At 45.5% G+C, this 285,285-nt stretch overlaps 8 protein-coding genes, 1 non-coding gene and 1 pseudogene across 45 annotated transcripts in view; 4 read left to right on the forward strand and 6 right to left on the reverse strand.

Annotated features, from left to right (window-relative positions):
- The first annotated feature begins 967 nt into the window (after positions 1 to 967).
- Positions 968 to 12,450, forward strand: LETMD1 (LETM1 domain containing 1). Of its 9 annotated transcripts, none has more exons than XR_634684.3 (9): positions 968 to 1,142; positions 1,698 to 1,849; positions 5,036 to 5,151; positions 5,856 to 5,938; positions 8,152 to 8,338; positions 8,462 to 8,563; positions 8,668 to 8,820; positions 10,630 to 10,751; positions 11,966 to 12,450. XR_634684.3 is itself a non-coding variant. In XM_003906375.4 (9 exons), the coding sequence occupies exons 1-9, from the start codon at positions 1,021 to 1,023 to the stop codon at positions 12,034 to 12,036; spliced, it is 1,083 nt and encodes a 360-aa protein (XP_003906424.1). In that variant the 5' UTR covers positions 968 to 1,020; the 3' UTR covers positions 12,037 to 12,450. The 9 variants fall into 9 exon arrangements, 8 of the variants coding, with proteins under 8 accessions (XP_003906424.1, XP_021778048.2, XP_009179005.1 ...); XM_003906375.4 differs by having other exon boundaries at positions 10,655 to 10,751; XM_009180741.3 differs by having other exon boundaries at positions 975 to 1,142; positions 5,036 to 5,190; positions 10,655 to 10,751.
- Positions 12,451 to 13,799: 1,349 nt separating this feature from the next.
- Positions 13,800 to 37,035, reverse strand: CSRNP2 (cysteine and serine rich nuclear protein 2). 11 transcript variants are annotated; one of them, XM_021922360.1, is made up of 6 exons: positions 36,606 to 36,709; positions 35,898 to 36,033; positions 29,338 to 29,574; positions 26,412 to 26,671; positions 20,882 to 21,178; positions 13,800 to 17,250 (listed from the first exon to the last, which is right to left on the reverse strand). In XM_021922360.1, exons 3-6 carry the CDS (start codon positions 29,486 to 29,488, stop codon positions 16,327 to 16,329), a joined length of 1,632 nt encoding a protein of 543 aa, XP_021778052.1. In that variant the 5' UTR covers positions 29,489 to 29,574; positions 35,898 to 36,033; positions 36,606 to 36,709; the 3' UTR covers positions 13,800 to 16,326. The 11 variants fall into 11 exon arrangements, with proteins under 11 accessions (XP_021778052.1, XP_003906423.1, XP_003906422.1 ...); XM_003906374.3 differs by lacking the exon at positions 35,898 to 36,033 and having other exon boundaries at positions 36,606 to 37,035; XM_003906373.3 differs by lacking the exons at positions 35,898 to 36,033; positions 36,606 to 36,709 and adding an exon at positions 36,716 to 37,028.
- An 11,357-nt stretch (positions 37,036 to 48,392) lies between these two features.
- On the reverse strand, positions 48,393 to 128,837 carry TFCP2 (transcription factor CP2). Of its 3 annotated transcripts, none has more exons than XM_009180752.3 (15): positions 127,983 to 128,837; positions 74,620 to 74,771; positions 73,694 to 73,770; positions 72,342 to 72,447; positions 66,608 to 66,714; positions 64,260 to 64,412; positions 62,674 to 62,784; positions 61,874 to 61,962; positions 59,514 to 59,562; positions 59,028 to 59,121; positions 57,301 to 57,391; positions 55,025 to 55,149; positions 54,135 to 54,277; positions 51,009 to 51,060; positions 48,393 to 49,912 (listed from the first exon to the last, which is right to left on the reverse strand). In XM_009180752.3, exons 1-15 carry the CDS (start codon positions 128,102 to 128,104, stop codon positions 49,878 to 49,880), a joined length of 1,506 nt encoding a protein of 501 aa, XP_009179016.1. In that variant the 5' UTR covers positions 128,105 to 128,837; the 3' UTR covers positions 48,393 to 49,877. The 3 variants fall into 3 exon arrangements, with proteins under 3 accessions (XP_009179016.1, XP_003906426.1, XP_003906427.1); XM_003906377.4 differs by having other exon boundaries at positions 48,393 to 49,915; XM_003906378.4 differs by lacking the exon at positions 64,260 to 64,412.
- LOC116268870 lies at positions 62,166 to 62,555 on the forward strand (annotated as a pseudogene).
- Positions 121,819 to 121,925, forward strand: LOC116269125. Its single transcript, XR_004176430.1, has one exon. It is a non-coding gene; the product is annotated as a U6 spliceosomal RNA (small nuclear RNA).
- A 9,059-nt stretch (positions 128,838 to 137,896) lies between the features above and the next one.
- Positions 137,897 to 170,400, reverse strand: POU6F1 (POU class 6 homeobox 1). 11 transcript variants are annotated; one of them, XM_031650477.1, is made up of 11 exons: positions 169,915 to 170,400; positions 158,022 to 158,116; positions 155,572 to 155,767; positions 150,523 to 150,644; positions 149,397 to 149,622; positions 148,617 to 148,870; positions 147,853 to 147,981; positions 147,024 to 147,227; positions 143,250 to 143,391; positions 142,516 to 142,684; positions 137,897 to 141,514 (listed from the first exon to the last, which is right to left on the reverse strand). In XM_031650477.1, exons 2-11 carry the CDS (start codon positions 158,067 to 158,069, stop codon positions 141,169 to 141,171), a joined length of 1,836 nt encoding a protein of 611 aa, XP_031506337.1. In that variant the 5' UTR covers positions 158,070 to 158,116; positions 169,915 to 170,400; the 3' UTR covers positions 137,897 to 141,168. The 11 variants fall into 11 exon arrangements, with proteins under 11 accessions (XP_031506337.1, XP_031506330.1, XP_031506335.1 ...); XM_031650470.1 differs by having other exon boundaries at positions 147,853 to 147,999; positions 155,548 to 155,767; positions 169,915 to 170,221; XM_031650475.1 differs by having other exon boundaries at positions 147,853 to 147,999; positions 169,915 to 170,220.
- Positions 170,401 to 190,793: 20,393 nt separating this feature from the next.
- DAZAP2 (DAZ associated protein 2) lies at positions 190,794 to 195,902 on the forward strand. 2 transcript variants are annotated; one of them, XM_003906385.4, is made up of 4 exons: positions 190,794 to 191,003; positions 192,405 to 192,523; positions 192,933 to 193,178; positions 194,442 to 195,902. In XM_003906385.4, exons 1-4 carry the CDS (start codon positions 190,991 to 190,993, stop codon positions 194,568 to 194,570), a joined length of 507 nt encoding a protein of 168 aa, XP_003906434.1. In that variant the 5' UTR covers positions 190,794 to 190,990; the 3' UTR covers positions 194,571 to 195,902. The 2 variants fall into 2 exon arrangements, with proteins under 2 accessions (XP_003906434.1, XP_009179019.1); XM_009180755.3 differs by having other exon boundaries at positions 190,894 to 191,003; positions 192,933 to 193,101.
- Positions 195,903 to 197,408: 1,506 nt separating this feature from the next.
- On the reverse strand, positions 197,409 to 223,054 carry SMAGP (small cell adhesion glycoprotein). The gene is made up of 4 exons (XM_021922364.2): positions 222,866 to 223,054; positions 222,056 to 222,127; positions 198,806 to 198,883; positions 197,409 to 198,172 (listed from the first exon to the last, which is right to left on the reverse strand). The coding sequence occupies exons 2-4, from the start codon at positions 222,087 to 222,089 to the stop codon at positions 197,994 to 197,996; spliced, it is 291 nt and encodes a 96-aa protein (XP_021778056.2). The 5' UTR covers positions 222,090 to 222,127; positions 222,866 to 223,054; the 3' UTR covers positions 197,409 to 197,993.
- Positions 223,055 to 235,043: 11,989 nt separating this feature from the next.
- Positions 235,044 to 274,886, reverse strand: BIN2 (bridging integrator 2). Of its 6 annotated transcripts, none has more exons than XM_003906388.5 (13): positions 274,715 to 274,886; positions 265,227 to 265,307; positions 257,097 to 257,151; positions 256,695 to 256,789; positions 256,036 to 256,131; positions 253,649 to 253,756; positions 253,245 to 253,330; positions 251,171 to 251,246; positions 249,923 to 250,005; positions 246,475 to 247,222; positions 243,214 to 243,294; positions 239,878 to 239,949; positions 235,044 to 235,381 (listed from the first exon to the last, which is right to left on the reverse strand). In XM_003906388.5, the coding sequence occupies exons 1-13, from the start codon at positions 274,880 to 274,882 to the stop codon at positions 235,352 to 235,354; spliced, it is 1,779 nt and encodes a 592-aa protein (XP_003906437.3). In that variant the 5' UTR covers positions 274,883 to 274,886; the 3' UTR covers positions 235,044 to 235,351. The 6 variants fall into 6 exon arrangements, 5 of the variants coding, with proteins under 5 accessions (XP_003906437.3, XP_009179020.2, XP_009179021.1 ...); XM_009180756.4 differs by having other exon boundaries at positions 246,475 to 247,225; XM_009180757.4 differs by having other exon boundaries at positions 246,475 to 247,225; positions 256,527 to 256,789; positions 274,715 to 274,777.
- A 4,239-nt stretch (positions 274,887 to 279,125) lies between these two features.
- The window catches only part of CELA1 (chymotrypsin like elastase 1), an 18,822-nt gene continuing 12,662 nt past the window's right edge, over positions 279,126 to 285,285 (reverse strand). The window contains exons 7-8 of the mRNA XM_017945875.3: positions 280,507 to 280,656; positions 279,126 to 279,429 (exon numbers count right to left, since the gene is read on the reverse strand). Of these exons, the coding sequence (XP_017801364.1) occupies positions 279,412 to 279,429; positions 280,507 to 280,656 (168 nt within the window). The 3' untranslated portion in view covers positions 279,126 to 279,411. The remainder of the gene's footprint in view (positions 279,430 to 280,506; positions 280,657 to 285,285) is intronic.

Genomic DNA, 285,285 nt, shown 5'->3' on the forward strand with positions numbered 1-285,285 from the left:
GGTTGGCGGATTACTTGAGGCCAGGAGTTCAAGCCCAGCCTGACCAACATAGTAAGACCCCGTCTCTACTAAAAATACAAAAATTAGCCATGCGTGGTGCCACGTGCCTGTAATCCCAGATACATGGGAGGCTGAGGTGGGAGAATCGCTTCAACCCGGGAGGCGGAGGCAGCAGTGAGCCAAGATCGCGCCACTGCACTCCAGCCTGGGCAACAGAGCAAAACTCCGTCTCAAAAACACAAAACGAAACAAAAAAGAGTAACATGAGAATAAGTGTGAAACGTGTCCTTTTTGCCGGCACTATGTCAGATTGGGTGATCACAGAAATCCTCTCAGAAAAGTAACATTTAAGTTGAGACAGAGCTTGGTCTTCGGTAGGTGCTTAACGAAAACCATTTTCCCACAAACTTAGTTCTGGAAACGACAAATAAAGGAAAAAGTGTACTTAGTCCGCACAGGGGCCGCTCCCAGGCCTCCAACCTTCGCCACCAGACTGTGACTGGAAAGTGGACAGTTCCGGCCTATCCACGCCGCCACCATTAGAGCGTGCCGCGGGTCCTCCAAGCCACCAGGAGGCGCCGTGGCCTAGGCACTGGCAAACTGAAATCTGGTACCTAACAGTCGAGGCACAGACGCCCCGAGTCTAGGCAGAAGACAAGGGCTGCGCTGGGAAGCCCTGAGGCCCTAGGGAATCGCGGAGGGTCACCGGGCCCTTCAAGGAGAGGGTATCCTCCGTATCCTCCGCAACGCAAACCCACACCAGTGGCATAAGAACTCTCTCCCTCTGGGACACCCTGTTTCCGGCGCCTTTAAACCGGGAAGTACTGCTGTGTCCAATCCTGACCCTCCTTCCGCACTTAGTCTTTGAGTCCTTCCCTTTCCTGGCTTGTGCTGGAGCCAAGCAGGCTGTGGCTACCAATCAGCGCTCAGAAAAGACGCATGCGTCTTTGAACGAACGCGGCGTACAGTTAACTTTGACCCAAAGACAACCTCTTCTCTTCCGCTTCCCTTGCTGTGAAGATGGCGCTCTCCAGGGTGTGCTGGGCTCGGTCGGCTGTGTGGGGCTCGGCAGTCACCCCTGGACATTTTTTCACCCGGAGGCTGCAACTTGGTCGCTCTGGCCTGGCTTGGGGGGCCCCTCGGTGAGGGTCCTGTAGCAAGAAAAGCATTTTTGACGTTCAGGTTCTTTCAGTGTCTCAACCTTGCTTGCATTCTGTCTCTCAATTCTCAAGAGTTCCACGCCTTGGCCCAGGAATTTTTATTCTTCTGCTCAGGATTCAAACTCCAATCCCCACTAGTGACCTGGCTTCCTGACCCTCTCTACTCTCAGTGCCCCATATTGTCTGCTCTCCCCGCGTGTCCTGAGCTCATCTTTCAGCCTGACTTTTTCGGCTCAGGTTTTACCGCTACTATCTTGATTCCACCTCTCTCTGACTTAGCCTGCAGTTCAAATTGTCCCACAGGCATTACATTTTCTCCAGAGTCATGCCCTGAGTTCGTTTCCTGCCTGGCCTTTGCCTGATTTGTGTTTCACAGTCTGAATGCCTATCTCTTCTTGACCCCAAGACCGTCCTTGGATTTCAGAAGTGTCAAGCTTGGGATACATTCTCCGAGACTCCTGCTTTACTTTAGGGACTCAAGGCGTGAGGGAGCTTCTAGGACTGGTTCCCAGATAGTCTTTTTGATCTTCCTTGTAGGTCTTCAAAGCTTCACCTTTCTCCAAAGGCAGATGTGAAGAACTTGATGTCTTACGTGGTAACCAAGACAAAAGCAATTAATGGGAAATACCATCGTTTCTTGGGTCGTCATTTCCCCCGCTTCTATGTCCTGTACACAATCTTCATGAAAGGTAAAACGAAACTACATAGAAATTCCTGAATCAGCTTTTGGGCAGGGTCAAAGAGTTAGCATGAATAAGATCATTTGCAGGTTCTGCTATGGGGATGTGAGCCGAGATATCTTATATTTCATAAATGACTGCGCCTTAAGCTAATTCTTATAAATTAGCACTTCTTGAAAATGTTTCTAGAAAGATGTTACGAGAAACAACTTATGACAGCAACGTGAGGGAGGGAGAATATAGGTATGTTCTCGTACTTTCTTAACCACACACCTGGCTATGGTAAAAAATTTTTGTCCTGCACAGGGCAGGGATCTGTGGCTGTACAGACCTGCCCTGTGATTTATCAGTTGACTTACCCATAGGAAAATGAGGTCTAACCCTTGTTACGAATCTATATTAGGTAGTATGTTGTAGTGGCAGTAGCACTTCATAATACTTGGTTTCCAAATGTTTTGGTTCAAATCAGAGATCCTTAGTTACTAGGAGATAATATGTATCGTGTCAAGTGTCTACTCTGGAGCCAGATTGCCTGATTCAAATCCCTGCTCATCACTGTGTGATTGGACTAATTAATTAATCTCTTGGTTTTCTTATGTGAAAAATGGGAGTAATGGAACCTACCTATTTATCACATGGTTGTGAAGATTTTAAAAATTGATACATGTAAAGTATGTAGAACAGGTCCTGATCCCTAGTAAGTGCCAAATAAATGTTAGGTTATTTTCATCTAAATGTTAGGTAACAATATTATAGGTTGGTGCAAAATAATTGAGGCTTTTGTCTTTCAGTGGCAAAAACCACAATTGCTTTTGCACCAAACCTATAGTATGCTCTATGCTTTTATCATAACATTATAATAAACTACATTGCCAAATCTGAACATTATGATAATTATTACTAGCTTCATGGACTTGAAAAATTACTTATCCTTAATATGTAAAGTAGAGATAAAATTGGCTGCTTTTTCTGTTCTCGTGTAGATAAATAGGATCAAATGAGAAAAAGGGATGAAAGCATTTGTGTTTGTTTTTAAACCTTTTATTATTATTATTATTATTTTTTGAGAGTCTCACCCTGTCACCCAGGCTGGAGTGCAATGGCATGATCTCGGTTCACTGCAACCTCTGCCTCCCAGGTTCAAGCAATTCTCCTGCCTCAGCCTCCCAAGTAGCTGGGAATACTCGCACCTGCCACCACACCTGGCTAATTTTTGTATTTTTAGTAGAGACGGGGTTTCATCATATTGGCCAGGCTGGTCTCAAACTCCTGACTGCGTGATCCGCCTGCCTTGGCCTCCTGAAGTGCTGGGATTACAGGCGTGAGCCACCGTGCCGGCCAACTATTATGGAAATTTTTAAACATACACAAAGGTAGAGAGAATAGTGTAACGAACTTCCATGTATTCACCTCACTTCATTATCATAACTCATGGCTGCCAATCTTCATTTATATACTTGCCTTATGTATTATTTTGAAGACAATCGATACATCATATAATGACATGTAAATCATTGATAAATATGAAAGCATTTAAAAAATAGATGCAAGAGGCCGGGCGCGGTGGCTCATGCCTGTAATCCCAGCACGTTGGGAGGCCGAGGCGGGCAGATCAACTGAGGTCGGGAGTTTGAGACCAGCCTGACCAACGTGGAGAAACCCTGTCTCTACTAAAAATACAAAATTAGCTGGGCGTGGTGGCACATGTCTGTAATCCCAGCTACTAGGGAGGCCGAGGCAGAAGAATCACTTGAACCTGGGAGGCAGAGGTTGCGCTGAGCTGAGATTGTGCCATTGCACTCCAGCCTGGGCAACAAGAGCGAAACTTCATCTCAAAGAAAAAAAAAATAGATGCAAGAATTTTCATAGAATGAAGATTTAAAATGTAATCATAGAAATATATTGAACTAAACTACTTTTAAAAGTGTTCTAGGCTGGGCATGGTGGCTCACGCCTGTAATCCCAGCACTTTGGGAGGCCAAGGCGGGCAGATCATGAGGTCAGGAGTTTGAGACCATCCTGGCCAACATGGTGAAACCCTGTCTCTACTAAAAATACAAAAATTGGCCGGGCGCGGTGGCTCAAGCCTGTAATCCCAGCACTTTGGGAGGCCGAGATGGGCGGATCACGAGGTCAGGAGATCGAGACCATCCTGGCTAACACAGTGAAACCCCGTCTCTACTAAGAAATACAAAAAATAGCCGGGCGAGGTGGCAGCGCCTGTAGTCCCAGCTACTCGGGAGGCTGAGGCCGGAGAATGGCGTGAACCCGGGAGGCGGAGCTTGCAGTGAGCTGAGATCCGGCCACTGCACTCCAGCCTGGGCGACAGCGCGAGACTCCGTCTCAAAAAAAAAAAAAAAAAATACAAAAATTAGCCAGGTATGGTGACGGGCACCTATAATCCCTGCTACTCGGAAGACTGAGGCAGGGGAATTTCTTGAACTCAGGAGGCGGAGGTTGCAGTGAGCCGAGATTGCACCACTGCACTCCAGCCTGGGCGACAGAGCAAGACTCTGTCTCAAAAAAAAAAAAAAAGGTGTTCCAGGCCGGGCGCAGTGACTCACACCTGTAATCCCTGCACTTTGGGAGGCCAAGGCAGGTGGATTGCTTGAGGTCAGGAGTTCGAGACCAGCCTGTCCACATGGTGAAAACCCATCTCTACTAAAAATGCAAAAATTAGCCAGGCGTGGTGGCACACACCTGTAATCCCAACTACTTGGGAAGCTGAGGCAGGAGAATTGCATAAACCTGGGAGGTGGAGGTTGCAGTGGGCCGAAATCATACCACTGCACTCCAGCCTGGGCAACAGAGTGAGATTCCATCTCAAAAAAAAAAAAAGAAAAAGTTCCAGAAAGGTGACTGGGAAATACATAGGGTTAATTTAGCAAGACCTTCTGAAGTTAGGGAGCTTGATTTTTCAAAAGGAGTGACCAATGAAACAGAAGAGGGAGACCATCCCATAGCAGATTATAGAAGCCAAACTTAGCTAGAAGAGAGGCGATGTGCTAGGGGAGAAAAGGTTGAGAAAACAGATTCGGGTTGACCTCAAGAGTTTCAAGTTACCTAGTTTAAAGCTTTGAATATTGTTGGGGAGGGGTGAGAGTGTTTGCATGTGATTGAACATGGAGTAGGAAGCTGTGGTTAAGATTTAAACTGGGATGACATCACACTCTGTCCTCTACTTTAATGAGGCAGGATTGCAGATGTTATGGGCTGATGCCAAAAAGGCTAGAAGAATAAAGACAAATATGTGGAAGCACAATATAAAGTTTCATCAACTTCCATACCGGGAGATGGAGCATTTGAGACAGGTATGGGCCAGGGGCAGATATCCAGAAGTTCATGGTGAGGTAATTATATTTAATCAAGATCTCAAGGTTTTTTCTTTCATTTGTTGTTCACCACTGATCAAGCTTTTACCCTTTGCCATGAGAACAAAATACTGAACTGAATGAGGCATCAGATCATTTGTAAGAATTGGGTTCATCCAGAGTTGTAGCCCTCCATAGCAAGAGCTCCACAGAATTTCTGGCACACTTTCTGAATGAAAGTTGTAAACACTAAAATCTAATTAGTTTCTGAGCATATAAAAGTCTGCAAGGGGGCCAGGTGCGGTGGCTAACGCCTGTAATCCCAGCACTTTGGGAGGCTGAGGCAGGCAGATCACGAGGTTGGGAGTTCAAGACCAGCCTGGCCAACATGGTGAAACCCCGTCTCTACTAAAAGTACAAAAATTAGCTGGGTGTGGTGGTGGGCGCCTGTAATCCCAGCTACTCGGGAGGCTGAGGCAGGAGAATTGTTTGAACCTTGGAGGCAGAGGTTGCAGTGAGCTGGGATCACACCACTGCCCTCCAGCCTGGGTGACAGAGCAAGACTCCGTCTCAAAAAGAAAAAGAAATAAATTTGGTCCTTTTTCTGGGCTGTAATAGAAGTTTACTGTACAGTGGGGTGGAGGGATTGTCTGTTGTATTAACTTATTTGGGTTAAAACTGCATCTGTGTTTATTTCTGCTTAGTTCCGCCAAGACGTCACCAAGTGTCTTTTCCTAGGTATTATTTCCATTCCACCTTTTGCCAACTACCTGGTCTTCTTGCTGATGTGAGTATAGACTTCCATCTCCCCAACATCTTGAGATGTGTCAATTTTTTAAAAATTAATAATTACTTTAAACAGAACTTTTCATTTCAGAAGCTAGGTAGAGGTTATCAAACTTCTGCTCCAATCTTCTCATTATTCCAGGGTTCATAAAAGCCACTTAGGAAGACCTTGGTTACTGGAACACATCACATCTGGAAGTGTAGATGGCCTAGACTCTCCCTATCTCTTAGCTGCCCTGAGTCATGTGAAATAGATAGTGACCTTCTCCATCATCCCTAGAGGCAACAACTCAATCCCCGAGAGAGAGCACTTTTAGACTCATTTCTTTAGAAAAAAAAGTACATTTTGTATTCTGATAACATATTTTTATTACTTCATATCCAAAAATGACATTTCTAAACTGTGATCTTGCATGTCATTCATTATCTATTGCTGTATAACAAATAACCTCAAAGCTTAATAGCATAAAACAATAGTATAAATCATTTTCATGATTTTGTAGGTCCAGAATTAGGGCAGTGCTCAGGTGGGCGGTTGATTTCTCTCTTCCATGTAGGGTTGACAGAGGTCCCTTAGTGATATTTAGCTGCTGAATGGACTAGTCTGGAAGGTCCAAGATCACTCTTATGTCTGGTGCCCTGGCAGGGATGGCTACATGGCTAGAACTGTGAACCAGAGTGCCCAGATGTGGCTTCTTCAGTATGGCAGTCTCAGGATAGTGGGACTTCTAACTTGGGAGCTCAGGGCTCCAAGAGTGAGGGATTCTACTAGTGAGTAAGAATCTACATGACTTTATAACCTTGTCTTGAAAGTCACATAGACTCACTGCTGCTCTGTCCTATTGATTGAATCAGTCACCTAGAATGAAAAAAGGGGAGGATGTAGACCTCAGCTGTCCATAAGATGAGTGCCAGAGAATTTGAGGTCATGTTTTAAAACCACCAAACATGTAGATAAATGAATTAAAAAACAAATCGTGGCCAGGTGCACGCCTGTAATCCCAGCACTTTGGGAGGCTGAGGCGGGCAGATAATGAGGTCAGGAGATTGAGACCTTCCTGGCTAACACAGTGAAACGCCGTCTCTACTAAAAATACAAAATATTAGCTGGGCTTGGTGGCACACGCTTGTAATCCCAGCTACTCAGGAGGCTGAAGCGGTACAATCGCTTGAACCCAGGAGGCAGAGGTTGCAGTGAGCTGAGATCGCACTACTGCAGCCCAGCTTGGGTGACAGAGTGAGACTTTGTCTCAAAACAACAACAACAACAACAACAAATCGATTGCCTTTTACATACTGTGTCCACATAAGGACTGTGCTATAGTTAGATTGTCAACATCACATACAGTGTCCAGGTCAGTCTGCAACTCTGTCCAAAGTATGCTCTTCACATGTTTTAGTTCAAAAGGAGTCATTATGTCTGATTGCTGCATGGCAGGCTATTCTGCTAGTCCTTCCTTTCACATCACATTTCAGTAATGTTGCTTGAAATTGTGCTTCAGTGTATCTTATAAACTTTGGTCTGAGAATCACTTAAGAAAAAGGACTGACTATGGTGGCTCTCACCAGTAATCCCGGCATTTTGGGAGACTGAGGCAGGAAGATTGCTTGAGGCTAGGAGTTCGAGACCACCCTGGGCAGTATAGCAAGACCTCGTCTCTGCAAAAAAATTAGAAACTTAGCCAGGCATAGTGGCCTGTGCCTGTGGTCCCAGCTACTCAGTAGGCTGTGGTGGGACGATTGCCTAGTCTAGGAGATTGAGTCTGCAGTGAGCTGTGATCATGCCACTGCACTCTAGCCTCGGTGACAGGGGACCCTGTCTCTTAAAAAAAAAAAACTAAAAAAGAAAAAGAACACTGATCATCCTGGCTAACACGGTGAAACCCCGTCTCTACTAAAAAATACAAAAAAATAGCCGGGCGCGGTGGCGGGCGCCTGTAGTCCCAACTACTCGGGAGGCTGAGGCAGGAGAATGGCGTGAACCCGGGAGGCGGAGCTTGCAGTGAGCTGAGATCCGGCCACTGCACTCCAGCCTGGGCGGCAGAGCGAGACTCCGTCTCAAAAAAAAAAAAAAAAAAAAAAAAGAACACTGAGGTACGGAAAGAATGTCTTCATCTCTTTTTCCTAGTATTCATGTCTACCAAATGCTTTCTTTGGCTTCCTCTGAAAGAAGCCAGTTTCAGCAAGTGAGTTTGTGATTCTTTCTCCTTTCAGGTACCTGTTTCCCAGGCAACTACTGATCAGGCATTTCTGGACCCCAAAACAACAAACTGATTTCTTAGATATCTATCATGCTTTCCGGAAGCAATCCCACCCAGAAATTATTAGTTATTTAGAAAAGGTCATCCCTCTCATTTCTGATGCAGGACTCCGGTGGCATCTGACAGATCTGTGCACCAAGGTATTCCTGCAGTTAACCCTTCCTACAAATATGGAATCTTGTTAGATTCAGTGTGCACTAAAACTAGGTGAGAGGGGTAGTTAGGACTTTCCTAACATCTACCAATCTCTTACCTCTTCCAAGATACAGCGTGGTACCCACCCAGCAATACATGATATCTTGGCTTTGAGAGAGTGTTTCTCTAACCATCCTCTGGGCGTGAACCAACTCCAGGCTTTGCACGTGGTGAGCACTTTGAGGGCTTCTCTTTTCCATAGCATCACCATGTTTCAGATGTTTGCTTGAGCTCATACTATTTGCCTTTCCCCTCCTATGTGGTTGTGTTACAGAAAGCCTTGAGCCGGGCCATGCTTCTCACATCTTACCTGCCTCCTCCCTTGTTGAGACATCGTTTGAAGACTCGTACAACTGTGATTCACCAACTGGACAAGGCTTTGGCAAAGCTGGGGATTGGCCAGCTGACTGCTCAGGAAGTAAAATCGGTAAGAGCTTGATTGCAACATCAACCCTCAACCCTTGGTATGCTTTCCAGCCTACAGCAGGCCAGAGATTTACAGGGGCTCCTTGTCTTGTTTGTTACATGGAACCCAACTTCTTTATTCTCTCACTTCATTTATCTATTTATGATTTTTATTTATTTATTTTGAGACAGGGTCTCATTCTGTTGCCCAGGCTAGATAGAGTACAGTGGCACAGTCTTGGCTCACTGCAACCTCTGCCTCCCGGTTCCAGTGATTCTCCCACTTCAGCCTCCCAAGTAGCTGGATTACAGGTGTGGTGTGTGCCACCACGCCCAGCTATTTTTTTGTATTTTTAGTAGAGATGGTTTCACCATGTTTGCCAGACTGGTCTTAAACCCCTGGCCTCCGGGCGCGGTGGCTCAAGCCTGTAATCCCAGCACTTTGGGAGGCCGAGACGGGCGGATCATGAGGTCAGGAGATCGAGACCATCCTGGCTAATACGGTGAAACCCCGTCTCTACTAAAAAATACAAAAAACTAGCCAGGCGAAGTGGCGGGTGCCTGTAGTCCCAGCTACTTGGGAGGCTGAGGCAGGAGAATGGCGTGAACCCGAGAGGAGGAGCTTGCAGTGAGCTGAGATCCGGCCACTGCACTCCAGCCTGGGTGACAGAGCAAGACTCCGTCTCAAAAAAAAAAAAAAAAAAAAAAAACCCCTGGCCTCAAGTGATCCATCCACCCAAAGTGCTGAGACTACAGACAGATATGAGCTACTGCACCCAACCTGTTTATTTATTTTTTAGTAGAGATGGGGTCTTGCTATGTTGACCAAGCTGGTCTTGAACTCCTAGCCTCAAGCAGTCCTCCCATCTTGGCCTCCCAAAGTGCTGGGAATACAGCCGTGAACCACTGTGCCTGACCTTTTTAAAAATTATTTTTTAATTAGCCAGGAGTGGTGGCACATGCCTGTAATCCCAGCTACTTGGGAGGCTGAGACATGAGAATTGCTTGAACCCAGGAGGTGGATTGCAGTGAGCCAAGATCGCACTGGGTGACAGAGTGAGACTCTGTCTCAAAAAAAACCCAAAAAAACAAATAAAATTATTTTTTATTTTTGTAGAGACAGGGTCTCACTGTGTTGCCCAGGCTGGTCTTGAACTCCTGGGCTCAAGTGATCCTCCTGCCTTAGCCATTCAAAGTGTTGGGATTACAGGCATGAGGCACTGCACCCAGCTTCTCATCTCATTTCTGTGTCTTTTTTCTCAATAAACTTAGCTAGGGGGAAGGAATTGCCCACAGTAATTTTGGTTTGTATTTCTTCTAGCACTTCAGAAAGCAAGGATACTGCAGTTTAGACCTACTATTTTAGATTATATAGGACTCTTTGCTTGTCATCTTGTCCATCACTAGTTTTCAAATTGCCATTAGGAAAGGCTTCTTGTGGGAATAAGATTGTAACTTTTTTTTTTTTTTGAGACAGAGTCTCGCTCTGTTGCCCAGGCTGGAGTGCAGTGGCATGATCTTGGCTCGCTGCAGCCTCCGCCTCCCAGGTTGCAGTGATTCTCCTGCCTCAGCCTCCCGTGTAGCTGAGACTACAGGTGTGCACCACCACGCCTGGCTAATTTTTGTATTTTTTAGTGGAGATGGGGTTTCACCATATTGGCCAGGCTGGTCTCAAACTCCTGACCTTGTGATCTGCCTACCTCGGCCTCCCAAAGTGCTGGGATTACAGGCATGAGCCACCGTGCCCAGTGAGATTGTAACTTATTTAAAGGAGATTTAGGATTGTTTGTGGATTTCCATTTCCTTGGCATAATCACTCTGATTATTAAAGACCATTTCTCTTCTGAGCGGTATAGGCTTGTTATCTCCGTGGCCTGAATTCTACACATATTGGTGAAGATAGGTGTCGAACTTGGCTGGGAGAATGGCTGCAGATTTCCTGCAGCCTGAAAGGTAAAACACATTTCTGTGGTTATACCAGTAAAATCTAAGCCACTTTTATAATTCTGAGGTCATTTTGGAGTTAATTATGGAGTACTGTGAGACATACTGATTGAAAGGGCACAAACTCACATGCCTGCTGCATGCCCGGCAGGTAATGAAGTAGGCCATAAGAGAAGAGGGAGTAGTAGGGATGTGGGAACATAAGAGTGAATGCATGCTAGTGTGAATCAATTTTCCAACCTTGGCACTTTCTTGTGGGGGGATATCCTGTGCTTTTTTTTTTTTTTTTTTTTTGAGACAGAGTTTTACTCTTGTTGCCCAGGCTGGAGTGCAATGGTGCAATCTCAGCTCACTGTAACCTCCGCCTCCTGGGTTCAATTGATTCTCCTGTCTCAGCCTCCCGAGTAGCTGGGATTACAGGCATGCACCACCACGCCCGGCTAATTTCGTATTTTTTTTTAGTAGAGACTGGGTTTCTCCATGTTGGTCAGGCTGGTCTCAAACTCCTGACCTCAGGTGATCCGCTGGCCTCGGCCTCCCAAAGTGTTGGGATTACTGGTGTGAGCCACCATGCCCAGCATATCCTGTTCTTATAGGTATTTATTATAGCAGTATCTCTAGCCTCTCTCCACTAGATGCCAGTAGCACCCCTTCACCCGCAGCTGTCACAACCAAAAATGTCTCCAGACATTGCCAAATGTCCTGGGGGTGGGGAGGAGAGAGGCAGGATTGTCCCTGTTGAGAAGTACTGGTCTAAAGGCATTCAAACTCAAAACAAAAACAGTCTACTGACCAAACACAAAGCATATGAGGGTATGTATTAGGCTTATTGGCTCCTTGTTTAGGGTAGGTCTTGATGTGGTCTGGGCCTTTGGATGTTAGGGTAGGCCTACTAATCTTGAAGCTGAGAAATGTCCATAGAGCAGCAACTTCTACTAGAACAATCCCAAGGTGACTGGTGTTTAGTACCATTACCATCTCTGAAGTTTCTACTGCAGTCACATGAGAAATAGAGGATGAGTTGATATGAATATATAGTAGAAGGAAAGGAAGGCATGCATGCAGGGGCTGAAACAAAGAAGGGGAACTTTGAGAAAAATAGCTTCTTCATTCCACCCCTCTCTGTACTTGGCTTCCTGCCTCCAGGCTCAAGCCATATATAACAAGGCAGTTATAAGGCAGAGTGTTCCCAAGCCAAACCACTAACACTGTGGTGTTTTCAGAAACTGAGCTGTCTCTCTTACTGCACAATGTGGTCCTGCTCTCCACCAACTACCTTGGGACAAGGCGCTGAGTGAACCATGGAGCGGATGGCGTTGTCCTGCAGTCGCATATTACAGCAGTGCAGGAACAAACAGCACTTGCCAGCGAAGTCTGTGTGCACTGTTAAGTGTGTGGGAGGGAGAGAGAGGAGCAGGGGCCATGGGCTTCACAGCATGGCACACGTGGGAACTGCAGACATTCCCTTCACAGCTAGAACTGAAACAAACCCTCTTGCCGGGGGTGGCCCATGTGAGGTGTCATCCCGTCCCCCTCATAATTACTAATAGCTGGAACTGGCAGCAGCCTTTACTGGGCTTTTACTGTGATGTGTTCAGTTCATGTCCTAGGAAGTCCGCTTTTGCCCCAAGTGGGAATCCTTATTTGGCTAAGGACTGATCCACTTCCATGTTACTTACATCTGTGGGTTTTTGTTGTTGCTGGTAGAGAATTTGTGGCTGGCGAGAACAGCATTTCTTTGGCCAGAGCACTCGTGTCCATGCACGTACTTCAGTGTTTCCCTCCGTCCTTTGTTTTTTTTTTTTTTGAGACGGAGTCTCGCTCTGTCGCCCAGCCTGGAGTGCAGTGGCCGGATCTCAGCTCACTGCAAGCTCCGCCTCCCGGGTTTACGCCATTCTCCTGCCTCAGCCTCCCGAGCAGCTGGGAATACAGGCGCTGCCACCTCGCCCGGCTAGTTTTTTGTATTTTTTAGTAGAGACGGGGTTTCACCGTGTTAGCCAGGATGGTCTCGATCTCCTGACCTCGTGATCCGACCGTCTCGGCCTCCCAAAGTGCTGGGATTACAGGCTTGAGCCACCGCGCCCGGCCCGTCCTTTCTGATATGACCAAAAATCCAGTTGTTCTTTGTCCCCCTCACTGGCATGGGCTAACCACTTGTTTTTCAAACCCTTTGAACACCTTGACTTTTTTTTGATGGGTAACTTGCAGGAATATTCTATTGGAAAAGATAACAGGAAGTACAAGTGGTTCTTGACCCCTTCCTCAATGTTTCTAGCCTTCACTCTCCATTGTCTTTTCTGGGCTGTATTACACCCCCTGTGGATCTTCAGCACTTTGCTGCCTCCACTGTGATGCAGCAATCCAACTGTAACTGACAGTGGCTGCCTTCTTTGGGCCATGGATCACACCTGTAAGGTACTAATTATTGCCCAGCCTGGGGAGATCAGAAGAGGTCTGCATCGAGTTAGTAAGTTGGGTTTAGCTTTTGTGCGTGCATCAGTGACTTATAGTTCTGTAATAACGTACTGTAAATGCATGAAGCACTGTTTTTAAACCCAAGTAAAGACTGCTTGAAACCTGTTGATGGAAATGACTTATGCATACTCTAATCATTTTGCTGAGTCTTCTTTTACAAGACTGACGTAACCTAACAAGTGGGGATTTAATTGGTTGGAATAGAACCTTCTGATGGGATGGAAGTTTTGCCGAAACTGATTTGAAGTTGATCTCCTTGCTGGACACTTTAAGATGGTAACAAGGAAAAGAGAATTTCATATAGTTAATCGAATGAGAAAATGGGAGCCCAGAGTAGGGACAGGGCAAAGCTCCAACAGACACAAGCAAGGCCTGCTTCAGCTGAACAGGTACACAAGGGCATATGACCAATCCAGCTCTTGGTAGTCCAAAGAGAATATTCTATTTTTCCATCATAAAATGTTTCTATTGTTAACATTAATTCCTAACTGACCTAATTAGTTTTATAACGAAGCTGGAGAAGCATCCTTTTTCTAACAAGTAACTGAATTGTGGCCTGCCGAGACAAAGAGTAACACACCATTCTTTTGAATATTTCTTTAATATTACATTTAAATATTCTCTTTAAATACAGCATTATCACAATGTAAAGAACCTAAAGGGGAGAAAATTATTTTCAGAGAACCAGACAAGCTTTGGATTCACATTGAAAATACTACCTGTGTACAGTATGTGAGAAAGGAAATTGGAAAATAGTAAGAGTTGTGGTGAGAAGAGTCATTTATCTAGGCCTAGACTGGGGCTGAAGCTGTCTGCTTCTGTGATCAGAGGCCTAGCTTTCCTAGCAACCATGAGCTAGAATTCCGTCCAACTCAGGTAGCACCAGAAGTGAGATGGACTAGGTTGTAGAGAAGGCCTTTTGCTTGACAAGACAGTTAATGCTAAATGTTAATATTTAGCACTCAAAAGTTTGGGATCAGTGTGAATCACAACTGTAGAGTTAATGAAGGGGATAGACTTAGATTAAGAAATGACAGGTTTTCAGAAACATCAATTATCCTATGGGTTGGCAATGAGCTTAATAATTACAGATTCATATTCCTGGTTTGATCCCAAAAGCTAACGTGTTCCTCATCGTGCAGCTGGAATCTACTTCCTAGATTAAGCTGGAGCCTTCCTGCAGAGGCAATGTGCAGACCTCACCCTCCCCTTCTGACACAAACTTTGAAAAAGATTCTTTTCTCCATAAAGCCAAATTCCCAATTAAGCTTCAGTCCTGTGTTTGCGGGTACCAGTCTAAGGTAGGGGAGTCTAGTTCGTTCTGGATAGCTTCGAGATCTCAGGTACTTAAGACTCTCAACTCATGAGGCTAGGGAATGGGGAAAGATAAGGATTTATGTACTTAAGTTCCCCTCCAAACTAAAACCAAGCAAACACTGGAACAAATAGGAGAGGCAGAATGAACTAAACAATGTATGTGTATTAAATACAAATCCTTTCAGGCTCAGAGTTTAGAGACTTCAGGGGTGAAATGCTTCTGCAACATACATGGTTTCTGTAAGACACCAGGGCCTTAATATCCCACAGAAAAGGCTTTATGAGGAAGATAAGTAGTGTCTCCCCCCAACACAGTTTTTCACTCTTTTGTGTGTGTGGTTAATAAACCATACCAGAAGTAATGTATGGTGTAAAGGATGCTTGAGAAGAATAGTTTTGCTCCCTACTGCCTCCATTTTAGAACAGAGGCAAAGATTGCTAATAAAAGGAAATCAGTGCTGTTCAATGGAGATCTTAGAACATAGGATGAACAGGAACCGTATTCCCCCTGATGTATTTAATTCAGAGGTAAGAACTGAATCAAACTGAATGAGTTCCATTCTATATGCTTCAAAGGTTATAATTACAACTTGAATCCTTTGGAATCTGGGAATTGCATGTGGCATTTAAGAACTGGCGTGGCTTCCAATTTCTATACATCATCAAGATGGAGGGGTCCAATAAACATTTGCGATTCTTGGACTTGAACTAGAACAGTGTAAGAACTCTCTAACCTGGTATGTTGAAAACAACCATGAGGGTAGATACAGGAAAAAAAAGAACAAAAACTGGTTGGTGACCTTAAGATTGCCACATCCTACATTCCACTAAAGCTCAGATCTCACAAAGAGGGAAAAACCTGGGTGAAAAAACAAGCACAGCACAAATATGTCATCTTTCCAAATAGCAAGCAGCCTGTTCCCGCTGCCTCCTTTGGCCAGTTAATGCTCCACATAGGCCTCCTGTGGGATGGATGAGCCCCGGCCGAAAGCTGCCTGACAGTGCTAGTATCAGATACGTACAGAAGGCTCAGGCTCTTTATAGCACATCCCCAGCCAATCCAGCTCTTTTTCTCCAAAGGAAAAAGGATGGAGGGAAAAAAAGACATAGACAAGTTTAACTCTAGTACTTAAGAACATGTGGAAGAAACAATTCAAGTTACAGACCAGGAATCCCCAGTGTGGGGAACAGGTCGGAGAACACCAAACATGTCAAATATTAACCTATTTACCAAATAGGGGATTGAAGGAAGGCAGATTAAATTTTTGTAAATCCTGGAGATTTTGTACAGAAGCAGAGACCCTTCCACTCCCTCCTCCCAAGACTCAACCAGGTGACTTTCTAGTCTGAAGTATTATGACACACCAAAATGGGGTATCAGAATAGCCACCGAGAAAAATGAGCTTGTACTCTGCCTGGGGCTTGGGAGAGAAGGAGCTTTGCTGTTCTTCAAATTCTTGTGTTCTGGTCCCTACAGAAAGACTAGCTGCTTGAGTTACCCAGCTTCTCCTGTGAGATCCTAGTTCTTTGTTCCAGTGGCCCAGAAAGCTCAGTGTTCCGCACTACGCAGCTTTCTCTGCCCCAGGATCCCCAGATCAAGCTGGGGCTGGTCTCCTTGGTACTGTTTCCCTTTTAAAAAATACTCAAACAATCCTTTCCCACCCATTCCCCAAAGACCCCAATAAAATAACATGGGAGCAGCAGCTGCTTCTACAGTTTTGTTTTGAAATGGTGTTAGATAAAATAAGGGAATAAATAGAGAATGGGTAAGAGGCAGGACCTCTAGCCCCTATCACACTGCCAGAGGGAGTTCTAAGGAAGAATCTTCAGGGGGCCGATCCTCATTCTGCTGGGAGGTCTTCACCACCCCACAGCCCTCTTCATTGTCCGTGCGGAAGGGGAGGCTGGAGGGGGACCAGGAAGGGCGGAAGTCTTCGTTTTCAGGCTCCTCAGGGTTACAATCTTCGGGCAATAGCGCTTCTAGGGTGGGTGTTTTCCCCACCTCTGATTTACAGAGGGCAGTTGGGTCTGTGGAGCTACAAGCCACCAGTGAGGTAACAGGGAGAGAGAAGACATTCAGATCCTTCTCCTTTGGGAAAGAGGCTGAGCCTTCTTCTGTACCAGGCTCTCCTTTCACTCCCAAGACTGGCCTCTGCTCCACTTGATAATAGACCAGGGGCCCACTGTTCAAGTAGGATGGGCTGTTCACCGCTGAGGCAGTTGGGTGGTCTGAGTTCTCGGTAAAACACAGGACAGAGGAGCCTGGGGGCAGCTGAGCCTGGATGAGAATGGGGGCTGTAAGGCCTGGGCACAGCTCTTCGGGGACAGCCAGGGGCTCCTCCAGGATGCACACACCCAGGCTCTCAATGCTCGAGTCCAGGCTGGCACTAGAGCCGCTGGAATCTTCTTCTGCCTTGAGCCGTTCCAGTTCCTCTGCACTCTGCAGGTGCATCACTGCTGTCTCATTCTCAGCAATGAACTCCTGGAAGTCCTGGGTCTCAGAGCCCTGTGCTCCTGTCAGGCTGCAACTGGCAGTGGGGGAGGGCTCCTCATCTGGGGCTGCTGGGCGGCTCACCTGCCGCTTGCTCTCCAGCTCCAGCTTCATAATGGTGTGGAGGTAATGAGTCCGGACCCGGATTGGATTAAATTCAATGCGCCCTGCCATGTTCCCACAGCCATCCCGGGAGCAGCCACATGGAAAGGACATGCGATCCACCTGAGCGGGGACAAGAAGGTTGGGGCAGATGAGACCTACACTCCTAACAATGGAGATAGGAGACATCAGTTGGCAAACAGGCAGTTGGGATTTGAGGTCTCCTTATAAGAAGAAAAGCAACCAATTCAAAGCATAGCATGCAGTGTGAGCTAAGAGAACACTAGATGGTAGTTATCAGACCACTTGCATTTCAATCCCAGCTCAGCCACTAATTAGTGGTGTGACCTCAAGAGAATCATTTATCTCTCTAGGGCTTTGTTTCCTCTTCCAAATAAAAAGTAGACAAAAATCACATCACAGGGTCCTTCCAGTTAGAGTCCACAGATACTTCTCTGAATGCTGATAGTTTTCACAGAGGAAATTTACAAGCCTCAGAAACTTTTTCAGAACTTAACCTGGTTCACTGAGACAACAAAAGGCTGGACCCAAGCCTATGGCCTTCTGCAGTGACAGGCATGGGACAGTGAATGGAAGATCTTGCTACTTCAAAAAAATACATTCTGGGGAAACTAAGCAAATGTGCCTTAGTTTGCTAAGGTGCTAGAACGCAGGTTCACACAGAGGCCAATTTTTTAGCTACCTGCTTTATTTTCCCTGAGGGTTGACTAGTTTAGTTCTGAAGCAGTTGCCAAGATAATTAACTTACAGACCAGGGATATCTGGAAAGGAGATGCCTTCTACCTCCTTATCACTTTCATATTCCAAACGGGAAAAACAAATAAACCAAAAATAAAAGGAAAAATTAAAACTACAAGTAAGCAAGTAAGCATGTACAAATCACAATGTCTTTCTATGATACTGACTTACAGAAATCTCCAGTCCAGTTATACCACTTTTTTTTCCTTTGGAGATAGGGTCTTGCTCTGTCGTCCAGGCTGGAGTACAGTGGTGCCATCATGGCTCACTGCAGCCTGCAGCGATCCTGGGCTCAAGCAACCCTCCCCATCAGCCTCCTGAGTAGCTGGAACTACAGGCACAAAGCACTACATCTAGCTAATTTAAAAGGTTTTTTTTTCTGAGACGGAGTCTAACTCTTGTCACCCAAGCTGCAGTGCAGTAGCATGATCTTGGCTCTCTGCAACCTCTGCCTTCTCGGTTCAAGCAATTCTCCTGCCTCAGCCTCCCGAGTAGCTGGGATTACAGGCACCCACTATCACTCCCAGCTAATTTTTGTATTTTTTTGGTAGAGACGGGTTCACCATGTTGGCCAGGCTGGTCTCAAACTCCTGACCTCAAGATCCGCCCGCCTCAGCCTCCCAAAGTGCTGGGATTACTGGCATGAGCCACCATGCCAGGCCCTAATTGTTTTTTTGTTTGTTTTTGAGACGGAGTCTCGCTCTGTCGCCCAGGCTGGAGTGCAGTGGCGCGATCTCGGCTCACTGCAAGCTCCACCTCCCGGGTTCACGCCATTCTCCTGCCTCAGCCTCCCAAGTAGCTGGGACTATAGGCGCCCGCCACCACGCCCGGCTAGTTTTATTTTCGTATTTTTTAGTAAAGACGGGGTTTCACCATGTTAGCCAGTATGGTCTCGGTCTCCCAAAGTGCTGGGATTACAGACTTGAGCTACCGCGCCCGGCCGCCAGGCCCTAATTGTAAAATTTTTTGTAGAAATAGGGTCTCCCGGCCGGGTGCAGTGGCTCACACCTGTAATCTCAGCACTTTGGGAGGCAGAGGCGGGCGGATCACGAGGTCAGGAGATCGAGATCGTGCCACTGCACTCCAGCCTGGGCGACAGAGCGAGACTCCGTCTCAAAAAAAAAAAAAAAAAAAAAAAAGAAATAGGGTCTTGCTATGTTGCCCAGCCTGGTCTCAAACTCCTGGGCTCAAGCAGTCCTTCCACCCCAGCCTCCCAAACTGCTAGTTACAGGTGTGAGCCACCATGTCAGGCCCAGCTGCATCAATTCTTAGGACTGTTATCAGGAGTGTGTGTAACAGAATAACTCATTATGGGACTTTGGTCTGAAAAGCAGTATCTGGCCAGATCTACCACAGGTATTTGTTACCCAGCTAAAAATAAAGGGTTAGGAGAAATCCAATCACAAGGACTCAACATCTACACCCTCAGTAATTAAGTTCCAGATAAATTTCATTCTTTGGGATGGTATTGTCGTTTTCAACTGAAATGTGTCTTAAACTATCCCCCATTAGAGGGCCAACAAGGGGCCAGGCACGGTGGCTCATGCCTGTAATCCCAGTACTTCGGGAGGCTGAGGCAGGCAGATCACCTGAGGTCAGGAGTTCAAGACCAGCCTGGCCAACACAATGAAACCCTGTCTCTACTAAAAATACAAAAGTTGGCTGGGCATGGTGGCTCGTGCCTGTAATCCCAGCACTTTGGGAGGCCGAGGCCATCAGATCACGAGGTCAAGAGATTGAGACCATCCTGGCCAACATGGTGAAATCCTGTCTCTACTAAAAATATAAAAATTAGCTGGGTATGGTGGTGCACGCCTGTAGTCCCAGCTACTGGGGAGGCTGAGGCAGGAGAATTGCTTGAACCCGGGAGGCAGAGGTTGCAGCGAGCCGAGATCACGCCACTGCACTCCAGCCTGGCGATAGAGCGAGACTCCATCTCAAAAAAAAAAAAAAAATTACAACAATTAGCCGGGCATGGTGGTGCACACCTGTAATCCCAGCTACTTGGGAGGCTGAGGCGGGAGAATCACTTGAACCCGGGAGGTGGAGGTTGCAATGAGCCAAGATTACGCCACTGCACTCCAGCATGGGCGATGGAACGAGACTTCATCTCAAAAAAAAAAAAAAAAAAAAAGGGCAGCCAAAAAGACATGATACTTTCTCTTTCATGTGACTATGGTTTTAAGCTCTGCTAGGCCATGTCTGATCCTGAATTATAAAGCTCTGAATACTATTTTGATTTTTCAAAATTGGAATAAAGGTACTAAGAATAAGTGTTTGCAGATAGAATCTATAGGCCTGCATCATTCTCTAACTTTTTGAGACAGGGTCTTGCTCTGTCGCCCAGGCTGGAGTGCAGTGGCACATTCATAGCTTACTGCAACCTACGCCTTCCAGGCTCAAGTGATCCTCCTCCCATCTCAGCCTCCTGAGTACCTGGGACTACAGGCTGATGCTACCACACCCAGCTAATTTTTGTATTTTTTGTAGAGATGGGGTTTAATCATGTTGCCCAGGCTGGTCTCAAATTCCTGGGAGGCAATCTGCCTGCCTGCCTCAACCTCCCAAAGTGCTGGGGATTACAGATGTGAGCCACAGCACCCAGCCCTGCTTCCTTTTATCTCAAGGAATCAGTATTTAGGAAACAGTTACTAAATGTTACTAAAATTTTTTTTTTTTTAAGAGACAGGGAATCACTCTGCAACCCAGGATGGAGTGCACTGGTGTGAACTCAGCTCACTGCAGCCTCAACCTCCTGGACTCAAGAGATCCTCCTACCTCAGCCTCCCAAGTAGCTAGGATTAGAGGTGTGAGCCACCGTGCCTGGCCGTGTGCTCTTTGCTTACTCTGTTGATGGAGGAGGGTTGTGGAATTGGAGAGTGTTCACAGCCATAGGGAAAGCACCCCTGAATGGGCCTCCCATGTTCAGTGGCACCCACACCTCACCACGCTGACCCTGGTGTACATATACTATCTCAGGCCAACTTGGACGGACCTGGCATTTAATCCCAGCCTGGCTGCAGGCACACGCTTCTGGGTCACAGTACAGTCGGCAGTCACAACCACATTCTTCCCGTGAGAGGCGGATGGCTCGAAGTTCTTGCTTCTCTTCAGCATCAATGCGGTGGACCCCAGAAGCCCTCAGCAGGGCCCGTCGCCGTTTGGTGGGCAGAGGCTGCAGGAAGAAGTAATCGTCCACCTCCACATTTTCCACATCAATATCTTCATCTGACACATCATCCAGCGTCAGGCCATCGGCCTCCACCGACTCCACTGTCCCATTCTTGGTCAGCTGCCAAGAGACAGAAAAGGTTAGCCTCATAGACATGAGTGGCATGCACCTCCTCAATGACCATCCCAGAGCAGCGCTGTCCCTTGAACTTTCTGCAATCATGGGAATATCTGTGCTGTCCAAAATGATGGCAGCTGCTAGCACATGTGGCTACTGAGCACTAGAAATGCGGCAACTGGAAAACTGTCATTTTATTTATTTTTTTGAGACGAGTCTTATTCTGTCGTCCAGGCGGGAGTGCAGTGGTGTGATCTTGGCTCACTACAACCTCTGCCTCCTGGGTTCAAGTGATTCTCCTGCCTCCCAAGCAGCTGGGATTACAGGTGTGAGCTACCATGCCTGGCTAATTTTTTGTAATTTTAGTAGAGACAGGGTTTCACTGTGTTGGCCAGGCTAGTCTTGAACTCCTGGCCTCAAGTGATCCACACACCTCGGCCTGCCAAAGTGCTGGGGTCCACTGTGCCAGGCCAATTTACATAATTTTAATGAATAGCTGTATGTGACTACTGGCTGCTATATTCACTAGCACCGGTCAAAAGAATAAATCCAGAGTAGGAAGATGGGAAATCTTATGCACCATGACCTTTCTGGGTCCAACCTTCTCAAAAACCCGTCTCATCTTCCCTCCTACACGAAAATCTATTTCCACAAATGTACCCTCCATTTCCAGACACGTGTCCCCTAATTTACGCTCACTTGCCTTCTAACACAGAGAGAAAAAGGTACATGACTGGATGATGCTTGGATATATAGAAAAATGTGAAACACCTTCAACTTGCACCCACTGCATGCAAAACTACGTTCTTGAAAAAAAGGGCACATCGAAGTGTAGTAAAAGGCTACCAGGTCTTCATCAATGAACCCAAATCCCCACAGTGTGAACAATTATCTGTGCATGCACTTAAAGAGCTCCATTTTACTGTCAGGAGAAAAAGCAAATATATTAACAGATATTAAAGAAAGCCCTTAGCTGAGAAAAAATGTATTCCTTCTCCTTTCTAACTTTTTTTTTTGAGACAGGGTCTCACTGTCGCTCAGGCTGGAGTGCAGTGCATGATCTCAGCTCACTGCAATCTCCGCCTCCTGGGTTCAAGTGATTCTCCTGCCTCAGTCTCCCAAGTAGCTGGAAATAACAGGTGCCTGCCACCATGCCCAGCTAATTTTTGTATTTTTAGTGGAGGCGGGGTTTCACAATGTTGGCCAGGCTGGTCTCAAACTCCCGACCTCAACTGATCCACCTGCCTCCGCCTCCCAAAGTGCTACAATTACAGGTGTGAGCTACTGCACCGGGCCTAATCCTTTTTTATTTGACTTCAAAGAAAAGCTGTATGTGAGGAAAGGTGGTATCAATAACACTGAGTGTACTAGGTACAGGCAGAAATCTGGGTTTTCTGGGCTGGGATGGATAGAGAGCCAAGAAAGGGAGTCTCGGTGGAAGGACAGATTGAAGACAAGCCGTGGCTGAGAGAGTTCTGAAAACTCACTAGAGAATTCAAGTAAAGAAAATGAGGCCTCATAATCCCTGGGGCTCTGGAAGCTGCTAGCAGGATGAAAGCCACGTGACTGGAGCCTTTGGTTGATTTCATCAGACAACCACAGAGTAGAGCTGGTAAAGGGACAACTCCTGGGAGAGACGTGATGCAACAGACTTGGGTAATCAGCTACACACCTGGTTTTCTTGTTTGTTTGTGGGGGAGGCAGTAGAGAAATGAAAAGTAATGTGGGGCTTCTGGAGGTTCCCTAGTCAGTGGTTTTAGTACTAGGCAGGCCAACTACAAGGGCCTTTCTGTGGATCTCAGGATTGCTCCTGTCTACATCTCCAGGGTTGACCTCCCCCTAAGCATCCCCTCTCCTACTGTCCTCTCATAGGCAAGGGATTAGAGATGTAACACAAGGACACTCATGTAGATGTGAGAATTTAAATATCAAGATAGAAGTGGCATTTCACATCAGTGAGAAAAGAGGCTTCTAGTTATTAAATGGTATTGGAACAACTGGATATTTTCTGGGGGAAAAAAGATTCCCAATTTATACTGTTCACGATAATGAGTTCCATATGGATAACAGGCCAAAATACAAAAAATGAAATAAAAATATTAGGAAAATTATGGTTAAAATTGCAGAACACCAAGCAGCTGCTGGAACAACCCCAAAGGAAGACAAACATTAGATGGTACATGAGAGATGCAGAATGTACATTTTTTGAAACCAACTGCCTCTCTTATAGAGGGCTAAAAACAGGCCTGGGGCAGTGGCGCATTAATGTTATCCCAGCACCTCTGAGAGACTAAGGGGGAAGAATCGCTTAAGGCCAGGAGTTTGAGACCAGCTTGGGCAACAGAACAAGACCCTGTCTCTACAAAAATTGGCCGGACACGGTGGCTCACTCCTGTAATCCCAGCACTTTGGGAGGCCGAGGCAGGTGGATCAACTGAGGCCAGGACTTCGAGACTAGCCTGGCCAAAGTGGCAAAACTTCATCTCTACTAAAAATAAAAAAATTAGCCCAGCATGGTGGTACATGCCTATAATCTCAGTTGAGGGAGGCTGAGGCACAAGAATTGCCTGAACCTGGGAGACGGAGGTTGCAGTTAACCAAGACTGTGCCACTGCACTCCAGCCTGGGCAACAGAGAGAGACCCTGTCTCAAAAGAAAAAAAAAAAAAAACTACAAAAATTAACCAGACGTGGTGGTGATGCAGCTGTAGTCCCAGCTATTTGAGAGGCTAAGGCAGGAGGATTGCTTGAGGCCAGAAGTTTGAGGTTACACTAAGCTATGATCAGGCCTCTGCACTCCAGCCTGGGTGACACAGTGAGACCCTATTTCAAGAGAGGAAAAAAAAAAATCTAAGCAAAGAATAAACTAGCTAAGGTAAAGCAAGGGCTTCCTCTTGACATATAAAGATAAACCTGGTGCAGTGGCCCACACCTGTAGTCCCAACTACTTGGGAGGCTGAGGTGGAAGGATCGCTTGAGCCCAGGAGTTTGAGACTAGCCTGGGCAACAAAATGAGACCCCATCTTTAAAAAAACAGAGTGCTGTATTAGATGTCATCACTGCTGGTGCTCACTAAACATCCTGCTAACAAGTAGAGCTTCTGTATCTGTCTTGGGTTTGCCTGGCTTTGTCCCTAGAATTCCTGTGAGTGGAGAACACAGAACAGGATGGTTACTGTTTTGACAGATCATTCCTCTGCCAGATTTAGGAGAGAGGAGTTTTCTTCTAGGGAAAGGAAGGAATGCCTTCAGTGCAATTGATGAGAACAGTGTTTATTTGCCCAGCTGTTGCTACAGCAGCTGGAAGGTGATAGGGTCAGTGATGGAATTCCTAAGACAGAGGAAAGGGAAGCCTGAATGTCATTCTAGAGTGAGAAAAACAGGTGTAGGGCTTTAGGAATAGTCTGAGGGAAGTAGACATAGAGCTCTCAGAGAAAGAAAGGAATGAGATGCTCTGGTTAGCCTACATTCTCTACCACCAGTTCTCCAACTACACCACATTCTAATGTGTCTCTCTCATGACTCTGGAAATAATGGAGCTACCTGTTTTAATATGGGTCAGCATGCTTTGGGCTCCAAAGAAACCTGGCCAGGCTTAAACTGGTGTTCTTCAAATTTGGAATCAGGATCTCTGGGGGAAATTGTTGAGAATTAGTAGAAACTATAGCTATGGGAATACCAAACAGTGCCAAGATAAAAAATGGGTGGCTATGGGCCGAGCGCGGTGGCTCACGCCTGTAATCCCAACACTTTGGGAGGCCGAGGCAGGCAGATCACGAGGTCAGGAGATCGAGACCATCCTGGCTAACATGGTGAAACCACATCTCTATTAAAAATACAAAAAAAAAAAAAAAAAATTAGCCGGGCGTGGTGTTGGGCACCTATAGTCCCAGCTACTCAGGAGGCTGAGGCAGCAGAATGGCGTGAACCGAAGAGGCGGAGCTTGTAGTGAGCCGAGATGGCACCACTACACTCCAGCCTGGGCAAAAGAGCGAGACTCCGTCCCAAAAAAAAAAAAAAAAGGGTGGCTATGAAGAGGCATCTAAGGTGGGTCTTTTCCCAGCCTCTCTCTCTCTCAAAGAGCTGGTGCTGTATCAGGTGGCAGGCATAGTATTACACAAGTCTAAATAACTATTTGATAATGCTGTTTGTATCTACAAGATTATCACGTAAGGGTGATGGGGGTTATAGAAACAGCAGGATCCTTTCAGAGAATGTGAAATATCCAAAACCTGTTCTGTGCATCCAGTCAAGGGACAATCATTTGACCAGAAATTGAAAACTGTGCTTCCTTGGGTTCCAGGGTGACAGACCTGAATGCCTGGACGTATTCACATTTTAAACCTAAAAAAAGAAAAAATTGGGGGAGGTTGGGCATGGTGGCTCATGCCTGTAATCCCGGCACTTTGGGAGGTCGAGAGGGGAGGACCACTTGAGCCCAGGAATTGAGATCCCATTACTATTAAAAAAAATACTAGCCAGGCATGGTGACATGAGCCTGTGGTTCCCAGCTACTTGGGAGGCTGAGATGGGCAGATGGCTTGAGGCCAGGAGTTTAAGGCTGCAATGAGCTGTGATTGAGTCACTGCACTCCAGCCTGGGTGACAGAGAGAGACCCTGTCTCAAAATAAAACACACATACATACATACATACATACATACATAAAACTGAGGGAGGCAGTGGGGGTTTGGGAGGAGGAAATTTTAGGGAAGCCATTTTGCTGTATCTGGTAGACTCCCCTGCCAGATAAAAAGAAGGGAGTTTCGGACTAAGATTTGATTCCAAATCTGAGATTTCTCATTAGAAAGAGTTGAAATCTCTATACCCCAAGGACAACAGTCAAATTAAAAGAAAAAAAAAAAATCGGTTGAGTGCAGTGGCTCACACCTGTAGTCTCAGCACTTTGGGAGACCAAGGCAGGTAGATCACTTGAGACCAGGAGTTCGAGACCAGCCTGGGCAATATGGCAAAACCCTGTCTCTACTAAAAATACAAAAACTAGACAGATGCACACCTGTAATCCCAGCTACTCTTGAGGCTGAGGCACAAGAAATTGCTTGAACCCAGGGAGGCTGAGGTTGCAGTGAGCTGAGATCATGCCAGTGCACTCCAGCCCCCTGGGCGACAGAGCAAGACTCTGTCCCGGGGAAAAAAAAAAAAAATCAATCAACCAACCAACCAATGAACCTAAATGGTTTCCTACATGGACAGCAGCAGACCCCAGACCCCTTAGGCACCTTCATTTTTTTGGCGTGGAGTTTCTCTTCCTTCAGGTGCTCACGCAGAATCTCTCGATGGTTCACCTCCTGTTCTTGGGCAAACTCACAGAGTGTGTAGCTCCGTACAGAGTTATGGCGCTGGGCCATGCCCAGTGAGCTACCACCCTGGCTGGGCACACTGGTAAAACCCTGGCGCCGGGCAAAGTAGTATACAGTCACCTGGTCAAAGCGTACATTCTTCCTCCGCAGCTGCTTCTGCCGCTTCAGGATGGATGTGGCTGAGAAGGGAGCACAGAGAGATGTTTTATTTATTTTTCTATTTACTTACTTATTTATTTATTTATTTATTTTTGGCGTCTCGCTCTGTCACCCACGCTGGAGTGCAGTGGTGCAATCTCGGCTCACTGCAAGTTCCACCTCTCGGGTTCACACCATTCTGCCTCAGCCTCCCGAGTAGCTGGGACTACAGGCACCCACCACCACGCCCGGCTAATTTTTTGTATTTTTAGTAGAGACGGAGTTTCACCGTGTTAGCCAGGATGGTCTCCATCTCCTGACCTCGTGATCTGCCCGCCTTGGTCTCCCACAGTGCTAGGATTATAGGCGTGAGCCACTGCGCCCAGCCATATTTGTCTATTTACTTATTTAGAGACGGAGTCTCGCTCTGTTGCCCAGGCTGGAGCGCTGTGACGCCGTCTTGGCTCACTGCAGCCTCCACCCCCAGGGTTCAAGCAATTCTCTGGCCTCAGCCTCCTGAGAATCTGGGATTACAGGCGTGTGCCACCACACCCAGCTAATTTTTGTATTTTAGTAGTGACGAGGTTTCACCATGTTGACCAGGCTGGTCTTGAACTCCTGACCTCAGGTGATCCGCCCACCTCGGCCTCCCAAAGTGCTGGGATTACAGGCGTGAGCCACCGCGCCCAGCCAAGAGATGCTTTATTAACTCAGGGATGACCTGTTTGGGGAGCTTGCTCTTTCTCATCCATCTAGGCTCTCAACTCTTCTTCTCTAAACGTGCTCTCTATACCTAGAGAACTGTCTAATATCTGCAAATCCTAAATGCTCTGTCAGAAGGGACCTTGAACCTCAGCTGGTTCATACCACTGCCTCCAGACTGACTATACCTAAACAGATGACCACAAAATCCATTTTTAGACATCAGCTGGGAAGAGGATCTCTAGGTAATCTTTTCTGGATATAACAATCTATAGCTTGACTGTCCAATACAGCAGCTACTAGCCACATGTGGCAATTTCAGCTAATTAAAATTAAATAAAATTTAAAATTCAGCTCAGGCCGGACATGGTGGCTCATGCCTGTAATCCCAGCACTTTGGGAGGCTGAGGCGGGCGGATCATGAGGTCAAGAGATCAAGACCATCCTGGCCAACATGATGAAACCCCGTCTCTACTAAAAATACAAAAATTAGCTGGGTGTGGTGTGGCGTGCCTGTAGTCCCAGCTCCTCGGGAGGCTGAGGCAGGAGAATCACTTGAACCTGGGAGACGGAGGTTGCAGTGAGCCAAGATTGTGCCACTGCACTCCAGCCTGGGTGACAGGGCAAGACTCCATCTCAAAAAAAAAAAAAAAATTCAGCTCAATTATACTAACCATATTTCTTTATTTTCTTTTTTCCTTTGAGACAGGGTCTTGCTGTGTCACCCAGGCTAGAGTACAGTGGCACAATCACTGCTCACTGCAGCCTCAACCTCCCAGGCCCAAGTGATCCTCCTACCTTAGCCTCCAGAGTAGCTGGGACTAGAGGTGCACGCCACCACACCCAGCTAATTTTTGTATTTTTTGTAGAGACGGGGTTTCGCCATGTTGCCCAAGCTAGTCTCAAACCCCTGAGTTCAAGTGATCCACCCACCTCAGCTTCCCAAAGTGCTGAGATTACAGGCATGAGCCACTGCACCCGGCCACTAACCACATTTCAAGTGCTCAATAGCCACATATGGCAACTGGCTACTGTTGGACGATGCAGATACAGAACATTTCTATCGTAACAGAAAATTCCATTCGACAGCACTGATCTGCAGCAGGGGACAGCGAACTGTCAAGGGCCAGACAGTAACTATTCTAGGCTCTACAGGCCATGAGGTCTCTGTTGCAATAATTCAACTCTGCCACTGTAGCGTGAAAGTAATCACAGACAATGGGTATGACTGTGTTCCAACAAAACTTTAGTTTCAAAACAGGCATTGGGCCAGATTTGGCCCATGGGCAACCCCTCATATATAGTATCAGAAGTTCTTTCCCAGAACTAACAGACCCGTAAGAATTAAGAAATCTTGGCCAGCCACAGTGACTCACGCCTGTAATCCCTGCACTTTGGGAGGCTGAGGCGGGTGGATCACCTGAGTCCAGGAGTTCGAGACCAGCCTGGCCAATATGATGAAACCTTGTCTCTACTAAAAACACAAAAAATTATCCGGGCGTGGTGGCAGGCGCCTGTAATCCCAACTACTCAGGAGGCCTGAAGCAGGAGAATCACTTGAACCCAGGAGGCAGAGGTTGCAGTGAGCTGAGATGGCGCCACTGCACTCCAGCCTGGGCAACAAGAGCGGACTCCGTCTCGAGAAAAAAAAGAATTAAGAAATCTGGATTTGCCCCAGTTGTCCAAGCAGCAAGCATTTATATCCTGCTACAGCTCAATTTCCTGGAACTCTCTGGGACTCTGGTGGGGGCAGGGTAGAGTCCTGGACTCCTTCTTCAATCTAATTTAACCCATTCTGGGAACCAGCAACCCACAACACAAGTAAAATCAGCTAGAATAAATCAGACTTCAGTCTACAGTATTAGAGAAATGAGGTCCTCCAAAGAGCAAGGAAAGATGATGATTAAGGGCAAATCCCCAAGCCACATAGAAGCTGCTTCAAGCTGCCATGGGTTCTACTGCTTGGGGAATGTGGGTACAGGCAGGGAGGGAGCAGCTTACTCACGTGTGAAGCTGGCAGTGGTAGGAGGATTGAGGCTGTCGCAGCTGTCAGCACTATCGCTGCTGGAGATCTCATCATCCGAGTTGGAAACTGATGAGCCCACATCCACATCATCAAACTTCCTCTTGAGACCCGAGCCCGTGAATGCATCCATTGGTTTCAAAGGGGTTTCCTTGGGGAGCCCAACAAGTTGGCCCCAAAGCCCCTGCTCACCACCAGCTAGCCAGGTACATTAGGATTCTGCCCAGGGAAAAAAAGGAATCAGCATTCCTGTCCCAAGACAGACCCCTCCCCAGTCTACACACACAGCTCTCTAAAGCACGCACCTCACCTAGCACTGATGTCTGCTTTCTCAACATTATGTTCTTTCTCTACTAGCTCTGGCCAACATTCTCCTACTTTCGTTTCCCAACAGCCCCTCCATTCTCAGTCACTCTTAGAATAATGAGATGGGTAGCAGCGGCACCTTTCCCAGTGGAGGGAAGGCCTTTGCTTCCAATCCAGCTGGGGTCTAGGCTTCATTAGCCCAGGAATCACAGTAGCTGCTCTTCTGATCACATAGGAAAGCTCTCCAAGGGACCAGTGAGAAGAACTTGAGATCAAAAACACAATTATCACTGCTACTTGTTTGGTTGGCAAAAAAAAAAAAAAAGGGAAAAAAAGCAGAATTAGGCTTTGCCTAAACCAAGACTAGACCCAACTATTTATCTATTTTAGAGACAGTGTCTCACTGTGTTGCCCAGGCTGGTCTTGAACACCTAGACTCGAGCAATCCTCCTGCCTTAGCCTCCAGAGTAGCTGGGACTACAGGGCACATGCCACTGAACCCGGCTAGACCCACTTATTTTTCCTAGTGATAATACAGCCCGGCATTTCCCAAAGTGCCTATCTTATGGTATTAATAGCTTTTACATAGAAATGGGACTGCTGTGTCAAAAGGGTTTTAAAAATTGCCTATAGTGGAACCTCTTAGAGGTTTTTAATATACTAATAAGGATGGTGACGGCTGAGAGAACACAGAACGCAGTGTTTCTACAAACCTGATTATGGAACCTACTGTTTCCAAGGTATTTTAGAGTGCAGATAATGCTTGGAATACACTTTGGGAAATACTGCTTCAGGCACTCAATTTTGAAGGACATTAGCAGTCAGGAAAACCCTTTACCCAGATCTTCACAAGTGTAAAGTGTCTCACCAGGCTTCTATAAAGGTCAAATTTGGTACCAAAGAATGGACCCAAGATTAGAATCTGCATGGCTTCAAAACCCAGAATCTTTCCCAATCTCATACTGCTCCATAAAATAGGGCTCATCTGGTCTGTCACCATCCTCTGTGCAAGGACATCGTAGCTTTACAATCTTTGCCCTCTATAAAGAAATCAGCAAGGGGAAAACAAATAGCAAGAGAAGTAACAATTTATTCTGGTTATATCAATATGGCAAGCAGTGTTGTTTTCAACACGCTTTAATACAACCAAGGAGGCTGAGATAGTCCATTTCCTAGGTACAAATCTTTTTCCTCCATCTTTGGATTTAAGTTCCAGAAGGACACGAATCTGCTCAGCAGAAATGCTGTCAGAGCGGGAGCCATGTGTGATGAGACACGAACCCTCCCTTGCCTCAGTAATGCCAGAATCTCCCCAGACTATGATCTCACTAGTTGCTAATTATGCAGCAGGAATAACAACACTGCCCAGAACGACAGGGCTGCATTACTGCAGAGCAGCTACCCAGAATATACTGTGGTGTTAAGAGATGCCTGCTACAGAGCTGTTTTTCTGGACTGTGTCTGTTGGAAGCAATTTGCCTGCTCTTGGATCAGCTCTACAAAGTCAACCAGACCTAATAAGTACCTTAGAGAAGGTATTTCCTAATCTATCCAGATTGCATCCAATTCTGCATTCAAGTCACGAGATGTACCTAAGAAACCTCAGCCATCAGAAGTCTAGACAAGCACATTCCTGAAATAAATTTGGCCAGGGAGGAAAAAAAAGAATCAAATATTTGATAAAAATTGTAATTAAATTAAAAAACACGCCCAAAGTATCGGTTCAGTTCTTCAGGTTACTGATCTTACCATCAGAGGTCAGATTCTTAGGGCATGGTAAGAAAGGAGCAAGCCGAGGGCTTTTTATGGGTTAAGATTTTAGCTGAGTTTAAAGATACCCATCGGCCGGGCGCGGTGGCTCAAGCCTGTAATCCCAGCACTTTGGGAGGCCGAGGCGGGCGGATCACAAGGTCAGGAGATCGAGACCATCCTGGCTAACACGGTGAAACCCCGTCTCTACTAAAAATACAAAAAAAAAAAAAAAAAACTAGCCGGGCGAGGTGGCGGGTGCCTGTAGTCCCAGCTACTCAGGAGGCTGAGGCAGGAGAATGGTGTAAACCCAGGAGGCGGAGCTTGCAGTGAGCCGAGATCGTGCCACTGCACTCCAGCCTGGGCGACAGAGCAAGACTCCGTCTCAAAAAAAAAAAATAAAATAAAATAAAGATACCCATCAACAAGAAGACATTTATGCAGCCCACAGACACATGAAAAAATGCTCCTCATCACTGGCCATCAGAGAAATGCAAATCAAAACCACAGTGAGATACCATCTCACACCAGTTACAATGGCGATCATTAAAAAGTCAGGAAACAACAGGTGCTGGAGAGGATGTGGAGAAATAGGAACACTTTTACACTGTTGGTGGGACTGTAAACTAGTTCAACCATTGTGGAAAAGAGTGTGGCGATTCCTCAAGGATCTAGAACTAGAAAGACCATTTGACCCAGCCATTCCATGACTGGGTATACACCCAAAGGATTATAAATCATGTTGCTATAAAGACACATGCACACGTATGTTTATTGCGGCACTATTCACAATAGCAAAGACTGGGAACCAACTCAAATGTCCATCAATGATAGACTGGATTAAGAACATGTGGCACACATACACCATGGAATACTATGCAGCCCTAAAAAAGGATGAGTTCATGTCCTTTATAGGGACATGGATGAAGCTGGAAACCATCATTCTCAGCAAACTATCACAAGGACGAAAAACCAAACACCGCATGTTCTCACTCATAGGTGGGAACTGAACAATGAAAACACCTGAACACAGAGTGGGGAACATCACATACCGGGGCCTGTTGTAGGGTGGGGGAAGTGGGGAGGGATAGCATCAGGAGATATACCTGATGTAAATGATGAGTTGATGGGTGCAGCACACCAACACGGCACGTGTATACATACGTAACAAACCTGCACGTTGTGTACATGTAGCCTAGAACATAAAGTATAAAAAAAAAAAAAAGATACCTATCAACAAACAAACTTCTCATTCCATTCTATTGTAGCAGGGAGGGAGAACCACTTGTGAATGAATACTTATGTTGGTGGGACTTTTTAGAGATAGAATTTACGGTGGCTCACGTCTGTAATCCCAGCACTTTGGAATCCGAGGCGGGCAGATCACCTGAGGTTGGGAGTTCAAGACCAGCCCTGAACAACAGGGAGAAACCCTCCACTAAAAAAAATTAGCCAGGCGTGGTGGTAGCATGCCACCTGTAATCCCAGCTACTTGGGAGGCTGAGGCAAGAGAATCGCTTGAACCTGGGAGGTGGAGGTTGTGGTGAGCCAAGATCACACCATTGCACTCCAGCCTGTGCAACAAGAGTGAAACTGTCTCAAAAAAAAAAAAAAAAGATATATAATAATGTTGCCCACTGAATTTAATTTTGCCTCCCCACTTATCAGCCATATGATAAATCTGACTGAGCTAAAAATCTGCTTTCTCAGAAAGGGTTTTAGGCCCACCTGAGTTGTAACTGAGCTCCAGTTAGTGCTGCTACTAGAAAAGTGGCCTTTGGCCAGGCACAGTGGCTCACGCCTGTAATCCCAGCACTTTGAGAGGCTGAGGGAGGCAGATCACTTGAGTCCAGGAGCTCGAGACCAGCCTGGGCAACATGGCAAAACCCCAAAACCCCTAATACAAAAATTAGCTGCGTATGGTGGTGTGCGCCTTTAGTCCCTGCTACTTGGGAGGCTGCTACTTGGGAGGCTGAGAGGATCACTTGAGCCCAAGAGGATCACTTGAGCCCAAGAGGTCCAGGCTTGCAGTGAGCTGTGATTGCGCCACTGCGCTCTAGCCTAGGCGACATGTCAAGCGAGACCTTGTCAAAAAAAAAAAAAGGAGGGAGGGAGGGAAGAGAAGAAAGAAGGCAGGCAGGCAGGCAGGCAGGCTTTTTCCTCAGCCTGGAAACACTCAAGGATTTATGACTGGAAGTAAATGTCCACTCCTGTTCTTTCCTCAGGTGTCCCCAGGCTTCTGGTAGCATCTCCTTTGAATATTTCTCTCTAAGCCCCATATGAACTTGGGTCTGCTCCAAAATCATCTTTATTACTAGAATTCTCCACGGTCTTAACCCGGTTGCCCTCAGGAGTATCAGTTCTCTCTAGGTTACTTTTTGTGAGCTTGGATGCAGCAAGGATTGCTGGCTGCTTGTTCTATTCTCCTCCTCCTACTTCTGGAATAGTGGTTTCTGGGCAATGATAGGAGATAGGTAAGAAAGAAGAAAAAAGATGTGACACCTAGGAGAAAAGTATTTTCCTTAAGCTGTCTGAGAATAAGTAGAACCTATGGCTATGTGTGTAAATAACATGTATACTGACTTATGGTCAAACTCTTCCATTCACGTGGATGGCACTCAGGGAAATCCTCAAGGAGACTCCATTGCGCTCTTCACCCTACCCAGGCTGTTAGCAGCATTTTTTCTGACATTAGCTCCATTATTTTTTTAAAAAGAAAAAAGATCTATTATGTCCCAACAACCAATATAAGATTAAATTTCAACCCAGCTCCCCTTGTCCAAGTCTCTGATATGAACTGGACTTTTAGATAAAGATGTTCACTGGGCACCAAGAACAAATCTCCTGTTCACTTCCATTAGTGCCCTGAAGAAATCCTTCTTTGGGAGGCTGAGGCAGGAGGATTGCTTAAGGCCAGGAGTGCAAAACCAACTTGGCCAACACAGCGAGATCCTGTGTATTTTTGAAAAATTGGCCCGGCATGGTGGCACATGCCTGCAATCCCAGCACTTCGGGAGGCCAAGGCAGGCAGATCACTTGAAGCCAGGAGTTCAAGACCAGCTTGGCCAACATGGCAAAACCCTGCCTCTATTAAAAATACAAAAACTAGTTGGGCATGGTGGTATGTGCCTGTCGTCCCAGCTACTTGGGAGGCTAAGGCGGGAGGATTGCTTGAACCCAGGAGGCAGAGGTTGCAGTGAGCCTAGATTGTGCCACTGCACCCCAGCCTGGGTGACAGAGCTGGGGTGACAGAGCCAGACCCTGTCTCAAAAAAATAAATAAATAAAATATTTTTTTGAAAAAAGAAATCTTTCTTTGCAATAGTAACAGAATAGTTTCCATACTTTCCAATTCATCAAATTAATCTTTCAAGCTACAACTAGAAAAATCAGTCATTCCTACCTCTCTCAATTATTCATTGGTAGAGGATCAATGCCCGTGTTCAAGAGATACATTTGTTAAGTTTTAGCACCTGGGAATGCAGGTAAAAACTGACAGTTAACTGTCAAAATGACCAACTCAACAAATGCTTTTGGAGAAAATAACGCAACCCTCTTTAAAGCTTTTAAATGCCAGTGAAATGAAAGGTCAGTTGACACTTTCTGGCTACATGTCTAATGGTCTTTTCTCAAGGGTTTCTAGCTGAAGATTTCCCAATGGTATAAGAAATAGTTAAGATCCAGAGCATAGAAGACATCAGGCTAGCACCTAATAAAGAGGTCTACCAGCATATATGTATTTTAGTACTAGATCTAAGTTTTTTTCAGGACTATAAGGATTCCTATAACCACCAAAACAAACAAATAAAATTTAAAAAAAAAAAAAAAAACAGCATATGTGAGACCAGCAAGAGGGACTGCCCAGGCAAAATTTTCTGGAATAATCTATTTGCAAAGTTTAGGTAATATGTGTCTTCTTAAATGAGTCCAAAGTAATAAGCTGCATCTCACAGGAGAAAGCGTCTTCACTTGACTGGAACCCAACCTTCTGCGAAAGGTCAAGGAATCACAATCTCCAGTAAGATGGTCAGGGCTACCATCTGTAGCTGGGTTGGAAGAAGGAAGGCTTGCTGCTGTGTTATGATAAACCTGAATAAAATAACCTGCCCTGTTTCTCCTTTTACAAGATACTGTAGTTTCTCAAATACTATGGATTTCATGGATCCATGTGTCTTTGTGATCACCAGGATCATGAACTTATAAAGCGCTCAAATGAAAACCCCCGGCTTAAGCCAGGTGTTTAAAGAAAGCGGTGCAGTCACCACCCCCACTCCCTGATTTGTACCCATTCGCTAATACAAGGTTAGAATTTTCCATGCCTAAACTACCATCGTGTGGAAGACAGATCTTTGTGGGAATTGGAACATGATGCTGCATTAACTCTCAAGGATATCCAGTCATTTATAACACCGGCACAACCAACATCCTGGCTTTGCGGATTTGCAAGACAGAAAGGCAGTGAAGAAAAAATCTGAACTATGGATTTACCTTGAACTGAAAACTGCAGGACAAGGGGACAGTGTTGTCTTGTGGGGATAACTTCTAGCATTTCATTTTGAAGAACAGTTTGTGTGTCACACTGTCACTCTCAACCCCTTTAAAAGGATGAATCAAGACCACAGCCCTAAAAGGGAAGGGTGGCAGTTGGCTGCGTGTTTGGGCCTATGAAAAAAGATCAAGCTAGCAACCAGGGCCACTGATGCTTTCATTTTCCCACACGACGCCAAAAACACGGGAGACATCAGGAACAGGAGCGAAGGGACATGTCAAGTCACCAGTTCCCTTTAATGAACACTCCTTCCGAACCCTTCAGCCCTCGGTCGACTTCCCTCTGATTCCTCCTAACCTTCCCGCTCATTCCAATCCTCTGCAGCCCCTACCCAGCCTTCCTCATCCCTTCCTGCCTGCTACTCACAAATTCCCAACCACTCCTCCCACATTTTCCTCTGTTCCCCCTCCCCTTCCTTCACTTTCCTCCATCCTACATCATTCTCCACTCCATTCCGAACTCAATCCTCATCCGCAATCCTGCAGGCTTCCAAGCCGCCCATCGGTCTCCCGCGAGCTGCCCCCGCAGTCCGGGCCCGCGTCCTCCGTGCCCCTCGCTCCCACGCCTCTTCCCGACTCGGTTCCTTCCCAACGGCACCCGACCTCCCCGCCCCCCGACCGCTCCCGTCCGAGCCTCTCGTTTCTGACCCCTCCATCCGCACGGCTCTGGGCTTGACCACTCCTCCACGGCCGCCCGAGGGCCGATCCCGAGAAAGGACGAGGCGGCACCCTCCGCCCCGCACCCCTAGGCCCATTACCGGCCCCGCCGCAGCTGCCTCCTCCCGTGATGGTCTCTGCCGCCCCCGCTGCCGCCGCCGCCCTAGCCCGGGTGGGAAGGAGGGAGGAGCGAGCGAGTCCCGGGCCCCGCGGCGACGGCCGGGGAGCTTCCAGGGCGGCAGGGCGGCAGGGCGGGGAGGGAGGGCGGTGGGCAGCCCAGCCGGCAGGCAGAGAGGGCCGGGCGGCTCCGGCAACTCGGGCGCCCCCGGCAGCAGACGCCCAGAACCGCCCCGGCTCCGGCTAACAATAGGCTCCGGCCGCAGCGCACTGGCTCTTATAGGCGCCGGCACGTCCTGACCGAGACCCGGGGCTGGCTGGGAAATGGAGTCTACGTGCCGGCTCCACACCCAGCAGCATGCCGGGAATTGTAGGCGGTGACTGCTGCAAAGCCGAAGCCGGCGGGCAAACTGGCTCCGGAGGCGGCAGCTCTGCTGCAACCTTTTAATCGGGGAAGAGAGGAGACTCTCAGTTACAGATCTTAAAAAAACGAATTCTCCTCCAAAGCTCCCTTTTCCTTTCGCCAGTACCACACGCCATTAGGAACATGATCCTGCCTTCTCGCTCATGGGGTCTTAGTCTTCAGCAATATGACTTATTGCAGCCTGCCCAAGTTATAAAGAATCAAGCAATATCTTGAGTTATCTACTTACATGAGAAACTGCTTTGAGTGTTTTCTTAAAAAAAAAAAAAAAAAAAAAAAAATTGCTGCAGGGCGCGGTGGCTCACGCCTGTAATCCCAGCACTTTGGGAGGCAGAGGCGGGCGGATCACGAGGTCAGAAGATCAAAACCATCCTGGCCAACACGGTGAAACCCCGTCTCTACTAAAAAATACAAAAATTAGCCGGACGTGGTGGCGGGCGCCTGTAGTCCCAGCTACTCGGGAGGCTGAGGCAGGAGACTGGCGTGAATCCGACATCGAGCCACTGCACTCCAAACTGGGCCAAAGAGCAAAGACTCCCTCTCAAAAACAAACAAACAAAAAATTGCCATGATCTCAAGTTTGCAAACTAACTTATTTATTTAAATAGAAAAGGGGTTTTCGCCATGTTGCCCAGGCTGGTCTTGCACTCCTGGGCCCAAGCGATCCGCCCGCCTCGGCTTCCCAAAGTGCTGGGATGATACGCATGAGCCACCCTGCCCTTCCGCAGCCTATTTTTAAGAAAGGGCACCGGACGCGGTGGCCCATGCCTGTAATCCCAGCACTTTGGGAGGCCGAGGCAGGCGGGTCATGAGGTCAGGAGTTCGAGACCAGCCTGACCAACATGGTGAAACCCCGTCTCTACTAAAAATACAAAAATTAGCCGAGGGTGGTGGCAAGTGCCTTTAATTCCAGCTACTCGAGAGGCCGAGCCAGGAGAATAGCTTGAACCCGGGAGGCGGAGGTTGCATTGAGCCGAGACTGCGCCATTGCCCTCCAGCCTGGGCAACAAGAGCGAAACTCCGTCTCAAAAAAAGAAAAGAAAAAAGAAAGGGGAAAACCAAGATTAAAAAGTCAAAAGTTGTATGTGATTTGCCAAGGACACATTGTCTTGGTTTCTTCTCTGTTGTCTTTCGCTTGAACTATAAGGCTCGGCAAGCTCTAGCTGCATTCTCTTGTCCCCCGCCCCCCACCACGCCCCCTCATTTTGTTCTGTCATCTTGTTTGCTTCTACTTTCCCCCTTCCATACTCTGCTTGAATACACTGGCCTCATTGCAGTTCCTTCAACAGGGCAATCATTCTCTTACCTCAAGGCCTTTTGTCTGGCTTCCACCAGCTAGCCACATACTTCCTCCCTCACGTAATAACTGCTCAAATGTCCCCATATCTGAGATCTTCCCTAACCATATTTCTTTTTGCCTGCATTAAGAGACAGGATCTCCCTCTGTCACCCAGGCTGGAGTGCAGTGGTGCGATCACAGCTCACAGCAGCCTCAAACTCCCGGGCACAAATGCCTAACCATATTTCTAAAATGGTGCTTCTCCTTAGTTTCTATCCCTGTGCCTTATATTTCTTGTTAGCAACCACCTGACGTATTTGTTTTTGTCTTGTCTCACCTGACTAAATTTGGTGAGAGCAAGGAATTGTTTTTGTTTACTGTATCCTCAGTACACAGTACAAATCCTATAGTTGACATTTAAGAGCATGATAGATATTTATTGGATAGATGGATGGACAGCAAGATTTAAACTCAGGTTAGGCTGATACCAAAACCTGGTGCATTTTTCACTGCAACCAAGAAACTATGAAGCCAGATCCACTAGCTACCAAGCCATCTCAGCTTTAGAATTGAGAGGTTGGATGGCTTGGGAAAAAATGCTAAGAATTTCGGTTCTCTCCCCTAGGTGACATCAGAGACTCCAAGAAGCTAGGACGCTACACTGCAAAATAAAAAAGCAGCAGATCAGAAAAAAGCAATCTTTTGGTAACATGCACTTATCATCTCCCTCTTTGCTGAAATTTAGATGCAATGTAACAGTGATCAAGACCATGGATCCTGGAGCCAGACCGCCTGAATATAAACCCCACTTCCTCTACTTACTAGTGGCATGACCCCAGGCAAGGGACATAAGTTTTCTGCCTTAGCTTCCTCATTTGCAAGACGGGGATGACGATGTCTATCTCATTGGGTTTTGTGAAGATTAAACAGCTGATATATTGGAAAATGTTTACAACAGTCAGTGCTGTGTAAATGTTAGCTATTTTTAATCATAAGCTTTCTATTCAGTTGTGTAGAAGGTTTGGTTCATGATCCCATTCTTCCTGTACATACAGAAGACAAAAGGGAAGAGAAAACTATCCTAGACCACTCTATAAAATCAGTAGGCTAACAAAAAACCAGCCTAATGCCCATGTTGAGGATGCTAAAAAAAAAAAGTGTCTCATATGCTTACTCATCCAGTGTTCCAGCAGTCATGGAAATTCATCAGGGCACCATCAGCTCCAGTGACCAATGCATTAACCTCCATTGGTTAATGCCACCAAATTAAAAGATAGCCAAACCAAGGCTAGCACATCCTTTGAGAAGACAGCAGAACTCAATTTGGGAATAAGCTCTTGATCAGTTAAAAGATCATCTGGACCAGGCATGGTGGCTCACACCCGTAATCCCAGCACTTTAGGAGGCTGAGGAGGGAAGATTGTTCGAGCCCAGGAGTTTGAGACCAGCCTGGACAACATGGAGGGAGACTCTGTCTCAAGAAATTTTTAAAAATTAGCCAGGTGCAGTGGCATGCACCTGTGATCCCATTTACTTGGGAGATTGAGGTGGGAGAATCACTTGAAAACAGGAGGTCAAGACTGCAGTGACAGCTGTGTTCATGCCACTGCACTCCAGCCTGAGTGATAGAACAAGACCCCTCCCCCTCTTTTTTAATTAAAAAAATGTAATAAAATAGAGACGGGGGTTCTCCCTGTGTTGCCCAGGCTGGTCTCGAACTCCTGTGCTCAAGCCATCCACCAGCCTCAGCCTCCCCAAGTGCTGGGATTATAGGCCTGAGCCACCACCTGGCAGGGCTCTGTCATCAACCAAGGAGGCAGTGGGTGGATCCATAGCGCCAGTTCAAGACCAGCCTCGCCAACATGGTGAAACCCCATCTCTACTGAAAATAGCTGGGCATGGTGGCACATGCCTGTAATCCCAGCTACTTGGAAGGTTGAGGCATGAGAATCACTTGAACCCAGGAAGGCAGAGGTTGCAGTGAGCCGAGATCGCACCACTGAACTTCAGCCTGGACAACAGAAGGACTCTATCTTTAAAAAAAAGGCGGGCGGTGGCTCAAGCCTGTAATCCCAGCACTTTGGAGGCGAGGCCGAGATTGGATCCACCCGAGATCCGGAGATCGAGACCATCCTGGCTAACCGGTGAAACCCGTCTCTACTAAAAAATACAAAAAAGCGACACAGCCAGACTCCGTCTCAAAAAAAAAGTTTATTAGCCGGTACCGTGGCTCACGCCTGTAATCAGACACTGGGAGGCTGAGCGAGGAGGATCCACAAGGTCAGGAGATTGAGACCATCCTGGCTAACAAAGTGAAACTCCTACTCTACTAAAAAAAAAAAAAAAAAAAAAAAAAAAATCATGTCCTGAGCAGTGTTTTCTTTTCTTTCTTTCTTTTTTTTTTTTCTAGTAGAGACAAGGGTCTCACATTGCCCAGGCTGGTCTTGGACTCCTGGGTTCAAACAATCCTCCTGCCTTGGCCTCCCAAAGTGCTAGGATTACAGGCATGAGCCACCACGCCTGGCCCTGAGAAGTGTTTTATACTTTGGTCTTCAGCTATGTCTGTGTGTGAAGGTGATCTTATAGTCAGTAGTATCCTTAGATTATTGAGCTAATGAACAGGCGTATTCAGTATAAACTGTTTCACACTCACAATCCCTTTAAAACTCTCAAATAACCCTATGAATTAAGTATTACCTCCTTTTTAATACTTAATTCATAGGGTTAAGATGATAAAATTGAGGCTTGAAAGATGACTCTGTCCAAAGTCATATCCAGGAAGAGAAGGATCTGGGATTTGAATGCAGGTCTATCTGACACCAAAATATATACTGTATCAACTACCTCTTACCACCAAAAGATAAACCAGAACACACTCCCCAGAGAGGTGAAGATAAATAGGACAGAGTATACAATATGTTGACATTCTTAGAGAAAAAGAGTTAAAATAAAAATCTAAGGCATTGCATTTGTTTTTCTGAAAAGGAATCTGTAGACTTAGCCCTAAAGTTGTATGTTACTTCACTAATTTACATTTAATTATATTCCAGATCTAGAGAGACAAGCACCTCTTTGTGACTAATTCCACACTAACAAAAAGAGAACAGTATGTGTAAATCTGAGAAAAAGAGTGCCACAGCAAACTGAAAGCACAAACACCAAAGAAGTCATATGCGCCATTGCACTCCAGCCTGGACGACAAAAGTGAAACTCTGTCCTCCCCGCACACAAAAAAGGAAAAGAAAACAAGAATCTGCATTAATTAAAATGTGCACCTCATCTTAAACAAATCTAACATATGAAAACAGAGATTCGCATAATAGGTAAACCAGTTAAAACTCATGTCCCAAAATAGCATATCAGTAAAAAATAGTACAATAAGACAACAATACAATAATATTATTTATTTTAATTTTTATATTTATTTTTTTGAGATGGAGTCTCACCCTGTTGCCCAGGCTGGAGTGCAGTGGCACAATCTCGGCTCACTGCAAGCTCCGCCTCCCGGGTTCAAGCAATTCTCCTGCCTCAGCCTCCCCAGTAGCTGGGACTACAGGCGCCCACCACCACGCCTGGCTATTTTTTCTGTATTTGTATTAGAGACAGGGTATCACCGTGTTAGCCAGAATGGTCTCGATCTCCTGACCTCGTGATCCGCCCGCCTTGGCCTCCCAAAGTGTTGGGATTACAGGCGTGAGCCACAGCGCTCGGCCTATAATATTATTTTAAACAGCAAGTTCCCTTATAATTGATATTAATCCAATTGAAAACTTTAATTCATATACAACTTTTCAGTGTCTCAATTTGAAAATCCAAATGCTAAACCTACTTGAAATTTTCGGCCAGGCGCGGTGGCTCACACCTGGAATCCCAGCACTTTGGAAAGCCGAGGTGGGTGGATCACAAGGTCAAGAGTTCGAGACCAGCCTGGCCAATATGGTGAAACCCTGTCTCTACTAAAAATACAAAAATTAGCCAACCATGATGGTGGGCACCTGTAATCTCAGCTACTTGGGAGTCTGAGGCAGGAGAATCACTTGAACCCGGGAGGCGGAGGTTGCAGTAAGCTGAGATCGCGCCATTGCACTCCAGCCTGAGTGACAGAGCAAGACCCTGTCTCAAGAAAAAAAAAAAAAAAAAGAAATTTTCAAGCAAGATAGAGTTTAGCTTAGGCCTATGTTCACAAGGAACATTACAGGGGAAATGCTATAGAGAATGTGTGAAGAAATATGTGAAAAGAAGGAAGAAGTGGAAATAGATGAAAGTTCAAGGTTGAAGATAAAATACAAGGTCACTGAAAGAAGCAGGAAGGAGAAATAAAGTATGCAGAAAAAACAGTGCTGGTGGCATTACTCCCATGTCACAAAGGGTATCTTTCCCAACTCACTCCATTTTGCAGTGGTAGGATATTCTTCCTCATCTAAGTTTTGGAGTTGGTATAATGAAACAAAAATTAATCACAAACTAAAAGTAAGCATTCTAGCAGGGAAAGCCTTAACTCACAACTAAAGAAAACAGAGCATTTACAGGAGAAGCAGAATGATGTAGGATTATTCCTAATGAAATAGTATATAGGCTGGGTGTGGTGGCTCATGCCTATAATCCCAGTACTTTGGAAGGCCAAGGTGGGAGGCTCGCTTGAAGCCAGGAGTTCAGATCAGCAAGGGCCACATGGTAAGATCCTGTCTCTACGAAAAATAAATATTAGGGCTGGGCACAGTGGCACATTCCTGTAATCCCAGCACTTTGGATGGGCTGAGGTGGGAGAATTGCTTGAGCCCAGGAGGTCAAGGCTGCAGCAAGCTGTGATGGTGCCACTGCCCTCCAGCCTAGGTAACAAAGTGAGATCCTGCCTCAAACAAAACAAAACAAATTAGCTGGGTGTTGTGGCATGTGCCTGTAGTCCTACCTACTCCGGAGACTGAGGCGAGAGGATCACTTGAGCCCAGGAGTTCAAGGCTGCAGTGTGCTATGATCACACCACAGCCTGGGCAACAGAGCAGGACTCTGACTCTTAAAAATAAAAACAAAAAAAGAAGCTAAGAAAGAAAGAAAGGCTGGGTGCAGTGGCTCATGCCTGTAATCCCAACACTTTGGGAGGTCAAGACTGGTGGATCACTTGAGGTCAGAAGTTTGAGACCAGCTTGGCCAACCTAGTGAAACCCCGTCTCTACTAAAAATATAAAAATTAGCTGGGCATGGTGGCACATACCTGTAATCCCAGCTACTCAGGAGGCTGAGGCAGGAGGATCGCTTGAACTCAGGAGGCAGAGGTTGCAGTGAGCTGAGGTAGCGCCACTGCACTCCAGCCTGGATGACAGAGACTCTGTCTCAAAAAAAAAAAAAAGGAAAAAAAGAAAAAAAAGAGAAATACATATAAATGAGGCAGCTAGGTGGGACAATCGTGCCATTCCCAGTGAGACTGGAGTTCTCATAAGACCCATGGGGGTCATAACAGATCAAATTCCTGTAGAGGAACCATCCCTGACCAAAGCAGCAGACCAATGACTCAGGAAAATGATAAAATGGTTCAATTTCAGTTCTCCAGTCCCCAAAAATCTGGAATTGTTAGGTATGGCCGGAGAAAAAAGCTACAAGAGGGAGAAGCTCAATCCTGACTTCAAACATTTGGACTCTAAATTGCTTTCAAGACTGAATACCGAAGTTCTGTTCAGCCCTTCATGGTGATTTGCAAGACAGTTCAAATCTCTGCAGTAATCCTATACAAAACACTTTCTCAGAATATCTGGGGATACACAGGATTTTGAGAACACTCCTCCATTATGCATACATTAGAAATGGTTGGTGCCATTATCCCACACCTTCTTTACTTGCCAAGCTTCCCGCGGAACCTCCAACTCAGAGATCCTACTCTGCCCTCACAACATACCCAGTACCTGGACTTCCAGGAATCAGAACTTCTGCCCCTTCATGTGGACCTTACTTTTTTGTCACGTCTTGGGTTGTCTTAAAAAAAAATTTTTTTTTTAAAAATAGAGTTCGTTTTTCTCTCTCTCTCTCTTCTCTTTCTTCTCTCTCTCTGTCTCTGTCTCTCTCGTACAGGCTGGAGTGCAGTGGCGCAACCTTGGCTCACTGCAACCTCCGCCTCCCGGGTTCAAGCAATTCTTGTGATACAGCCTCCAGAGTAGCTGGGATTACAGGCATGCGCCACCACACCTGGCTAATTATTTTTTTGTATTTTTAGCAGAGATAGGGTTTCACCATGTTGGCCAGGTTAATCTTGAACTCCTGACTTCAGGTGATCTGCCTGCCTCAGCCTCCCAAAGCACTAGGATTACAGGCGTGAGCCACCGCGCCCGGCCATGTTTCCTCCCTTTATATGGCTTTTTAAATAAATCACTTACGTTGCCAAACGTTCTCATTGGGCCATAACATTGTACAGTCAATCTTATTACTCAACGGCCACATTTCAGGTAGTGACTACTCACTCCTTAGAGTCCTGCAATGACTCCCCTCCCCTTTTATTAATATTTCCCAATAACTCCCTTTTAATTATCAATTAGGCTGGGTGCAGTGGCTCATGCATGTAATCCCAACACTTCGGGAGGTCAAGGCTGGTGGATCACTTGAGGTCAGAAGTTTGAGACCAGCTTGGCCAACCCGGTGAAACCCCGTCTCTACTAAAAATATAAAAATTAGCTGGGCTATACAGCAGCTTTTTCTACATGGAACCTATTATACTTCAAGGGAGTACAGGCAATGGTAAGTCAAATAGGATGCTATGCCTCTTCTCTAAAGGGCCTAGGCCGGTATGGTGGGTGGCTCACACTTATAATCCCAGCATTTTGGGAGGCTGAGGCAGGAGGATGCTTGAGCCTAGGAGGTCAAGACCAGTATGGGCAATATAGGGAGACCCTGTCTCTACAAAAACATACAAAATTAGCCAAGTGTGGTGGCACACACCTGTAGCCCCAGCTACTTGGGAGGCTAAGGTGGGAGGATCGCTTGAGCCTGGGAGGCAGAGGCTGCAATGACCTGAGATGGTGCCACTGTGCTCCAGCCTGGGTGACACACACACACACACACAAACGATGCATCTTCAAATATATGTGACCTAAATGGCATCCATACAGAATAAGCGGTTTTTAAAAAGAATGATGTAGAACTAAAAATTCTAATATAGTAAGATATTCAAGATATGCTAAATACAGAAATCAAATTGCAGGTCATTAGCATAACATGAGCCCATCTGAGTGTGTGTGCGCGCGCGTGCATGTGACGGGGGAAATTCTTTGCAATGATTACCTCTACAGAGTGGGACTAAGAGGTAAGGGGGTAAAGTTATACAATACTATTCTTTATAGTTTGAATTTATCATTTTGTGTATTACTTTCATAATGAAAAAGCTAGTATAAAATTTTCACTTGGCCGGGCGCGGTGGCTCACGCCTGTAATCCCAGCACTTTGGGAGGCCGAGGCGGGCGGATCACAAGCTCACGAGATCGAGACCACGGTGAAACCCCGTCTCTACTAAAAATACAAAAAATTAGCCGGGCGCGGTTGTGGCCGCCTGTAGTCCCAGCTACTCGGGAGGCTGAGGCAGGAGAATGGCGTGAACCTGGGAGGCGGAGCTTGCAGTGAGCCGAGATCGCGCCACTGCACTCCAGCCTGGGCGACAGAGCGAGACTCCGTCTCAAAAAAAAAAAAAAAGGCACTTAATTGAAACGATTATTAGTGAACATATGACTTAGGGAAGTAGAGACGGGCGGATCACGAGGTCAGGAGATCGAGACCATCCTGGCTAACACGGTGAAACCCCGTCTCTACTAAAAAATACAAAAAACTAGCCGGGCGAAGTGGCGGGCGCCTGTGGTCCCAGCTACTCGGGAGGCTGAGGCAGGAGAATGGCGTGAATCCGGGAGGCGGAGCTTGCAGTGAGCTGAGATCCGGCCACGGCACTCCAGCCTGGGCGACAGAGCGAGACTCAGTCTCAAAAAAAAAAAAAATTTCACTTAATTGAAAGGATTATTAGTGAACATATGCAATGTTTTAAAGCAAACTGAATAATTACAATGTTCTATCACTATGCCAGTTCTTACCAATTATACATCACTGGCACAATAAAAATTTTTTGTAGCTAAAGAAAGCCTAAGAGATTTTTCTGGTAAATTTAAGGATCTATAATTACAAAGCTGTATAAGTTCATTTCCATAAATTTGAAGACTACTCTAAAAAACCCTGACTTCAGGTAAAAATAGTTAAGTGTAATTTATAGTCAATATATTAATGAAGGCCAGGCATGGTGGCTCATGCCTGTAATCTCAACACTTTGGGAGGCCAAGGCAGGAGGACTGCTTGAGGCCAGGAGTTCAAGACCAGCTTGGGCAACAAGGTAAGATCTTGTCTCTACAAAAAAAAAAAAAACAAAAACATTAGCAGGGCTTTGTGGTGTGTGCCTGTAATCCTAGCTACTTGGGAGGCTGAGGCAGGAGGATCACTTGAGCCTGGGAGTTTGAGGCTGCAGTGAGCTATAACTGTGGCACTGCACTCCAGCCTGGGTGACAGAGGGAGATACAATTCTTGTTTTGTTTTCTTTGAGATGGGGGTCTCACTTCATCACTTAGGCTATAGTGTAGTGGCATGATCACAGCTCACTGCAGCCTCCAACCCTGGGCTCAAGTAATCACTGCCATGCCTGGCTAATTTTTTTAACTTTTTGTATAAATCGGGGGGGGGGGGTCTCACTTTGCTGCCCAGGCTGGTCTTGAACTCCTGACCTGGCCTAAAGTGATCCTCCCATTTTGGCCTCCCAAAGTGCTGGGCTTACAGGCATGAACAACTGTGCCTTATCTATATATATAATTTTATGCATCATTTGCAGTAAGAGTCACAAATGCACAGATTTGGAAGAAACCTTAAAAGTCACCTAGCCTTGGGCCAGGTGCGGTGGCTCAAGTCTGTAATCCCAGCACTTTGGGAGGTCAAGGTGGGTGGATCACAAGGTTAGGAGTTCAAGACCAGCCTGGCCAACATAGTAAAACCCCGTCTCTACCAAAAATAGAAAAATTAGCCTGGCATGATGGTCTGCACCTGTAGTCCCAGCTACTTAGGAGGCTGAGGCAGGAGAATCGCTTGAACCCGGGAGGCGGAGGTTGCAGTGAGCCAAGATCAGGCCATTTAACTCCAGCCTGGGCAAGAGTGAGACTCTGTCTCAAAACAAAAAAGTCACCTAGTCTTGGCCAGGCATGGTGGCTCACACCTGTACTCCTAGCACTTTGGAAGATGAGACAGGAGGATCACTTGAGCCCAGGAGTTCAAGACCAGCCTGGCAGGCAACATAGTGAGACCTCATTTATATATTTTATTTTATTTAAAAAAAAATTTTGTTTTGAGACAGAGTCTTGCTCTGTCACCCAGGCTGGAGTGCAGCAGCCTGATCTCAGCTCATTGCAACCCCACCTCCCAGGTTTAAGCAATTCTCATGTCTTAGACTCCCAAGTAGCTGGGATTACAGGTGTGTGCCACCATGCCTGGCTAATTTTGTATTTTTAGTAGAGATGGGGTTTCATCATGTTGGCCAGGCTGGTCTCGATCTTCTGGCCTCAAGTGATCTGCCTGCCTCAGCCTCCCAAAGTGTTGGGATTACAGACATGAGCCACCGTGCCCAGCTTCATTTCTATATTTAAAAAAAAAAAAAAAAAAAGGCATCTAGTCCAACTTTCCTACCCAAACACCTAGACATACAAAAAATAAATAAATAAATAAATAAAAACCAATAGCAGCCTGCTGAGGAAAGAACTGAAGTTGAGTACCAGTACTAGGAATATATATGACAACCAGAAATGTCTCCTCCTCAAAATGGAGACATCTGGTAATCATTCACTAAAAAGCATTTTGGCGTAATATAACAAGTTGCTCAGGTAAGTTTTAAACAAGTCATTGACTTAATTTTCTGGTTTCAAAGTTTTCAATTTGTTTCAAACCAAGAGAAATTAGACCATGATGCAGACTGAGTTTAATGAACAAAAATCTCTGTATAAAAACCACTTAAACTTTATCAAATGCTTTAAACACACACACACACACGCACACACACACGCACACACACACACAAATCCAAATCCAATACACGATCTTAAAACATTATCTTTGTTTACCTCAACATAACCTGTAAAAGTATTTCCAGATAAAACTTTACAAGTGAAGAAAGAAAACCCATGATGTTACACTTACACACACACACAATCATTCTTAAAGAAGAACAAAAACGTGGTAAGAGTGTGAACAGGAAGGGAATGCATCTTTTTTTGTAAAGCTTATATTTAAAAACACAGCATGAGTAAAATAACTTCCTATACCAAGAGAAGATGCAGAGAGAGGAAACAGAAAGCAGGGATGAGACTAACTCATTAATAAATAGTTTGAGAATGTCATTCAAGAACAGTAAATTTGGGGAGTTACAGATAATCCCCAGTTGTCACCACCTCAAATTCTTTGATTCCGATAACTAATGACAATTAAAAAGCATATATGTGTTCATTTTTTGTAGGTCTTGATTTGTTCATTATTATTTAGGTGTGCTTTGTCTCTTTCAGTGGTTAATTCCTCAGTTCATACTCAGTGTTATGTCCTAGTTACCAGAAGGGCCACAGTAACAAGTGAAGTGAACACAGGTTATAAAGGGTGGCATTGGTGGTATGAGGAGGTGAATAAGGAGGGCCAGGTTGCCTGGTTTGGATTTCAGCATCACTGCCTGCCAGCTCCTGGCACCTAGCAAGCTACTTAGCCACTGTGTGTCTCCATTTCCTCATCTTCGGTTGGGGGTCACTATAGCACCTACTTCAGATAGTGTGATTAGGGGGTTAAACAAGATGGTCGGTCATTCAAAAAATTTATCACACTGCCTGGTCAATAGATGTTAGCTGAAAATATTAGTTGTGGTATTACAGGGGAACCAAAAGGAAAATTCTGTCTCTGTATTTCTCCTCACTGATAAAGTTTTCAGGGACAAACTATGGCAAAAAGCAGAGATACCAGTACATTTGAGACCAGTACAAAGAGATTGAAGATCTAGTCTTATGAATATAGATACCCATTTTTATATAAGAAAAAAATTACATGGCTCCATATCACAAAATTTAAGATCTTCCTGTTAAACATCACACAATTCCCATCATCATTATGCTCTACATACACTCTAAATTATGTAGAGTTTCTACTGATATTCCACAACAACAAGTCCAGAAATTTTAACTAAGAAACAGCTGCAGAACTGCATGTTGGACAGTCATCTGTGTGTGCCACAAGAGCCTGGGCCAACACAAAGGACCAGGATTCTGCCTCCATGGCCTGGACTCCTCCACACATAGTCAGATGAGTCAGGTTCTTGCAGACCTTCAAATCTCCATTCATATCCCCCTTTGAGAGGGCCATTTTCAGAGGTGAAGGAAGCAGCAGCCACTGGGCACGAAACACCGCACTCCTACTTCAGTATAATATGATAGCTATCGTTGGTTTCTGCTGTTAAAAAGAGAGAGCGAATCATCTTTAGTCACCTCCAAAACACAGCAGGAGAAACAAAGTATGGTAAGATTCTTGTGAGAAGGGGAAAAAAGGGAGGTGGAGGTTGCAGTGAGCCGAGATCACGCCATTGCACTCTAGCTTGGGCAACAAGAGTGAAATTCCGTCTTAAAAAAAAAAAAAAAAAAAAAGAGAAAGGGGAAAAAAAAGAGCAGGACAAACAGCAGCATACTTACTCATTAGCACAGATTCCTTATAATAAATATGCATTACAAAAACAACATGCCTCAATTTCCTCATCTGCAATGGAAGATGGAAGAGAATGGCAAAAAGCCGGGCCAGGCACAGTGGCTCATGCCTGTAATCCCAGCACTTTGGGAGTCCGAGGTGGGTGGATCACTTGAGGTCAGGAGTTCGAGACCAGCCTGGCCAACATGGTGAAACCCTGTCTCTACTAAAAATACAAAAATTAGCCAGACAAGGTGGCATGTGCCTGTAATCCCAGTTACTTGGGAGGCTGAGGGAGGAGAATCACTTGAACTCAGGAGGTGAAGGTTGCGTGCCACTGCACTCCAGCCTGGGCAACAGATCAAAACTCTGTCTCAAAAAAAAAAAAAAAAGAGCCGGGCGCGGTGGCTCAAGCCTGTAATCCCAGCACTTTGGGAGGCCGAGACGGGCGGATCACGAGGTCAGGAGATCGAGACCATCCTGGCTAACACGGTGAAACCCCGTCTCTATTAAGAAATACAAAAAACTAGCCGGGCGAGGTGGCGGGCGCCTGTAGTCCCAGCTACTCGGGAGGCTGAGGCCGGAGAATGGCGTGAACCCGGGAGGCGGAGCTTGCAGTGAGCTGAGATCCGGCCACTGCACTCCAGCCTGGGCGACAGAGTGAGACTCCGTCTCAAAAAAAAAAAAAAAAAGAAAAAAAAGAAAAAAAAAGGCTGACTTACAAAAAGGAACAATCTCTAATACTGTCACTTTCTTTACCCAAATATGGTTACTTTCCCTATCTCTCCTCAAAGAAGTATGTACTTTGCCTAGTAGTAGTAAAGCTGTTAAACTACTTAGAGAAAGATGTTTGTCTTACTATTACCTTTCATTGTGTCCAGAATAAAACATGCTTCTTCCTGAAAGTTCTGTATCATCTGAAAAAAGCAAGAAAATTTGTGATTATTTAAATGAAAAATAACCCCTTTATATTCCTGTGTCCCTAAGGACTACATCCAGCGGGATTTAGATGGGAGGCTTTACAGGTCTCAAATAATGTATTTCTTGAGTATCTAGGATCGTAAAAGTTTTTTCCTCCCCTCCCCTGTTTGGTTTTTAAATATTAAAAAACTAAGCAGATTAGAACAGTTGTCTTAAAGCCTGGTATGCATTTCCCTGGGTTAACCCCAAGACTCTCCAAGGAGCACACAGACACTAATATACGCATACAGGAGAACTGACTTCCATGTCTTCAACTACCATATGTGCTCTTTCCTAAAACCTCTTTAATTTTCCTTCCTCACTGTCCCTTCTCAAACTCCCTTCTCCCATTTTACAAGATAAAGGCATGAGTTTCACCCTCCCAGGATCCTAATAAGGTGCTCTGGTCCATGATGTGAAAGCTTCAGGTGGCAAAGTGGAATAGCAAAGGTGAACTCTAATATTAAACTAGGCAACAGACCCTTTTATGAGCCACATGGTTTCTAACTCTTTCCTTTCACCAGAATTAAAGAGTAACCTAATCACAAATTGTCATGTGATAAAGGATTCCAAATGATTTTTTGATAATATCACTATGTAATTTCTGGTATATAATTCTGAAGTATAATCTAATGACATTATCATTACAGAATTCCATCCATTCCTATCTGTCAATTTATGTGACTTAAGTCCCTCAGCATTTATATCTAGAGGTGAAAAACAGAATGGAATTGATGCTGAAATCCTATGTCATTCTAGCAATCAATAGGCAGTATTCACCTACAAAGGAAATAATTATGTGCAAAGGTACGACTAGGGATTGAAACAATTTCATCCAACTCATTCATAGATATACCTGTAATAATATTTTTCTTAATTTTTTTTTTTTTTTTTTTTTTTTTTCTGAGACGGAGTTTCACTCTTGTTGCCCAGGCTGGAGTGCAATGGCCCCATCTCGGCTCACCACAACCTCCACCTCCTGGGTTCAAGGGATCCTCCTGCTTCAGCCTCCTGGGTAGCTGGGATTACAAGCACGTGCCACCACACCCAACTAATTTTGTATTTTCAGTGGAGACGGGGTTTCTACATGTTGGCCAGTCTGGTTTCAAACTCTCGACCTCAGGTGATCTGCCTGCCTCGGCCTCCCAAAGTGCTGGGATTACAGGTATGAGCCACTGCGCCTGGCCTTTTTTTTTTTTTTGGATGGAGTCTCGCTCTGTCACCCAGGCTAGAGTGTGGTGGCACAATCTCGGCTGACTGCAACCTCTGCCTCTCGGGTTCAAGCAATTCTCTGCCTCAGCCTCCCAAGTAGCTGGGATTATAGGCACCTGCCACCATGCCCAGCTAATTTTTGTATTTTTAGTAGAGATGGGGTTTCACCATCTTGGCTAGGCTGGTCTTGAACTTCTGACCTTGTGATCCACCTGTCTCAGCCTCCCAAAGTGCTGGGATTACAGGCATAAGTCACTGCACCTGGCCGGCCCTCTTAATGTTTAATAATTACTTATTAAAACAGGCCGGGCGCGGTGGCTCAAGCCTGTAATCCCAGCACTTTGGGAGGCCGAGGCGGGCGGATCACGAGGTCAGGAGATCAAGACCATCCTGGCTAACATGGTGAAACCCCGTCTCTACTAAAAATACAAAAAACTAGCCGGGCGTGGTGGCGGGCGCCTGTAGTCCCAGCTACTCGGAGGCTGAGGCAGGAGAATGGCCTGAACCTGGGAGGCGGAGCTTGCAGTGAGCCGAGATCGTGCCACTGCACTCCAGCCTGGGTGACACAGCGCGAGACTCCGTCTCAAAAAAAAAAAATAAATAAATAAAAATAAAAAAAATAAAACATGTAGCATATTTACATTATTTTAATCAACTGTATAATTATGATGATTCCATTCATAATTTTTAAATTTTTATTTAAAAACTTTGTTTCAAACAAATATAGTAGGATAATCAATAAAAGATGTTTGTGCATAAAAATATGTTACGGTAAGATGGCCAGGCGTGGTGGCTCACATCTGTAATCCCAGCACTTTGGCAGGCTGAGGTGGGTTGATCACTTGAGGCCAGGAGTTCAAGACCAGACTGGCCACATGGTGAAACCCAGCCTCTACTAAAAATACAAAAATTAGCCGGGCATGGTGGTAGGTGCCTGTAATAACAGCTACTTGGGAGGCTGAGGCAGGATAATCGTTTGAACCTCGGAGGCAGAGGTTGCAGTGAGCTGAGATCACACCACGGTACAACGGCCTGGGTGACAAAGTGAGACTCTGTGTCAAAAAAAAAAAAGTTACAGTAAGATAAAATTCAATGGGGGAAGTAAATGAAAATAAGAGTTCCAGGAAACAGAGGAATAGTACAAGAATTCTAACTTAAAGGAAAGCACAGTCGTGTTTTGTTTTTTTTTAATGGATGGTGGTGGTATTAAATCATTTTTGCATTAAGATTACATGGGATGCAATTAGAATAATGATGTAACCATTTCACTTAGAAATATCATTATATATGCCCAGAAATGACATCTTTTACAACTATTTAAACTTTAACAAAAAATTTTAAGTCAGTCTGAAAATGTGCATGGGAATATGTGGTTTTTAAAATATTTCAGGGCGGGGCGTGGTGGCTCACATCTGTAATCCCACCACTTTGGGAGGGTGAGGCGGGTAGATCACTTGAGGTCAGGAGTTTGAGACCAGCCTGGCCAACATGGCAAAACCCCATCTCTACTAAAAATACATAAATTAGCCGGGCGTGGTGGCACGCGCCTATAATTCCCACTATTTGGGAGGCTGAGGGAGGAGAATCACTTGAACCCAGGAAGTGGAGGTTACAGTGAGCTGAGATTGGGCCATTGCACTCTGGCCTGGGCAACAGAGAGAGACTGTTAAAAAAAAAAAAATTAGGAGGAAAGCAAGCAAAAAAGTATGAAACCCTCTGATCTAGAAAACAGAACACTCTGCCCCAGGAGAACTGCTCTTGCTCCATGTGCTGACAAATTAACCATCATCTGGTAATTCAACTGTACTGAAAAATCTACCTCATCACTGATGAGCACATGAATTCCTGTTGGCCCCTGCTTGTAAATCTGGCTGATCTGGCAAGGGGAAATGCTGAAAAGCTGAGCAATTTTTTCTGTCAATTCAACAGCTGTCAGTTCTTCTAGATAGATGGCATGGTAAACTGCAAAAGGGAGAGAGCAACAGGAGTCAGTACAAAGTTTGTCTGCTCTTACACATAACTTGATCACTAGGAATGTCCACTTTTCTGAAGGACTCAGAAATCAGACTGCCTAAGCTCAAACCCTGGCTCAACCACTTGCAGCTGTGTGACCTAGGGCACGTTATTTAACATCCCTAGGCCTCATTTTTCTCTTGTAAATACTAGAGATAACAGTAAAATCCTCCACAAAGAGGAGATATTAGTTGTAAATATTAAAGCATATAAAAAGTGTTAAGAATAGCACCTGGCTGGGCATGGTGGTTCACACCTATAGTCCCAGCAATTTGGGAGGCTGAGGCAGGGAGATCACTTCAGCCCAGGAGTTCAAGACCAGCCTGGGCAACATAGGGAGATCCCATCTCTACAATAAATAAAACAATTAGGTAGACGTGGGGTGCACACCTATAGTTCTAGTTACTCGGGAGGCTGACGGGAGAGAATCACTTGAGCCCAGGTGGTCAAGGTTGCAATGAGTCATGATTGCACCACAGTACTTCAGCCTGGGTAACTGAGTGAGACTCTGTCTCAAAAAAAAAAAAAAAAAAAAAATAGCACCTGCCATATATTAGGAGCTCAATAAATGCTAGTGATTATTGTTACTTCTAGCAAACGCTAAATCTGCTGTTTGATAGTTTCCCATCATACATGCCCATAAGTTACCTCTTCACCTTTCTTCATATCTGTCCTGGTGTGTTCAGAACAACCTACCGAAGAAAGTGCCATTTGAGTCTCCATCCTCCTGCTTCTGCTGCTGTTGCTGCTGCTGTTGTTGCTGCTCCCTCAACTGCAGTGACTCCTGACAAACATAAATGGTTAACCTTGGACGCACCATCCTAAGGGCAGGAAAAAGGCTAATTAGTCTTACATTCTTTATGGTAAGCACAATAAAAAGGGAGAAATTGTGTTTCTACATTAATCATATACAGCAGATGAAAATTGGAAGCTCACTGGCCAAATGCAATTAATTTGCTATGTTTTATTAGTTCCCCAATGGTAAGGGTTTTTTTCCTTAAGTGGAATTAGTTCCAATATGAGACATCATATAAACCTCTGAACTTTTGGCTTTTCCTGAATATCTAGCAATCTTAGGCCTGCATTCTCACATGAAAACAATCAGCTGTTCTTACATAATGCATATATTCTTCACTATACCCCAGTCTTGACTGCCATTCATTTACATTACCTGTATGTCCTCTATAGTCATTTGAGTTTGCGGCCTTTGGTGTAAAAGTTAGACATAGTCAAAATATAAAAGCCTTATGTCTTTTTGGGTCAGGTTCAAGATATACTTCTTACTAAAAAATACCAACACAGTAAACTAGATCATCTTATTTCTCTCATTATCTTCTCCTAACTAGCCTAAATCATTTTTCTGCTCTTCTTAGAGAAAGGTATTCAACTACCTCTTGATCTGATCCTCTGAATCCTTCCAATTTCTAAACATTCTTTAGATAATATGCTTTAAAAAACGAAAGATCAATTATTTTTCCCCAAGTCATCAATCCCTGATTTCCCTTCTTTCCTTAAAATTTTCCAAGCTTCAACATCCCTTATGATGTAGACAAAAACAAATATGACCAGGCACGGTGGCTCACACCTGTAATCCCGGCACTTTAGCAAGGCGAGTCGGAAGGATTGCTTGAGCTCAGGAGTTTGAGACCAGCCAGGGGAACATGGCAAAACTCCGCCTCTACAAAAAGTACAAAATTAGGCAGGCATGGTGGTGCGTGCCTGTAGTCCCAGCTGCTCAGCGATCTAGATAGGAGGATGGCTTGAGCCCAGGAAATTGAGACTGCAGCGAGCCATGATTGCATTCCTGCACTCCAAGCTGGGTGACAGAGCAAGACCCTGTCTCAAGAAAGAAAACCCAAAACAAAAGCAAACCAAAAATAAATACTGCGCAATCTGTTTTACTATGTAGTCACTGATTTGGTTCTGTTGCCATTGACCTAAATGCTTTTTTCATCAGTGTTACTACTACCTATTTAAAATTGTAAATCCCAAAAGAGGACCAAAAATTACCATGTATTTTAACAACTGCAGGGAGACACTTAAGTAATTACTACCCACATTTGCCTGGCCCGGTGGCTCATGCCTGTAATCCCAGCACTTTAGGAGGCCGAGGCGGGCGGATCACAAGATCAGGAGAGCGAGACCATCCGGCTAACACGGTGAAACCCCGTCTCTACTAAAAAATACAAAAAATTAGCCAGGCGTGGTGGCGGGCGCCTGTAGTCCCAGCTACTCGGGAGGCAGAGGCAGGAGAATGGCGTGAACCCAGGAGGTGGAGCTTGCAGTGAGCCGAGATCGCACCACTGCACTCCAGCCTGGGTGAAAGAGCAAGACTCCGTTTCAAAAAAAAAAAAAAAGTAATTCCCACCCACATTTAAGAATGACCACTTCTCCAGTTTAAACCAACTTGGGGCCTTTGCACCTGTTGTTCCATCTGCCTAGAACAGTCTCCCTTCCTGTGACTCCAGAGCTGCATCCTTCTCAGAACTCAGTTTAAATATCCCCTCCTTGAAGAGGTCCTTCCTGATCATATTCTGGGCACCCTATAGCCCACAACCTTGTTTTTTGCTTGTTTATTTGTTTTGTTTTCCTTCAAAGCTCTTATCACTATCCATAATACTTATTTATCTTACTCCCCATGAGAAAGTAAACTCCCTAACAATGGGCACCCTGTTTTGCTCACCAATATATTAATATTCCCAGAGCCTACAATAGTACCTGGCTCACGAAAAGCATGATGAATTTTCATTGGAAAATTCATTCACCTGGAAATGAAAAATGGAATATCATGGGGAATTCCTTAGACAAAGTGCAAGAAAATATTTTTTTAAATCTTTATTTTTTACATAGCTGACACTTAAAAGAAATGTTTCCAGAAGGTGTATTTAGCTGTATAGAGTACTGTGAAGAATTCCTGAATTCAAATCCATTTGGAATCCAACCTCATTGACATTTTAACACTAATTACATACCGGCCTTTTAATGCATTAAAAAGTCTGATTCCATCTGCAGGGCCACAGATTTGGATCACATCATCTCTAGTTAATTTCAATAAATCTGCCCCTGGAATAAATATAAGAAAATGGATGATAAAGGCAAAGATTCTCTGTGTTAATGACTATTAAAATGGGCTCTATTATAAGGACACCTCATTACCAGAATGTTACAATCCATAATTTTCTTCATGGCATATAAGGCCCTTCATGACCTGGCTCCCACCACCTCTCCCATCTCAATTCTCGCCAATTAACCTCCCCATTTAACCCTATGCTTTCATCATACTGATGATATCTAATGAGCAAGCTGTTTTTTCTGCCTGAAACAACCTTCCACTATCTAAGCTGGTCACAACATGCCTGTAGTCCCAGCTACTCAAGAAGCTGAGGTAGGAGGATTGTTAGAGGCCAATCGACTGTTAGGAGTTCAAGACTGGTGTGGACAACATAGCAAGACCCCATCTCTTAAAAAAAAAAAAAAATCCTGGGCCAGGTGTGGTAGCTCACGCCTGTAATCCCAGCACTTTGGGATGTCGAGGCGGGTGGATCATTGAGGTCAGGAGTTCGAGACCAGCCTGGCCAACATGGTGAGACCCTGTCTCTACTAAAAATACAAAAATTAGCCGGATGTGGTGGTAGGTGCCTGTAATCCCAGCTACTCAGGGGCTGAGGCAGGAGAATCACTTGAACCCAGGAGTTAAGAGGTTGCAGTAAGCTGAGATTGCGCATCTGCACTCCAGCCTGGGTGACAGTGAGACTCCGTCTCAAAAAAAAAAAAAAAAAAAAAAAAAAAATCCTGGATTTACCTGATGTATCACACGTGTTCCCTAACACCAGATCTTCCCACAAAGGTCTTACTGTCATTATCAGAACACTTATCTATAGCATCACAACTATTTATCGGTTTTTCAGAGTTTTATTTTGATTTGATTAGTTGTGTTTCGGTGCTTTTTTTTTTTTTTTGGACACCAGATGATTAATGGGCTATTTGATCAGGAATTATGCCTCATTCATTTGTGTATTCCTACCACATCAAAAAGTGCTAAATAGGCCAGGCGCTGTGGCTCACACCTGTAATCCCAGCACTCTGGAAGGCCAAGAAGGGTGGATCACTTGAGGTCAGGAGTTCAAGACCAGCCTGGCCAACATGGTGAAACTCTGTCTCTACTAAAAATACATAAATTAGCTGGTATGATGGCAGATGCCTATAATTCCAGCTAATCAGAAGGCTAAGGCAGGAGAATTGTTTGAACCCAGGAGGCGGAGGTTGCAGTGAGCTGAGATCATGCAATTGCACTCCAGCTTGGGTGACAGAGTGAGACTCCGTCTCAAAAAAAAACAACAACAACAAAAAATGCTAAATAAAATTGGATTGTGTAAATGAAATAAATTATAGTGATATCAAGGGGAAAATTTCAGACTACCTGCAAATGAAATATACATTTTAAAAAGTATTGTATGAAATAAGCATTTTTAAATTAAATTGAATTTAAACTAAAAGGTGTTTGTTTTTAAGTATTTCACAGCACAGCTGCAACTGGTGAGAAAGTCTTAAGGGTTCTATGAAATTCATTTCATCAGAAAAATGCAGTAAGATCTCTCATACACATATACACACACCACTCTCCCATGGATACCAGGAGGCCCTAGAATGCAAAGGAAAATCTCATGCTAGGGAAAACAAAAGAAAAACAAAATTTAACCTGAGAAGTTTGTGAAAAGCCTTGTGAATGTAGAAAAACGATTTCGATGCAACCACTGCTGAGCTTCCTGAGGTGTGGTTGTTGGTAAGAGGTTCTGAAAGGGAGAGAGCATTTTTTAGGTAACCAAATAGATTTGTCTGTTAACCCATTAGGTAACACATAGCCAAACACACCCACACAACCCCATACTCAGGCCTCGTTTGTGAAAGTTGTTTTCTCTTTCTCCAACCATGCAAGACGCTCAAGGAGTTCCATCCTTTTCTTCCCCACTAGACTGTAAGCTCCTCAAATGGAAGGGTCCTGCATTACTCGTTTCATATCTTTAGTCCCTAGCACAGTATCTGGTTCATAGTCAAAATTCAATAAATGTTTGTTTAATGAATGAATGAATAATACTCCCTAAAAGTTGGGCATTTCTACTGAATTGGACAGTCATCAAAGTATTACTAGACATTGCAAGTAACTGACATTCAACTTTAGACTTACATCTGTGACTGGAGGGGGTGGCTCTGGCTGGTGGTTTGGTGAACCATTTCTAAAGAAACATTTAAAATGAAAGTATGAGTCCATGACACATGCTGGGGCTCACTATTTCATTCCTCATCTTCACAATAAATCTTAAGCGAGAGATTTAAAAAAATCTGTGCTCTCTCATAAAACATTCTTATTCTTTGACCCAATACTTTAATTTTCTATTAGTTTAACCTAAATACTTTATGCGGAGTGGGAGAAATTATGTCATTAGCAACATTTTTTTATTATTGAGGAAACTGAAGAAAATATCAACATTTCAATAATGATAAATTATGGCATCAATAATGATGAGATAAATTATGGCATAAAAATATTTAACCATAAATTTACTAAGATGAAAAATTATGAAAGAATAATTATCAAGAAAAAAATTTAAAAATAAAATGAAAAATATCAGGATAAAAAATTTTATCAATACATTACTACTGTAGGAAATACACAAATATGCACACATACACACGAAAAATATTGGAAGAAAATTTATGCAATGCAAGTTGATCACACACATTTAGAATAAAAAAAAACTTTTTTTCTTTTTTTTTTTTTTTTGAGACGGAGTCTCGCACTTTCTCCCAGGCTGGACTGCAGTGGCCAGATCTCGGCTAACTGCAGGCTCCGCCTCCCGGGTTCATGCCATTCTTCTGCCTCAGCCTCCTGAGTAGCTGGGACTACAGGCACCCGCCACCACGCCCGGCTAATTTTTTTGTATTTTTAGTAGAGACGGGGTTTCACCATGTTAGCCAGGATGGTCTCAATCTCCTGACCTCGTGATCCACCTGCCTCTGCCTCTCAAAGTGCTGGGATTACTGTTGTGAGTCACTGTGCCTGGCAAAAACAATTATTTTTAAAGCAGCCTCAAAAATTGGTGCTGCCTAATTTATGATCTAAGGGTTATCGCCACACCCTCAGTTTTTCTTTTTCTTTCTTTTTGAGACAGAGTTTCACTCCTTTGCCCAAACGAGAGTGCAGTGGCATGATCTCAGCTCACTGCAACCTCCGCCTTCCAGTTTCAAGCAATTCTCCTGCCTCAGCCTCCCAAGTAGCTGGGATTACAGGTGCCTGCCACCACACACCGCTAATTGGGGTTTCACCATGTTGGCCAGGCTGGTCTCAAACTCCTGACATCGTGATCCGTCTGCCTCGGCCTCCTGAAGTGCTGGGATTGCAGGTGTGAGCCACCGCACTCAGCTTCAGTTTTTCTTTATACATTCTTTGTCTATGAATTGTCCCTCTTCCCTAATGCCTACTTTTATGGAAGAAAAGTTTCACCAGTATGAAGTACATGACAAAGAGAAGAGAAAAATTTTTAAACACAACTCTTAAACTCTGTATCATATTTGGAATTACCTATAAGTAGAATGTATCATCTATGCGGATGTTAAGTTTTTTTTTCTTTTATAATAAGATCTTCTTCCTTTTTTAGCCTTAGCTGCAAAATTCAAATTTGGTATTTGAACTTAGTAATTAACTTATCTTAGGGCCCTAGTTATATGTATTCCTTCTACAACTAATACCTACTTTTATTCTTAATTGTTACATTTTGAATATTTAAGCTACCTTAATTAAATCCTTTAAAAAGTAGGTCAGACATAGAGCCTAAATAAATCCAAAAACACAAACATTGCAACCAAACAATATGCTCACACATTTGGTAGTCTAACTATTTCAAGTTTCAATATGGTTATGTGAAATACATGTTAAATGCTAGGAGTATATAATACAGCTACTTTTTAAAATTGGAGTAAGTGTCTGTACCAACTTTCAATTATCTCTTATGGTAAAAGATAATAAGGCAAGATTAAATGTATCCCATAAATAATTCCAAAACTTCATTTTAGCCATCATCTTCAAACTTATTTCTTCATTATCAAAGATTTGTAATAATTAGGTGTTAGAAGTATTCCTAACAAGTAACAAAACAAATTTTAGTGTTTGTACAATTGTTTCCAGTTCCCAAATCTGGTGCAAGTATGATCAGGAAGTGAAATAACCACAAGATGTGCAGTAATAGGGAGAGGCAAAAAGCCCAGATCATCAGTCCCTGAACCACTAACAATTGACCATAAATGCTACTTTCTAGTGGGGGGAAAAAAGAAGAGGAGGAGGGAGAGGGGAGAACACAAGGAGAAGAAAGGGCTATATAAAACTCTTTCAATCTTTTTCGAAGATACTCCAAATCTCAGTTAATATATAAATCCATCAAAGAACGACCAAATAGATGTACTTGACTTAAAAAGATCTTGTTTATGAACAGGTAATGAAAGAATACATATTTTGGACAAATATAAGCCAATTTTATTTCCCAGACTTACCCTTCCCCAAGAGAAAAACTGCTATGGGAACTGTTGAAGCCAGGTGATGGGGAATTATTGACATATGTGATCTCGGGCCATGGAGAACACTAAAAACAAAGGATAAGTTAGAAAATGAACAAGCACATTTGGCCCTAGGATTTGACTAAAACATTGTTACTTGAATAGCACATCTTGATTAGTAAATCTTAATTCCTCAGAGACTCCCATAAGCAACAGAGAACACTGCTTCTCTTTCCGCCATCTTGGAGCCTGTGGAGACCTGCTGGGAATAGGAGTTTTAAAAGGAAATATGTCTAGAAAACTGTGGTCCCAGGCCATTTTTGTTGGTTATAAGTGGGTTCTCCAGAACCAAAGGCAGCACACAGCTCTTCTTAAAATTGAAGGTGGTTTATGCCCAAGATGAAACTGAATTCTATTTGGGCAAGAGATGTGCTTAGGTATACAAAGCAAAGAACACCACAGTAGCTCCTGCAGCAAACCAAACAAAACCAGAGTAATCTGGGGAAAGATAACTTGGACACAGAAACAGCAGCATGGTTCGTGCCAAATTCTAAAGGAATCTTCCTGCTAAGGCCGCTGGACACAGAATCCATGTGATACTGTGTCCCTCAAGGATTTAAACTAATGAAAAGTAAACAAAAGTAGACTTGTGCTCTTGTTTAAAAAAAAAAAAAAAAAAGAGCGAGCGAGAGAGAGAACGTTGCTTAGGAGAAGAAAATTTTGACCAGTTTGGAAGTGATGAATTTTTAAGATTAAAAATTATGAACTGAAATTGTCACCAAAAGAAATCTTTTTACCTCTGTGAGTATGGTTGTCTCATAGGAAGGTTGATATTTCTCCTTTTCATGAGGTGTTCGTTTCTCCATTTTTTCCCTATCGGTTTTTTGCTTTCTGTCTGCACCTTTGGGCTGAAATGAGAAACATTTTGTTTTAAATTCAGGTACTCACCTTTTGACCCAACAATATTGCTTCTAAAAACTTAAATATTCACGTATGAAACAAAATGGTATGTGCAGTGATGTAAAGGCAAGACACATCACTTTTAAGTTTGAAAATAGGAAATTTAAATGTTTCTGCTTGATGGAGTTGAAAAGAATCCGATCTATAGCTACGGACATGGAAAGATCTCTAAAGCACATAGTTAACTGAAAAAAATCAAGGCTCAAAACATTTCAGATAGTATAATCCCATTTATGTGTCAAAGAAAATACGTATATAGCTGTGTGTGTGTGTGTATAAAAGTATAGAAAGGAACTAGAAGAGCTGGGCGCAGTGGCTCACGCCTGTAATCACAGCACTTTCGGAGGCCGAGGCAGACGGATTGCCTGAGCTCAGGAGTTCGAGACCAGCCTGGCCAACGTGGCGAAACCCTGTCTCCATTAAAAATACAAAAAATTAGCTGGGCATGGTGTGTGTGTGCCTGTAGTCCCAGGTACTGGGGAGGCTGAGGTATGAGAATCGCTTGAACCCAGGAGATGGAGGTTGCAGTGAGCTGAGACTGCACCACTGCACTAGAGCCTGGGCGACAGAGTGAAACTCCGACTCAAAAAGAAAAAGAAAAAGAAGAGGGAACTAGACGAATACATATGAAATTACGAAATTATGACAGTGGTTTCCTCTGGGAAGACGTTGTCGGGGGGGTCAGCATCAGAGCAGTAAAGGGAGAATTTCAATGTTGCTCTGAATACTTCTGTATTATTCAATCTCTTACAATGAGAACATATTTATCCATGTAATAAAAATAAATAGGACCCTGGCTGGGGCACAGTGGCTCACACCTGTAATCCCAGTACTTTGGGAGGCCAAGGCGGGCAGATCACTTACGACCAGGAGTTCAAGACCAGCCTGGGCAAGACAGCAAGACCCCCTCTCTACAAAAAATACAAAAATTAGCCCGGTGTGGTGGCACATGCCTGTAGTCCGACTTACTGGGGAAGCTGAGGCAGAAGGATTGATTGAGCCCAGAAGGTTGAGCTATGATTGCGCCACTACACTCCAGCCTGGGTGACAAAATGAGACCCAGTCTCAAAAACAAATAAATAAGGACCAAATAAGAAAAGATCAAGTATGAATGTAACCAAAAATAGTCAATTTTTGTGAGCTTTACATGAGCTTGTAACTTCAATAGGCTTTAAGAGCTTTCAATGAGAATCCATGTTCTTGCCTCTAGCCCTCTTTTCCAAGTTCCTATTATCCTATGACTATCTCCATGTAAATTTCTTTACCAGGCATCTTGGTAATTATTTCAATGACTCTAGCTTAGACTTTTTTTTTTTGAGTTTTCAAAAAAATAAGACAAGTTGATTTTCTGACTGGGTAACTAATGTTAACATAGAATGATAAGGTAAAAGAATCCAAGGGCCAGCACATTGCTCAGGAATACCTTGAAAACTTTGATCTGGCAGCTGGCCGAGTGTAAGTGCTCAGTATATTCCCCGTTTTCATTCTCCTTGAAGGTATCTATTTGTACTCGGAATGGCACCCCCTTTTCTCCACCATGTTTCCTCATAGTGAACTCTGTACTAATACAGTGCACCTGAAAAGAATACAACATCAAGGCTTCAGTACCGCTAGCTAGCCAAACCAGTTGGCAGTATTTTTTTTAGCAACTATTAACAGCAAAACCTTTACTAGGCATTATGAATACCTACAAAAAACACTTCTCCTCTTTGTGATCTTGAAGAATTTACAATCTGATAGAGGAAATAGAAAAAACTTAAATGCTTTACAAATGCAAACAAAATACAAGTACAGATCTAATGCTAACAAAAGCTGCTGTGAGAAACTAAATTCATTAACTGCTTCAAAGAACACAGAGCTGGCCAGGCACGGTGGCTCACGCCTGCAATCCCAGCACTTTAGGAGGCTGAGGCAGGCGGATCACGAGGTCAGGAGATCGAGACCATCCTGGCGAACACGGTGAAACCCTGTCTCTACTAAAAAATACAAAAAATTAGCCAGGCGTGGTGGCAAGCGTCTGTAGTCCCAGCTACTCAGGAGGCTGAGGCAGGAGAATGGCGTGAACTGGGAGGCGAGGCCAGGAAGAGCCAAGATCACGCCACTGCACTCCAGCCTGGGCAATGAGCCAGACCCGCCCCCAAAAAAAAAAAAAAAAAAAAAAAAAAAAAAAAAAGAGAAATGATTTCTGTTAAAGTTTCCTCAATTTTAGGGAAGATTTTAGAAAGAAGAGCCACTACCCAGTCTGGGAACATAGTAAATATGAAAGTTCACAGTAATAGTGGAGAAAAACGTTTGCTTGGCTACTGCATAAAGTCTAAGATTGGTGATTTTTTTTTTTTTTTTTTGAGACTAAGTTTTGCTCTTGTCGCCCAGGCTGGAATGCAATGGCACAATCTCAGCTCACTGCAACCTCTGCCTCCCCGGTTCAAGCAATTCTCCTGCCTCAGTTTCACAAGTAGCTGGGATTACAGGCATGCACCACCACGCCCTGCTAATTTTTGCATTTTTAGTAGAGATACTTGCATGTTGGCCAGGCTGGTTCTCAAACTCCTGACCTCAGGTGATCTGCCTGACTCAGCTTCCCAAAGTGCTGGGATTACAGGTGTGAGCCACAGCACTCGGCCTGGCGAATCTTAATAGAAGAACCTTGTCTGATTGACTACTCCACAAGATTATAGCTGAAAGTCTTAAAATCATATATACAAAGTGTTAACATAGTGACTATCTCATGTGAAATACTCAATAAACTAATAAGGCTATGCATATTTTTGAGACGAGTCTCAGCTTTGTTGCCTAGGGGAAAGCTGGAGTGTAGTGGTGCTGGATCTCGCCATTGCAAGCCTGGCCCCGGTTTACGCCCCATTCTCCTGCCTTCAACCTCCCCGGTAGCTGGGAATTAGCAGTGCCCGCCACCTCGCCCGGCTAGTTTTTTGTATTTTTTGGTAGAGACGGGGTTTCACCGTGTTAGCCAGGATGCTCTCGATCTCCTGACCTCGTGATCTGCCCATCTCGGCCTCCCAAAATGCTGGGATTACAGGCTTGAGCCACCGCGCCCGGCCTATAATTATCACAAATAAGGATTTTCAAGGACTCTACCCAAAGAACATAATCAGATACGCAAATCAAATTTTAAGTATAAAGATGTTCAAAATAACATTACAGATAATAGTAAAAAAATCAGGCCAATCAAGGCCGGGCATGGTGGCTCACACCTATAATCCCAGCACTTTGGGAGGCCAAGGTGGGCGGATCACCTGAGGTCAGGAGTTCAAGACCAGCCTGGCCAGCATGGTGAAACCTCTACCAAAAATACAAAAATTAGCCAGGCATGGTGACATGTGCCTCTAGTCCCAGCTACTGGTGAGGCTGAGGCAAGAGAATCGCTTGAACTGGAAGGCGGAGGTTGCAGTGAGCCGAGATTGCACCACTGCACTCCAGATTGGGAGACAGAGCCGAGACCCTGTCTCAAAAAAAAAATTATGCTGATCTAAATGCCAAATAATTGTTATGTAAATTATGGTACAACCAAGGAATGAAATATTATGCAGCCATTACCAAGCAATTTTGGGAGACACAAATAAATAAGTTGGGGTATTAGAAGAGCAATTCAGAAACTCCTCAATGCTCTCAGGCACAGGTTAAAGAGCCTGGGCTTGACAGTCAGGCTAGAACCCTGTAAAGATTTCAAAGTTAACATGTTTTGTCCTTTAAGAAATAAACTGGTAGTAAGAGATGCTCTTCAAAACTGGAACCTTATCTGCAGCGCCTTACCTGAATAAACACAGATGTCCTCTTTGCAGGGTCCCACAGGAACTCCACTGTATTGAGTTGAGTTGGATTAGCCCTAGGATCGATTATACCCACAGACATTGGGATATCTGAGAAACAAAATGGTAATCATTGAACAATTCTGAGGGCTACTCAGTTTTAAATGAGAAAGTATTGATTCTTACATTACTCAGCGTAGCTACTAAGATTTTTGTGTATCACATCCTAAATTTCTTTGTGTTTCTTTTTAGATGGAGTCTCATTCTGTTGCCCAGGCTGGAGTGCAGTGGTAGAGGGCTAGAGTGTAGTAGCACCATCTCAGCTCATTGCAACCTCCGCCTCCTGGGTTCAAGCGATCCTCCCGCCTCTACCTCCTGAGTAGCTGGGATTACAGGCACATGCCACCTCGCCGAGGAAATTTTTTTTTATTTTTAGTAGAGACGGGGTTTCGCCATGTTGCCCATGCTGCTCTCGAACTCCTGACCTCAGGTTATCCAGCCACCTTGGCCTCCTAAAGTGCTGGGATTACAGGCCTGAGCCACCGTGCCCAGCCCACACCTTAAATTTCTTCTTTGTCAAGGAAAATACTTGATTAGAGTAAACTTGGCTTAAGTACTTTGCTTCTCAGCACCTTTTCTCCTCTTTAAAAAGTTTTTAAAATACAGCAATTAAAAAAATTCTTTGGCCAGGCGCAGTGGCTCACGCCTGTAATCCCAGCACTTTGGGAGCCCAAGGCAGGCAGATCACAATGTCAGGAGTTCGAGACCAGCCTGACCAACATGGTGAAACCTCGTCTCTACTAAAAATACAAAAATTAGCTGGCTGTGGTGGCACATGCTTGTAATCCCAGCTACTCAGGAGGCTGAAGCAGGAGAATGGCTTGAATCTGGGAGGCGGAGATTGTAGTGAGCCGAGATCGTACCACTGCACTCTAGCCTGGGTGACAGAGCAAGACTCCATTAAAAAAAAAAAAATTTAGGCCGGGCGTTGTGGCTTACACCTGTTATCCCAGCACTTTGGGAGGCCAAGGTGGGCGGATCACCTGAAGTCAAGAGTTCAAGACCAGCCTGGCCAACGTGGCGAAACCCCATCTCTACTAAAAAATTCAAAAATTAGCCAGGCGTGGTAGCAGGCATCTATAATCCCAGCTACTTGAGAGGCTGAGGCAGGGAGAACTGCTTGAACCCGGGAGGCAGAGGTTGCAGTGAGCCGAGATCGTACCACTGTACTCCAGCCTGGGCGACAGAGCAAGCCTCTGTCTCAAAAAACAAAAAAATCATTTTTAAATTGACAAATAATAATTGTACATATTCATGGGCTATATAGGGATGTTTCAATACATATAATGCATAGTGATCAGATCAGGGTAATCAGCATATTCATTGTCTCAAACATCTGTCATTTCTTTGTGTTGGGAATGTTCAGTATCCTCCTTCTAGCTTAAAATATGGCAATTTAAAGGCAGTTTCCTTTTAATTTGCTAAAATCCTATTTAAGGCGGATTAAGTCTACACTATCATGAAAACTGTAATTTATAATCTGTTTCAACTACAGTTTTAAAATTAGTTTTATTGCCAAAAGCACATTAAGAGGATTGCTATTGAAGGGGTGCAGCAGAGTGTCTACATGAAAGTAGAAAGCATTATATCACGAATGGAAGTGGGAAAATTTTAACATAAAGATTGATGCAGGCCAAGTGTGGTGGCTCACGCCTGTAATCCCAGCACTTTGGGAGGCCGAGGCAGATGGATCATTTGAGGTCAGGAGTTCGAGGCTAGCCTGGCCAACATGGTGAAAATGTACCTCTACTAAAAGCATAAAAATTAGCCGGGCGTGGTGGTAGATGCCTATAATCCCAGCTACTCAGGAGGCTTGTTACAAATGCATAACAAGTCATGAGAATGACTTGAACCCAGGAGACAGAGTTTGCAGTGAGCTGAGATCATGCCATTGCACTCCAGCCTGGGCGACAGACCGAGACTCTGTCTCAAAAAAAAAAAAAAGGAAGGTTGATGCTCACTTGCAAAGTAATCAAATAATCCTGTAACAGTGTAACAGAGTGACAAATCTTTACCTAAAAGGGAAGCAAGAATTAATGGGTCTGAGTAGAACTTTTCTTTCCATTCCACATAGCAGATATTCAAATAGCATTCCCTGAGTTCTCCTATTAATGATCAGACTGGGGAGTTAAGGCCAGGTGATATGTATTACCAGAACTGTGGTATAACTATCCTACTATTTTGGCATCAATGATTCAAACAATAAAGCATCAAGTGGGTCCCACTCCACAATATTAGTTGTGTTAGATTTATCTTAAGGTCAATTTATCATACAGATATCAGGATCACTGCATGAGAACCAATGTTTTCTCAGGTAAAATTAGTAGTAGTTAATTTTTTTTTAACAACTATGTTTACCAAGAGGAGATTTTAACCAATTAGAAATCAGAGATGCAGATACCAGGAAAAGTGACTGCATGTGTATTTGTGAAGATCTTTCCTTTATACTCTATGACTTAGGAAAAACAAATTCTACTCTGTGTGGCAATGTGGGAAGACAAAACATAACTGCAAACCGAGAGACGTAGCTTCTAATATCAGAACTCCCACTTTAGTGACTGGTTCTCAGGCACTAGTAAAATGACAGAACTTGGCCAGGCGCAGTGGCTCACGCCTGTAATCCCAGCACTTTGGGAGGCCAAGGCGGGCAGATCACGAGGTCAGGAGATTGAGACCATCCTGGCTAACACGGTGAAACCCCATCTCTACTAAAAATACAAAAAATCAGCCGGGTGTGGTGGCGGGTTCCTGTAGTCCCAGCTACTCAGGAGGCTGAGGCAGAAGAATGGTGTGAATGCAGAAGGCGGAGCTTGCAGTGAGCCGAGATCGCGCCACTGCACTCCAGCCTGGGTGACAGAGCAAGACTCCGTCTCAAAAAACAAATAACTAAAAAAAAAGGAAGGAACTTTCAGCATGCTGAGGAAAAAAAGTCTGCCCCCCTTTACAAACGCATAACAAAATATCAGATCCTGAGCAGCCAAAACAATCTTGAAAAAGAACAAAGTTGGAGGTCTCATGCTTCACAACTTCCAAACTTACTATAAAGCTACACTTAGCAAAATAGTGAGGTTTAGGCATAAAGCTAGACATATAAACAAATGGAATAGAATAGAGAGCCTAGAAATAAGTTTTCAAATATATGGTCAAATGAGTTTTGACGAGGGTGCAAGACCATTCAGTGGGGGAAAGAACAGTCTTTTCAACAAACGGTGTTGAGAAAACTGGGTATCCACATGCAAAAGAATGAATTTGGGTCCTTACCTTGTACCATATACAACCATGAACTCAAAATGGATCTGTGACCTGAATGTAAGACCTAAAACTATAAAACTCATAGAAGAAAACATACTGGAAAAGTTTCTTGGCACTGAACTTGGCAACGACTTCTTGGATATGGCACCAAAAGCACAGGCAATTTAAAAAAATTAGATAAATTAGACCACCTCAAAATGTAAAACTTTAGTGCATCAAAGGATAGTATCAATATAGTAAAAAAGCAACCCACAGAATAAGATAAAATATTTGCATGTGATGTATCTGCTATGGGGTTAATATCCAGAATATTTTAGAAATTCCTTCAACTCAATAACAAAAAAACAAAACAATACAATTCGATAATGTGGCAAAAGACTTGAATAGACATTTCTCCAAAGAAAATATATAAATGGCGGGCCAGGAGCCATGGCTCACGCCTGTAATCCCAGCGCTTTGAGAGGCCAAGGCAGATAGATCACTTGAGGTCAGGAGTTCGAGACCAGCCTGGCCAACATGGCAAAACCCCCTCTCTACTAAAACACAAAAATTAGCTGGGTGTGGTGGTAGGCCCCTGTAATCCCAGCTACTCGGGAGGCTGAGGCAGGAGAAGCGCTTGAACCCGGGAGGTGGAAGTTGCAGTGAGCTGAGATCATGCCACTGTACTCCAGCCTGGGCGACAGAGGGAGACTCCATCTCAAAAAATAAATAAATCAGTAAATAAATAAAAATAAATAAATAAAGAAAATATATAAATGGCCAATAAGCACATGCAAAGATGCTCAACATTACTAATCACCAGGGAAATGCAAATCAAAACCACAATGAGATACTACTTCACAATCATCAGGATGGATATTATCAAAAAATAGAAAGCAACAGTCCAGGTGCAGTGGCTCATGCCTGTAATCCCAGCACTTTGGGAGGCCAAGGCAGGCAGATCAAGAGGTCAGGAGATTGAGACCACTCTGGCCAACATGTTGAAACCCCATCTCTACTAAAAATACAAAAATTAGCTGGGTGTGGTGGCGCATGCCTGTAATCCCAGCTACTCAGAGGCTGAGGCAGGAGAATCACTTGAACCTGGGAGGTGGAGCTTGTGGTGAGTTGATATCGTGCCACTGCACTCAGGCCTGGGCAACAAGAGCAAAACTCCGTCTCAGGAAAAAAAAAAAAAAAGAAAAAAAAAAGAAAGCAACAAGTGTTGGCAAGGATTGAAGAAATTGGAACCTTTTTTTTTTTTTTTGAGACAAGAGTCTCGCTCTGTCACCCAGGCTGGAGTGCAGTGGTGTGGTCTCAGCTCACTGCAAGCTGCACCTCCTGGGTTCACACCATTCTCCTGCCTCAGCCTCCTGAGTAGCTGGGACTACAGGTGCCCGCCACCATGCCCAGCTAATTTTTTTGTATTTTTAGTAGAGATGGGGTTTTACCGTGTTAGCCAGGATGGTCTCAATCTCCTGACCTCCTGATCCGCCTGCCTTGGCTTCCCAAAGTGCTGGGATTACAGGCGTGAGCCACCACACCCAGCCGAAATTGGAACCTTTGAGTACTGCTGGTAGGTATGTAAAATGTGTAGTCACTGTGGAAAACAATATAGTGGTTTCTAAAAAAAAAAATTTAAGGTAGAATTACCATATGACCCAGCAATTCCATTTCTGGATATACATCCAAAAGAATTAAAAGCAGAGACTCAAACACATATTTGTACATCCATGTTCATAGCAGCGTTATTCACAATAGCCAAAAAATGGAATTAAATTAAGTGCCTATCATGGGATGAATGAATAAACAAAGTGTGGTATATACACACAATGGAATATTATTCAGCCTTACATGGGAAGGAAATGCTAACGTATGCTACACCATGAACCTTGAAAACATTATGCTAAGTGAAAAATGCCAGTCACAAAAGGACGAATACTGTATGATTTCATTTATGCAGTACTTAGTAGTCTAATTCATAGAGACAGAAATGAGAATAGTGGTTACCAGGGGCTATGAAGAAGGGAGAATGGGGAGTTGTTTAACAGGTACAGACATCCAGTTTTGCAGATAAGAAAAGTTCTGGAGATGAATGATAGTGATGGTTACACAATAATTTGAATGTACTTAATGTTACTGAACTATCCACTTAACAATGCTTAAAATGATAACTTTTATGTAACATATATTTTACCACAACTTAAAAAACAAAACAAAATCATCCTATAGTTGCTATGGAACTAAAGTGTTTATACTTTCAACTTCAATTCTGGTATCATTTTCACCTGTATTACTTAAAATTTTTTATGCTTAATAAATACTTTCAAGGTTTATACTAATTGAGCTTCACAAGCATATGAATCAAGGTAAATGTCAAATAAAGAAAACCAACTCTTGGTGCATAGCTAAAGGCATTTCCTAGGCAATAGATTCTCTTAACTCACCTATGTCAAGAATTCTGTCCCCAGGTCGGTTCCACCTCCAACCCTCTAGCTGCTGATGCTCAGTGTACTGTAGCCTTCTGTCATGGAACACCACACGGAATATACTCTAAAAGGATACAACAAAATCAGACGATAACAGGACCTCTTGAAAATCAGTGCTGACAAAGAAAAACTAGCAGGACTCACTGCCAGTTGGTTTCTAAACACAATCTAAAATTATTTTTCTTAACATCTGCTTCACTCTAAAACCCATACCATACTAAGTGCTATTTCAGGATAAAATTTTATAATTTCTCAGATATAATCTTTTATTTTTTTTTTGAAATGGATTTCGCTCTTGTTGCCCAGGCTGGAGTGCAATGGCACCATCTCGGTTCACGGCAACCTCTGCCTCCCGGGTTCAAGGAATTCTCCTGTTTCAGCCTCCTGAGTAGCTGGGATTATAGGCATGTGCCACCATGCCTGGCTAATTTTGTACTTTCTGTAGAGACAGGGTTTCTCCATGTTGGTCAGGCTGGTCTCAAACTCCCAACCTCAAGTGATCCGCCCGCCTCAGCTTCCCAAAGTGCTGGGACTACAGGCGTAAGCCACCGTACCCAGCCAATTTCTCAGATATAATCTTTATAGTTAACTGGTACCATATTTAAAACTTGGCTTAAACTTCAGTCCGATGGTAAGTAGGCATAAAGGACTCCCATCTGAAGCATTGCTGCATGCCTCTTCTGTTACGCCATGGCTTATCTGGCTTAGTTCTTCAGATGTACATGAAAAACTCACCAAGTGCCCTGCTTGCTAACCCACCATACAACCTGTAAACACTGAGGGTAGGCAGAGCCTATTTCCATCAACTTTCCTTTTGTTACTTTTACTTTGTAGTAGTGTCTGTTAATTCCTCCCACCACCTTTTGACAAAACTCCTGTTTCAATTGTGCTGTGAATTATCAAAATCCTGACTGTTAATCTAGACTAAGAGAACTGCTCTTCATCAAAGTAGCTTCTGTTTTCCTCGCTATAAGACTAAGTATCAAAAAAGACACTCAGGCTCCTCTAAAGATCTCAAGGAGGTTACTTTACTCCAAAAGAACTTCACTGAGCCAGGGGTGATTACTCTGGACAGGGAGTGGTAAGCGTTCTATTTCTGCAGCTCTGAAAAATTCATGTGAATAGTGGGGCCTACTCTGACCCCAAAGAAATAACACATCAGCTTACCACTCAGCCAACAAATTACGGCAGGCAAGAGATACCATCAAGCCCTTGGAAGCAAAAGAACATTAACAACAAAAACAAAAATTTAAAATCACAAAAGGATTAATAAAAAAAAATTGTACAGAAGAATGATTTATTCGTTTTACCTTCACCAATTTGCCATTAATTTCTGGAAGTTCTCCAAGTTTCCTATTGTCTAGCATTCGAATTTCATAAGACTGTCCTAGAAGAAAAAGTAATTACATATTATATTCATCAAAAATTAACTTTGCTAGATTCAGAAAGAATAAAATTCAGTTGGTTGAATATACAATAGTATAATAATATTATTAGTATTAGTAACAACAACCAGAAGCCTTTACTAGATGCTCAGCCCTGTGCCAAGTATTGTCACACATTATCTCATTTAACTGATATACCTTTCTAAGGTATTACCAATCCCATTTTACAGACAAAGAAATGGAAACTTAAAAGAGTTTTAGCAACTTGTCCAAGGCCATACAATTGGTAAATAATAGAGCCAGGTAGAGTAATACTTCTCAGACAGTAATCAATGGGAGTGTCTAGGGAACATGATTAGGAAGAGGAAGCTGGGAACTAAAAATGGACAGCTAAGCAAAAGAAGCTAGTAATATATATCAAGTATGACATTAGAACTCAAATCTCTGAAGTAGGACTTCTAGTTTGATAGGTCACACCAGAAAGATCTAAGTTTTTACATATAAGTGTACCTAATAAAACATCATAAATGGCTGGGTACAGTGGCTCACGCCTGTAATCCCAGCACTTTGGGAGGCCGAGGTGGGCGGATCAGGAGGTCAGGAGATCCAGACCATCCTGGCTAACACGGTGAAACCCCGTCTCTACTAAAAATACAAAAAAGCACATGCCTGTGGTCCCAGCTACTCAGGAGGCTGAGGCAGGAGAATGGTGTGAACCCAGAAGGCGGAGCTTGCAGTGAGCCGAGATCGTGCCACTGCACTCCAGCCTGGGCGACTCCGTTGCAAAAAAGAAAAAAAATCATAAATACTGTAGGCCTGCAATAGTACTAATGAATGAGGAAGCATCTAACCTTGATTGAGATACGTTAGGGTTTCATCATGGAGTTTCACTGCTGGAGAGGTAGCAGCACAAAGCACGTATTGAAAAGGCAGGATTTTATTCTCATTATCAGGAGGCAAACTTGACTCTTCTTGCTTAAAAATGGGCAATGCGAGGACATCACTAAAATAAAACAAATGACTCACATTAATATCTGGCAATGGTGCAAAGGCAGCTTTATTGTTAAATAATTTAATTGCAATGCTTTGGAAAGCCATAAACATTACTCACCTCGGTGGAGTTTCACCCCAACAATTCCATTTAGATTACCTGCTGTGATATCCCCCTGACCACAATAGTGTGGGTGATGACAGATATTCACTGCTAAAACCACTAAGTGTGAAAGAGAATGTTTCTAGGAATCATAGACAGGGGTTCCTAAAAGGACTCTGGAAATTATAAACAGAGTTCTAAAATGTATAAATCTAGGACACTCAGTAATGTCTTTGTTCTCAGAAAGGCAACAACTATACTACCTGTATAACCATATCAGCTGATTTTCTATAAGGACTAAAATAACTTCTACAATTCCTTAGAAGCCACATGAAAAGGACAAATCAATAACAAGTATATATTTCAAGGTCATCTTACATTCTGTGGAATAACAACTAATATTGAGATGTTCCTACAAGCCATTTCCTCTAAGAAAAAGCTTTTTGTATCTATCAGTTTATCTAAACTTGCAAATCAAAGACATACATCCATCTTTGTCATAGGAATGTAAAACCACACTCTCATCCTTTGTCAGTAGGAATGTACAATAATATAAACACTTTAGGAAAAGGTTTGGCAATTTTTTATAAAATTAAACATGCAGCCAGGTGCAGTGGCTCATGCCTATAATCCCAGCACTTTGGGAGGCCAAGGCGGGCAGATAACCTAAGGTCCGGAGTTCGAGACTCGGCTGACCAACATGGGCAAACCGTTCTATTAAAAATACAAATTAGCCGGGCGCTGCAGCTCAAGCCCGTAATCCCAGCACTTTGGGAGGCCGAAGATCGGGCGGGATCACGAGGTCAGAGATCGAGACAATCCTGCCAACACGGTGAAACCCCGCCTCTACTAAAAAATACAAAAACTTAGCCGGGCGAGGTGGCGGGCTTCGTAGTCCCAGCTACCGGGAGGCTGAGGCAGGAGAATGGCGTGAACCTCGGAGGCGGAGCTTGCAGTGAGCTGGAGATCCCACTGCACTCCAGCCTGGGCGACAGGATGGTGACTCCGCCTCCAAAAAAAAAAAAAAAAAAAATACAAAATTAGCCAGGAGTGGTGCACGCGGCCTGTATTCCCAGCTACTCGGGAGGCTGAGGCAGAAGAAACTGTTTCATGAACCCGGGAGGTGATGTCATGGCTCACACGCAAGCTACCGCACCCCGTTCTTCCAACCCCACTAAATTTGGCCGGGCTGTGGCTCAAGCCTGTAATCCCAGCACTTGGGAGGCCTCAGGCGGTGGATCACGAGGTCAGGAGATCAAGACCATCCTGGCTAACAGGTGGAAACCCCGCCTCTCTACTGCTAAAAAATACAAAAAATAGCCGGGATGCAGGTGGCGTGGAGCCTGTAGTCCCAGCTACCGGAGGCTGGAGGAGAATGGCGTGAACCTGGGGAGGCGGAGCTTGCAGTGAGCCGCAGATCAAGGCCACTGCACTCCAGCCTGGGCGACAGACACAGCCAGACTGGGCCTCAAAAAAAAAAAAAAAAAAAAAAATTAAATTAATCAGGCATCTATTGACCCCAGCAGTTCTACCCATTGGTACTTATCCAAGAAAAATGAAAACATAAGTCCACCCAAGACTTGTTATAAATGTCCGCAGCATAAAAGCAAAAACTAGGCCAGGCGCAGTGGCTCACACCTGTAATCCCAGCACTTCGGGAGGCTGAGGTGGTGTAATCACCTGAGGTCAGGAGTTTGAGAGCAGCCTGGCCAACATGGTGAAATCCCGTCTTCACCAGAAATACAAAAATTAGCTGGGTGTGGTGGTGCAGGCCTGTAGCCCCAGATACTTGGGAGGCTGAGGCAGGAGAATCACTTGACCTCAGGAGGCAAGAGGTGCAATGAGCCGAGATTGTGGCACTGCACTCCAGCCTGGGCAACAGAGCAAGATTCTGTCTCAAAAAAACAAAAACAAAAACAAAAAACTGGAAAGAACCTAAATGTTCATGAGTAAGAGAACAGATGTACAAACCATGGTATATCCATACAATGGACTACTCAGTGAAACAAAGGAATGCAACATAGATGAATCTCACAGATATAATGCTCAACAAAAAAAGCCAGACACAAAGAATGCATAATGCATGGTTCTGTTTATATGACAGTCTAAAACAGGCAGAGTTGAAGAGAACAATGGTTTCCTGGTGGGGCAGGGGATGACTTGGAAGGTATATAAGGGAACACTGTAGGGAGATGAATATGTTTTATACTATGATAGGTCTGCTACACAGTTGTAACTCTAACAGCTTATTTTTGCATCTCACTGTAAATGAATTTTACCTAAAAAAAAAATTTATTGAATAGAAGATGGGGAATAGGTAGAAGTAAAAATAATAAAAGAGGGCTAGGTGTGGTGGCTCACGCCTGTAACTCCACCACTTTGGGAGGCCAACGCAGGTGGATCACTTGAGGCCAGGAGTTCAAGACCAGCCTGGCCAACATGGTGAAACCCCATCTCTACTATTAATAGAAATACAAAAATTAGCTGGGTGTGGAGACACACACCTGTAATCCCAGCTATGTGGGAGGCTGAGGCACGAAAATCGCTTGAGCCAAGATTGTGCCACTGCACTTCAGCCTGGGTGACATAGCGAGACTGAATCTGAAAAAAAAAAAAGATAAAAAGAGTAGTAACATGTTGATGACTGTTAAAGCAAGGTGATGAGTATAAGAGGGTTCATCATATAATTCTGTTTACTTTGTATATGTTTGAAATTTTCTACAGTAAAGATTTTTTTAAAAAAGAAAAAATATACATAGGCCACAGAGTACTTCTGGGTACAAAAGAAAAGGAACAGGGCACGTGAAATAAAAGAAACAATTAAGATTCCCTTGGCCGGGCATAGTATGGCTCACGCCTATAATCCCAGCACTTTGAGAGGTCAAGGCGGGCAGATTACTTGAGGTCAGGAGTTTGAGACCAGCCTAGCTAACATGGTAAAACCCCATCTCTACTAAAGATACAAAAATTAGCCAGGTGTGGTGGCGTGTGCCTGTAGTCCCAGCTACTCAGGAGGCTGAGGCAGGAGAATCACTTGAACCTGGGAGGTGGAGGTTGCAGAAAGCCGAGATCACGCCACTGCACTGAAGCCTGGGAGACAGAGCGAGACTCCATCTAAAAAAAAAAAAAATCCCCCCCAGAAGATTAGAAGTCAGGAATCCAGCGAATTTTTTTTTTTTAGACAGTCTTGCTCTGTCTCCCAGGCTTGAGTGCAGTGGCACGATCTAGGGTCTCTGCAACCTCCACCTCCCGGGTTCAAGTGATTCTCCTGCCACAGCCTCCCAAGTAGCTGGGACTATAGGCACATACCACCACGCCGGGCTAACTTTTGTATTTTTAGTAGAGACAAGGTTTCACCACGTTGGCCAGGCTGGTCTCAAACTCCTGACCTCAAGTGATCCGCCCACCTCGGCCTCCCAAAGTGCTAGGATTATAGGTGTGAGCCACCTCACCCAGCCCAGAGATTCTTGTTAACATTCCCCATGTTCAAAATGGAATACATTCAAACCTTTACTTATAATTTAAATATTAAGCTTATAAAGAGACCAAAATGCTTCTTTTTAACCATTCACAGATGAAAAAGCAATTATTTATATGTACCTATATCCCTCACCAGTACACACATTTTCCCCAATACATCAGATTACAGGGTCATTACCTTCAGGCAAAGACACTATTGACAGAAAGTTGACTACACTCTTGTGAATTTTACAGACAATATTATAAATTATTACTGGAAAATAAAACAAGTAGCAAATGTTCTGATTATTGACTTCACACACAGGTATAATACAAATTTACTGGCATGAACACTAAAAAAAGGAGGGGTGGAAGAGAAGAAAATTTTTCTTTCTGTTGATATCTGAATAACAATAATATGTTATTATTTGAATCCAGTAAGACCTGAAGCAAACCAGTTTTCATGAAACAGTTTTCTTTTTTTCTTTTTCTTTTTTTTGAGACAGAGTCTCCCTCTGTCACCCAGGCTGGAGTGCAGTGACACCATCTCGGCTCACTGCAGCCTCTGCCTCCTGGGTTCAAGTGATTCTCCTGCCTCAGCCTCCCGAGTAGCTGGGATTACAGGCATCTGCTACCACGCTCAGCTAATTTTAATATTTTCAGTAGAGAGAGGGTTTCACCATGTTAGCCATGCTGTTCTCAAACTCCTGACCTCAGGTAATCTGCCCACCTCAGCCTCACAAAGTGCTGGGATTACAGGCGTGAGCCACCGCGGCCAGCCTATGAAACAGTTTTCTCATCGTTAAAAAATATTTCAATGGCCAGAAACACAAAAGGCACTTTCTTTTCCTTAGGCTTTGCTCATATGAGTTACGAGTGGAGAATGTTGAGGGAATCCTTCTTCCTGTCCATATTAATTTTTTTCCACGTGAAACATATTGTTCCCTTGAGACTATTTACAACTGTAGAAACAGAGTTTTCTAAAAAATTACTCTGGCCGGGCGCGGTGGCTCAAGCCTGTAATCCCAGCACTTTGGGAGGCCGAGACGGGCGGATCACGAGGTCAGGAGATCGAGACCATCCTGGCTAACACGGTGAAACCCCGTCTCTACTAAAAAATACAAAAAACTAGCCGGGCGAGGTGGCGGGCGCCTGTAGTCCCAGCTACTGAGGAGGCTGAGGCGGGAGAATGGCGTAAACCCGGGAGGCAGAGCTTGCAGTGAGCTGAGATCCGGCCACTGCACCCCAGCCTGGGCGACAGAGCGAGACTCCGTCTCAAAAAAAAAAAAAAAAAAATTACTCTGTTCTAGTTCTTTTATTTCTCAAGATCAGGAAGTTACCAGTGCTCTCATAACAAAAAGTATAGAAAATAAAGTAAAACACCACAAAACTTAACACAGTGTTAGCATTTGGAAGCCTTTACTGTCTTATCATTCTCAAATACATCACATCTGATGATTCTTTAAAAGATTAGTAAAGATTACCAGATATCAAGGCAAATAGGATTTTGAAACATAGCAACAGTTCAACCTTTATGAATGTAGGGTGGCTATTTTTTCTTCTCAAGTATCACTACCAACCAAGGTTAATAAACAGCAACCATTCCTAGTCTTCTCAGGATCATGTGGCATTACACCTAACCCATGACTAAGCAAAGGACTGTTATCTGGGGCTAGAATTCTCAAACTGATTCTCAAAGTTACCCCTAAAACTAACTCAAAACAGTACAGCCAAACCAAATACACAAGACTATATTTCCTCATCAGAGAGTTTAAGATCTATAAACCCCAAACATATTTCAATTATTCATAATCTTGCTACACTGCATTTCTTTTACTCTGCTGTGGGAGCAAAAGTACCATTCTGTTCCACATTCCTAGAGATAGAGGCTATAGGTCACTGGAAATACAACTCTAGGTCCCTATTTATACCAAAACAAAAACAAGTGCATCCAGAAAGAAACGGTTTTGGAAATCCAAGTCTGCTCTTCCTTAGAGGTGAGTTTAGATAAGGAAAACCCAAACCCATTCTGGTAGATCCTAAGTAGCTGTTGCCAATGTATAATTTAACATTTTATTATATTTTCTGATTGCTTTATGCATTTAGTTCATTTTTTTTTAATTTATTTTTTATTATTTTTTGTAGAAATGGAGGTCTTGTTATGTTGCCCAGAGTGGTCTCAAACTCCAAGCCTCAAGTAATCCTCCCACCTCTTCTCCCAAAGTGTTGGGATCACAGACATGAGCCACTGTGCCTGGATTAATTAATTTCAATGAACCGTAAGCTATTTGAAAGGAAGACTTCTCTTTCTTGTTCTTAGCAAATATTCACTGATAAGATGTATACTTTTGTTTTGTTAAATAAAAACTATAGGAGGCCACTAAACTCCTATACTAGGCCCCAACAAAGCAGACTAAAAATAAAAATGGAGTCATCCATCTTAAGTTCTACATTGTGAAACCTAAACTAAGCTATCTTATCTTCTAAGAAATCAGGAGAGACAGAACACCTAATGTCCCAAACAGGACAGTTTAAATCTTCAAACAGCATGATAATGAAGTTCCCTCTGCTTTAATCCTCACACAAAAATAGTAGCCTGAAGTAGCCTGATGTTAACCAATCAGCCACTTTTCTTTTATTCTTTTTTTTTTTTTTTTTGAGGGGGTCTCACTCTGTCACCCAGGCTAGGGTACAGTGGCGTGATCAAAGTTCACTGCTGCCTTCAATTCCTGGGTTCAAGGGATCCTCCAGCCTCCCAAGTAGCTGGGACTACAGGTGTGCACCACCATGTCTGGCTAATTCTTAAATTTTTTGTAGAGATGGGGTCTGATCATGTTGCTCAGGTTGGTCTTGAACTCCTGAGCTCAAGCTCTTCTCTCTTAGCCTCCCAAAGTGCTAGAATCACCGGCATGAGCCACCTGGCCCAATCAGTTATTTTTTTTTCTTCTTCTTCTTTTTTTTTTTTTAAGAGTTCTGAAGTGATTTTACTTTTATTTCCTTCACTTTAAGCCAATTATGAAATTTCACCGTGATTTCTGGGGTGTAGGGGGAAGGCGGTGTTTAAGAATCATCAGGGCTGTGGCCCAGTCGGCCTGCGGAGGTGCAGGCAGGGTGGGCCCTCATGGGGCAACCGGAGGAGCACGGACTGCCCTGCCGGCAGGTAGGTCATGTTCCGAGAGCGTGAGAGCTGTTAACGCAATGTCCTCCGCGGCTTCCAGTTTGCACAGCTCGATCAGGCCGTCCCCTGCCATGGCCAGTGAGTTGGCAATCAGCTTGGCTGCCTTGGAGTCACCCTCAGCAGAGACCATGGCCGCCTTTTTCTGCCGCTCAGCCTTTTCCATCATAAATCTGGCCCTCTCTGCTTCCTGCTGAGCCACCTGTTTGGCTTCCACTGCTTCTGTGAACTCCTTCCCAAAGGTCAGATGTGTCAAGGACACATCGTCCAGGATGAGCCCAAATGGGGCTGCTTGCTCTGTAAGGTCGTTGCTCACCTGCCTGGAGACCAGCTCTCTCTGGGTGATTACTTCTCCAGCATCAAAGCGAGCCACCACTGACTTGAGGATCTCGGTCGTGATGGACGGCAGCACACGCTCATCATAGGCCTCTCTGATGCTGGTGAAGATGCAGGAAGCTAGCTAGCGACGGGCCGGAAGATGATGCGCAGTGTGATGTTGACATTCTGTAAATCTTTGCTACCAGTGATGACTGGTACATGATGTGGTGGAGAAAGGCAGTCAAAGATAATCGGTTTCTGTACCCACGGGATGAGAAAGTGAGTCCCTTCCCCTACCACAATGTCCTGTCATTTTTGTCCTGGAATCAGTCAAAGATGACAGCTCTGTGCCCAGCATCCACATTATATAAAGCAGAGTTCACATGCCTCCTGCAACAGCTAAGGCCAAGCCAAACTTACCATGGACTCAAACACTTTGGCAGCCATGTTTTCTTCTACAGGACCCTCTCGCACCTGCTTCCACTCTGACCTCCACATGAATCAATCAGTTACTTCTCTATTCTTCTCTCTCCCTCTCCCAGCCTTACAAGAAAAAGGAACTTTGAAAAGTAACTAATACACTCTGTTCTTTGCTTCTGCTTCCTTTAGCCCTTCTGTCTAACCTCTTCTGCTCAGCTCACTGGAACAATTACTATATTTTATGGAATGATGTCTTGCTCAATTCTAGAATCACAAAGAAAGCCAACTGAGATCTTTTAAATTTGCTGTAATTCTATCCTTTGACAGGTTGTTTGCATTCACCAGAATACTCAGCACTATATACACTATAATCATTTTGGAATTTTTGATCTTACCCTATCTCTGATCAAAGTATAAAGATACAGAAATCACAGGCTAGGCGTGGTGGCTCACGCCTGTAATCCCACCACTTTCGGAGGCCGAGGCGGGTGGATCACTTGAGGTCAAGAGATCAAGACCATCCTGGCCAACATGGTGAAACCCCGCCTCTACTAAAAATGCAAAAATTGGCTGGCCACAGTGGCTCAAGCCTGTAATCCCAGCACTTTGGGAGACCGAGGTGGGTGGATCACGAGGTCAGGAGATCGAGATCATCCTGGCTAACATGGTGAAACCCTGTCTCTACTAAAAAATACAACAAAAATTAGCCGGGCGTGGTGTTGGGCACCTGTAGTTCCAGCTACTCAGCAGGCTGAGGCAGGAGAATGGCGTGAACACAGAAGGCGGAGCTTACGGTGAGCCGAGATTGCGCCACTGCACTCCAGCCTGGGCAACAGAGCGAGACTGTCTCAAAAAAAAAAAAAAAAGTAAAAATGAGCGAGGCGTGGCGGTGTGCGCCTGTAGTCTCAGCTACTCAGGAGGCTGAGGCAGGAAAATTGCTTGAACCCAGGAGGCAGAGGCTTCAGTGAGCCAAGATCGCGCCACTGCACTGCAGCCTGGTGACAGAGCGAGACTCCAATTTAAAAAAAAAAAAAAAGATACAGAAATCACACCTGTTAAAAGGATAAGTTGAGTATATGTTAAAAATGTATACCCCTAAATGGAAATCCAAACCTGAGCATGAAGGCATAGCAGAAAGCAATTGAGTGAAAGGAAGAGGAATAGAAGCAATATCAGGAGTGATCTTTCTTGAATGTAACTAAGATTCCACAAAGAGCTGCTTCACAGTCTCCTGAGGTATAAATTACCCTTTTGAGAAAGGGCAGCCCCTGAATGGTCTCTACTAATTCATAACTGTGGTTTAGCTTTCTTCCTTCAGGCCTACCAGCTGTTTGAGATGCCCTGTTCTAGAAAGAGCCTAGAAAAGGGAGAAGGAGAGGGTTGAAGAGTGTTACCTTGAGTAAGAAAGGCAGTAGATAGCATCTAAGGAACTTAGAAGCTAACTTGGGACAATAAGATGTCATGAACTTCAACTTTTCTATTTGTAACCCTCATTTAGCTTCCACTAAATGAGAATGAAGCATTTGAAACAAAAGCATGCTAACATCCCTATGTTAGCTACAGCATGGAAGGGCAACAGCTGAAGAGACTACACTCTACTCTAAGGCCAGCTTCAAAAGAAAAAAAACATCCAGCAAACAATTGGCCATAACAACTTTAAGAAAATAGATTGATTTTCTGGGATTTGTGGGAAGGATGTAAGGTCAGATCAGGGAGGAGACCTGGCAAGGAGAGATGGCCCTGTGATTTTACCATAAAGCCAGTAATGATAAAAGATTTCTGCTATGGAAAAATCTCATACAACTAAAAAGCAGCATATAAGATTTTTTAAATTTGCCTTGCTAATTATTCTATCATCCAGTAGGTAGAAGAAATAAGTAGAATTATAACTTGGAACCTAATGTGAATAAGAAGAAATTGATCAGAAAAGAAGTAGTGGATGCCTCAAAAGAAAACAACCAAGGCAGACAGGCAGGCAGAAGGGCGAGGGACACAGCTAGATGCAGCAACTAGACTCTGAGAACAGGCTTCAACCAGTCAAGGAGACAGGACCTAAGGCTGAAGTGCTAAAGACAGGACCTAAGTCTGAGGTGCTAAAAGGGAAGACAACAGGATTGAGGTTCTCAAAAATGAAATTCTGGCAATCTCACATTATTTAAGATAGATGGGGGAAAAAAGAAGGGGCTTATCTAAAGAGACTAGCTGGAAAGCTCACCAATCAACTAAGAATTAGACAGACATACACAACATATATAAAAAGAAAGAAACTATTTTTAAAAATTGCACTGATGTGTCATCAAGAAGGAAGCTGAAGCTGAAGCCCAGAATGTGCTGAGACTTGCAAAAAAGGTAAGGAAGACACACGCCCACTCTTTGATGTAAATGGCATATTACTAATTAATATAAAGCAGAGACAGAACATCTCAATTCCTGTTTTTCTTCTATCTTTTCTGACAAGAAAAATCATCTTGAAAGTAGAAAGAAAAGAAGAAATATTAGGAAAACTAGATTACTGACCAAGATAAATAAGGAGACTGTCAAAGAGTGCCTATCTGTCTAAATGAATAAAGAATTCCTGGATGAATTCTATACCAGAGAACTTGAAGAATCTGCAGATGAGACCCATGAGTGACACTTTGGAAACCCAGACAAGTCTCATGATTCTAACAATCCCAAATATCACATTAGCTTTGTGTGTCTGCAGAAGCAATTTTCTTTTCTTTTCTGTTCTTTTCTTTTTTTTTTTCTTTTTTTTTTGAGACGGAGTTTCACTCTGTTGTCCAGGCTGGAGTGCAGTGGTGCGATCTCGGCTCACCGCAACCTCTGCCTCCTGGGTTCAAGCGATTCTCCTGCCTCAGCCTCCTGAGTAGCTGGGATTACATGTATGCACCACCACGCCCAGCTAATTTTTGTATTTTAGTAGAGAGGGGGTTTCACCATGTTGGCCAGGTTGGTCTCGAACTCCTGACCTCAAGTGATCCACCCAACTCAGCCTCCCAAAGTGCTGGGATTACAGGCATGAGCCACCATGCAGAAACAATTTTCAAAAAGAAAGGAGAATATATTCTCCGTACCTTATACTAGAGTTGATGTGATGTGCAGGACAAGCAAGACTGCAAAATAGGTTACTAAAAGAATAGTTCATTAATAAAAACTAGTATCAGGAACATCTCCAAACTCCATTTTCCTTTTTTTATATGGTTAGGCCAGCAAATGCTATAGGCATAAATATAGTATCTGGATTTTAGCAAGGCATAAAATAAAGTCTCTCTTGATATCACTGTGCAAAGTGAAAAAATATGTATTTTTTAACTTGAAAGTTAAGTGGCTTCACAGATAATTATACAACTGTACCTAAAGAGTTGCAAATAAATCTGGAAGAAGGCTCAGTAGTATGCAACGGGGCCCAGAGTAACCTGTCCTTTGCAACATTTTTTTATAAATGACTTGGATGAGAATATGGAAAGGAGGATGATCAAATGTGCAAATGACAGGAATCTGGGATGGGAAAGTAAACACCCTGTATGCCATTATCAACTTTTTAAGTAATTGTAAGTGGCTGGAACAGGAGGCTAAATTTAAGGGGATCATATTTAATAAGGATAAATACAAAGTCATAAGCTTAGAACAAAAAAAAAAACAGTAAAAACAAAATGGCACAGGACAGTGAGAAATGACTAGGCTTTTAAAAAAGTCTATTTCAAAGACACAAACAGTGTGTTACAGCTGCCAAAATCACTGATATCAGGTTTCATTAAAAGCAAAGTCTGAATGAAGAAAATGTCATTCTCTATGCAAATCAGACTACACTTGAATATACTTAGTTCTGAATGTACACATTTGAGAGGACTTAAAAAATCTAAGGAGAGGCCGGGCATGGTAGCTCATGCCTGTAATTCCCAGCACTTTGGGAGGCCAAGGCGGGCGGACCACGAGGTCAGGGGTTCGAGACCAGCCTGGCTAACATAGTAAAACCCTGTCTCTACTAAAAATACAAAAAATTGGCTGGTCATTGTGGCAGGCGCCGTAATCCCAGCTGCTCGGGAGGCTGAGGCAGGAGAATCTCTTGAACCTGGGAGGCAGAGGTTGCAGTGAGCCAAGATCGTGCCACTGCATTCCAGCTTGGGCGACAGCGCAAGACTCCGTCTAAAAAAAAAAAAAAAATCTAAGGAGAGAGATAAATAAGTGAGGTGACCTAAAGTCATGTCATATGTAGAGAAAGAGGATTGCTGAAGCAAAGAAGTCTTTTTCGTTCTATCCTGTAAAGAGATTTCAGTAGCTCAGGGTTAGATGAGCTGACCTCTTTAAAAGAGTCTCCAAATCAGTTCTATGGTTTTATTATTCTAAAAAGACTAAATGTTGTGAGACTGTTCAGGTATTAGAAGCTGCACTGGAAGGAAAATGGGCACAGGGAATCTTTTGGCAGTAAAAATATTCTAAAACTGGAAGGAAAAAAAAAAAAGCTCCATTGGAGCCAGGCACAGTGGCTCACACCTATAATCCCAGCATTTTGGGAGCCTGAGGCAGGAGGACTGCTTGAGACCAGTAATTTGAGACCAGCCTGGGTAAAAAATAAGACCCCATCTCTACAATAACAAATTTTTAATTAGCTGGGCATGGTACTGTGCGTCTGTAATCCCAGTTAATTGGGAGGCTGAGGTAGGAGGATTGCTTGAGCCTGGGAGGTTGCAGTGAGTCATGATTGTGCCACTGCACTCCAGCCTGGGCAACAAAATGAGACCCCATTACAAAAAACCTACAAACACAAAATCAACATTAAAAATAGTAGCTGTTGGCCAGGCGCAGTGGCTCACGCCTGTAATCCCTGCACTTTGGGAGAACAAGGCAGGTGGATTACCTCAGGTCAGGAGTTCAAGTCCAGCTTGGCCAACATGGCAAGACCCTGTCTCTACTAAAAATATAAAAATTAGCCAGGTGTGGTGGTGTGCGTCTGTAATCTCAGCTACTCAGGAGGCTGAGGCAGGAGAATCGCTTGTACCTGGGAGGCAGAGGCTGCAGTGAACCAAGATCATGCTACTGCACTCCAGCCTAGGTGAAAGGGCAAGACTCAGTCTCAAAAAAAAAAAAAAAAAAAGCACTGGGCTGTGTTTAGGGTTCCTATTTATTATTAGAAAATACTAACTGGCATATAGTCTCCTCTGATAGGAAATATCACTAGTTCACTGCCATTACAAAGTCCAAAGCATATTTTCCATCTGCTATAGAAGGCAGAGCCAAATGATAACTATAAAACCCTACATACTGGCTAAACCAACTGGCTTATAAATCTGTCTTAAAAAAAACTGTCTTAAAAAAAACTGGCCAGGCATAATGGCTCACGCCTGTAATCCTAGTACTTTAGGAGGCTGAGGCGGGTGGATCACCTGAGGTCAGGAATTCAAGATCAGCCTGGCCAACATGGCAAAACCTTCTACTAAAAATATAAAAATTAGCTGGGCGTGGTGGCAGGTGCCTGTAATCCCAGCTACTTGGGAGGCTGAGGCAGGAGAATCATTTGAACCTGGGAGGCAGAGGTTGCAGTGAGCTGAAATTGCGCCACTGCACTCCAGCCTGGGTGACAGAGTGTGACTCCATCTCCAAAAAAAAAAAAAAAAATTATTTGTACATTTGTGTACTTGCCATGACAAAACAAGGAATAGACAAACTATAATAAAATAAAATATAGATAACATCTAGGCATACTAAATCTTCTGTATACCAAATACAACAGGCCCATCAGTATAGCTTTGTTCTATCACAAACAATCCCTAAAAATGATATTCTTGGTTAAAGTTAAGATATAAAAAGGTTTTCAGTTCTCAGAGAACTTCTACATCTTATGAACATCCACTTGGCCAAAGGTGAACTATGCTCTCAGTATAATGAATGATACTCTCAGATCTTCTAAACTGTCTATGAACAAGCTGAGTAAAATATGTATTTCCTAAAATACCAATAACTCCCTTTAAAAATATTTTTTCCACTCAAAGTGGCCTTGAATAACTCCCCTTTTGAAAAGAAAACTTCAGTCATTCAAAGATTTATTATCTACTAAGTATCAGCTACTATTCTAACTATGAAAAATCACATATCAATTTTTAAAAATAAAATTATTTTCTTTTCCTTCCTTTCCTTCTTTTCTTTTTCTGTCCTTTTGGTCTTCAGGGTTTCAGCAGCAGTAAATAAATGGTATACCTTTTTAAGTTCTTACTACTTTTTTAAACACAAAGTTTATGACATCATCTATTCTCTATTTTGTACTCACTTCTCCCTAACCAATTTACAACTAAGTTCTTTTTCATTTATGCCTAACTTTCAGCTAAACACTTGCTAGATAGTTCCTATCTAACTGTAATAGAACAAATGTTAAAATAGAGAACAACTGGTTGGGGGCAAAAGGAATATAAATAAAATCTAAATAATCCAAAAGTAGTCTTAAGTTTTAAATATCATAAAAACCGCCCGAGATTTCATCACTAGGCTGCTAAATGTGACTTTGGTAGCTAATCTCCAAAGATGGTCTCAGATGACCCATAGCTCTTTGTATTCACACCCTTTCGCAGCACGCCTTCCACACTGGATATGGGCTGGTAACTTGCTTTAACAATAATGTGGGAGAAATAACAGTGTGCAAGTTCTGGTTTAGGAATTAGTCTTTTTTTTTTTTTTTTTTTTTTTTTTAGACAGAGTCTTGCTCTATCACCCAGGCTGGAGTGCAGTGGTGCCATCTTGGCTCACTGCAAACTCCACCTCCTGGGTTCAAGTGATTCTCCTGCCTCAGTCTCCCGAGTAGCTGGGATTATACGCGTGTACCACCATGCCTGGCTAATTTTTTGTATTTTTAGTAGAGATGGGGTTTCACCATGCTGGCCAGGCTGGTCTTGAAGTATTGACCTCGTGATCCACCTGCCTCTGCCTCCCAAAGTGCTGGGATTACAGGCGTAAGCCACCGCGCCGGACTAGGTCTAGTCTTTAAGAAGGATTGCTAGCTTTTACTTTTGCACTTTTGGGAACTCTGAACTGCTAGTAAGAAGTCTGGCTACTCTGCTGAAGCAACCACATGGAGTGGCTCAGTGGAGATGGGGAGGTCCTGAGGCTACACGGAAAGACAGCGAGCTCCAGCCAACCCAGTGTCCCAGCAGAGCCCAGCATTAAACATGTAAGTAAGCCATCTTGAATGTCCCAGCCTAGGCCTCAGAATGACTGCAGCCTCAGCCTACTGATTCCACATGAAGGAGAACTGCACGGTCAATCCATAGATTCATGAGAAGTCATTGTTGTTTTGAGCCACTAAGTTTTTGTGCGTGGATTGTTATGCGATAAGATAACAAAGCTTCTAAAAAATTTCTTTGTTCTAAAACAAAACTTAATAGAAATGGTGAATGTGCAAAGGAAAATATTGTCAACCTTACTTAGAACAGTTCTACTAAAAAAAAAAAAAAAGTGCATTCCAAAAGCCACTGTATGACGTTTAAGAAAAAAATAAAGCATAAAACTATCTCAGATTACAATATAACTCATCTGAACTTAAATTACCTTTTAAAACAATTTAATGCTATAAAACCTTTAACTACATTGCCAACAAAATATACCTATTTTCACTCTCTCTCTCTCTCTCTTTTTTTCTTTTTTGAGATGTTGTCTCGCCCTGTTGCCCAGGCTGGAGTGCAGTGGCCGGATCTCAGCTCACTGCAAGCTGCGCCTCCCGGGTTTACGCCATTCTCCTGCCTCAGCCTCCCGAGTAGCTGGGACCACAGGCGCCCGCCACTACGCCCGGCTAGTTTTTTGTATTTTTTTAGTGGAGCCGGTTTTTCACCGTGTTAGCCAGGATGGTCTCGATCTCCTGACCTCGTGATCCGCCCGTCTTGGCCTCCCAAAGTGCTGGGATTACAGGCTTGAGCCACCGCACCCGGCTTTTTTTTTTTTTTTTTTTTTTTTAAGACGGGCTTCCTCTGTTGCCCAGGTGGGATACAGTGGCACAATCACTACTCACTATAGCCTCAGCCTCTTGGGCTCAAGCCATCCTCCCACCTCAGCGTCCCGAAGAGCTGGAACTACAGGTGTGTGCCACCATGCCCAGCTAATTTTTATATTTTTTGTAGAGATGAGGCTTTGCAATGTTGCCCAGACTGAGACTGGTCTCAAATTCCTGGGCTCAAGCAATCTGCCGCTTTGGCCCCACAAAGTGCTGGGATTACAGGTGTGAGTCATCATGCCTGGCCTTTGTTTTCACTCTTTGGGTAAAGAAACAGTGTTGGCTGGGCATGGTGGCTCACACCTGTAATCCCAGCACTTTGGGAGGCTGAGGCGGGCAGATCACTTGAGGTTAGGAGTTTGAGAACAGGCTGGCCAACATGGTGAAACCCTGTCTCTATTAAAAACACAAAAATTAGCCAGGCGTGGTGGCAGGTGCCTATAGTCCCAGTTACTTGGGAGGCTGAGGCACAAGAATCACTTGAACTGGGGAGGTGGAGGTTGCAGTGGCCTGAGATTGCACCACTGCACTCCAGTCTAGGCAACAGAGTGAGACCCTATCTCAAAAAAAAAAAAAGAAAAAGAAAGAAAGAAACAGTGTTAAAGAATTTGAACAATATGGCCAGATCCAAAAATTAAGCAACTGGATAAGAAAACAAACAAAAAATGTATAAGAAACAGAGAAAAAAGGAGAAAATAAATGTGTGTAACAGTGTAGCCCCATTAAAGGAATGATGGGATGACTATCTTCTTTCCTCCCTCTTGTCATATACTCTAGTTTTGTAGCTTTCAACATCTTGAAATACCATTAGTATTAGGTAAGCTATTTCATATTCAGACCCAGTACACACATACATATATTTGTGCGTCTACAGAACTGAAAAGTTTCATGAAACAATACTTACTAATTTTGGTATTTTTTTTCTTTTTTGAGACAAGGTCTGGCTCTATTGCCCAGGCTGGAGTCCGGTGGTGCCGTCTCGGCTCACTGCAACCTTCACCTCCCTGGCTGAAGCCATTCTCTCACCTCAGGCTCCTGAGTAGCTGGGACTACTACAGGCATGCCACCATGCCCACCTATTTTTTTGTATTTTTAGTAGAAATGGGGTCTCACCATGTTGCCCACACTGGTCTTAAACTTGTGAGCTCAAGCGATCTGCCAGCCTCAGCCTCCCAAAGTCCTGGAATCACAGGCATAAGCCACCCCGCCTGGCCTTGGTAGTCTCTATTTGACTTCATTTAAAATTTTTACTACAGCCTGAAGTTTGGAAAAAACACTGCTCTAGTCTTTTGTGCCCCTTAGAACTTTGTACCAAATTAAATCAAGTTTATTTACAGTTCCTTAACAGTATTTTTAAAACAAACATAATAAAAGACAAGTCTAAAAGATCATACTGTAATTCAGCTACTTAAGAACAGGAATAATATCTACTTAGATAGATAATCAAACAAATACAGGTTGAGCACTGTGCCTCACGCCTATAATCCCAGCACTTGGGAGGCCGAGGCGGGTGGATCACGAGGTCAGGAGATCGAGACCATCCTGGCTAACACGGTGAAACCCTGTCTCTACTAAAAATACAAAAAATTAGCCGGGTATGGTGGCGGGCACCTGTAGTCCCAGCTACTCGGGAGGCTGAGGTGGGAGAATGGCGTGAACCCGGGAGGTGGAGCTTGCAGTGAGCCGAGACTGCGCCACTGCACTCCAGCCTGGGTGACAGAGCGAGACTCCATCTCCAAAAAAAAAAAACAAAACCAGCCTAGACAACATAGTGGGACCTTGTCTCTATAAAAAAATTTTAAAAATTAGCCAGGTGGAATGGTGTGCACCCGTAGTCCCAGCTACTCAGGAGGCTGAGGTGGGAGGATCACTTGAGTCCTGGAGGTTGAGGCCGCAGTGAGCTGTGACTATGCCACGGCATTCCAGCCTGGGCAACAGAGTGAGATTCTATCTCAAAAACAAAAAACAACAACAACAAAAACATACAATTCAGGGCCAGGCGCAGTGGCTCACACCTGTAATCCTGGTGCTTTGGGAGGCCGAGGAGGGAGGATCACTTGAGGCCAGGAGTTTGAGACCAGCCTGACCAACATGTTGAAACGTTGTCTCTACTAAAAACACAAAAATTAGCCAGGGGTTGTGGTGGGCGCCTGTAGTCCCAGCTACTCGGGAGGCTGAAGCAGGAGAATTGCTTGAACCTGGGAGGCAGAGGTTGCAGTGAGCCGAGATCATGCCTGGGCGACACAGCAAGACCATCACACACACAAAAAAACTACAATCAGATCCTGCTTTTTAAGTCAGAAAGTATTTAGAAATAAAATAGTTTTCAAGTCATCTTCTGCTGTATTTGTATATTATATTACTAAATTCAAGTCAGGTCTGTATGAAAGGCATATAAATAGCAGTGGCTCTCAATCTTAGCAGCTGCACATTAGAATCACCTGGGGAGCTTTAAAAAAATCCCTTTCAGGCCATATCCCGTGTCAACTAAATCCAAATGGGGAGGAAGGATTGGTGAGCTTAATTACTCAGTGCTATGTATTAATAAACTAAGAGAATGCATGGGTTTGATCTCTATGTCACCTAGAATGACCATCTTTTTATAGCAAGACTTGACTTTGCAGAGGTCCTCAGTGAGCTATCTTGAAACATTACCACAAAGGGTGAGGGTATTTGTTCAGGTCTACACATACCCATCACCACTACTGGGGTGAAAACACTCAGTCTGACATGGTCTCAGTAAATCCCTTCAAAACCTTTTCTTCTTTTTTGAATTCATCAAATAGTCTTTGAGCACTTGCTATGTTCTAGGCCCTGTTTTAGGTGGCAGGAATATAGCAATAAACAAGTTAAAGAAGGTTCCCTGGCCGGGCGCGGTGGCTCACGCCTATAATCCTAGCACTTTCGGAGGCCAAGGTGGGCAGATCATGAGGTCAGGAGTTCAAGATCAGCCTGGCCAACATAGTGAAACCCCGTCTCTACTAAAAACAAACAAAAAAAATTAGCCTGGTGTGGTGGTAGGTGCCTATAATCCCAGCTACTCAGGAGGCTGAGGCAGGAGAATCTCTTGAACCTGGGAGGTAGAAGCTGCAGTGAGCTGAGATCACGCCACTGCACTCCAGCCTGGACAACAGTGCAAGACTCAAAAAAAAAAAACAAGAAAAAGAAAAAGAAGGTTCCCTGACAGAACATAACATCATTGTCATCTAAATTTCTATCTCTTCACAGCAATACCATACTAAATTATTCAGCAAACCCCTCATGTTTTCTTTCTCTCCAGTTCACTGTCTTTACACTATTAGTGATAATAAAGGAAGCATAAAGGAATTATTTTAAAACATATAGTAAAAATGATGTAACTTGAAAGGGCCTAGTATGCTTATAGCAGATGTTTTATGCAACTGCCCTGAGTAGCTTACCTCTATTCCCCTCCAGTTTCAAAGCAGGAACATGGAAACAGAAGTGAGCAGTAGATAAAAACTACACGATAGGCTAGGTGCAGTGGTTCATGTCTATAATCCCAACACTTTGGGAGGCCAAGGCAAGTCGATCACTTGAGATCAGGAGTTTGAAACTAGCCTAGCTAACATGGTGAAACCCCATCTCTACTAAAAGTATAAAAAATAATTAGCCAGGCATGGTGGCACACGCCTGTAGCCTGTAGTCCCAGCTAGTTGAGAGCCTGAGGCAGGAGAATTGCTTAAACCCGGGAGAGGAGGTTGCAGTGAGCCGTGACTATGCCACTGCACTTCAGCCTGGACGACAGAGGAGACTCTGTCTCAAAAGCAAACAGCAATAAAAAAAACTACACCATATCTGGATTTTATGCTGTCCCTGAGAGAGCTGTCATTTGATAGTCTTTCTCTGGGAATACTGGTTCTGGAACTGTTTCCCAGAGGTCAAAACCGGGCTTAATGTTCTTTAAGCACTTTAAGAAGTGCTTCCGGAGTACAAATCTTTCTATTTCTTCAGCACGATTGAGACATCAGTTTAGATCACTTGCAAGATACCAGATGTATCTCAAAGTTTGAGATGTACATCTCGAAGTTTACCAAAAAATGAAGCTAATTTCCCTTTTTTCTCCTCAAGTCTTTCAGTCTCTCACATTTCTACTCGGCTGAATTATTTGCCAACTACCAATTATTTTTATACCTACCAGAAATGTGCTTTTATTTTCCTTTAGCTTATAAAGCCACTAAACACATCTAATTTCTGCTAACCTTATTTATTTTGGAAGCTGAAAAGTATCTATGTCAGATACAAATTTACTTCCAGCAGTTTGTAAGATATTAAACATTTAATCAAAGAAATCTGAATCAGCAAAGCCCTACCTCAGGAGATTTACCAGATATAGGCCTACCTTCTTAGTTTTTTTCCATACATTATAGGATTAGCTCTTACCAGCCTACAAATCTCATTAAAACACTGCTAATTGAAAACATCACCTGTGGCATCATTAGTACTAGGCTCTTTTATTAAATTTCTGACATCACTGACTCTTTCCAGTTAGGCAAAAAATGGCAACTCACAACAATATTCATAGGTTAAATATTCAAGGGAATCTGACTATTTTGATATAGAAAATAGAACTCTCATTTAAGTATTCAAAGATCAAATGTCTATCATCATAGTATGGCATAACTGGGAAAACACCAACAGTTATTTTTTTTGTTTTGTTTTCTTGTGACTAAGGGAATCCACACTTAGCCCTTTATAGTGCTGAGCCTCAAAGCTTCTTTTCTGATCCAAAATGTCTACCAGCTCATGCTTTTCCTCCCCCTTGCAGTTAGGCTTCCATCTTCACTGGCAAGCATCATTATTACCTCTCTATACTTGGGAGTTCTTATGTCTTGCTCATCCTGTACTCCCTACCATGCCTGGATTCAAAGTAGGACAATCTCTCTAGTCCCTCACTCCTCCCTGTACTGAAAGGCAAGCACAGACACTTTTCTGTGTTTTTATTTATTTATTTATTTTCTATTTTTCTTGTGTGTGTTTTTTTGGGGTGTGTGTGTGTGTGTGTGTGTGTGTGTGTGTGTGAGACACAGTAGCACTCTGTTGCCCAGGCTGTAGTGCAGTGGCGCTATCTCGGCTTACTACAACCTACGCCTCCCGAGTTAAAGTGACTCTCCCACCTCAGCCTGCTGAGTAGCTGGGATTACAGGCGCGCTCCTGTAATCCCATGTAAACCATGCCTGGCTAATTTTTGTATTCTTAGTAGAGATGGGGTTTCACCACGTTGGCCAAACTGCTCTGAAACTCCAGGCCTTAAGTGATCCAACTGTCTCAGCCTCCCAAAGTGTTAGGATTACAGGCGTGAGCCACTGTGCCTGGCGTACTTTTCTGTGTTTTAAGGCTTTAATTGCTGATGACTCTCAGGAAAATCCTGAAAGTACCAGAATACTTAGTCCTATGAAATGGTAAATAGGCCCTAACCATCTCTTCTCTTTTATGCTCAAAGTGATAGGACTTAGGAACATTTCTCCTCCCTCAGACCACATTTCTTTCTTTTTTTTTTGTGAGACCGAATTTCGCTCTTGTTGCGCAGGCTGGAGTGCAATGGTGAGAGGCTGGAGTGCAATGGTGTGATCTCAGCTCACCACAACCTCCGCCTCCCGGGTTGAAGCGATTCTCCTGCCTCAGCCTCCCAAGTAGCTGGGATTACAGGTGTGCGCCACCACACCTGGCTAACTTTCTATTTTCACTAGAGACAGGGTTTCTCCATGTTGGTCAGGCTGGTCTCGAACTCCCGACCTCAGATGATCCACCTGCCTCGGCCTCCCAAAGTGCTGGGATTACAGGTGTGAGCCACTGTGCCAGGCCAGACCACATTTCTGATGAAGGCCTTGTCTTCTAAAATGGCCAGCAAATTCCCTAGAGATGTAACCAGTTAGATCTGATGATGCAATCAAAGCAGAAATGTTATTTGCCCCTTGTCTTTTATAGATAGAGAGTAAATTTGTGTTTCTGAGGATATGCAGAGCAGAAGACACCCAGTTTACTAAGCTTCAACCCTTCTCAGGCATGATAACTAGCTTTTTATCATTATCCTCCAATCTGTAGCCAGAGTAACTTTTTAAAAATGTAAATCTAGAAATGTTCCTTCTCTGTTTATAAAGTTTCAGCGGTTTCCCAATGTAATCATGACAAAGAGGCCAGGTGTGGTGGCTCACGCCTGTAATCCCAGCACTTTGGGAGGCCGAGGCGGGCGGATTACCTGAGGTTAGGAGTTCGAGACCAGCCTCAACATGGAGAATCATGACAAAGTGCTAACTCCTCACCATGGCTCCCAAAACCCTTCAGAACTGGGCCCAGTTTACCTTTTCAGTCTCATCTCTCACCATACTTCCCATCTCTCTATACATACGTATAGTGAGACTGCGTCTTGCTCTGTTGCCCAGGCTGGAGAGCAGTGGCGTGATCACAGCTCACTGCAAGCCTCAAATTCCTGGGCCCAATCAATCCTCCCACCTCAGCCTCAGCCTCCCAAGTAGCTGGTCTATAGGCACACGCCACCATGCCTGGCTCATCTTTTAATTTTTTGTACAGACAGGGCCTCACTCTCCTGGCCTCTCAGGATCCTCCTGCCTCAGCCTCCTAAAGTGCTGAGATTACAGACAGGAGACACTGCACCTGGCCTCTTTTCCCTTTTTAAAAGATTCAGCAGACAAACTGCAGTTCCTTCCCCTGCCCCCAGGCCTTGGGGTCCACCTGCTCTCTTCTACCTCAACTCAACTGCTATGATTCATTTTTTGCACATAAATTTGCATTTAATTCATACAATAATGCTGTGAGGTAGGAGGAATTATCTCCTCCTCACCATTTTCCAACTGAAGGAACTGAGGCTACAGTAATTAGAAATGTTAAATAATGTGCCCAAGGTTACACAGCTATTAAATACTGGATTTACAAATGAATTTATTCATTCATTCATAAATACATTATGAACACTGATATGCCTGGAACTATTTCAGGCAGTAGGGAAATAGTAAGCAAACAAACTTATTTTATCCAAGTTTTATCCTGTTTATCACCACTCAATGCCTCATATTAAGTAGCAACTGTTTAAAACATTCCTGAGGGCAAAAAATATATAATCAAAAGCTCCCACTGAGTGCTCCAAAGGTATTTCTAAAGGTGTTGCACTCTAACACTTATGCATGGATATTTGCACAACTCATACTAATGAAATGATAGTATCAATTAACTATGATTTCACTAAAAGAACCTGAAAAGGACTCAAAGGCCAGGCATGGAGGCTCCCATTTATAATCCCAATACTTTGGGAGGCTGAGGCAGAGGATTGCTTGAGCCCAGGAATTCAACACCAGCCTAGGTAATACAGTGAGACTCTGTCTTTTGTTCTTTTTTCTTCCTTCCTTCTTTTCTATCTTTCTTTTTTTTTTTTTTGGTAGAGATGGGGTCTCAAAATGTTGCCCAGGCTAGTCTCAAAATCCTGGGCTCAAGTGATCCTTCCACCTCAGCCTCCCAAAGTGCTGGGATTAAAGGCGTGAGCCACTGCACTTGGGCCCTTCCTTCCTTTCATCCCTCCTGTACACCCTCCCTTCTTTCCTTCATTTTTTAGAGACCGGGTCTCACACTGTCACCCAGGCTGGAGTGTAGTGGTACTATCATAGCTCACTGCCACCTTGAACTCCTAGGCTCAAGGGATCCTCCTGCTGTAGCCTCCTGAATAGCTGGAACCACAGAGGCACACTACTGCAACCATCTAATTTTTAAAGTTTTTGGTTGGGCGCAGTGGCTCACACCTGTAATCGCAGCATTTTGGGAGGCCAGGGTAGGTGAATCATCTGAGGTCAGGAGTTTGAGACCAGCTTGGCCAGCATGGCAAAACCCTGTCTCTACTAAAAATACAAAAATCAGTCAGGCGTGGTGGCAGGCACTTGTAATCCCAGCTACTTGGGAGGCTGAGGCAGGTGAATCGCTTGAACCCAGGAGATGGAGGTTGCAGCAAGCCGAGATGGCACCACTGCACTCCAGCCTGGGCGACAGAGCAAGACTCTGTCTAAAAAATACAAATAATAATAATAATAAAATGATATTTTTTACATTTTTCTGGTAGAGATGGGGTCTCGCCATCTTGCCCAGGATAGTCTTGAACTTCTGGGTCCAAGCAATCCTGTCACCTCAGCCTCCTGAGTAGCTGGGACCAAAAAAAAAGAAAGCAGGGGGAGGTGGGTGAAGGACTAAAGATTCTGCAATATAGCTGGTCTTTCTGCCCTAGGGCTAAATGAATTTCCAGATTTCTGTATGGTTCTTTTTATTATTTAGGTCTGTGTTCAAGTGTGTACCTCTGCAGAGAGACATTCACTGGTCATTCTACCTAAAGAAGATTCCATATATTTTCATTATGGCACTTCTTTCTGAAATTTCCTTATCTGTCTGTTTATAGTTTCTTCTCTGTACTTCTCTCATAGGAATGCAAGCTCTATTCTTGCAAGGATCTTCTTTGTCTTCTCACCCTATTATCACCAAGACCTGGCCATCCCAGGTACTCAATAAACACTATTTTTTAAATGACTAAAATAATAATATGCCCATATAAAAAATACAGGTCTTTAGCTGGGCAGGGTGGCTCACACCTATAATCCCAGCACTTTGGGAGGCCAATGGGGGCAGATCACTTGAGGCCAGGAGCTAGAGACAAGCCTGGACAACATAGCGAAACCTCATCTCTACTAAAAATACAAAAAAAAAAAAAAAAAAGCTGGGCATGGTGGCGCACACCTGTCATCACACCTACTCGAGAGGCTGAGGTACAAGAATCGTTTGAACCTGGGAGGTGGAGGTTGCAGTGAGCCAAGATGGCACCACTGCACTCCAGCCTGAGTGACAGAGCAAGACTCTGTCTCAATAAAAAAAAAAGAAAAAAAGAAAAAAAAAAGCCAGGTGTGGTGGCTCACGAGGTCAGGAGTTTGAGACCAGTCTGACCGACATAGTGAAACCCCGTCTCTACTAAAAATACAAAAATTAGCCAGGCATGGTGGCACACACCTGTAATCCCAGCTACTCAGGAGGCTGAAGCAGAAGAACTGCTTGAATCCCGAGGCAGAGGTTGCAGTGAGCCGAGGTTACGCCATGGCACTCCAGCCTGGGTAACAGAGCAAGACTCTATCGCAAAAAAAAAAAAAAAAAAAAACAAAAAAAAAAAACAGTCTTTATAATTAGGCTACTCAGCAAACATGATTGGGTTATACTGTAGATGAATAGTCAAGACAACGCTGCTACCATTTATTATCAAATCTGTATTGAGTACCTGGCTGTCTATGATCCCTGTGAAGAGCTCCTGAATATTCTTCTTTATGAGTCTGCATGTTACTGCAATTACTTCTTCAAGTACAATTTAATTAATTAAATCTCTCACATTTTTAAGCATCTTCTTTCCCTATCAAACCTACAAACCTATCTGCCCTTGAAACTATCTTCTCTTTTGCTCCTGATGTAATGAGGGCTAAGTTCCTCCTCCTGGGAAAGGCTAATCCTTACCCACAGACTTGGAGCCCACCCCTTCTCAATTCTCAAGAACCTTTTTCCTCTGATTATCCCAATACATGTACCATCAATCTTCCTCTCTGGATCATTCCCATTAGCATACCATCACATTTGAGTATTTCCCATCTTATAAAAAGAAAGTCTTCCCACATCCGCCTTCAACTACTACTCTACTTCTCTGTACCTTTCATAACTAAAAGTCTTTATATAAAGAATCTCTATTTCCTCACCTCCAATTCATTCCTTCAACCAACACAGTTCGGCTTTCACTACAACGTATCATGGAAAGCAATTGTCATGGTCACCAATGACTTCCATGTAGCCAAACTCAATGGTCACTTCTCTGGGCTCATCTTCTGTTTTCAGGAGCACTCAACACAGCTGTAACTCCTACATTCACCACTCTCTTCTCTGGATCCTGAATACTCTTACCTAATTTTCTTCCCACCTCACTGGCAACATCTTCTTAACTCCCCTGTGGCAACCCTCCTGCTCTACAAAACCTCTGCACTTGATTTTTGGCTCTTCTCTTTCTACGCTTTCAGAAGATCTCATTAACTCCCATACATTCAAGTATCTCTTTATTCTGATGACTACCAAATGTGTCTACTAGGTCTAGACTTGTATATTGATTTGCATATTTAATGCCTACCTAACACTGCCTTTTTGTTGTCTCTCAGAGATATCAAATGGACCAAGTCCAATATAAAACTCTTGATCTTATTCCAAACATACCCAGCCTATCCCCCCTTCTCAGCAAATGTCAATACCATCCAACAAAATATTCAAACCAGAACTCTTGAAGGCATCCTAGATTGATCCTTTCCTCTTATCCTCATGTTCATTAGTAAGTCCTATACTTTTTTATCTATAAAATATATCAGCCGGGCGCGGTGGCTCACGCCTGTAATCCCTGCACTTTGGGAGGCCGAGAGGCATGAGGATCACGAGGTCAGGAGATCGAGACATCCTGGCTAACACGGTGAAACCCGCCTCTACTAAAAACACAAAAATTAGCCGGGCGCCGGTGTGGCGGGCCTGTAATCCAGCTACTTGGGAGGCTGAGGTAGAACATGCACTCAGGAGGCGGAGCTTGCAGTGAGTCAGATCGCCACTGCACTCCAGCCTGGGCTTAATGAGTGGAAGACTACCAAAAAAAAAAAAAAATATATATATATATATATCTCTTGAGTTCACATTCTCTTCAGTAGAGGATAGAAATTTAGAGGACAGGCTCTGGAGGTAAGCAACTAGAATTTACATGACAGTAATAATTGCTAGCATTTATTGAGCACTTACTAGTTGCCTGACACTACCCTAATTATTTTACATATATAAACTAATTTAATCTTCATAACAATCTCACAAGGTAAGTACTACTATTATTACCTCCATTTTAAAGAGAAGCATGGAGAGGTTAAGTAATTTGCCCAATCCTGGCGAAGCCAGAATTCAAACCCCTAAGTTTGGTTTCAGATGTCGCTATGCTAGGCTGTCTCTTAGAAAAAATAGACCAAAGATGGGGAGTTGAAAGCTATTCAACAGTCCAGGTAAAAAACATTGAGAATATGATACAGCAACGAAAGTACAGACACAAAGCAGACAAATTCAAGAAATATTCAGATAAGACCTAAATAGAGAGTTACACTATGTTCAAGGATTGAAAGGCTGAATACATATGCCAATGATGTCAATTTATCCCAAATTCATCTATAGGTTCAATTCCAATAAATATCGCAATAGATTCAACTTGACAAGATGATTCTAAAAAACAAATTTTTTTTGAAACAGGGTCTCATTATTGCCCAGGCCAAGTGCAGTGGCATAATCATGGCTCACTGCAGCTTCAACTGCCGAGGCTCAAGCAATCCTCCCCCAACCTCAGCCTCTTGAGTAGCTGGGACTACAGGTGTGCACCACCACACTTGGCTAATTTTTTAATTTTTTTGTAGAGATAGGGTCTGTTTATGTTGCCCAGGCTGGTCTCAAACTCCTGGGCTCAAGCAATCCTTCCACTTTAGCCTTCCAAAATGCTGAGATTACAGGTGTGAGCCACTGCACCCAGCCATTCTAAAATTTCTATCAATAAGCAGAACCAAGAAAGGACAAATACTCCGGAAAAAGAACGAGATGAGGGCTATGCCCTGCCAGATACCAACAATTACTTAAAAACTTTAGTAATTAAGACAGCATGGTATTGACACAGATAGACAAATTAACCTATAGAAGAGAATACAGAACCCATAAACTGACCCCACATATATATAAATTTGATTTACGACAGCTGGTAGAGTTGATCAGTGGCAAAAGATGGACTTTTCAATAAATTATGCTGGAAAAATCAGACATCTGGATGTGAAAAAAACGGAATTGGAGCCTTAGCAACACCCAGTACAAAATCAACTTTAAGACTAAAGTGTGAAAAGCAAACATAGAAAACTTTAAAAAAACAATATAGGAGAATATCTTTATGGCCTCAGCATAAGCAAGAATTTCTTAGACAACGCTGGACAAGGTGGCTCATGCCTACAATCCCAACACTTTGGGAGGCTGAGGCGGGAGGATCACTTGAGGTCAGGAGTTTGAGACCAGCCTGGCCAACATGGCAAAATGCCGTCTGTACTAAAAACACATAAATTAGACGAGGTGCAGTGGCTCACGCCTATAATCCCAACATTTTGGGAGGCCAAGGTGGGCGGATCACTTGAAGTCAGGAGTTCAAGACCAGCCTGGCTAACATGGTGAAACTCTGTCTCTACTAAAAATACAAAAACTAGCTGGGCATGGTGGCGGGTGCCTGTCTTCCTAGCTACTTGGGAGGCTGAGGCAGGAGAATCGCTTGAACCTGGGAAGCAGAGGTTGCAGTGAGCCGAGATCACACCACTGCACTCCAGCCTGGTGGACAGAGTGAGACTCCATCTCAAAAAAAACACCAAATACAAAAATTAGCCAGGTATGGTGGTGCACACCTGTAATTTCAGCTACTTGGGAGGCTGAGGCAGAATTGCTTGAACCCAGGAGGTGAAGGTTGCAGTGAGCCAAGATCACACCATTGCAGTCCAGCCTGGATGATGCAGTGAGACTGTCTCCAAAAAAAAAAATTTTTCTTAGACAACACTCAAAAATCATATATCATAAAAGATTCATTAATTATACTAAGTTAAGAACTTTAGGCCAGGCATGGGGGCTAATGCCTGTAATCCCAACACTCTGAGGTAGGTCGAGGTGGGAGAACTGCCTGAGTCCAGGAGTTTGAGACTAGCCTCAGCAACATAGGGAGACCCCCGTCTCCACAAAAAATACAAAAAATTAGCGAGGCTTGGTGGTGCATGCCTGTGGTCCCAGCTCCTTGAGAAGCAGAGGCAGGAGGATCACTTGAGCCCAGGAGGTTGAGGCTGCAGTGAGCTGTGACTGCCATTGCACTCCAGCCTGGTCGACAGAGCAAGACCCTGTCCCTGCCCCCTCCCCACCAAAAAAAGAACCTTAGAACCAAAGACACATAAAGAGAAGGAAATGACAAGCCACAAACTGGCAGAATATACTGACTACACACAAAACTGACAAAAGATGAGTATCTAAAATATATTTGGGGCTGGCCATGATGTCTCACACCTGTAATCTCAACACTTTTGTAGATAACTCCATCTCTACAAAAATAAAAAATCAGCCAGGTATGGTGGCATGCCCGGCTGTGGTCTCAGCTACTCAGGAGGCTAAGGTAGGATGATTGCCTGAGCCCAGTAGTTTGAGGCTGCAGTGAGTCAAGCTTGTGCCACTACACTGCAGTCTGGGTGACAGAGTGAGATCCTATCTCAAAAAAAAAATTAATAAAATATATCTAAGATTCCTATAAATTAATATGAAAAAGGCCAAACCTCCCTCCCCCACCCTGTACCCCCCAAAAACTCAAATACTTACTTCTTAGGAGAAAACATCAGTGGCCCACAAACATATGAAAAGGTGCTGGCCTCATAAGAAATTAGGAAAATACAAATTAAAACCACAATAAAATACTATTCCACACAAAAATTACAACAGTGAACAAATAAAATAATGGCTAGGATGCAGAACCGAAACACCTGAACTCTAAGTATACTAGAAAAATAATTTAGCGTTATCTTGTAGGAAGATATAGCAAGCTCATAATCCAACAATTCCATTGTTCCTACAATCCCTCTGCCTGGAATATATTTCTCCTCCACCTTTGCATGGCCAAATCTTACCCTTCTTTCAGATACCACCTTAGGAGGTAGAAGTAGTATTTCTATGTTCTGAATTCCTATAGCACTTCAAGTGCTTTTAGCGTTATTTATTTCCAACCTGTATCACATTTATTTATATACATGTCTTATCTTCTCTATCAAATTGTAAGCAAATGAAAGACAGAAACCTGTTTGATTTATTTATACTCAGCATCTGCATATGGGAGCATATGGTGAAGACAATGCTATAGAATCAAGCTGTATAAAACCAAGTACACAGTAGGCACTCAAACGTTTGCTGAATGATAAGAGTAAAAATCTGCTTAGTGACTGAGGGAATAAACTAGGATTTGCTGTGCATATAAAACATTAGGCGGGGCACAGTGGCTCACGCCTGTAATCCCAGCACTTTGGGAGGCCAAAGCAGGCAGATCACCTGAGGTTGGGAGTTAGAGACCAGTCTGGCCAATATAGTGAAACTCCATCTCTACTAAAAATACAAAAATTAGCCAGGTGTGGTGGCACATGCCTGTAATCCCAGCCACTCGGGAGGCTGAAGCAGGAGAATCACTTGAACCCAGGAGGCAGAGGCTGCAGTGAGCTGAGACTGCGCCACTGCACTCCAGCCTCAGCAACAGAGTGAGACTTCATCTCAAAAAAAAAAAAAAAAAAAAAGGAAGGAAGAAAATTAAATCATTGGTGAAAGGAAAACCAGAACACCAATTTGTGTACCCAAAGTCCCAAGTTTATTCTGTTAGGTTCCACTTGAGGCGTAGTGAGAGTCGACTATCAGCAACAAATGGAAACTACTATGAACAAGGCATAAAGGAGACCAGGATAGGAAAAGGTGGGGGGGGTGGGGAGGACAGAAGGTGACAAAGTAGAGGGAAGGCTGGGATAACTGGCAAGCCACATGTAGCAGAATAAAACTGGATCCTCATCTCTCACCTTACACAAAAATCAACTCAAGGTCGATCAAAGACTTACATCTAAGACTTGAAACCATAAAAATTCTAGAATATAACATTGGAAAAACCCTTCTAGACACTAGCTTAGGCAAAGATTTCATGACCAAGAACCCAAAAGCAAATGCAACAAAAACAAAGATAAATAGATGAAACTTAATTAAACTAAAATGCTTCTGCACAACAGAAGAAATAACCAGCAGAGTAAACAGCCCACAGAGTGGGAGAAAGTCTTCACAATCTACATATCCGACAAAGGACTAACATCCAGAATCCACAAGGAACTCAAACAAATCAGCAAGAAAAAAACAATCCCATCAAAAAGTGGCTAAGGACATGAATAGACAATTCTCAAAAGAAGACATACAAATGGTCAACAAGCATATGGAAAAATGCTCAACATCACTATTAGGGAAATGAAAATCAAAACCGCCATGCAATATCACCTTACTTCTGCAAGAACAGCCATAATCAAAAAATTAAAAAAAAAACAACAACAGATGCTGGCATGGATGTGGTGAAAAGGGAACACTTCTATACTGTCGGTGGGAATGTAAACAGTACAATCACTACGAAAAACAGTGTGGAGATTCCTTAAAAAACTAAAAGTATATCTACCATTTGATCCAGCAATCCCACTGCTGGGTATCTACCCAGAGGAAAAGAAGTCCTTATATGAAAAAGATACTTGCACATGCATGTTTATAGTAGCATAATTTGCAATTGCAAAAATATGGAACCAGCCCAAATGCCCATCAACAAGTGGATAAAGAAAATGTGGTGGCCAGGCATGGTGGCCCACACCTGTAATCCCAGCACTTTGGGAGGCGAGGCGGGCGGATCACAAGGTCAGAAGTTCAAGACCAGCCTAGCCAATATGGTGAAACTCCATCTCCACTAAAAATACAAAAATTAGCCGGGCGTGGTGGTGGGTGCCTGTAATCCAGGCTACTCCAGAGGCTGAGACAAGAGAATCACTTGAACCCAGCAGGCAGAAGTTGCAGTTAGCCGAGATTGTGCCACTGCACTCCAGCCTGGGCGACAGAGTGAGACTCTGTCTCAAAAAAAAAAAAAAAGAAAAAAAAAAAAGAAAAGAAAAGAAAATGTGGTATATAGGCCAGGTGCAGTGGCTCACATCTGTAATCCCAGCACTTTGGGAAGCCGAGGTGGGTGGATCACTTGAGGTCAGGAGTTTGAGGCCAGCCTGACCAATATGGCGAAACCCTGTCTTTACTAAAAATACAAAAAGTAGCCTGGCATGGTGTCAGGCGCCTGCAATTCCAGTTACTCTGGAGGTTGAGGCAGGAGAATCTCTTGAACCCAGGAGGTGACAGTTGCAGTGTGCCAAGATTGCACCGCTGTACTCCAGCCTGAGCAACAGAGCGAGACTCCATCTCAAAAGAAAGAAAGAAAATGTAGTATATATACACCATAGAAAATTACTCAGCCATAAAAAGAACGAAATAATGGCATTTGCAGCAAACTGGATGGAACTAGAGACCATTACTCTAAGTGAAGTAACTCAGGAATGGAAAACCAAACGTCGTATGTTTTCACTCGTAAGTGAGAGTTAAGCTATGAGGTCACAAATGTTTAACTATAATACAATGGACTCGAGGGGAAAGGATGGGAAGAGGTGAGGGATAAAAGACTATACACTGGGTACAGTGTATACTGCTCAGGCTCAGGAGATGGGTGCACCACAATCTCAGAAATCACCACTAAAGAACTTATTAATGTAAGCAAACACCACCTGTTCCCCAAAAACCTTGAAAAAAAAAAAAGTAGAGGGAAGGAATGGCAACACTGCTGCTTTGTAGGTTGTCCTCCATAATAAGAGGAGGGCAAGAAAAATGTAGGAAAGCAAAGAAAATTTATGAACTTACAGTAAAAAGGAGTAACAGCATAACTTGAAAGAATGAAGAAATAGATTACGTGATAGATACGTTTTTTCTTAAATTTTTTTCTTTTTTTTCCGAGATGGAAGCTCGCTCTGTCACCCAGGGTGGAGTGCAGTGGCACGATCTTTGCTCACTGCAACCTCCGCTTCCCAGGTTCAAGCGATTCTCGTGCCACAGTCTCTTGAGTAACTGGGACTACAGGCATGCATCACCATGCTCAGCTAATTTTTTGCATTTTTAGTAGAGATGGGGTTTCGCCATGTTGGCCAGGCTGGTCTAGAACTCCTGGCCTCAGGTGATCCACCTGCCTCAGCCTCCCAAAGTGCTGGGATTACAGGGTGAGCCACTGCACCTAGTCTTTAATTTGTTATAAGGTATTTTAGACATAAAAAAGGTAAAACAGTGAAACAAATGACTGTGTACACTCTAGGCAGCTTACAAAACAGCATTAATGGTTGAAGCCCTCTATATTTTTCCTCAGTTATATACCCCTCCAACTCCCAGAGGCAACATTATCCTGAATTTGCACTTAATCATTCTTAACATGTCTTTATACTTTTATAGCAGTGCCATCTTTTTTTTTTTTTTTTTTTTTTTTTTTTTGAGACGGAGTCTTGCTCTGTCCCCCAGGCTGGAGTACAGTGGCACGATCTTGGCTCACTGCAAGCTCCGCCGCCTCCCGGGTTCACGCCATTCTCCTGCCTCTGCCTCCCGAGAAGCTGGGACTACAGGCGCCCGCCACCACGCCGGGCTTTTTTTTTTTTTTTTTTGTATTTTTAGTAGAGACGGGGTTTCACCGTGTTTGCCAGGATGGTCTCCAACTCCTGACCTCGTGATCCGCCCACCTCAGCCTCCCAAAGTGCTGGGATTACAGGTGTGAGCCACCGCACCCGGACAGCAGTACCATCTTTTAAAAAGTAGTGAAGTATGGCTGAGTGCAGTGGCTCATGCCCGTAATCCCAGCACTTTGAGAGGCCGAGGCAGGCGGATCACCTGAGGTCAGGAGTTTGAGACCAGCCTGGCCAACATGGCGAAACCCCTTCTCTATTAAAAATACAAAAATTAGTTGGGCGTGGTGGCAGGCACCTGTAATCCCAGCTACTTGGAAGGCTGAGGCATGAGAATCGCTTGAACCCGGGAGGCGGAGGTTGCAGTGAGCCAAGATGGCGCCACTGCACTTTCAGCCTGGGCGACAGAGCAAGCCTCCATCTTGAAAAAAAAGAAAAAAAATTTTTTTTTTAAATGTAATGAATTAAAAATTCTTTTTAATTTTAAAATTTAAAAAGTAACCGATAACCTTTGCAGGGCGAATCTCATCTAAATACACTGTCCATCATAAAAGACTTAGAATGAAAGGGAAAGGAAAGAACAGTAACAACTGACCAACTCTGAGACAAATAGAGAAGATTTGGAAGATGGACAGGTGATAATTGAAGTGGGTAGAAATGAAGAAAAAAGTACTGAAAAAGCACAGCAAACAACAACAGCAACAAAAGGGCAAAAATTAGTCTCAATAAAGAGACTTAGGTCTCAATGAAGAGAGATCGTTGCCTCAGGAACCGCTATAGTACTTGCCTTTTTTAACAAAATGGAGAGAGAGTGAGTTCATTCACTCAGCAAATTAGCGCATAGGACTTATTAGGCACTATTCTAACAGTAGGCAGAGAGCAGAGAACAAAAGAAAATCCCTTCTGTTATGAAGCATGAAGTTGGGGAGAGAAGCCAACAAATGAATTACACATCAGATGTTAGGGAAAAAATAAAGCAGAGAGGGTAAAGAAAGCAAGGAGTGCTGATGAGGGGAAGGAGGCTCTTGCTATTTTACGTGAAGGAGATTGGAAGCCCTCTCCGATAAAGTGACATGGGAGCAGAAACCTAAAGGAAGTAAGGAACATACAGGAATGTTTCGGGAAGAGTAACTGCAAATGCAAAGACAGTGAGGTGAAAGTGGAGCCCTAAGACTAGGTGTGGCTGCAGCAGAGCAAGCCGGGGAAGAGTATATAAAATGGCTGGAGGAGCAGACCATATAGATCCTTGCCAGATCTGTGGCTTTTATTCAAAGTGAGATGTGAAATCACTGGACAGTTTTCAGGCGAAAAGTAGCACAATCTGATGAACATTTTAAAGAAAGTGATCATATAATTTATCACTAAAATAGGTACACCTTAGTGAGTGAAAAAGGGTGATATTAATGGTTACCTTAGGACAGTATTAACAAGACCTAATTTTAAAAGGCTTCTCTGTGTGTAAATCATTTTGAAGGAATTGCTCCTGGCCAAACCTGGAACACTGTCATCAAAATATGTAGTGATAGAAGATTACAATGTATTTAATAAAGTAAGAATCTATGAGTCTATATTGATTAAAAAAAAATAGGAACAGAAAACTCTTTCTTACAGAAGAAAGCCAACTAATAAATGTACAGGGAAGGTAAAAAGAGACAATCGCTTGGCAACGACCATAAAGATAACTGATTAGGGCAAGAATCATCTGAATGCTAAAATTAACAGGTGAAAGTTTGAGAACAGGATATTTACATAGTCACAAAACATCTCCCAAGACATTATTACAAAAGGCAAATGAATAACTTTATGAGGGAGAAAACTGGACCCTACCACTCAAGTAATATTGTCAGTAATAGGAGTAATAAATAGCATGTGCATCCTAATATGATACACAGAGAACTCAGCATCACTTCTTAGGTATTAATGCCCAACGTGAATAACCTGAATCTAACCACGAGGAAACAACAGACAAAAACAAATTGAAGGATGCTCCACAAAATAACTACCCTGCACTTATCAAATTGTCAGTGTCATAAAAATACAGACTCAAGAACTGTTTCAGATTAAAGGAGATGAAAGAGACAAGGTCACTGAATCAATACATGATATTGGATATTCTTTTACTATAATGGATATTATTAGGACAACTGAGAAAATCTGAATAAGGTCTACAGATTATAGCATTGTGTCAGTGTTAAGTTCCCGATTTTGATCATTATACCATAGTTATGTAAGAGAATTTCTTGTTTTTAAAAAATACAAACTGAAGTATTTAGGTGTTTGGGGTATCACATCTGCCTTTTACCTTTAAATCATTCAGAAAAAAATTATTCTGAGTGTGTGAGAAATTCTGAAAAAGAGAAGGATAAAGCAAATATATTAAAATATTATCCTTCGGGGAATCTAGGTGAAGGGTTTTCACAAATTCTTTGTAGTATTCATGCAAATATTATACAAGTCTAAAATTATTTTTTCCCAATTGCTTTTTATTGTGATAAAATACACACAACAAACTTTACTATCTTAATCACTTTTAAGTGGACAGTTCAGTGGTATTAAGCACAATCATATTGTTGTACAACCATCACCATCATCCATCTCCAGAACTCTTCATCTTGCAAAGCTGAAACTCTCATACCCACTGAACAGTAACTAGCCCCTGGCAACCATCATTGGTGGTGATACTTTTGCAGCTAGCTGAGGGATCAGGACTAGGGCAAAGGATAACTATTTGCATTCTTTTTGTTTTCCATTTTTAAAATTTGTAGTAAAATATACATAATACTATGTTGGCTGGGCACAGCAGCTCAGGTTTCTAATTCTAGCACTTTGGCAGGCCAAGGCAGGGGGATGGCTTGAGGTCAGTTCTAGACCAGCCTGGGCAACATAGCAAGACCCCATCTCTCTAAAATTTTTTAAAACTTAGCTAGGTGTGGTGGTGCACACCTGTAGTCCCAACTACTCGGGAGGCTAAGGCAGGGGAATAGCTTGGGCCTAGGAGTTTGAGGTTGCGGTGAACTGTCATTGTGCCACTGCACTGCAGCCTAGGTGACAGAGCAAGACCCTGTCTCAAAAAAAAAAAAAAAAAGGTTATCATTTAACCTTTTTTTGTTGTTTTTTTTGTTGTTGTCTATATCAATGCTTCAATCTGTAATATTTTAACCATTTTTAAGTGTACATGTCAGTGCTATTAAGTACATTCACAGTGTACTTAACCATCACCACTATCCATTTTCAGAAATTTTCATCATCCCAATCTAAAATTCTGTGCCCATTAAACAAGAACTACTCACTCTCCCCTCTCCTGGTAACCACTACTCAACATTCTATCATTATGAATTTGACTACTTGAGGTATTTCATGGCAGTGGAATCATATATTTATCCTTTTGTGTCTGACATTTCACACATCATAATGTCCCAAGATTTATCCATGTTATATCACATATCAGAATCTCCTTCCTTTTCAAGCCTGAATAATATTCCATCATATGTACATATTATATACATTTTGTTTAGGTTGCTTCCACCTTTTGGCTGTTGTGAATAATGTTGCTAAACATAGGTGTACAAATAGCTGCTCAAGTCGCTGCTTTCAGTTGTCTTGAATATGTACTCAGAAGTGAAATAGCTGTATCATAATTCTACGTTTAGTTTTTTTGAGGAACCACCATACTGTTTTCCACAGTGAATGCACCATTTTACATTGCCACCAGCAATGCATAAAGGTTCCAGTTCCTCTACATTCTTTCCAACACCTGTTACTTCGATTTTTTACTAGCAGCCATCCTAAAGGCTGAATAATATTCCATTGTATGTACTCACAACATTTTGCTTATCCATTCATCCTTTGATCAATGGGTTATACCTATGAACATTAGGTACACAAATATCTCTTAGGGACCCTGCTTTCAATTATTTTGAGTATACATTAGGTCATTGTTTTCTGATGGGGGGATCCAAGACTCCCGTGGATGTATGAAACCACAGAGAGTATCAAACCCCACGTATAGTGTGTTTTTTCTTATATATATATATGTATATATCCATAGTAAAGTTAATTTATAAATTAGGCAGAGTAAGAGATTAACAACAACTAATAATAAAACAACCACAACAACATATAGTAATAAATTATATAACTGTGGCTGGGAACAGTGGCTCACACCGGTAATTCCAGCATTTTGGGAGGCCGAAGCGGGCAGATCACTCGAGATCAGGAGTTCGAGACCAGCCTGGCCAACAAGGTGAAATCCTGTCTCTATTAAAAATACAAAATTAGCCAGGCGTGGTGGCAGGCGCCTGTAATCTCAGCGACTCGGGAGGCTGAGGCACAGGAATCACTTGAATCTGGGAGGTGGAGGCTGCAGTGAGCTGAGATGGTGCCACTGCACTCCAGCCTAGGCGACACAGTGAGATTCCATCTCTAAATAAATAAAAGTAGTGTCTCTCTCTCTCTCTCTCTCTCTCTCTCTCAAAATATCTTATTACACTATACTCACCTATTTTTTTTTACAGGCCACAGTTGAACTTGGGTAACTGAAATCTCAGAAAGTGAAACCTAGGATAAAGGGGAACCACTAAACCTCCACAAGTAGAATTACAGGATCATATGGTGTGAGGATTTTTAGGTGTCAACTTGACTGATTAAAGGATACTTACAAAGTGGGTAAAGCATGGTTTCTGACTGTATCTGTGAGGGTGTTTCCAGAGGAGACTGGTGTGTGAGTAGGTTGACTGAAAGAGTAAGATCCACCCTCAATGTGGGAGGGCAACATCCAGTGGGCTGGGAGCCCAGATAGAACAAAAAGGCAGAGTAAAGGTAAATCCATTTTCTCTCCTGGGGCTGGGACACCCTTCTCCTGCCCTTTGATATCAGTATTCCAAGTTCTCCAGCCTTTGGACCCCAGGACTTACACTAGTAGCCTCTCAGGTTTTCAGGCCTTCAGCCTCGGTGTGAAATTTATGCCATTGGTTTCCCTGGTTCTGGGGCTTTGAGACTTAGACCGAGCCAATGTACTGGCATCCCTGGTTCTCTAGTTTGCAGATGACCTATCATGGCACTTCTTAGTTTCCATAATTGAGTAAGCCAATTCTCCTCATAAATCCCCTCTCCTTCACCCATCCATCCATCTATACCCTACTGGTTTTGTCTCTGGAAAATCCTGACACGTACGGTAATTTTATTTTTAATTTTTGGAAGAACCACCATAGTTTTTCACATAGGCTGTGCCATTAGACATGACTACCAACAGTGTACAATGGTTCCAATTTTTCCATGTCCTTCTCAACAATTATTTTCTGCTGTTCTTGATAGCAGCCATCCTAATGGGTGTGAGGTAGTATCTTGGAGTTTTGACTTGCATTTCCCTAATTAGCAATGTTGAGTATCTTTTCATTTGCTTATTGGTCATGGTGTAAATCCTTTTAATCTACTGCTAAATCTGGTTTGCTAGCATTCTGTTGATGATTTTTACATCAATGTTCCTAAGAAATGTTAGTCTATAGGCCAGGCACGGTGGCTCACGCCTGTAAAGACAGCACTTTGGGAGGACGAGGCGGGTGGATCACTTCCAGCCTAGCCAACATGGCAAAGCCCCATCTCTACCAAAAATTTAGAAATTAGCTGGGCGTGGTGGCACATGCCTGTGATCCCAGCTACTTGGGAGGCTTTGGCACGAGATTCATTTGAACCCAGGAGGCCCAGGCTGCAGTGAGCCAAGATTGCACCACTACACTCCAGCCTCAGTGATACAGTGAGACTCTTTTTTGTCTCAAAAAAAAAAAAAAGAAAGAAAGAACGAACTATTAGTCTACAGATTTCTTATAGCATCTTTGGGCTTTGGCATCAAGACTGTATTCATCCATTTTGCATTGCTATAAAGGAATACCTGAGGCTGGGTAATTTACAAAGGAAAGAGGTTTATTTGGCTTATGGTTCTGCAGGCTGTACAAGAAGCATGGTGCCAGTATCTGCTTCTGATAAGTACCTCAGGAAACTTTCAATCACGGCAGAAGGTGAAGGAAGAGCAGGTATGTCACATGGCAAGAAAGGAAGCAAGAGAGAGGGGAGAGGTGTGACATTTAAACACCCAGCTCTTGAGTAAACTAATATAGCAAAAATGCACTCACTACCATAGGGACCACACCAAGCCATTCCTGAGGGATACACCCCCATGACCCAGATACTTCCCACTAGGCCCCACCCACCTCCAACACGGCAGATCAAATCTCAACTTGCAATTTGGAGGGACAAATATCCAAACTATGTCAAAGATAATGCTGATGTCACAGAATGAATTAGTGAGTGTTCTTTCCTCTTCAGTGTTCTGAAAAGTCTGAGACAGACTGGTGTTAGTTAATCTTGAAATGTTGATAGAACTCACCAGTGAAGTCATCAGGTCCAGAGATTTCTCTGTTGGGACATTTTTGATTACAAATGCAATCTCCTTATGAGTTATAAGACTACTTACATTTTCTATTTCTTAGTAGTTTAGTCTTGGTAGGTTTTGTGTTTCTAGGATGTGACCATTTCATCTAGGTTACCCAATTTGTTGGCATACAATTGGTTTATTAATCTTTTTCCCCAAAAAACTAGTCAAGTGCAGTAGTAAGGATGGGGGAAAGAGTAGAATAAGTTCTATCTGTAACTGACTGTCAACAATCAATTAAGATAATTCACTATCTTCAGACCAGCCTATAATTGCTTATCATACTCTATTATAATCTCTCTTTTTTTTTCTTTTTTTTTTGAGATAAGAGTTTCACTCTTGTTACCCAGGCTGGAGTACAACAGCGCAGTATCAGCTCACTGCAACCTCCACCTCCCGGGTTCAAGCGATTTTCCTGCCTTAGCTTCCTGAGTAGCTGGGATTACAGGCATACGCCACTATGGCTGGTTAATTTTCTTGTTTGTATTTTTACGGGGTTTCACCATGTTGGCCAGGCTGGTCTCGAACTCCTGACCTCAAGTGATCTGCCCACCTCAGCCTCCCAAACTGCTGGGGATTACAGGCATCAGCCACTGCGCCCAGCCCAAGAGACAGGCTCTGTCACCCTAGCTAGAATGCCATGGCACAATCATGGTTAACTGCAGTCTTGAATTCCTGGGCTAAAGCAATCCTTCTGCCTCAGCCTTCCAAGTAGCTAGGACTACAGGCAGGTGTTATTTTTTTGTATAGACAGTGTCTCAGTATGTTGTCCAGGCTGGTTTGAGCTCCTGGGCTCAAGTGATGTTCCCAGTTCAGCCTTCAAAAGCAGGAATTATACATGTGAGCTGCCATGCCCAGCCTACCCTTTCCATTTCTGTGGAATTGAGGGTAATATTCCCACTTTCAATTTTATCTTTAGTATTTCAGTAATTTGAGTCTTTTTTTTTTTTTTTGAGATGGAGTCTCGCTCTGTTTCCCAGGCTGGAGTACAGTGGCATTATCTTGGCTCACTGCAACCACCACTCACCTCCTGGGTTCAGGCAATTCTCCTGCGTCAGCCTCCAGAGTAGCTGGGATTATAAGCATGCACCACCATGCCCAACTAATTTTTGTATTTTTAGTACAGACAGGATTTCGCCATGTTGGCCACGCTGGTCTCGAACTCCTGACCTCAGGTGATCCTCCCACTTTGAACTCCCAAAGTGCGGGGATTACAAGCATAAACCACTGCACCCAACCCATTATAATATTTTTTTTATCCACTATAATCTTAATTTTTTTTTTAGAGACAGAGTCTCGTTCTGTCGCCAAGGCTGGAGTGATGTGGCATGATCATAGCTCACTGCAGGCTCAAACTCCTGGGCTCAAGCAATCCTCTCACCTCAGCCTCCAGAGTAGCTACGACTACAGGCATATACCACCATGCCCAGCTAATTTTTCTTCTTTTATTATTTTTGTAGGGACTAGGTCTTGCTATGTTGCCCAGGCCAGTCTTCAACTCCTGAACTCAAGAGAGCCCCCCATTGCTAAAGCACTGGTATTACAGGTATAAGCCACCATGCCTGGCCTCCATTATAATCTCATAGGACCACTGTCATCTATGCTATCTGTCACTGACCAAAACATCATTATGCAGTACATGACTGTACTGAGCCTTTCACCTACCCTGGGCATGCACAATTACTTCTTATTCTCCCATCTATTTGGTTCCTATTGATCGTCCTAGTCATCAATATTTTGTTGCTTGTTTGTTTTTTAAGACAGTCTTGCTCTGTCACCCAGGCTGGAGTGCAGTGGCACGATCTCGGCTCACTGCAACCTCTGTCTCCCAGGTTCATGCGATTCTCCCGCCTCAGCCTCCCAAGTAGCTGGGACTACAAGCATGAGCCACCATGCCCAGCTAATTTTTATATTTTTAGTAGAGACAGAGTCTCACCATGCTGGCCAGCCTGGTCTCAAACTCCTGACCTCAAGTGATCCTCCAGCCTTGGCCTCCCAAAGTGCTGAGATTACAGGCGTGACCCACCACGCCCGGCCCCTAGTCATCAATATCTGGCTCTCAAAAGGGAAAAAAGAAAAAAAAAATGGAGACGGGGAGTATGGTGCCAGCCCTTTAAATCTTCCAGACATCGGCCAGATGCGGTGGCTCAAACCTGTATTACCAGCACTTTGGGAGGCCGAGGCGGGAGAATCACAAGGTCAGGAGTTCGAGACCAGCCTGGCCAACATGGTGAAACCCTGTCTCTACTAAAAATACAAAAAAACAAAAACAAAAAAATTAGCCAGGCATGGTGGCGGGCGCTGGTAAACCCTGCTACTCGGGAGGCTGAGGCAGGGGAATCGCTTGAACTCAGGAGGCGGAGGTTGCAGTGAGCCAAGATCGCACCACTGCACTCTAGCTTGGGCATCAGTGTGAGACACTGTCTCAAAAAAAGAGAAATCTCCTGGACATCACTTTGGTGGTGGTAGTGGGGGGACTTGCAACAAAGTGGTGAGGTGCAACAATAACCATTGCCTCTTTGCAACTCTGTGATCAAAAACAGCAATTCTTTCTTTTATTTTTAATTTATTTTTTATTTTTTTGAGACAGCGTCTCGCCCTGTCACCCAGGCTGGAGTGTAATGGCGTGATCTTGGCTCACTGCAACCTCCACCTCCCAGGTTCAAGCAATTATCATGCCTCAGCCTCCCAAATAGCAGGGATTACAGGCGCCCTCCCACCACACCCAGCTAATTTTTGTATTTTTAGTAGAGACGGGGTTTCACCACGTGGGCCAGGCTGGTCTCGAACTCCTGACCTCAAGTGATCCACCCACCTTGGCCTCCCAAAGTGCTGGGATTACAGGCGTGAGCCACTGCGCCAGCCTCTTTTTTTTTTCAGACAGAGTCTCACTCTGTCGCCCAGGCTGCAGTGCAGTGGCACAAGTTCTGTCGCCCAAGCTGTGGTGCAGTGGTGCAATATCAGCTCACTGCAACCTCCACCTCCCAGGTTCAAGCAATTCTCCTGCCTCAGCCTCCTGAGTGGCTGGGGTTACAGGCATGCGCCACCACGCCTGGCTAATTTTTGTATTTTTAGTAGAGACAGGGTTGCACCATGTTGGCCAGACTGGTCTCAAACTCCTAACCTCAAGTGATCCTAACCTCAAGTGATCCACCCGTCTTGGCCTCCCAAAGTGCTGGAATTACAGGTGTGAGCCACTGCGCCTGGCCAGAAGCAGCAATTCTGATTGGAGCACAGATTTCTGAAATGTAGGTTTTTGTTTTTAGAGACAAGGTATCACTATGTTGCCCAGGCTGGTCTCAAACTCCCAGACTCAAGCAATCCTTTTGCCTCAGCCTCCCAAAGCGCTGGGATTATAGGCACCAGCCACTGCACTTGATCCAGATTCCTGATATTTGGAAGAAATGGTCATTTCTGCACACTTTAGGTTCTACAAACTATGTGCAAGCTGCTCTAGGAACACGTGCACAACTGCCTGCCATGGGGCTGAGGGATGTGGATGGGCAGCTGCTATTGTACTAAGTGCTGCAATTGACTGAAATTAACCACAATTTACCGTCCAGGATTGAATGGGGAATTCTGAGGATGGTATCCTCACGGTTAATGAAGATTTCAATAAACTACAGAGTTCCAAAGGAGATGCATCAGACAGATTCTGCCAGAACAATTGTTATCTTGGTGGGGAGACAGATTTCTGGTACTTCCTACTTTATCATCTTCCCACAATCCTCTCCGATTTTTTTTTTTTTTTTTTTTTTTTTTTTTTTTTTTTTTTTGAGACAGAGTCTTGCTCTGTCACCCAGGCTGGAATGCACTGGCACAATTTCAGCTCACTGCAACCTCTGCCTCTGGGGTTCAAGAGATTCTCCTGCCTCAGCCTCCCAAGTGGCTGGGATTACAGGTGCCCGCCACCATGCCCAGCTAATTTTTTGTATCTTTAGCACAGATGAGGTTTCACCATGTTGGCCAGGCTGGTTTCAAACTCCTGACCTTGTGATCTGCCTGCCTTGGCCTCCCAAAGTGCTGGGATTATAGGCGTGAGCCACCACGCCCGGCTGTGAATTTTTTTTTTTAAACTCTGATTTTTCCATATTGAGAATGAAATTATCAGGCTGGGCGAGGTGGCTCAAGCCTGTAATCCCAGCACTTTGGGAGGCCGAGGCGGGTGGATCACGAGGTCAGGAGATCGAGACCATCCTGGCTAACATGGTGAAACCCCGTCTCTACTTAAATATACAAAAAACTAGCCGGGCGTGGTGGCGGGCGCCTGTAGTCCCAGCCACTCGGAGGCTGAGGCAGGAGAATGGCGTGAACCTGGGAGGCGGAGCTTGCAGTAAGCCGAGATCGCGCCACTGCACTCCAGCCTGGGTGACACAGCGCGAGACTCCGTCTCAAAAAAAAAAAAAAAAAAAGAATGAAATTATCTTTTAAGTGGAAAAAAACATAGGCACTGGCACTTACAAAGGGTTCTTTCTGTGTAGAGAACAGATTGGATGAGTATGTGTGTGTGTGCATGTGTGTGTGCGTGCATACACTGAGTCAGAAGGAAGGTTGGATCAACTAAATGGATGCTGAAAATTAGCGACATAGGTCATGGAAGATGATAGAGTAGGAACTCCAGGAGTTAGTACTTTCACCAAAACAACTATTGAGATGGCAAGAACTGCTTGAGGTGACTATTTTAGGACTCTGGGGTCTAATGAAACACTTGCAGTGTCCAGAAGAGTGCTTGATAAAGAAAAAAGTTGGTAAATTTTAGTGAATTTTGGCATTTGGAATAGCATCTATCATTCTGTAGCTCCCAGCCCTGTGGTACGCAACTGTTGAGATGGCAGTTCCTGTTGCAGCTTGCTGGTGCTAGGGTGGGAAATAGGGGCTTCGTCTGTGGGGAAAAGAGAGATCAGCCTGTTACTGTGTCTATATAGAAAGAAGTAGACATAAGAGACTCCATTTTGTTCTGTATTTCAGATGCTGTTAATCTGTGACGCTACCCCCAACCTTGTCCTTGCAAGAGACATGTGCTGTGGTGACTCAAGGTTTAATGGATTTTGGGCTGTGCAGGATGTGTCTTTGTTAAACAAGTGCCTGAAGGCAGCTTGCTGGTTAAAAATCCTGCCCGTCCCTGGGCAATGGAACATCTCTGTGTGAGACCCGATGGTATGCTCTGTTTACTGAGATAGGAGAAAACCACCTTACCGCATAAGGTGGGACTTGCTGGCGGGACTTGCTGGCACAATGATGCTAAGAGGTTTATGGAGATGTTTGCATATGCATATCAAGGCACAGCATTTTCCTTTGAACTTATTCATGTCACAGAGATCTTTATCCATATGTCTTACTGCTAATTTTCTCCCTAAAATGATCCTATTGTCCTGCCACTCCCTTATCTTTAAGATGGTAAAGATAATTATCAATAAATACTAAGGGAACTCAGAGACCGGTGCCCGGCGTGGGTCCTCTGTATGCTGAGCGCCGGTCCCCTGGGCCCACTTTTTCTTTCTCTATACTTTGTCTCTGTGTCTCATTTCTTTTTTCAAGTCTCTCGTTCCACCTAACGAGAAACGCCCACAGGTGTGGAGGGGCAGGCCACCCCTTCATTTGTCCTCCAAAAAATTGAGGTTATGTGTTTCGTTCACTACTTTTGATTGCTGAGGAGCTGCCAGAGCGCTGGCCACTGTTTCACACATGCACACCCCCTGACTGAAATTGCTTCCCTAGTGGCACTAGACAATTGAACTTAAAGAGAGAGAACACTCCTTTTTTCTTCATGTTTTCTTTTCTTACTGGATCTAAGCATTTAAGGAAATCTCTGTCAAGTCACTGAAAGACCACAGAGATAAAAGAACAGAGATTCAGTGACCACATGCAACCAGGTATACACTCTGCAAAGACAATCTGGAAAAGTCACTAAACAAATGCAGCTTTCATAAGTAACAACAGTCATCTCTAGGGAGGCAGTGGAATCTGACTTTCAGAGTTACCATATTACAGCACACAAAATGTCAACTTCCCAACAAAAATTTGCAAAGCAAACAAAGAAACAGGACTATATGGCCCATTCACAGGGAAAAAAAAAAAGAAAAGAAATTGGTGGGACATGGGGTGGCTCATGCCTGTAATCCCAGCACTTTGGGAGGCCGAGGCGGGTGGATCACGAGGTCAGAAGATTGAGACCATCCCTGGCTAACACGGTGAAACCCCATCTCTACTAAAAATACAAAACATTAGCTGGGTGTGGTGGTGGGCACCTATAGTCCCAGCTGCTTGGGAGGCTGAGGCAGGAAAACAGTGTGAACCTGGGAGGCAGAGCTTGCAGTGAGCCAAGATCGCGCCACTGCACTCCAGCCTGGGAGACAGCAAGACTCCATCTCAAAAAAAAAAAAAAAAGAAAAAGAGATTGACAGAAACCACCCCATAGAAAGCCAGACAATGGACCTACTAGACAAAGACTTTAACTGTCTTAAATATGCTCAGAGAGTTGAAGGAAACCATGAAAACAAACAAACAAACAAACAAAAAACTAAAGGAAATCAGGAGAACAATGTATAAACAAGTAAGGAATATCAATAAAAATATTTTTAAAATATAAAAATGAATGAAATAGCAATTTTGGACATAAAGATACAAGAGCCAAAATAAAGATTTCACTAAAGGATTCAACAGCAGAGTTGAACAGGCAGAAAAAAGAATCAATGAACATGAAGAGAGAACTGAAATTACTTAAGCTAAAAAGCAGGAAAAAAAAAATGAACAAAGAAAAATGAACAGAAGGCCGGGCGCGGTGGCTCAAGCCTGTAATCCCAGCACTTTGGGAGGCCGAGACGGGCGGATCACAAGGTCAGGAGATCGAGACCATCCTGGCTAACACGGTGAAACCCCGTCTCTACTAAAAAATACAAAAAACTAGCCGGGCGCGGTGGCGCCCAGTAGTCCCAACTACTTGGGAGGCTGAGGCAGGAGAATGGTGTGAACCGGGGAGGCGGAGCTTGCAGTGAGCTGAGATCTGGCCACTGCACTCCAGCCTGGACGGCAGAGCGAGACTCCGCCTCAAAAAAAAAAAAGAAAAAAAAAAAAGAAAAATGAACAGAGGCTGGGCACAGTGGCTCACACCTATAATCCCAGCACTTCGGGAGGCCAAAGCGGGTGGATCACCTGAGGTCAGGAGTTCAAGACCAGTCTGGCCAACATGGCAAAACCCCATCTGTACTAAAAATACAACAATTAGCTGGGTGTGGTAGCCCACAGCTGTAGTCCCCGCCACGCAGGAGGCTGAGGCAGGAGACTTGCTTGAACCCGGGAGGTGGAGGTTGCAGTGAGCCAAAATGGTGCCACTGCACTCGAGCCTGGGTGACAGAGCTAGACCCCATCTCAAAAAAAAGAAAAAGGAACGAGCCATGGGGCCTACTGGGACACCATCAAATGTATCAATGGCTAAACCAACCTAATTAACACATGCATTACCTCATATGCTTCTCTTTTTTGTGGTGAAAACACTTAAAATCAACTCTACTCTCTTAGCAATGTTCAAGTATACAATATATTGTAATAACTATAGTCCCCATGATGTATAAGAGATTTTGAACTAAATCTTGATTTTTTTTTGTGGTTGGGTCTCACTCTGTCACCCAGGCTAGAGTACAGTGGCACAATCACAGCTCACTGAAGCATTTACAACCCTAAATTTCCCTCTGAGGTTTTACTGCATCCCTTAAGTTTTGGTATGTATGTTTTCATTTTAATTTGTCTCAATGTATTTTCTTATCTCCCTAATGATTTCCTCTTCTTATTCATTTGGTGTTTAAGTGTGTTGTTTAATGCTCACTTCAGCAGCACATACACTAAAGTTGGAATGATTCAGAGAAGATTAGCATGGCCTCTGAACAAGGATGACATGCAAATTCGTGAAGCATTCTATATTTTAAACATTTCAGGGCTGGGTATGGTGGCTCATGCTTGTAATCTCAGCACTTAGTAAGAGGCCAAGGCAGGAGGATCACTTGATCCCAGGAATTTGAGACCAGCCTGAGCAACATGATGAAACCCTGTCTCTTTAAAAAATACAAAAATTAGCTAGTTACGGTACCAGCTACTTGGGAGACTGAGGTGGGAGGATTGCCTGAATCTGGAAGGTTGAGGCTACAGTGAGCTGTGATGGTGCTACTGCACCCCAGCCTGGGCAACAGAGCAAGACCCTGTCTCAAAATAATAATAATAATAATAATAATAAGGCCAGGCACAGTGGCTCACGCCTGTAATCCCAGCACTTTGGGAGGCCAAGGCAGACAGATCACCTGAAGTTGGGAGTTCAAGACCAGCCTGGCCAACATGGCAAAACTCCGTCTCTACTAAAAATACAAAAATTAGCCAGGCATGGTGGTGCATGTCTGTAATCCCAGCTACTTGGGAGGCTGAGGCAGGAGAATCACTTGAACCCGGGAGGCAGAGGTTGCAGTGAGCCAAGATCACGCCACTGTACTCCAGCCCAGGCAACAGAGCAAGACTCTGTCTCAATAAATACACAAATAAATAAATAAATAATAACAAAATTTTAGAAAGAAGGCAGGGTATGCCTTTAATCCCAACACTCTGGGAGGCTGAGGTGGGAGGATCGCTTGAGCCCAGGAGCTCAAGACATGCCTAGGCACCATAGTGAAACCCCCATCTCTACAAAAAATAAAAATAAAAAGAGATACAAAAAAAAGAGAAAGACCTTAAATCAATACTCTAACTTCAGACCTTAAGGAACTAGAAAAAGCAGCACAAACTGGACCCAACAAAACAGAGGGAATAATAATGTCTAGAGCAGAGATAAGTGAAATAAAGAATAAAAATAAGGCAGGTGCAGTACCTCACACCTGTAATCCCAGCACTTTGGGAGGCTGAGGCAGGAGGATTGCTTGAGGCCAGGAGTTCAAAGCCTGTGCAAGACAGTGAGACCCCATCTCTATGAAATTTAAAAAAAAAAAAATTAGCTGGGTTTGATGATGCATGCCTGTAGTCTCAGTTACTCAGGAGGCTGAGGTAAGCGGATCACTTGAGCCCAGGAGTTTGAGGTTGCAGTGCATATGATCACACCACACCACTGCATCATTCCAGCCTGGGTAACAGAGCACGACCCCATCTCTCAAAAACAAACAAACAAACAACAACAAAAACCAAGAAGAATAAAAATAGTAGAAAGAATCAACAAAACCAAAAATCTGTTATCTAAAAAGATCAACAGAATTTACAAACTCTTGCTACACTGACTGGGAAAAAAAGAAAGAAGATGAAAATAAATAAAATCAGAAATGAAACCAGGGATATTACTACTAATTTTACATAAATGAAAGGATTATAAGAGAATAATATGAATGACTATAAACCAGCATATTAGATAATTTAGATAAAACAGACAAATGTTTAGAAACATTAAAGTACGAAAACTGACTCAGAAAAAATTAAGTCTCAACAAACCTATAATAAGAGATTGAATTGTTAAACAAAAACCTCCCAACAAAGAAAAGCCCAGTATCACATGGCTTCATTGGCAAATTCTACCAAATATTCAAAGAATTAACACCAATCCTACTCAAACTCCTTCAAAAAACAGAAAAGAATGGAACACTTCCTAATGTTCTATGAGGCCAACATCACCCTCACACCAAAGTCAGAAAAAGATATGATAAAATTCAGGCTGGGCATGGTGGCTCACACCTGTAATCCTAGCACTTTGGGAGGCTGAGGCAGGAGGATCCCTTGAGTCCAGGAGTTGAGACCAGCCTGGGCAACACAGGGACACTTGGTCTCTTTAAAAAACATATATATATATATGATAAGAAAACTATAAACCAATATCCCATATGAATATAGAAACAAAAATCCTTAAGAAAATAACAGCAAACTGCAAACTGGATCCAACAATACATTAAAAAGATTATACACCATGACCAACATGTATCCCAGGAATGCAAGAGTGGTTAAACATAAGGAAATCAATCAATGTGATACACCACATTATCATCTCAATAGACACAAAAAAGATATTTGAAAAAATTCAATACCCTTTTATGATTTAAAAAGAAAAACACTCAGCAAAAGCTCAAAGACACTATGCTAAGTGTATAAGTCAGTCACAAAAGGATAAATATATGATTCCACATATATGAGTTTCTTAGAGTAGTCAAATTCATAGAGACAGAAAATAGAATGAGAGGCTGGAGTGAGGGGAGATGGGAAGTTAGTGTTTAATAGGTACAGCATTTCACTTTAGGATGAAAAAATTCTGGAGACAGATCACAGTGATAGTTGTACAACAACGTGAATGTACTTAATTACACTAACCTGGACATTCTTAACGGGTTAAAATGATAGAATTTTATGTTTTGGGTATTTTACCACAATAAACACACACATACACACATATTCACCAAACTAGGAATAGAAGGAAACTTCTTTAACACTAAAACGGCATTTATGAAAAACTCTGAATAGGGCATGGTGGCACATGCCTGTAGTCCCAGCTACTCAGAAGGCTGAGGCAGGACTGCTTGAGCCCCGGGAGTTCAAGGCTGCAGTGAGCCATGAACATGCCACTGCACTCCAGCCTGGGCAACAGAGTGAGACCTCATCTCACAAAAAAAAAAAAAAAAGTTGGCTGGGCATGGTGGCTCACACCTGTAATCCCAGCACTTTGGGAGGCCAAGGTAGGTGGATACCTGAGATCAGGAGTCAGACCAGCCTGGCTAACATGGCGAAACCCTATCTCCACTAAAAATACAAAAATTAGCTGGGCTTGTTGGCATGCGCCTGTAGTCCCAGCTACTCGGAAGGCTGAGGCAGGAAAATCGCTTGAACCCGGGAGGCAGAGGTTGCAAGTGAGCTGAGATCGCGCCACTGAACTCCAGCGTCGCCAACAGAGCGAGACTCCATCTCAAAAAAAAAAAAAAAAAAGTCAAGAGAATAGTGACAAGTACCTAACACATGAAAAAAAGGATGAAGGCCGGGCGCGGTGGCTCAAGCCTGTAATCCCAGCACTTTGGGAGGCCGAGACGGGCGGATCACGAGGTCAGGAGATCGAGACCATCCTGACTAACACGGTGAAACCCCGTCTCTACTAAAATACAAAAAAAATTAGCTGGGCGAGGTGGCGGGCGCCTGTACTCCCAGCTACTCGGGAGGCTGAGGCAGGAGAATGGCGTGAACCCGGGAGGCGGGGCTTGCAGTGAGCTGAGATCTGGCCACTGCACTCCAGCCTGGGCAACAGAGCCAGACTCCGTCTCAAAAAAAAAAAAAGAAAAAAAGGATGAAAAAAACAAAAAAGCCGTGCATAGTGTTATGTGCCTGTAGTGTAAGCTACTTGGAAGGCTGAAGTGGGAGGATCACTTGAGCCCGGGAGATAGAAGTTGCACTGAGCCGAGATGGTGCCACTGCACCCCAGCCTGGGTGACAGAACAGGACCCGTCTCAAAAAAAGAAAAGAAAAGAGTACTTAAAATGTTGGCACACTGTGCTCTTGAGAACTCAAAGTGATGTCTGAAAACTTACGCATTTGATTTTGATGTTGAAAAAACCTAAATGTGTAAATATGCGAGCCATTCTAATGTCTATGAAAACCACACAGCATGATTTGTAAAGCACTCTTAATTAAATGTAAGATGGCACAGTATCAAGAGCATACGGTATTGCACCTAGTAGATTAACAAATGTTTGATGATGTTATATTTAATTATTTCCAGCCTAACCTCCGGTAACCTAAACAAAATCAAACTTTTTGCTGTGAATATCTTTACACAAGCAACAGCATAAAAAATTGTCAAATATTATGTCAGATGCTCATGTGTTAAGTTCAGGGTCAGGGCACTTACTTTCAGACCAAATTAACCTCTATTTTTACGCTCAGACTTATATAAACAAGGACAGGTAAAACCAAAGTTAAATTTCTCATGACTAAGAGGACTGCATGATAGATCATATAGAACTCAAGTTTCCCTGAAAATATTTACATAAGGATAGTTTTTTTTTTCCCATTTTTCTTAATTTTTAAATTTTTTTTTTTTTTCTTAAGAGGTCTCACTCTGTCACCAGGCTGGAGTAGAGTGGTGCAATCACAACTCACTGCAGACTCAAACTCCTGGGCTCAAGCAATCCTTCCACCTCAGTCTTCTGAGTAGCTGGGGCTACAGGAACATGCCACCAGGCCAGGGTAATTTATCTATTGATTTATTTGTGGAGAGCAGGTCTTGAACTCCTGGCTTCAAGAGATCCTCCAGTCTCTACCCCCTCAAAGTGCTCGGATTACAGGCATGATTATTATTTAGAATAACAGTCTTTATTATTCTAATTACAAGTAAAGATTCCTGAAGATGCTGAAGTATTAAATTCTTTTTTTTTTTTTTTTTTTTTTTTTTTTTTGAGACAGAGTTTTGCTCTTCTTGTCCAACCTGGAGTGCAATGGTGTGATCTCTGCTCACAGCAACCTCCGCCTCCCGGTTCAAGCGATTCTCCTGCCTCAGCTTCCCAAGTAGCTGGGATTACAGGCGTGCACCACCATACCCGGCTAATTTTTTGTATTTTTAGTAGAGACGGGGTTTCACCATGTTGGCCAGGTCTCAAACTCCTGACTTTGTGATCCGCCCACCTCAGCCTCTCAAAGTGCTGGGATTACAGGTGTGAGCCACCATGCCCGGCCTGAAGTCGTAAATTCTAACTCATAATTTTACTTCAGTGAGGAAAGTCCACTTTGAATTAGCAGGAATAAAGGAACTTTACATAACTCTTAAAAGATCTCATTATCAGAATGAAAAATGCATCTACTTTCCCCCTAAAAAGCATCTTTCCCCTATGAACTTTTATAAACCCAATGAAAATGTTAAGTTCTAGTCTCTTGACTCACTTACTTAAAGTCTTATAATGCATTAGGAAACCCAATTATAGTCCATCTACCCCTAAGACGCAGCTGTTTCAACACTTCCATACAGGATTCTTGCACATCTATAAATGAAATAAACTATATTGGAGGAATAAACTAGCCAATGCATGCAGAAAGTTATATAGGCAGTAATGTTGCTTTCAAAGGAGTTTTTGTTTTGTTTTTCAAATGGAGTCTCACTTTGTTGCCCAGGCTGGAGTGCAATGGCACCATCTCTGCTCACTGCAACCTCTGCCTCCCGGGTTCAAGTGATTCTCCTGCCTCAGCCTCCCGAGTGGCTGGGATTACAGGCCCGCAGCACCACACCCGGCTAATTTTTGTATTTTTGGTAGAGACGGGGTTTCACCACATTGGCCACGATGGTCTCGAACTCCTACGCCGAAGTGATGCACCCGTCTCAGCCTCCCAAAGTGCTAGGATTACAGGCGTGAGCCACCGAACCCGGCCGAAAGGAGATATATCATCTGTTATCAACAATTGGCTTGATACGTAAAGATCCAGAAGCATCTTAAGTTTTCTTCGTCACTTTTTCATTTCACAGCTTATGTTTTAAAAGTCAGAAATCCCAGAATTAAGTAAAGTCTTAAAGCAAGCTAGTGATAAGATATAACTGCACGGACTTCTTCATCAAGGACTTCCATATCTTTCCAACAAGAAACGAACGAATATTCATCATTAAGCACCAGCTCCCAATTTCCCAACTTCCTAGATAGCCTTCCTATGCTGTATGTAACCCTTTCTTCACATAACGTCAGACTTACCCCCACATACACCATCAGTCCCCAAGTCTCCAATGCACATTGGCACAAAAGCCTCTCAACATTCATCTGGTTGCTAATCAGGGACCACTCTTCCTTCTTCCACTGATCCTCCTCAGGCTTCATATAGCCTACAATCGCTTTTTCCATTTCTTCCACAACACTACTCAAAGCGACAAAGGAAGAAGTCCCCTTTCCACAATCGTAGACAGTTTTTTAAAACTCTATACACCTCCTTCCCACTCAACCACTTTTCTTAGTCTCTATCCGCCTTTGTTATTCAGGTGTAGGGTCTGGGAAAACTCACTCACCTCATGCTATAGGCACCAGCACCCAGTTCCTGGCCGATCCCGGACAGGCTAGCATCAAAGTCCTGCACCAACCCGGATTCAATCACTTCGTCGGCCAGAGGCAGCTTCAGAGCCCAGGCCATCCTGGCTCCTTCCTTGCCCCAGGAGACACTGTGTCTTGTACAAAGGCGCAGAGGGTAATTCTACCCAACAGGAGTAACACAGTAGAAAACTACAAACCAAGGTTTCCCACGCAGTGCCCACCAGCCACCCCCAAGCCCGACCAGCACTGCTCGTATAACTAATCTCCCGTACCCTTGGCTGCTAGTTCTTAGTTGCCCCAGGTTCCAAAATCCCCCCTGCTCAGGTCTCAGGAACGTGAGGACCCCTTTGCTCAACTACTGCAGACTTTCCAGAAGCAGCTCTGGACTCCCGCACTCCCACTCCTTAAGATACCCTCTTGAGAGTTCGTAGTGGTGGCTTGCTGCTTCCCAGACAGACCAGCAGCCGCCGCAGGAAGCTAGCCCGGCGCTCCCACGCTGCTTTCGCACCTTTTCCCCCGCCCCTTTCTGCTGGAGGCCCCCTCCCTCCCAGGGCTCGCTCTCTCTTTCCCCTCCAGGCCTCGCTTCCGGTCAGTCCCACGATCACTTCCGGTCACCCTCTCTCAACCCCACGGCTTAGAGCCAAATCCAGGTTTCCGCTGAGCCGACTCCTTGCTCTCTGTAGCCCCCCACGGCCTGGAAACATGGAAGGAGAAAGTCCAGCACAGGCGTGAAACCTGGACTCCCCAGGCCCTTCCACCGCCCGCCGCCCCAGCGCCAACCAATCATGGCGTCCTCTTTCTTCGCCTGCCCGGCGAACATGACGTCACTCTGTCGCTCGCCTATAAAGAAGAGACCTCGTCAGTCTCGGCAGCGATGATAGGCGGGCTGCGCCTCGGCTCTGCCCCCGAGATGGGCTGGGCGATCACGTAGAGGACCCGGCGTGCAAGTGTCCGGGTTTAAACGTCTCTCCGTGTAGTTACCAGAGCTCTGGTATCCGCTACCCATCAAGTCATCACCCTGAACCGTGGAAGGAGCCCTCCTTCTAGCCTTATGAACCCACTCCACCCCTGGCGGACTCTTGACTACTTCCCAAACGCTCCTTACGTGCACGCGCTTGCTCCTGCTCATCCTCCTGTCTCCTTAAACTCACCTCTCCCGAGGTCGAGACCCTGCATAAATCCCACTTCCCTCTATATTCATTTTATCTTAGGCGTCCTCTCTAATGCAATTGAACAGAAAAGCATGAGATCAGTAAAAATGTGGTTTTTAGGCCGGACGAGGTGGCTCACGCCTGTAATTCCAGCACTTTGGGAGGCCGAGGTGGGCGGATCACCTGAGGTCGGGAGTTCAAGACCAGCCTGACCAACATGGAGAAACCCCGTCTCTACTAAAAATACAAAAATTGGCCGGGTGTGGTGGCGCGCGCCTGTAATCCCACCTACTCAGGAGGCTGAGGCAGGAGAATCACTTGAACCCAGGAGGCGGAGGTTACGGTGAGCCGAGATCGGGCCATTGCACTCCAGCCTGGGCAACAAGAGTGAAACTCCATCTCAAAAAAAAAAAAAAAGAAAAGAAAAGAAAAGCTGGGCGCGGTGGCTCACTCCTGTAATCCCAGCACTTTAGGAGGCCGAGACAGGCGGCTCACGAGGTCAGGAGATCGAGACCATCCTGGCTAATACGGTGAAACCCCGTCTCTACTAAAAATACAAAAAATTAGCCAGGCGTGGTGACGGGCGCCTGTCGTCCCAGCTACTCGGGAGGCTGAGGCGGGAGAATGGCGTGAACCCGGGAGGTGGAGCTTGCGGTGAGCCGAGATTGCACCACTGCACTCCAGCCTGGGTGACAGAGCGAGACTCCGTCTCAAAAAAAAAAAAAAAAAAAAATTGTGGTTTTTAAAAGGTTGTTGTGCTGGTATGGGGTGTTGGAATTTAAAAGATCTGAAAATCAGAGTTTAGGCTGGCGTCTTCACTTATTAGTTTGGTGTCTTCAGAATAATTGCTTAATCTCACTGAGATTTAGCTTCCTCCTTTGTCAACGGGAGTAACTATATCTGCTCCACCTTCCTCCTTTGAGGATTGAGTAATAATGGCCATTGTTTATTAAGTATCAACTATTGCTAGGAATTTTATTACACTATGAGTAGTCCTCAAAGCAATCTTGGAATTAGAATGATAAAGCTAAGTATAATAACTCTTCTTTTATCAATAAGGAACCAAGGCTAAGCGCTTACATTGGCCAGAGCTAAACTGACATGCCAGATCCATGACATGGATTCAGAGCTGATTCCAAAGCCTGGCATTTTCCATTACAAGACATTGCCTTTATGTGAAAGTATTGGTTCATTGTTATATTCCATTGCTGAATTTTTTAAAATCTGCCTTGACTTATACTTTTGTATATATCTGCTTCTCTCACTAGATTGATCTAAAGAACAAGGAATAGGTCTTTTTCAGGCTTGTGTTCTAAATATCTCCTACTCTAGTTCCTGCATTCAATAGGACTTTTACACATGTTTATTGAATTTAAAAAGGAATGAAAAAGGAATAAGAGAATCAAGAAAAAGAAAGAAGTTGACATGAAGTTGACAACATGTGCCGGTGTGAGGTGTTTCAGCCATAGGCATTTCTCTGAGGGCTCCGGGCTTAAACCTGCCGTCTTACCTTGGTAAGCCCTGGGATCCAAGTCTTGGCCCATTCTGGAGATATTCAGTATCTCTTTAAGCCATCTTTTCTTCCCATGAGCCAATTCTATCTCAAAATGTGTGACTGTGGGTAAAGGAATGCGTCCTGGGCTCATAGACCACAAGAGAGATGTCACATGGAGATCTGAGGGCTCAAAGTTTATGGTTTTTTTTTTTGTTTTTTGTTTTTTGTTTTGAGACAGTCTTGATCTCTTGCACAGGCTAGAGTGCAGTGGCACAATCTCGGCTCACTGCAACCTCCGCCTCCCAGGTTCAAGCAATTCTCCTGCCTCAGCCTCCCGAGTAGCTGGGATTACAGGTGTGTACCACACACCTGGCTAATTTTTGTATTTTTAGTAGCGACGGGGTTTCAGCATGTTGGCCAGGTTGGTCTCGAACTCCTGACCTCAAATGATCCACCTGGCTCAGCCTCCCGAAGTGCTGGGATTACAGGCGTGAGCCACCATGCCTGGTGGTCAAAATCCTTTGTAAACCAGCATTGTACTTGGGGTATTTTTAAATCTCTCTTAGATAGAGCCATGCCTTGTTTGACCAACAGCTCCACCTCTAGCTGTATAACCTCAGGCAAGTAATTTTACATCTCTGAGCCTCAGTATTTTAATGCATAAATTAGTGAAAATAATACCTCCCCCTAAACTTGTTGTGAGTATAAAATGAGGTACCAAAATGCCACTAAAATAGTAATGATTCAATAAATGTTAGCTCCAGTCTCCCACTAGTAGTACACTTCTGCTTCTCTATTAACATTGGGTTGATTTTGTTATCCTATTTTAATAACATTAATTTACATTGTATAGTATGTTATGGGCTTGGGATTTTTTTGTTTCTTTTAGAGACAGGGCATAGCTCTATCACCCAGACTGGAGTGCAGTGGCCTGATCAGAGCTCACTGTAACTTTAAACTCCTGGGCTCAAGCAATCCTCTTGCTTCTGCCTCCCAAGTAGCTGGGACTACAGGTGCACACCACCATGCCCTTTGAGAGGGAGTCTCACTCTATCACCAGGCTGTAGTGTGGTGGTGCAATCTCGGCTCACTGCAACCTCTGCCTCCTGGGTTCAAGTGATTCTCATGCCTCAGCCTCCCAAGTAGCTGGGACTACAGGCACGTGCCACCACGCCCAGCTAATTTTTGTATTTTTAGTAGAGATGGGGTTTCACCATGTTGGCCAGGATGGTCTCGATCTCTTGACCTACTGATCTGCCCGCCTTGGCCTCCCAAAGTACTGGGATTACAGTCGTGAGCCACTGCGCCCAGCCATGTTTTCTTTTTTTTAGTTTTGGTTTTGGTTTTGAGACTGGGTCTCACTCTGTTGCCCAGGCTGGAATGCAGTGGCATGATCACAGCTCATTGCAGCTTCCACCTCCCAGGCTCAAGCAATTCTCCCACCTAAGCCTTCCGAGTAGCTGGGACTAAAGGCATACACCACCACACCAGTTAATTTTTTATTTTTAGTAGAAATGGGATCTTACTATGTTGCCCAAGCGACTGTCAAACTCCTGGGCTTAAGCGATCCTCCCACCTCAGCCCCCCAAAGTACTGGGATTACAGGCATGAGCCAAGGTACCCAGTCTGTTATGGTTTTAATAGCATTTTACTATTTATTTATTTATCTATTTTTGAGACGGAGTCTCCCTCTGTTGCCCAGGCTGCGGTACAGTGGCGTGATCTCTGCTCACTGCAACCTCCACCTCCCGAGTTCAAGCAATTTTCCTGCCTCAACCTCCCGAGTAGCTGGGACTACAGGCACACGCCACCATGGCTGGCTAATTTTTGTATTTTTAGTTGAGATGGGGTTTCACCGTGTTAGCCAGACTGGTCTTGAACTCCTGACCTCATGTGATCTGCCTGCCTCGGCCTCTCAAAGTGCTGAGATTACAGGTATGAGCTACCGTGTCTGGCCTCAATAGCACTTTAAAATACATTGTCTTGGCCTGGCACCATGGCTCATACCTGTAATCCCAGCACTTTGGGAGGCTGAGGCAGGAGGATCACTTGAGCCCAGGAGTTCAAGATCAGCCTGGGCAATAGAGTGAGACCCCTTCTCTAAAAGAAATTTAAAAATTAGACATGGTGGTGTGCACCTGTAGACCCAGCTACTCAGGAGGCTGAGGTGGGAGGATGGTTTGAGCCCAGGCGTTCAAGGCTACAGTGAGCCATGATTGGGCTGTTGCACCCAGCCTGGACAACAGAGCAAGACACTGTCTCTATTAAAAATAAATAAATCAAATACATCATATCATTCAATCTTCACAGAAGTTTTTGGTTTGTTTTTCAATATGAGGAAACTGAGACTCAGGGCAGAGTGGTCAGGATCAAGCAGAACTCTTTTTTCTTTTTCTTTTTTTGAGACAGAGTCTTGCTCTGTTACCCAGGCTGGAGTGCAGTGGCCGGATCTCAGCTCACTGCAAGCTCCGCCTCCTGGGTTTACGCCATTCTCCTGCCTCAGCCTCGTGAGTAGCTGGGACTACAGGCGCCCGCCACCTCGCCCGGCTAGTTTTTTGTATTTTTTAGTAGAGATAGGGTTTCACCATGTTAGCCAGGATGGTCTCGATCTCCTGACCTCGTGATCCGCCAGTCTCGGCCTCCCAAAGTGCTGGGATTACAGGTTTGAGCCACCGCGCCCAGCCTGAACTCTTTAAAAATTGTCCTGAAAATTATTTTGTGACTCAGCAACTCCTTTCTACATATATACCCTAGAGAAACTCTTCTACATACATACCAGGAGACTTGTATGAGAATGTTCATGGCAGCACTGTTTATGGTAACAAAATGGAATACAACAATTCTCCACCAGCGAAAGAACAGATAAATTGGACTGGAATATAATATTATTGAGCAGTGAAAATGAATAAAGGTATACTAAACTGCATGAATAAATCAATCCTAGAATTGAGGGGGAAATGCAGAAGTCCTCATACTGTGTAATATCACCTTATAAAGCTCAAAAGTCAGCAAAATTAAGCAATTATCATTTAGGAAAGTATATAGTTGACCTTTCAACAACACAGGTTTGAACTGCGCGGGTCTACTTATTTGTGAGTTTTCTTTTTTTTTTTTAATTTTTCCTTTTTTGTTGTTTCTTGGTGTCTTCTAATATTCATGGATTGTCTTCCACCTCTGACACTTCTGAGCCATCAAGACCAACCTCTCCTCATGCCTGTAATCCCAGCACTTTGGGAGACCGAAGTGGGTGGATCACCTGAGGTCAGGAGTTGTAGTGAGCCGAGATTGCACCACTGCACTCCAGCCTGAGTGACAGTGTGAGACTCTGTCTCAAAAAAAAAAAAAAAAAAATCAGAACACACAAACACACAGCAACCTCAAGGTCCCACCCACCTCTCAGAGCCTGTATGAGGTAAAGTTAAGCACAAAAGCTTTACAGACAGCCTACCTGGGTTCAAATCCTAGTTTTGCTGTTCACAAAGCAGCCCTGAGTATATTCCTCATGCTCCATGTACCTCAATTCCCTGTCTGCAAAGTGGATATAATATTTCTTACTTTATAGAATTATTGTGAGAATTAACTGAGATGGTGCATGTGAAGTGCTTACAAGTCTAAACTGCTCTCACCAGTTTAGATTAGGTAGCCCAGACCTCATCAATACCAGCTGAGTGTCAGGGGAGAGGGACCTGAGAGGGAGATGTCATGAACCCTGCACTTTGACTAGTGATCAGTAAAGGTTAGCTATTATTGTTATTGGCAAGGAGGGCACCCTAGCAGCTGTCTTGCCTATCTCTTAAGACAAATCAGTTCTCTCAGAGGCTTGAGGGTTTGCATTCCTTGGGTCGGTACCCATTTATCCCCTAACCTTCCCTTTTCACTCAAGTACTCAAGTCAGTCAATGTCATTGGGTTCCCTGGTTAATCAGTGAACATTTTCTTCCAGGTACAGGAGGAAACCATTTCCCAGGCAGGCTTTTTTGGGGACTGACCATCTGGCTTTAACTCTTCACCTCTTCCTGCCACCAACCTGTGAGGCCTAGTGTGGCTTCTCTGAAGGACCCTGCAGTTGAAAGAAAAGGAAATCAGAAGTTTTCACAGCCCCACCATTCCACCTCAGGCTCTTCTCCTCTCTTCTCTAGTCCAGAAACCAGCCCATATCCATAAAACATCAGTTCCCCTGTCAGAGTCATCCACAACACAATAGACTTCCCAGGCCTGGGAATAAAGACTGCAGTCCCTTCATCCTCTAAAGCCTTCCTGGGCCAACGGCCAAGAGCCACCCTCAACTGGTCTGAGCCAGAGCTATCAGCTCCAATTGACTTTCCTGGTGGGAGCTGCTGGGAGCTGTCTCTCTCAGGTCACAGCCAGCTGCTGCCCGGATTCTATTCACTCTCACATTTCACACACCAAACCCAGCATAGCTAAGCTGAATCTCATAGTCCTGCTTTCTCCCAGGAACCTGAAATCAGGGACTCAGCTGTCATTATTTCCATGGAGGAGAGTGTATGAAATGCATTCAGTCAATCATCTGCCACTTATCAAGCACCTACTCTATGCCCCTAGCCTGTGTAATGAGGAGTCACAGCCCAGTGTGAATAGCTAATATCTACATAAGATATATGTAATATCTATGTAAGATCTATGCAAAAGGTAAGTGCTGGCTTCTGTCTGAATTTTTGCCCTGTTATTTCAGAGTACCATAAAGCTCCTCTGATCCCTAAGCTTTGCATCAGAGGCTTAGACATTCATTATCTCCCTGGGTAGGGGTGGAGAGGTGGGGCATGGTCCAGAATCCAGCACAGTGCCCGGCTCAGGAATGTTGGTTTGGTAGAATCAAAGGTGATGTCTTGCTTGTTCTCACCAGTTTATTTTATTTTTACTTATTTGTTTTTATTTTTATTTATTTGTTTTTGAGACAGAGTCTTACTCTGTCATCCAGGCTGGAGTGCAGTGGCTCAATCTCGGCTCGCTATAGCCTCTGCCTCTCAGGCTCAATCGCTTCTCATGCCTCAGCTACCCAAGTAGCTGGGATTACAGGCATGTGCCCCCACGCCTGGTCAATTTTTGTATTTTTAGTAGAGATGGGGTTTCACCATGTTGGCCAGGCTGGTCTCAAACTCCTGACCTCAGGTGAACTGCCCACCTTGGCCTCCCAAAGTGCTGGGCTTACAGGCGTGAGCCACCGCGCCCGGCTGCTCTCACCAGTTTAGATTAGGTAGCCCACACCTCATCAATACCAGCTAAGTGTCAGGGGAGAGGGAATTGAGACGGAGATGTCATGAACCCTGCTCCTAGGAGGTAGACAAGCCAAGAGAGACTCTAACAACAGGTGTGCTCTCAGTTCTAAGCTCAGGTGACAGTCCTGGGGAATAATATAAAGTCTTGCTTACCATATAGTCACCTTTTTATAAAGTATAAGTCAAACTAACTATTAATGTTCTGGCTTCCTATCCTGATCAGTATACCTTTATAGTGACTTGGGAGACCAGGTTTAGATTTAGAACTCCTGGAAGTCCCATGCTAGAATGTGCCCCAGTTCTGGCCCTCAGCCCATTGGCTGCCTTCTCTTCCCTCTCCCCATCTTGCACTGCAAAGAGCCCGACGTACATGTGTAGACACCCTAGTCTACACATCCAAGCTCTGTCACCCTACTGTCTGGCAAACAGCTGCCCTTTGGCCACGGCTGGGCTGAATGTTTGTGTTTCCCAAAAATTCCTATATTGAAACTTAATCCCCAATGTGATAGTATAGTTGTCCTTCCATATCTGTCGGGGATTGGTTTCAGGATGCCTGAGGATACTGAAATCCACAGGTGCTCAAGTCTCTCATATAAAATGGTATACTCCAGCCTGGGCAACATAGTGAGACCCCATCTCTAAAAATAAAAATAAAAAAATTAGCCAGGTGTGGTGGCACATGCCTGTAGTCCCAGCCATTCAGGAGGCTGAGGTGGGAGGATCACTTGAGCCAGGGAAATCGAGTGAGCTGTGATCGCACCACTGCACTCCAGCCTGGGCCTTTGTTTTTTGTTTTCGGTCTCAAAAAACAAAACAAAACCCACCAAAAACAGTGTAGTATTTGCACATAACCTTCTGTGCACATCCTCTTGCATAAGATTATCTCTAGGTTACTTATAATACCTACTAATATAATGTAAACGCTATGTAAATAGTTGTTATGCTGTATTGACATTTTTTGTTTGTATTGTTTTTTATTGTTGTATTGGGGGGGTTGGGTTGTTTGTTTGGAGGCAGAGTCTTGCTCTGTTACCCAGGCTGCAGTGCAGTGGTATGATCTTGGCTCACTGCAACCTCCATCTCCTGGGTTCAAGCAATTCTTGTGCCTCCAGCCTCCCAAATAGCTGGGATTACAGGCATGTACCACCACACCTGATTAATTTTTGTATTTTTAGTAGAGACAGGGTTTCACCCTGTTGCCCAAGCTGGTTGCGAACTCCTGAGCTCAGGCAGTCTGCCCACCTTGGCCTCCCAGAATGCTGGGATTACAGGCATGAGCCACCATGCCCAGCCTGTTGTTGTTTTGGAATATGGTATTTTCCATCTGAGGTTGTATCTGAGGACGCAGACCCCAGGGATATGGAGGGCTAACTATATTAAGGTCAGCCTTTTGGTGGGGCTGGGGCCTTTTGGGGTGCAATAAGTCAAGTAAGAATAGAAGGATTAGCTCCCTCATAAAAGAGGCCAAGGGAGCTTTCTTGCCCTTCCACCTCGTGAGGGTACAGTGAAAAGACACCTGTCTATGAGGAAGAGGGCTCTCATCAGACATCGACCTTGATCTTGACCTTGATCTTGGACTTTCCAGTCTCCAAAAGTGTGAGCAATAAATTTCTCTTGTCTGTAAGCCACTGGTCTAAGGTACTTTGTTGTAGCAACCAGAGCAGACTAAGGCAGCCACCTCTTAGACCTACAAGTATGCACACCAACGGCACAGCTCCCGGAACCCAGAGAGGAGGGGTCCAGGAAGTGGGCTTGGCAGAGAATTCTGGGGCCCTAGGTATAAGAAGTGTGGTCTAAAAGGAGGCCCTGTGCCCTATAGGGAGGGTCGTGGTGGCAGGAGGATCCGAGCAGGGACTTCTGAAGTGGGAATCCGGAGTACCGACCCCTGCTTTCTGGCAATGGGATTTTCCAGGCTGCAAGCTGCCAGCAAAGGCTGTCATTTCCCTGTCCTCTAACACTGGTTCACTAATCTCTCTATCCCGAGGAGTGAACAGGAAACAAACAGACCAGTACAAAAGAAAAAAATACTGTTTATTCCACACAACTACATCAAATGCTTCTTCCCCATTCTCCTCTCCCGTTCCCCGCTCCAGCCCTCAGGAAGCTTTGCCTGTGTTGGGAACAGTGAGGACCTCAGTGTTAGAGCCTGGTCCATCAGGCAGGAAGGAAATCTGGGCATGGGAAGGTAACTGGATTTCCAAGAACACAAAAATGTCAGGGTCTCGAATTCCAAACTCGTGTGTTCCTTAGTCCATTTGGCTGAGTTCTTTCCCTGGACTTTACCTGGATAAAATGCAATGGTTAGTGCAGGGTCAAAGGCCCTAGCTGATTCACCAGGAAAGTTTTGGTCTTTCTTCCATTTAAAACAAAACAAACAAAACCCCACACCGTTAAACCATTTCTGTCCATTCTCCTCTCTTTCCATAGTAAAGACGACACTAAACTCTGGCTTCAGTCCAGAAGATGTTTTCAAAACGAAATGTACACCGTCTCCTTTCAGAGCCTGATGCTAACAAGAAATAAAATAAACCCACCTCCTAGGTGAGAGGTTCAGGCCCCAGTTGCTTCCTGGGGGTCTTACACTGCGGGAGCAAGGGCAGAGATCATAGGCCAGCGAGCTCTGCTTTGGGCACACTTCAGGGACACCCTGCATCCCCATGCCTGGGGAATTCAGCCTGCAAACCTCTCACCCCTGGTATTGTTCCTCCGAATGACCAGCAGAGGAGAAATGGTTTAGTTCTAGCTCAGCCTTGGGAAGACAGATTTAAATGAGGGAGGGGCTGAGAAAGCATGGCCAGGCCTAATTTAGACCAGTGGTTCATGCTTGTTTTCCCATCATGACACAGGACAGATGGTGCCCTCCTGCACGTCCACCACCACAGACACACCCCGGATTATGTGCTATTCCCAGGGTGCCAGCTGTGACCCATTTGTCTCTCGCAAAAAAGAAAGCATACCTGAATGCAAGCGTCTGAGCATGAAAACGTGCATCGCTATAGGTTTTTTTGTTTGAGACAGAGTCTTGCTCTGTCACCCAGGCTGGAGTGAAGCAACGTGATCTCAGCTCATTGCAACCTCCCAGGTTCAAGCAATTCTCCTGCTTCAGCCTCCCAAGTAGCTGGGATTACAGGTGTGTGCCACTACACTTGACTAATTTTTGTATTTTTAGTAGAGACAGGGTTTCACCATGTTGGTCAGGCTGGTCTCAAACTCCTGACCTCAAATGATCTGCCCACCTCAGCCTCCCAAAGTGTTGGAATTACAGGCGTGAGCCACCGTACCTGGCCTAATTTACTAAGTGTAAGTCACTGAATCCTTTACAAGCTCTGGTTGTTTGCAACACCCCTCCCAAATGAGTCTGTCATCTTCCTGAGGCAGGTCAATAACCCTGAACTATAGTGTGGAGCCTCTCTGTTGGAGACACGCTCTTCTGGGAAGCTGGGTCAGGCAAGCTGCCCACCTGCTTCCTCACCTCTGCTACAATCTGGCAGGCATGGTTTGTCCAAATGCAGCAGGGCGTGTGTGTGTGTGTGTGTACGCACGCATGCTGCACATGCGTGTGCTAATTCAGCACACAACTGTCCTCCTCTCACTGGCCAGGCTACCAAGAGGGTGGCCACGCTGGCATTGCAGGGCCTGGGAGGGACCAACAGGAAGTGGGAAAGGAAACAGCATACCAGAAGCAGCTAGGCTAGGAGGTGGCTCTGCACCAGTGACTGACAGAGGTGGTGATGTGTCTCCACCTGATGGTCACTCCCTCAGGGTGGATCATGGGAGGTCCAATGGAGGCAGCTGTTGGAGACCAGCCTCTGTAAGGATACGAGTACTGAAGAGAGGGGTGGTTGACCCCCGTGACTTGAGGCCCCTTAGGGACTGTCTACACCACAAGCCTGTGGTCATCTAGGCAAATCTCTGTTCTCTCCTGACTTCCTGGAGTTACATACTGAATTTTAGGGGCTTTCCAGCCACAGTGAGGCTGGAAACTCACTTAATAGCTTGGATGAGAGCTAACCCCCAAGGTACCATAGCTACCCTGTCTAGAGGCAAAACCCAACCTGATCTGGGGGTGTTCTTGGCTCGGAGGACACTGGGGGGATTGCTTACACATAGACATGGTCTGAGACTTGACAAAATGAGATTTCTCCTCCGGTATCCAAGGCTTAAAGTTACAAAGAAAATTAGAGTTAAGTCAGCTTCCACAAGAGACCTTCCCGGGCTCCATCATTTATTTCAGGATGTTGTCCTTTCCCCCAGGGCCTTGCTGTCTGGTTTATTGTTTAATTTGCTCCTTTTAAGAAAGCCCCAGTATTGGGTTGGGAATGGGTGTGAGGACAAGAGAAAAAAAGAGAAAGTCAGCATTCCTTTCCTTATTTTTCTCCAGAGTTGCCCGTTTGTTTGGGCAATGGGATTTTCCAGTCTGCACGTTTTCTTAACCCACATGTTTTTGTGGGAGGGATGGCCACTGACAGAGATTAGATTAAAATCTGAAAGAACGGCCCTATTTTCTAAATTCCCAATCTTCTGCAGACCCAGGACAACTCCACGACAGGTAGAGTTCACTGTTTCTTCCTTCCAACGTGGATTAAGAAAAGGTTCTGTTTTAGTGCAATTTTCCCCACAAAGGAACCAGGAAGAGGTGGGAGAGGAGACCCCATGTTCCAGCCCCAGGGGTTTGAGAACCTTCTGACCTGGAGGTCAGGGCAGACATTTGAGTCTGACCTTCTGAGCAGCACATCACACTTTTTTGAATTTTATCTCCTGGGTCCTTTCGGTGAGCCTGCAGGCAAAGTGTGGGGGCGGAAGGGCAGTGTGAGGCTGTGGTTCCACTGGATGAGTTGTCATACCTGCCACACTAACACAGAGGAGCAAAGGAGAAGAGAAGGTGGAAAGAGAACGCCATCAAAAGCAAGTGCTAATGGCCAGTGGTCCTTAGGAGCTGCTACATCCCTGCCCCAAAGACAGGGAGTTTCTGGTTCCCCGCCAGAATTCACCCTTCAGAAACCATGCTGGCAAGGTGCTTCTCTAAGTGACATCACAAATCTTCTTCTTCAGAGCGACCAGCCCAGAGCCTGGAGCTCTCGTGTGACCCCCTCTGGCCTCCCCATGTTGTGAGATGTGTGGGAGAAGAGGGACATTGATGCACATGCACACGGTGGAGTCTCATGACCTGGGGTGAGCACAGCTGCACGTGGCAAAATGACAGGTGCTGTCATGGCAGTGGCTGCAGCCGGGTGCCAAGGGAAACGGACAAAGTGCTAGAACACAGGGCCAGGGGCTGAGCCCTAAGGGATCTGAAAGACATTCAGCTTGCTGGTGTTCTTGAGCGTCTGGCGCCGATTGCAGAACCAGACCCGCACGACCTCACGGTCATAGTTGAGCTCTTTAGCAATTTCAGTGATCTCCTGGCCTGTGGGCAGTGGGTTCTTCTCAAAATAGGCATTGAGAGCCTCTATGGCCTGGGGGGTGAAGGAGGTGCGGCGTTTGCGTTTCTTGGAGGGCTCGCCTCCCACAAACTCCATCAGGTTCTGCTGGCCTTCCTGGTTCCGCAGCTCAGCTTCGTTCAGCCACTTTTCCAGCACCGGCTTCAGCTTCTGGGCACTCTTGGGTGTGATGTCCAGCTTCTCGAACCTGTGGGCAACCCATACCCAGGAAGAGGGAGTGAGAGCATCTTGGTCTCTTTGGCACACCCTGCACCTAGGTGCAGGCTCCATCCTCAAGGGGCCGTTCCTCTAGGGGCTGGTGAGAATGTACTCAGTGCTCCCCTCACCGCCTCCACCACGAGCCCTCTAGCTTGGCCAAGTCCAGACTCCTCAGACCCTCTGATGTGCCCGGTCCTAACAGGGAGACCATTCCCATGGCCTCGGCTCAGTCAGTAGTGGAATAATAATAGTGCAACTGCCTTACGAACAACCATTCTAGAACGTTCCCCTAAATGAATGAAGTTCTTTGAGGAGTCACCTTGGGAGGCCTCCAGTCACACTCCCATAGCAGCATCACTGACAAGTCAGGCTGCTCTTTCTGGCTGAGCTGGATGTGGCGACAGGATTATCCACAGGATGCTGAAGGCACTCTCAAGGTCACTCTAGCCTGACCTATGGAGCTGGCAGGCAGATGAAACCTTTCGGCCATCCCTGAGTCATGCGCTTATTCTTGTTTGAAACTCTATCCCTCCTGGCACCAAAACCAGTTTGTAGGCTGCTTACACAAAACTCAGCTATGTTACTTTATAGTCATGCCTTGTAAGAAGGGAGACGGGAGCATGATGAGGCATGGTAGATTACAGTTAAGGGCCAAGATAGAATGGAAGTTCCCACTTTGGTGACTAATTTTATAAGCTGTACTCCTTTCCTACTAGAATTCCTCGGTGCATTAGGGTCTTCGGTTCCTCAAAGAAGACCCATATTAATGCCCAGGATTGGAAGATAAACTTCAGAGGGCCTCAGAAGGACAGGGTCAGTCTTTGACTACCCAGGTGTTCACATCTACCCTTAAGACGATCTTCCTTATCTGGAAAAAAGCTGGAGCAAGGGGGCATATGGAAAAGGAGCCAGTGCCCAGGTCCCCATGAGTGCCCGGTGGCACCAGGCAGCTGAGCAGGCCCTGATCCTGTCTAGGGCAGCCTTACTCACCGGCAGATGGCTGACTGGCTGTAGGCTGGACCTTCCGTTGCAGTCAGAGCCTGACCCACCTGGGTCTGTGTAAGGCCCAGGGAGAGCCGCCGGATCTTAAAGTTCTTGGCAAACTCCCGGATCTCTTCTAAGTTGATCCCATCCTCATCCAGACTTGGAGTATGTGGCTCTAGGCCAGAGGGAGGGAGCAGGGATGAGTGTGTAACATGGGAAGCATCCCTGCTTATCTCTCACTACTCACGCAGTAGTGAGAGGTGAGGACACCTGGGAAAAGGCTCATGCACCTTCAAGACCTTTATCACCTTTGTCCCCGAGACAAGCAAGACTTGAAGAAAAGGGGCCTAAACTAACCTGTCCAGGGGTAAGGAGCTATTTTCAAGTTCTTCCAGCTCTAACTGCTCAACCTCCCCCACTTGCCTTAGGCTTGGCCCCAAACACACTTGCTGGTTACCCACATTCCTCAAATTCTGGGTGAGAGACCATAGCGGAGACAGCCCACGGCTCGGCCTCTCTGAAAAGCAGCCAGCCAGCCAGCTCAACAGCCTCCACTGTCATCATGCCCAAACTCCACCTCCACAGGAATGGGAATGAAAAAGCCAGCCCCTCATATTGGGCCTCTGCCCTTCCCCTTTGGACCCCAGGATGTTTATCAAGGAAAGCAACATCTGAAGAGGTTGGATGCCCAAATAAATGCCTCCCCCCTTCTCCACACTACTCCTCCAGGAGCCACTTACTGGACACCAACTGGCTGACGGTGGGGGTCTCTGAGCAGGTAATTGGGATAGGAGCAGAGGCAGATGGCTTGGCTGCTGGAGCTGGGCTGGCGATGACCACAGCAGGCTGGGGCACGGTTGGTGTGGGCTGGATGGGCTGCACCTGTGTAAGGACAGACAACAAGCCTTTGCTGCCCTCTGCCAGGCTCAGGGACTTAAAATCCCTGGGTGGACCAGGGGCAGGGCAAAAACACGCATGAAATCCTCACGCATGCAGGACATTCCCGCCTGGGCCCTATCATAAAGCAAGACTGGGCAGGGCATGGTGGCTGATGCCACCCATCACTTTGGGAAGCCAAGGCGGGAGGATCACTTGAGGTTGGGAGTTTGAGATCAGCATGGGCAATGTGGCAAAACCCTGTCTCTACTAAAATCAGCTGGGTGTGTTGGTGGGTGCCTGTAATCCCAGCTACTGAGGAGGCTGAGGCCGGAGAATTGCTTGAACCCGGGAGGCGGAGGTTGCAATTAGCCAAGACTGTGCCACTACACTCCAGCCTGGGTGACACAGTGAGACTCCATCTCAAAAAAAAAGCAAGACTAGAGGCTGCTTATTAACACCGACCCAACAACAGTGACTGAATTATACTAAATAAGCACAGCAACCTGCCCTACCAACCTGGAGCTTCACACCCACCTGTGACACAGGCAGGCGAGAGGCTCAGAAAGGTTCAGTACACTTGGCCAAAGCCCCAACAAGTGCTCATCCTTGGGATAGCTGCTTCCAAATCTCTGCTCTCAAAGATAGTCTCAACCTGATTTTACAGCCTCTCAGGCCCCAAATGTGCATGAACAGGGAAACTGGTAGGTGGCTTTTGGTATCTCTCTACCATGAGAGACTGTGCAGCCATTAAAAAGGAGAAGGTATACCTCCTACCTACTCTGATGTCTGAGTCATAGCCCTAAGTGAAAAATGTAAGGTGAAAATCAGTTTTGGCCGGGCGTGGTGGCTCACGCCTTAATCCCAGCACTTTGGGAGGCTAAGGTGGGTGGATCACCTGAGGTCAGGAGTTCAAGACCAGCCTGGCCAACATGGTGAAACTCTGTCTCTTACTAAAAATACAAAAATTAGCCAGGCATGGTGGCATGCACCTGTAATCCCAGCACTTTGGGAGGCCAAGGTGGGTGGATCACTTGAGGTCAGGAGTTAAAGACCAGCCTGGCCAATACAGTGAAACTCCGTCTCTACTAAAGATACAAAAATTAGCCAGGTGTGGTGATGCATGCCTGTAATCCCAGCTACTGGGGAGGCTGAGGCAGGACAATCGCTTGAACCCGGGAGGCAGAGGTTGCAGTAAGACGAGAGATCATGCCACTGCACTTCAGCCTGGGCAACAGAGTGAGACTCCGTCTTGAAAAATAAAAAATAATTAAAAAAAAAGAAAATCAGTTTTTATGGAATAATGCCTTTAAGAAATACATGTGAATTTCCAGAAAAACAAAATCTTGAGGCATATAAAGTGAGCTATCAAAAGAAGTTGTCTCTGAAGTTGGAATTAGAAGGGATTTTTACTTTTTACATTACACAAAATATTAGAATTTTTGTAAAAATCATATATCATATTTGTAATCAGAAGAAACTATAAATATATGAAAGTATTTGGTATGTTTTTTTTTTTAAAAAAAAGCTTTCTAGGAAGTACAGATTTCTCCAGGATGGTCCTGTTTCCTGGATTCTACCCCTGGTATGTCTCAAGTCCATTGCTTCTTTATCCCCAGGGCCTTTGCCTTAGTTCAGAGCTCCTTGACTCTCCCTAGAGCTGTTTAAACCGCCTCACCACAGTCCAGTTCTTGACATCATATGAATAACAGGGATTTTTTTTTTTTTTTTTTTTTTTTTGAGATGGAGTCTCACTCTGTTACCCAGACTGGAGTGCAGTAGCACGATCTCGGCTTATCACAACCTCCGCCTCCCAGGTTCAAACAATTCTCCTGCCTCGGCCTCCCAAGTAGCTGGGATTACAGGAGCCTGCCACCATGCCTGGCTAATTTTTGTATTTTTAGTAGAGACGAGGTTTCACCATGTTGGCCAGGCTGGTCTTGAACTCCTGACGTCAGGTGATCCACCTGCCTCGGCCTACCAAAGTGCTGGGATTATAGGCATGAGCCACTGTGCCCAGCTTATAACAGGGATTTTTTAAAAATGCATCTCTCAGCTGGGCACAGTGTCGCATGCCTGTAATCCCAGCACTTTGGGAGGCTGAGGTGGGCTAATCACTTGAGTCCAGGAGTTCAAGACCAGCCTGGGCGATGTGGCAAAACCCCGTCTCTACAAAAAATACAAAAATTAACCAGGTGTGATGGTGCACACCTGTAGTCTCAGCTACTGGGGAGGATGAGGTGGGAGGATTGATTGAGTCTAGCAGCAGTGGTTGCAGTGAGCCAAGCTCACATCACTACACTCCAGCCTGGGCAACAGAGCAAGACCCTGGTCTCAAAAAAAAAAAAAAAAAAAAAAAAGCACATCCGGTCAGCCATTTCCTTGCTAAAGCCCTTCAGCATCAGCAGTTCCCTAGTACCTTACCTGATACTGGTAATTACAAGAAGAAGTACTGTTTGTTTTTCAAGTGCTTTCTGTGCGCCAGTGTTCATTGCCTATGTATAATATATCCTTCAGCATTCATAACCTTCTGAAGTTGGTACCCTTATGATCTCTATTCACAGATAAAGCTAAGAGGTTATTTACAAAACTTGGAGGTGCATGCTACATTTGTGAACCACTGGCCTTATTATCACCTGGGAACTTAGGAATGCAAACTCTTGGACTCCACTTCAGATCTACTGAATAAGAAACTCTGAGGTGGGACACAGGAATCTTCATTCCAGCAAGGCCTCCAGGGGATTCTGATGCACAGGCTTGAGAACTGCTGCTCTAGCATGTGATATTTGCTGCAGTTCTCTGAAGGTAGAACACTCTCACATCCAACTCATCCCTTTTTATTTTTAGAGATGGGGTCTTGCTATGTTGTCCAGGCTGGAGTGCAGTGGCTATTCACAGCCATGATTATTGTATACTGCACCCTTGAACTCTTGGCCTCAAGTGATCCTCTGCCTCAGCCTCCTGAGTAGCTGGGACTACAGGTGAGCACCACCACGCCGGCTTCATCCCTTTATGATAGTCCAATGTCCCTCATCTATGAAGTCTTGCCTAACCTCCAAGTTTGTCGAGAGCTTGGTTCTCTGGGGCCCCAAACCACCTTATTTGTGTGTCCCTGTGATAGTTTTGTCCCACTGACTTGTCTCCAATGCCAAGCTACCTAAGGCTAGGAGGACATCTTATTCATCTTTGTGTTTTCAGCACTTGGAATACAGTAGGCACTCAAAAAATACTCCTAGAATGAGAGTGGAGAGGTGGAGGGATGGAGGGGTAGAGGAAGCGAGTACAAAACTGACTTCCCAGGGCTTTTCAGGAAGATTGCTCACCCTAAAGCCGATCCTGGCCCAGTCTACTTTGACCATTACCTACCTCCCTGACCTTCTTAGAACAGCACTGGCCTCTGAGGGCACATATACATATTTTGGGTGTGTGTGAGTAGGGGGTCTCGTGAAGCTGTTTCGCTGGGCTGAACCTGGGTGGACACATGTGGGTTTTCTACTGTGGGACCTCCCCCACTTTAGGAGGTGCCCTGCTCTCCTAGGAGTTTCGGAAGATGCTGTCCTGCCTGGCAGTCTGGAGGGAAGCAGCCGGTGCCAGATGGCAGAGCCTGCGCCACGCCCCATCACCCCCAGCCCTTGTACCTCACTCTTAGCAGGGGACTCAGGTGTGCTTGGCTTCCGGACAGCCACAGGTGGAGGCAGGGGGCTGCTGGCCAGGGTCGCAATCACCTGGCCCTGGGCGTTCAACAACAGTTGGGGGGTCACGGCCTGGACCTGCAGGCTTTGGGCTGGTGCTGGGGCCGCCACACTAGCTGAGTTCACTACCCATGGAAGGGTTCCAATAACCTGGGAGGAAATAAGGCAGGGACCCCAGGTGTGAGGGTAGGATCCAGCTCCACCCCAGACCCAAATCCCCACACCGCCAGGGGAAGAGACTAATGGACAAATCCCTCAAGCTGCTCTGGCCTCAGTTTCTGCATGAGTAAAGTGCAGGATTCACACTCTAAGGGCTACTTCCTTTATTCCATCCTCAGAGCTGTGGTGGAGCAGGAATAGGTCTAGATGTGGATTCAGAGAGACCTGCCTTGTTCTGCCACATTTTAGCTGTGTGGCTTTCATTGCTCTGAACCTCAGCCTTCTGTCCTGTAAGATGGGAATAAAAATCTCCACCTAATAGATTTGTACTCCAAAGAAAGTGAGATGATGTATGAGAAAGCACCCATCATAAAGCCTGACCACAACATGGGTGCTCCATAAATGAAAACCCCCATGTAATGTGAGCACCTCCAGGACGGTGGTGGGTACACCCCTGACCAGCTTCAGCATCGGCAGAAAGCCGCCACCGAGGAGATAGGAACAACAGCTTGACATCTGTTCGAGTTTCTATGACCCACCGCCCAAGTCCTGGCCGCCTTCCCCTGGCCAGCCTCTCCGCAGTCCCCACCCTCCAGCCCTGCCTTTGGCCACTTGCCTGTCCCTGAGCATTGGTGAGGATCTGACTGCTGATCCCCGGCATGCTGGGAATGGCGCTGGTAATGACCGGAGCTGTAGTGAGGGACCCCAGGATCTGGGTCTGTCCCCCAAGGGAAGCAGCACTGATCTGTGGTGGAGGAAGAGCCTTTCTCAGAAGCCGAGGGGTGAGAAGACCCCTGGGCAGAGGGAAGAGGACAGAGGGCATTGGGGTGGGTAGATATGATGGTGGGCTTCAGGCCCATGTCTACCAGCTGGATGGTTTCCAGGGCTAGGGGCTGCAGGGGTCAGCGGGGAAGGGGGGGCCACAGTCATGGAAAAGTAACTCTGGTTAATCTTTCTGCCAGGGTAGAAGGGTCACACCTGAGAGGCTGATGTGATCCTAGCCATATCTAACAGCTCCCACTGCCAAGCCAGGAGCTACACTGGACAGACCAGCATAGAGCTGTAAGCTCTGGCTGCACCTTAGTGACAGCTCACAAGTTTTCAATCCCCAGACGTCATCCCACCCTCCAAGCCTGGCCCAGTGGTTCAGGTTCTGGAGAATGTGCCCAGACCTCTTGGCAGATGTTGTCTGCTTTTATCTGGGATGGACGGGCTGGCAACTGCAAGGAGAAGGCCTCAGAGGGAGCCCATCTCTGCTGATGTGTTGGAAAAGGGCTGTGTTCGGGGGGGCTCGTCCTCCACTGTGGGAAGGGTCAGTTCCACCCTTGGCCCATGATTCTGTCCATCCCTGGTCAGCCCTGGGTGAGGGCAGCAGCTTACGATTCCTGGGCTAAATGCGAAGCCTGCAGGCTGGACGGTGATCTGCGGGGGGGTGTCCACTGGCTTGGGGGTAGGGGCAGCAGCGGTGGCAGCAGTGGGTTGCGGGAGGATGGCAGGCGTGGTCTGCAGCAGCGGCTGGGTCTGGAACAGCGTCTGGGGCTGGATTGGTGGCCGGGGTTGGGCTGTTGAGGAGGCCTGTACTGGTGCGGCAGCTTGTACGGGTGCCGGAAGAGCGGTGTTCAGCACAGCAGCTGCTATGGAGCAAGGCAGAGACAGAGGTGCTCAAATGCCTAGCCACTGCCCAGAGCGGCTCCAATCCCAAGGGATCTGGCACAAGAAGGAGAGGGGGTTGGGTCAGTGGGCACAGTGGGGCAGGCAGCCACGATTCCCTTGATCCTTGAAGGGCTGGCACATGCCAGCATCTCTCATCCCCCCTCCCTGGGGCCAGATGTGTAGGTTCAAGAACCAGATGTTGAATCTTCTTGCAGTCCTTCCCAGGAGGCTGGCCATGGGGTGAGTTCTGGCGTAGGGGGAGAGGGGCAGTCTCAGACAGCCGGCTGAAGTAAGACAGGCCTGCAGGGCCAGCGTGGTGTCACGGCCTACAGTCCCGAGGTGGTGCGGCAGCTCTGCTGCCGGATGCCCAAGACACCGGATCCAGAATCCAGGGCGGCTGCCCTGGGTGGGCCGTGGGTTCTGAGTCCAACATGGCAAGCACACGTGCGGGGGTGTAGTGGAGGGTGGTGGGGGGCCTGGTGCAGTCCTGGGAAGAGTTGCCGTTACCTTGGAGACCGGCTAAAGGTGGCTTGAAAATTCCCCCCGTAGGAGAAGCAGCGGTCAGTCCTGGGAGGGCAGCCACGGTTGCTGTAGGAATTGTCCACACGGCCAGCCCCTGCTGACCAGCCACTTGACCTGCAATACTGATGGGGATAAGAAGAGGTTGAGTAACTGCCCCTGCTGGAACCATAACTCCTGTCAGAACTGTGGCTAAGTTTTCCTGAGTCAAGACCTGCAAAAGCAAACAAGATTTCAAAAAGAAAAGAAAAAATAAAAAATCAACATCGACAGCGCAAACACTGGGTCTCTGAGACCCAGCTGAGCACAAACAAAGCATTCTGAGGGCGATGGGGCAAAGGCCACATGAGGGTGGGGAAGAGCCAAACCCTAGCTGGAGGCCCAAACCTGAGGGGGTGCCTGGACTGACTATCCTGCCTTCAGAGAAATCGCCCAAATCCAGGGCAAGGTGGCACTGCTCACAGGATGGGAAGGGGGCACAGGCTTCCCCCACCACAGCCTGCTGCCTGCCAGGCCTTCTGCGGGCCCTTGCTGACAGGCCCTGTGCTTAGTGGCCAGGGAACAGGGAGCAGTGGCTGATGGAACCAAGTGGTCAAGGCCCCACAAAGGCCTCTGAGAAGTTTCTGATGGACCATACCCTTGGCTGGATGCCTCGGAGTCAGGGCATGTAGGGAAAGGGACAGAGAGCTCTGCGTGCCTGCAGCATCCTGCAGGCAGCCTCTCACGGTGCTGGGGCCACTCCCTGGCTCTAAACGAGGACTCTGAACAATCCATTAACTCTTCCAGGCATCCACTGGAGGGCTGGCAAGGGTATTCATTCATTTAGTCATTCGATAAACAGAAACTCTGGCTGCATGAAAGAGTTAATGTTATTTCTGCAACCCTGGCTGGGCGCAAGAAGATTCTGCAAATGCAGATCCCCTTTTCCAAATGGGCCTGATATAGGCAGGGGTGAAGCTGGAGGTCCCTAGTAGGAGAGTCCCTCCCTCAAGCCATAGCCCCTTCCCTGTCCTGCCCCATGAAGTTCCCAGATTCCATGGCTTCCCCATGCTGGCTGTCCCATGCCTCGCTCCTGCCCCCAGCCCTCTGTCCAGCTCCCGAGGGCAGCCCTTACCTGGGGGGCAGCTTGTACAGCCAGTGGCGTCAGGGTCTGCGATGTCTGAGGCTGGCTTGGGGCTTGGCTGAAGGTGGCAATGGCAGGGGCAGGGCTCGGAGGGATCCCCGGGGGTGACTTCACTTCACAAGGCATTGAGAGAAAAAAGGACAAGGAGTGAGCCTGACGTGAGTGGAGGGGTCACCACAGCAGTACATGACATCCCATCTGCAGCCTGAAGCGGTGACCCTCAGTCCCATGCTGCACTGCTGCATAGCCCAAGACCAATCACTGGTCTTCCCTGGCCCACGAGGCAGCTTCCTGAATGCTACGGTGGTGAGAATAGGAGGCTGGGGAACCCTGTGCCAGCTCTGGAAGGTAAGCCAACACTTCTCACATCTAGCTGAAGAAGAGACCCAGGTGAGTGTTAGCCCTCATTTCCTGGTCCTGTAAAAACTGTCACATCATCAACAGAGTGGCCTGAATCCCACATGCGTGTCAGGGAAGTCAGAGCGAGAATGGATGGGAGTGGCTGTCCTTGGTTCATCCAGCCACTGAATCGCTGTTCACCCACCTCCAGAGTACTTTTGGTTGCAGCTGCTGGTTTGGGGAAGGGCAGGAGTTCCTGAAGGGCAAAGTCCTGGAAGCAAGAGTCCCTGAAAATCGGACAGGTCTGTGCTGCACTACAGGATCACAGGGGTTCTCCAGGTCAGCCAGCTTTTCTCTGCCCTTCCCTGAGGTCTAAAGTCATGTAAGCAGCTTCAACGAGCTTCTAAATGAACTTCCCGTGACCTCAGCTTTTTGCCTCCTCTTGGTACCTTAGCCTATGCAGGTACTGGGGAACCCCCACCAGGAAACTTCACAGCCATACAACAATGAGAAGAATGGTTATTATTTAATATATGGTGAGTTAAAAGGAGCCTAGGAGTTGAGTGATGGATATTCGACCAGATCAGTGGCTTCTTTTTATTTTAATGTTTTTGAGACGGAGTCTTGCGCTGTCACCCATGCTAGAGTGCACTAGTGCAACCTCTGCTCACTGCAACCTCTGCCTCCGGTGTTCAAGGGGTTCTTCTGCTTCAGCCTCCCAAGTAGTTGAGATTACAGGCACATACCACCATGCCCAGCTAATTTTTTTCTTATTTTTAAATTTTTTTTTTTTTGAGATGGAGTCTTGCTCTGTCGCCCAGGCTGGAGTGCAGTGGCACCATCTTGGCTCACTGCAGGCTCCGCCTCCTGGGTTCACGCCATTCTCCTGCCTCAGCCTCCCGAGTAGCTGGGACTACAGGCACCCGCCACCACGCCCGGCTAATTTTTTGTATTTTTAGTAGAGATGGGTTTTCACTGTGTTAGCCAGGATGGTCTCAATCTCCTGACCTCGTGATCCGCCCGCCTTGGCCTCCCAAAGGTGGCATTACAGGCATGAGCCACCGCGCCTGGCCAATTTTTGTCTTGTATTTTTGGTAGAGACAGGGTTTCACCATGTTGGCCAGGCTAGTCTCAAACTCCTGACCTCAAGTGATGCACCTGCCTCAGCCTTCCAAAGTGCTGGGATTACAGGCATGAGCCACCGTGCCTGGCCAGATCAGTGGCTTCTTAAAACTGCTGGGCATATATTTCTAGGCTTTAATCCAGGCCTGCTGAATCAGAATGTCCAAGAGTGGAGGCTAGTTACCTCGCCTCTCTTTTTTCCTTCAAAGCTCCCACTGTGATATGGCCAAGAGTGGGAACCACTGAATCAGATAACTGCAAAGGTTCTGTCCAACCCTGCAGTCCTAGCCCATGTTTCAACTTGGGAAGGCTTCAACTTCAACTCAGGACTATACTTTTCACAGCATACAATAACAAAACCTAGGTAGTTTAAGGAATTAAAGAGACAAGCACGCATCAACAAAGGCCTTATGAAATAGTAAAAGAAAACAAAATAACAGATTTATCTCCTCTGTGGCGGGAAGACACATTTCTAACTACTGAAAAAAAAAAATCAGGCGGGGTGCAGTAGCTCACGCCTGTAATCCCAGCACTTTGGGAGGCTGAGGTGGTAGCATCGCTTGAAGTCAGGAGTTGCCAGACCAGCCTGGGAAACAAAACAAGAACCAGCTCTACAGAAAAAATAAAAATGAGTTAAAAAAATAAAACAGAACAAAATCAGCAAACATAAGGAGAGTCTGAACATATGAAAATTTAAAAAACATTTTGTTGGACAAAATGTGACAAAACATAACAAGTAAGTGAGAAAATGGGAAAGTGACAAACATAAATGATGAAAGCTTACCCTCTAAAGAAGCAAAATATTCATTTTATTAGGGCATATTTAGTAGGACCATGGAGTCCAAGGTTTTACATACAGTAGGGCTGCTATTGCTTCCTGCTGGACTGCAGAGAAAGACTAAAGGAACTCAGAGAACCAGCAACGATGTACCTGTTTCTCCACAGCACCACTCAATATAGTTTTTTTGTTTGTTTGTTTGTTTGTTTTTGAGACAAGGTCTCAACTCTATCACCCAGGCTGGAGTGCAGTGGTGCAATCTCACCTCACTGTAACCTCCGCTTCCCAGGCTCAAGTGATCCTCCCATGTCAGCCTCAGGAGCAGCTGGAACTACAGGCACCTGCCACCACACCTGGCTAATTTTTGTATTTTTTTGTGTGTGGAGATGGGGTTTTGCCATGTTACCCAGGCTAGTCTCAAACTCCTGAGCTCAAGTAATCTGCACGCCTCAGCTTCCCAAACTGCTGGGATTACAGGCATGAGCCACCACGCCCGGCCACCAATATAGGTTTTATCATTGCTTATTTATTTTCTGGCTTAACAGGCATCTCATACCTTAAAGTCAATTACTTTTCTTCTCATTGATAGCAAGATTTTATATTTTTCCATGAAATGACTTCCTCCTATGTTAATAATTAATTTCCCTTCAAAGGGAATTTTATTTCATTTCATTTCATTTGAGATGGAGTCTCTCTCTACTGCCCAGGCTAGAGTTCAATGGCACGATCTCTGCTCACTGCAACCTCTGCCTCCTGGGTTCAAGCAATTCTCCTGCCTCAGCCTCCCAAGTAGTCAGGATTACAGGCATGTGCCACCACACTCGGCTAATTTTTGTAATTTTTTAGTAGACATGGGATTTTGCCATGTTGGCCAGGCTGGTTTTGAACTCCTGACCTCAGGTGATCCACCTGTCTAGGCCTCCCAAAGTGCTGGGATTATAGGCGTGAGCCACTGCACCTGGCCTCAAAGGGAATTTTAGTAGACTGTCACACACAAAATTTTTTAAAGGACCAATACAAAAACATTCAAAGCAGCACTGTTTATGAAAATGAAAACCCAGACAATTTGACAATGGCCAAAACCAGAAGCAGGTGTGTGACTCTATGTCAGTAAAAGACATAGGTACATGAAATTACGTGGTGGTATCATACTACTTAGTCTACCCTCAGTGGCCACAGCAATAAAAATATGTATGTGTGACAAAGACTGGATAGTAATTTAGAATGACACAAACCAATAGATTCTGTTTTCATCCTGGAAAAGTTTCCTGTTACTTAGTTTTGTTTTAAAAACAGGAAACCCTTCTTAATTCTGCACATCTAGAAAGTTCCCATCACTTTAAGCTGGCAGCTTAGGTGACATCAGCAAAATACCTCCCTTACCTGGTTGATGATGACTAAAATTCCTTTATAGAGGACGAGCCTTTTGCGAAAGGCTTAGACACGCAAACTCCTGGAGAAGATGCACACTACACAAACACTCATGAAAATCATTGATTTAGGATCCATTTCTTTTTTTTTTTTTTTTTTTTGAGACGGAGTCTCGCTCTGTCGCCCAGGCTGGAGTGCAGTGGCCGGATCTCAGCTCACTGCAAGCTCCGCCTCCCGGGTTTACGCCATTCTCCTGCCTCAGCCTCCCGAGTAGCTGGGACTACAGGCGCCCGCCACCTCGCCCGGCTAGTTTTTTTTGTATTTTGTAGTAGAGACGGGGTTTCACCGTGTTAGCCAGGATGGTCTCGATCTCCTGACCTCGTGATCCGCCCATCTCGGCCTCCCAAAGTGCTGGGATTACAGGCTTGAGCCACCGCACCCGGCCAGGATCCATTTCTGAGAGTGAATTTGGGCAAGGAGCAGAATTAAGGCACCAGAGGAAATGAGATAGGAAGATGGATAAATGGGTGAAAAGCAAAGTGAGGGCATGGTGAATAAACCTGAGAAACTTCCCCTGTTTTCTGAAAAGGGGCTCCACTGCACAATGGCTATGCTGAATGGAAGGAGTGGCAGAGACGTAGGGTCCTTGTCTTCCCTGCCTGGTCTCCAGGGCACTGCCCCTTGGGAACAGGTGATGACCCATCCTGGCCTCAACATGGAAGCACAGCATTTCCAGGCTAGGGAAAAATTTTCGATCATGTCTCTTGTCATTCCTTTATCCGAAAAGGAAAGAAAATGACTAACGTTACTAGGGTTCCAAAGAATTTACACACTGATGTGAAGGTAGAGCAAGTAATGTGTGGCCATGCAGTTTTCTTGTTAAGGAGCTGTTGCTTTTCTGAAGTTTGCCTCCTCGTCTTGGCCCACCCCCACCAGTCCAGATCTCCAGTCAAGGGAAGCGGGAATGTGCAGCAGAAGTCAAGGGGCAATGAATTGGGGTGTTCTGGGGAAACTGAAAAAGGAGGCCTAAGGCTTCCTGCAAAAGGAGATGACTACTCTGCAAGGTGTTAATGAGGAAGACTGATGAGAGGGTGCCCCAAAGCCAGGGAGCAGTGCCTGATCCCCCACAGCTCATTGGGTTCAACTCCCACGTTCAAACCCCTAAGCTCAGTGCTACCAGTCTCCTCCCACCTCACCCTGATCCACTCCAGTTTAGGCCTGGAAGTGACTCAGACTAGAACTAAAACTCCAGAAACAAGGAGTGTAGAGTAGCCCTAGCAGCTGACCAGAGGCACAGGCTGTCCAGTGGGCAGGCGGACAGGACCCTAAAACCACCTGAGCCCCAGGGATTCGTGCTGGTTCCCCAGGGACCACAGGAGGCACTCAGCACTCAGGTGGAGCAGTACCAGGTGGGGGTGACGGCCTCGTACCAGTTGCCTCTGCAGAGGAGCCCAGGTTGTCTGGCCCAGCTTTACCAGCAGCTTGACTGGCTTCAGCAGGGTCTCCGCTCTGGGAGCCCTCGGCGGCCACACCCTCCAGTCCTTTGCTCTCTTCCTCAGCAGGGAGCTGGGCATCCACTCCGACTTCCAGCACTCGGATGGTCTCATGACCTGACATCACGATGACCTGCAAGCAGAGGACGGGGGGGCACTGTTGGGGGAGGGGCCAGTATAACCGCAGGGTATACTGGGTATGGTTGCAGGAGAGAGTTCTGGGTATGGTTGCGGGAGAGAGGGGAGGGCATTTCGGGATGCAGACCTCCTGTCCAGAGGGCTGTGTGCTCTGTGAGAATTCCAGAGCCTGGGGCAGGCTGCAGCTCCCTGATTCCAGGGAAGGAGCTGCTGGAAGAAAGCAGGCCCTGGTGACAGGGAGAAGGGCCTGACGCAAGCTAGAAAAATGTCCCCCAGAGCCAAACCATTTGAGAGCTAGTTTCTATTTGTTCCATCTCTTGGACTCAGTGCAGGGAGTGGTGGATGGCCTATCCTACAACTTGCAAGGATGTCCTCTTGGCAGCTAGGATCTTGGAACGTGGGTATGAGGGCTCCTAACATGGCATCCACAGCTTAAGTCGGGCCAGGAAGCAAATCCTTCTTCACTTCCCTTGAAATCATCTGAAAGTTCCCCAAAGATAAAGGGATGGAAAATGAATGCGCCACAATGCTGAGTAACTTTTATGGCCCATGATTCCTTTATTTCCAAAACTCTAGAGTAAAGGCTCAGGATTTCCCTGCAAGCTAAATTCCTAAAACAAGAGTCAAGAATCCTGAAGATGCATCCTCTCCCTCTCTGCCTGGCACCGCTCCTGGACTGCAGTTTTGGTTTTTTTTTTTTTTGAGACGGAGTCTTGCTCTGTCACCCAGGCTGGAGAGCAGTGGCATGATCTCGGCTCACTGTAAGCTCTGCTTTCCGGGTTCACGCCATTCTCCTGCCTCAGCCTCCCGAGTGGCTGGGACTACAGGCGCCCGCCACTACGCCCAGCTAATGTTTTTGTATTTTTAGTAGAGACGAGGTTTCACTGTGTTAGCCAGGATGGTCTCAATCTCCTGACCTTGTGATTCGCCTACCTCGGCCTCCCAAAGTGCTGGGATTACAGGCGTGAGCCACCGCGCCTGGCCTGACTGCAGCTTTTTATCCTATGGGTCTGTGGCTCCAGTCCTGCCACCTGCTGTGGGCATGCTCAGACCTCAAGGGCAATCTCCATGCATGAGTGATGCAGGTGGACCCTGAGCCTCCTCAGAACACTCGGTCTCCCTCCCCTGCCCAGATGCCCCACACTAGCTCTTCATCACCAGCACGGAAACCCTGCCAATTGGGCCATTTAAGAATAAGAGACATTGAGGCGGGAGAATGGCGTGAACCCGGGGGGCGGAGCTTGCAGTGAGCCGAGATCGCGCCACTGCACTCCAGCCTGGGAGACACAGTGAGACTCCGTCTCAAAAAAAAAAAAAAAAAAAAAAAAGAATAAGAGACAAAGTATGTAAATTAAACAGCTTTGTGTCAGGCCTCTCTGCATTTGGCCTGTGCCTGAAATCACTCTCACAACACTCTTTAAGCCTGAAAGTGGATCCAGTCAGAGGCTGTGCTGGAAAAAGTGACAATGTGACCCATCAGGAGAATATGAGATGAGTGAAATACATCCTACAAGCAGCTCTTGTGCTGCCTCCAGTTTGCCCTATGAGAGGCTTCACTCCAATTACATTTTCAGAGAAATTCATCTTTTCTTTTCTTTTCTTTTCTTTTTTTTTTTTTTTGGAGACGGAGTCTTGCCCTGTCACCCAGGCTGGAGTGCAGTGGCGTGATCTCGGCTCACTGCAACCTCCACCTCCTGGGCTCAAGCAATTCTCCTGCCTCAGCCACCCAAGTAGCTGGGATTACAGGCACCCGCCACCACGCCCGGCTAATTTTTCTGTTTTTTGTAGAGACGGGGTTTCACCATGTTGGCCGGGCTGGTCTCGAACTCCTGACCTCAGGTGATCCACCCGCCTCAGCCTCCCAAAGTGCTGGGATTACAGGCATGAGCCACTGTGCCTGGCCTTTTTTCTCCTTTTAAAAAATTATATAAGTAATAGTAATTTGCAAAAAAAACAATTAGAAAATATGTGTAAGCAATAAGAAAAACTAAAGAGTAAATTACCTGATGTTCAAAACTTCCTCCATGTAAACTTAAACATACTATGTACACTTTGATTTTACATCTTAAAGTCACAGCTTCACTCCCCAAACCCAGACCCTGAGAAATCCTAAATGGCAAGTACCTCTGGACAGGTGAAGGGCAGTGAACCCTGGTAAGAAATGGACAGGGACAGGCCCTGTGGGGTCTTCCCACACCCCTCAGTCCATCCATCACCCTTACTCCCCCTCTTCCCACCTCAGAAGATACCTGCTCATTGACAGTCAGAGATGTCTCTGACCCGGCTCCAGGATCCATGGTCACTTGTCAGGGTCGGGTGGGGTCCGGCCCACACCTAGCACATCCTGGGTAAGATGGGATTGGAAAGGCAAAGGGTGATGTAACACAGTGATACAATTTCTATACCATCTAGAAAAGTCAGAATAGAATCGTAGGAAGACAGAGAAGCTAGGTTCTCCCAAGTATCTGTAGAGGTAAAAAAAAAATCAAAAACAAAACAAAACAAAACACTAAAAACAACAACAACAAAAAAACAAAAAACAGGAATCTTTTTTTTTGAGACAGTTTCACTCTGTCACCCAGGCTGGAGTGCAGTGGAACAATCTGTGCTCACTGCAGCCTCTGCCTCCTGGGTTAAACCGATTCTCCTGCCTCAGCCACTTGAGTAGCTGGGATTACAGGCATGTGCCACCACGCCAGGCTAATTTTTGTATTTTTAGTAGAGACACGGTTTCACCACGTTGGCCAGGCTGGTCTTGAATTCCTGACCTCAAGTGATCCACCCACCTCGGCTTCCCAAAGTGCTGGGATAACAGATGTGAGCCACTGCACCTGGCCAAAAAACAGGATTCTAAGAACTTTAAAGTGTTGCATTTCCTACAGCATCCTAGGAGAATCCACACTCAGAAGAACCAGGAACATCTGGGCTTAGGGTGAGGAGAGTAAAGGGCAAGATATCTGTCCCTGGGGCTTCCCCAATCCAAAGGGAGACAGCACACCCAGCAGAACTCAATGGGAATCTGACCCTGACCCTCAGAACCTTAGACTTAGGTAAGGAGCAAGGGAGAAATCTGGGCAGACTTCCTGGAATAGATGGTAAAAACATAAATTAAAGTGCTCTCCAACTTTAATATGCATGATCATCACCTAGAGCACTTAGTAAAAATGTTAGTATTTATATCAATTACAGAGTAGAGTGAGATTCAGTCTCAATAAATAAATAAAGTACAGAGTAATAATTTAAAAATAAAAATGTAAATGCAGACTCCTAGATCTTTTCCCCCAACTACTCTCAGAGTCTGATTCAATGGGCGAACATCACAGAATCAGCTCTCAGGTGACTCTATGATAGTGGCCCAAAGACCACAGTGGCCTGTAACAGACGAGGTGGGACATCCCAGATGGTGGAACAGCCTGCCCTGTGCAGTGAGGAGTGGGCAAAGCCCTCATGTGAGGACAGGTTGTCTGGCTAGAGCCACAAACCACAGTCATAAGAAATAAAGAAAACAGGTTGGGCGCAGTGGCTCATGCCTGTAATCCCAGAATTTTGGGAGGCCAAGGCAGGAGGATCACCTGAGTCCAGGAGTTCGAGATCAGCCTGGGCAACATAGTGAGGCCCTGTCCGTACCAAAAAACAAACAAACAAACAAACAAAAAGTTAGCTGGGCGTGGTGGCGCGTGCCTATAGTCCCAGCTACTCAGGAGGCTGAGATGGGAAGATCGCTTGAGCCTGGGAGGCGGAGGCTGCAGTGAGCAGTGATTGGTGCACTCCAGCCTGGGTTACAGAACCAGACCCTGTCTCAAAAAAGAAAGAAAGAGATGATAGAGATTGAGAGAGGAAAGACAATGAAGCGAATAGGTTAGACACTTTTATAGGAAAAAAAGCAATTAACATTTATTTTGAGTGCATATTGTATGCTAGACATTTTATGTAACACAATTGCTTGCTGTATTACTCATGCCAACTCTGGGGGCGTGGGGAATGGGAGGCACTATTATCCCCATGTTACAGATAGGGAAACAAAGCCCAGAGGGATGTTCTGGATTCACCTTTCCTTTCTGCTATGGTCTGAATGTGTCTTTCTCCCCAAATTCATGTGTCGAAATGCTAATCCCCAAGGTGACAGTATTAAGAGATGGGGCCTCTGGAAGGTAATTAGGAATGGGATTAGTGCCTGTATAAAAAAGGCCCGAGGCTGGGTGCAGTGGCTCATGCCTGTAATCCCAGCACTTAGGGAGGCCGAGGCAGGTGGACTGCTTGAGCCCAGAAGTTCAAGACCAGCCTGGACAACATGGTGAAACTCCATCTCTACGAAGAGTACAAAAAGTAGCTGAGCGTAGTGGCGCATACCTGTAGTCCCAGCTACTCAGGAGGTTGAGGCAGGAGGATCACTTGAGCCCAGGAGGTTGAGGCTGTGGTGAGCTGTGATCTCGCCACTGTACTCCAGCCTGGGCAACAGAGCGAGACCCTAGTGTGAGAGAGATACTTTCACCCCTTTGACTATGTAAGGACACAGCAAGAAGGCTCCGTCAATGAGGAAGTGGGCCCTCACCAGACAACACCACCTTGATGTTGGACTTCCCACCTTCAGTACCATAAGAAATAAATTTCTGTTGTTTATAAGCTACCCAGTTTATGGTGTTTTGTTACAGCAGCCCAAACAGACTAAGATAAATTCACATCCCATACAATTAACCATTTTAGCCACTTTATTATTTTTTTTTTTTTTTTTTTTATTTTTTGAGACGGAGTCTCGCTCTGTCTCCCGGGCTGGAGTTGCAGTGGCCGGATCTCAGCTCACTGCAAGCTCCGCCTCCCGGGTTCACGCCATTCTCCTGCCTCAGCCTCCTGAGTAGCTGGGACTACAGGCGCCGCCACCTCGCCCGGCTAGGTTTTTTGTATTTTTTAGTAGAGACGGGGTTTCACCATGTTCGCCAGGATGGTCTCGATCTCCTGACCTCGTGATCCACCCGTCTCGGCCTCCCAAAGTGCTGGGATTACAGGCTTGAGCCACCGCGCCCGGCCATTTTAGCCACTTTAAAGAGAACCATATAATGGAATCTGGTGGATTCACACTTGCCACCATCACCACTGTCTAGTCCCAGAACATTTTCATCAACCCAAAAGGAAACTCCATATCCACTAATAGTTATTCACCCTCCACTGCCACTGCCCAAGCCCTGGCAACTACTGATGAGCTTTCTCTATGGGGTTCCCTGTTCTGGATATTTCATGTAAATGGAACTATAGAATATGTGACTTTCTGTGTCTAGCTTCTTTCACTTAGCATGTTTCCAAGGTTCATCCACATTGTAGTATGTGTCAGAACTTCATTCCTTTTCATGGCTGAATAATATTCTATTGTATGGATATACTACATTTTGTGTATCCATTCATTAGTTGGTGGATATTTGGGTTGTTCTACCTTTTGGCTATTGTGTATTGTGTATTATGACTACTGGGTATAATTTTTTTTGAAAACCTGTTTTCAATTCTTTGGGTATATACCTAGGAATGGAATTGCTGGATCACCCCTGGGGTTTTAGCATCTTCATTGCTTGGCAGAATGTTCCCTGATCAACCAGGTAAGGAGAACCATGAGGTTCCTTCCCTCCTTTTCCTTCCCTAACCCCTCCAGAGTGGGATTCAAGGAGAGGGCAAGCAATTCCAGGTACCTAACAATTTGAAAAAAGAGGAAATGAGCCTTCCCCTTTCAGGTACGACGAGGGGATGCAGGAAGGGCAGAAGAATTTGCTGAAAGAACTGGTGAGCATCTACCTACCTCACTGGGGCTCTAACCTCCTTCTTAGGTGATGTCTCCCCTCAGAATTTTTTTTTTTTTTCTGAGACAGGGTCTTGCTCTGTTGCCCAGGCTGGAATGCAGTGGTATGACCATGGCTCACTGCAGCCTCAAACTCCCAGGCTCAAGTCATCCTTCCACCTTAACCACCAGCTGATTTTTTTCTTTTTTTTGGTAGATATGAGGTCTCACTGTGTTGCCAGGGCTAGTCTTAAACTCTGTCCCCCCAGATTTTGTACATGGTAGTCTTCCATGAGTTTTTCAGAGAACTTGGCAATTTACCATCACTTCTGGGTAGGAATTGGGATAAGCTATGAAAGTTGTTACATACAGAAGCCATTTGCAAAGAAAATAAGAGGAAGAGACAACACCGAAATGAAAGGTGCACAAGCTGAATCTGGGTGCATTATAGCTTGATATATACATTTCATGGGGAGAAGAGTTTTCCAATTCCAAAGGTCATTAGGTGTAAGGCAGCAGTAGCCAATCTTCATGGACAACAAGGCACCTGCTTGAGAAGAGCGCTAAGTCTGCTCACAGTCTCATTGTAGCCTCTGGCTCCTTGCTGCCAACCATGGCCACTCACAGGGAGTGGCTGAGCATGGGCAGGTGTCCACTTTCTGACTGTGTTATGAGGAGGATTCAAGTAGTGATAAGGCTTGGGTGATTCTGATATCCCTTCCACCCTTAAGATTTGATGAGCTATGAGGACCTGGGTCCTCAGTGTCTGGTCCTTTAAGTCAAAGGCAAAGTCAGTCCTGAGACATAGCCTCTAGCCACACCTAAGCCCACACCAACCCACCAACCAGATTTCATTCAGGCCACCAGAAACCCAGGCAGAGCAGAGTCCAAGACCTCCTTTGTCCCAGATCTCAGACTCCCTTGTCTCTCTCTGTCTTACCTTTAGATGGCTATTACACATGTATGTGATATCAACGTCTGACAAGCAGACACTCAGCATTTTGACTCTGAGCTGTGCCCTGCGTGTTCCCCTTGCTTGGGTCCTCTGGACCCAAGACCTAGAGGACCTAGCAGGTCCTCTGGACCTGCTGCCATCTCCTTGTCAGGAACTTCCAAATTTTTTTCAAGCCTCAGGCTGTGGCTTGGTTCCAGTGACCAGACAGCCATCTTCAGTTTGCTTTTTGACCATTTCCCCAATGACTGCATAAATAGCACATCTGGATGGCCTCCTTTAAGCCCATGATGCTATGCAGTGCCCACAGCCTGAAGGCCAGGGAGAAGAGACAATCAGCTGTCTGTTTCCAGAGAAGGAGCTCCTGTCCCCATCCCAGCAGTAGAATCCCAATACATACACACATCACAGCAGAGCTGCTCTGGTTAAAGCTGGGGAGGGAGCCAGAGCCCACCAAGGGCCCTCTCCTTTACCTTTTTTCTCCAGTGAGTTGAGTTTGAAAAACACCTGGATCAGGGCTGGCAAGGCACTCTGGCTGGCTAGCAAATGGCTCACTTATTTATCCCTTGCTTTCCTCGCTAACATCTAAAAACCCAGGCAGGGCTGGGCACAGTGGCTCACGCCTATAATCTCAATGCTTTGGGAGGCTGAAGGGGGAGGATCGCTTGAGCTCAGGAGTTTGATGCCTTCCTGGGCAACGCAGGGAGACTCCGTCTCTACAAAAAATAAAAATTAAAAAAACTAGCCAGGTGTAGTGGTGCACACCTATAGTCCCAGCTACTTGGGAAGCTGAGGTAGGAGGATTGCTTGAGCCACAGAGTTCAAGGCTGCAGTGAGTCGTGATCATGCCACTACACTCCGGTCTGCACTCCTTGACAGAGAAAGACCTTGTCCCTAATAAATAAATAAATATATATATATATTTTTTAAAAAACCCGGCCGGGCGCGGTGGCTCAAGCCTGTAATCCCAGCACTTTGGGAGGCCGAGCCGGGTGGATTACGAGGTCAGGAGATCGAGACCATCCTGGCTAACACGGTGAAACCCTGTCTCTACTAAAAAATACAAAAAACTAGCCGGGCGAGGTGGTGGGCGCCTGTAGTCCCAGCTACTCGGGAGGCTGAGGCAGGAGAATGGTGTGAACCTGGGAGGCGGAGCTTGCAGTGAGCTGAGATCCGGCCACTGCACTCCAGCCTGGGTGACAGAGCGAGACTCCGTCTCAAAAAAAAAAAAACAAAAAAAAAAACACCAAGCAGCCTCCGGGGTAAAAGGAACAGCGAGCGCTAAGGCATTTGCCCATCACCTGAGAATCCAAAGAGGTCCAGGGCCATGCAGGATTTTCAGTGGGGGAGAATGAGCTAGAGGACCTGGTTCTACCTGTCACTCTCCTCTGGAACTGCTTTGGGTTTAGGGCAACATTCCAAGATACCTAGGAGGAGGAGTGGGATATCCCAAACAAATCAGAACTCCCTAGAATAGTCTAAGATCCTATTAGAAGAAATCCTGAAACGTCTTGCCCTTCATTTTTTTGTTGTTGTTGTTTTGTTTGTTTTTGTTTTTTGAGAAGGAGTCTGGCTCTGTCGCCCAGGCTGGAGTCCAGTGGCACAATCTCAGCTCACCGTAACCTCTGCCTCCCGGGTTCAAGCAATTCTTCTGCCTCAGCCTCCTGAGTAGCTGGGACTACAGGTGTGTGCCACCATGCCCAGCTAATTTTTGTATTTTTAGTAGAGACGGGGTTTCACCATATTGGCCAGGCTGGTCTCAAACTCCTGACCTTGTGATCCACCTGTCTCAGCTCCCAAAGTGCTGGGATTACAGGCGTGAGCCACCATGCCCAGCCAACCCTTCATTTTTTCAACACATGTTTCAGTGGCTACTATGTGCTAGGCACTGGGAATTCAATGGGGAAAAACACATTTCCCACCTTTTCAAGAAATCTATAGTCCAGGCCGGGCGCGGTGGCTCACGCCTGTAATCCCAGCACTTTGGGAGGCTGAGGTGGGTAGATCACCTGAGGTTGGGAGTTCGAGACCAGCCTAACCACTATGGAAAAACCTTGTCTCTACTAAAATTACAAAATTAGCCGGGGGTGGTGGCACATGCCTGTAATCCCAGCTACTTGGGAGGCTGAGGCAGGAGAATCGCTTGAACAACTGGAGGCGGAGGTGAGCCGAGATCGTGCCATTGCACTCCAGCCTGGGCAACAAGAGTGAAACTCCGTCTCAAAAAAAAAAAAAAGCTATAGTCCAATATGGGAGTCAAGGAAATAAGAAGGTAACTACAATACAGTATGTTTAAGTGTCATGGTGGGTGAATAAAAAGCAGTAAAGAATCTACAGGAGGGACACCTAACACTTAATGCAGTTTTTTTGTTTTTGTTTTTTCTTTTTCGAGATGGAGTCTTGCTCTGTCACCCAGGTTGGAGTGCAGCGGCACGATCTCAGCTTACTGCAACCTCCGCCTCCCAGGTTCAAGCAATTCTTCTGCCTTGGCCTCCTGAATAGCTGGGACTACAAGTGTGCACCACCACACCAGGCTAATTTTTGTATTTTTAGCAGAGACAGGGTTTCACCATGTTGCCCAGGTTAGTCAAGAACTCCTGACCTCAAGTGATTCACCTGCCTCAGCCTCCCAAAGTACTGGGATTACATGTGTGAGCCACCACGCCTGGCCTGTAAGGCAGTTTTATGCAGTGCTTGTTCCCAGCGAGGCCTGTATTTCAGACATGAAATTTTATGTAAAAGAATCTCGTCCTATGTAGGAAAATGGAACTTGTATGGGATTCAGACTTTTAAATTCAGATCCATTTCTGGTTTTATTATTTTTTTTTTTTCAGAGACAGGGTCTTTCGATGTTGCCTAAGCTGGTTTCCAACTCCTGGGCTCAAATTATCTTCCCACCTCAGCCTCCCAAAGTGCTGGTATTACTGGCATGAGCCACCATACCTGGCCCATTGCTATGGTTTTCTTTTTTTTTTTTTTTAACTTTTTTGAGATGGAGAGTTGCTCTTGTTGCCCAGGCTGGAGTGCAGTGGTGCAATCTCAGCTCCCTGCAACCTCCGCCTCCCAGGTTCAAACGATTCTCCTGCCTCAGCCTCCTCAGTAGCTGGGACTACAGGTGCCTACCACCATGGTCAACTAATTTTTGTATTTTTAGTAGAGACGGGGTTTCCCCGTATGGGCCAGGCTGGTCTCGAACTCCTGACTTTGTGATCTGCCCGCCTCGGCCTCCCAAAGTTCTGGGATTGCAGGCGTGAGCCACCGCACCTGGCCTAATTTCCTTATCTTTAAAATGGTGACTAGGCCGGGCATGGTGGCTCATGCCTATAATCCTAGCACTTTGGGAGGCCAAGGCAGGAGGATCACCTGAGGTCAGGAGTTCAAGACCAGCCTGGCCAACATGGGGAAACGCCATCTCTACTAAAAATACAAAACTTAGCGAGGTGTGGTGGCGGGTGCTTGTAATTCCAGCTACTCATGAAGCTGAGGCAGGAGAATCGCTTGAACCGGGAGGCGGAGGTTGCAGTGAGCCAAGATCACGCCATTGCACTCCTGTCTGGGAGACAGAGTGAGACTCTATCTCAAAAAATAAATAAATAAATAAATACAATGGTGATTACATAGGCCAGCCCTATGGGATGGTTATGATGATGATATAAGATCATATAAATGAAATGCTTAGCTTGACTCTTACCACAGTCATCTTCATTTTTATCTATATGTACATAGAGGTAAACAGAGGTCAGGTGACTTGACCAAGGGCACAGGAGAGTCAGTGGCAGATTCAAACTTCAAGGCTCTGTCCACCTGCCCCGGACCCCGTCCTCCTGACACCACACAGAGCTTCCTCTCAGGAAATGGGAGGAAGGCTGATGGGGACTGCCTCTGGGCCCCAAGGCTCAGGACACACTGGAAAACAAGGATCTCAATTCTGCTCCACACTGATGCCTGCCCCCACACCCTGAACCATCAGCAGAGATAACAGTCTTGCCAAGCTGTTGGTAGACCAGCTAGGCACACATAGGCCAGAGAAAGGAAAAAGAACGATGAGGTGACCAAAAAAAAAAAATAGGAGAGTAGAGTCAAGCGTAGTGGCTCACACCTGTAATCCCAGTACTTTGGGAGGCTGAGGCGGGTGGATCACTTGAGGTCAGGAGTTGGAGGGCAGCCTGGCCAACATTGTGCAACCCCATCTTTACCGAAACATAACAAACCCAAACAAATAAACAAATAAAAAATTAGCTGGGTGTGGTGGTGCAGGCCTGTAGTCCCAGCTGCTTGGGAGGCTGAGGCCAGAGAATCGCTTGAGCCTGGGAGGCTGAGGCTGCAGTGAGCCGAGATCGTGCCACTGCACTCCATCCTGGGTGACAGAGTGAGACTCTGTCTCAAAAAAGAAAAAAAGAAAAAAGAAAGAAAGAAAGAAAGAAATGTGAAAAATGAAAAGTAGATATGTTCCTAGTAGACTGTAAGCTTCAGGAAGGCGGGGATCATGTCAGGTTATCATCATATCCCGGGTGCGTAGGATAAGATCTGGTAAATAACTAGGTACATGAATATGGGCTGAAAACAAATAAGATATGAGGTCATGTCATTGCCACATCACTTAGCCTCTTAGTATTTCCTACCTTTTCCCTCAAAACACACACCCTATTTCAAATGTTTTGCCTCCATTTCCAGTACTGGGGATACTTAAAAATGATTTCAAAGACGTGGTACAGGCCGGGTGTGGTGGTTCACGCCTGTATGTAATCCCAGCACTTTGGGAGGCTGAGGTGGGCGGATTACTTGAGGTCAGGAGTTCAAGATCAGCTTGGCCAACATGGTGAAACCCCATCTCTGCTAAAAATACAAAAATTAGTCAGGCATGGTGGTGTGCACCTATAGTTCCAGCTAGTTGGGAGGCCGAGGTGGGCGAATTGCTTGAACCCGGGAAGTGGAGGTTGCAGTGAGCCCAGTATCGCACCACTGCACTCCAGACTGAGCAACACAGTGAAACCCTGTCTCAAAAAAAAAAAAAAAAAAAGATTTCAAAGGTGTAGTATTGGGTTCTGGAGAACCCAGACCACACTGACCCCTTCCTAAAGTGCCCGTCCAATTTCTCATTCCAAGCCTTCCTCCCTTAGTCAGTTTCTCCTGCATCCCACTCTCTCTTCTGCCTCATGAACACTCATTTTGACACAGGGGGGTCAAAGGCAGTTTTAAAGGCAGAGGACACAGCTTGAATACTGCTTCTACTAGAGGTATTCCCTATAAGCCTCAGTTTCCTTATCCAAAATGGAACCAAATTATAGTAACCACCTCATGGGTTATTGTGAGGATTAAATTGATAACATTTATGGAAGGCACTTAAAATAGGGCCTAGCATGAAACAAACACTATATATGTGTTTGTTATTATCATTGCTATTATTTTGAACTGAAGTAAAGCATGCATATAAAAATGTTTTTTGTTTGTTTGTTTGTTTTTGTTTTTTTTTGAGACGGAGTCTCGCTCTGTCACCCAGGCTGGAGTGCAGTGGCACCATCTCGGCTCACTGCAAGCTCCGCCTCCCGGGGTCACGCCATTCTCCTGCCTCAGCCTCCCGAGTAGCTGGGACTACAGGCACCTGCCACCACATCCGGCTAAGTTTTTTGTATTTTTAGTAGAGACGGGGTTTCACCATGTTAGCCAGGATGGTGTCGATCTCTTGACCTTGTGATCCGCTTGCCTCAGCCTCCCAAAGTGCTGGGATTACAGGCGTGAGCCACCGTGCCCGGCCAAAAATGTTTTAAATTATAAAGCATTTTAAAAATGTAAAAGATAGCCAGGCACAGTGGCTCACGCCTGTGATCCCAGCACTTTGGGAGGCCAAGACAGGTGTATCACCTGAGCTAAAGAGTTCAAGACCAGCCTGGGCAACACGGTGAAACCCCATCTCTACTAAAATACAAAAAAATCAGCTAGACTCTGTCTCAAAAAAAAAAAAAAAGAAAAAGAAAAAAAAAAGAAAATGTAAAAGATTACTCTGATAATTTTATAGTGAGCAAATCTTGGGGACAAGAATATGAGCTTATCCCAAGTTCCTTCAAAACGCAGAGAAACCTCACATGAGCAAATTTTTTCTGACTCATTTTTCTTAACTGCCAGGTAGTACGTCCAGGAACAAAACAGAAGAAATGGCTACACAGACACACACTGACACACAATCACCCTATGGTATTACCTTGTTAGTTTTCATGTTTAGCATCTACTTGTCCACCCCCAAAATAAAAACTCCGTGCTAGAAGCTTCGTCTGAATTGTTCAGAGCATGGCACTGAGTGGGTATTTCTGTTGAACTAATGAAGAAATGAAGTTCTACAGCAGATAAGCGGAGTACCTGGTCACAGAAGCATCACTTTGAGGACCAGGACTTGAATGAAAGTGGAATATATGGAATTATACCTCAGAAGGCCTCTGCCAGTCAATGGTGGCTGTCTTAGACTGCTAAATAAGGGGCATGGGATACATGTATATGAACAATTGAAGACCAGCCCTCTGCTTTTGGAACAAGGAATTGGGGAAGGGCAAACGAGGTTAAAAATCTCTGCAAAGAGCCTCTTTTCTTTGGCCCAGGAACGCGTCCTGAACTCTTCTGATTGCCCCCCGCTCAGCAGCAGAGACTATTCTGTGAAGGTTTTAGGCTTCCAATCGGGCCGAGTAGGGTATTCTGCCGCGAAAGTGGAGGTTAGAGGGTATGCTGGGAGCTCCCTTGGCCTTGCCAGGTGAGCTTGCCGAGGGAGAATGCATCGCGACCATTATTATGACTATTTATTAATAATAATATCGTTATTAAATATTTATGAAGTGCTCATGCTCTGCTAGAAGGTGGCTCTCCCATCACTGCCCCACCCTTCCAGCAACGCCTGGGTCCCTACCCCCGAGTCCCACCGGTCGTCCCGGAGTTTGTTCATTCGGGAGAACTGTGACAGGTCGCCCTGGCCGCTCCAGCTGGCCCTAACCGCCAGGAACCCAGGCGTCCGTGTTCTCCAGCGGGGCAAGGATCCGCTCCTGGTCGCCACTGGGTCTATGTACAGAGCGTCCCCTGTGGTCCGTACCCCACAAGGGCTTCCAGGGGCAGAAACGAGGAGGGGCCAGGTTGGGGTTCCCCACCGGGTCCACCTGGCGGCCGCCCCCTCCGCTCCAGGTCCAGGGCGGCCCGCGGGCGGACGAGGGCGCGGCCCCCGGGTGTCCGGCCCCAGGCGGGCAACCGCGAGCTGTCCCGTTCCCGCAGCTCCCCGCCGGCCCGGCCCCGCATCCCGCCGCCTCGGCCCCGCGGCTTTTTTTCTCTTTATCATAAATATATAAATTATGCTAATTACGGGCATTGCATATTAACCAAACCCGAAACCTCCCCTGCCCGGCCCCCTCCCCCTCCGTGCAAACCCCTCCCCGCCCCGGACCCCGCTACTTACCGGAGCCCGAGCCCGAGCCGCCTTCGCCGCGGGTGACCGGCGGCCACCGATTAGAGATTCATCTCACAGCCCGGGCCAGGTGGCCGGGGCCGGGGCCACGGCGGCCGCCGCCCGCAGACAAAGAAGCCAGTGCGGCTTGGCTGGGCTCGGCTCGGCCCGGGAGCTGGTCGGGACCCGCCGCCGCCCCCGGGCCCCCAGCCTGGGCTGGGCAGAGCCGAAGGGGGCTCCACGGGCTACGCCGGGCGGAGTGGGGAAGGCCGGGAAGCGGGAAGGGGAAGCTGGGTGGGGGGGCGGTCAGGTATATATTTTTCTTCGTCCCCCCCTTCAACGACCCCCCCCTTTTCCCTCCCCCCCTTTTTTCCCTCCTTCTGCTACTTGGATTTTTTTAGCTGCTGCGTCATGAGCATAATTTATGCAAAGAGCTTTGCCGCATGCTGCACCGCCCGCGCCAGCCGCCGGGGGCGGCGGGCTGGGCTGGCGGTCAGGGAAGGGAGGGGAGCCGGGGAGCCGGGAGCGAGGGGTGGGGGTGGGGAGGGGACCCTCGGGCCCTGGCCAAGCGGGAGGTCCCGGAGGCTCTCTCTCCTGGGACAGGGATGGACGGTCAGTGGATCTGGTTGCTCAGCCCCTCCGAGGTACCGCGGAGGTGGTTTCATTTCGGAAGGTGCCTGAGTAAGAGCTGGAGTCCGGACTGGGGACCCTCCATGCCACATGGCCTTCAGCTGAGGGTTGGGGCGGTGACTCCCGGCCACCGCCTTTCCTCTAGGTAGTCAACTGTCCTCAATGTTGAAAGTCAAGTTTATGTCTATCCCTCCCTCCCTCCCTAGAAAGGCGGGGGAACTCCACATCGCTCGGCCAACGTGGAGAACCTCTGAACAGCTGTGCCCCAGCGCCAAAGCAGCGAAGGGTCCCAGGTCCCTCACCCGGTGGCGGCCGTGGGCTGTGTTGTCTAAAAGCAGCTCTCCGGCCTTGTTGTCCAAGTAGACAAGGAAATGTGAACAGAAAGACAAAGTTCAGTGGAATGGTGAAAAACCTCTAGCAGCTTCTAAAGGTAGAGAGGGGACCAGAAAAGGGATGGATGTGGGGGACTGAGGGAAAGCAGATTGGAGAAGTGGTGGACAAATGAAAGAGGAAAAAGTTGGAAGACCAAAGTGGAAGCCTGGGAACGAAGGGAGAAAAACTGGGAAGGAAGGAGGCTCTGTAAATCCAGTGAATGTGGATCCGAATACTGAGGCCACCTGCTGTCACCCTAGGCACCCCTTCTCATCCACCCCGTATTTGGTGGTCTGATGATAGCTAGAGGTAGATGGGTTAGAGGCAGTGTGAGAATGCAATTGGAGGCCACAGTCCTCCCCGGGACTGCTCCGTAAGGCCTCCTGGTGGAAGGGCATTGAATGGCCCGGCCTCCTCGTTAACCTGGCCAGTGGACCAGGCTTGTATTAGCTTGCTGTTTCTATCTGGAAGTGAGCAGGCACTGCTGGCGGCGGATTTATGAGTAACCAATGTATTAGGAGTCAGAATACGTGAAACCAATGTATTAGGAGTCAGAATATGTGAAAAAACTGAAAGCTGCAAGCTCTGTACAACTGTAAGGTGCCATTCCTTGTACAATAGTTTGAACTCGTTTTAATGGCCCTGTGAAACTCTCCTGCGTGGCTTGGTATTACACCTGTGAAACTCTACTACGTGGCATGATATTACAGTTCTTGGGATTTTTGTTTGGTCTGTAGTCCCTGTAGTCTCCCTGGACTGTGAATTCTTTGAGAGCACTGGTTGTGACTTACTCATGTTTGTATTTCCCACTACTCTTTATGTGAAGAAGGGGCTCAGTATTGCTGCTGAACTTTATCACATGAAGGTTGAACCTTTTAATTTATGTCACTTGGTTTGGTGCTACACATAGATAGATCAAAGGCTTTGGATAGCATGGATATCAGTGACAGTTTGAAGAAAGAAATATGGATGTGATCAGAAGAGTTCAGGGAGACATACATAAAAATGTTAATCATGGTTTTCTTTATATTGTAAACACTTCTGTATTACTTAAATATCTGATGAGCATATATTACTTTTTGTTTGTTTATTGGGGCATAACATGTACACAGAATGTGTATACCTTGATAGATTTTTACATGTATATATGTACATGTGTGTATATATGTATATACACCTGTATATATACACACATACACATATATGCATGTATGTATATATACATATATACATGTACACACACACACATATATATATCCATGTAATCCCCACCCAAAACAAGATACAGAGCCTTTCCAAGACCTGAGAGGATTCCCTTATGTTCCTTCACAGTCCATAAATTCCCAAAGTAACCATTATTCTGATTTCTGTCACCATGGATTACTTGAGCTGATTCTTGAACTTCTCATAAATGGAATCAGACAGTATACAATCTTTTGTGTTTGGCTCCTGTCACTCAACAAATTTTTTTTTTTTTTTTGAGACGGAGTCTTGCTCTGTCGCCCAGGTTGGAGTGCAGTGGTGTGATCTTGGCTCACTGCAACCTCCACCTCCCGGGTTCAAGTGATTCTCCTGCCTCAGCCTCCCAAGTAGCTGGGACTGCAGGTTCGTGCCATCACGCCCAGCTAATTTTTTTTTTTGAGACGGAGTCTCATTCTGTCGCCCAGGCTGGAGTGTAATGGCGTGATCTCGGCTCACTGCAACCTCCACCTCCTGGGTTCGAGTGATTCTCCTGCCTCAGCCTCCTAAGTAGCTGGGATTACAAGCGCACGCCACCATGCCTGGCTAATTTTTGTATTTTTAGTAGAGATGGGGTTTCACCATGTTGGTCAGGCTGGTCTTGAACTCCTGACCTCATGATCCACCCACCTGAGCCTCCTAAAGTGCTGGGATTACAGGCGTGAGCTACCACGCTCTCAGCTAATTTTCAATACTTTTGGTAAAGGCAGGGTTTCACCATGGTGGCCAGGCTGGTCTCGAACTCCTGACCTCAAGTCATCCACCTTCCTCAGCCTCCCAAAGTGTTGGGATTACAGGTGTCAGCCACCACACCTGGCCTCAACATGTTTTTGAGATTCATCCATGTTGTTGATTGTAGAAGTATTTTTTTTTTATTGCGGTGTAGTATTCCATTGCATAATACCACAATTTATCCATTCCATTATTGATGAGCATTTGGTTGTTGTTTGGGTCTCTTAGGAATAAAACTGCTATGAGCATTCTTGTACACGTATTTTGGTGAACATATGCACTTTTTTCTTCTAGGTAAATACTGAGGAGTAGAATAGCTAGGTTTGGGGTATATCTTTAGCTTTTGTCCATATTGCTAAGTAGCTTTCAAACAAACCAATTTATATCTTTGTATGAAAGAGCAATGTATGAGAGAGTTCTGATTGTTCTACATCCTCACCAGTATGTGGTATTGGTAGTCTTCTTGCAATGAAAGTTTATTACTTTTTGGCTGGGCGCTGTGGCTCACGCCTATAATTCCAGCACTTTGGGAGGCCGAGGTGGGTGTATCGCCTGAGGTCAGGAGTTCGAGACCAGCCTGGCCAACAAAGTGAAACCCCGTCTCTACTAAAAATATAAAAACTAGCTGGGCGTGGTGGTGGGCGCCAGTAATCCCAGCTACTTGGGAGACTGAGGCAGGAGAATTGCTTGAACCCAGTAGACGGAGGTTACAGTGAGCCGACACGGTGCCACTGCACTCCAGCCTCAGTGACAGAGTGAGACTCCGTCTCAAAAAAACAAAAAACAAATAAAAAAAAAAGTATATTACTTAAAACAATTTTTTTTTTTTTGGCTGGGCGTGCCAAAGACCGCACCTGGCTTTTTTTTTTTTTTTTTTTTTTTGAGGCAGAGTCTCAGTCTTTAGCCCAGGATAGAGTGCAGTGGCGCGATCTCCACTCACTGCAACGTCTGCCTCCTGGGTTCAAGTGATTCTCCTGCCTCAGCCTCCTGAGAAGCTGGGATTACAGGCATGTGCCATCATGCCCAGCTAATTTTTGTATTTTTAGTAGAGACAGGGTTTCGCCATGTTGGCCAGGCTCATGTCAAACTTCTGACATCAGGTGATCTGCCTGCCTCCGCCTCCCAAAGTGCTGGGATTACAGGTGTGAGTCACCATGCCTAGCTTAATATTTCATTATTTTTATTTTAAAATTTTATTATTATTTTTTTGAGACAGAGTCTTGCTCTGTCACCCAGGCTGGAGTGCCGTGGTGAGACCTCAGTTTGCTGCAACCTCCACTTCCTGGGTTCAAGTGATTCTCCTCTCTCAGCCTCTCGAGTAGCTGGGATTACAGGCATGCACCACGATGCCTGGCTAATTTTTGTTATTTTTAGTAGCGATGAGGTTTCACCATGTTGGCCAGGCTGGTTTTGAACTCCTGACCTCAAGTGATCCATCTGCTTCGGCCTCCCAAAGTGCTGGGATTACAGGTGTGAGCCACTGCACCCAACCTATAATATTTTGTTATAGCAGCCCAAACGGACTAAGACCCAGCCATACTGATCCAGTTTCAGTTTCTTGAACTCCGAGCTCTTTCCTGCCTCATTGTGTCTGCCTGTGCTGTTCCTTCTGCCTCCTCCTTAGCCCATCTTTCAGGTCTTGCCTTATATATGGCTTCCTTCCTCAGAGACATTTTCCCTGCACTTCAGTGTTATTCTGTCTCGTATCACCTTCCTGTTTTCTTAAACACCATGCATGCTGATATATTTATGTTTATTTTCTTTTTTTTTTTTTTTGAGACGGAGTCTTGCTCTGTCACCCAGGCTGGAGTGCAGTGGCCGGATCTCGGCTCACTGCAAGCTCCGCCTCCTGGGTTTACGCCATTCTCCTGCCTCAGCCTCCCGAGTAGCTGGGACTACAGGCGCCCGCCAACCCGCCCGGCTAGTTTTTTGTATTTTTTAGTAGAGACGGGGTTTCACCGTGTTAGCCAGGATGGTCTCGATCTCCTGACCTCGTGATCCGCCCGTCTCGGCCTCCCAAAGTGCTGGGATTACAGGCTTGAGCCACCGCGCCCGGCTTATTTTCTATTTAATATGTTTACCAAGTAGCCTATAAATTCCAAGGCAACAGTCTGTTTTGGTTTTGACTGGACACTTAGCACCAAGCCCAGTATCTGGCACACAGTTGATAATAATTATTTATTGAATAAATGAAGGCTCGGAAGGCTGGGGAAATGTGAGTGAAGGAAAAAAAGAAAATGTGCTGGGCTGAGAATCCTGTTGAAAAGTTTTATTTGGTCGTACATGGTGGCTTATGCGGTGTAGTCCCAGCACTTTAGGAGGCCGAGTCAGGCGTATCACGAGGTCAGGAGTTCGAGACCAGCATGGCCAACAGAGTGAAACCCTGCCTTTACTTGTTTGTTTGTTAGTTGAGACGGAGTCTCCCTCTATCGCCCAGGCTGGAGTGCAGTGGCGCGATCTCGGCTCACTGCAACCTCCGCCTACCAGGTCCTAGCAGCTGGGACTACAGGCGCCCACCAGCACGCCAGGCTTTTTTTTTTTTTTTTTTTTTTTTTTTGAGACGGAGTCTCACTCTGTCTCCCAGGCTGGAGTGCAGTGGCCGGATCTCAGCTCACTGCAAGCTCCGCCTCCCGGGTTCACGCCATTCTCCTGCCTCAGCCTCCCGAGTAGCTGGGACTACAGGCGCCCGCCAGCTCGCCCGGCTAGTTTTTTGTATTTTTTTAGTAGAGACGGGGTTTCACCGTGTTAGCCAGGATGGTCTCGATCTCCTGACCTCGTGATCCTCCCGCCTCGGCCTCCCAAAGTGCTGGGATTACAGGTCTGAGCACCACACCCGGCCCCGTCTTTACTAAAAATACAAAAATTAGCCAGGTGTGGTGGCACGCGCCTGTAGTCCTAGCTACTAGGGAGGCTGAGGCAGGAGTATCGCTTGAACCGGGAGTTGCATAAGCTGAGACCGTGCCATTGCACTCCAGCCTGTGTGACAGAGTAAGACTCCATCTATTTAAAAAAAAAAAAAAATTATATACTGGATGGCTTATAAACAACATAAATTTATTTCTCACAGTTTTGGAGGCTGGAAAGTTCAATATCAAGATGCTGACTAATTTCTTCTGAGGGCCTGCTTCCTAGTTCATAGCCATCTTCACATGATGGAAGCAGGCTAGGAAGCTCTCTGGGGTTCCTTTTATAAAGGTGCTGATCCCATTCATGAAAGCTCTGCCCTCATGACCTAATCACCTCCCAAAGGGCCCACCTAATACCATCACACTGGGGGCCAGAATTTCAATATATGAATTTCGAAGGGGACACAAACATTTGGTTTCTGGTAGGCTGGGACACAGCAAGAGGTGGGGAGAATTGTACAAAATGGGGTTGGAAAGGGAAGCAGATACCAAATTAGGTAGGCTTGGCCATATATACCTCTAATCTTTCTAATTGGATCCCTTCTAGCTTTGTAAACTCAAGATTTACCTCCTCCAAGAAGGATTCCTGTATAATACATACCACATTGTTCTAATTAATATTATTATTACTATTTTTTTGAGATAGGGTCTCACTCTTTCACCCAGCCTGGATGTAGTAGTGTGATCTTGTTTCACTGCAGCCTCAATCTTCTGGGCTCAAGCGATCCTCCTGCCTCAGCCTCCCAAGTAGCTGGGACTACAGGTATGTGCCACCATGCCTGGCCAATTTTTGTATTTTTTGTAGAGATGAGGCTTCGCTACATGTTGCCCAGGCTGGTCTTGAACTCCTGGGCTCAACTGATCTGCCAGCCTCAGCCTGCCTAAGTGGTGGGATTACAGGCTTGAAGGACTGTGCCCAGCCAATATTACTTTTTTTTTTTTTCTTTTTTGAGATGGAGTCTCACTTTGTCGCCCAGGCTGGAGTGCAGTGGCACGATCTCAGCTCACTGCAACCTCCACCTCCCGGATTGAAGGGATTGTCATTACTCAGCCTCCCGAATAGCTAGGATTACAGGCACATGCCACCACACCCGGCTAACTTTTGTATTTTTTTTTTTTTTTGAGACGGAGTCTCGCTCTGTCGCCCAGGCTGGAGTGCAGTGGCTGGATCTCAGCTCACTGCAAGCTCCACCTCCCGGGTTTACGCCATTCTCCTGCCTCAGCCTCCCGAGTAGCTGGGACTACAGGCGCCCACCACCTCGCCCGGCTAGTTTTTTTTTGTATTTTTTAGTAGAGATGGGGTTTCACTGGGTTAGCCAGGATGGTCTCGATCTCCTGACCTTGTAATCCGCCCGTCTCGGCCTCCCAAAGTGCTGGGATTACAGGCTTGAGCCATTGCGCCCGGCCAACTTTTGTATTTTTAGTAGAGATGGGGGTTTCACCGTGTTGGCCAGGCTGGTCTCGAACTCCTGACCTCAAGTGACCTGCCCACCTTGGCCTCCCAAAGTGCTGGGATTACAGGCTTGAGCTACTGTGCCCAGCCAATATTACGTTTTAAATTACATTATTGTTCCAATAACTTCACTTTGTAATTTATGGGCCATTTCCTCCCTCCCTTTCTTTCCCTTGCCTTTTCTTTCTTTCCTTTCTCTCTCTCGCCTTTTCTTTCTTTCCTTTCTCTCTCTCTTTCTTTTCCAGACAGGGTCTTGCATTGTTGCCCAGGCTGGAGTGCAGGGGTGTGATCATGGCTTACTGCAGTCTCAACCTCCTGGGCTCAAGTGATCCTCCCACCTCAACCTCGAGTAGCTAAGACCACAGACACATGCCACCATGCCCTGCTAATTTTTAAACTTTTTTTGTAGAGGTAGGGTCTCCCTATGTTGCCCAGGCTGGACTCAAGTGATCCTCCTGCTTCAGCCTCCCAAAGTTCTGGGGTTACAGGTGTGAGCTACCACACTCAGTCCTCACTCTGTTTCTTAAGAATATATATTATTTACCTACTGGATGAATGACAGGGCCACATGTTTTCTTTCACCTGATCTCCTCCAAGCACCCAGCATATAAGGGATGCTCTGTTCACAGTAAGAGTCTTCTGGGCCCTGTACCTAGAAAGGTTCTGAAATCTTAACAGATAATCCCTGGGGTCCCCTCTTCCCTGGCATGAGAACCGAGCCAGTTCCAGGTCTTCAGAAACTTGTCATAGGGCAACTAAGTGTTACCAGAATCCATGTATATTGTCCCAAACACCTTCCTTATTTCCATAGTCAATCTTGTGCCTCCCCTTCTCTAACCAACAGATAAAAGGCACCTACTCCTGTTGCTAAGGCAATAAAGCTAGGGCATTCAGCAGGGGACTCAGGTTGGTCAGCAGAAAAAAAAACCTCTCAGCTGTGAGGAGAGGAAAGGGAGCAATGCATTTCTAAGGGCGAATTTTCATAAAACAACAAGGCAGATGTCAGTCTGGGCTGGTCATATTGAAGGCATGTGAAGAGATCGGGCCACGGAGGAGAAGATCCCTGATGCTGTTAACAATGCAAGGATATCTTAAGGTGAGAAGCCAGAGTTTTTGACAACTTATATATGAGAAGGAGTATGCTTGTGCATGCTCCATTTTTTATAGAACTCCACCTCTCGCCCTGAAATGCATATATTTTATTCTATTTACTTTAATTTTAGCAATGATGTAAAACTGTATTGCTGGGCTGCTGTCACTGTCTCTGACAGATCACCCTACCACCTCAAAGGGTAAATATGGGGTTTTTTTTTCATAATTTTTGTACAGTAACAAGGTGAGGAACATTTTAGCTCATAAATTATTTACTAAACCTCACAGGCATAATAGGCCGTGTGCATATTCATCAGGCTATCATCCATTATTCATAAGAAGTTCACTTCAACTGTTAGAAGAAAATGAGGTTGTTGATTGAAATGCTGAAGAAATGTAGGCTTTTGTACTCCCCCTCTTCTGTCTCTCATCTGAGCAAGTCTGGAAGTTTCCATCAAAAAATGATATTACAGGAAAAAAAAATGTTATTCCTGACAAGTGAATATGTAGATAGAGGGAAAGCAAGCATAAAGTAGGAAATAAATGGGCAGAATCACCCACTATTCATTTAATTCAAATAATGTCCCCTGACCCCAGCTTGCACAGAGATCGTGCCCAAGGGGACTCCTTTCTTGCAATAAAAGATCGGCTTCCGCAAATCTGGTAGAGTTACTGCATATATATACTTTTTTTTTTTTTTTGAGACAGAGTTTCGCTCTTGTCGTCCAGGCTGGAGTACAGTGGCATAGCCTCAGCTCACTGCAACCTTCATCTCCCAGGTTTAAGCTATTCTGCCTCAGCCTCCCAAGTAGCTGGAATTACAGGCGTCTGCCACCACGCCCAGTTAATTTTTGTATTTTTAGTTGAGATGGGGTTTCACCATGTTGGCCAGGCTGGTCTTACATTGCTGACCTCAGGTGATCCACCCACTTCGGCCTCCCCAAGTGCTGGGATTACAGGTGTGAGCCACTGCGCCCAGCCAGTTATTGCTTATATTAACTAAGATACAGGTTGTATTCTATGGCTTAAGAAGTATTTAGTATTATCTTCTTATTTGACCCTCACACCAAGTCTGTAAGGAATAATTTTCCTTTTTCTTTTTTTGACAGGGTCTTCTTACTCTGTGACCCAAGCTGGAATGCAGTGGCACAATCATGGTTCACTGCATCCTCTGCCTCCCAAGTTCAAGCGATCCTCCTGCCTCAGCCTCCTGAGTAGCTGGAACTTCAGGCACACACCACCACGCCTGGCTAATTTTTATTTTTTTGTAGAGGCAGGGTCTTCCTAAGTTGCCCTGGCGGGTCTCAAACTCCTGGGCTCAAACTATCTGCCAGTCTTGGCCTCCCAAATTGTTGAGATTCCCCCATACCTGTGGAATAATTTTTCAAGATGAGAAAACAGCCTTAGAAAACTGAGAAAGATAAGCAAACTGAAACTCACAAGTTATGTGACTTGTCCAATGCCGATAAGCTTATGAGAAACAGAACTAGGGCTGGAACCTAAACTTCCTTCCACATCTCATGTTTTGTTTATTTATTTTTGTAGAAACGGAGTCTTGCTATATTGTCTGGTCTCAATGTAGGCTGGTCTCAAACTCCTGGCCTGAAGCAATCCTCCTTGCCTCAGCCTCCCAAAGTGTTGAGATTACAGGGGTGAGTCACCATGCCTGGTCCACATCCTGTATTCTTTTTTTTTTTTTTGAGACAGATTTTCACTCTCGTCACCTAGGCTGGAATGCAATGGTATAATCTCGGCTCACTGCAACCTCCACCTCCTAGGCTCAAGTGATTCTCCTGTCTCAGCCTCTTGAGTAGCTGGGATTCTCCTGCCTCTGCCTCCCGAGTAGCTGGGATTACAGGCATGAGCCACCATACTTGGCTAATTTTGTATTTTCAGTAGAGACGGGATTTCACCATGTTGCCCAGGCTGGTCTCCAACTCCTCACCTCAGGTCATCTGCCAACGTTGGCCTCCCAAAGTGCTGGAATTACAGGCGTGAGCCACCACGCCCAGCCTACAACCAGTGTTCTTTAAATTCTGTCTTACTAAGTCCTCTGGATGGTAAAACCCACCATATGAAATAAAACACCAATGAGATACCTGAAATAACAGGTATTTCATTGTGTTCTCTATGAACCACTGATTTTATTTTCCTTTTTTAATATCTTTATTATTTCTGCGGAATACAAAAGCAATATACGCTTCAAAGCACTAAACAATACAAAGTTCTGTAGGATAGAGAATAACAAACGTCCTAGCTATGGACAGGCAGCATATGGACTGCCATGACTGCCAATGTCTACAGCCACCTCCATTTCCATAGGAAAAAGTGGGAGATGATGTGATCAGGTCAGACCCACAGATATAGGTTAAGATCTGGGCATGGTCACTTACTGGTATATAATGTTGGGCAAATCAGCCTCTTTAAGCCATCATTTCCTTATTTGTAAAATGGGGCTAATGCCTACTCTTGAGGTTTTTGTGTTAAGTGAGATAATATATATAAAATCCAGATGTCAGCATTTTCCTCCATTTTAAGGGTTACTTTTCTTGAGTGTATTTGAAGAAGTGGGATGGGAGGCAAGGTTTGTCTCATGCCTTTCCCTCGAGTCTTCTGCTTGACACTCTATTCCATTCTGCCTTGGGCCACTCACTTGCCTGCTGGTCACAGCCTAGAACTCCTGGTGTGGTTCCTCTACATGAAAGGCCCCTATATTCACAGTGGGACACAGGTCTGAATTCTTTGCATCATAACTGCACAAGGTTGTTCTTTACTAAAGTGTTGGGGGACAACTAAAGAGAATTACAATAGTGGAAAGTATTAAAACTTGGTGGGTTTTTGTTTTTGTTTTTTGAGACAGAGTCTCGCTCTGTCGCCCGGGCTGGAGTGCAGTGGTGCGATCTCGGCTCACTGCAACCTCCAACTCCCAGGTTCAAGCAGTTCTCGTGCCTCAGACTCCTGAGTAGCTGGGATTACAGGCATGCGCCACCACACCCAGCTAATTTTTTCTGTTTTTAGTAGAGATGGGGTTTCGCCATGTTTTCTTTTGAGACAGGGTCTTGCTGTCTCAAGCACCTCCTGGGCTGTCTCAAAGCAACTCCTGGGCTGGAGTGCAGTGGCGTAACTGCAGCTCACTGCAGCCTTGACCTCCTAGGCTCAAGCGATCCTCTTGCCTCAGCCTCCCAAGTAGCTGGGACCACAGGTACCCACCACCGTGCCCAGCTAAACTTTGGTTTTAACTTTCCCTATAATCGAAGTAAAAAGCTGCCAAGAAGTTTAATGTTTATTAGGGAGTGTCAGGTCTACCTTGGCTCCCTGTCCTCAGGTCTGCTTCCCTCACTAGGAACTCCTTTAACCCTCCATTCCTTCCTGGGAAGCCCCAGGCCCTGCCTCTCTCTAGTCCCCAGAAACACACTTCCCCAAATCTGACCCATTCAGTCTATATTCAGTCTAGATTCTGGATTTAAAGCTAGAGGGTTAAGAGTGAGTGAGTGACTGTGTGTGTGTGTATGTGCATGGGGCCTGGTGCAACAGGGAGGTGGAACAGCAGCCTTGTGGGAATGAGCTTTGGCATATAGTCCCTCCAAGCAGGACCGTCTCGGGGAGGCTGGTAGTCCAAGTCCTGATCCCCTCCAGTCAGACTAAGACACAGATGAAGCTCTGCTCTTCTGAGTGCCCTGGATAACCTTTGGTCTCGAACTACCGGCCTCAAGCAATCCTCCTGCCCCGGCCCCCTAAAATATTGACATTACAGATATGAGCCACTGTGCTTGACCTTTTTTTTTTTTTTTTCTTTTTAACTTTTTTTAGTTTTTAATTTTTTTAGAATCAGGGTCTCACTCATCACCCAGGCTGGAGTGCAGTCATGCAATTATAGCTCACTGCAGCCTTGCACTCCTGAGTTCATGCAAGCCTCTTAACCCAGCCACCCTAGTAGCTGGGACTGCAGGCCTGTGCCACCATGCTTGGCTAACTGGTTTACATTTATTATGCACAGCAGTGTTAGTGCCTCTCCTACAAGGCTTGCCAGGAATAAGAAATGAGGGTACGTTTTTTTTTTTTTTTTGAGATATAGTTTCGCTCTGTTGCACAGTCTGGAGTGCACTGGCGTGGCATGATCTCTGCTCACTGCAATCTCTACCTCCCAGCTTCAAGTGATTCTCATGCCTCAGTCTCCCAAATAGCTGGGATTACAGGTGCATGCCACCACACCTGGCTAATTTTTATATTTTTGGTAGAGTCGGGGTTTCACCATGTTGGCCAGGCTGGTCTCAAACTCCTGACCTCAAGTGATCTGCCCGCCTCAGCCTCCCAAAGTGCTGGGATTACAGGCGTGAGCCACTGTGCCTGGGTCTAAGCCATATATCTTATAATAGCTGTTCCCTCAGTTACACAATGACGAGATAAAGCTTTGAAAAAGTTGCTTCAACAAGGACGGGCACAGTGGCTCACATCTGTAATCCCAGCACTTTGAGAGGCCAAGGTGGGTGGATCACTTGAGGCCAGGAGTTCAAGACCAGCCTGGCCAACATGGTGAACCCCATCTCTACTAAAAATACAAAACTCAGCCAGGCGTGGTGGCACACACCTGTAATCCCAGCTGCTCAGGAGGCTGAGGCAGGAGAATCGCTGGAACCCAGGAGGTGGAGGTTGCAGTGAGCCAAGATCGCACCACTGCACTCCAGACTGGGTGACAGAGAGAGACTCCATCTCAAAAAAAAAAAACAAAAGTTTGCTTCCAAGAGTGACTGGATTCTTTCACAAAGCTCCACCTCCTTCTTTGGGCTGGGAAATAGGTTGTTTTGTTCTTCTGGTTACGTAAGAGCACAACACATAGTAGGTGTTGAATAAAGGTACATAAACAACTGTAGTCAACCTAATTAACTGGGACTAGGGTAAGCTTGTCCAGCCCTTGGCTTGCAGACAACATGTGGCCCGGGACAGCTTTGAATGCGGCCCAACACAAATTTGTACACTTTCTTAAAACATTATGAGATTTTTTGGTGATTTTTTTGTTTTGTTTTTAGCTCATCAACTATCATTAGTGTTAGTGTATTTTATGTGTGGTCCAAGACAACTCTTCCAATGTGACTTAGGGAAACCAAAAGATTGGACACCCCTGGACTAGGAGGCCCAGCAGGAAGAGTCACTATCATTCTGTGAGCCTTCACATCACAGCTTACTCATCTCCAGTGTGGCACTTACCAAGTGCTGCTGTAATTTTCCCTTTAGCATCTGTCTTGCCCAAGGCACATTAAGATTCATTAGCTGGGCACAGTGGCTCACGCCTATAATCGCAGCACTTTGGAAGGCTGAGGCAGGCTAATCCCTTAGCCCAGGAGTTTGAGGTCAGCCTGAGCAACATGGCAACACCCCATCTCTACAAAAAATACAAAAATGAGCTGGGCATGGTGGTACGCACCTGTAATCCCAGCTACTCGGGAGACTGAGGCAGAAGGATGGCCTGAGCTTCTGAGAGCAAGGCTGCAATGAACCATGATCGTGTCACTGCATTCCAGCCTGGGTGACAGTGGCTCAAAAAAGTAAAGAAATAAATACAGCCTGGGCACAGTGGCTCACACGTGTAATCCCAAAAATGTGGAAGATCAAGGTGGGCAGATCACTTGAGGTCAGGAGTTGAGGCCAGTCTGACCAACATGATGAAACCCTGTCTCTACTAAAAATACAAAAATTAACTGGTACTGTGGTGGCACCTGTAGTCCCAGCTACTCGGGAGGCTGAGGCAGGAGAATCACTTGAACCTGGGAGGTGGAGGTTGCAGTGGGCAGAGATCATGTCTGTGCACTCCAGCCTGGGTGACAGAGAGAGACTCCCTCTCTTTTTTTTTTTTTTTTTTTTTTTGAGACGGAGTCTCGTGCTGTGTCACCCAGGCTGGAGTGCAGTGGCGCGATCTCGGCTCACTGCAAGCTCCGCCTCCCAGGTTCAGGCCATTCTCCTGCCTCAGCCTCCGAGTAGCTGGGACTACAGGCGCCCGCCACCACGCCCGGCTAGTTTTTTTGTATTTTTAGTAGAGACGGGGTTTCGCCATGTTAGCCAGGATGGTCTCGATCTCCTGACCTCGTGATCCGCCCGCCTCGGCCTCCCAAAGTGCTGGGATTACAGGCTTGAGCCACCGCGCCCGGCCGAGACTCCCTCTCAAAAAAAAAAAAAAAAAAAAAAAATTCATTAGCCATCATCCTTGGCTTTTCCCTTTTCCTCATCCCAATGTTATTATTTTTTTAAAAACAGCCTTATTGAGGTATAGTTAGTTGACATAAAATAAACTGCTCATGTTTGAAATATACACCAGGCCAGCCGGGCACAGTGGCTCACGCCAGTAATCCCAGCACTTTGGGAGGCCAAGGCGGGTGGATCACGAGGTCAGGAGATCGAGACCATCCTGGCTAACATGGTGAAACCCTATCTCTACTAAAAAATACAAAAAATTAGCTGGGCATGGTGGCGGGCACCTGTAGTCCCAGCTACTCAGGAGGCTGAGGCAGGCAGAAGAATCGCTTGAATCTGGGAGGCAGAGGTTGCAGTGAGCTGAGATTGTGCCACTGTACTCCAGCCTGGGCAACAAAGCGAGACTCTATCTAAAAAAAAAAAAAAAAAGGTACACCCATGAAACCATCACTGCAATCAAGGCAATGAGTGTATATTCATCAGTCCCAGAACTTTCCTATATTCCATTTGCAATCTCCCTCCTTCCCCTTCCGCTTCCCTTCACAGTAACCATTGATCTGCTTTTTATCATTATAGTTTGTATTCCTAGAATTTTATATAAATGGAATCCAAGGGGCACAGTGGTGCATGCCTGTAGTTCCAGCTACGTGAGAGGCTGAGGTGGGAGGATTGCTTCAGGCCAGTTCAAGGCTGCAATGAAATATGACCATGCCTATGCAGTCCAGCCTGGGCAATACAGCAAGACCCTATATCTAAAAAAAAAAAAAAAAATTCTATAGTATGTATTATTTTAAAAATCTGCTTCCTTTACTGAGCATGGATTATCTATGTTGTTTTGTGGATCCGTACTTTATTCCCTTCTACTGTATGGCATTAAATTTGTTTATCCATTTACCTGTTGGTAGAAATTTTCATTGCTTCTGATTTTTGGATATAACAAATAAAGCTGTTATAAATATCCATGTATAAGTCCTTGTGTACCCACGTGCTTTCACTTCTCTTGGGTAAATACCTAGGAGTGGAATCGCTAGATAATATGGTATATGGATGTTTAACTTTTAAAGACCCTGTCAAACTGTTTTCCAAAGTGGTTGCACCATTTTATTCTTTCTTTTTTCATTATGACCAGTAGTTTGCCCTGACAGAGGTTGCACCGTTTAAGATTTTAACCAGAAGTGTGTGAGAATTCCAGTTCCTCCACATCCTCTCCAACACTTGATGTGGTCAGTCTTCTTTCGTTTATTTTTGTTTTTTAAAATTTAAACAGAGGTGGGGTCTCACCACGTTGCCCAGGCTAGTCTTGAACTCCTGAGTTCAAGTGATCTTCCCAAAGTGCTGGGATTACAGGTATGAGCCACTGCACCCCATCCAGTGTTAATATTAGCCATTGAATAGGGAAGCCAACATTGTTTTAATTTTTTGACTAGGTAAGCATTCACATGGTTCAATTTTTTTTTTTTCTGCTCTTGTCGTCCAGGCTATAATGCAGTGGCTCAATCTCGGCTCATTGCAACCTCTGTCTTCCAGGTTCAAACGATTCTCCTGACTTGGCCTCCCAAGTAGCTGGGATTACAGGCACGCGCCACCACACCTGGCTAATTTTTGTATTTTTAGTAGAGACGAGGTTTCGCCATTTTGGCTAGGTTGATCTCGAACTCCTGACCTCAGGTGATCCACCTGCCTCGGTCTCCCAAAGTGCTGGAATTATAGGCGTGAGCCACCGTACCCATCCTCAATTTTTTTTTTGAGATAGGATCTTGCTGTCATCCAGGCGGGAGTACCATGGTGCCATTATCCTCACTGCAGCCTCGAACTCTTGGACTCAAGTGATCCGCCCACCTCAGCCTTCCAAGTAGTTGGGACTATAGGTATGTGCCACCACGCCAGGTTAATTGATGTATTTTTGTGTGTGTAGAGATGGGGTGTCATTATGTTGTCCAGGCTAGTCTCGAACTCCTGGCCTCAAGTGATCCTCCTGCCTTGGCCTCCCAAAGTGCTGGGATTATAGGTTCAAATATTTTTAAACATCTAAAAAGTATATAGTAAAAAGTCACTTCCACCTTTGTTTCACATCCTCCACTCTCTCTCCCCTTTATGTAACCACTTTTACAGGTATTTTGTGTATCCTTCCAGAATTTCGTTACTCAAATTCTAATGAATATTCTTGGTTTTCCTACTCTTTGACATAAAAAGTATCATATTGGCCAGGTACAGTGGCTCACACCTGTAATCCCAGCACTTTGGGAGGCCAAGGCAGGCAGATCTCTTGAGGCCAGGAGTTCGAGACCAGCCTGACCAACATGGCAAAACCCCGACTGTACTGGAGATACAAAAATTAGCCAGGCATGGTGGTGCACACCTGTAATCCCAGCTACTTGGGAGGTTGAGGCACAAGAATCGCTTGAACCTGGGAGGCGGAGGTTGCAGTGAGCCAAGATCATGCCACCGCATTCCAGCCTAGGTGACAGAGTGTGACTCTGTCTCAAAATAAAATAAAAAATAAAATAAAATAAATAAATAAAATAAAATGTATCATACTAAGTATATGGTTTTGAATGTTTCCCCTTTTTATTTAAAGAACACTTTGGAGTACTTTCTCATTCTCTGTTGCAGCCACATAGTATTTTATTGTATGGATGTATCAAGATTTACTTTGCCTGTTTCCTATTGATAGAAATATGGGTTATTTATAATCTTTTGCTGTTACAGAAAAGCTGCAATGAATAGCCTTATACATACGTTTCTCGTGAGTGCAAATGTATCTGTAGAATCACTCCCATTAGTGGTTTGTTTGCAAGTTTGATGGATATTGCCAAATTAACCTTATAGGATTTGTACCAATTTTCACCCCCATCACCAATAAATTAGAATGCCTGCTTATCCACAGCCCTGCAAATAATGTTAGCAAATGTTTGGATTTTCGCCAATCTGATAATGATATCTGCAGGGTTTAATTTGCCTTCTGATTATGACCCAGGCTGAACATCATTTCATGTGTTAGGGAGTCATTTGTTTTTCCTTTTCCGTGAACTGTCTGTCTGTAAATGTCATTTGCTATTTTTTTCTAATGGTTGATCATATTCTTACTGATGTCTAAGAGTTCTTTACATGCAGGAAGATTAGCCCTTTGTGATGTAAATTGCAAATACACTTTTCCAATTTGTCATTTGACTATATGGAGTTTTGACTTTGTAGAGTTTTTGTCCCTGACATTAGTCCTGGAACTAGTCCAGTTGTTTCTGCTTCCTGAATATTTCTAGAATCCCCCCATTTCTCTGTACTGTACTGCCTCTTCACTAGGCCAGTCTGCCATCGTCACCCCTAAATGACTAAATTTGATTCTAACTGGTATCTCAGACATACCTCCACTCTTGCCCCTTCTCTAACCTATTCTATATTCTTTAGCCATCAGAGGGATTTTTCCTTTACTTTTATTTTTTTGAGTAGCCTCTGTCACCGAGGCTGGAGAGTACAGTGGTGCGACCACGACTCACTGCAGCCTCGACCTCCCGGGCTCAAGCAGTCCTCCCATCTCAACCCCTTGAGTAGCTGGGATCACAGGTGCGTGCCTCTATGCCTGGATAATTTTTTAGAAATTTCTTGCAGAGATGGGGTTTCACCACATTGCATAGGCTGGTCTTGAACTCTTGGGCTCAAGCAATCCTCTCGCCTTGGCCTCCCAAATTGTTGGGATTACAGGCGTGAGCCACTGTGCCCAGCCCAGAAGCATTTTTCTAAAATAAAAACACAGCCAGGATCACTCTAGGCAACAAAGTGAGACTCTGTCTCTACAAAAAAATTAAAATTAGCCAGGCATGGTGGCAAGCACCGACTGTCCCAGCTACTAGGGAGACTGAGGTGAGAGGATGAACTGAGACCAGGAATTCAAGGTTGTAGTGAGCTGTGATTGCACCACTGCACTCCAGCTTGGGTGACAGAGCAAGACCCTCTCCCAGTCAAACAAACAAATAAACAAACAAAAACAAGATCATATCACTTTCCTGCTTAACATTCTTCAGTGACTAACTTGTGCCCTTAACACAGAATCCAGTATCTTCATGTGGGATCTCACATGGGCTCTAAGGCGTCCCCGCAAGGTTGGGCTCACAGTTCTTCAGCGTCATCTGTTTTTTTTGTTGTTGTTGTTGTTGTATTGTTTGTTTGTTTTGAGACTGAATCTCGCTCTGTCGCCCAGGTTGGAGTGCAATGGCGGGATCTTGGCTCACTGCAACCTCTGCCTCCTGGGTTCATGCGATTCTCCTGCCTCAGCCTCCCAAGTAGCTGGGATTACAGGTACGCACCACCATGCCAGGCTGATTTTTGTGTTTTTAGTAGAGACAAGGTTTCACCATGTTGGCCAGGCTGGTCTCGAACTCCAGACCTCAAGTTATCTGCCCGCTTTGGCCTCCCAAAGCGCTGGGATTACAGGCATTATTCACCATGCCTGGCTCTTCAGCGTCATCTCTTATCAGTTCCCTTACCAGTATGCTCTGGCTACACCAAACTGTTTCATGCCCTACCCCTCTCTAAGCCTTCTCACCTGTAGGCCTTTGCATAAGCAGTTCCCTCTTCCAGGAACCCTCTTCACTGGCTTAACTTGTTCTCACCCTTCAGATTTCATCTCAAACATCACTTGCATCAGGAAACCTTCCCTGACTATCAGAATAGAGGAGGTGCCTCACCTACGCGTTCTCCTAACACCCATGCTGTCTTTATGTCAGCACTAATCATACTGTTATGTGTTCACTCTTCTGTCTCTCCCATTAGGTAGACTATAAATTCCTTAAGAGTAGGGATTATGCCGGTCTCTTCATTATGATTTCCCTAGTGCCTGTCACAGGACCTGGCACATAACAGGTGCTCAAAAAAATTTGTTAAATTAATGCAAGAAAGAATGTTTGATAAATGACCAAATAAACATTTTCATCTCATTGGGGAATCTACAAGAATGAAGAAAATGTCAAAGCTTGATCCCGTCCAAGAAAGTAGCTAGTTACTACTACTTTTTTTTGTAGAGACGAAGTCTCACTATGTTGCCTAGGCTGGTTCTGAACTCCCAGCTCAAGCGATCCTCCTGCCTAGGCCGCCCAAAGTGTTGGGATTACAAGTGTGAGCTGCTGCACCCAGCCACCATTTACTTCTTAATTCCACCTGCCACAGAAAGCATTAGCCTGCAACTCTTTTCGTTTTTGTTGGTCATTTCATTTGGCTCTGCCCTGGTTTTCCCAATGCCCAGGTCCCTGTGACAAGCAAAATACCCAACGACCTGCAAAGTAGGCTCTGACCAATCCGAGGGCAGCTTACATGAGCAGGAGGTAGGCCCAGGAGAGTTCCTGGGTCCTAAGAGTTAACCCTTTAATCATTGGACAATGGAGGTGGAACTATCGCTTGAGGCCAGGAATTCAAGACCAGCCTGGCCAACACAGCGAGACCCCATCTCTGTATTAAAAAATGAATAGCACGCACCTGTACTCCCAGCTACTCGGGAGGCTGAGGCAGGAGAATCGCTTGAACCCAGAAGGCGGAGGTTGTGGTGAGATCGCGCCGCTGCACCCTAGCCTGGGCAAGAGCGAGACTCTGTCTCAAAAAAAAAAAAAAGAAAAGAAAAGAAAAGAAAGACACTTAATCGCTGCCCTAAAGGATGCCATCTTTGCCCTTATGGGTAATTAAGTTAGAAAGCAAAGCCATACATAGAGAAAAATAGGGGTACCATACAGGTCACCTGTAACAGGTGCTAAAAAAGGGCAGGGCCACAAGCACTCCATGGGGACTGCAGGTATGTCAGTTTCAGTGCCAGCTGTTGCGTACACGGAAAACATAACCCCTTCCTGTACGTGAGAAAAAGAAACGAACACGAGAACATGCCGACAGCCTGTCCTGGAGCAGACAGGGCGGCGAAGATTCCAGTGCAGGTCTCATCCAGGAAAGGATACATGTGAGCTGGAGTGGCAAAATAAATTTTAACAGAGCTGAAGCTTAAGTTGGGCTTGGTGGGGAGGGACGCATGATAAACTAAGGCGTGAGGAGCCGATTTCAGGCAGTGCGACAAATTTGCAGAAACATAAGCCCCTCGTGGAAGGTTGCCAAGGTGAGGTGACCTTGAGTGAATGCGTGTAGGCAGAGAAAGGTTTCGGGGAATGCTTGCATCGTTCTGCCGCCCAGCGTCCAACAGAGAAAAGATCCTGAATCGAGACAATACCTGCGTTTGGTTTGTCTCCAGCTGAGGGACACCGGTAGGGGGTGGAGGACTGGAACGAGCAGGGGGTGGGGCCAAGGCGAGTGGGCGGGACCGCGCCGACCCTCCCTCGATCGACTGGAGGCCGGGCGCAGAGGCGGAGTTTCCGGCGGCAGTGCCACTCGGGCGTCGGGTGACGCTAGGCGGACGGAACATCACGTGACACGGAAGTAGCTCCGAACAGGAAGAGGACGAAAAAAATAACCGTCCGCGACGCCCAGACGAACCGGACCCGCAGCCACCATGAACAGCAAAGGCAAGGACCGAGGGTGGCAGAGGCCGTCGGGGGGAGTACTGCTGGCCCAGAGTGAGCGGGTCCGGAGCCCAGGGTCACCAAACGCCAGGTTTTGGGTGGGCTGCGTCGCGCTCCTTGGCCGGCTGCAGTCCACGGCGCTGCGCCTGACGCCTTCGTCATCCCCAAATTACGGCTGTTTACTGCCTCCAGGCCCTTTCCTCCGTAAACTCTGTGGCGCAGTTTGGAGCTGCGGGCTCGGGTGGTGGGGGGGCTTGACATGATGGGCATCCGCAGGAGCAAATAGAGCGCTAGCGCAGGCGTTCGCGTAGGCCAATGGAGAGCCGGCGGAGGCGGGGCGCCGCGCTCCGGAACCCCCGGCGGGGCCCGAACTTAACTAGTGAGTTGCTGGAGTAGGCGCGTGGGCCGGGGCCTGTGAGGTTTGTTTTCTCCTTCCCTTCGCACCCCCTCGCCCTTCGCTGATGGGATCAGAACTTATCCCCTTCTCTGTGGTTGTACCAGTGTGTCTGTCAGAACATGATTCCTATAACCCAGGAATAGGGTGAGGGGGGGGGAAAAAGGAATAGAAAAAAAAAAAACAGGCCGGGCGCGGTGGCTCACGCCTGTAATCCCAGCACTTTGGGAGGCCGAGGCGGGCGGATCACCTGAGGTCAGGAGTTCGTGGCCAACGTGGTGAAACCCCGACTCTATTAAAACTGCAAAAATTAGCTGGGCGTGGTGGCGGGCGCCTGTAATCCCAGCTACTCCGGAGGCTGAGGTAACAGAATTGCTTGAACCTAGAAAACGGAGGTTGCAGTGAGCGGAGATAGCGCCACTGCAATCCAGCCTGGGTGACAGAGCGAAACTCCGTCTCAAAACAAACAAAAAACCAAACATCATCCCCCGCTTTTTCAATGAGGACATTCCTCCTCAGCCCTGCACCCTTTTCCCGGTCTCACGGTTCACTTCCATCATTCACACCCTTTGTTTGGAAGTCGACCTTGAATAGTAATCTGTAAGGAAAATCAGAACTGTTAGCCACGAAGTCTGGGCTGGTTGTAGACAGGCTGTGGAGACTACCTAAAGCAGAGGCACCCTTGATAAGCCAGAACAGCAGCAGGCCAGAACCCCAGACCTGTCCTGCATTCCAGAGGGAACTTGTGCCCAGCTAGACTTAACCCCTTACTCCTGTGTTAGTAGGAGCAGTGAGCAGTGCCTTTCCTGTCCCGTCAGAATCCAGCACCTTCCATTTTAAGGGTGCAAAGACAATGCATATTTTCTTAGTTCCAGGAATCAGGCCCTCTGAGGCAGACTATTTGCAAATCCCCTTCTGCTTGCTCCCACTAGGTTAGCTACCCGGTATGACCTGTCTCATTTTGGTAGCTCTGTGTAGTAGGCAACCTGCATTTTTTTCTTGTCTTTCAGGTCAATATCCAACACAGCCAACCTACCCTGTGCAGCCTCCTGGGAATCCAGTATACCCTCAGACCTTGCATCTTCCTCAGGCTCCACCCTATACTGATGCTCCACCTGCCTACTCAGAGGTGCTTCCAGTTTGACAGACTTGAATTAGCTGAGAATACTCTTAGAGTGGTCCTTTAGTCCTTAGCTACGTGTGACTTCACATGTTTACTCTTCACAAATGCTCACATGAATAATGTAAAACACTATATAATTTGGCAGTTTTTGTCGGAGTTGAAAGTACATTATTTGATGATTTTGTGTTATTTGGCACAGGCTGAGGTGCAGAAGATGAATTTGCGTTCTGTGAGCCCAACATTAGCTATAGCAGGAAGTGATCCAGGAGAATATTGAAGGCCAGTGGCAAGGCAACTTGTATGATCTTACAAAAAGTATAACCTACACAAGGAGAATTAAGAATTGGCTTATTAAAGAGATCTCAAATAGGAATGTAATCAAGTAACATTTTGCCTTCTCTTCTGCCTTTTCTAGCTCTATCGTCCGAGTTTTGTGCACCCAGGGGCTGCCACAGTCCCCACCATGTCAGCCGCATTTCCTGGAGCCTCTCTGTATCTTCCCATGGCCCAGTCTGTGGCTGTTGGGCCTTTAGGTTCCACAATCCCCATGGCTTATTATCCAGTCAGTCCCATCTATCCACCTGGCTCCACAGTGCTGGTGGAAGGAGGGTATGATGCAGGTGCCAGATTTGGAGCTGGGGCTACTGCTGGCAACATTCCTGTGAGTATGACCTCATCAGAAAGTGTTTGAGGGGGCAAAACTGTGGCAAGTGAATAGCATCTCACTGGGGACTGAGTTAACCTGATTCTTTTGTTTTCATGTCTATCAAGTCCTACTTGCTGCTTTTCCAGTTCATTTTGGTACACTGAACTGGTCTAGAAATGCTTCTTATTCATTCAATAAGCATTTACTCAATATTTGCCATCAGCATGGTGTTGTACTAGGAACCCTGATGATTAACAAAGTAGAATGTATAATCCCTAGTAAGTAGCTTTTAGATAGATATTAACAGTGTTAGTTATCATTTTTTCCTACTTAATTCCCCAGTGCATGAGATTTAGAGCCCAAATGACTACTCCGTAACTACATGCTAGAGATGAGGCGAATATGTGTCATTAGTGAAGCCTTCAGTTATCCAGTAGTTTATTCAAAAGCTATGTAAGGGCCGGGTACAGTGGCTCACCTGAGGTCAGGAGTTCGAGACCAGGCTGGCCAACATGGTGAAACCCCGACTCTACTATAAATACAAAAACTAGCTGGGCACGGTGGCAGGCGCCTGTAATCCCAGCTACTTGGGAGGCTGAGGCAAGAGAATGGCTTGAACCCAGGAGGTGGAGGTTGCAGTGAGCCGAGATCACACCACTGCACTCCAGCCTGGGTAACAGAGCCAGACTCTGTCTCAAAAAAAAAAAAAAAAAAAAAGCTGGGCGTGGTGGTGGGTGCCTGTAATCCCAGCTACTTGGGAGGCTAAGACAGGGGAATCACTTGAACCTGGGAGGCGGAGGTTGCAGTGAACCCAGATCCCACCATTGCACTCCAGCCTGGGCAACAAGAGCGAGACTCTGTCTCAAAAAAATAAAAAAAAACACAAAAACCAAAAAAAAACCCGACGTAGGAAGCATGTGGGATTCATCCATAGACTGGCACCCTGTCCCTGTTTTGGGAATGTGAGTAGGGCAGTGGTTCCCTACCCTCCAAATGACTGTTGGTCTGGCCTGTTCATGTGCAGAAGCTAGCCACAGGCTTCCTCTTAGAGCTGGAACCCTTTGAATGAGTGGTAGGCTCCCTTTTCTCTTTGTATCTTTGGGTTCACATGAAGTATAGACCTACTTTAGAACTCAAATTGATGGTGGAACTAGCTCCTTAAAATGCAGCTGGTTAGCACATTGCCTCATCCTAACAGGCCTCTGCTTCCCCTATGTCCCCTTCCCTTTGTTTATATTAGCCACCCTGTGCCCATTCTATTATATCCTTTCCTTTCAGCCTCCACCTCCTGGATGCCCTCCCAATGCTGCTCAGCTTGCAGTCATGCAGGGAGCCAACGTCCTCGTAACTCAGCGGAAGGGGAATTTCTTCATGGGTGGTTCAGATGGTGGCTACACCATCTGGTGAGGAACCAAGGCCACCTTTGTGCCGGGAAAGACATCACATACCTTCAGCACTTCTCACAATGTAACTGCTTTAGTCATATTAACCTGAAGTTGCAGTTTAGACACATGTTGTTGGGGTGTCTTTCTGGTGCCCAATCTTTCAGGCACTTTTCAAATTTAATAAGGAACCATGTAATGGTAGCAGTACCTCCCTAAAGCATTTTGAGGTAGGGGAGGTATCCATTCATAAAATGAATGTGGGTGAAGCCGCCCTAAGGATTTTCCTATAATTTCTCTGGAGTAATACTGTACCATACTGGTCTTTGCTTTTAGTAATAAAACATCAAATTAGCTTTGGAGGGAACTTTGATCTTCCTAAGAATTAAAGTTGCCAAATTATTCTGATTGGTCTTTAATCTCCTTTAAGTCTTTGATTTATATTACTTGTTATAAATGGAACGCATTAGTTGTCTGCCTTTTCCTTTCCATCCCTTGCCCCACCCATCCCATCTCCAACCCTAGTCTTCCATTTCCTCCCGCCAGTCTCCATTGAATCAATGGTGCAGGACAGAAAGCCAGTCAGACTAATTTCCTTCTTTCCTCGCACTTCTCCCCACTCGTCATCTTTTAACTAGTGTTTCACAAGGATCCTCTGAAACCCTCTCTGTGCCCCAAGCACAGATCCCATTACTTCTGCTTTCGTATCTCCTCAGGCAAAAGTGGAGGGTGCCTTATGGGCCCTCCTCATAGGTTGTCTCTGCATACACGAACCTAACCCAAATTTGCTTTGGTGCCAGAAAAACTGAGCTATGTTTGAACAAAGATATCGTGCAAAGTGTACTGTGAACCAACAGTTGGTTTAAAATATGAGGGGCAAGGAGGAGGATGCATTTCAAAAGCTTGATTGATGTGTTAAGAGCCAAATTAAGAGGAGTTTTCAGATCAAAAATTGGTTACCATTTTTTGTCAGAGTGTCTGATGCAGCCACTCATTCGGCTCCCCAGAATTCCTAGACTGGGTTAATAGGGTCATATTGTGAATGTCTCACTACAAAATGACTTGAGTCCAGTGAAATCTTATTAGGGTTAAGAATATTTCAGGGATCCTTAATGTTTTGATTTTTGTTTTCTGAAATTGGATTTTATTTTATTTTATCTTATAATTTCAGTTCATCTAAATTGTGTGTTCTGTACATGTGATGTTTGACTGTACCATTGACTGTTATGGAAGTTCAGCGTTGTATGTCTCTCTCTACACTGTGGTGCACTTAACTTGTGGAATTTTTATACTAAAAATGTAGAATAAAGACTATTTTGAAGATTTGAATAAAGTGATGAAGTTGCATTACACCTCACTGCAAGGATTCTTTACTTAGCTTGTTTTTAGGTTTCTTCTATATATATTTTATTTATATCCCATCTAGAATTCAGCTAGGTGCTGCTGCTGCTGTTTCCTTTGATGACACTTTGCAATAAAGGCAGGAGTACAAGCCTAAGACTTGACCATTTTCATGAATTCCATTCCAGATGTTCAACTTTTCATCATTTTACTCCCTAACCTCTTTCAAATTTTGGAATTTAGGACCTAAACTTAGAAATGAGGAACTATTGATTCTCCTAACTTGCTCTAAAGTTTGGCTTGAAGAAAAGTTTCTGGTATAGCAATTTGTATATGTTGAGGATGACCTTCAGTTTCTCCAATGTTCTATGTGGAGAAATACTGAAAACTCATAGAATCTAGGCTGTCAAGATAGATTCCTCAGCTTATTTATTTATTTAGTTATTTATTTTTGAGACAGGGTCTCCCTCTGTCACCCAGGCTGGAGTGCAGTGGCGCAATCTCGGCTCACTGCACCCTCTACCTCCCAGGTTCAAGTGATTCTCAGCCTCCTGAGTAGCTGGGATTACAGGCAACCTGCTACAACACCTGGTTCATTTCTGTATTTTTAGTAGTGACAGGGCGTCACTGCATTGGCCAGGCTGGTCTCACACTCCTGACCTCAAGTGATCCGCCTGCTTCGGCCTCCCATAGTATTGGGATTATAGGCAATAAGCGACTGCACCCAGCCAGATTCCTCAGCTCTTAATCTGAACTTGGTTGCGTTTTAGCTTGGACAATGGAGGCAATACATTAAGACTTCAAAGGAGACCTAGCTTAATTCCAAAGTGAACAACAACTCTTGGCTTGCTTCTGAGGATACACTGGGAAGGGCAGTAGCTTGATTTTTCCTGGTTCCTTCTGTATATACATAGAAGGGATTCTAGGAAATTATGGCCCTTGCCAGGATGGAGGCTTGAACCAACTCATCTCCCAGGGTACGTTTATTTATTTATTTATTTTTTTCCGAGATGGAGTCTCGCTCTGTTGCCCAGGCTGGAGTGCAGTGGCGCCATCTTGGCTCACTGTAAGCTCCACCTCCCGGGTTCACGCCATTCTCCTGCCTCAGCCTCCCGAGTAGCTGGGACTACAGGCGCCTGCCACCACGCCCGGCTAATTTTTTTTTGAATTTTTAGTAGAGACAGGGCTTCACTGTGTTAGCCAGGATGATCTCGATCTCCTGACCTCGTGATCTGCCCGCCTTGGCCTCCCAAAGTGTTGGGATTACAGGTGTGAGCCACTGCACCCTTCCTTCCCAGGGTATGTTGCTAATGACATTACTCTGGAACAAGCTTTCCTGCACCATCTTTGTCTGAAATCCCTAAGATAGTTCTGCAAACTTCTAGAACTTTCCTAAGGTTCTTATTGCTTGGGAGAGAACACATGCAAAGGCATTAAATAGGGAAAAGAAAATGTCAAAAATGTTTAAGGAAAAATAAGTCAAAATGTAAAGGTAGTTACTTCTTGCACATGAGAATCGGACTTCCGTAGCAATGAAAAATTTTAATTTGGATAAAAATCACGTAAGCATGAGGTTGTCGGGGAACACGGAAAGGAAGGGCTCAGATTAGGGGATGTAGCACATTTATCAGGAGGTAAGATCTCCAGAGTCTCCTACCCCTCCTGGCCTGGCCTTTTACTGTGGTATCCAGCCTCTGGGAAGACCTTGTATGGACATTATCTCCACTGGGGCTATCACTAGGTAACCAGGTGGGGGACAGAGTAGAGCAGCCAATGGCCCTAACACTCTTTTCTCTCCCTTCAACCTGTGAAAAAAGATGACTGGGCACATACTCAGATGTCCCCTCATATAGCCCCATCTTTTTGACCAGTCACAAACACCAGCTCTGATAAGAGGGCCTGGTTAAAGATACCATAAACAGCTTTCTCCATGTCCCTGGTCCCTGGAGTCAGTGATGTTGGCATTTGGGACTGCGACCTGGCTGGAGCTTGGATTTGCCCACATCAATCAATGCTTCTCCCTGGCTTCAGAGAAAACTTTCCCGTAATAAGCAGTCAATATGTTAGCGCTGGAGCCAGGAATAAGCTCCTTGGGGCCTGGGAGTCATTAGATGAAATATTCCTCCTTCTCCCTGCCCTTGGCCAAGTCACTCTCCATCTGGACGATGGCACTGGGCTCGCCTTCTGTAGGTTCATAGGTGACGTAGCTGCCTTTGTTCTTGTACAGGTAAAAGAAGATCAAGATCACGACCGAGAGCAGGGTGAGGAAGACCACGGTGATAACAACTTGGAAAGGAGAGGGAAAATGTAGAGATGTTTCAGGATTGAGGATGTCTCAGTAATTCCTGGAGTCATCTGATTTAGTCACTGTTTTCATAAAGATCCTCTTGTTTTCGTTAACTAGTGTCCACTTCCATCCAAACCATGTTCCCCCACCAACCCCAATTTCCATGGCACATAATAGCTGGAGTCTGCTGGTGCTTAAGTTAAGCTAAGGACACATGCTTTTGATTTCTGACAAAACTGAACTCCCTCCCAAACCAGTTCCTGATTCTTATAGAAACGGGAAGGAGGGAACAGGAAATGGCTTATCCTAACAGGAAGTGGTTTCTCTGATCCTCCCCCTCTTCCTCACCCACTCAACCAACCACATATATCCTCGTCCCTACCCATGTACTCGAGTGTAACGTCCGTATGCATATCTATTTGTGGCCACCTCCCAACCTGTCATTTACTGGTAGTGCCTCTGACAGAAGCCTCTGAGTCTTTTATAGCTCTGTGTGTGTGTGTGTGTGTGTGTGTGTGTGTAATATAACTTGCATGCCAGGGTGAGCCCATTAATGGATTTGGTCAGGCTCTCTCCGGAGAGAGATGCCCTTGATCCAGAAGGTCCCTTGGAGTTGGCTCAGAGTCTATTACCTGCAATGAGTGCTGTGCTGGCTCCATCTTCTGGGGACAGGGCCTCAGTGGGCCGTAAAATTGGGGTGGTCATCAGTTCTGGAAAATGTAGAAAAGTGGAAAAGGAAATGGGGTGAATTCTTTTGTTTGAAAGCATATGTTTGGCTTTCAAATTTCACCACCCCACCTTCTTTGCTATTCAAAAGTTTATCATTTAACTCCTATAGTAAATATAAATAGAAAATCCTGGAGAATAGAGAAGAAAATAAACCACCACCCAAAGACAACATGTTGATGGATTTCTCCCTGCATAATATAATGGTTAAGAGTAGGGGCTATAGAGCCTGACGGACTGGGTTTCAAATATGAACTCTGTCCTTTACTAGCTGTGTGACCTTGGGAAAAATTACCTAACCTGTATCTGCAAAATGGAGGTAAGAGTACCTACTTTAAAAGGTTGTTGTGACATTTAATAAGTAACTCAGTAAGGATAAGCCATTATTAGGAATGCATATTTTTACATAAGTGAGATCAAATGAGATGTATATGCACATATATTTACATTATATTATATAGCATGTGCATTTTCTTGCAGCATTCTTACAGACTCTTTGTAAACATTATTTTAACATAATGAAATAGTGCTTCTCTCCTATTAAAAACCCTTTTCTACACTTCCAGGATAGGCCCTGCAATTTGAAAGGTTCTGAAACAGGCCTCTCCTCTACCCTAAAATAGATCCTGCATCCCCTCCTGCTACGGGTTTATTTATCCTTCAGCACAAGAAAGTCCCACCCTAAAGTCATTACCCAGGGACAGAACATGACAAAATGAGTGGTCTCCAGAAGTCCCTTTTAAGTGTTTACAGAGGAAGTCAGGAAGCCCTTCTGTTCTTTCCTATTAGCACTTTAATGTAGAGGTTACTGCAGGATAGAAGTCTCCTGGGGAAAACTGGCTGGCTGACCCTGGCATCACCCACAGGAGGCACCCCGACCTGACTGGCATCCCACAAATAGCAACACTCACCCACTGCCTCCTCTTTGCTAGGCCGTGTGCTAGATGAAAGGTCGAGCAAAATGGACACGGGCCAGCTTCCCAGGGCTCACCCTCCATAGCACCCTCCACAGCTTGCACGGTGAGGAGCTGCCGTAAGTGCACTTAGGAAAGTGTGCGGCCAAGGGAGTGTCTTCCAGTCTTCCAGCCAGGAGTGACCTCCCAAGGGAGGAATATCTGAGCTGGGAGCTGAAGCAGGGGTAAGAGTTTACCAAGTAACAGGGATGGGGCACATTCCAGGCAGAGAGAAGAGCCTGGGTCAAAGCTCTGAGACTGGGGGACTCAAAGGCCAGCATGGCTGGAGCGTGGTGTGAGCATGACTCCTATCCAGTGCCTGACACATGCAGGTTTCCATCCACAGCAAGTGAAATGAGGGCATCAGTGGTGGTCAGGTGGGCCTGTGCTAAGAGGGGCCAAGACTGTTGAGGGGTCTTTCCATGCAGGCCCAGGGAAGCCTGATGAACCATCCTGGTCCCGCAATACAGAAAGCAGAGGCAGGCTGTGCAGAGCACTTCCCCTCCCAAGGCCAGGCCAAACCTTTCTCCACTGGTCCCCGCTCTTTGTCTAGGAATGGTAGTACCCTCAACCACTCTGTGGCCTTGGGCAAATGGTTACTGTGGTGTTTTATATATATATATATATATATATATATACACACACACACACACACACACACACACACACATTCTAAGTCTTCATCCACAGTTCCTGGCTCCTAATTCCCACAGCCCGTTAGCCTTGTGTTAGGATGTGGGTGTCAGGAAAAGGAATCTCTCCGGCCTCTTCCTGCTCTTCCCTTCACCTGCCCCAAGGCAGGACTCTCATCTTCCCCTGCCTTTCCAATAGTGGGTCATAAGATCCTCATTCCAGAGGGAGAATTTGGGAAAGGAATGCTGACATCATGAAGCTTCCATTAAAAACCCAAGAGGATTGGCCTTAGAAAGCTTCTGCATAGCTAAACATGGCTGGGCATGGTGGCTCATGCCTATAATCCCAGCACTTTGGGAGGCCGGGGTGGCTGGATTTCCTGAGCCCAGGAATTTGAGACCAGCCTGGGAAATGGCAAAATCCCATCTCTACCAAAAATAGCAAAAAAAAAAAAAAAAAAAAAATCAGCCAGGTGTGGTGGTGTGGTACTTGGGAGGCTGAGGAATGAGAATCGCTCGAGCCCAGGAGGTGGAGGTTGTAGTGAGCTGAGATCGCGCCACTGAACTCCAACCTGGGTGACAGAATGAGACACCATCTAAAAACAAAAACAAAAAAACCCCCAAAAAACAACTAGCTGAACATGCAGAGGTTCCCGGAGGGTGACACACCCAGGGAGGGCATGGAAGCTCCGCCCCCCCTCCCCGCAACTCACCCTACACATGTCCTCATTTGTATCCTTTGCAATATCCTTTATAATAAACCAGTAAACATATTGTTTCCCTGAGTTCTGTGAGCTACTCCAGCAAATTAATTGAACCCCAAAGCAGGGGTTGGCAGGGGTGGGAACTCCAACTTGAAGCTGGTTGGTCACAAGTTTTGGAGGCCTGGACTTGTGACTAGTGTCTGAAGGGAGGTGGAGCCTTGGGGACCCAGCCCTCGACCTGTGGTATCTGACACTGGCTCCAGGTAGATAATGTCGGAATCGATGAGAAGACACCCACTTGGTGTCTTTTTGAGACAAAGTCTCGCTCTGTCGCCCAGGCTGGAGAGCAGTGGTGCGATCTCGGCTCACTGCAAGCTCCGCCTCCTGGGTTCATGCCATTCTCCTGCCACCTTGCCGGGCTAATTTTTTGTATTTTTAGTAGAGATGGGGTTTCACCATGTTAGCCAGGATGGTCTTGATCTCCTGACCTCATGATCCGCCCGCCTCGGCCTCCCAAAGTGCTGGGACCACAGGCGTGAGCCACCGCGCCCGGCCTGGGGTCACAGAAGTCTTCTGTGTTAACTGTTATGTTGTGAGAGCTGAGGAAAAATGGTTTTAGAGTTTGTCTGGAACAGGTATACATTTTTTATTTCAGATGGAGTCTCGCTCCATTGCCCAGGCTGGAGTGCAGTGGCATGATCTCGGCTCCTCCACCTCCTGGCTTAAGCGATTCTCCTGCCTCAGCCTCCTAAGAAGCTGGGATTACAGGTGTGTGCCACCATGCCCAGTGAATTTTTGTATTTTCAGTAGAGACAGGGTTTCACCATGTTGGCCAGGCTGGTCTTGAACTCCTGGCCTCAAGTGATCCACCTGACTCGGTCTCCCAAAGTCCTGGGATTACAGGTGTGAGCCACTGTGGCTGGCCTATACATTTGATTCATTCATCCATTCTCATCTGTTACCCATAGGAACTATATTAACCAACACTGTAGTTCTACTGTGAAGATTAAATGAGAGAACATGTAAGCATCATAGAGTAGCTACTACTTAAATATTATTTAAGGTGACTTTGTTAATATGCTTAGTCATTAAAAGGGAAAGCTGGCCAGGCATCGTGACTCACGCCTGTAATCCCAGCACTTTGCGAGACCAAGGTGGGAGGACTGCTTGAGGCCAGGAGTTTGAGACCAGCCTGGGCAACACGGCAAGACTCTGTCTACAAAAAAAAAAAATGTAAAAATTAGCCAGGTGTGGTAGTACGTGCCTGTAGTCCCAGATACTCATGAGGCTGAAGTGGGAAGACTGCATCAGCCCAGGGGGCTAACCCTGCAATGAGCCAGCACTGCATTACTGCATTGTTGGGCAACAGAGTAGTGAGACCCTGTCTCAAAAATAAATAAATAAATAAATAAATAAAAGGGAGAGTTGCTCTGGGTTTGAATCCTGCCTAAGCATATTACTAGGTGACCTGGAGGAAGTTCCTAAACCTCTCTGAACCTGTTTCTTTTTTTTTTTTCTTTTTGAGATGGAGTCTTGCTCTGTCGCCCAGGCTGGAGTGCAGTGGCACCATCTCGGCTCGCTGCAAGCTCCGCCTCCCAGGTTCATGCCATTCTCCTGCCTCAGCCTCCCGAGTAGCTGGGACTACAGGCACCTGCCACCACATCCAGCTAATTTTTTGTATTTTTAGTAGAGACGGGGTTTCACCGTGTTAGCCAGGATGGTCTTGATCTCCTGACCTCGTGATCCACCTGCCTTGGCCTCCCAAAGTGCTGGGATCACAGGCGTGAGCCACCACGCCTGGCCTTTTTTTTTCTTTCTTTCTTTTGGTAGAGACAAGGATCTCACTATGTTGTCCAGGCTGGAGTGCAATGGTGCAATCTTGACTCACCGCAGCCTTGACTTCCTGACCTCAAGCAATCTTCCTGCCTTGGCCTCCCAAAATGCTGGGAACACAAGCATGCACCACCATGCCTGGCGGTACCTCAGTTTCTTGATTTGTGAAATGGGAGTGTGGTATACAGCTTCTGAGATGGCTCACAATGATTTCTGCCTCCTGGTATTGACATCCTTGAGCATGCCTCTCCTCTGGTATATGGGTTGAACCTGGTGACTTGCTTTTAACAGACTATGGCAAAAATGATGGTATGTAACTTCTGAGATTAGGTTATACAACACCGTGACTCCTATCAAAGGGAAGCTCTGAAGTTTATCTACCTGGTCATGACTTCACACCTTTCACCATGCACTTTCCTCCCCAAATCTCCCAGGGCTGCAATCCATCTTCCTACCATGGATCTAGAGTTCTATACAGTTGTACCTAGTTTTGCTTTCTTTAAACATTTGAGAATTTAGGATGTACAAAGCATTGAGTAGATTAATGTATGTCAGAAGCTTGAAGATGAGTAATTTCTGTTCAATCACCAACAATAACTTACTTTGTACATTAGGCTGAGTGTGGTGGCTCACATCTGTAATCCCAATACTTTGGGAGGTGGAGGCAGGAGAATTGCTTGGGGCCAGGAATTTGAGACTAATCTGGACAATATAGTGAGACACCATCTCTATTTTTTTTTTTTTTTTTTGAGACAGAGTCTTGCTCTGTCACCCGGGCTGGAGTGCAGTGGCGTGATCTCAGCTCACTGCAAGCTCCGACTCCCGGGTTCACGCCATTCTCCTGCCTCAGCCTCCGCAGTAGCTGGGACTACAGGCGCCCGCCACCTCGCCCGGCTAGTTTTTTGTATTTTTTAGTAGTAGAGACGGGGTTTCACCGTGTTAGCCAGGATGGTCTCGATCTCCTGACCTCGTGATCCGCCCGTCTCGGCCTCCCAAAGTGCTGGGATTACAGGCTTGAGCCACCGCGCCCGGCCTCTATTTTTTTTTTTTTAAATAATATATGGAGGAGGCCAGGTGCACTGGCTCACGTCTATAATCCCAGCACCTTGGGAGGCCAAGGCAGGTGGATCGCTTGAGCCCAGGAGTTGGAGACCAGCCTGGGCAACATAGCCGGACTCCCATCTCTACAAAAAAAAAAAAAAGTTAGCCAGACATGGTGGCACACACCTGTAGTCCAGCTACTCGGGAAACTGAGGTGAGAGGATCACTGGAGCCCAGGAGGTCCAGGTTGCAGTGAGGTGTGATTGTGCCACTGTACTCTGGGTGACAGAGTGAGACCCTGTTTCAGGAAAAAAAAAAAAAGGATAAAGGTGGGAGGAAACCAGATGATCACAATTAAATACAGACAGTTGTGCTACAAAGTGCTTCTTTAACATGAACTGGCTGACTGGTGATAGGTAACTTAGGGAATGATGTCAGTGTAATGCAGAAGTCAGGCTAATTTATATGCAACTTCTTTATTTTCAGTTTATTTTCAGTTATTTATTCTTTAATTTTTAAAAAATTGAGCAGCCCCTAGAACCAAAAGAGGTTCAGAGGACTCCCCATCCTCTTTATACCTTTAATGTTTAACATGATCAAAAGCAAGCTTTCTCACAACTAGAGAATATTTTAGTCAAACAGGAAGACCTTAAGAAAAAAATTCTACAGAATGCCTTGCTGAGATGCAGCTATTGGTCGGTTTCCACTTATATGAAGCCATCGGGTGAAGCAGAAAGTGCAGATGAAGAAAGGTGCAAAGAAATTTACCTCAATATTTAAACAATGGCAAGAAGGCAGACTCTACATCAGATTTTTTTTTTTTTTTTTTTTTGAGACAGAGTCTCACTCTGTCACCCAGGCTGGAGTGCAGTGGCACGATCTTGGCTCACTGCAACCTCTGTCTCCCAGGTTCTAGCGATTCTCCTGCCTCAGCCTCCCGAGCAGCTGGGACTACAACAGCGTGCCACCACGCCCGGCTAATTTTTTATATTTTTTAGTAGAAACAGGGTTTCACCATATTAGCCAGATGGTCTCGATCTCCCGACCTTGTGATCCGCCCGCCTCGGCCTCCCAAAGTGCTGGGATTACAGACGTGAGCCACTGTGCCCAGCCTATTATTATTATATTTGAGACCAAGTCTCACTGTGTCGCCCAGGCTGGAGTGCAGTGGCTTGATCTCAGCTCACTGCAACCTCCACGCCCTGGGTTCAAGTAATTCTCCTGCCTCAGCCTCCCAAGTAGCTGGGATTACAGGCATGTGCCACCATGCCTGGCTAATTTTTGTATTTTTTTCGTAGAGACAGTTTTGCCATGTTAGCCAGGCTGGTCTCAGACTCCTGACCTCAGGTGATCCGCCTTCCTCAGCCTCCCAATGTGCTGGGATTACAGGTGTGAGCCACTGCACCCTGTGAAGGACAATTTAAAAAGCATTATATCTGGAACAAGAACAAAGAAAAAGCTAGGCTTGTTTGGGCCTGAGGGGTCAGGTTGGAGGTAACAGAGAAAGCAGAATTCCCTCAGGCCTTTTCACCTCTGTCTCCTATCAAAGAGAATCATTTTTTTGTACTAAGGAGCAGTGGAGTCTTTGGGGACATGGGGGAAGTGAGCTCAACAGAAACAAAGAAACTCAGCAAGCACCAGACTGATCTAAAAGGACCAGATATGACAGCCAAGGGCACTGCAAGAACTTGTAAATGGGATTTCTGTTGGTGACACAGGAGCTTCTGAGAAAGAGAGGGATCTGGAACCTGAAGGGGCCATGGAAGGAAGGTGGATTCCGCAAAGAAATGGTGAGCTTGATGTGATTCCCCAGCAAAGTTCTAGAACACATTATCACGGCCTGTTTGGAGGGCTCTGAACTTGAAACAGCAAGCATTAGAAGTCAGAATGGGACTACCGAGAGCAAGCTGGGTCAGACAAGCTGCACAGCCTTCTTAGACTGAGATTCTAGGTTCTTAGACAGGGAAATTAAACAGTTCAAAAAGAATTTACTGAGTGTGTACTCTATGCCAGGCTCTGAGCTTCTATCAGTGAACAACACAGGCAAAAACTCTTACCTTTAGAGTTACTGCCAAGAGTAAACAGAATTACCCAGTAATCTCATTGCTGGGATGCTGGGTACGATCCCGCAATCCCACTTCCAGGTATATACCCAAAAGAAATGAATGGACTTCAACTGATACTTGCATATCATGTTCATAGGAGCATTATGCAATACCTAAATAAAAGGTAAAATGGACCAGGCGTGGTGGCTCACGCCTGTAATCCCAGCACTTTGGGAGGCCGAGGCAGGCGGATCACGAGGTCAGGAGATTGAGACCATCCTGGCTAACACCGTGAAACTCCGTCTCTACTAAAAAAAAAAAAAATTAGCTGGGTGTGGTGGTGGGCGCCTGTAGTCCCAGCTACTCGGGAGATTGAGGCAGGAGGATGGCGTGAACCCAGGAGGTGGAGCTTGCAGTGAGCTGAGATCGCACCACTGCACTCCAGCCTGGGTGACAGAGCAAGACTCCATCTCAAGAAAAAAAAAAAAAAGGTGAAACAAACAACCCAAATGTCCATCAATAGATAAATGGATAAACAAAATGTGGCATAAACATATCCTTAAAGAGGAAGGAAATTCTGTAAAAAAAAAAAAAGGAAGGAATTCAGACATATATTACAACATGAATGAACCTTGAGGACATGACACTAAGTGAAATAAGCCAGGCACAAAAGGACAAACATTCCAGTCTAGCCAACATGGCAAAACCCTGTCTCTACTAAAAATACAAAAATTAGCCAGACGTGGTGGCAGGTGCCTGTAATCCCAGCTACTCGGGAGGCTGAGGCAGGAGAATCACTTGAACCCAGGAGGTGGAGGTTACAGTGAGCCAAGATCGTGCCACTGCACTCCAGCCCAGACAACAGAGTGAGACTCTGTCTCAAAAAAAAAAAAAAAAAAGACAAACATTGTATGATTCCATTTCTATGAGGTGCTTACAGTAATCAAATTCATAGAGACAGAAAGTACTACAGGAGATTGTAAGGGGCTAGAGAAGGGGAAAATGGAGAGTTAATGTTTAATGGGTATAGAGTTTTAGTTTGGGAGGATGCAAAAGTTCTGGAGATGCGTAGTGGTGTTGGTGAAGGTATAACAAAGTGAATGTACTTAATACTGCTGGACTGTATACTTGAAAATGGTTAAAATGGTCAATTTTATGTTATGTATAATTTTACCACAATAAAAAAACCCTCTCTTTATACAATTTACATTTTTAGAGGGGGAAGACAGACAATAAATAAAATAAGGCCGGGCACAGTGGCTCACACCTGTAATCCCAGCACTTTAGGAGGCCAAGGCGGGCAGATCATGAGGTCAGGAGTTGGAGACCAGCCTGACCAATAAGGCGAAACCCTGTCTCTACTAAAAATACAAGAATTAGCTGGGCGTGGTGGCGTGCGCCTGTAGTCACAGCTACTCAGGAGGCTGAGGCAGGGGAATCACTTGAACCCAGGAGGCAGAGGTTGCAGTGAGCTGAGATCGTGCCATTGCACTCCAGCCTGGGTGACAGAGAGAGACTTCATCTAAAAAAAAAAGTAAAAATAAATAAGTAAAAGGTATGCTATATTACATGTGAATTAGCACTATGTAGAAAAATAAGCAGAAAAGGGGATGGAAAGCTGGGATGTGGAGTTGTGGTTTTAGAGAAGGTTGTCAGGGGAAGCTTTACTGATGAGGTGACTTAAGTCAAGACCTAAAGAAGGTGAGGGAGGCAGCCATGCAAAGAGCTGATTGAAGAACATTCCAGGCAGAGAGGACAGCAAGTTCACGGGAAGGCTGTCCACAGCACTGAAAAACACCCCGGGGCCAGGCATGCTTGGCCTGTTCAATGCACAGCATGGAGGCCCCTGAGTGGCAGCAAGGGGGAGAGGAGAAGCAGAGAAAGTCAAGGAGGCCTGTACAACACAGGCCTTGTAGGCCAAGGTAAGGGCTTTTTCAGTGAGTGAGGTAGGAAGCTTTTACAGGTTTTTGGGCAGAGACTGATCAGATTTTTACTTTATTATTTATTCACTTAATTATTTTTGAGACAGGGCCTCAGTCTGTCCTCCAGGCTGGAGTGCAGTGGTATGATCATGACTCACTGCAGCCTTGACCTTCTGGGTTCAAGCAATCCTCCTACCTCAACCTCTGGAGTAGCTGGGACTACAAGCATGCACCACTACGCCTGGCTAATTCTGTATTTTTAGTAGAAATGGGGCTTCACCATGTTGGCCAGGCTGGTCTTGAACTCCTGACCTCAAGTGATCTGCCCACTTCAGCCTCCCAAAGTGCTGGGATTACAGGTGTGAGCTAGCGGATCCAGTCCCTTTTTCTAATTTCCATGACAGCATTAATTGCTTTTGCAGCAGCTCAGTGAGAAAGTGGTGGGATTCTGAATGTAATCTGAAACAAAGACGGACAGGATTGGATGTGGGGTGGAGTCAAAGATGAAGGCATGGAGTTATATGAGAGGGGGAAGCCTGCGGGAGGAACAAATTTGGAAGAAACATGATTGCTTACTAGATATCAAAGTTCAGATGTTAAGACTAGAATTTGGAGGCGGGGTGCGGTGGCTCACGCCTGTAATCTTAGCCCTTTGGAGGCTGAGGACAGAGGACCACTTGACCTCAGGAGTTCAAGAGCAGCCTGGGCAACATAGTGAGACCTCATCTCTATTTAAAAAACAAAAACAAACAACCTCTCCAGAAATATATATATATATATATATAAAAAATACAGATATATATATGGTACTGGAGATTGAAGTCATTAGATATTTAGGACCATAGACTGGGTGAGATCACCCAGGAGTAAGTGCAGATAAAGAGAACCCAAGACTGACTGAGCCCAAGGAGACTGGGGAGTAGCAGCCAAACAGCTTTTGCCATGCAGAGATCATAAATGACCTTTACAAGAGAAGTTTTGGTGAAGTGCTGGATATAAACCCGTAATTTAGGGTGGGTTCAAGGAAGAAATGGAAGGAGAGGAACTGGAGGCAAAGTATAAATACATGCTTACACAAAATTTCTCTGTAAAGGTGAGCAGAGAAATGAGGCTGTGACTGGAGGGGAAAGAGAGTTCAAATTTGTTTGTTTTTCTGATAGGAGAAATGCCAGCATGTTTGCATACAGGTAAGAATGACTCAGATGAGAGGGACAACTGATGATGTACAAGAGTCCTTGAAGAGACGAGATCTAGAGCACAGAGGGGCTGGCTGCAGACAGCAGCAGAGACAGTGCCATTGGAAGGAGGAAAAGCAGAGTAGATGGGCACAAACGCAGGTGGCAGGTTGACGGTGGGGGTGGGATCCTTTGGCAGTTCTCGTCTGAGAACTTTAATTTGCTCAAGAAAATAGGATCTTAACTGGGTCCAGTGGCTTGTATAATCCCAGTACTTTGAGAGGCCAAGGTGGAAGAACTGTTTGGGACCAGGAGTTCAAGACCAGCCTGGGCAACATAGTGAGACCCTATCTCTTAAATTTTTTTGAGATGGAGTCTCACCTGTCACCCAGGCTGAGTGCAGTGGTGCGGATTCCCTGACTTGGCTCTCACTGCAAGCCCGGGCTTGGGTCATGCCATTCTCCTGCCTCCCAAGTAGCTGGGACTACAGGTGCCCGCCACCATGCCCAGCTAATTTTTTGTATTTTTTAGTAGAGATGGGGTTTCACCGTGTTAGCCAGGATGGTGTCGATCTCCTGACCTTGTAATCCACCCGCCTCGGCCTCCCAAAGTGCTGGGATTACAGGTGTGAGCCACCGCGCCTGGCCTCTAAAGTTAAAATAAATTTTTTTTTTTTTTTTTTGAGACAGAGTCTTTGCTCTGTCACCCAGGCTAGAGTGCAGTGGTGCCATCTTGGGTCACTGTAACCTCCCCCTCCCAGGTTATAATCATTATCTGCCCTTGGCCTCCCAGGTAGCTGGGATTACAGGTACCCACCACCACACCTGGTTAATTTTTGCATTTTTAGTAGAGATGGGGTTTCACCATGTTGGCCAGGCTAGTCTTGAACTCCTGACCTCAGGTGATCTGCCCATCTTGGCCTCCCAAGGTGCTGGAATTACAGGTGTGAGCCACTGTGCCCAGTCTACCCATTCTAAAATAAGATCTTAACTGGGCCCAGTGGTTTGTACCTATAATCCCAGCACTTTGGGAGGCCAATGTGGGAGGATCGCTTGAGGTCAGGAGTTTAAGATCAGGCTGAGAGCAACATAGAGAGACCTCCATCTCTACAAAAAAATAAAAATAAAAATAAAGCAATAGCCAGGTATGGTGGCACATGCCTGTAGGTCCAGCAGTTTGGGAGGTTGAGGTGGGTGGATTTCTTGAGCCCAGGAGTTTAAGGCTGCAGTGAGCTATGATTGTGCCATAGCACTCCAGCCTAGGTGACAGACCCTGTCTCTCAAAAAATAAATTAATAATTACAAAATAGGATGTAAGATAATCAGTTGAGAGTGAGGATGGGAGGGGCTTAAGGAGAACTGAAGGTGCTGTAAGAGTAGATAGCATCAGAAAACATCATAACATTATTTATAGGCCAAGCACAGTGGTTCATGCCTGTAATCCCAGCATTTTGGGAGGCTGAGGGCAGGTGGATCACCTGAGGTGATGGAGGCTGGGAGTTTGAGACCAGCCTGGTCAACACTGTGAAACCCCATCCCTACTAAAAATATAAAAATTAGCTGGGCATGGTGGTGGGCACCTGTATTTCCAGTTACTCAGGAGGCTGAGGCAGGAGAATAGCTTGAATCCGAGAGGCACAGGTTGCAGTGATCCGAGATCACGCCATTGCACTCCAGCCTGGGCAACAAGTGTGAGACTCCATCTCAAAAAAAAAAAAAACAAGGCCGGGCGCGGTGGCTCAAGCCTGTAATCCCAGCACTTTGGGAGGCCGAGGTGGGTAGATCACGAAGTCAGGAGACCGAGACCATCCTGGCTAACACGGTGAAACCCCGTCTCTACTAAAAATACAAAAAATTAGCCGGGCGTGGTGGCAGGTGCCTATAGTCCCAGCTACTCGGGAGGCTGAGGCAGGAGAATGGCGTGAACCCGAGAGGCGGAGCTTGCAGTGAGCCGAGATCGCGCCACTGCACTCCAGCCTGGGTGACAGAGCGAGACTCCGTCTCAAAAAAAAAAAAAAAAAAAGATTATTTATAATATCCTTGTGGACAAGGTAGAGAAATACAGACTGGCTATAAGGCCTAAGTGAGGCAGTAATGGATTGTTAAGGGATGAAGTGATGCCAGTCTAGACAGAGACTCTTTCACTGGGGTTTAACCTTAGTCTTTTTGAATTGATATTGTTACGTCAAACCATGCGAGGGCCAAAATAAGGCCTTTATGTAATTCAAAATAAAAAATATTAAATAATAAAACAAGTATAACAAAGTCCAAGGCTGGGTGCAGTGGCTCATGCCTATAATCCCAACAATTTGGGAGGTTGAGGCAGGAGGACTGCTTGAGCCCAGGAGTTCAAAACCAGCATAGGCAACATGGGGAGACACTGTCTCTACCAAAAAAAAAAAATAGCTGATACTTGAACCCTGAGGAGGATTCAAGAGGACCACTTGAGTCTGAGAAGTTGAGGCTGCGGTGAGCCATGTTTGCACCACTGCATGCCAACCTGGCTGACAGAGTGAGACCCTGTCTCAAAAAATACATATTGAACTTCAAATCCTTTGCAAGATTTTTTTTTTTTTTGGTCTTATGCTTTATTGGTGCCTTCTACACAGACTGAGCTGAATGCCCTTTGGGTAAATGCAGATCCTGCAGACCCAGGGAAGATTCAACAATTTAAAAATTTTCTGTACAGATGGAGTCTTACTGTGTTGCCCAGGCTGGTTTTGAACTCCTGGGCTCAAACGATCCTCCTGCCTCAACAACACAAAGTGCTGGGATTACAGATGTGAACCACTGCGCCCAGCCCTGGGAAATTTGTTAAAGGCTTCAAAGCTGAGGGGCAACTAGTAAACTGATAAACATAGACACATTTCAAATGTCTAAAGAAACACACCAAATGGAACAAGATGAGAATTTAACACATTCCTTGCTCTTAGGTTCAGGAAGCCAACTACTCACAAAGAATGGGGAAGCTACGGCTTAGCAGCATCACATATAAAGTACTTACGGGGGGTCCCTAAAAAACCACTAACACTGGAAGGATATACTCCAAAACAGCAGCAGGAGTTACAAGTAGGTTGTGGAATTCTCAATGATTTTGATTTTCTTCTTTTTTTCTTAGAGACAGGGTCTTGTTCTGTCACCCAGGCTGGAATGCAGTGATATAATCATAGATGACTGTAACCTTGAACTCCTGGGCTGAGGCAATCCTCCCACCTCATCCTCCTGAGTAGCTGGGACTATAGGTGTGTGCCACCATGCCTGGCTAATTTTTAAAGTTTTTAGTAGAGAGGGAGTCTTGCTATGTTGCCCAGGCTGGTCTTGAACTCCTGGCCTTAAGGGATCCTGCCACCTTGGCCTCCCAAAGTGCTTGGATTACAGGTGTGTGCCTGAATTTTGTTTTGTTTTATGTGCTTTCCTTTATATTCCAAATTTCTCACAATGATAATTACTTTTATAATCATAAAAAATTTAAAATTACTGTTATTTTAGGCACCAGTAATATAAATATGGTCTAAAAATGGAGGCGACAGTACTGCTCTACTTTGTACCACTCCTAGACTGCTGAGTTCATCTGGGTGTCATGATTTCTTTTCTTTTTTTTTTTTTTTTGGAGACAGGATCTCTGCTCACTGCAGATCTTGGCTCGCTGCAACCTCCGCCTCCTGGGTTCAAATGATTCTCCTGCCTCAACCTCCTGAGTAGCTGGGAGTTACAGGCGTGCACCACCATGCCCGGCTAATTTTTTTTTTTTTTTTTTTAGATGGAGTCTCGTTCTCTGGCCCAGGCTAACATGCAATGGTGCGATCTTGGCTCACTGCAACCTCTGCCTCCCGGGTTCAAGTGATTCTCCTGCCTCAGCCACCCAAGTAGCTGGGATTACAGGCGCATGCCACTACACCCAGCTAATTTTTGTATTTTTAGTAGAGATGGGGTTTCACCATGTTGGTCAGGCTGTTCTCGAATTCCTAACCTCGTGATACACCCACCTTGGCCTCCCAAAGTGCTAGAATTGCAGGTGTGAGCCACTGCGCCCGGTCTTATTTTTTTTCTTTTTTTTTGAGACAGAGTCTCACTCTGTTACCCGGGCTGGAGTGCAGCAGCTTGATCTCGGCTCCCTGCAACCTCTGCCTCCCAGGTTCAAGCGACTCCGAGTAGCTGGAATTACAGGCACCCACCACTATGCCCAGCTAATTTTTTGTATTTTTAGTAAAGACAGGGTTTTACCATGTTGGCCAGGCTGGTCTCGAACTCCTGACCTGGTGATTTGCCCACCTCGGCTCCCAAAGTGCTGGGATTACAGGCATGAGCCACTGTGTCACAATTTTGAGGTGAGCAGGCAAACCATGTCAGATAAGGAAAGCTTGCAAGAGAAAGCCCAGAGAAAAAAGGGAGCCTAGAACTTAAATTCTGTCTTCTAATACGCCAAGGCATGACCTGTACAAGAGAACTAACAGCGGAAACTCGAAAAGACAGATGTCTCCCCAACAGAAGAAAGAGCAAAACTGGACAAAAGCAAGGCAGCATCTTGGAGAGAGAATTCTAGTACAGAATGGCTAGTTGAACTAGTGAGCATCAGAACCCCTTCAGCCTTAGTTTTTGAATTTTTATAAATGGAAAGTGTTCTATTAGAATTCTCATTGAAATCAAATTTTAAAATAAAAAATCCAGACATACTTAGAATGTCTATCTGGAGAGGAATGATGAAATAAATTATAGGCCATCCATTGTAGAAATAGTTGCTAAAAAGAATATGACATGTACAATATTACTGGGAGATGATAAACGGTTAGATGAAAAAAGCAAATTGCCAGGTGGTATGTCTAGTAGGACTGCATCTTTGTTTAAAAAAAAAAAAAAGTAAATTGGCAGGGTGCAGTGGCTCACACCCATAATCCCAGCACTTTGGAAGGCTGAGGTGGGAGGATTGCTTGAGGCCAGGAATTTGAGTCCAGCCTGGGCAACATAGCAAGACCCCTGTCTCTCTGTATATATATTTTAAGTAACTTTAAAAAACCCTATAAATATGCATATATATGTTTGTACATAGAAAAGGTCTAGAAAGTTATTCTCTGAGGGGCATGTATTACCTTTTAAACAAAATAACATGCTTGGCAAAGTGGTTCACACCTATAATCCCAGCAATTTGGGAGGCTGAGGCCAGAGGATCGCTTGAGTCCAGGAGTTCAAGATCAGCCTGGGCAACACGGCAAAACCCTGTCTCTACAAAAATACAAAAATTAACCGGGCATGGTGGCACGCTACCTGTGGTTCCAGCTACTTGGGAGGCTGAGGTGGGAGGATCACCTGAGTCTGGGAACGTCGAGGCTGCAGTGAGCTGTGATTGAGCCACCGCCCTACAGTCTGGGTGAAATTGAGGCCCTGTCTCAAAAAAAAGAAAAAAAGAACAAACAACAACAAAATAAACTAAGTTCAGGAAAGCTGGTATAAAAGGAGGAAATGGCTTATAGCTTTTCCTCCATTCTCTCCTGTTTCTACCCCATTTCTTTGTCCAAACAAAGAAATAATTATTAAATAGCACTACAGTCTTTCCAAACCTTCCCGGCTCAGGTTTGGAAAGACTATAGCATCATTTTTTTTGTAAGTGGAATGTCAGGACAAAGGACCATAAGATTGAAGGCCCCACCCAAATCCTAACCAATAGCAAATGACCTTCAAGATCTATTCTGTTTACTCACTCTTTTTTTTTTTGTTAACCCAGATACTGGCTGGCTTTCTTGTGGCCCTTGTTCCCAGGCTGAGCTAAATCTCTTATCACTGAGACATCAGATCTTTTGCCACCTGAGTCTGCCAGCCTACTTATTTGCTCTAGACCTGTCCAACAAAAGGTGGCTCCCCCAGTTCTTTCCATGGGAAGCCACCCTGGAACTCGGCCCCCTTTCTTCTGCCTTCTCTTTCATGTGCACCAGCGAGTTGGGTGGAGTGAGACCTTGGGAGCAGTCCATCATGACATAAAGAACACAGGCTTTGCAGTAAATCAGACTTGGCATAAAATCCTGCCTCTGCCATTACTAGCTGCATGACCTTGGGAAATTTTTTTAATCTTTGAAAATTTCACAGTGGCTCATGCCTGTAATCCCAGCACTTTGGGAGGTCGGGGTGAGTGGATCACTTGAGATCAGGAGTTCCAGACCAGTCTGGCCAACATAGTGAAACCCCATCTCTACTAAAAATTTAAAAAATTAGCTGGGCATAGTGGTGGGTGCCTATAGTTCCAGGTACTCCGGAGGCTGAGGCAGGAAAATTGCTTGAACCTGGGAGGCGGAGGTTGCAGTGAGCCAAGATTGCACCATTGCACTCCAGCCTGGGCGACAAGAGCAAAACTCCATCTCGAAAAAAAAAAAGGAAAAGAAAACTCCTTAAATTCCCTGAACTTCAGTTTCTCCTTCTGTAAAATGAGAATAAAACCTGTTTCACAGGGTTGTGGTGAGGAATAAGTGCAATGAAAAATGCTGCTTTGGGAGGCTGAGATGGGAGGATCACTTGAGGCCAGGAGTTTGAGACCAGCCTGGGCAATATAGCAAGACCTTATCTCTACAAAAAAAGTTTTTAAAATAAAACAAAATAAAATAAAAAAAAGAAAAATGCTGGCCGGGCGCAGTGGCTCACGCCTGTAATCCCAGCACTTTGGAAGGTTGAGGGGGGCAGATCACGAGGTCAGGAGATGGAGACCATGGTGAAACCCCGTCTCTACTAAAAATACAAAAAATTAGCCAGGCGTGGTGGCGGGTGCCTGTAGTCCCAGCTACTCCGGAGGCTGAGGCAGGAGAATTGCCTAAACCCGGGAGGCGGAGTTTGCAGTGAGCCAAGATCGCGCCACTGCACTCCAGCCTGGGCGACAGAGCAAGACTCTGTCTTAAAAAAAAAAAAAAAAGAAAAAAGAAAAGAAAAATGCTAAGTGTCTAATACAGGGTAAGGAGAACCTAGGCAGTAGCTGGTACAATTATTTGGTAGCAAGAGATAAGCTTTACCTGGCAGGGTGGGCAAAGCCCACAAGGCACAGTTCCACTGCCCTACTTCCAATAGCGCTGACTTATGCACTAGGCACAACAGGCACAGTGCCCTGGGCCCACAATGCTTCTAAAGGCCCATGAAAATGTTTTAAATGATTTTCATTTCTTTTATAATCAGAAGGAAAAGAACCAAAATTTTAGGTCAAAGAAATATTAAGGTTGTTATGTGAATTAGTAATTATAAACATTAATTATTATATTATCATATTCTTCCTTACACTGATAGTTGTAAAATATGATTTTTAATATTTTTTAAGTGAAGGAGGAGCCCACAAAGACAAAAGTGCCCAGGGCTCGGGAAAGTCATAATGTGACCCTTACTTTCAAGGCTCCTGAAGGATATCTCCTCTAGGAAGTCTTTATAGACTTTATTGCTAGGCGTGATGGTGCATGCCTGCAGTCCCAGCTGCTCAGGAGTCTGGGGTGGGAGGATCCCTCAAGCCCAGATGTTTGAGTCTGCAGTGAGCTAGGATTGTGCCACTGTACTCCAGCCTGGGCAACAGAGTAAGATCCCATCTCTTAAAAAAAAAAAAAGAGAGAGGCCAGGCGCGATGGCTCACACCTATAATCCCAGCACTTTGGGAGGCTGAGGCATGTGGATTGCCTGAGTCAGAAGTTCGAGACCCGCCTGGGCAACATGGTGAAACCCCATCTCTACTAAACTACAAAAAATTAGCCGGGCATGGCAGCGTGCGCCTGTAATCCCAGCTACTCGGGAGAGAGGTTGAGGCAGGAGAATTGAACCCAGGAGGCAGAGGTTGCAGCGAGCCGAGATTGCACCACTGCACTCCAGCCTGGGTGACAGAGCAAGACTCGGTCTTGGAAAAAAAGAGAGACAGAGAAAGAGAGAGAGAGAGGGCTGACTCAATAATCAATTTTTAAAAAAAATTTTAAAAGGGGCCGGGCGCGGTGGCTCAAGCCTGTAATCCCAGCACTTTGGGAGGCCGAGGTGGGCGCATCACGAGGTCAGGAGATCGAGACCATCCTGGCTAACACGGTGAAACCCTGTCTCTACTAAAAAAAAAAAAATATAAAAAACTAGCCGGGCGAGGTGGTGGGCGCCTGTAGTCCCAGCTACTTGGGAGGCTGAGGCAGGAGAATGGCGTGAACCCGGGAGGCGGAGCTTGCAGTGAGCTGAGATCCGGCCACTGCACTCCAGCCTGGGCGACAGAGCGAGACTCCGTCTCAAAAAAAAAAAAAAAAGTTTTAAAAGGATATAAATATACAGCTGAACAATAACAAAACAGTTCAACTAAAAAATGGGACAAGACTTGAACAGACATTTCTCCAAAGATGTACAAATGGTCAATAAGTACATGAAAAGATGCTCCACATCACTATCACTAGGGAAATGCAAATCAAAACCACAGTGAGATACCACCTCACACACATTATGATGACTACTATTAAACAGAAAGTAACAAGTGTTGGCAAGGTTGCAGAGAAACTGAAACCTTTATGCACTGCTGGTAGGAATATAAAATGGTGCAGCCGCTGTGCAAAGCTGTATGGTGGATCCTCAAAAAAATTAAACACAGAATTATAACGATACAGCAATTCCACTTCTGAGTATACATCCCAAACAACTGAAAGCAGGGTCTCAAGAAGATATTTGTACACCCATGTTTATAGCAGCATCAGTCACAATAGCCAAAAGGTGGAAGCAACCCAACTGTCCATCATAGATGAATGCAGAAACAAAACGTAATATACACATCCAACGATATCATTCAGCCTTGAAAAGGTAGGAGATTGGGACATGCTACAGTATGGATGAACCTTGAGAATATTATGCTAAGTGAAGTTAGCCAGACGCAAAAGGACTATTGTATGATTCTACCTACATGAAGTACCTAGAGCGGTCAAATTCATATAGACAGAAAATAGAACAGTGTCTGCCAGGGGAGTGGGGAATCAGTGTTTAATGGGTGTCAAGTTTCAGTTTGGGAAGGCAAAGTTCTGAAGATGGATGGTGGTGAGGAACACGAATTACTTAATACAGTAGTCTCCCCAGGGCTGGGTGCTCGCCTGTAATCCCAGCACTTTGGGAGGCCGAGGCGGGCGGATCACGAGGTCAGGAGAGCGAGACCATCCTGGCTAACATGGTGAAACCCCGTCTCTATTAAAAATACAAAAAATTAGCCAGGTGTGGTGGCGGGCGTCTGTAGTCCCAGCTACTGGGGAGACTGAGGCAGGAGAATGGTGTGAACCCAGGAGGCAGAGCTTGCAGTGAGCTGAGATCGTGCCACTGTACTCCAGCCTGGGCGACAGAGCAAGACTCCATCTCAAAAAAAAAATACAGTAGTCCCCCCTTATCTGTGGTTTTGCTTTCCCAGGTTTCAGTTACCCGTGGTCAACTGCAGTCCAAAAACATTAAATAGAAATTTAATAGAAAAAGAAAATTCCAGAAAGGAACAATTTATACATTTTAAATTATGTGCCGTTCTGAGTAGCGTGATGAAATCTCACACCCTGCTCCATCCTGCCTGGAAAGTGAATCATCCTTTTGTATCCATGCTATAAATGCTTAGTAGTTGGCTGTCACAGTATCACCACACTTGTGTCCAAGTAACCCTTATTTTACATGACAATGGCCCCAAAGCACAAGAATGGTGATGCAATTTGGACATGCCAACAAGAAGTGCTTCCTTTAAGTGAAAAGGTTAAAGTTCTTGACTTAATAAAGAAAAAAAAAAAAAGAATTGTATACTGAGGTTTCTAAGATCTATAGTAAATAAGGTATTTTAAGCGAGAGGGACCACTTTCACATAACTCTTATTACAGTATATTGTTATAGTTGTTCTATTTTATTACTGTTAATCTCTTACTGTGCCTAATTTATAAGTTAAGCTTTATCCTAAGTATGTATGTACAGGAAAAAACGTAGTACAGATGGGGTTCAGTACTATCTGAGATTTCAGGCATCCGCTGGGGCTTTTGGAATGAATCCCCTCTGGAAAAGCGGGGACTACTCCACCACTGAACTGCCTGCGAAAAAGTGGCTAAAATGGTAATACCTGTACTATGTTTATTTTACCGTAAGTTTTAAAAAAAGAAAAAATGGCCAGGTACGGTGGCTCATGCCTGTAATCCCAGCACTTTGGCAGGCTGAGGCAGGCAGATCACTTGAGGCCAGGAGTTCGAGACCAGCCTGGCCAACATGGTGAAACCCCATCTCTACTAAAAGTACACAAATTAGCTGGGCGTGGTAACGCACGCCTGTAATTCCAGCTACTAGGGAGACTAAGGCAGGATAATTGCTTGAGCCCAGGATCGGAGGCTGCAGTGAGCTGAGATCAAGCCACCGCACTCTAGCCTGGGCAACACAGCGAGACTTGGTCTCAACAACAATAATGATAATAATAAATAATAAAATTTTTAAAAATGTAAACAGTTCCGCTTTGCCGAGGTTCTAATCCCTCAGCTAGCTACCAAGGTATCGCCTTTTTTCCCTTGTGGGCAGGCTTATTCTGGAGGTCCTTTGCCCACCCGCTTCCTGAACATCCTCCAGGGTAAATTGTTTCTGTAGCTTCACACATGGTATGAGGTATTCTACCTTTATCCAGAGCAGATACACATAGAAAAGGTATTCCACCCTTCTCTAAGATACCTGCTGCGCCCCTTTGCCAGTACGAACCTTGTCCATCTTTCAAGGGCAAGACTCAGATCCCTTCCTCGCCTACTCATGAAGCCTTTGCTGACCCATTTCTCCCCACTCTCCGCACCCCCCCAAGTTTTTTTTTTTTAGACAGGGACTTGCTCTGTCACCCAGGCCAGAGTGCAGTGGCATGATCTCGGCTCATTACAGCCTCCATCTCCTGGGCTCAAGGGATCCTCCCACCTTAGCCTTCGGAGTAGCTGGAACCACAGGTGTGTATCACCATGCCCGGCTATTTTAAAAATTTTTTTGTAGGGATGGGGTTTTGCCATATTGCCCAGGCTGATCTCGAACTCCTGAGCTCAAACAACCTTGACCTCCCAAAGTGCTGGAATTACAGGCATGAGCCTCCACACCCGGCCATTTCTCTCTTTTATCTCTTTTCACCAGAAAACTAAAAGTCTGAATTGTGTGCATTACCAGTCACAGAGGACACTGTCTTAGACTTCCACTGGTGTTGTCACTCACCTGCTTCTACACAGTAAAAGCAGGGAATGTCTGTCTAATGACAAATGTGACTGTGTATAGGAAGACAAAGGTGTATAGACCAACCATTGTTCCTCTCCCTAACTAGCACATGCTGAGAATAGTCAATAAATAACTGATAGTTTGGCCGGCCCAGCCTGATGATGAACTAAAAGGTGGGCATCCATTCTCAGAGTGCTGAGCAGTAGAGACCGGCCTCCACACACCTTCAGGGAACAATGAGGTTATGATGCTGGGTCTGTATCATCAGAGAAATGGAATTACAAAGCCAGCAGAATCCCTTTCAAGGGAAAGATGGGTTTCTTTTTTTTTTTTTTTGAGACGGAGTCTTGCTCTGTCGCCCAGGCTGGAGTGCAGTGGCCGGATCTCGGCTCACTGCAAGCTCCGCCTCCCGGGTTCACGCCATTCTCCTGCCCCAGCCTCCCGAGTAGCTGGGACTACAGGTGCCCGCCACCTCGCCTGGCTAGTTTTTTGTATTTTTTAGTAGAGACGGGGTTTCACCGTGTTAGCCAGGATGGTCTCGATCTCCTGACCTCGTGATCCGCCCGTGTCGGCCTCCCAAAGTGCTGGGATTACAGGCTTGAGCCACCGCGCCCGGCCGAAAGATGAGTTTCTAACAAGCACTCAGTACTAATAACCAATGTGACTGAGTGCTTACGGGATACTGCACACTCTTCTAGGTGTTTTATATGGGCTGTCTCATTTAATCTTCATAAATCATAAGATAGGTACTATTTTCCCTATTTTGTGAATGATGAACCTGGAGCTTAGAGGTTAGAAATACTATCTTTAGCAGGTTTTTAAAAAACGATTTCCCTGTTATCTTTGAAGATTCCTTTTCCACATTTAACTATAAGGCTTTCTGCTAATTCTTTGCCATAGCTATAAATTATTAGAGGGATGAAAGTAAAGCCCTTCCTTTAGGCTTATAAAATAATCAGTCTTCCTTCCTTCCTTTCTTCCTTTCCTTCCCTCTCTCCTCCTTCCCTCCCTCCCTCCCTATTTTTTGAGATGGGTCTCACTCTGTTGCCCAGGCTGGAGTGCAATGGCACAATCTCAGCTCACCTGCGCCTCCTGGGTTCAAGTGATTCCTATGCCTCAGCCTCCTGAGTAGCTGGGATTACAGGTGTGAAACCATCTCTCTACTAAAAATAAAAAACTAGCCTGGCTAATTTCTTTGTATTTTTAGTAGAGACGGGGTTTCACCATGTTGGCCAGGCTGGTCTCAAACTCCTGACCTCAGGTGATCCGCCCACCTCGGCCTCCCAAACTGCTGGGATTACAGACATGAGCCACCACACCTGGCCTCTTTCTTTCTTTTGAATTAGAGATGGGGGTCTCACTATGTTGCCCAGGCAAGTCTCAAACACCTGGCCTCAAGAGATCCTCTTGCCTCAGTCTCCCAAAGTCCTGGGATTACTGACATAAAATCATTGGATAAACCGATGTTACAAAGCTTTAAGTGGTAGTGAAGTCACCATGTCCATGTGACTTCAGATTAAAACAGTACTAAGGGGCACACTCTAGAGTTCCTGCTTCCTCCCAGGCCTTTCCCGTGTGAGACAGGCGGAGAGAGGCAGGAGTCTTCCCAACAGGGCTGAAGCTTCCAGGACTGGTCTGGGGAAGGGAATGTTGAACAATTCTTTCTCACTGGGATTAGGAAAGGCCTTCGCCTACCTCTCGGAGAAGGAGTGGTCAGGAGGCTGGTCATTGTCACTAGTGGTTGAGTTCCTTGGAGAAGAGGCAGATCTGTAGGAAAAGGGGCAAAGACAGGAATGCAGCGGGTGAGCCCCTGGGGCTTTGAGTCCTGGAAGTCCCAGAAACGCCTCTGGTGCCAGGTTTTCCCAAGTCCCTTCCCCTTTTCCTCTTGCCCACTTCTGGTTTCCCTGAGTATCTTCTCAGGCTCCAAGTACCAACGGCTCTCCACAGGAGCAGTCTGAGGCCACGTGCACTTTACCGTGGTGTTACCTTCACACGCTCTCTCCCGATCCTTTCAATGGGCCACCAAATTTACCTCGGAGATCTCTCAAGGCCTGATAAAGTCAGGCAAAGGTTCGCAAATCAGCAGCGGACCCAGTTTCGCCAAAGCGCGGTAACAGGTACCCTAGGGTTCCACAGCTCGGAGTTCTGGTGACGCCATCCACCAGGTGTCAGGAGAGGGCCGGGAAGGTCAGGACCCGCGCCTAAGCTCCGGAGCGGATTGGGCGCAGCGCGGCAGCCGGGCCGGGACCGGGAGGCGAGGGCCGTGGGCCGCCTTCTGGCCCGCCTGGGACGCAGGGACGCCAGGCTGGCCGCCCCGTCCGGGCCTGCCTTCGCCGTCTAGGGCGCGGTCCGCGCACAGCCTGCCGAGCCTCACTTGGCTCCTGCCCGCGCCTCGCGTCCCGGAGACCCTCGACGCCCCTGCGAACGCAGGGTGGACGCGGCGGGCTGGGTTGGTCCTCGCCCCGCGGTCCCGCCCCCGTCCCCGCCCGGAGCCCCCCGCGTTACCAGCACCCGGCGGAGCGCGCTGCGCTGGGAGCGGCCGGTGCGCTGGAGAACGGCGTTTCCAGCCGCCGCGACCCTCGGTCCCAGCGGGGCGCTGAGCTTCGGCCGCTCCGGGTTTCGGTTCCTGCTGCGGCCGAGGTGGCTGAGGCGAGTGTGGGCGACCCGGCTTTCCGGCGCCCCCGCCCTCCCCTCGTGCTCACCTTTCCAGTCCGACGGGCTGCCGGGGGAGGGCCGGCGCCGCTCCGCGCGTCCTTTTGAACTCAATGGGGGCGGGCACCGCGGAGTCGCGGAGGCCGGCAGAGGCCGAACGAGGACCCCGAGAGGAGGAAGCCGCGGGCGGCGCGCGGGGTTGGCGCAGAGGCCGGAGGGGGTGGGGGGCAGGCCGACGGGGTGGGACAGGAAAAGCGGAGAGAAACCGCCCTCTGCAGGTCCCCTCGGCTCCCCCGGGAGGAAAGGCAGCCTGCCCTTCTCCGATTGTCACTTTACTCTCCATCCGGAGCCGCTTCCTCTCTCGCCCCGAGGCTCGGGGTGGCGGGGGACCAGATTGGAGCCGCGGGCTAACTGGGATCAGTCCCATTTCCCTGGGCTTGACGTTCTCTGAATTTTTAGCTAACGTGGAAAGTTACATTTATTTGCATTTGTTTATCACTTGCTCACATAGGTCTGTGTCCCGAAGCTTGGCAGATGAGCGAACTTAGCCAGCACACCCCCGGCCGTGAAGCGGAAAGGTGAAACGGGGAGAGCAACGAGCCTCTCCACCCCGCCCGCCCCCGGGTCTTGCCAGCTGGACGTTCTTGTGGGGCAGCATTGAGCAGCGGTTAGGAGTGTCGTGGACTTTGGATTCAAACAGCCCCAGCTCCTCTGCTTGCTAGCTGGGTGACTTTGGGCAAATTAACATCTCGAAAATCTGTTTCCTCATTTCCTAAAATGCGGGGCTGAAAGTGATCATGCCTGTAAAGCCATCTCATATCCATGGTTCTAGAGCATGGTGAGCACCTCAATTTGAATAATCAGTGCCATGCTCTAGTTACCTCTTGACTCACTCGTTTGTGGCAGGAAATGTTCCCAAATTAATAGAAGAATTCAGTGACTGAGAGGATGTAATAGTATATAACACAGGCACTGGAATCAGCTCTGCTGTGTGATCTTGGACAAGTTGCTTCTGTTTCATTTATCTGGGGCAATACCTGTCTGATAGAGTGACTGTCCGGATGAAATAAGTTAGTAAATATGTACTGTAAGGCATTAGAACCTTGCCTGGCACATAGTAAGTGCTCAGTAAACGCTAGCTCTTGTTATCTTGGCTTCCTGTTTAGGATTGAAACCCTTGTGATTATTCTTTCCCTCCCAGTGACAGACTTCTGTGCTTACTTCGCACTTCTGTGCTTTCTGTAGGTTTGTGAACCAGTATTTATACAGAAATACTTTCTATAGAAAGACAGGCATCATCAGATTGTGCATGTTAATCCAGGGAACAGACTGAAAGAGAAGGTCTCAGAGGAGAGAGGCATAAAGGGAGAAAACAAAACAAAGCCATAAGCAAAGCAAGAGTAGTTGCTTTTATTCCTAAAGTGTTTGTTATAAAAGAAACCAGAGGGCAGGGCAGTGTGGCTCACGCCTGTAATCCCAGCACTTTGGGAGGCCGAGGCTGGTGAATCACTTGAGGTCAGTAGTTTGAGACCAGCCTGGCCAACAAGGTGAAACCCTGTCTCTACGAAAAATACAAAATCTGCTGGGTGTGGTGGTGTACGCCTGTAATCCCAGCTACTCCAGAGGCCGAGGCAGCAGAATCGCTTGATCCTGGGAGGCAGAGGTTGCAGTGAGCCGAGATTACACCATTGCATTCCAGCCTGGGCAACAACAGCATAACTCCATCTCAAAATAAATAAATAAATAAATAAATAAGTGAAGAAATTCATTTTATGTAAATATATTGAGAAATATATGTAAATATATGCATGGGAAAATGCCATTCCAACCAAGAAAGGCAAAGAAAGTGACATGCTAGCTATGCATAAGTAACTTAATAAAAGAAAGGTGAGCCTGGCTTGTCCTCAGATAAGAGAATATCCAAGAGAAAAGGAAATTAAAATCCTAGAGGGCTAAATCCAAAAGAGGACAATTGCTGGCATTGACATACTTTAGCTGACCACCTTGATCATGAATTCCAGAAGTTGATATCGTTCTTGTACCTGGGTCTGTCTCTTTCACATTTTCTATTATGTGTTGAAGATTGTTTAGAACTACAGATTCAGCTGAGCGTGGTGGCTCACACTTGCAATCCCAGCATTTGGGGAGGCCAAGACGGGTGGATCACGAGGTCGGGAGTTTGAGACCAGCCTGGCCAACATGGTGAAATCCTCTCTCTACTAAAAATATAAAAATACAAAAATTAGCTGGACGTGGTGGCAGGCACCTGGAATCCCAGCTACTCAGGAGGCTGAGGCAGGAGAATCGCTTGAACCCAGGAGATGGAGGTTGCGGTGAGCCGAGATTGTGCCACTGCACTCCAGCCTGGGCGACAGAGCTACACTCTGTCTCAAAAAAAAAAAACAGACTCAGAGGCTGTCTGGCTCAACTGACTGACTCTACTGATTTGCTGTAACTTCAACAATTTCAACAGTTGTTAGTAATGTTCTCTCAATAAGCATCTTTTTTTTTTCTCTTTAAAATGTGACTGGCGGGACGCAGTGGCTCACGTCTGTAATCTCAGCACTTTGGGAAGCCAAGGCAGGCGGATCACCTGAGGTTAGGAGTTTGAGATCAGCCTGGCCAACATGGTGAAATCCCGTCTCTACTAAAAATATAAAAATTAGCGAGTGTAATGATGGGTGCCTGTAATCCCAGCTACTTGGGAGTCTGAGGCAGGAGAATCCCTTGAACCCAGGAGGTGGAGGTTGCAGGGAGCCAAGATCACACTAACCCACTCCAGCCTTGGCAACAGAGTGAGACTCTGATTCAAAAAAAAAAAAAAAAAAGTAACCTTACACCTATAATCCCAGCACTTTGGGAGGCCAAGGTGGGCAGATCACTTGAGCCTAGGAGTTTGAGACCAGCCTGGGCAACATGTTGAAACCCTGTCTCTACAAATACAAAAAAGTTAGGAGTTGTGGCATGCGCCTGCGGTCCCAGCTAGCCGGGAGGCTGAGGTGAGAGGATCACTTGAGCCCGGAGGGTAAAGGCTGCACTCCAGCCTGGGAGATACAGCAAGACCCTTTCCCCCCAACCAAAAAAAAGTAACCTTAGGGAGGGAGATGGGAATGATTAATGGGTACAAAAAAAAAAAAAAAAAAAGAAAGAATGAATAAGACCTTAAGACCTACTATTTGGTAGCACAACAGGGTGACTATAAATAATAACTTAATTGTACATTTAAAAATAACTAAAATAGTATAATTGGATTGTTTTTAACACAAATGCTTAAGGGGATGTATACTGCATTCTCCATGATATGATTTTATTATGCATTTGCATGCTTGTATCAAAACATATCACGAGGCTGGGCGGGTGGCTCACACCTGTAATCCCAGCACTTTGGGAGGCTGAGGTGGGTGGATCACGAGATCAGGAGATCAAGATCATCCTGGCTAACGCGGTGAAACCCCGTCTCTACTGAAAATACAAAAAATTAGCCGGGCGTGGTGGCGGGCGCCTATAGTCCCAGCTACTTGGTAGACTGAGGCAGGAGAATGGTGTGAACCCGGGAGGCGGAGCTTGCAGTGAGCCGAGATAGCGCCATCGCACTCCAGTCTGGGAAGACGCCGTCTCAAAAAAAAAAAAAAAAAATCTCATGCACCCCATAAATATATATATATCCTATGAACCCACACAAATTAAACATTAAAAAAATAAAAATAGGCCAGGTGTAGTGGCTCACGCCTGTAATCCCAAAACTGTGGGAGGCCAAGGCGGGCGGATCACAAGGTCAAGTGATCGAGACCATCCTGGCCAACATGGTGAAACCCCGTCTCTAATAAAAATACAAAAATTAGTCGGGCATGGTGGCACATGCCTGTAATCCCAGCTACTCAGGAGGCTGAGGCAGAAGAATCGCTTGAACCTGGGAGGCGGAGGTTTCAGTGAGCAGAGATCACACCGCTGCACTCCAGCCTAGCAACAGAGTGAGACTCCGTCTCAAAATAAATAAATAATAATAATAAATAAAATGTAACCTTAGAAGGTTTGCCGATACTTGATTTTTTTTTACTTTTTTTTTTTTACTTTTTTTTTTTTTTTTTTGAGACAGAGTATTGCTCTATCAGCCAGGCTGGAGTGCAATGGCGTGATCTCAGCTCACTGCAACCTCCACCTCCCGGGTTCAAGCAATTCTTCTGCCTCAGCCTCCCAAGCAGCTGGGATTACAGACATGTGCCATCGGGCCCAGATAACTTTTTGTATTTTTAGTAGAGACAGAGTTTCGCCATGTTGGCCAGGCTGGTCTCGAACTCCTGACCTCAGGCGATCCACCCACCTCGGCCTCCCAAAGCGCTCGGATTACAGGTATGAGCCAGCACGCCTGGACTGATACATGATTTTTTTTTTAAAGCTAGTCACATACCTCATTTTATTTTTTGAGATGGAGTCTCACTCTGTCGTCCAGGTTGGAGTGCAGTGTCTCCATCTCAGCTCACTGCAACCTCTGCCTCCTGGGTTTAAGTGATTCTCATGCCTTAGCCTCTGAAGTAGCTGGGATTACAGGTGTGCACCACCATGCCTGGCTAACTTTTGTATTTTTAGTAGATAGGGTTTCACCATGTTGGCCAGGCTGGTCTCAAACTCCTGACCTCGAGTGATCCACCCATCTCAGCCTCCCAAAGTGCTGGGATAACAGGCGTAAGCTACTGCTCCCGGCCAACATACCTCATTTTAAAAGTGTAGTCATACAGAAAAATAGGATCCAATATGCACATGCTCAGCCTCCAGTTTGGTGTAAAATAAAGACTATTGTAAGCAGTGTGCGTATTATGCTCTCTGGTGCATGCTGTTTATCTGGATATGTCATGTCTCAGTTCTCTGCATGTCTTACCTAGTCTGTCAGTATGTCCTTCAAACTGCTGGAGGGCAGTGACTGGAGAATGCTCTTGCAATTAATTCTATGTAGAGAGGCATACAGATAGATGATGAATGAAGCCTTGTGATGGTAAACTACCAGTGTTCTCCAAGGATTAAATGCTAAACCTCAGAAACTGCAGCAGCCGTCCTTTTGTCAACAGACCTCAAGGGGCCTCAGGGGAGGGACAAGAGATTCATCTCCACCCAGTTTTATTGGCCTTCAGCCCCACCTTGTGCTGCTGCCAGGATGGCAGTCTTTCCCCTGGACGTTACCATTTTGTCAGGGTAAACAAGCTGTTCCCCAAATGGCACCATCCACCCTTGGTAAGCATACAGGCCGTTTCCCCTGCCTCCTTGGAGCCCTCAGTAGGGTTATATGCAAACCAAGTGCCAACCTCACAATTTAGTAAAATTTTCCACTTCAGGTGTGCCTCTATTGCAGCAGTTACTGCTTGTCTGCCCCACCAGACTGTAAGTCCCTAGAAGTCTCTGGCACATGCCAAAGAGGATCAGTCTCCTGAGGAGAGGAGGGAAAGCCCTGGAGAGAAAAGGGTTGAGGGCCTTGTGCAGCTAGGAGCCTCTGTTCCCAGCATTTCCCCTGTATCACTCGCAGCAGTGATTCTGAATGCCAAGGGAGTGGAATATCTTTATTTTATTTTATCTTATTTATTTATTTAATCTTTTGAGATGGAGTCTTGCTTGGTCACCAGGCTGGAGTACAGTGGCACAATCTCAGCTCACTGCAACCTCCACCTCCTGGGTTCACACGATTCTCCTGCCTCAGCCTCCCGAGTAGCTGAGACTACAGGCATGTGCCACCACACTGAGTTAATTTTTAATTTTTATATTTTTAGTAGGGACGGGGTTTCACCATGTTGGCCAGGATGGTCTTGATCTCTTGACCCTGTGATCCACCCGCCTTGACCTCCCAAAGTGCTGGGATTACAGTCATGAGCCACTGTGCCTGGCCCTGGAGTGGAACACTTTTTAGGAGAGCCATGAAAAAGGACAGGCAGTAGGGCTTTTATAATTTGAAGAACAACTCTCCTCTCGGGGAAATGCAAGCACCTCTCCATTACTGCTGTATACAGTAGAGATCCTTTGAAGATGAAGATGATCCTTTTCTTTTTTCTTTTTTTTGAGACTGGGTCTCGCTCTGTTGCCCAGGCTGGCTGGAGTACAATGAATGGTGTGATCAAAGATCACCGCAGCCTTGATGTGGGCTCAAGATACCCTCCCGCCTCAGCCTCTAGAGTGGCTTGGGCTACAGGCATGTGCCACCACACCTAGCTAATTTTTTATTTCTTGTGGAGATGGGGTTTTGCTTTGTCACCCAGGCTGGCCTTGAACTCTTGGGCTGAAGCGATCCTTGAGCCTTGGCCTCCCAAAGCAAAGATGATGCTTTTTTTTTTTTTTTTTTTTGAGATAGTCTTGCTCTATTGCCTAGGCTGGAGTGTAGTGGCGCGATCTCAGCTCACCACAGACTCTGCCTCCCGGGTTCAAGCGAGTCTCCTGCCTCAGCCTCCTGAGTAGCTGGGACTACAGGCACCCACCACCACACCTGGCTAATTTTTTGTATTTTTAGTAGAAGTGGGGTTTTACTATGTTGGCCAGGGTGGTCTTGAACTCCTGACTTTGTGATCTGCCTGCCTCGGCCTCCCAAAGTGCTGGGATTACAGGCGTGAGCCACTGTGCCCGGCCAAATGATGCTTTTTAAAGAGTAACATCAGCCTGGCTATCATGGCAAAACCCCACCTCTACAAAAAACACAAAAATTAGCCAGGCATGGTGGCACGTACGTGTAGTCCCAGCTACTCAGGAGGCTAAGGTGGAAGAATCACTTGAGCCCAGGCAGCAGAGGTTGCAGTGAGCCTGAGATGGTACCACTGCACTCCAGCCTGGGCAAGAGTGAGCCCTCATCTCAAAAAAAAAAAAAAGAAGAAAGAAAAAGGAGTAACAGGATTAGATTTTAGAAAAAATGACTCCCAAGTATAAACATGTATTTCCAGCTCCTTAATGAACATATCTACTGGAACATCCTGCAAGGACTACAAATTCCTTGCATCCAGTGCTTGTAGGGGTCACCTAGGGTTTGTTTTATAGCTTAATCAAGGCATAACTGATGCACAGTAAATTGCACATAAAATATACAATTTGATAAGCTTTGATACAGTGTATACCCCTAAAACTATCACCATAATTAAAATTAAGAACATTTCTCGCTGGACGCAGTGGCTCACGCTTGTAATCCCAGCACTTTGGGAGGCTGAGGCAGGCAGATCACCTGAGGTCAGGAGTTCGAGACCAGCCTGACCAACATGGAGAAACTCCATCTCTACTAAAAATACAAAATCAGCCGGGCATGATGGTACATGCCTGTAATCCCAGCTACTCGGGAGGCTGAAGCAGGAGAATTGCTTGAATCCAGGAGCACAGATCGCGCCATTGCACTCCAGCCTGGGCAACAAGAGCGAAACTCCGTCTCAACGAAAAGAAAAGGAAAAAAAAGAACATTTCTATCATCCCTCAAAGTTTCCTCATGCACCTTTAAATTCACCCTCCTCGGCTAGACGTGGTGGCTCACACCTGTAATCCCAGCACTTTGGGAGGCCAAGGTGGGCAGATCACTTGAGGTCAGGAGTTCATGATCAGCCTGGCCAACATGGTGAAACCCCATCCCTACTAAAAATACAAAAATTAGCCAGGCGTGGTGGCGTGCGCCTGTAATCCCAGCTACTAGGGAGGCTGAGGCAGGAGAATCGCTTGAACCTGGGGGGCGGAGCTTGCAGTGAGCCAAGATAGCACCACTGCACTCCAGCCTGGGCAACAGAGTGAGACTCTGTCTCAAAAAAAAAAAAAAAAAAAAAAAAAAAATTCATTCTCCTTACCATGCTCCCCTCCTATCACTGGTCTTCTTCCCGTCATAGGCACTAACATGTCTGGTAATAGTGCCAGTCACAGTTCGCCATTTCCCTGGCCATAGGATGGACATATCATGCAAACTGGGCCAGTTGAGTTTTCTCTAAGGAATGTAGATCTGGAGAAAACACAGTGGCAGAAGGTAGCAGCTGCTGGAGGGGCTGTCCACATATTCTTGCTGCAGACATCTGGGGGCTGGCTCTTGTCCTTCTTGCAGCCTGGTTCTTCTTTTGGCTCTGTGAGCTGTCTAATATCAACACATCCTTTTTTTTTTTTCTTTTTTGAGACAGGGTCTCACTCTGTTGCTCAGGCTAGAGTGCAGTGGCACAATCTCAGCTCACTGCAACCTCTGGCTCCCACAAGCAATTCTCAGTGCCTCAGCCTCCAGATTAGCTGTGACTATAGGCTCGCAACACCATGCCCAGCTAATTTTTGTTATTTTTTGGTAGAGATGGAGTTTCATCGTGTTGCCCAGGCTGGTGTCAAACTCCTGGGCTTTGCCATGAGATCAGAAGCGATCTGCCCATGTCAGTCTCCCAAAGTGCTGGGATTACAGGCATGAGCCACCGTTCCCAGCCCCAACATACCTATTTTTTTTCAGTCTCGCTCTGTTGCCCAGGCTGGACTGCAGTGGTCCAACCATGGCTCACTGCAACCTCTGCCTTCCAGGCTCAAGCGATCCTCCCATCTCAGCCTCCCAAGTAGCTGGGACCACAGGTACATGCCACCAGGTGTGGCTAATTTTTTGTAGAGATGGGGTCTCACTATGTTACCCAGGCTGGACTTGAACTCCTGAACTCAAGCAATCCTCTGGCCTCTGTTTCCCAAAGTGCTGGGATTACAGGTGTGAACCACCACGCTCAGCCCCAATATATCCTTTAATACTTAATTTTGTCAGTTTGTTGCTTGCAACCAGAGAACCCATATAAATGTACTTCTTTCTGTGGTCACTGTTAGAGGGAAAGACACCACCAAGTTCTAGTCTCTCAAGCCTAACTTAGAATAATTCCTGGCCAGGTGTGATGGCTCGCACCTGTAATCCTAGCACTTTGGGAGGCCGTGGCGGGTGGATCACCTGAGGTCAGGAGTTCGAGACCAGCCTGGTCAACATGGTGAAACCCTGTCTCTACTAAAAATACAAACAGTTACCCGGGCGTGGTGGTGGGCACCTGTAATCCCAGCTACTTGGATGCTTGGGCAGGGAATCACTTGAACCAGGGAGGTGGAGGTGGCAGTGAGCCAAGACTGCGCCATTGTACTCCAGCCTGGGCAACAAAGCGAGACTCCATCTCAAACAAAACGAAACAAAACAAAAACACCTCAGTTTTCATCATGTGTCCCCTTCTGGCCCATAACTAAATCTTGCCCATTCTGCTCCCTGCTCAATAGTCTATCTCATTAAAGATCTTATTTTTACCCCCCTCATCATTATTTCCCTCGTTCCTAGTACTAGTACTCAGTGCTTGGTAGACAGTTGATGCTCAGTAAATGCTTGCAGAATGACTGAACTAATGGTGATATCATCACTTTAAAAACAAGAGCAGGGGCCGGGCGCGGTGGCTCAACCCTGTAATCCCAGCACTTTGGGAGGCCGAGGCGGGTGGATCACGAGGTCAGGAGATCGAGACCATCCTGGCTAACATGGGGAAACCCCGTCTCTACTAAAAATACAAAAAACTAGCCGGGCGTGGTGGCGGGCGCCTGTAGTCCCAGCTACTCGGAGGCTGAGGCAGGAGAATGGCGTAAACCCGAGAGGCGGAGCTTGCAGTGAGCCGAGATCGCGCCACTGCACTCCAGCCTGGGTGACACAGCGAGACTCCGTCTCAAAAAAACAAAAACAAAACAAACAAACAAACAAAAAAAAACAACCAAGAGCAGGGATGGAAGGGTTTTGGCATTTATGTGGCATTTATCAAGGTGGCAGGACTTCAGAGCTATTTTGAAAATGTTTTCACAAATATTTTCATATAAAGTAACGATAGGACTTGAACCCAAGACTTCCTTTTTTAATTTTTTTTTTTTTTTGAGACAGTGTCTTGCTTTGCCACCCAGGCTGTGCAATCTTGGCTCACTGCAACCCCTGCCTCCTGGGTTCAAGCAATAATCCTGCCTCAGCTTCCCGAATAGCTGGGACTACAGGTGCATGCCACCACGCCCAGCTAATTTTTGTATTTTTAGTAGAGATGGGGATTCACCATGTTGGCCAGGTTAGTCTTGAACTCTTGACCTCGTGATCCACTTGCCTTACCCTCCTAAAGTAGCTGGGATTATAGGTGTGAGCCACCGTGCCCGGCCATTTTTTTTTTTTTTTAAAGACAGGGTCGGCCGGGCGCAGTGGCTCAAGCCTGTAATCCCAACACTTTGGGAGGCCGAGACAGGCGGATCATGAGGTCAGGGGATCGAGACCATCCTGGCTAACACGGTGAAACCCCCGTCTCTACTAAAAGAAATACAAAAAACCAGCCGGGCGAGGTGGCGGGCGCCTGTAGTCCCAGCTACTCAGGAGGCTGAGGCAGGAGAATGGCATAAACCCGGGAGGCGGAGCTTGCAGTGAGCTGAGATCCGGCCACTGCACTCCAGCCTGGGCGACAGAACAGAGCGAGACTCCGTCTCAGTTAAAAAACAAAAAAAACAAAAAAAAACAAAAAAAACAAAAAAAACAAGACAGGGTCTCCCTCTGTCACTCAGGTTGGCATGCAGTTGTGTGATTGTTGCTCCTTGCAGACTCAACCTCCCAGGCTGGAGTGACCCTCCCTCCTCAGCCTCCTAAGTGGCTGGGAGTATAGGTGCACTCTACCGTGCCTGGCCTAGTTTTTAAATTTTTTGTAGAGATGGGAGTCTATGTTGCCCAGGCTGGTGTCAAACTCCTGGGCTCAAGTTATCCTCCCGCGTCAGCCTCCCAAAGTGCTGGGATTAAAGGTGTGAGCCACTATACCCAGCCCTTTAAAATTTTTTTTAAAAATAAGAGATGGAGGTCTTACCATCTTGCCCAGGTTAGTCTCCAACTCCTGGGCTCAAGCAGTCTTCCCCCGTTGGCCTCCCAAAGGAATCCAGGACTTCTGACTCCAAATTTCATGCCATTTCCAGGATATGATTTTTTTTTTTTTTTTTTTTTTTTTGAGACAGAGTTTCATTCTTGTTGCCCAGGCTGGAGTGCAATGGCATGATCTTGGCTCACTGTAACCTCCGCCTCCTGGGTTCAAATGATTCTCCTGCCTCAGCCTTCCAAGTTGCTGTGGTTACAGGCATGCACCACCACACCCAGCTAATTTTGTATTTTTTAGTAGAGACAGGGTTTCTCCATGTTGGTCAGGCTGGTCTGGACTCCCGACCTCAGGAGATCCACCCGCCTCGGCCTCCCAAAGTACTGGGATTACAGGCGTGAGCCACGGCACCCAGCGGATATGATTGTTATTATTATACTTTGTATCCTTTCAGTTTCATATCTTCCTCTCTTGCGCTCAGACCCTTACTCATATCAAGTACTAAACTGTAAACACTAGATCTAGCTCTAAAATGTTATTACCCCTTTCCAAGTGTATCTGCTTACCAACCAAAGTGGGAAGTACATGCTGGATTAAGGAGAAGAGTCTGTGGCCCTTGGTATCATAAAAGAATTACAGTCAGGAGTTAGGGTGAGCTGGGTGACTAAAGCTTTCTGAACGTGGGGCAGAATCAATAACTGTACCTAAGTGGAAAACGGTGTGCTGGGCTGGAACAATGCCCTGTGTCAAATAAACAATCCACAGATAGTCAGAATCAGACTTTATTTAACAATCTGAAAATGTGATCTTCTGGCTTTAAGTCTTGCAAAATGGGTCATAAGTCAAAGACAGATTTGTTCACTATCCTGAGTATGTGTGGTTATGTCTCTGTGTAGACAAGTGTCTGTGTCTATAGATACTTTTGGTTTTTTTTTTTTTTTTTTGAGGCGGAGTCTCGCTCTGTCACCCAGGCTGGAGTGCAGTGGCGCGATCTCAGCTCACTGCAAGCTCCACCTCCCGGGTTCACGCCATTCTCCTGCCTCAGCCTCCCGAGTAGCTGGGACTACAGGCGCCCGCCACCATGCCCGGCTAGTTTTTTGTATTTTTTTAGTAGAGACGGGGTTTCACCGTGTTAGCCAGGATGGTCTTGATCTCCTGACCTCGTGATCCGCCCATCTCGGCCTCCCAAAGTGCTGGGATTACAGGCGTGAGCCACCGCGCCCGGCTACTTTTGGTTTTTATAGTGATTAAAGCTCCACTTTAGTTAATGTATAAAGTCTTATTCTAATAATGCTAAAACCAGAATTAAATATTTTCTGAATCTAATGTTCTCTTCTCCCCAGCCTGCCTCCCTCCATCCCTCCCACAAGGCTGCTCCTCCACCTTGATTAATGCCAGGTCTTTAGACAGCACCAGCATTCCCACTGAGAACCCAGGAACGGATACTGGCTCTTATATCCCTCTGACCTATACCCTCTGGTTGAAGAGCTTCTCTGGGGAGGCGTGGGGCAGGGGGAGTCTTGGCAGTTTCTCTTCAGAGTTGTGGATTTTCACTTGTAGACACCTGGAAAGTAAACATGATTGTGTTAGGTGTTGACCTGCCTTCCCACCAACCACTTATGGAGGGGTTAAACTCAATCTGCTTCTACTGAATTATACTTCATGTAATGCCACTGGTCTCTCTTGAGGGAGGCAATGTGAAACTGGTTTTGGGATTATTGCAAGGACTTGTTGCAGATATTGTTCATTACATCATTCACAATCTCTTTAAGATGTTTCACAGGACAATATCCTTTTTTTTTCTTTTCGACACATAGTCTTGCTCTGTCTCCCAGGCTGGAGTGTAGTGGCACAATCACAGTAACTGTATGTAGCCTTGAACTCTAGGGCTCAAGTGATCTCACCTCAGCCTCTGAGTAGCTAGGACTACAGGCGCACACAACCATGCCTGGCTAATTTATTTAAAAAAATTTTGGGCCGGGCACAGTGGCTCACGCCTGTAATCCCAGTACTTTGGGAGGCTGAGGTGGGTGGATCACGAGGTCAGGAGATCGAGAGCATCCTGGCTAACATGGTGAAACCTCATCTCTACTAAAAATACAAAAAATTAGCTGGGCGTGGTGGCGTGCGCCTGTAGTACCAGCTACTCGGGAGGCTGAGGCAGGAGAATGGCGTGAACCCGGGAGGCGGAGCTTGCAGTGAACCGAGATCGCACGACTACACTCCAGCCTAGGCAACAGAGTGAGACTCTATCCCCCCAGAAGTAAATAAATAAATAAATAAATAAAAATTTTGTTGTCTAGAATGGTCTTGAACTCCTGGGCTCAAGTGATCCTCCCACTTCAGTCTCCCAAAGTGTTGGGATTACAGGTGTGAGCCACGGCACCCAGCCTCTTTTTCATCTTAGTAGGAGTTGTTCTCTTAAGGAATGAGCATCATGAATTGGGTTAACTGATCAGGTTTTTCTCTTCTTGGATTTTAGAAAGCCTGGAACTAATTTCATGGTCATCCTTAGTAAGCTTATTTTATAGAATGCATTTTTTATACTTGCCTAATTCATGGCTCCATTTTATATCACTATCCTGTCTCATATAATTCTGAGTTTTTCTGCTATATGTTGTGTATATGTGTGTATGTTAATATAATAAACATATATATATGCAGTTCACGTGCCACATAATGACGTTTTGATCAACAATGGACTCTATATACAAAGGTGGTCCCATAACATTATAATGGAGCTGAAAAATTTCTATTGCCTAGTGACGTGGCTGCTATTGCTAACATTGTAGCCTTCATAACATCACAGCACAACACATTACTCACATATTTGTGATGATGCTGGTATAAACAAACTTACAGTGCTGCCAGTTGTAAAAAGTACAGCACATGCAATTATGTACAGTACATAATACTTGATAACAGTAAACAACTATATTACTTGATTTTTTTTTTTTTTTTTTTTTTTTTTTTTTTTGAGACGGAGTCTCGCTCTGTCGCCCAGGCTGGAGTGCAGTGGCGCGATCTCGGCTCACTGCAAGCTCCACCTCCCGGGTTCACGCCATTCTCCCGCCTCAGCCTCCGAGTAGCTGGGACTACAGGCGCCCGCCACCACGCCCGGCTAGTTTTTTGTATTTTTAGTAGAGACGGGGTTTCACCATGTTAGCCAGGATGGTCTCGATCTCCTGACCTCGTGATCCACCCGCCTCGGCCTCCCAAAGTGCTGGGATTACAGGCCTGAGCCACCGCGCCCGGCCTTTTTTTTTTTTTTTTTTTGAGATGGAGTCTTGCTCTGTCACCCAGGCTGGAGTGCAGTGGCGCGGTCTCGGCTCACTGAAAGCTCCACCTACCGGATTCACACATTCTCCTGCCTCAGCCTCCCGAGTAGCTGGGACTACAGGCGCCTGCCACCGTGCCTGGCTAATTTTTTGTATTTTTAGTAGAGACGGGGTTTCACCATGTTAGCCACCATGTTAGGTTAGTTAGATAACCCCGAGTTATCTAACTCGGGGGTTCACCGAGTTAGATCTCCTGACCTCGTGATCCACCCGCCTTGGCCTCCCAAAGTGCTGGGATTACAGGCGTGAGCCACCGTGTCCAGTCACTTGATGTATTTAATATACTATGCTTTTAAAAATAATTTTCTATATATATTATTTTTGAAACAGAGTCTCACTCCATCACCCAGGCTGGAGTGTAGTGGCACAATCCTAGCTCACTGCAGCCTTCATGTCCTGGGTTCAAGTGATTCTCATGTCCTCATGCCACAGCCTTCCAAGTAGATGGGATTACGGGTGCATGCCACCATGCCCGGCTAATTTTTGTATTTTTAGTAGAGATGGAGTTTCACCATGTTGGCCAGGCTGGTCTTGAACTCCTGGCCTCAGGTGATCTGCCTGCCTCAGCCTCCCAAAGTGTTGGGATTACTGGCATGAACCACCATGCCAGGCCTACAATACTTTTTATTATTATTTTAGTGTGTATTCCTACTTATTAAAAAAAAAGTTCTGCTTATTGGCCAGGTGTGGTGACTCACGCCTGTAATCCCAGCATCCCAGCACTTTGGGCGGCTGACGCGGAAGGATCATGAGGTCAGGTATTCGAGACCAGCCTGACCACCACGGTGAAACCCCATCTCTACTAAAAATACAAAAATTAGCCAGGCATGGTGGCGCCACCGGCTGTAATCCCAGCTACTCAGGAGGCTGAGGTAGGAGAATCGCTTGAACCCAGGAGGCGGAGGTTGCAGTGAGCTGAGATTGTGCCACTGTACACTGTACTCCAGCCTGGGCGACAGAGAGAGACTCCATCTCAAAAAAAAAAAAAACAACAACAAAGTTCTGCTTATTAAAAAAACATTAACTGTAAAACAGCCTCAAGTAGATCCTTCAGGAGGAGGCGTTATTACAGGAGATGACAGGTCCATTTGTGGTAGTGCCTCGAAGACCCTTCTAGTGGGACAAGATGTAAAGGTAGAAGACAGTGATATGGGTGATCCTGACCCTAGGCCAATTAGTATGTTTGTGTGTTTTTATTTATTTGTTTATAGATGGTGTCTCGCTATGTTGCCCAGGTTGTATTTGAACTCGTGGGCTCAAGTGATCCTCCTGCCTCAGCCTCCTACATAGCTGGAACTACTATAGGTACATGCCACCACACCCAGCTCTGTCTTAGTTTTTAACAAAAAAGTTTTAAAAAGAAACAGAAAAAATACGGAAAAAAAGCTTATAGAATAAGGACATAAAGAAAATTTTTTTTTTTTATTTTTTTGAGACAGAGTCTCGCTCTATCGCCCAGGCTGGAGTGCAGTGGCCGGATCTCAGCTCACTGCAAGCTCCGCCTCCCGGGTTTACGCCATTCTCCTGCCTCAGCCTCCCGAGTAGCTGGGACTACAGGCGCCCGCCACCTCGCCCGGCTAGTTTTTTTGTATTTTTTAGTAGAGACGGGGTTTCACTATGTTAGCCAGGATGGTCTCGATCTCCTGATCTTGTGATCCACCTGTCTCGGCCTCCCAAAGTGCTGGGATTACAGGCTTGAGCCACCGCGCCCGGCCATAAAGAAAATATTTTTTGGCCAGGTGTGGTGGCTCACGCCTGTAACCCCAGCACTCTGGGAGGCCAAGGCGGGCGGATCACCTGAGGTTGGGAGTTCAAGACCAGCCTGACCAACATAGAGAAACCCCGTCTCTACTAAAAATACAAAATTAGCTGGATGTGGTGGCGCATGCCTGTAATCCCAGCTACTCAGGAGGCTGAGACAGGAGAATCGCTTGAACCTGGGAGGCCAAGGTTGTGGTGAGCTGAGATCATGCCATTGCACTCTAACCTGGGCAACAAGAGTGAAACTCCATCTCAAAAAAAAAGAAAAATATTTTTAATGGTGTAGCTTAAGTGTATAGTGTTTATAGTCTACAGTAGTGTACAGTAATGTCCTAGGCCTTCACATTCACTCACCACTCACTGATTCACCCAGAGCAGCTTCCACTCCTGCAAGCTTCACTCATGATAGTGCCCTATACAAGTGTATCACTTTTTATCTTTTATAGGTATTTTTACTCTACTTTTCTACGTTTAGATACACAAATATTAACCACTGTGTCACAACTGTCTACAGAATTCAGTAAAGTAACATGCTGTATAGGTTTGCAGCCCAGAAGCAATAGGCTATACCATACAGCCACACATAATGACAAAATCGCCAAATAATGCATTTCTCAGGGCCTATCCCTGTTTTTGAGCAACACATTACTGTATAATATGACCTTTTTGTATTTTTAAAAAATATCTTAACCTCTTTAATTCCTTTTTGAAATAACTTGAGATTTAATTAAATAAATACCTAGAAGATAGGGCCAGTTTAAGGTCAAGTATAGGGAAATGGGCACAGAGACACCATGAAGTCCCAGTTTATTCTTGCTTCTTCTGGTTCCCACCTGCTTGACTGCCCTAAGGGTATGGTTCCCTGCTGGATTCCCCTTGTAGCCTGTAGTGAAGATTCCAGCCTGTTCCCAAACCCCTGTCAACCTAATGCCCAATCTATTCTCTGTATATCTGGTCTTACCTCTTCTTGAGGTTCAGGTGCTGTGAGGTTGTTGTTTTCTGGTACCGCGGAGACTTGAAGCTGGTCTTGGCCCTACAAAGAGAAGAGTTCTGTCAGTAAGAGGTGGCTCAACCTTTCCAGCCTCTCAGCGTAGAAGTGTCTTCTGTGCCTTATACTTTACAAGGGTCTCAGTATTTGTACTATTACAAAGGGCAAAATACAATGTTGTTTCACCAGAGCCTGAAGGCATCGGGAAAGGCTTTCATCCATCCTCTTTTACAGATGAAGAAACAAGAAACTAAGATTCAAAGGGTAAAAAGACTTGCTGGGACAGGAAACCAGGTCTTTGGATTCCAGAGCTGTTTCCACGATCAAACACCATGTAATCTGTGTGACATGGTGTGGATGTGTATCTATAAGGGAGTGTGAGGTCTTAAAATGACTACCTGCCATTTTTAGACAAACCCTCCTCAAGAACATATTGCAACTCTCACACTTAAGTGATCCTAATCTATGACACGCAGTTAGGAGAAGCAAGTGGTAAAATGATTTCTTTGGGAAAAATTTTAGGTTCTGAGATGGGAACCCAATGTGTAGGAAGCCTGGTCTAGGCCATGTGCAGGGGTGCTGTAGTCCCAGCTCATTGAGAGGCTGAGGCAGGAGGATCACTTTGGGCCAGGAGTATCAAGGTTGCAGTGCACTCCAGCCTGGACAACATAGTGAGATCATCTCTAAAAATATAAATTTTAAAAAAAGAAAGAAAGCCCTGACTAGAAACTGCTATGCTAGGGGAAGACCCTGTGAGGTTTAAAACAAGTTTTTAAAAAATTAATTTACAAACTATAAAATCCATATTTTAAAAACAGAACCAATTTCTTTTTAATTTTTTTCTTTTTCTTTTTTTGGGAAGGAGTCTGGCTCTTTCACCTAGGCTGGAGTGCAATGATGTGATCTCAGTTCACTGCAACCTCTGCCTCCCAGGTTCAAGTGATTCTCCTGCCTCAGTCTCCCAAGTAGCTGAGATTACAGGCTCCCACCACCATGCCTGACTTTTAGTAGAGATGAGGTTTCACTCTGTTGGCCAGGCTGGTCTCAACCTCCCGACCTCAAGTGATCCACCCCCTCAGCCTCCCAAAGTGTTGGGATTACAGGCGTGAGCCATGGCACCTGGCCAACAGAACCAATTTCTAGCAATGTGATAGTCACTTGAAATTCCATGATTTCTCCTTCAAGGACATTTTCTTTCTTCTTACTCCCTCCTACCTTTCCAGGTCATGAATTAGCTCAAAGGTGATGTTACATCACCTCCCAGAAAGTTAACAAAACGTTCCATCTCTCTGAGATGATTCAAATGGTAAGCAAGAACAGATTTTTTCCCAGTAATTTTTTTTCAAACATGGCTATGTTTTTTCCCAGTTATATTTATATTTACCCATTTTTACATGTGACATGTCCATAATTCTGCCTGAGAGAAAATATGATTTATAATGCATCTGCAAGGGAAGTGAGCATACATAGGCTTCAGAGGATTGATGACACGAATAGGCTAGGATCTAAGATGCTCTAGTTGCTTAATTCTATAGCAAAAATATTTCTCCTTAGCTGATGAACAAAGCAGTCCCACCAGAGAGGCTAAGAGTAAGGAAGTATTATAAATCTCAGCTATAAGGAGGAAGACACAGGGGAAAGGAAAGTATATCCTGTACCTCTTTTTCAGGGATGACAGTGTTACTAGCCTGTTTGTTAAAATGGTCAGAAAGAGTCTTGGCTCCTATAAACTCTTCCCTTCAAAAAGATTACTCAAAGAATGCAAGCTTGTTTTGTCATTCCCCAGAGGCAAACAAAAGGTCACTCTATTACTGTCTCCATCTAAAATCATATAATACATTATAAAACCAAACTGAAATCAATCCAACCACTGAGTTGTTCTTTTCAGTGCAGAAAAATGAGAAGTAGCTATACTTACCTACTCAAAACTCTGCATTTATCCTGCGCTTATTCACTATCCACATGTCCTGCCTATCTCTCTCCATCGGCACAGTTGCCTCAGACTAGAACCCGACCAAGGAAAAGTTATTTTTATTATTAATTTAAAAAATATTTTTTTGAGATGGGGTCTCACTCAGTTGCCCAGGCTGTAGTGCAGTGGCGTGATCACGGCTCACTGTACCCTTGACCTCCCTGGGCTCAGGTGATCCCACCTCAGCTTCCCAAGCAGCTGAGGCCATAGGCATGTGACACTATGCCTGGCTAATTTTTGTATTTTTTGTAGAGATGGGTTTTTCCTATGTTGCCCAGGCTGATCTTAAACTCCTGGGGTCAAGTGATCCACCTGCCTCAGCCCCCCACAAAGTGCTAGGATTACAGCCACTTTGGGAGGTTGAGGCACTGCACCCAGATCTTTTCATTAAAAATTTTTTTTTTTTGAGACAGAGTCTCGCTCTGTCGCCCGGGCTGGAGTGCAGTGGCCGGATCTCAGCTCACTGCAAGCTCCGCCTCCCGGGTTCACGCCATTCTCCGGCCTCAGCCTCCCGAGTAGCTGGGACTACAGACGCCCGCCACCTCGCCCGGCTAGTTTTTTGTATTTCTTAATAGAGACGGGGTTTCACCATGTTAGCCAGGATGGTCTCGATCTCCTGACCTCGTGATCCGCCCGTCTCGGCCTCCCAAAGTGCTGGGATTATAGGCTTGAGCCACCGCGCCCGGCCTAAAATTTTTTTAAAGAGATGAGATTTCACTGTGTTGCCAAAGCTGGAGTGCAGTGGCTGTTCACAGGTGTGATCATAGCATACTACAGTGTTGAACACCTGGGCTCAAGTGATCCTCCCGCCTCAGCCTCCTGAGTAGCTGGGATTACAGCTTTGCACTACTGAGCCTGACTTAAGGAGAAGTTTTTTTTTTTTTTTTTGAGACAGAGTTTGCGCTTGTTGCCCAGGCTGGAGTCCAATGGCGAGATCTTGGCTCACTGCAACCTCTGTCTCCTGAGTTCAAGCAATTCTCTTGCCTCAGCCTCCTCAGTAGCTGGGATTTCAGGCGCATGCCACCATGCACGGCTAATTTTTGTATTTTTAGTAGAGACGGCATTTCACCATGTTGACCAGACTGGTCTCGAACTCTTGAACTCCTGACCTCAGCTGATCCACCCACCTTGGCCTCCCAAAGTGCTGAGATTACAGGCGTGAGCCACTGCGCTCGGCCTAGGAAAAGTTTTATATCTTGCTCTGTTAGGGCCCTCAGTGCTTCATGTGAATCAGGACTGAGGGCCTCTGAAAGATATACTTCTGGAAAAAGAAAAATAAATTTTAATATGTAAAAACAATAGGGCATAATCATGTAGATGACTTAGGCTTTTAGTACCTCTGAGGAGTCAACTGAGATAAGCTTATCATCCTCTTCCTTGTCTTCCATCTTCTTTGCCTCTCCAGGCTCTGAAGCAATCTGTGAATCAAAGTGAACAGTGGAGGAGAGAGTCCCACACCTTCCCATCCTGGGGGCCATCCCTGTGCCCCTGGTCCATATTAGCTCCTCTCAGATAGCAGGAGGCTCCTGAGGTAGCCTCGGTCAGACACAGGCAGTAGTAGGGTGGGATGACCTGATGAGCGCCAGATATCTCACACACTTCTCCCAGATACACACATGGCTCATGTGCTAGCCTTCTGCATTGCTCACGTCACTGCTGACTGCTCTATAAACTTGCAACTCAGCTCCCATCCCTGTGCCCTTCCCTACTTAATTTTTCTTTGTATCATTTATCATTACTAGATTGTAATTTTATTTATTCTTTTTTTTTTTTTTTTTTTGAGATGGAGTCTGGCTCTGTCGCCCAGGCTGGAGTGCAGTGGCGCGATCTCGGCCCACTGCAAGCTCCGCCTCCTGCGTTCACGCCATTCTCCTTCCTCAGCCTCCCGAGTAGCCGGGATTGCAGGCACATGCCACAACGCCGAGCTAATTTTTTGTATTTTTAGTAGAGACGGGGTTTCACCATGTTGGCCAGGATCTCCTGGCCTCACGTGATCCGCCCACCTCAGCCTCCCAAAGTGCTGGGATTACAGGCATAAGCCACCGCGCCCGGCCCTTAGCTCTTAACATCAAGGAAAGAGAACTAATTCTTAAGGCGGCCCATCCCATTTTTTTTTTGGTCAGCCCCTTGTGTCTCCTTTGCCCTTCCACAATATTTTTTTTTCCATCCCATTTTAAAAATTGAGCTAATTGTTGAAAGTTCCTCTTGTATTGATCCAAAATGTATCTTAAAAAAAAGTATACATAGTTTTTTATGCCTCTGCCCTCTGGAGTGTCACAGAACAAGTCAAATCCCTATATGATAGCCTTTCCATATAATGTGACTAGAATATGACTTGAGGCCCAGCACGGTGGCTCACACCTTTGTAAGCCCAGCACTTTGGGAGGCAGAGACGGGAGGATCACTGGAGCCTAGGAGTTTGAAACCAGCCTGGGCAACATGGCGAAACCCCATCTCTACCAAAAATACAAAAATGAGGCAGGCGTGGTGGTATGCGCCTGTAGTACCAGCTACTTGGGAGGCTAAGGAGGGAAGATCACTGGGGCCCAGAGAGGTCAAGGCTGCAGTGAGTTGTGATCGTGCCACTGCACTTCAGCCTGGGTGACAGAGTGAGACTCTGCCTCAAAAGAAAGAAAGAAAGAAAAAGAGTATGACTTGATTTACAGATCCTTCACAGAACTAGTTGCTCTTCAATGGGTTGGCATCTCTCAATTTTTTTTTTCAAAAGCCTTAAAAATTTTTTTTTGAGAAAGGGTCTCACTCTGGTGCTCAAGCTGGAGTGTAGTGGTGCTCACTGCAGCCTCAACCTCATAAGCTCAAGCAATCCTCCTGCCTCAGCCTCCCAAGTAGGGAGCAGCCTTTTTAAAAGACTGTCTTTTTTGCTTTACTTCCCTCTGTGAGTTCCTGCTTCTAGGTCTTCTCATCAGAGAAGACACACTCTGGAAATTTGCTGCCATTTTTTTCAGGGTCTATTTACCATAGTCACAGGTATAATGAAATGAAGTGAGACTCACCCTCCTGCCCCCACTAAAGAAGGTAAAGCTCAGGATTCCAACTATTGGTTCTTTATTGGTTTAAATTTATTATTTATTTTTTAATTTTTTAAATTTTGTGTTAATTTTTTTTTAACTTTTCCTTTTTCTTTTCTTTTCTTTGAGACACAGTCTTACTCTGTTGCCCAGGCTGTAATGCAGTGATATGACCTCGGCTTACTGCAACCTCTGCCTCCTGGGGTCGAGTGATTCTAGTGTTCTTGTGCCTCAGGTCTTCCAAGTAGCTGAGACTACAGACGCCACCATGCCTGGCTAAGTTTTGTATTTTTAATGGAGACAGGGTTTCACCATGTTGGCCAGGTTGGTCTTGAGCTCCTGGCCTCACGTGATCTGCCTGCCTCGGCCTCCCAAAGTGCTGGAATTACAGGTGTGAGCCACGACGCCCGGCTTCAACTATAGGTTCTTTATACTAGGAACTCCCAGAACTTGGAGGAAAAAAAATTAGTAAGAATCTGCTCATTAACACTACTAGAGATAAGCACCTTATAGAAGTCAATTACTGGCTGGGTGCGATGGCTCACGCCTATAATCCCAGCACTTTGGGAGGCCGACGCGGGTAGATCACGAGGTCAGGAGTTTGGGACCAGCCTGACCAACATGGAGAAACCAGCCTGGCGTGGTGGCTCACGCCTGTAATCCCAGCACTTTGGGAGGATGAGGAGGGTGGATCACGAGGTCAGGAGATCGAGACCATCCTGACTAACATGGTGAAACCCCGTCTCTACTAAAAATACAAAAAATTAGCCAGGCGTGGTGGCGGGTGCCTGTAGTCCCAGCTACTTGGGAGGCTGAGGCAGGAGAATGGCGTGAACCTGGGAGGCAGAGCTTGCAGTGAGCAGAGATCGCGCCACTGCACTCCAGCCTGGGGAACAGAGTAAGACTCCGTCTCAAAAAACAAAACAAAACGAAACAAAACCAAAAAAAAACGTGGAGAAACCCCGTTGCTACTAAAAATACAAAAATAAGCCAGGTGTGGTGGTGTGCGCCTATAATCCCAGCTACTCTGGAGGCTGAGGCAGGAGAATCACTTGAACCCAGGAGGCGGAGGTTGCAGTGAGCCAAGATTGCGTCACTGCACTCCAGCCTGGGTGACAGAGCGAGACTCCATCTCAAAAAAAAAAAAAAAAAAAAAAAGCCAATTACCCTAAAAGTAGATTACTAAATTGCTATGAAGACATGAAACAATCCCCAGAATCCAAAAAGGTGTCCAAGAGCATTCTGACTATAGTAAAGATACCTACATGGAAGTTATAAAAGGATATAAAGACACTACCAGAGCTGGGTGCAGTGGCTCACATCTGTAATCTCAGCACTTTGGGAGGCCAAGACAGGAGGATCACTTGAGACCAGTAATTCAAGACCAGCCTGGGCAACATAAGGAGACCCTATCTCTACCGGGGAAGGATCACTTGAGCTTGAGAGGTCGAGGCTGCAATGAGCTGTGATCACACCCCTACACTCCAGCCTGGGTGCCAGAGTGAGACCCTAACTTAAATAAATAAATAAATTAAATTAAATTAAATACCCAACCAGAACTACTCTTACCTGAGATGTCATTAAGGTGGGGGAAGTACAAAGTTCTTCGGGGTTCTGATTGTGCATGTTTTCATTTTCTTTGGCCTCAGGAGTTCTTACTGGCTTCTCTGGTGTTTCTGGATTAGGAGAGACCTCTAGGGAGGTCCTAGGACTTGGAGTCCCAGTCCCCAAGGAGGCCCTAGGGCTAGTGGGTGAACCCCCTCCAGAGGCTGGAGGGCTGGAGGGTATGTTCCCTGAGGAGGGCCTGGGGCTTGCAGTGGCTCTAGGTGGAGGAGGCCTACTAGGGGGTGCTGAGGTCCTCTGGAGAGAGGCTCTCTTCTTTGGTTGTTCGGATCCTTCACTTGCGGCGCGGGTTCGGAGGACTACTTCTGCGGCAGATGATGAAGGCTGCCCTGAAGGGCTCAGGGCTCCACCAGGTGATGGAGCTGGGGAGCTGGGGAGAACTTCCTCCTGGGACTTGACACTCTCAATGGTAAGAGAGGGCTGGGCCTGGGCGGGGCCATTGCAGGCTGGTAGAGGCTCTTCTTCCTCAGAGGAGCTTGCTTCAGATCCTTTCTTCTCTATTTCCTCATCTTCTAAGAGCTCCTTGATCTCAGAATTGTCGTCCCCCTGGGCTGCATCAGGTGCCAGATCTTCAGTTGCTGAGACAGATTCACTCTCACTCTTCAAGGAAAGTGTAGAGGGACTAGTAGGTGAGGTAAGAGGACTGGAGACCATAGTTGTTTGAACTGGGGGAGAAATGACTAAAGAGCGCCTGCTACTGATAAAAAAGGAAGGTGTTCAGATTCAGAATGGCTAAAAACCAGAAGCAATGTAAATATGCAAAAAAAAATTATGATGCATATAATAAACAGAATAAAGCAATTTAAATGTTAGAAAGTTTGCATAATTTACAATAACACTTACAGAGTGAAGTGAAAAAAGGCCAAAATTTTATCTGTATTATGAACTCAATTATGTAAAACTATGTACAGAGAAAGAGACTGGAAAGAAACACTGCAAAATGTTAGCAAATATTTTCTCTGGGGCAAAGATTAATGGGTGATGTACAGTTGAACTACACAGATTTCATATTTGTGAATTACCTACTTATTTATTTGGAACCCCCAAATCAATACTTGTGGCCCTTTCCCAGTCACTATTGGACATGCACAAGTAGAGAAAAATGAGTTGCCTGGCACACACTTTCCAGATGAAGTCTAACAAGACAACCATCTACCTTCTTGCTTCCGTTCTCAAACTGTAAACAAGTGTCCTTTCCACCGTGTTTTCCTAACTTTGTGCTTTTTGTTGGTGATTTTGCTATTTAAAATGGCCCCCAAGCTGTAGTGCTAAGTGCAAAAATACTGTGATGTGCCTTCCAGAGAAAATACATGTATTAGATAAGCTTCATTCAGGCATGAGTTACAATACTGCTGGTTGTGAGTTCAATATTAATAAATTAATAATATAGATTAAATAAGGTGTCTTTAAACAGAAACTCACATAAAACAAGGTTATATGTTGGGTGGTTGATGAAAATTTTGTGATCAGGGGCTCACAGAAACCTGTGGTTTGATGTTCAGTGAGTGTGGCAACTTTATAGAACAAAACTACCCTGAACAAGAATCAACTATAACATTTATCAAGTACCTACTATGTGCTGGATGCCATGCTTATCCTTGAGCATCCAGGATTAGAATCTAGAATATATCAGCAAACAAAAACTTATATAGATCAATTTTTTTATAAAAGGTCAACAACCCAATTGAAAAATGGGAAAACGATATATAGGAAAGTCACAGAACAGGAATGTTAAATGGTCAGTAACATGAAAAGATACTCAAGGTAATTAGCAATTATGAAGCTATGACTTAAAACTGCAAAAAATATTCCGTTTCATACCCATGAGCTTGTAAGAATGAAGAAGTCTGACAATTTCACATGTAGTGAGAATGTGGACTCATGAGGGCTCTTACTCACTGCTGATGGGTAGTAAACTGGAATCATCACCTTGCAGGGCAATATGGCAATATCTCATAAGGGTCAAGAAGCCCCATGACAGATCTTATGACTCAACAATCCTGCTCCAAGTATAGACCCTAAAGAAACTCTTGATAATATTCACAGGGACAAATGTAAAACTTGTTCATCACAACATTATTTATAATAGCAAAAACCTAGAAGACAACTCAAATGCCCCAAACTAGCAGGAGGATAAATAAATCATGAACTACGCATACAATAACAACTATAGAAAGGAAACAGCAGAGTTACTATGGCAACATGTAGCAATAATGAAAAATCTTACAAATAATACTAAGAGAACAAAAGAAGTTGCAGAACAATACATACAGTATAAGTCCATTTATATAAAGTTTAAAAACATGCAAAACAGCCAGGCATGGTGGCTCATGCCTGTAATCCCAGCACTCTGGGAGGCCAAGGCGGGCAGATCACGAGGTCAGAAGTTCAAGACCAGCCTGGCCAACATAGTGAAACCCTGTCTCTACTAAAAATACGAAAATTAGCTGGGTATGGTGGTGTGCGCCTGTAATCCCAGCTATTTGGAGGCTGAGGCAGGAGAAGCGCTTGAACCCGGGAGGCGGAGGTTGCAGTGAGCCAAGATCGTGCCATTGCATTACAGCCTGGGCAAGACCCTGTCTCAAAAACAAACAAACAAACAAACAAACAAACAAAAAAAAGCAAAACAATATTTTATGTATGCATGTATGTGTGAAACAATACAATGTGTGCATGCTACATTTAGTATTACATTTAGTATTTATTTCCATGCGTGTTATGTGTGAAACATACATGCACACACAAAATAAAACAACAAATGATAAATACTAAATGTAACATAGTGGTTACCTTTAGTGGGGTCAGAAAGAAAAAGTGAGTGGGGAAGGAACAGCTATATTTACAACATATTTACATGGCTATTTGTTATATTATTCTTTATACATTTAGTTATGTCTGAAATATTTAATTTTTATTAATTTTTTTAGAGACAGGGTCTTGCTCTGTCACCCAGGCTGCAGTGCAGCGGCATGATCATAGCTCACTGCACCCTCAAACTCCTGCGCTCAAGTGATCCTCCTGCTTCAGCCTCCTGAGTAGCTAGGAGTACAGGTATGCACTACCGTGCCTGGCTAATCTTTATTTTCTTTTAATCTTTTTTTTTGTAGAGATGAGATTTCACTATGCTGCCCAGACTGGTCTCAAACTCCTGGTCTCAAGTGATTCTCCTGCCTCAGCCTCCCAAAATACTGGTATTATAGGCATAAGCCACCATGTCTGGCCCTGAAATATTTAGTAAAAAGCAAAATAAATTATATAGGAGCATAGCATAAACAACAAACATCATCATGCACATGCACATAGGGACAGGTCCGGATTCTGGACTGGAGATGAAGATTTTGAATACGTTCACACATGGGACAAATGAAGCAAAAGAGTCTTGGACGGTGCTCACCTTGACAGTCCCTTCACCACAAAGACTTTATTGGAATGTTGCTTCTCCAGTTTGCTCATCACCTCGTAGAGATTGTGGTTCAGCTACAGCCAGTAAGAAAGAAGGGGATGCTAGCCAACTGGGAACCCGAGAGTGGCATATCCCTTCTCCCCTCCCCTTCAGACAGCTTCCCAAAATAAAACCTCCCCCTTTCAACTCTGATCTGAATTCCTCTTCATCTGTCTAGCATTAGAGTCCAGGATCCCGTCCCACCACCCCCTCTTCCTTGTCTCTCTGTGTTCTAAGTTCTGCCTCTTCCATCGGACTGGCAGCTGTCTCAAGGCAGGGTCCATAACTGATGTCTGATTTGAGGTTCCAGCTTCTCACAGGTGATCCAGGGAATGAAAACTCATTTTTAGGCCGGGCACGGTGGCTCACGCCTGTAATCCCAGCACTTTAGGAGGCCGAGGCGGGCGGATCACGAGGTCAGGAGATCGAGACCATCCTGGCTAACACAGTGAAACCCTGTCTCTACTAAAAATACAAAAAAATTAGCTGGGCGTGGTGGTGGGCACCTGTAGTCCCAGCTACTTGGGAAGCAGAGGCAGGAGAATGGCGTGAACCCGGGAAGCGGAGCTTGCAGTGAACCGAGATTGCGCCACTGCACTCCAGCCTGGGCACCAGAGCAAAACTCCATCTCAAAAAAAAAAAACAAACCTCATTTTTAATACTAACTAGGCAAATCACATGTTAGCCAAATAAACTACGGAGTGTGGTATGTGTAGCTGTGTGTGAATGTAACTAATGTTGTAGTAGCAAAGATCTTGGAATCCCAGGACTAGAAAAGACTTCATAAATTACGTTATATGGCTGCCTGTCACTGAGAGGATTAGTCTTATTTAAGACTAACCACCTGAGAAACTGACTTGTCCTTAAACACTGCACTCTCCAGTCCCCAGCAACAATAGATAGAGATTTCACAATGGGGTTCCCCATTTTAATTGTTCCTTCCATAGGCCTAACCTCCTTTATTCATGCTAAAGCTGAAATTTGGATGCATTTACTCAGTTGTTAAGGGAGATGAAGAGGGCCCTCTGATGTGTTTTAATACAGTTAAATATACAATCAAGTGCTCTTATTTCATCATGAGATAGAAGTCAAAATCTGTGGTGCCAATATGCATATTTAAAGAAATTATGTAAGTCAAGGCTACCTTCATATTTACTACAAAACACACCCACGAGCCTCACTTGGCCAGACGCTTCTCACCTTGCTCATTTCCCTGTAGAAGACATCCCTCAAGTTGGAAATGTTTTGGAAGATGGTCACATAGCAGCCAATACGACTATTAGGAAGCAAAATAACAAACACACGGGTAAGGCATGGGAAAGGAGTTCTTTGTTTGAAATACAAGGTATGACCTTAAGTCAAAACCAGCCACTGAGGCTCCTAAAAGAATGCATCCCACTGGGCATGGTGGCTCACGCCTGTAATCCCAGCACTTTGGGTGGCCTAGGCAGGCGTATCACAAAGTCAGGAGATCGAGACCATCCTGGCTAACATGCTAAAACCCCGCCTCTACTAAAAATACAAAAAAAAAAAAAAATTAGCCAGGTGTGGTGGCATGTGCCTGTAGTCCCAGCTACTTGGGAAGCTAAGGCAGGAGAATCGCTTGAACCTGGGAGGCAGAGGTTGCAGTGAGCCGAGATCCCGCCACTGCACTCCAGCCTGGGAAACAGAGTGAGACTCCATTTAAAAAAAAAAAAAGGCCACCCCACATCCCACACTCAGGATGTTCTGGGATCTGGATTCATCAGAGCTAGGCCAGGAACACACCTGATTCTTAGGAGCAGGAAGGCCAGGGGAGACAATATCAGTTCAGGTTGACATCAAAGTTTAACAGTTTCATGGAGTTATCTGATTTGGGCTCTTGAAGAGCTGAGCAGACATGAAAGGGGTTTGAATAATTTTTTAAAGGGCTATATAAATATAAGGCCACCTAATTATAATTATTACAGTAAGTAATTATTCTTTCCCATTATGCAATACAGTACAACTTCTATGCCTGTATGTACATTAATGGAATTCTCCTGTAAGTGAATCAAGGAAATATACTTTTAAAGAAACTATATTAAATTTCATTTCTAGGCCAGGCACCATGGCTCATGCCTGTAATCCCAGCACTCTGGGAGGCTGAGGCAGGTGGATCACTTGAGGTCAGGAGTTTGAGACCAGCCTGTCCAACAGGGTGAAACCTGTCAAAAAATACAAAAATGGCCAGGCACGGTGGCTCACACCTGTAATTCCAGCACTTTGGGAGGCCGAGGTGGGCGGATCACAAGGTCAGGAGATTGAGACCATCCTGGCCAACATGGTGAAACCCCATCTCTACTAAAATACAAAAAATCAGCTGGACTTGGTGGCACGTGCCTGTAGTCCCAGCTACTCGGGAGGCTGAGGCAGGAGAATTGCTTGAACCTGGGAGGTGGAGGTTGCAGTGAGCCGAGATTGTGCCACTGCACTCCAGCCTAGCAACAGAGCGAGACTCTGTCTCAAAATAAAACAAACACAAAAATTAGTCAGGTGTGGTGGCACGTGCCTGTAGTCCCAGCTACTCAGGAAGCTGAGGTGGGAGAATTGCTTGAACCTGGGAGGCATAGGTTACAGTGAGCCATACTCCAGCCTGGGTGACAGAGTCAGACCCTGTCTCAAAATAAATAAATAAAATAAAATAAAAAATAAAATTTCAATTTTATTTTAATTAGGAGTCACATAATGTCTGAATACATGTATTCATTACAAAGGCTCCATCCTATGTACACCAATAAGTGACAATATAAAATATTCTGACCACAGTTCTATTATGCCTATCTTGTACAATAAAAAGAAAAAAGGATACAAATGGAGTTTCTGCTCAGATTTCTCTTTAAATGTGGAAAATTTGGCCGGGCATGGTGGCTCATGCCTGTAATCTGAGAACTTTGGGAGGCCAAGGCAGGGGGATCACTTGAAGTCAGGAGTTCGAGACCAGCCTGGGCAACATGGTGAAACCCCATCTCTACTAAAAATACAAAAAAAAAAAAAATTCAGCCAGGCATGTTGGCACAAGCCTGTAATCCCAGGTACTTGTGTGGCTGAGGCACAAAAATCACTTGAACTAGGGAGGTGGAGGTTGCACTGAGCTGAGACTGAGTGTTACTGCACTCCAGCCTATGTGACAGAGTGAGACCCTGTCTCAAAAAAAGGGGAGCAGTGTGGGAATTTAAATCTAAAACACTTTTATCTACCTACTCTCAAGGCACACAAGGTGCCTTTGCTTCACACAAGCAATTTCAGTCATTACCTATTATAAAGAATAGGCAGCTCCTCTAGTAGTTCTTGGTTCAGATCTTCAAACACAGTCTGGGCTTTGTTGAACTCTTCCTCTGCCTAGGTGGTAAAAGAGACAAGACAATCTCCCTCAATTCTGAACCCAGTACTACAGCATGCCCCCTTCATTCTCTGCATTTTTTTAGGCACTAGGCTTACTGGGAGCCATCCCTCTTCTTCCCCTGAGCATGCCCTCCCCAGCCTCAAGACTCTGACTATCCTTACAGCACCAGTGTCAGAAGAAACAGATTTCCTTCAGGACACTGGATGCTGAATTTATAATTTCCTATACCCACGTTGGCCCAGCCACCTCCCACCACCATGGGGAGAAGGAGAACAGGAAGAATTTACCAGTTTTTGTTGTTGTTTTTGCTTTACCTTGGCAGTCTTGGCCTCATCTTTCTTCTTGGCATTCTGCACTGCCTCCAGGTGATGTCGGGTACTGTCGTAGTCCACGAGTTTCCGACCCCGCTTGGCAATTCTCTCCTGACCCAGCATAATGAGAAAGGGCGTGGATATCACTTTTTAGTGGCCAGGATGTAGGTCACAGAATACCAAACAGAGAGCAAGGTTCTTGGATCCTACTATCCAATTTCACTTTCGTTGTTTTTTGTTTTTGACTTTTTTGAGACAGGGTCTTGCTCTGTTGGCCAGGCTGGAGTGCAGTGACGCGATCTCAGCTCACTGCAACCTCTGCCTCCCAGATTCAAGCAATTTTTGTGCTTCGGCCTCCCAAGTAGCTGGAATTATAGGCGTGTGTACCAAGCCCGGCTAATTTTTGTATTTTTAGTAGAGATGGGGTTTCGCCATGTTGGCCAGGCTGGTCTCGAACTCCTGGGCTCATGTGATATGCCCACCTCGGCCTCTCAAGGTGCTAGGATTACAGGTATGAGCCACTGCACCCGGCCCCAATTTCACTTTCTAATAGGGTTTGGTGCCCATGGGGTCTCCCTCAGTATCTGGGAAGAATGGGGGATTCTCAGAGGGAGATAGAGTCCTACAGAGCATGTGGAAATCTTTATTAATTATATATAGTGTATATATATATAATAAAATACATATATATATTTCCACCTCCACCTCCCCCTGTATTAAATTTTAATATTTCCTATGAACCCATTATAAACTGCTTCAGTCTCCAGGAGAAATGGCCTGGAGAATCACATGAAAGTGAAAGTCTGGATTTTTCGGAATGAGTCCCAAATCTGCCATTCATTAGCCTGTGGTCAGTGGCAAGGCACATCTCTTTTGGAGCCTCAGTAGCCCCATCTCCCCTTAAACGACTGCTATTTGAAAGGTCGAATGCTGAATACAAAGTGCTCTGAAAGCTCTAAAACACAATAAAAGCTATAAATTACTATGACCACTGAAAGTCTACTCAGCCTTATCCAAACTATAAATTATACCAGTGAGAAGCAGACTATGTCATTGAACCGTTTCATTCTCTCAGTCACAGAATTTGAAAAGATCTTAGCGATTATCTGGTCCAGCTTCCCATACAATACATGAGGCTTCTCTATAACATCCAAGATAAGAAGTAGTTTGACTGCTGTTTGCACAAAGAACAGACAACTCACTATCTTTGAATCTATTTCATTTCATTTTTGGAAAGCTTTAACTATTAGGAACTTAAATCAGCCTCCCTCTAACTTCTTCCTCTGAATCAGCACAGTGCCTCATAGAGTAGGTGTTTAACAAATACTAGAGCTGGATGCAGTGGCTCACGCCTATAATCCCAGCATTCTGGGGGGCCAAGGTGGGCGGATCACCTGACGTCAGGAGTTTGAGACCAGCCTGGCCAACACAGAGAAACCCTATCTCTACTAAAAATACAAAAACTAGCTGGGCATGGTGACGCATGCCTGTAATCCCAGCTACTTGGGACGCTGAGGCTGGAGAATCGCTAGAACCCAGGAGGTGGAGGTTGCAGTGAGCCAAGACCATGCCATTGCACTCCACCCTGGGCAACAGAGCAAGACTCCATCTCAGAAAAAACAAAAACAAAAACAAAACTAGCTGAATGAATAGATGAATTCTAATTCTGCTTTCTGGAACAGTTTAGAATAGGTGGAATTCCTCTTTTACCTAACAGACTTTCAAGTATTTGAAGATAACTATTTGATTGCCCCATGTTTCCTCTTCTGTACAATAAACATCTTTAGTGCCATTAGCTGTTTCTCACAGCTAAAGGGGATGCCTCTAACTTGGATCTAATTCGAAATCAGCCCAAATATAGCTCACTGAAATCTAAGTTTATTTTATTTATTTACTTATTTTGAGACACCAGCCTCTGTCACCCAGGCTGGAGCGCAGTGGCATGATCTCGGCTCACTGCAACCTCTCTCTCCCTGGCTCAAGTGATCCTTCACCTCAGTCTCCTAGGGTGGCTGGGACTACAGACACACACCACCACACTGACAAATTTTTTTGTATTTTTTGTAGAGATGGGGTTTTGCCATGTTGCCCAGGCTGGTCCTGAACTCCTGGGCTCAAGTGATTCTCCTGCCTCAGCCTCCCAAAGTACTGGGACTACAGGTGTGAGCCACTGTACCCAGCCTTGAAATCTAAGTTTAAACATAAACTTCACACTACTTCCGACCTTATATCCTAACCTCTTGTCTAACCCTCAACCTTAATCTTTCTCCTAACTTACCCAAACTTCATTCTTAATTGAGCTCTAATTCTACTTATAATGCTTAACCCAATATGTTCTCTAACCAGGATGGATCGTCCACAAGCTAACCTTGATTCTGTACATCGAGTACCTTAATTTCGCTGAACTGGGCAACGTAGTTTTCCATGGTCCTCACAGCCTGGTCAGCCAGTTTCTCCTCGTAGTCTTCCCAAAGGAGATCATTATTCTGTGGGATAGAGGCAGAGGCTGGTGAAGGCTCCACTTCCCAACAACAACTGCCTACCAGGGAAATACCCAAATTCTCCCTGCAAAAACCTTCTTTTTTGTAGCACTGTATTTAGAATACCACGTTGGATTCCGGGGAATACAGAGGAAGAAAAGAAACAGCCCCTACCCCAAGGAACTGCGCTATGGGAGTCTGAACATACATTCAGAGATTACGAACAGGGCACAAGGTTAAAGCCTTGGACTCCAGAGTTTATACGGGAAATTTTAAGAGTGTATGAACTTTGTTTTAAAAAACAACCCATCTTTAGGAGGTAAAACTTCCCATAATGTTTTAAAGAGGGGAAGAGAGTCAAAATTAGAGGAATCCACAGATTAGGGAAAACTTGTTTTTACCTTAACAGTTGTAGCTTCTTCCTACCACCCAGTGACTGAGGCTATACAAATGCACAGTGTGAACTGGCTCCTTTGTTTTCCTATTTTCTTGGATAGAGAAGCTAAGCTGAGGTTGAGATGCAAACAGGAATAAGTGCCAACAAGTCGTAAAACCCAAGCCACTCTTACCCCTACGATGGTCTTCAGCTCTTCATGACCGTCCCACTCGCTGTTGTAGATCTCCTGCAGGGTTTCTGACACTCTTTTTGAACTTTCATGCATCACTGAAAGGAGAGAATTCAGTCCCACCATCATGTTTCCCCAACAGTATTTGTTGTAATCACATGGGTGACAAATCAGTGGTTCCAATTCAGAAGGACAAACTCAGAAGGTTTAGGTTATGTAAGTGAGGAAAGCTGGATGGGGCTGAAAGGAAAAGTCACTCTTCCTCAGCCCACAAAGTTCCAGGAGTCAAGAGTAGACAAATGATAAAATGACAAAAACCTGGGGGTATGGCTGATGTTTTCCACCCCCAAACCTCTTAGTAGCTGTATAAATGCCCTCTGGATTCTCCCATGCTGCAATGCCCACCTTTGACTGCACTAAGGAAGTTCTTCAGGTCCTTGTACAGCTTGTAGCCTTCTGCCTGAAAGAGAAAAGTACATTTGGTGACTAAAGAGATTCATATTTCAAAAGACGCTCCAGAGGTCAAAGTCGAAAAGTAGGTTAAAAGCAGAAATCACACCTGGAATTTCTTCAAATATTCACAATTGTTATAAGTTAGCCTTTACTTTCTTTACCAACATGTTGTAGGTGGTCTCTTTTGTGTTAGTTAAGATAGGGGCTTGCTAAAGCTCCCATTACACTGGCGTCTTCCTTCCAGTGAACAAGAGCCTATACCCAAGTTCCTCTTTTGAAATGTAAGTGTTCTCCATGTGACACTGCGATTCTCTGGCTTGCACCCTCCCCTCTGGGTAAAGTGCTACCATTTTCTGCAGACACCAGGCCTTCTTCTTTCTCTGAACCCCCACACAGACACTCCTCTCCCCCCGATATCCTTCTCTGCCTTGCCTCACTTTACCCTTCCCTTCCATCAGTCACCTGCTTTATGCTACTCCAAGTAGCCTCATCATTGCTTCTCCTGTTCCACCCCGAATGTCTTCATCTATAGCTCTATCTATCCCTGCTTCCATCTTTGCTCCTGTGTCTGAAATCTCATTTTTTAGCCTAGGAATCCCAAGTTCAGACAAGGGCTCCTCCTCCCTCTAAAAAAGGAAAAGAAGGTATCTTTTAGACTTGGAAGTTTAAATCTCAATCTGATAGATGAACTGCTTTTGTTATTACTCTGACAAATGTTCATTTAGCCTCTGCTTCTCAAATACTTCCAGGAACTGGAAACTAACATCTTGCCTGAGACAGTATCACTTGATTTTAAACGAGTTCTGTTAAAACTTTTTCTGGCTGGGCGTAGTAGTTCACCCTTATAATCCCAGCACTTTGGGAGGCCAAGGCTGGTGGATTACTTTAGGTCAGGAGTTCGAGACCAACCTGGTCAAAATGGTGAAACCCTGTCTTTAGTAAAAATACAAAATATTAGCCGGGCGTGATGGCGCACACCTGTAGTCCCAGCTACGCGGGAGGCTGAGGTAGGAGGATCGCTTGAATCTGGGAGGCGAAGATTGCAGTGAGCTGAGATCAGATCGCGTCACTGTACTCCAGCCTGGGTGACAAAGCAAGACTCCGTCTCAAAACAAACAAACCAACTTTTTCCTATGAGTCTTGGATTGGCCTTCTGTACCCATAGAGTAGATCTAATTTCTCTTCCACACATGCTTGAAGACAACTTGCATGTGCCCTTGACCAAGTCTTTCTCATAGATTTCCTCAGTTGTTCCTTATGGTGTTTAGACCCTCTTCCCATTTTGGTCTCCTTCCTATGTGTAAACTCATTTTGAAGGGTTGGTTGGGAATTTAAGGCCAGACATCTGACATTCTGGAAACTGACTTCAGGACTGTGGACTGTAGGGATGGACTGAGAGGTGCAGCCCACTTTAAGGGTACTCTATGGAGCCAGCCTACAGATCAGAGCAGACCAGTTCAGGGGATGTTGTACTTGAAAGCCAAGTTGCATTATTCAGTACACCATAAAATACTTGTGAATTTTTTCATTTGTTATTTGCTGTATTAATTACTTGATAGGCTATTGATGATACCACAAGTATAAAAAATTATGGGGCCGGGCACAGTGGCTCACGCCTGCAATCCCAGCACTTTGGGAGGCCAAGGCAGGTGGATCACCTGAGGTCAGGAGTTTGAGACCAGCCTGACCAACATGGTGAAACCCCATCTCTACTAAATACAAAAAATTAGCAGGGTGTGGTGGCAGGCACCTGTAATCCCAGCTGCTTGGCAGGTTTAGGCAGAAGAATCACTTGAACCCGGGAGGCGGAGGTGGCAGTGAGCCAAGATTGTGCCATTGCCCTCCACTCTGGGCAACAAGAACAAAACTCCATCTCAAAAATAAATAAATAAATAAAAAATTATGGGAGAGGCCAGGCGTGGTGCCTCACACTTGTAATCCCAGCACTTTGGGATGCCAAGGCAGGCGGATCACAAGGTCAGGAGTTCAAGACCAGCCTGACCAACATGGTGAAACCCTGTTTCTACTAAAAATACAAAAATTAGCCAGGCACGGTGGCATGCATCTGTAATCCCAGCTACTTAGGAGGCTGAGGCAGGGGAATCACTTGAACCCAGGAGGCAGAGGTTGCAGTGAGCCGAGATTGCACCACTGCACTCCAGCCTGGGCAACAGAGCAAGACTCCACTTCAAAAAAAAAAATTATGAGAAAAAAATGAAAATTCAGAAAATTCTATCTAGTGACAAAATTTTTCCTGTGGAAATCTTTGGGGAAAGGTCACTATTTACTTAATTTTAGCAGCAGAAAATTTAGGTCTACTTGGTCAAATCAAAGAAAACTGGACTAGTTATTTCATCAATTTTCTCACCTCCAGAGCTCACTGTTCTTTTTTTATTTTTTTTTTTGAGACGGAGTCTCGTTCTGTCGCCCAGGCTGGAGCGCAGTGGCGCAATCTTGGCTCACTGCAACTTCTGCTTCCTGGGTTCAAGTGACAATTCTCCTGCCTCAGGCTCCCGAGTAGCTGGGACTATAGGTGTGTGCTACCATACACGGCTAATTTTTTTGTATTTTTAGTAGAGACAGGGTTTCACTGTGTTAGCCAGATGGTCTCGATCTCCTGATGATGTGATCCGCCCACCTCGGCCTCCCAAGTTGCTGGAATTACAGGTGTGAGCCACTGTGCCGGGCCTCAGAGCTCACTTCTAAGCTAGTCCAAACTTTTGACCAAACATCAGATCAAAAGTCCCTCTCAAGGGGCTGAATGTCAGTTTGAAGAGACATGAGGACACAGTCCTAAAGGAGTGAAAGGCACTGTCAGAGAAGTACAGAACTGTGATTTGTGCTGTGTTAGAGCAAATAAGGATTAAGAGAACATCATATAAACAATCAAGGAAGTAGGCCAGATGAGGTGGCTCCAATCTGTAATCCTAGCATTTTGGGAGGCCGAGGCGGGTGGATCACTTGAGGTCAGGAGTTCGAGACCAGTCTGGCCAACATGGTGAAAGTCCATCTCTACTAAAGATACAAAAATTAGCCAGGTGTGGTGGCAGGCGCCTGTAATCTCAGCTACTCGGGAGGCTTAGGCAGCAGAATTGTTTGAACCATGAAGGTGGAGGCTTGCAGTGAGCTGCAATTGCGCCACTGCACTCCAGCCTGGGCAACAAAGCACACTCTGTCTAAAAAACAAAACCAATCAAGGAAGTGTCAGATGCTACAGAGATGTTAGAATGCAGGAAGAATTGGTAAAATTAACTGGATTTGGTAATGGGTCACTGGTGACCTTGAGAAGGCACTTTCAGTAGCATAATGGAGACAGATTCAGTCAGTTAACAAAATTCAGAAACACTCAGCATCTACCAGAAAGGATATATCTCACTTCCTCTTTGCTTTCTCATGTACAGAAAAAAGCTTAGATAGCCTAACATGTTAAATGTACACAACATCGTTTAAACTTGAATAAGGGAGGAGGTAGAAGTTTGAGAATTTTGAAAAGGTGATAATCAAGATTTTAAAGAGCCTTGAAAAAGTTTTGGGGATTATAAAAATGAACAAGGCTTGGCTGGGCGCAGTGGTGCATGCCTGTAATCCTAGCACTTTGGGAGGCCGAGATGGGCAGATCACGAGGTCAAGAGATTGAGAACATCCTGGCCAACATGGTGAAATCCTGTCTCTACTAAAAATACAAAAATTAGCTGGGCATGGTGGCATATGCCTGTAATCCCAGCTACTTGGGAGGTTGAGGCAGGAGAACTGCTTGAACCCGGGAGGTGGAAGTTACAGTGAGCCGAGATCGCGCCACTGCGCTCCAGCCTTGGCGACAGAGTGAGACTCCGTCTCAAAAAAAAAAAAAAATTAAAACTTTTAAATTCTTTCCTGAAGGATAAAAAAAGACTCAATTTTTTACTTCACCATGAAAATTTTATTTCAAAAATAAATATAATAAAGTAATAAAAACCGGCAAATTACCTTGCACAGGCCGGGCGCTGTGGCTCACACCTATAATCCCACCACTTTGGGAGGCCGGGGCGGGTGGATCACCTGAGGTTAGGAGTTCAAGACCAGCCTGGCCAACATGGTGAAACCCTATCTATACTAAAAATACAAAAATTATCTGGATATGGTAGCATACGCCTGTAATCCCAGCTACTTGGGAGGCTGAGGCAGGAGAATCGCTTGAACCTGGGGGCACAGAGGTTACAGCGAGCTGGGATTACACCACTGCACTCCAGCCTGGAATATAAGAGCAAAACTCTGTCTCAAAAAAAAAAAAATTACCTTGCACAATTTCTACAAATAAAATTCCTAATGTTTTCCCATTAGTTATCATATGACCTGAAAAATCAGATCAGTAATCAAGGTTACCGTGCATAAATGCAGTGTTCAAAACTAGGGGGTACTCTATCACAGCCCAGAAAATGAATGCCTTCTGCTTTCCACTGCAGCTCACAAAAGCCCAGTTCCATTTCTGTGTTTTAGGATCAAGCCTTTTAGTTACAAAGTTCTCCTTTATGCTCTTGCTCTTTCTTTTGAGAAGATGAAGTATGAGTGTGAGAGTGTGTGTGTGTGTGTGTGCGCATGTGTGTGTGTGGTAGTGGTGTGCAGTGGGGGAAGAGGGAGAATACAGGTCAGCAACAGGTATCATTTTCTTTCTCTGACCTATCTGTCCTCCCCTGGAATATCTCCAGGCTGAATAATCCCAACATCTTTCTCCTTTCCTGACAGACGTGACTCTCATAGTCTTGGGTTCTCGCTTGTCTGGGAGTCAAGAAACTTGGCTCTACCACCAACTAGCAAGTTACTCCACTTCTCTGCCTTCCATTTCTTCAACTATAAATGCAGGGTAAGGCCAGTTCTAGCTCTAAATCTTATGATTTTATCACTTCTGCTCTCTGAATCCTTGCCAAATTCTTGGCATTGCCATAAAGAGTCTGAGTCAGTCCTTCCCACCCATTATACAAACAGGCCCAACCCTCAGTTAATGAACCACTCACACCAGAAGCTTGTCCTGAGCAGTCAGGTGGACAGAGCTAGGTCTTAAGAGACTGGAGTACTGAGGATGGAGAAGGTTCTTGTCCTGGGGTTCCCTACTTTCTGGAGAAAAACGGACTCAGACACTCAGCAAAACAAGTGTAAATAGCATGCCCGAGTGCTGAAGTGATCAAGTATTGAAAGTGCTTGGTTTAATGTAGATCCAGGAGGGAAAGATGAAGCTAGATTATTAGATTTGATTTTAAAGATAATGAATTGGAAACAGCTGTCACTACCAGAAATAACAGGTTAAAGTGTTGCTTGAGGAAAATAATCTTTCCTATGTAATACACTCTGAAGAGAAAGAAAAGGGGGAAGCAAGTAGAGCCTCAAATAAAAATTACCTATGGAAGAAATGTGATCAGAGCTGGGTGCAGTGGCTCACACCTGTAATCCCAGCACTTTGGGAGGCTGAGGCGGGTGGATCACTTGAGGTCAGGAGTTCGAGACCAGCCTGGCCAATGTGGTGAAACCCCATCTCTACTAAAAATACAAAAATTAGCCAGGCATGGTGGCGCACACCTGTAATCCCAGCTACTCAGGAAGCTGAGGCAGGACAATCGCTTGAACCCAGGAGGCAGGGGTTGCAGTGAGCTGAGATCATGCCACTGCACTCCAGCCTGGGCGACACAGCAAGATGCCATCCCATCTCAAAAACAAAACAAACAAACAAAAACAAAACAAAACAAAAAAGAAATGTGATCAGGAATGTGGGCAAGTGGCAAGACTTTGAAATTAGGCTAGGAAGTTTGGTATTGATAGGCTAAGCTATTAATAAAAAGTTTACCTGCAAGCTAACTGTGGGTGAGGGATAGGGCACATGACCAACCGGTTCAACTTCTGGAACACTCCACTCACACCTGTAATCCCAGCACTCAAGGAGTCAGAGGCAGGAGGATTGCTTGAGCCTAGGAGTTTGAAACCAGCCTGGGCAACATTGTGAGATCTCATCTTCACAAAAAGAAAAAAAAAAATCCTTGACCTTGTCCTTTTTCCTCCTGTGTGTCTTTGCCACCCCAGGTCCTCAGGTCAGACATGACTGTATTGTCACTGTCTTCCTTCTTAAACTAAGAGCCTTGAGGGCAGGCAGGTCGTCTCATTCATGTTGAAGTCCCAGCACCAAACACAGTTCCTGGCACTCAGCAGGTGGTCATAAAATATTTGTTAAATGAATTTACCAAAAAGAGAATTTCAAAAGCATATTCAATCAGCACTTCTTATAGGTGTATCATTCTCTCAATCAAGAAGTTTTTCCTTATTTATTTTTTTTATAGAGACAAGGTCTCACTATGTTGCCAAGGCTGGTCTTGAACCCCTAGCCCTGCCGCCTCAGCCTCCCAAAATGTTGGAATGACAGGCATGAGCCACTGCACCCAGCTAGAAGCTTTTCCTTATTCCCAACCTAACTCCATTTCATTTCTTATTTTTCCCCTTAAGTGATGTTTAAATGGTGGGCTTCCACAGGGAATTCTGAGGGGACTGTCCCATCGGATCTTGTTCTTCCTGATGGTCCTGCTTCATCTCTTACCTTTTCTACCTACACATCTGCTCTTAGAGAGAGGACAGAGGGACAGAATGGACCAAGAATCAGAAACCTTCCACAGTGGGTGTCAACTTACTGATTTTTCTTCTATTCATCCTGGAGTTGGAAATAGAACAGTAAGAAGAGTTGAGAAGAGGCCCAGGGAGGCCTCCTAGTGAGGCATAGTGAAAAAAGCTGCGTTTATGTCTAAATCCTATCCCTGCAACTTATATGCTGTTACTTTACTATTAACATCACACAAAAAAGGAGACAATCAGACTTTATGTGCCTCCTGATGGAAGAATACAATAACACCTATTAAGTATTCTTGCCATCAAAACAAAAACCTGAATCTCATCAAGCCTCTAAGTCTATAAGCCATTTATAAAAAATACAGAAGACATAGGAACATATTAGACAGTATCATGGGAATTCAATCAGCAAAATATAGACTGTAGAAAACTGCAGGACAAACAACCTAGTATCATTAACAAATAAGCTACAAGAAGGGAGGGATTAGAATATAGATTAAGAGATATAACCTTAAATCTAAGAAACTTAAAACATGTCAGTGAGTTGCTGATTTAAACAAACCATAACAAAGTGAGACAGGGTCTCACTTTGTCACCTAGGCTGGAGTGCAGTGGCGCAAACAAAGCTCACTGTAGCGTCGACCTCTGAGACTCAGGCAATCCTCTTGCCTCAGCCTCCCAAGTAGCTGAGAATACAGGAGCACACCACCATGCCCGGCTAATTTTTGTATTTTTGTATTTTTTGTAGAGATGGGGTTTTGTCACGTTGTTGTCTAGGCTGGTCACAAACTTCTGAGCTCAGCACTTTGGCCTCCCAAAGTGCTGGGATTATAGGTGTGAGCCACCATGTTCAGCCTATTAATTTTTAAATTCATTTTTTTCTTTTTTCTTGATGTGGGAGCTGCTTTTTTTTTTTTTTTTTTGGAAAGGGGTCTTGCTCTATTGCTTAGGCTGGGGTGCAGTAGCACAATCACAGCTCACTGCAAGAAAAAAGATAAATTCCTTTATTTTTAACTCTACTTTTTTTTTTTTTTTTTTTGAGATGGAGTTTCACTCTTGTCACCCAGGCTGGAGTGCAATGGCAAGATCTCTGTTCACTGCAACCTCTGCCTCCCGGGTTCAAGTGATTCTTCTGCCTCGGCCTGCCGAGTAGCTGGGATTACAGGTGCACACCACCATGCCCAGCTAATTTTTTGTATTTTTAGTAAAGGCAGGGTTTCACCATGTTGGTCAGGCTAGTCTCAAACTCCTGACCTCAGGTGATCCACCCACCTCGGCCTCCCAAAGTGTTGGGATTATAGGGGTGAGCCACTGTGCCCGGCCGGTAAATTCCTTTAGTTCACCGAGGAAGGATAAGCAGCAGATCACCCTGTAGCCCTTAACCCTAGGGGGAGGGTGGCTTGGTGGGGATGTTTGCCAGTTTGTAGAACTTATTGTTCTTCTGCCACTCAGCCCTCTCCTTTCTTCTTCCAAGCTACCCTCCCCTGCCCTCCAGATTACCTGTTGTTGGTAGAAGTTGTTAGCGCTTTGTTCAAATCGTTCATCTTTGGTTTCTACAGCTTTCCCCAATTTCTGCAGCACCTAGGGATATAAGTCAGAAAGGCCCATAAGGTTATGGTCAAGTCTCTCTTACCTGTTGGCCTCATATGACCCTGGCTTCAGTCAAGAATCTCACAACTGAAGGGCTGTGTTTGTTTGTTTATTTATTTACTTATGAGACGGAGTCTCACTCTGTTGCCCAAGCTGGAGTGCAGTGGCACGATCTCAGCTCACTGAAACCTCTGCCTCCCGGGTTCAAGCAATTCTCCTGCCTCAGCCTCCCGAGTAGCTGGGATTACAGGTGTGTACCACCACGCCCAGCTAATTTTTGTATTTTTAGTAGAGATGGGGTTTCACCATGTTGGCCAGGCTGGTCTCCAACTCCTGACCACAAATGATCCACCCGCCTTGGCCTCCCAAAGTGCTGGGATTACAGGCATGAGCCACTGCGCCTGGCCTTGAAGGGCTGTACTCTTACTGGACCAACAGAATTAGGAATGTAACAAACTGCTGAAAAAAGAATCCTGTTTTGTTGTTCTTTTCAAATTAGGGGTAGCTCTAGGGGGTACATAGTAGTGAGCTAGAGGATATATATTAATATAAAGCTCAGAAAAAATAAGGTATATGTGGCCGGGTGTAGTGGCTCACGCCTATAATCCCAGCACTTCGGGAGGCCAAGGCAGGTGGATCATCTTAAGTTGGGAATTGGAGGCCAGCCTGACCAACATGGATAAACCCCGTCTCTACTAAAAATACAAAATTAGCTGGGCATGGTGGTGCATGCCTGTAATCCCAGCTACTTGGGAGGCTGAGGCAGGAGAATCGCTTGAACCTGGGAGGTGGAGGTTGCAGTGAGGCAAGATTGCGCCATTGTACTCCAGCCTGGACAACAAGAGCAAAACTCTGTCTCAAAAAAAAAAAAAAAAAAAAAAAAAAAAGAAAGAAATAAGGTATATCTTTCTGAATGTCACTGTTATTATTATTATTATTTTATTTGAGACAGGGTCTTGCTCTGTTGCCCTGGCTGTAGTACAGCAATGCAATCACAACTTACTACACCCTCAACCTCTCTGGGCTCAAGCAATCCTCCCACCTTGGCCTCCCCAGTAGCTGGGACCACATGCTAACACCACCACACCTCGCTAATTTTTAAAATTTTTCTGTAGAGACAGGGTCTCACTATGTTGCTCGGGCTGGCTGAACTCCTAGGCTCAAGTGATCCTGCTGCCTCAGCCTCCCAGCATGCTGCAATTATAGGCATGAGCCACCAGGCTGGCTGGCATTGTTATTAATATTTAAAGTGGGTTTTTGAGAAGGAAGGAGGAGAGCATTATATTAAAACAAGTATTGATGAGAAAAATGTAAAATGTGCATGGCTTTTAAGTAAAATGTTAGCTTTGAAGACATTTTTTACTTGAGAGACTGTTTTCAACTATATCCATAGGTTCCTCTAGATAGATGAGGTTAGAGAGGTTAGGCAGGGACATTTCTCTCAAGGGGGCTTTTGTGGAAAACTTTGAGAGGCCCCGATATAATGCATTTGGAAACTCAGCTACACCTGAATGCTATCCATGTATATCGCCTCTCAACTAGAAAACCTGAGAGCTAAACCATCATACTGATCTCAGTGCGAATGCAAAAGACATGTGGATGAATAAGACCCAGTCTCTATTCTAATAGGACACTCACTTATAAACAGGCAGTTACATGTAGTAAGAAAGCCCTGACTCTTCTGCCTATAACCCCCATCTTGGAAGGAGATACCATCATCCTGCCAAGCCCAAGTTAGAATCTCAAGAGTTGCCTTCAACTACTTTTTCATCCTTTTCATTGAATCCCTCGCCATGTCCATCTCTAGAAACCATCCTATTCCCCTGGTCTTACTGCCACAGCCTTAGTCTAGGCCCTCACCATTTATTACCTGGCCTGCTGCAATAGGTCTACCACACTGCTGCTCCTTAAAATCTTCTAATGGTTCCCCATTCATCTGTTCAACAAATTTTTATTAAATGCCTAATATGGGCTGGGCACGGTGGCTCACGTGCCCAGCCTTGGGAGGCCAAGGCAGGCGGATCACTTGAGGTCAGGAATTCGAGACCAACCTGGCTAACAGCGTAAAACCTTGTCTCTACTAAAAATACAAAACAAACAAACAAACAAACAAAAATTAGCTGGGAGTGGTGGCAGACACATGCAATTCCAGCTACTCGGGAGGCTGGGGCAGGAGAATCACTTGAGCCTAGGAGGCGGAGGTTACAGTGAGCCAAGATTGTGCCACTGCATTCCAGCCTGGGTGACAGAGGGAAACCGTCTCAAAAAAAAAGAAAAAAAAAACAAGTCCAATATGTATCTTGAAGTAATAGTTCAAATTCTAGCATGCACGCAGGTCCCAAGGATCGGACCCTGCATTAAGTCTTACCTCTCACACTCCTCCTTTCTGCAGGTCTCCTTCCCTAACACTTTTTTAGTTTCCTGAAGACTGTTGCTTGTCATAGATGCTTGTCCCTCTTTCTAGAATGCCTTTCCCCACCTTGTCTGCCATGCAAGTATCTTACAAAACCCAGTTCGTACTCCGTATCTTTTGTGATACTTAACCACATCCACTTCATCCCATTGATCGATTATTCACTCCCTCTCAATCACTTGCAACTTCTGTATCTTGTATACAGTTCAATTATTGTTTTATTACTATTATTATTACTATTATTTTGAGACAGAGTTTCACTCTTGTTGCCCAGGCTGGAGTGCAATGGCACGATCTTGGCTCATCACAACCTCCGCCCCCTAGCTTCAAGCAATTCTTCTGCCTCAGCCTCCCGAGTAGCTGGGATTACAGGCACGCACCACCACGCCTGGCTAATTTTGTATTTTTAGTACAGATAGGGTTTCTCCATGTTGGTCAGACTGGTCTCAAACTCCCGACCTCAGGTGATCCGCCTCCTTGGCCTCCCAAAGTGCTGGTATCACAGGTGTAAGCCACCCTGCCCAGCCTGTTTTATTATTTCTATTTGTTTATTCTCCTAAACTATAGGCTCCTTAGGTTTAGGTACTTGCTTTGCTCATTTAGATTTCTCAGTATCCAGGAATCAGATATGTGATAATTGTAATAGGAAGGAGAGTAAGACTGATATGGGACGGGATGAATGAATGGAGCCTTGGAGTAGGATTTTGCTAGATTGAAATAGAGTATAGGGGCTGGGCACAGCTGCTTACACCTGTAATTCCAATACTTTGGGAGGCCAAGGCGGGTGGATCACCTGAGGTCAGGAGTTTGACCAATATGGTGAAACCCCATCTATACTAAATACAAAAAAGATTAGCTGGGCATGGTGGCGCATGCCTGCAATCCCAGCTACTTGGGAGGCTGAAGGCAGGAGAATTGGTTAAACCTGGGAAGCAGAGGTTGCAGTGAGCCGAGATTGCGCCATTGCACTCTAGCCTGGGCAACAGAGTGAAACTCTGTCTCAAAAATAAAATAAAATAAAATAAAATAAAAAGAAATAGAGTATAAAGGGTGGGAGTAGAAAGAGGATTCCAGTTAGAGACAACAGCATCAGCAAAATCATAGGAGCACACAGCTTCATGAGCTGGTTCAGCATGGCTGTTATGGGGAGTGGTGGGGAATGAAGCTAGAAAGGGAGACAGGAGTTTCATTATGAAGGGCTTTGAATATCATGGAAGACTGCCCAGATCTGGGGAGTGTGGCACGTTCTGTGGAGAGACTCTGATTCATATCTCCACTCCTTTTCTTTTTTTTTTTGAGACAAGTCTTGCTCTGTCACCCAGCCTGGAGTGCAGTGATGCTATCTCAGCTCACTGCAACCTCTGCCTCACCGGTTCAAGCGATTCTCCTGCCTCAGCCTCCCAAGTAGCTGGGATTACAGGCGCCCACCACCACGCCTGGCGAATTTTTGTATTTTTAGTAGAGACGGGGTTTCGCCATGTTGGCCAGGCTGGTCTTGAATTCCTGACCTCAGGTGATCTGCACATTTCAGCCTCCCAAAGTGCTGGAATTACAGGCGTGAGCTGTCGGCCTGCCAGTATCTCCATTCTTAATCTAGGGGGTGTGTCTCATTCCTGGAGCTCTTGCTGTAGTGGATAAGATCAAGCACTCTGGAGTTAGACAGATATGGGCTCCTATCTTGGCCTTTCTACTTACTGACTGTAAGTCTTCAGGTAAGTCATTAAACCTTTTGAGCCTCAGTTTACAGAACTCCCTTTCCCCATTAGATAATATTTATCTCCTGGAGTTGTTAGGAAGATTAAATATTTTGCATGTAAATTGCCTTCTCAGAGCTGCCCTATAAAGAGCACTCAAGAGGTACTCACTGTCATTCTGTTTAGTTTTGCTCCCTTGCCTGTAAATGCTTGTATTTTTGGTTTGGCCGTATCTGTTTGGTTTGGCCATATCTGTTTGTGTCTTGCCACCCAGCCCTGGATGTGCAGAGTCTGCCATCCTCCCTGGCTCCACCCTTCCCCGCTAACAAAACACTGTCCTCTACCAGAAAGTTGCAAAACCACCTTGTTTAGTGGTAAGTGCAGCTCTTAACTTCCTTTCTGCTACCCCTCCCTTCCTTTGCCCCTAATTTAGTTCTTCTTAGGTAGAGAGGATAGAAAAAACAGAAAAGAGAAAACTCAGTCTAGAGTCAGTGTAGGAGATGACTGGGGCAGACCAATCTCCCCAGTCCCCAAAAGGCTCAAGGCCAAAAGACTTGGAGGGTGTGGGGTCAGGGGTGGAGGGTACTGAGAGAAACTTCCTCACCTTCAAACTCTGAACGTGAAAAGGTGTTACCACCCTGAAACATACCCCCGTGCTCTGGGGCCAAAGTAATTTGTTGCCATAAGCAACAGGTACATGTTAGGGCACTTACACTATGTCATGGGTGTTCTTTCCAACGAAAGACCTTGAGGGAACAGGGTGTACAGATGCTAAACAGATGTTTGTTGAAACAATGAATAAATTCTACTTTTGGATCACTTCCTAATGAAAACCCATATAATGCTAATCCCTAAAATCCTGCTTTGAGAATTCTGTCCCAATTTACCTGGCCTGGCAGCTAAATTAGAGTATAGATATTTAAGGAGAAAGAGCAAGAGCAAGGCAAGAAAGTAAATGTGGCAAAATGTTAACACTTGGTGAATCTGCATGAAAAATATTCCAATGTTCATTGATTATTTATAACTTTTCTGTAGATCAGGGTTGGGGTGGAAATAGAGCTTTAAAAAAAATTACTACATATATCTTTGGTGGCTACAGTTCCTTACCATTGCCTCTCCGATAATCATTTATTATATTTTAGTTAATTCCCTTGATTGGGGTAATTTGCATAGGGCCTGGATATTTGATATTATAAAATTTTGCTAATATTTTCTCTTAGGTGCAGTAATTTTTTGTGGTTATGTAGGAAATTTTCCTTCTTTTTTTCTTTTTCTTTCTTTCTTTCTTTTCTTTCTCTCTCTCTCTCTCTGTCTCTCTCTCTCTTTCTTTCGAGTCTAGCTCTATCACCCAGGCTGGAGTACAGTGGCATAATCTCAGCTTACTACAACCTTCACCTCCCAGGTTCAAGCGATTCTCCTGCCTTAGCCTCCAAGCAGCCAGGACCACACGCATGCGCCACCGCACTCAGCTAATTTTTGTATTTTTTGGTAGAGATGGGATTGTGCCACATTGGCCAGGCTGGTCTCGAACTCCTGACCTCAGGTGATCTACCCACTTCAGCCTCACAAAAGTGCTGGGATTACAGGCATGAGCCATGACGCCTGGTCGGAAATCTTTATTTTTAGGATATATGATAAAGTAAGCTTTCCTTAAAAGGTCCTAATATACTTTTTCCAGGCTTTTCTCTGACCACTCCCTGTGCTCCAGCTGAGCTGTATTTCTCACTCCAGGCTCCACGCCTTGCTTATGCTGGCATTTCTCAGCTAGAATACTCTCTGACCACTTGTCTGAAAAACTACTCATCGTCCATAATGCCTATTTCAAATTCAGCCTCCACTATAAAACCTCTCGATTCTCCCCAATCCTTTTGTACTCTGAATTCCCATAGACCTGCATCTCTCGGGTCAGTTATTTTATTATTATTATTATTTTTTTAAACTAGATTGTAAGCTTTTGGCAAAGCAAGAGTGTCTCTTACCCCTAAATTCCCTGCTGGGTCCAGCCCAGTACCCTGAACAAAGGAGTTTTTCTGTAAATATTTGTTGAATTTAACCCTTTGGGATTTAAGCTGAGTAGATGTCAACAGAAGAGAAGACCAACAAAGGAGAGGTAAACAATGTCCCTTCTCAGGGGGATCTGAGAGGTTTGCCACAGAGAAATCACAAACAGATGGTGAAAGCAGTACTATAGTTGGAAACGAGAAGATGTATCATACTAAACACACACACACACAAAATAAAGTCAGCTTAAATTCAGTCTCATGTTGAGTTTGGGCGGGAAATGGAAAACAGACCAAGAATGTTTCATCCCTATTGTATTTAATGGTCACCAGACCTCCACTCCCAGCTTTTCAGAGGATGCCTGAACAAAAAGTTTCTCTACTCCTGAGCTTTGCTCCTCAGAGAGGATCAGGAAGTGGGGGAGGCACAGATGTGAGAGTGGCTTATCAGGAACGTTGTAAAGCAGCAGCCTCAGTGAGGTTAGGATTCAGAGGCAGGACACCTGGGTTTCAGTAACATTTCTGCTACCTACCAATCTCTTTTGAGCCTTGTTTCCTTATTTCTAAAACACAAATGTTAGTAACCTGCTTTTAAAGAGTTGAATAGATGAAGGGAGATGACATCGGTAGAATGTTGGCTCTGTAAAGGGAGAGATAATCACTTTATTTTATTTTATTTTATTTTTTTGAGACAGAGTTTCGCTCTTGTTGCCCAAGTTGGAGTACAATGGTGCGATCTCAGCTCACCACAACCTCCGCCTCCTGGGTTCAAGCGATTCTCCTGTCTCAGCCTCCTGAGTAGCTGGGATTACAGACATGCACCACCACGCCTGGCTAATTTTATATTTTTAGGAAAGACGGAGTTTCTCCATGTTGGTCAGGTTGGTCTCGAACTCCCGACCTCAGGAGATCCACCCGCCTGGGCCTCCCAAAGTGCTGGGATTACAGGTGTGAGCCACTGCACCCCGCCGATAATCACTTTCTTATATCCCTGTTTCTGGTCCATAATAGGCGCTTGATATTTGACACATATCGCTATTTGACACATTAGCTATTACTTATTATTCAGAAGATTACATCCAACTGCTTGCAGAAAAAGCAATAAGTGTTGAAAGGAATCCTTTCATTTTAGTGCAAATTTCTCCCTCTTTATCTTGCTCTCAATAACTTCCCAAGACTCAAGGACTGGCTTCAGGCTGACTGAGCTGAGCTCCTTTCCGGCATTCCAGGCCATTCCCACCTTATCCAAGTTCAACCTCTGCCTACCCTTGTGTCTAGTCTAGATTCAGAATATCTTGTTTTCTACATCAACTGGGAATTCCCCATGGCAGATTTGAGTTTGCTCCTCTTTCTCTACTTCCTCAGGGTTCAGGCCAGAAGAACCTGAGAGGCTGGTTCTCTCTTTGGGAAGTATTTGACTCTGAGTTAAATGTGACTCCTTTTCAATTTAGTGTTCTTACCATATTGAGTTTCATCAAGAGCATCAACCCTCTCATTTTACAGGTGCAAGATCTGAAGCCCAGAGCAGTACACTATTTAGCCAAGGTTTGGAGTCTATGCTTACAAAGGAGTGAAGGCCCAAAGCAAGGTCCTGGTGTTGACAAGAGGCCAGATGAAGACAAAAGATGCAAGACTGAAATACAATCAACTGTATGTCTTTTATTTTTATTTATTTATTTATTTATATTTTTTGAGACAGAGTCTCCCTCTGTTTGAGTGTGGTGGTGTGATCACTGCTGACTGCAGTCTTGATCTCCTAGGCTCAAGCAGTCCTCCCACCTTGGCCTCCCAAAGTGCTGGAATTACAGGAGTGAGTCACTGTGCCTGGCTGGTATGTCTTTTTAAAATTACTACTATTCATGAGTGTTTTGTCTTTTAGGCTTTTGTTTTGTTTTTTTTCAACCACAGTGTGGCCTTCTCCCCTCCAGTACCTCCTGCTCGCCCACACTGTTTCCAGCTAGACCTTCCCATAGGCCCTGCTCTCAGGTCTACCAGATTTGTAAGCCTTCAGAGAGGCTGAAACTAGGATCAAGGTGAAGTTAGGGTAAGTGAAGTAACAAAGTCTGGCAACACAAACTCTTTCCCTTTTCTTCCTCTCTTTCACATGACCTCAAATGATAGAAAAAAACCCTCCCTTCCATTGTGGTCTCTTAAAGTCAGGAGCTACATCTATATTCCATCAGTTTTCTGCTGATAAATCAACTCTGGAGAGCTGGATGCCTTTAAGCCTTCCCAGGGCTCAAACCAGTGCTCCACCTTTAGAAGATAATAGGGATATTTCAGTTGTTAAGCAGAGCTGTTCATCCAAATGCTTCTAAGTCCATCAGCTCTTAGAAAACCAAAACTTCTCCGTTGTAGAAGGTGGGTAGGCTTAATAAAGAGAGAGAGAAAAAAAGGCAAACCGAAACTCTATCTCAGGTCCTTCTTGTCTCTCTTCCCCCGCTCTTTCTTCTGGCTGACATGTCTTCCCAAACCGCCTTGTCTACTAGAGGGTTGGTAGGTGGAGAGCAGAGGTTCAGGTTAGAAGCAAAGAAAATATTCTGGACAGGTAGAAACAAAAATGCCATCAAAATGTGTAGAGAATGTCCCCATGATCTAGATTGCCAAGCAAGTAATAGATGGGCTATCTAAATGCCAGTTCTGGGGCAGGGCTACCTGGCACTAACCAAGGACACACTCTGAACACAGATGTGGTTCATCACCCTGGGAAGTGTACTCCCCAACGCCAAAGGAAGGGTACAAGAAGCAGATTTGGGCTTCTGCTTACATCAGCCGAAACACCACCCAGAGGCCAGGCAGGGAGAGGTAGGGGGAGAACTATGCAAGATTATTCCAGCCTTCGGTGGGGGGTGCACGCTGGCATCCCGCTGCATCGCTGTCTTTGGGCAAATTGCCCTCTGAGGAAAATTACCCTTCAATTTCATCATCTGTCAAATACCAATCTTGGATTGCTAGCACAAAACTTGATACAAAGGTGGCCACCGCCGTCACTTCCTTTCTTTCACCTTTTCTGGGTCAGCCTGAGGGTTGTCGAAGGTTCTGCCAGAGACTGTTGTCTCCCCAGCTTCCCTCATCCTTGCCCAAGATCGGGTGGCGGTCTCCGACCTCTCTCCAATCTGCCAGTTTTCATGGAAGCCCACTCCTCGCTCCCGTTTCCCTGGGAGAGCGGGAGACCCTTCTCGTCAGCCCAGGCCCTTCGGGGCCCCTGAGCGCTCTGCCCACCCCTCCTGCCCGCCCGGGCTCGGCCTCGGCTCCTGTGGGCCAGACAGACGGCGAGGCCGGGCCACCTACCTTCTCCTGGGCCCTGCTGAACTTCTTCTGCACCTGCTTGGCGAAGAGGCCGGCCGCGCCGCCCGCCTTGCCCTCTGCCATCGTGCCGGCTCCCCGGGGGCCGCCGCCCTGGCCCAGCGCCCTGTGGTTTTCTGAGGCCCCCGAGGAGGAAGTGCGGGCTCCCAGCATGCCTCGCATCCGGCCCTGAGCCACTTTAGGCCGCCCCTGGCCAGCCCTGCGGCCCGCCCCGCGGCCCACCACGGTCAGGCCGGCCCCGAGGGGCGGGGCGGGGCCTGCCCTCAGGCAGCGCTCGCTCGAGGCCAGCTTCCGATCTCCAGCCCCTGCCAAAAACCTCGTCCTCACTGAACCAGATCCTCAGCAGTGGGCCCAGACTCGTTCGCTCCGGAAAGCCAGTTCCCATCACGCTGAATACTGGAAAGTAACTGCAACCTCAGGGTAGAAAATGGTGTGGGTTCCACTCAGCGAGAGGACCTACCCTATCGAAAACACGTTTAGGTTCTGTGAGTATGCATGCGAGGCCGCCATGTAAAGTGCGTTTCTTGTTCCAGGTGGCGGTGTAGGCGCTAAACCTCGAACTGGTAGGGATAGAGTGCAGAAAGCGGGCAGGACACCCGATCCTGGCTTGAAAGAGAGAAACAGGCCGGACGGATGCAGTGGTTCACGCATGTAATCCCAGCACTTTGGGAGGCCGAGGCGGGTGGATCACCTGAGGTCAGGAGACCAGCCTGACCAATACGGTGAAACCCCGTCTCTACGAAAAATACAAAAGTTAACTGGGCGTGGTGGCGCACGCCTGTAGTCCCAGCTACTCGAGAGGCTGATACAGAATTGTTTGAACCCGGGAGTCGGAGGTTGCAGTGAGCCGAAATCGCACCACTGCACTCCAGCCTGGGCGACAGAGCGACACTCCGTCTGAAAAAAAAAAGAAAGGGAGGAACAACTAAGCTGGAGATAGAAACAGGGTAGGGGGCTAGTTCTTAGGCAAGGGAATGATCGCATTGAAAAAAGGCTGAGGAGGATAGTATGGACGCCCGTGCCGGGGATGAAGAGCAAGTTTTTCTAGTTGGTGTACAGTGTACTGGATGGATGCAGAATGTGAGAATGTGAACACAGACAGATTGTGCAAATTGGGGTGGGGCTGTTGAGATGACAACTATTGTTTCTCTAGGGAGAAGTTCTCCAAAAAATTCCTCCCTGACCTGTTTGAGGGGATAGCTGGAGATTAGGACACTAGGCGTGGAGGAACCACGCACTCAGATTTTACAGTGCAGGTAAAATTTCTTCAAGGAAGGGAAGAAGGTCAAAATAACACTTCCTAAAGAGTGGGGGGGAAGCTGGGGGCCTGACACAAAATTAAAGGCCCTTGTATGCTATTGTGTTCCTCTTCTTTCTCCAAAAGAGTCATTACTGCACTCCAGATCAACTGTGTAGCAGGCATTGCTGGGTGTTCTGAAACCAAGGATGAATAAAATGCAATCCCTGACCTTAAGATGCTTAATCATGTCTGGCCAGGCACCATGTCTCACACCTGTAATCCCAACACTTTAGGAGGCCAGGGCAGGCAGATTGCTTGAGTCCAGGAGTTTGAGACTAGCCTGGGCAACATAGCAAGACCTTGTCTCTGCTAAAAATACAAAAATTAATTGGACGTGGTGGCACACACCTGTAGTCCCAGCTACCAGGGAGGCCGAGGTGGTAGGATCACCTGAACCAAGGGAGGTAGAGGCTGCGGTGAACCCTGATGGTGCCACTGCATTCCAGCCTGGGCAAAGTGTGAGACCCTTTCTCAGTAAATAAAAAATAAATATTAATAAATACAAATAAATACATAAATAAAGATGCTTAAAGTCTGGAGGTGGAGATAGGTGGGTAATCAGGTGATTATAATGTAATGTGCTTAATTCATTTGTAGAGATGGATACAAAATTTTCTGGCAATAGGTGACTAGGGTTTGTTTGTTTGGAGACAGGGTCTTGCTTTGCTACCCAGGCTGGAGTGCAGCAGTGCCATCAGGGCTCACTGCAGCCTCTACCTCCCAGGCCCAAGTGATCCTCTCACCTCAGCCTTCCGAGTAGCTGGGACTAAGGTGAGTGCATGCCACCACTCCTGGCTACCCAGGCTGATCTGGAACTCTTGAGCTCAAGCAATCCACCCGCCTCAGCCTCCCAAAGTGCTGGGATTACAGGTATGAACCACCGTGCCCTGCCAGGCAATTAGGGTTTATTCTGGATATTAGCCTTGGTGATGCCCTGGAAGAGGCAGGGTGACAAAAATGGAAGGTCTTGATGTTGGATGGGGAGAAGTGGGGAGAAGCATGGAGAATAGCAGTACTGCGAGAACACTGAGGGGAGATGGCAATGCTAACAGTTGTGTCACTGGCAGAAGGAGGCCAATACCTGTGTCCCTGCCAGGACTATATGGCATCCTCAGCAATGCAACCCAGCCACTGTCTCCTAAGAAACTCTGTTTAGTGCCAATATCTTGCAAACTGAAATTGATGGTCTCCAAATTATGTAGTATTAGAGAAGAAACAACCTTTAGAAGTTAATTAGATAGGGAAATTGAGTCACAGAAAGGGCTGATGACTTGCCCACAGTCACCCAGCTCCTCAGTGATGGAACTGTGATGGCAACAGACTCAGCCTCTCATAGCACACGGAGTGTTCTAGAGGCCTCTGCTGAGCCTGCCAATTCCAGAGTCTGTCTCAGCCAGTTTCTCCTTCTGTAATGTTTAATATCCTAGTCCCTTTTGTCTGGTCTTCAGTGATTGACATGAAAAACTGCTTCTCATCCTTTTTAGCCTTCCCCTTTCAGTTCCCCCTTTGCTTTCTCATAGGCCACTCTAACAGACTGAGCCCTGGCCAGGATACAGCAGAATTATCAGTTTCCCAGTTCTCTGTGGTTTATAGAACCCTGGATCCGGTTGCCTATTTTAGTCCCAGCCTTGAAGTGCTGATTCACACTTAGCTTGAGGCCCTATGTTGTTGTCGCCTCTTCCTTTCTGTTCTGCCTCTTCCCCTCAACCCTTTCCTTTCTTTGTTTAGTATTTTCTCTTCTGTCCTTTTTTCTATTCTTAGCTCTCCAGTCTCCTTTTTTTTTTTTTTTTTGAGACAGAATCTCACTCTGTTGCCCAGGCTGGAATGCAGTGGCGCAATCTTGGCTCACTGCAGCCTCCACCTTCCAGGCCCAAGCAATTTTCTCCAGTCTCCTTTCTAATTTGTCACTTTCTTAGTCTGCTGGTATCTGCCCTGCCTCCTAATCTTACACTTTTATCTCTGGTGTATCCTAGTAGTTGCCATCACCCAGAAACTTGGAGTGGGCACTCGTTTTAGGCACTAAAGGGGGAAACAAAAGAAGGATGAACCCACGGTCTACCTGGGAAAGTTAGGGCACATTCAGTCACTCAGGAACTTTTTTTGTTTGTTTGTTTTGAGACAGAGTCTTGCTTTGTTGCCCAGGCTAGAGTGCAGTGGCACGACCTCGGCTCACTGCAACCTCCGCCTCCTGGATTCAAGTTTTCCTGCCTCAGCCTCTTGAGTAGCTGGGATTACTACGCCCAGTGGAGTACCTGCCACTACGCCCAGCTAATTTTTGTGTTTTTAGTAGAGACAGGGATTCACCATCTTGGCCAGGCTGCTCTCGAACTCCTGACCTCGTGATCCACCCACCTTGGCCTCCCAAAGTGCTGGGATTACAGGCGTGAGCCACCGCAACCGGCCCACTCGGGAACTTTTTTTTTTTGAGATGGTCTTTCGCTCTTGTTGCCCAGACTGGAGTGCAATGGTGCAATCTTGGCTCAGTGCAACCTCCACCTCCCGGGTGGAGGCGCCCACCACCACACCCAGCTAATTTTTGTATTTTTTTTTAGTAGAGACGCCCACCACCACACCCAGCTAATTTTTGTATTTTTTTTTTAGTAGAGACGGGGTTTCACTATGTTGGCCAGGCTGGTCACAAACTCCTGACCTCGGGTGATCCACCCACCTCAGCCTCCCAAAGTGCTGGGATTACAGGCATGAGCCACCTCATCCAGCCCACTCGGGAACTTTTTAAAGCACTCTGTGCCTTCAAATATAGTAAATATCCACAGGAATAGGGTAGATGGACAGATTAGTGGATAGGTAGATCCTAAAGTAACCCAAAATGTATAACATAAAACTACTCTCACTGGGTTTGTGTTGTGGACTGGTAGAGGTAGCAGCAAAGGGAAGACCCTGCCCACAGATGTGGTGAAATCCAACTCGGATCCTATAACTGCATTTCTTCTAAATCAGTGGTCCCCAACTTTTTTGGTACCAGGGACCAGTTTCATGGAAGACAATTTTCCACGAACCAGGGTGGGGGATGGTTTCGAGATGATTCAAGGGCATTGTATTTATTGTGTACATTGTAATATATAGTGAACTAATTTACAACTCACTATAATGTAGACTCAGTGGGAGCCCTGAGCTTGTTTTCCTACAACTAGACGGTCCTATCTGGAGGTGATGGGAGACAGTGACTGATCATCAGGCATAGGGACCCCTGCTCTGGAGGGCTTAATTACAAATAGACACAGTATGATAATGTATATCCAGTTTTATTTGCTTTTCTATCAATGGCTCAATAGTCTTTTAGAATGTTTTTTACTTGATGATCACAAGTTCTGTTGCAGATCTAAGAACCATTTTGGGAAGGTCATTGGACTCAGGAAAATGTTCAGTTGGAGGCAATGGTCTGAAGGAAAGACAGTTATGTCCACAGTCAGTAACTCCTGCCTACCTCCTTTCGTATTTCCTCAGGGCTCCAAGTTAAGTATGGTTTTGTACTGGGTTTATGGGAAGTTGACGGTGTGGAGGACAGGGCGGCAGGAAGTCAGCCTCAACTGTGATAGGGCAGCTCAGTGTTATAGGTACATACCCAGAACACAGTGGCAAAGACAGACCTTAAAATGGCCGTGAGCCAAGATTAATACACAAGGCTCCAGAATGTGTTTGAAGGGTGGAGGGCACAGTGAAATGTGTTGTGTGGCCTTTCTACCAGGTCAGTGTAGGCAGAGCCTCACCTAACTCTCAAGCATTATTTAAGGTGGTAAAACCTTTCAAAAATTAGAGTAGGCTTGGCGCTGTGGCTCATGCCTGTAATCCCAGCACTTTGGGTGGCAGGTGGATCACCTGAGGTCAGGAGTTCAAGATCAGCCTGACCTACATGGTGAAACCCGATCTCTACTAAAAATACAGAAAACATTTAGCCGGGTGTGGTGGTACATGCCTATAATCCCAACTACTTGGGAGGCTGAGGCAAGAGAATCACTTGAACCCAGGAGGCAGAGGCTGCAGTGAGCTGAGATCAAGCCACTGCACTCCAGCCTGGGTGACAGAGTGAGACTCCGTCTCAAAAAAAAGTTAGAGCAAATTATCCTAATGTCCTTAGAAAGACCTTGTGGGAGAGGAAGTTGGTGCCTCCTTCCCTTGCCTAGGAGTACGCAGGCCTTTCAGAACCTGTTTTTCCCTGGGCTTCGACTTAGGAAGGCACTGATATGTGCCTGGTTCAGATTTGATGTTGCCGCTGTCTTACCCTAAGCAATAAATAATACAGTGAAGTCTGCTCTGTGCGTATGTGGAGGGGAGGGAATTCAGGATGGCAGCATTATTGAGGGAAAGTATGCTATGGAAGGAAGGGAAGGGAGTAAACACATGAATGTAGTAAGGAAGGTGACGGCTTGCCCAGTCCATCCAACTTTTGTTCCCCAACCCAGCCAGTGTGTGGGTCTCCAGGTGACCCCATTTCAACCCATCATTTGAGAGGACTCACTTTATTTATCCAGGAAATGTAAGCAGAGACCCGGGTGAAGACTGTAGGCTTCCTGGAGACATTACAACCCTGCTTGGACACAAAGCTGGTCACTCCGTGGACAGAATACTTGCCATTCACCAAGCAATGGAGGGGACCCCCAGAATCACCCTGCAGGGAGGAGAAACAGAGTCCTAACACTCCAGATCTTTGGGCTTTTGCTTGCACTCCCCCCGCCCCGTGTCTCTGGTTGTGAAATTCTGTACAGTTTTAAAGCTCCAATGCAAATCTCCACTTCCTTCATGTCCCCACAATCAAAATGAATCTCTTCTTCCTTTCTAAACAACCACAATACTTCTTCTCTTTTGCTGCACTTCTTTCATGTTCTGCCTTGTATTTTGGTTTCATAATTTGTTTCTGCCTCCCACACATGTCTATGAGCTTCCTGAGACAAAAACTCTTACCAAGATCTTTCCTCTCCACAATGCTAGCATAGAACTTTAAACATCTAAAGTTCAATTGCTTTTATTGGCTTAAATTGAACTTAGGGTGGCAAAAATAGGGCATTCTAATAATTTCTTTATCCCCAGCATTTACACCAATGGGTATAATTAGACCAAGTATTTAGACTTGGTAGTCAACACATGCTAAACTAAACTGGAATGAAGAGGAAAGTGATATATTGGGTTACGTGCTCAATTGGGAACCTGGGTTTATGGACTATGTTCTTGCCTACCTCTTACTCAGCTTCCAGAATGCCAGATCCATAATGCCATACATAAAACGGGAAGATACTTCTCTGGAAAAACTGAACAGCCCACCAGGCGCGGTGGCTCACGCCTGTAATCCCAGCACTTTGGGAGGCTGAGGCAGGTGGATCACAAGGTCAGGAGATTGAGACCATCCTGAATAACACGGTGAAACCCTGTCTCTACTAAAATAAAAAATAAAAAAAATTAGCCGGGCATGATGGTGGGCGCCTGTAGTCCCAGCTACTCAGGAAGCTGAGACAGAAGAATGGCATGAACCTGGGAGGTGGAGCTTATAGTGAGCCGAGATCACACCACTGCACTCCAGGCTGGGCGACAGAGTGAGACTCTTGTCTCAAAAAACAAAACAAAACAAAACAAAACTGAACAGCCCAAGAGGAAAGACCTAAAGATACTGACATTGGAGGTCCTCCACTAAAGTGGCCCAGCCAGATTGCCTGACAGAGAATCCACTATTGATGAACCCTATCTAAGGCTCAGAGCTACCAATCAGCCCACCCATTCTGGACAAAAATACCACCCCCACTCTGAAAAAAGCAGATGGTTAAGGATCCCTAAACATCTAAAGAATGCCTCTAATATAAAAATAAAGATTGAAACAAAGAAACAAGGAGCTAAATAAAAAATGAAGGCAACTAAGACTATGTAGGGAGAAGAAAACAAGCAATAAAACCATGACTAATAGGCCACGCACGATGGCTTACACCTGTAATCCCAGCACTTTGGGAGGCTGAGGCAGGCAGATCACCTGAGGTCAGGAGTTCAAGACCAGCCTGGCCAACATAGTGAAACCCCATCTCTACTAAAAATACAAAAATTGGCCGGGCATGGTGGCACATGTCTGTAATCCCAGCTACTCAGGAGGCTGAGGCAGGAGAATCACTTGAACCCAGGAGCTGGAGATTGCAATGAGCTGAGACTGTATCACTGCACTCCAGCCTGGGCGACAGAGCAAGCCTCCATCTCACAAAAAAAAAAAAAAAAAAAAAAAAAAAACCACGACTAATATGCATCCATGATATAAGAACGGCATACTACCAAACAGAACATTCAGACAGCAAAAAGAGCCTTTGGAAATTATAACTTTGATAGATTTAGAAATGATAGACTAGAAGAATTGGAATATAAGTAGAATAAACAAGATATAGAGAAAATAAGAGGACCAGCTTAGGAGGTAAACATGTGAATAACAGAAATTCTAGAAAGAGAAAAGAAAATAGAGTGGGAGGAAATCAACAAATAAACAACATTTTCTGGATCAAAGGTCTGGAGTTTCCAGGAAAACCCACCCATTAAGTGTCCCTCACAATGAATGCAAATAGATCCACATAGACCACTAGGTCAAGAGAAGATGATACAGGTCACTTAACAAATTAGTGGAGAGTGTGTGGGGTTGAATTAATGAAAAATTGACTATATTAAGCAAATAAAAAAGATAATTATTAACAGGGAAAATTGAAAAGTTGTGCAGCAAGGACTGACCATGGTGGTTTAGGACTGTAATCCCAGCACTTTGGGAGACTGAGGCAGGAGGACTGCTTAAGCTAAAGCCAGGAGTTTGAGACAAGCCTGGGCTACAAAGTGAGACCCCCATCTCTATAAAAAAATTTTTTTAAATCAGCTGAGTGTGGTGGCATGTGCCTGTCTTCCTGGCTACTCAGGAGACTGAGGTGGGAGGATTTCTTGAGCCCAGAAATTCAAGGCTGCAGTGAGCTGTGATTGTGCTACTACTACACTCCAGCCTGGGAGACAGAGTAAGATCCTGTCTCAAAAAAAAAAAAAAAAAAAGTTATGCAGCAAATGAAAAGTAAACCTAGAATATATCACATGATTTTGTTGCAAATAGTATTTGGTATAATCATAGTAAATACCAAATGTTGATCTAACCAAAATATTTTGAGAGGTTGAGGTGGTGATCAGAAAATGTCATGCTTGGAGGGCAGGTATATGTATATAAAAAATAAAGAGAATCACATCTGCCATAATGTCTCAACTGAAAAATAGCAGTGTAAGTATATAATTTTAAAGATATAGATGTAGACACCAAAAGAATCAGCTGAAGAGTTGAAAGTGGCCTCCTGTGGGGTGGGAGAACTAGAGTAGCTATTCTTTTCTGTTATTGAGCTCCATAATCTTATTTGTCAACTTAAGCTACAATAAAAAGTAAAACTTGGGGCCAGGTGTGGTGGCTTACACCTGTAATCCCAGCATTTTGGAGGCCGAGGTGGGCGGATCACGTAAGGCCAGGAGTTTGAGACCAGCCTGGCCAACATAGCGAAACCCTGACTCTACTAAAAATACAAAAAGAATTAGCCAGGTATGGTGGCACGTGCCTATCATCCCAGCTTCTGAGGAGGCTGAGACACAAGAACCCAGGAGGAGGAGGTTGCAGTGAGCTGAGATCACCCCACTGTACTCCAGCCTGGGCGACAGAACAAGACTCTGTCTCAAAAACAAACAAAAGTAAAACTTAAAAAAAAAAAAACTAGGGAAAGAGACCAAAATTTCAAATTGAGATAATTCTGTGTGTGTGTTTGTTTTGTTTTGAGACGGGAGTCTCGCTCTGTCACCCAGGCTGGAGTGCAGTAGTGCCATTTCGGCTCACTGCAACCACCACCTCCCGAGTTCAAGTGATTCTCCTGCCTCACCCTCCAGAGTAGCTGGGACTACAGATGTGTGACCCCATGCCCCGTTAATTTTTTTTTTTTTTGAGATGGAGTTTCACTCTTGTTGCCCAGGCTGGAGTGTAATAGCACAATCTCAGCTCACCACAACCTCCACCTGCCAGGTTCAAGCAATTCTCCTGCCTCAGCCTCCCAAGTAGCTGGGATTACAGGCATAAGCCACCACACCCGGCTAATTTTGTATTTTTAGTAGAGATGGGGTTTCCCCATGTTGGTCAGACTGGTCTTGAACTCCTGAACTCAGGTGATCCACCCACTGTGGCCTCCTAAAGTGCTGGGATTACAGACATGAGCCACTGAGCACGACTTTTTTTTTTTTTTTTTAAAGACAGAGCCTCTGCCCAGGCTGGAGAGCAGTGGTATGATCATAGCTCACCGCAGTCTCAATCTCGGCTCAAACAATCCTCCCACTTCAGTATCCCAAGTAGCTGGGACCACAGTGTGCGCCACCTTGCCTGGCTAATTTTTTAAATTTTTGCAGAGGCAGGGTCTCCCTATGTTGCTGAGGCTAATCTCTAACTCCTGAGTTTAAGTGATCCTCCCACCTCAGCCTCCCAAAGTGCTGGGATTATAGGCATGAGCCACCGTGCCCAGCCAGGGGTAATTATTTTAAAGTGGAACTACCTGTACTCCACCCTAACTGCTATTTAGGAAAGGATGTTTTCTTTAGATTATTGTACTCAAAACAAAACAGTCTCTTCCACCTAAATTCTATTAGGGATTTGAGAGTATTTCAGGGGCTAGAGGAATGATAGATAAATGAATTGCATATAATACTATTGTCTTGTACTAATTGATCTGAAAAGAGACCAAGCCTCTGGAGAGCTGGAGGGTGGGGCTGAGGATTTTAGAGCAGAAGGAACAGTTGGAAGAGAACTCAGTGGGGATAGGCTGATTGAAATGGGAGATTCTAAGTGAATCCACTCTGAGGAGAAGGGTTGGAGACCCAGAACTCTGAAAGCCCAGAAGACACAGTATTTGAGAAACTCCAGTGGGGAGGGACCTGGGGACACAATTGCCTCCGAGAATTGTCAATTTGGAGTGGCAGCCAGAAGAAAAATACTCGTTTTTTAGAGCTCAGGGCTTATGGGAGAGCACAGCCATGTGTAATCACTCAGAAAGGTTAAACCTTAGGAGGTTATAGGTGAAGCTGGCTGATGAGGGCCTAGAAGAGGTTGCATTATGCATTAGTCTCTCTATTTTCCCCCTTATTCCCAGGTAGAGTCCCTGGGATACAGGACTTTTAAATGTTAATACCAGGAAAGTCTAGGGCAAACTAGGATGAATTGGCTAGTTTATTTCCATGGTTCTTTGCACTCATACACCCAAAAAACTTTTTAATCTTT

The sequence above is a fragment of the Papio anubis genome, chromosome 9 (genome assembly GCF_008728515.1).
Source record: "Papio anubis isolate 15944 chromosome 9, Panubis1.0, whole genome shotgun sequence".
NCBI lineage: Eukaryota > Metazoa > Chordata > Mammalia > Primates > Cercopithecidae > Papio > Papio anubis.

What these genes read in the sequence shown, in the direction of transcription:
- LETMD1 (XM_009180741.3), top strand. Translation starts at nt 1,021, where the DNA reads ATGGCGCTCTCCAGGGTGTGCTGGGCTCGGTCGGCTGTGTGGGGCTCG. An exon ending in GTACACAATCTTCATGAAAG is followed by an intron (nt 1,850 to 5,035) that starts GTAAAACGAAAC and finishes TTAATGAGGCAG; the next exon opens with GATTGCAGATGTTATGGGCT. An exon ending in CTGCTCAGGAAGTAAAATCG is followed by an intron (nt 8,821 to 10,654) that starts GTAAGAGCTTGA and finishes TGAGCGGTATAG; the next exon opens with GCTTGTTATCTCCGTGGCCT.
- CSRNP2 (XM_003906374.3), bottom strand. Translation starts at nt 29,488, where the DNA reads ATGGATGCATTCACGGGCTCGGGTCTCAAGAGGAAGTTTGATGATGTG. An exon ending in TCCACGCCAAAAAAATGAAG is followed by an intron (nt 21,179 to 26,411) that starts GTGCCTAAGGGG and finishes GTCTCTTGGCAG; the next exon opens with CTGACCAAGAATGGGACAGT. An exon ending in AGGCTGGGATTAAATGCCAG is followed by an intron (nt 17,251 to 20,881) that starts GTCCGTCCAAGT and finishes GTCCCCGCTCAG; the next exon opens with GTGGATCGCATGTCCTTTCC.
- TFCP2 (XM_003906377.4), bottom strand. Translation starts at nt 128,104, where the DNA reads ATGGCCTGGGCTCTGAAGCTGCCTCTGGCCGACGAAGTGATTGAATCC. An exon ending in GCTGGTGCCTATAGCATGAG is followed by an intron (nt 74,772 to 127,982) that starts GTGAGTGAGTTT and finishes GTTTTATTTTAG; the next exon opens with TGATGTCCTCGCATTGCCCA. An exon ending in AGTTTTTCTCTTGGGGAAGG is followed by an intron (nt 59,563 to 61,873) that starts GTAAGTCTGGGA and finishes ATGTTTCTTTAG; the next exon opens with AAATGGTTCACCAAACCACC.
- POU6F1 (XM_031650470.1), bottom strand. Translation starts at nt 158,069, where the DNA reads ATGGATCCTGGAGCCGGGTCAGAGACATCTCTGACTGTCAATGAGCAG. An exon ending in GAGGCCGTCACCCCCACCTG is followed by an intron (nt 150,645 to 155,547) that starts GTACTGCTCCAC and finishes TGCCTTGTGAAG; the next exon opens with TGAAGTCACCCCCGGGGATC. An exon ending in CGTCAGCCAGTTGGTGTCCA is followed by an intron (nt 142,685 to 143,249) that starts GTAAGTGGCTCC and finishes CCTCTGGCCTAG; the next exon opens with AGCCACATACTCCAAGTCTG.
- DAZAP2 (XM_009180755.3), top strand. An exon ending in CTCCACCTGCCTACTCAGAG is followed by an intron (nt 192,524 to 192,932) that starts GTGCTTCCAGTT and finishes TGCCTTTTCTAG; the next exon opens with CTCTATCGTCCGAGTTTTGT. An exon ending in CAGTCCCATCTATCCACCTG is followed by an intron (nt 193,102 to 194,441) that starts GCTCCACAGTGC and finishes CTTTCCTTTCAG; the next exon opens with CCTCCACCTCCTGGATGCCC.
- SMAGP (XM_021922364.2), bottom strand. Translation starts at nt 222,089, where the DNA reads ATGACCAGCCTCCTGACCACTCCTTCTCCGAGAG. An exon ending in GACCACTCCTTCTCCGAGAG is followed by an intron (nt 198,884 to 222,055) that starts GTAGGCGAAGGC and finishes TACATTTTCCAG; the next exon opens with AACTGATGACCACCCCAATT. An exon ending in CAGCACAGCACTCATTGCAG is followed by an intron (nt 198,173 to 198,805) that starts GTAATAGACTCT and finishes CTCCTTTCCAAG; the next exon opens with TTGTTATCACCGTGGTCTTC.
- BIN2 (XM_009180756.4), bottom strand. Translation starts at nt 274,882, where the DNA reads ATGCTGGGAGCCCGCACTTCCTCCTCGGGGGCCTCAGAAAACCACAGG. An exon ending in CCCAGTTCAGCGAAATTAAG is followed by an intron (nt 253,757 to 256,035) that starts GTACTCGATGTA and finishes ATGCTGGGTCAG; the next exon opens with GAGAGAATTGCCAAGCGGGG. An exon ending in GTGGTGAAGGGACTGTCAAG is followed by an intron (nt 247,226 to 249,922) that starts GTGAGCACCGTC and finishes CTTTTTTATCAG; the next exon opens with TAGCAGGCGCTCTTTAGTCA.